The sequence below is a fragment of the Falco rusticolus genome, chromosome 3 (genome assembly GCF_015220075.1).
Source record: "Falco rusticolus isolate bFalRus1 chromosome 3, bFalRus1.pri, whole genome shotgun sequence".
Classification (NCBI taxonomy): domain Eukaryota; kingdom Metazoa; phylum Chordata; class Aves; order Falconiformes; family Falconidae; genus Falco; species Falco rusticolus.
In genome coordinates, this window is record NC_051189.1 from 76,290,668 (window position 1) to 76,579,025 (window position 288,358).

General features: G+C 41.1%; 2 protein-coding genes and 2 long non-coding RNA genes across 5 annotated transcripts; 3 read left to right on the plus strand and 1 right to left on the minus strand.

Moving 5' to 3' along the window:
* The first annotated feature begins 21,534 nt into the window (after positions 1-21,534).
* LOC119144325 lies at positions 21,535-49,604 on the plus strand. The gene is made up of 3 exons (XR_005103059.1): positions 21,535-21,792; positions 28,484-28,589; positions 48,165-49,604. It is a non-coding gene; the product is annotated as an uncharacterized LOC119144325 (long non-coding RNA).
* INO80C (INO80 complex subunit C) lies at positions 46,595-77,597 on the minus strand. Its single transcript, XM_037379547.1, has 5 exons — positions 77,366-77,597; positions 56,903-57,013; positions 53,835-53,946; positions 52,062-52,129; positions 46,595-47,316 (listed from the first exon to the last, which is right to left on the minus strand). Exons 1-5 carry the CDS (start codon positions 77,498-77,500, stop codon positions 47,185-47,187), a joined length of 558 nt encoding a protein of 185 aa, XP_037235444.1. The 5' UTR covers positions 77,501-77,597; the 3' UTR covers positions 46,595-47,184.
* Positions 77,598-77,726: 129 nt separating this feature from the next.
* Positions 77,727-96,360, plus strand: LOC119144326. The gene is made up of 3 exons (XR_005103060.1): positions 77,727-78,325; positions 83,538-83,716; positions 93,115-96,360. It is a non-coding gene; the product is annotated as an uncharacterized LOC119144326 (long non-coding RNA).
* Positions 96,361-101,781: 5,421 nt separating this feature from the next.
* GALNT1 (polypeptide N-acetylgalactosaminyltransferase 1) lies at positions 101,782-194,261 on the plus strand. Of its 2 annotated transcripts, none has more exons than XM_037379979.1 (13): positions 101,782-101,996; positions 128,693-128,868; positions 149,082-149,311; positions 156,017-156,191; positions 169,992-170,158; positions 176,213-176,420; positions 178,011-178,181; positions 179,616-179,733; positions 180,689-180,869; positions 187,724-187,863; positions 188,978-189,076; positions 189,853-189,987; positions 192,577-194,261. In XM_037379979.1, exons 3-13 carry the CDS (start codon positions 149,173-149,175, stop codon positions 192,721-192,723), a joined length of 1,680 nt encoding a protein of 559 aa, XP_037235876.1. In that variant the 5' UTR covers positions 101,782-101,996; positions 128,693-128,868; positions 149,082-149,172; the 3' UTR covers positions 192,724-194,261. The 2 variants fall into 2 exon arrangements, with proteins under 2 accessions (XP_037235876.1, XP_037235877.1); XM_037379980.1 differs by having other exon boundaries at positions 101,887-101,996; positions 128,698-128,868.
* Positions 194,262-288,358: the final 94,097 nt, after the last annotated feature.

Genomic DNA, 288,358 nt, shown 5'->3' on the forward strand with positions numbered 1-288,358 from the left:
CACAAGAATTTTTCTTAATTACAGTAAAGAGATGGGCATTTTTACCACACAAGAAGTATTAACATGTGTCTGAGGCAGAAAGATTGCACTTGTTTCTGTGGACCTCTAGGTACAGAGAGATCAGTGGGAAAAGGAAGTTTAAAGGCAGATGACATGACTGAAGAAAAGTTAATTGCCTGAAGCAGTTAAACTAGGCTAAAGATGTTTATTGTTGACATTCTCATCCCAAGGAGACTTCACCCAAGGGAAACCTTGGTTGTTAGTATGCTGTTAAGAATGGGAGAAATCTCAAGGGAGGAATTCACAGAACAATTTGGGAATCTTGATTCTAGTGAACTGCCAGGACCAGATGGCATTCATCTCAAGCTGTGAGGGATCTCAGCTCCAAAACTGGAAAGCTTCTGACAAACATATGCAATATATTCCTTAAAATAGGAGTTCTCCCTGGTTGCTGTAAAAGCATCACCAGGGAGCATCGTTTCCAAAATGTCATGAAGAGTGACCTTGGGAGTTGCAGGTGAATGTGTGATATCCTACGTAGAAGGGAAGCATTTCAGGGTAGTCAGAACAGAAACACATATTTAGAAAAACAGGATTACATCATCTGACCAACAACACAGTTTCTGCTGAAGTCCTCAGCTGGTCTTTGAAGTTATTTGAAGACTTTATTTAAAATATTGGGGGAAAAAATCTGGCATACATTATTCAGGTTTTTAGGAGGTTTTGATGATGTTTGTAAGAAAAAGTGACTTTACGTTATGCTAGACAGGTAGGTTTTTTGTCCCTAATTGAATCCTAACTAGGCATCAAATGTTTTAAGCACTGGCTGTTTTTCAAAATGTAGGTGACATAACAGTGGCATGCAAAGATCTGTGTTGGGATTTCTCTTGCACAATTTTGTTGGTAATTTGAAGACTGAGTTGAAGATGTGGTCATTACATATCACCATTCATGTTAGGACAAACTAGAGGAGCACATCTAGGTCTTACTTCAGTGAACAAAACAGTAGGTACAATTTAACTTGAAGACATACAAATTCATGTACAATAGGCAGATGGCAAGGAGTCTAAACAAGGAAGTTTTCCTCCAGAAGCAGAGAGCTAGGAATGATTATTGACAGAGGTTCTGCCTACTTCACCCAGGCAAACAGAGCAATGAGGAAGCCTTGCTTTAGGTTCCCAGAAAATGAAAGCTATAGTCACATGCAGCAGCAATTCGAATATCCTTAAAACAAATGAAAGGAAATAATTCTGCAGAATTCAGCGCTAACAGCACGTCATAAAAAGTAAGGTTTGCAAGATCTAAAGGATTAGATCATTCTGCTACCATTAACAGCTTTACAGCAGACAAATTATATGACCGATATCAAGCATCAAATTCTGGGCTATAAACGTCACTTCTGGGAAGTAAAATGGAGAAAAATACCTTCCATAGAACTGTACAATAAGAGAGGCATAATTTTAGTTGGACAGAGGTTACCTTCCTCTTACACAGAAGAATGAGCCGAACTAGCAAGTTAATATGCAACTTTGCTGTTGAATTCTGATGACCCATCTTAGACTTTCATATTTCTGAGAAAGTGAATGCCTGTCTGTGGGCTTGCATCGATTGCATGTGTTTTCTTGTTAGACATTAGTATTTTATGGGGAGTAGAAGTTCAAATGAAGTCAAATGAAATTGTTGGCAATTTGAGATGTTGGCTGCCTCTTTTGCCCTTTTTATATTATGTAATGTGGTTTAAAAAAAAAAGAAAAGAAATTGTATTTTATGCTTTATAGCAATGATTTCCAAAGTAAATGTAGCCCACTCTGCTAAATGTTTTAACTGAAGTCCCAAAAGTCAGGTGTTGTTACTTTAGAGTCTGAAGGTCAACCTCAGTCTCATAGTTGCAAAATTTTTCAAGACACTGAATTATATATTAATATGTAATAAAAAATGTATAAGTATAGAAACTGTTTTTAAAATAAAACTCAGGAAAAAAGAGAATAATTTCTTTCAACCACAAAAGTAATTGATGTAAATGCTATTTGCTATTGGGAGTCTGATTGCCCTTTTACTCAGTGTATTCCCACTAGACTTGAAGAAATAGGTCTTTTCTTCGCTTTTACTCTCCCTCCCCCCCCCTTTTTTTTTTGCTTCCTTGGGGGAAAATTATAAGACATTTCACAGCAGAATAGACTATCGATGTAATAACACACGTAGGGCCTAGTTAACACATGTTTACAGACATGCAGCAATTACTAGCATTTTTCTGGTATTAAGTTCTAACTTGAAATCTGATAAAGCGCCACTACCAAAGCCAAATTGCTAGACACCAGATAAAATTACTGAAAGCACTTAAGGGGTTTATAAATGTGATGTGTCATTCTTCAGACATTGTTTGGCATTTTGCCTTAGTTTGAAGTCACCTTTAAGAACCCAGGCGGGCTAAAATTTTCAAATGTGACAACATCTGAGTGTGGTTTTATATATGTGTATATGCATGATGTATATACATACATATACACACACGTATGTATATTGTATATCTGTACATGGAAAATATGCATTGTAAATACAACCATACATGGTTTAAAGAAAGGACTAGCAGGGGAGCCTTCTTTTGGGGTCTTAGGACTGAAAGAAGTCACACTTTGAAGGAGGAATTCAAGGAAAATACTTTGCATCAGTGACATGTATATTCTGAACCTATACATGCAGTCTCTCTCTCAAGAAGTGTCATTTCCCCATAAAAACTGTGGAAAACAAAAAGTCCACAACAAACTTACAAACCATTAGTTACAAATTAGGTGATTATATGTGAACAGCTCCTGAATTGTTCTGTCTTGGTTAGGTATGAACACAACAGCACTAGGCGGCAGGAGTCCCTGATGTGATCGTATATTAACAGAAGTCTTTTGGTACCTCGGAAGAATAGCAAAGTAGTGAAGAGAGACTTAATTGTCACTGCTTGGTTTTTTTCCCCAAAAGCTTTACCTTCCAGAAATTAAAACTGCCTTCTCTAGACTGACCTATCACTGTAAGATATCCTTGATATTCAGTCTCAGTAACTAACTTGTCTCAGCAGCTAAATTAGAAAGCGCTGCAAATAAATCATGTACTATGTTTAGAGCACTTCTGTCTGTCATGATCAAAAGTGTTGTGATAAAGGTAATGGATTACTTCTCTTCACTCACTGTAATCACTGAAAGCATCAGCAGCTGCAGAACCTGATGTTACCAGTAGAAATGCAAACTTTGATGTAATCAGTTGTGACTCTGGGAGGCTGTTTTTCAGGCTGAGGAACAGTCTGTATAGAGCAGTTGGTCTGAGATCCTCGCTTTGTTTGGAAATTCACTCTGAAGCACTCAGCATAGTTGACAAAGGAGCTCATTTTCTGGGTGCGGTTCTCCAGGGCTTGGGAAGGACAACTGCAAAGTTCTCAGGGAAAGCTTTTTTAGAGTGCTGAATATCGATGAGCTGGGAAATTGTTTTGACTAGTTTGCTGCTGCCAAGGGTGCTTTTGAATGATGCTCAGCCATAGTCAAAAACAACTCATTTGCCATGAATGAGAATGCCATGAGTGGGTTTTGTCTAAGATTTGCTCTGGGAGTCAGTGGGGCATTATTGCTCCACTTTACCCTTCTCTCTGGATCTCCATCAGTTGTGGAGAGAGAGTCAGTGAAAAATGAGGAAGGACAAGCGGAAATCCAAGAAACCAGTCAGGTAGTTAATACATAACCAGGTTTACACCAGGAAAAGGAGGAGAGCCAAGACATCTATGTATGGCTCTGGGTTCCTTCCAGGGGTTTCTGAAGACTAGGGAAGCTGTTGCTCTGGGCTTCTGCCAGGGAAGGGGGCAGGCAGAAGAAGGGGGGGTGTGTGTTTGTCTTTCCCTCCTCAATATGAAATATTTCTTTTTTCCTCTGTCATTGGCACTGCTTGTGACTGTGTCTGTCTGCAAAATCACCATCTCCCCTGTGGAATGATGAGGTTGTTTGAATTCCAAGTTTGAAGGGATGGGCTGCTGTGTAACATTCATTTTCATTTTGTTTTGTGTTTTATTAAGGTTTTGTTTTTTGGTGCCTATGAGGATTTGTATCAAACTGTTATATATATGTACGCTCATACACATTTAACCTGTCCTTATAAATCCTGTCTGAGGGTGTAACAGCAAAATGAACCAGTTACTTTTCATAAGTGATTAAATGTACTGTCAACCATTTCTTACAATAGGTACTAGACCTATTAGGGAGTATTTTTAGAATGACACAACATTTTCAAAAGGCTTTTAGTCCTTGAGTGCATATCAGACCCTGCTAAAGGCTACCAAATAGAGGAAAATAAAATTTGATACAAATACACACGAGCAACAAAAACATCTAAAGCATTTGGAAAAAAAGACTTTCTGATGCACAAAGCCTTCTTCAGACAAGCTGATGTTGTTGAAATTACCTTTTCTCTGCTCCCCAGGGGTCTTTAAGTCATCTCAGTGTTCAGGGCATGGGAACAGTGGCCCAAAACCAGCGGGATACAGGCCAGGAAGTCTTGCATCTGTTTGAACGAGTGCTTGTGTGTCACACCTTATGCCAAATCAGTTGGCAAAGGGACAACTTTTGCTTTTAACACCTTGCTGTATGCAGTTCAAAACAACACAGCCTCCACTGCCATCCTGTGCAAGATGAGCTCAAATGTACCCAGCACCACACCTTACTTCTAACTCATATATGTGTTCCTCTCAGCACTCGTCCTTTATGGCCCGGATTAAGCCACCTAAAGACAGGCATGGACAGGCAGTGGTGTGGTGGCTGGCTGGGCTCCAGGGGCCACCCCTCATGGAGAGCAGCATTTCATCAGGCTCCCCTGTGCCTTTTGGGAACATGCATGTTGTGGCACATGTTGAGTCAACATGTGGCTCATGCTGAGTCTAGTGCTGCCTCCCACTCCCAATCCCCCCGGTGACTCTGCAGTAAGGAAGAAGAGAAGACTTACCTTCTGCCTTACCTTCTCTCTCTGCTCAGGTACCAATCCAATACCTACCAAATGGGAGCAAATACTTCTATCAGTGTCACTATGGAACTGCTCACAGTATGGGCTACTGAAGCCTGGAGCGGGTCAAGGTTGCCTAGGAATACAGTTTCAGGGGAATTAGACTCGGTTCGCTATGCTGTCAATTTATGGTGGCCAAAAAGGGAATTTGGATCTGTCTGAACAGTTATCTCTTTGTAAGACAATCATTCTGGGTGAAGTAGCATTACTGCTCTTGTCCAGACTTAATCAGCAGGGCTCAGAAAGGTTGGCTTACTACTTTTCTCCCTCTTACACCCAGAAGGAAGAATCGCTTTTTATTGCAATAGCAGTTTCCTATAAGGGTAGCGTGCACAGCATTCCTTACTCACTCCTATCTGTTCAGCTAATGAGGAGGAGCAGTCTGTCTCTCAATGGTCTTAATAGGTACACACTAAAAGCAAAACCAAACCTAATTCTGATGATGGTACTATATTGAATGGAGATCTAAACTGCTGTAGGTCACTTGATCAAATGCAAGCTGAGCTTAACACATTGAAACGTGCCTCTAAAGCTCTGCAGAGACCCTTTTACAGTCTTTGTTTTAGCAAATACGGGAGAGATGGCTTAGATGACCAATGCCACTAGGGCCAGCAACATTTTTCTGGCCAGACCGCACTGCAGAAGCTGATGTACCGCTTATTGCTGTTCAATTAACTGATCTGACATTCAGCAACTCTTTGAAAGGAGGCAAGCTTAGAAGTGGTAATTCCTAACATGAGCTAAGCAGGATGATGAACAGCACTACCAGATATGTGAAAATCACCAGGAAAATTGTTTTCATGAATATTTATACCTCTGAGAAGGACTTTCATACACATGCTCTCTTCTATGCGCCCTCCTTGCTAGAAGCTATGTTGGAGGCACAGCTGGTTCCATCAGCTTCATACATGGGCCCAGCTGTGACCTGGAAGCAGTGTTTTGTGAACAAGGACAGCTGCTTCTGCTATCAGTCACACCTGGCCATTAGTGAGCATTTCTGTAGCTGTAAACATAAGGCACTGAAATTTATTTAGTGATAGCAATGTTTAAGTTCATGTAGGAGTGTTTCAGAGCTGGAAGTTCAGCAGCACTGACTGGAACAGGGGTGATACAGGTATCCTTGTGTTTCCACAGAGGAGCACCTGGTGTGCCACTAGAGTGTTAAAGGAGTAGAAGAAAGGGGAAATCAAGGAGGAGAGAACTGGAAGAAAAGCATTTTGAGTTTATTCCCTGTATTACAGGCAACGTTCATAAAATATCCAGTGCTTGAACTCTGAGTATGTGGTCAGAATTTCCTCTCACTTCTGAATGACCTACTGCGCAAATATTGACTTGTTGATGTGTAATAGCTGCCTTCAAACAGGATATCATTCAGCACTCTAAAAATAATCTAAAACTCATTTGAAATAACCAGGTTAATCCCCATCACCTGTGAGTAAGGAATAAAAAATAAATTATTCACAACCTATTTCTTCCTTAGTAAAGCGCCACAGATTTTTGCAACTCTGACTGTAGCTGGAATCAATTAAACTACTGTGTGATTCTTTTAGAATTTTAAAGTATTTAACTTTTAAGTTTAGGCTTAAACATGGGAAGTGGCATACTCTTCCCAGTGTGGATTCACAGCACTGTAAGGGCTGTGTTTTAAGGTGCTTTGGACTAATAAATACTTGTTGAGAAAATAGACCCTTAAAGGTGGAAAGGAGAAAATGTTTCCATTTAAAGAAGAGGGTTTGGTTACATGGGGGTTGATTTTGGCTTAAATTGTAACAAATGAGCTGATATGAATGTTGAGATGTGGCTAGATATACAAAGCTTACTGGGAAGAAACAATTGCATCTGGTTATTTTATATGAGATAAAAGCAACATAGGTCATACTTGTACAATATCAAAATCCCTCTGACATGAAGCAATATTAATTGATCCTATTTCAGTTAAAAAATTAATTCTTTACCTTTAAAGAAATGGCAAACAGAAATTAATTACTGAGCAAAATGGCCACCTTGGTGTTCCCCCTGCACTGCCATCAGGGCCAGGTCACCCCACAGCCAGGTTTTCTACCTGCCAACAATTAAATGCCTTTTCCTGTAAACTGCATAAACCCTACAGAAAGACACATCCTCGTAACCTGTTTTTCAGCTTTTTGGTGTGTGTTGGAGGGAGGCAGGAGGCAGAAGTCTGCTAGGAAAACATCTTCCAGAACAGGGAGGGATGAAGGGTCAATCACTTCCCCAAAAAGGAGTAGAGAGGTGGGGGGAAACATGTTGCACTGCAGTTAGAGGCAATAGAAGTTAATGCATTTTTTCCTTTGAGATTTTCCCTCCTTTTGGAGGTGACTGCACAGGCTAGCTGACCTCTCTGGCATGACATGTGCTGGAGAACAGGCATACTTAGCATTTTCAAGGCTCCTCTTGGGCATGTTCGCTAGTAAGGTGGACTTGATGGTTACCAAGAGGTGCTCTGCTAAATCATCCTTTTGTCATGAGGGGAAAACACTTCACAGCAATCCTCTGAGGCGACTAGGTCTACTGCTGGCTTTTCTCCACTATTCCTGACCTCCCTGCTTCCATCTGCTCTCCAAAATGTGCTTTTGAGAGGTGAAAGGGGATACTTTGTCTGTGTATTTTGCTGTCAGTGATCACAGTAACAGCTAATCCCACAGCATTTAAAACATGATGATGCCAGTTGTACGTTTAACAGCCTTCAAAGCCACTATTAGGACATTTCTTTTGCCAATGAAAAGAATATAAATGCTTGTCAGACAGCTTTGGAGTCAGGTGTGTAACGTGCTGGATCTGAAAAGAAAGCATTTCATTTTCAGCTCTGTCAGCCAACAAAGCCATGCTGAGCTTTTCCAGGCCTTCATATCCCAGAAGGGTATTACACTGAGCTAGCAACTGGCCTTGGAGAGGGAAGGAGTGAAACCCAAGAGCAGAAACTGACACTTTGCATGACCCTGGCCCAATGGAGCAGCTAGCCTGCATCAGCTCTGCCAATAGCTGCAAACAGGTTCCTCTGGAGCCAGCTTCTTGTTTCATGTACCATGCAAGATTATATCCATAACTAAACTAAACTTCAACAAGTTGGGATTTTTGGAAACACTTTTGATTCACTCTTACCCCATGAGAAACCCTATTGCTGTTACTGCTGGAGAGAATCCAGCAGTTGTCCAAGTGAGAGTTCTTGCTTATTTTCTAATTTATTCCTAATCATCTTGGTTTCCTCTGGTTTGTTTTAAGAGGGGAAAGGAAAGTAATGCTCACAGGTGCCAAAGCACCTCAGTTTCTGGAGGGTCAAATAGTTTCCATGAGTCCCATTACTCCTTTTGGAGGAACAGGAACAAGGAGGATTGCTGTGAGGAGGGAGGTTCTGGCCAGGTAGCCCATGTAGTACCAGAATAGACAGCAGACGGCAAGAGAGCGAGAGGGAGCAGTGGGAAGCGGTCATGAATATTGGCTTTTTATGAGGGACAGTAGTGAGTGGGCTGAAGGGGAAGAGCGGTGTGTTTTGTGGTGGTGGGAGAGGCAGGACACAGGTTATCATGGATGTGGGGGGCAAGGTGGGAGCTTGGGGTAAGCAAGGGAAAGGAATGGGAGGCAGGATTGTATGGTCAAGAAAAGGTGCCTTTGATTGGAGTTCTTTGTCTTTTAGTGCTGTTAGAGCCAAGTCATCCCAGTAGGTTTTCTCCAAATTTCAAAGCTTCCCCATTACAATTTCCCAAGAAAGTTATTTCGCAGGAACACCAGGGCTTCCTGAGTAGTGACACTCACCTGCCAGAGCACTTGCTTTCTGTGGACTTTCACTCAGTGTGCTGGGCAGCTTATCCCATGGTCCTTACTGGAGAAAGACTTGACCCTTTTGAATGTATCAAGTAAACACTTCTCGATTTGGTAATCAGTTATTGATCCCCTACTTCATACTGTCCAGATGCTTTTCTGTAATGCATTGTGGTGTTGCCCATAATAGAAAACTGAAAAAGTGGGTGTGGGTCTCTCAAGGTCTTGGCTCAGTCACTTCATCCCAAATAGTCCCTCTTGCATTAGTCTCTGCTGATGGCTTCCACGCGGGAAAAGTCTCTTCATCAGACACAGCAAGTGCAGGAGCTGGGTGTTAGCTCCTGCCCCCCACTCTCAGACCACAGCTAGAAGGGCACAGAGCACTGGGTCTGTGTGCAGCTGGATCTATAAGCAGCATAAATGATAAATCATACAGATAGATTAAAGTGACGTTTGCCCCCATCTTACGGTGCAGCACTCAAGCACAGTTTAGCTAGATGGTGGGGGGCCTGCCTGGGTTCTCACAGGCTCTGCCTCAGGGTCCTCCAGCACCTTAGCACTGTTTATACTGCTTCTGCCTGGCCTTTACAAACAGCACTGTTCTGCGACCTCTTTGGTTTTGGCATCTTTTTGAGATTCTCTTTTAATTTTATATTCCTAACAAATTAGTTTTGCCATTGTTTTTAACCATGGTTCCTGAAGGTAAGAATTCTGCTTTTATTAGAGAAAATGCAAGGACGACATCTTGACAACTTGAAAGCTCATCTGTTTGCTGTGGGTTCTTCTGGCATAAACTCATTTTAAAGAGTGAGGCGCCTGTCTTTTTCTGCCAGCTGCAGAAACCCGTTGCAAAGATGTGGTAACACGTATGGGCAACAAGGGAGGAAAGTCCTGGGTGGGGTGTTAACTGTTTCCAGACACCATATAACTGGCAATTCCAGATACTCTTTGCAGCAACTGCTTAGAGTGATAGCTATGATGCCACCACGGTGAATGAAAACAGATGACGCTAATCAAAAAGCCACCATGTCTGCTCCAGGAGGGTGACCACAAACACTAGGACTTCTTTCTAAGTATGGTATACTAGTAAGAGACATTTAATAAGGCTTTTTTTACTTAATTCAAAACCAGACATTATCAGTTAACAGGCATTTTACGAGACTTCTTTTAAGCGGGTTTTTTATTTCAACATATCCTTCCTATGCCTATGTAACAACAGGAGAATGTAATGGAATTAACTTTCTAGCATATTTTAGGCTGAGAAATACAGGGATGGAAGAAACATGTATGTGTTTGTATCTGGAAACTAGGTAAGCCATTTCTCAGCTGGATCTGATTAATAACTAAACCAAATAAAATGATAGGGACAGGGATAGGTAGTGAACAACCTCCTTCTGACTGGAGGTAGCTTCTTCTGCCCTGTATGTGTTCAGCAATAAAATCACATTGCACATTAAAAGGCCTGCGTTTGTGTGAGATTTGGGAGGTCAACACAGGCATGGATTACAGATTTTTAAACACAGCCATTCCTATAAATAAACAAACTGGCAATTTTATTTAGAGAAAACTCAACAGATGGTGGGTATGGTACCAAACCTCCATTGTAAGGACACTGGAATTGATTCAAATGATCAAGGAGTAATGAATCTTGTTTAAATGAATAAAATAAGCATGCCTTTAAAACTACACACAAGGTGCTTCTGAATGCTGCCACTAAGACTACAAACTGTGAGTCAGAGAACATCTGATTGTTCATTAAAATGTCAAGAAAGGAAGAAGAGGGCTAAGAGTAGAAAAAGCGGGTCCGTGCTTGCTTTTCTTAGCCCTGGGGATGCAAACTCTTTAGTGTGTTGTTCTGAAAAAGCTTTCAAGGGAAGAATTGACCTCATTTGTGACCTTCATGACCCTCGGTGATAATCATGGGGCTCTGTTCCTTCAACCCACTTAAAAGGTAGCAGAGGCTTGTTATTGTAAGAGCCCAGGAGAAAAACTCGGTTTTTTTTGATGCAAAACAACAGAAATGGTGATGTGTCACTCCCTGAAGAATGAGGTGTTGATACAAGCACCTATCTACATCACTGGGTGGTGGAGTGGTGAGGCGATTGAGCTCATATTCTCATGCTTAAAACTGGAACTCAGTCTTATGTGGAACTAAAAACATACATTTTACCTTCCACAGCTCTTTGGTCTTAAAATTAAGCATGGTCTGCAATTTATAATTTATGGCCATGTTCCAGAAAAGTTTGCATTATTTAATTTAAAAAACAGGTATTAGCAAGAATACTAAAAGAATACTAAAAGGAGAGAGGCTTATAATTATTGTTGCAGTGTTAGCTTTCATTAAAGTAACACAGCTAGAGTTAGAGCACTAACAATAAAATAAGTAAGGAATTAAAAGAAAAATCATGCCAACATTGTCTGTCTGGGGGTGGGGGTGAGGGGTGGGGGTGGGGGTGAGTGTGTGTGGGGTGTGTGGGTGTGTGTGGGAGTGTGTGGGGGGGTGAGGTGGTGGGAGTGTGTCTGTGTGTGTGTGTCTGTGTGTGTGTGTGCGCGCGCGCTGGGTTGACCTTAATTCTATTTTGGACCTTTCACACATTTACAAATTTGCTCATCTAGATATCCCCCAAAGGCCAGGATTTCAAAAAAGTAAAGGCTACAAGTCTCTCTGAGTGACTGAAGCTGACCCTGTCTCCACTCAGAAAAAAGTAATCAATAGCCAAACACCTACAGAGCAAGCTCTGTGAGCTGGGAGAAGGTCTCATGGAGTCAAAACCTCTCTTTCATGAGCTCATATCCTGGGGGGTGCTCTCAGTTTCATATTCAGAATGACGGTCATAACCGTCCTTAGGCTGACCACTGTAGAACCTAAGGTTTTATAAACTGGAATTAAAGTAAGCACATCATTCTGAACATGATGTGCCCCTCTTTTGCTTCTGTTCCATTGCAGTTACGTCAGTAAGACTTAGACACCATACGCTGCAGGTTGCTTCCCATAGTCTGAGGAACATTTAGTCATTTACTGGAGTAATGGACCTTAAAAAGAGGATTCAGTGTTTTAAAGTTGAAGCTTGGTAGCACTGAGCACTTTTGTTTCCTCCTTTCAAATGTACAGTCACTGCCCGAAAGTCCTTTGTGGGAAATTATTCATCCCTTTTTATGTGATCCTAGTAAGAAAATCCTGGCCTGAGTCTAACATCAAGTTAATATATGAGAGATGTGATTTCATCTACATAATTTGTGTGCATGCAAGGAGTCGTTTTCCTAAGAGTACCAGAGGCAGAGGCAGTTCTAGGCAGCCATACCTTAAGCCTGTGCTTTGTAATTTAAAGATAAAGAAAAAAGGCAGTTGGTGGCAATTTGTGCCTCAAAGCTAGCACTTCAAAGGACAGAGAGGAACCTTTAGTGTCACGCATCTCTCAGGACTCATCCTTTTGTGTAATGTCATGTGTTTATTCTGGAAATATGTTTTATTTTATGTGTATAAATATATGTAAGTTTATACACATGTATTTGCACTAAAGGATACTGAAAGGATGAAGGTCTGTGGACTTCAGATAATGAAACTATAAGGAGGCCATGACACCTAGCATTTACATTATCACCATTTCAAAGTTAAAAATACATAAAAGAAAACAAACAAAAAATGCTTCTAATTTCTCTTAGTCTTGGCTCAAAAACCAGCTCTGGAGTTTTTCACAGGCTTCTATTAATGAAAAGTTTATATAACTTTTTCTTCTTCTAGTAAGTTCTCATTTCTTAATGATTTTATTGTAAGAGGTAACTATTAGAGAACCTCCGCGACCCTCATCCTCTGGGAGAAGATATCACTGCAACCTGAACTTCCAACCTCATGTTCCTACCAAATGCTAGGCATTGTGAAATGAGGCAGGTACTTCACAGAGCTTTTGAAGGGTGTGCAAATAGAAATGAAGTAGCTGAGTGAAGTCAGAGAAATAGCCCTGCTGAAGTGAACCCCTGCCCCAGTCTTGATTCAGTCCTGCTAATATGTGCGGCAGGAGCAGGGGGAGCCTGGGCCAGGCAGGACCCCTACATCCCAAGCATCACCAGAGTGCAGCTCCAGCGCGTCGCTGGGTAGGACCCCATCACTGCATGAGGCTGTTGCTGCCATTCTGAGGCAAAAGCGTTCCAGTCTCCGTTCACAGAAAGTGTAGCACACAGGTTAGCCTTAACCTACCCAGTTTAGTATCTGCAGCAATCCAGCCATTCCAACCTTGGCTGCAAAAGCTCCACAAGGAATTAGCTAGGTTGGCTGTGATGCTTGAGCTGGCTTGCTTGCCTGTGACCCATATAAACTGCAATCTCAGCATTCCTGCAGCACACAAAGCTAGAAATCACTATATCTGCTTCTAATGAATGTAGGCTCTGTCCACACTTGGCAGGTTTCTTCAGCTCTGCCGGTTAGACTAATAAAAGATACTATATCTCTCTCGGAGTTTTACTTTGCTTATATCCTGACGTTATCACAGCTCTGCCACTTAGAGGTCAGACAGAATAACTCTTTGCGTTTTGGTAAAGCTATGGTGATATCAGAAGAAATAACTTGAGAATTATGCTCTTAGACAAAGTTTGTAGCTAGGGAGTGGGTAACAGGGCTTTGCCGTCCCTAAGTGCGCTCTGTTTTCATTTAGTGACACGACACACTGCCAGAGGTTTCCTACCAGAGAATTCCTTTGGCATCACGCTATGCAGTGTTTCTTCCTGGGGTGTGTGCTGTGCCTGGTCTTGGGCAGGGGCAGTTGTTTCTTCCATAAAAACCTGCCTATTTTTCCTGGACTTTGAAGCAAGCCTGTCTTCCTAAAGCAATACCAGCGTGATCTTTTGAAAGCACTTTTGTGGACTGAGTGGGATTTTGAAAGCTATTGTGTGCATTTGTTGCAAGGGTTTTACCTCTCCCCCCTTCTTATTTGCTAAATCATAACAAATTGAGGATTGTGTTTCATACTCTTTACTGACTCGGTCATATTTTCAAAAGCTATTTATTTTTAATATAAACAAAAGAAACAACCTGCCTTGCCTTTTTGTATGTGCAGGCCGCCCCCCATGTTTGCAAAACACTGCGGCAGCCTAACAAAATATGGTGTGTGGTGTTTCCTGCTGTGACCTGAAATACTCACTGGTGTGCTCTGGCCCAGCCATGATAGTTTGCTGCTTTTGGCTATGAGTAGTGGATGCTTTATGGCAGTTAACTATTATATTCTGTATACGCACATTATCCTATCCACATTCCCTGCCAAGGCATTTTCCTCTTGCAAAACTTCCTTCATCAATTTCCCACATCTTTTCCATGTTTTTTGTGGGTTTTTTTTTCGTTTCCTCTTACCCAGCACCATCATCCGGTGTTTTGAAAAGCAAAAACAGCCCACTGCTTGTAAACCTTTCTTTTTCTTTTCTGGTGCACCTCTGTTGGATTTAATACGTGTAAGTCCTCATTTCCTATGTTTTATTTGTCATATTTTGTTTCTGAAATACCCACGGGTTCACGTCTCTTCCAGGTGCCATGTGCTACTTATGTTGTTTTTACATTGCAGTCTTGTTCGATACACTTCCCACTTCTTTGTCCACTTGATCTGTAGTAAGAAACAGTGGTTTGTAAGTGTTACAGTGAAGATTCAGCTAAATGCCAGATATTATCTGACTAAGAAACAGTTGGATATCCAGGCTTGCTCCTTCATTCGGCAGTATGTCTCAGTATTCTGGTAAAAGTCCTTATAGTACAATTTGTCACATAAATGGCATCCTGCTTTTCCATTCCATGCCAATATTTGTTGTCCATTAAAAACAAAAAACCAAAACCAAAACCAAACAACCAAAACCCAAAAAAAACCCCCACAAAACAACAACACAAAACCCCCCAAAGGAAATCAAAGCCAGCTCTCAATCAGTTTAATGCAAGCTGGCAGCAGTCAAACCTCATGCAGTGCAACAACTTGTAATGTCTGCTTTAGGATATGAAGTTTTTTGCAGAACTGCTTTCCTTTGACTTGAGTTAGGCAATAAAAAGGGAGTTGGTGGTTAAAATCATTTGCCCAGTTACAGTGAGTTGCAGAGGTCTAAGCCACGTTCAGTGTTCAGAATCCTCTGCATGGGGCAGGGTGCAGGACAACCATCTGTACTGGACTGGGAGTTGCCTAAGTGGAGTGGCACACTTTCTTGTGGTAGTCAGACATCAGATTTCACTGGTGACTCTCCAATCCTCTCCACAAATTTAAATTTATTGTTACAGTTCTTTGAGTTACCAAAACAAAATCCATGCCTCAAACTTTTGGTATGCGTTACAAAGCTGCTGGAGTACACTCTACCAAGCATGTGTCATCAGTAAGGGGAGGGGAGGGAGGAGTAGGAAGGAGGTGTCATCACAAATACATTTCAGATTTGTCCATTAATATGTAAAATTTTTTGAGAGATTTGTAATAAGCGTGCTGACTGAAAAGGCACACCAACTCATTCGAAACTTTGAAATATTTTGTAAAATATTTAAGAGCTTGAGTTTTTAAGTAGTGAGAAAGTTAATCTGTGATTGTAAAGCAATGGTGTTTCTAAGTCTTTAGATGTAAGTCAACAAGAATGCTATGGGTGTTGCACTTGCCAGACTGTTTTACTAATAAATTCTGAGCAGAAAACAGATTGTCTTGTAGCACACAAACCCTCTGCAACTTTAGTTAAGCCGTAAAACCAGAGATCAACGAAAGGAATGTCTGAGTCCTAGCTACCTTGCATCCTCTGTCATTTGCACTGGTGCTAAATCAGAACAAAAAATCACAGTTTGGATTATTCTGTCCACTTCTCAGAGTTGCAGCAAGTAACACAGGGTGTGATACACCAGCAGTTTCTTCACCAGACATTTAGATTCAATGCACCTTTCCTGTGAACTGTGCTTCATTTTGCTTCCAAAGTGGTGAGGTGCCCTAGAAATAAAATTAGAGTTCCATGTTCATCAGCTTTGTCCCATTCAGTTACAGAGACCAAGAGAAGGCAAAGTGAAGTGACTTTCTTTCGGTTTGTGCCCAACCAGATATACAAGGATGTTGAAGCCCCCACTAGCAAAACCCTTGCTGGCCTTACTGGCAGAAGGGGCAGAAGAGAGGCATGCCATGCAAGCGGCATGGCACAGACCTCAGCGAGACCTGGGGTCACTGGAGAAATTGCTGGAGATCAGCACATCCTCACCCCTGTGCTGTGGGGCACGTGTGTGGTGGGATGCCAGTGGCTGTATGGTTCTCAGGGCACAGTTTTGCATTTAGTAACAGGCTCTTCCTGGGAGAGCTGAGTAGAAGCTGGAAGTGGCTTGCAAGGACCAGAGCGGTTTCCCCTAGCCAGAGCCCAGGCCACAGGCAAGGCAGTAGGAGAAGACACAAGCGGCCGCAGCCTGAGTGGTCTTGCCTGCTCCCGAGTGACCAGGCAGCCGGCCTCTGGCTCTGTCCCTGCCGCTCCTTCCTCCTCCATCACCCTGCTCTTCCATGGAAATATAATTTCTTACAGATTTTAAAGGAACATCCAGTTAATCAAAACACAGGGGGCTGCCAGCGCAGCCTGAGCAGAACTGTGCTATCACACACCATGGCACTTTCAATTCTGCTGCTTCGTTCCCTTGACAGAGATATTAACAAAAAGAGGAAACGGGCTATTACCATGACAAAGGCTTTGACAGCACAGGGAAAATGGCATGTTAACTCATCATCAGGCAGGCTGAAGCTGGCTGGGTATAACTGCACTCCTCGCTCTGCACCTTCCTCGCCACTGTGTGCGTTTGCTGTGGAGCAGGGCACGTGTTCCCGCTCAGCCATAGCCACCAGAGTGCTTAGGCATAGCCACCAAGAGTCCCACTTTTAACAGCACATGATATTAAAAGGCCATCTTCAGCCTGTTTTGTTTTAAAGCCCAAACCCTCCATGTTACATCCACTGATGTATGTACCAAGCAAGTGAAAAGTTGCACGCTATTTAATGGGCAGGGAGGTGTTTTTATTTTAATGGCGAGTCGGGTTGTGCTGTATGTCTAGTAGCACTGTCATCTGCTTTTATGGCGAGTAGCTGTTGGAGTGTGTTTGACTTGGAAAAGCCCATGAGACTCAGGATTAGCTATATTAATAGAGGTCATTTGGTAATATGAGTATAATTTAATCTGAGTATATTTTAGTTATTTCAAGATCCATTTCAGACTGTGACAAATAAGGATCAGTTTTCTCTGGGGCTCTAAGAAAGCTCTGGAAAAGTAGCCCTTCCTCCATTAATTTCTCCCTGTTTAAGACCCGCTAACTATCAGTGTTTGGGAGGCTGCTGTGTTTGCTCTCTGCCATTTCCCTGCCGTGGGTCACTGTAGCAGTAGCACATCGCCGTTAGTCCTCACAGTGTGTTTAGCTAAAGGTGCACTGGGCAGCATCTCTCCACCCATGATTTGACTGTCAAATCTCTATTGTTAAACTCGCTAAAATATGAACAATTACTTTGGGTGGAACTCAGGCCATTTTTTAGTTATGTCTTTAATTGCTACTGCTGTTTCCTGAAGTCTGATATCTAAAATAATTTTCCTGACCTCCTCTCTCCTAGTCTATTTAGGTCCTGAATCCTTTAAGCCAGGAACTGCCTTTCAGCCCATGGGCATAACTGGGCTTGCTGTGTTCTTCGTCAGTGGGAATAATAACACAGAAACCACCTTTGTATGAAAGTGTAGCATCTTCTGTTACATTGGGTGATGTAAATAGAAAAGCCTTGGGATGTTTATCAGGTCTGACAAAGCAACATCAAAAAAATAACCCGAAAAGCTTTGTAAGTTCTTGTTCACTGGAGAGTGTCTGTCTACCCAATCTTTTGAAGAGTTTTTTCTGGAAAACAGAATGAATGTAACTGGTAAGTCTCTTTTTTATTCTTTTCCCTTAGTAATTGAAGTTGGTTTGATTAAGTCAATCCAAGCCCAGGCTGCCGGCCAGGCTCTCTTCCCCCCTCCTTGTATCCCTGCTTCCTCCACTGTGCAGACACTGGTGCAGAGATGGATATCTTGAGACCTGGCTCAAGGAGCTGATCTGTCTCAAAACAAATTGCTGGCCCTCAGCTGCTTGTTCCTGACTCCCAAGTAGCCCGATACTAATGCTAGCAGAAATATTTCTGTGGCCATCCACTTGACCAAGCTGGGAAACTGATCCAGCTGAAAAAGAACTGGGAAAACATAGCTGTGTTTTTCTCTCAGCTGAACCAGTTTCCTAATCTGATGTGCCAAACTGCTGCTGTGAAAATGTAGTTACAGGCAGAACACATTGCAGGGGCAAGAACGAGATCCTTAAAGAAAAGGACGAAGTGAACCTGGAGACACGTGGGTTGAGCTGTGTCCTTGAAGCTAGAAGCAGATCTAGGCTAGAGGAGAAAGTAGGGCATTGCAACAGCTCTGGCCCATCCCGGGATGAGGGGACTCTCCCATGGCAGCTCTGTGAGCAGACGCAGATCTCGCTGGGAGACCCAATAATAGTTACATGCTCAGGAGCGAGGTCTTCACAGCAGCTGTGGATACAAACAGAGACGGGGTGATCTCAATTAGGATCTCTAAATAACACCGCCTTGTCTCCATGTCACCACCTGGGACTCGCAGCTGTGGGCTTGGGGAATTTGACATGTTAGGACTCCTGTGAGGGAGGTGGCTGTGCTGTGGCTCCTGCCTGTGGCCAGCCAGTGGCTTTTCTGCTGTCCCCAGGGTGTGAGCAGGAGCTGCTGTCTGTTGCTAGGGTGCACAGCTGTTGGTTTCAGTGTGTTTTCTTAGGCTGCAAAGCAGACAGGAGAGAGAGGGAACACAAACAGAGAAAGGTTTTGAAAACTAAGGGAGGAATAGAAACAGCCTTTGCTACAGATGGGAGCAAATGCTTCCATCTAGAGAGGAGTCTGTCTCTGGTATTAAGGTGTGATGTGATGCCACCACTTCCCCTTTGCCCCCAGTGCTCTGCAGGGCAGCACTGGGCGGCGGGTGCATGGGTGCTGGCCACAGGGTCTCCTTGCACCTTCAGTGCCCCAGGACTCTCCCAAGGTATCCATCAGCTCTTGCAAGGATCTCAGGTTTGCAGCATTTTTGAAAAAAGAACCGAATTGGCTGAAAACTAAGTTTCACCTTCTTTTGACGGTTGTGCTTGCTGACAGTGGTGTCCTATTAATATCATCCTATTCCACTGCAGCACAGCATCGAACCTAAAAATCAGGAAGCTCCAGCTCCATGTTTTGTAAAAAAAAGGCAACAAAACAAAAAACCCAAACAACAACAAAAATGAAAAAAAAAAAACCAAAACCAAAACAAAACCAACCAACCAAACAACAACAACAACAAAAACAAAACAAAACAAAACAAAAAAAAAAAAACAAAAAAACACCCCAGAAAAGGTAGAGCTAAGGCTTGGCTTTTAAAGTATTTGGGTTTTTTTAATGTCACTCCCAAGAAGAATGGAAAGTTTAACTCAGAGGTAGATAATGTTAATGATTGCATGTTTACTTGAATAACAAAATAGGAGCCCATAAGATGTATTATAATGTGAACTTTTATCTGGAAAGTATGTCAGGATTTTACTGGAAATCTGTCTATGACAGAGTATTTTCCCAGACTGGTAAAATTCAAGAGATAAGCAATAGTGTTGTCTTTTTATCTAGTGTTTAGTTATACCACGAAAATAAAATATAGCACAGACAATATTGACTGTTTAGAAACAGCTACAGCCATTAATATAGGAGGAGAGATTGGTAGGAAACTTCTTTCCTGAATGTGAGCTTTGAGTGGCTGCAAAATATTTAATGATGTTGACACTGAGATGGTCACAGTGAAGCTTCAGTGTGAAGGTCTTCTGGAGACAAATGAAGCTGCTTATGATGCAGAAATACTATTTCAGCATATGATAGCTGCTGTTTTCAGAAAGCACATCAATTATGCCTTTTCTCATGATAAAGATTTTCCTTACAGGCAAAAGTGTAAAGACTACACAAGCTCTCAACCAAAAAAAAGTCCTTATATTCTGAAAAAGAAATAACAATGTCAAATGAAGGAAAAAGAAAAGGAAAGTTTACTGAGTGTTTTAGTTTACACTGCCTGAAAGTTTTGGTTAGCTATAATAAATGCTCTGCTACCAAGTATATTCTCCCTGCTTTGCTGCTGACACTGCCTCCCCTATTTTACTTCTCTGACTTTCCACCTAAAACTCTGCCTGTATAGTTTTGCCTTGTTCTTTGCTTTGTTGCAGAAACTGTGTGCCTATTTCTGGTTAGTAATCCTGCACTGCCTGGAGCGTGTTCACTATTTAATTTTTGCACTTCTTATTGTCTGTTTCTTTATAAAAACCAATTTACAAGTTAGTCACACAAAACACAAACTTATGTAAAGTTGTTGAAAGAAATTGCCCTGGCAGCAGTGAGTATCTATTGTCCTGCCCTGCTGACTCAGGGTTACACACCAGTGCAGGAGGGTGTGAGGTTCTCGGAAGAAAAGGGGATATGCTGCCTGGAACCTCCACCCCAGCAGCCACTGCCGCAGGGTTCTGAGATGCTCATTCCAGGTGTGTGGAAGAAGGTCAGACTCCTAATGGCTATGAAAGACTGTAAATGAGGTGTGAATATGGACATGTTGCAATGGGAAAGTATCTTTCCCTAAGATAGCTTGCCAAGGAGGAAGGCAGTGTACAGAATTGCCCGAGCTGGTGTCCAAAGGAAATGTTGTTTTGAAGAGTGCCATGAAAACCTGAACTGAGCAGCTAGCCTGTCTGCATGTCAGAGAATAAGCAATTAAGGTGCATTCTGTTCTAATTTGTCTTTTTCTGGATATTTTGTTTGGTTGATTGTTTGTGGGGTTTTTTTACACAATTGGTGCACCTACACAGGATTGTATGCTGATGGTCAATGAAAACATATTTACATGATTACTGAAATTACTTATTCAACAGGAAGGCAACTGAACCAATCCATCATTGTTTAAATTTTAATTCAGTGAAAATGTAACCTCTGGAAAACACTGTTTGCATCTATAATTAATAGGTTGTTATGCACTGTAGTTTACAATTTGATTTACTTTCCTCAAACTCTGTGAAGAAGTGTTTCATGTGATCTTTTTCTGAATTCATAACAGATGAAAATGGCCTGGCTTGTTGCATTATAAGGAGGTTCATTTGCAGAGAGATGCAGATACAGTTTGCTGTTTGCTGTCTAATATAATTTAGGCAGAGCAGCGCAGCACTCCCTTTTTCTCCTGACAGTGATTCTCCCTCCAAAATGAGGCTCTGGCAGTCTGCTTTTGTACAAAGTAGACTCAAACATAATTATGCTGCTATGACAACTTAGTCTTATAGCTCTCACAGTCCTTTTTCTTCTCATCTTTGTAGTGCTGCTATGGGTAGAAACCGATTCTGTTTTTTCTTCTACCAGTATAAATAGAAATGCACATCAATGAAGTCTTAAATTGTACTGGTATAAGGTTGAGGTCAGCGCCAGTATATTAAACACTTCTCTCTTTTAAAAATGGGGGAGTAAAGAGAAGGAAAAAACGTAAGGTGCTTGGTCCCCCAGCCCTCACTTATTGCAAACAGTGTTAACCACTCTTATCCCCACATCTGCATGGGGAAGGAAACCTCTGTTGGAAACTCCACACTCACGTGGGAAGAGAGCAGCCGTGGCCACATCCCTCCCCTCCTCACCTTCTTTCAGCTATAAGCCACATCATTTCCTCGGAGCCCCTCTGTGTAGTGCTTAGTCCTTGTGGAGGGCTCCTGCGCACACTCTCACCCAGGCTGTTCCTGGGGTTGGGGTGGCTCTACGGCATGGGAGCGAGTTACTGCCTGTGGGGAGGCCTGCACTGAAGGGAGACAAAGCCCACACAAACTGTTCTGGCCGCTGTGGTGCCTCTGAAGGCAGGCAGACCAAGGGGCTGGGCTACCTATGGGAAGAGCCGGTGTGGGGAAGCTGGCTGGAAGGATCTCGCTGGTCACCCAGGTTGCTGGAGGGATCAGCTGCTCTGGTAGGAGAACATCACAGGAGATGTTTGATAGCTGAGGAGTGGTTTATAGAGAATGGGCACCCACCACCTGTTCCCTGCTGCCTGTGCCTCATCCTTGTATGGGGTCTGAGCCTGCTCTCTCCTGCTGTGAAAGCAAAACCTCTGTTGCAACAGGTTTTAGCTTCTCCTTAGATCTTCTCATCCAGCCTTTGGGGCAGGCAGTAGAATGTGTCTTTCGAGGGTCACTTCAAAATTTGGAGCCTGGCTAACGCAGAACGCCTAGGACCAGCTCTGAGGGAACATGTGGTTTCGTCATCAAGACGTGTCAGTTAATTGCAACCAAAGCCAAAGATTTTCCGTGTGTTTACCTTTGATGAGTTATGTTCAGCAAAAACCTGTAAGTGTAGCCAACATAGCTTAATTCACAATGACACCCAGGGAGCTGTGGAGAGGTGCCAGAGGTGTGATAGAGAGTTTTATGTGGCTTCCTGAAGCTCCCCAGAGCACTCTGAAAAGAGTCCAGCCGTAATTATTTTTTTTTTATTTAAGGTAAAAAATATTCCCTTTCCAGCTGTGAAAGCAACTGCATAGGCCAGAACAGAAGATGTTTGCGGTGAAAAGACACACAGGCTTAGCCAGACTATTTTGCTCTTTTTTTTTTTTTTCCTCCCTGAATTCTCCAGGGAGGAGAGGAGCCAGCATCAGATGGCAGGAAAGAGACACAGGGCTTTTACTTAATTTCTTCCTCCTGACCCATGTCCTGGCAGAAGTAGGTACTTCTGTCACTTAGGCTGAGACCTAAGGTCCAAAAAAGATCGTTCCTAGTTGGTGTGGCTGGTACAGGGGCAGCAGCGAGTTCGTGGGTCACTGCTTCTGAAGCAGGCTTTTGCCTAGAAGCAATGACCCGCACCCTACCTGCCTCAGAGCCCCTGACACCCCACGGCCCTCACACCCGTCTGCTCCCTCCTTGCCACCATGCAGTCACCTTGCAGGGGACATATATAATTCCCCAGCCCCTCCTTCCCCACCAGCAGCTGCCACTTTCGGAGCTGGGGGTACACAGGGTGACCACACAGGGTCTTACAGAGCTGGAGGAAGCCACCTCTACAGCTGCTTCGAGTGCTGCAGTACAGCCTCAAAAACAAGCTAAGGAATAGCAAGCATTAACAGTGAAGTAGTTACACGGCTGTGTAAACTGTGTGGATTGCCACCTTGCCTGTGCAGGGCTGCATCTAAGTTTAAACCTCTGAAGCCCTGAAGCAGAGGTGGGACCTAGTTCCCCAGACAAGGGAACCATGACAGCCACCTCTCCTGACATGGACCTCTCCTGACATGCTCCCTGACCCTGAGTGCTTGATCCTGGGTGACTGGTGCTGCAGCACCCGCGCTTCCTCCCCTGGCTTCACCCTTCAGCGACATCTGTCAGCATGGGCATCACCTACATCCGAGGGTGGCCGGTAGCCCTGTACGTCTGCTAACACCAGACAGAAAAGCTGCTTTCAAAATGGCATCTGGCAACCCTTTCTCTTCCCCTCCGCCCCTGCCTCAGAAACAGAGAACACACCACAGGTGTTTTCCCTGTGTCATTTCAACATCTCTGAAGTGGCAGCCTCAGAGAGACATCTTTTCTGTGAAGAAACACCTCCTTTTCTGCTTGCTCCTTGACATTCCCATGGATGAACTAATAAGGTTCTGTCCTCTACTTTAATCAAGTAATGCAGATATCATATACAGGCTGGTTGCCCTGGAGCTCACTATGAGGGATTTCTTCTCTGAAATAGAGACCTAAACCCAGCACTGACTTCACTAATGCTGTTTCTGTCTCAAGCCCCATGTTTGCTTGTGCACGTCTTTCTGGCCAGCCATGGTGCTGTCTGCTAAGCACCTCCTGGCCAGGACTTCATGTTTTCTCTGGTCAGTGGCTCTTTCTCTGTCTTGCTGTCACGACTCCTTGTGTCTTGCAGACTAAGTTTGTCTGAGAATCTCATGAAAGCCAAGACAGATCCCTGACAAAGTCATGTTGGTTGTGGGAGTTCTTTGTAGCTGAGTGAGATGAGGCTGGAAGGAGAACTTTCTGTGTTTTCACTGACCTACTGGTAGGACTGTTCCCAGCTACAACCTTCCTACTGTAGAGGTCCCTGGGGAGCCTTTCCTGGAGGGAAGTCTTAAGCATCTCTATATGCACGGCAGCTGCTCTCCTCTAGGCAGTCAGAGTGTTCCTGAGCTGATTTTGTATCATGTCTGCATTCCACCCAACCTCTCTCCCCCCTTGCACGTACTGCTCCCTACACCTCCCTATTCCCAAAGGATGTCCTGCCGAACACCAGCCTGCTTTACCTCTCACACAGTTTGTTCTCAGCTCTGAGGGTGTTTGTCCTGTTGTACCCTAGGGTGTCCCAATCTAGGATGCACATGCACGTCCACTCTCAGCAGCAGATCACTGCCTGCTGTCCTGCAGCTGCTGGCAGTCCTGCCCATCAGCCCCTGGCACAGGCTGCTTCATCCTCTTCATCCAAATGGTTCTTTCCTCAGAAATAAAACCCCTGCTCCTGCTTCTGTCTGAGATCAAAATACCCAAGCATGTTCATTACTAAAAATAAGCCATGTTCACAAGAAAGGCATATGAAAGCTTTATGTTCTCAGTCTTGCTTCTTCCACAGTAAACTGTCTTGTACCATCAATCACATCCCTGCAGAGAGTACAAAACAATGCCCAGTGCTGTCTCTTGTATTTACTTTATGAAGATGTTAATGACTGTGGGACCAAAATGAAGTTGGTCTTCCCTGAGGAGATAATACCATTTTGTTCTGAGAGGCAGGGCATAACAGATGGGATGTATGTGCACTTGCTTTCTTGCGTGCGCTTCTCATTTCTTCTTTCCTGTTTTCTTAGAGAAGTGAAGTCACTCATACCAATTGATGGTTGTTGGCAAGAAAAACATTCTCTGTTTTGAGGGTTTCATAAGAGAAACTCCTTCTCTGTAGTTCACATCACAGTCTCTCGAGAAGTGGTGGCTTTTTTCCAGGTGATGCTTATACTTACTCTTAACAATAGCAATTTGTGATCAATAAATTAGAAGTCGAGTGATTCAGCATCATAAAAAGAGCTTGGAGCTCATTGGGATTCTTGTTTCATTTCCTTTGTTGGCTTATATAGTAGTTGGACAAACAATGTTTCCTGGTTCTGATTCCATATTAGATTCTATGGCTCTGTATTTTACAGCTACCATAAAAGCAGGTACAGCAGTGATGGGAGCCATATAAGTACCTAGACAGATGATAAAAATATTGTTGCTGAGCCCTTCAGGGTGTGCTTTGTGGGAGAAGACACTTAATCTAAAGAATAAGGGATTGTTAACTTTTACTGGATAGCATATGCAATACTAGAATTTATTAGTCTGTTGTTCAATACAGTAACTGATGTGCTGTTTACATTTTTTTTCTTTTTAAATCCATCAGATAAAAGGAGTTACCAAACTTCCCGCCTCAGTTTTCCTGTTTGCAATATGTGAATGCTGATGATATGAAGTGAAAGTGCAGTAAATTAAACACCAGTATACATATATAGCATACAGGTGGAAAGTGATGCACATCTGTCCTGGAAAAGATTTAGGTTTTCCCTGGATCAACAAAGGACTGATTTCTAGTTTGGCTACAGTAACGTAACTGTGTACTTTGGGCACCACTTGCCACACTCCGCACTTGCTGCTGCATTTCGGGAGCATGCGGGAGAGCTGCTCAGGGTTATATGCACTGTGGCACTCTTCAAGCTAGCTCTAACAAACAGTTAAGAAAACACTGTTGTGTGAGTGTCCAGAGCTGTCCCCCACAAAATAACCTGCATAACGGGTTAACACAATCCCTTTTTGTGTTTGCACAGGCCCTCAAGCAGGCTAGACCTTGTGCAGTTGCTGCTGTTGGGGCCCCACTGCTGCATGTACAGTGCAATGATGAGGGGCAACAAACAAGAAAAGAAACATATAGGAAAGAAGGCAGCGTTACCACTGAGATGATTCAGCAACACAGTCTCAGAAAGCTGTGCATTCATTACTTGCTGTAGTAATTAACAGAAAGTATTGCCAACCGTTTTCTTTTTTTTTTTTTATGTATGTCATCCAACACGTTTTTGTATTTTTGCATTTACATTCAGTTTCTTTTTTAAAATGAGTATGAATTGACAGATTTAGCCCATAGCTGCTTTCAGTGTGCTGGGAGGGGAGACTGCCATTTCTTTACCTTTCTGCTGTTTGAGGGAAAAGCAGTTATTCTTTACACAGAATCTGCATCAGTGGCAGCTCTTAAAGACTTCCTCGCTTGGTGTCTGAATTTAGTTTTTAAAAATTTTGAAGTGCCAGCTTTTTCTGCATAAAAGCTGCTTATCCCTCAATTGCAAGAACTTCAAACAGTTTGCTGACAGCATCTGGACAGCCCCAACTGAAATAGCTTGAGACGGTTATAGCTTCACTTGGCAAGTGGGGGAGATTAAGAGCTAAATCCTACAGTGGTGAAGATCATTACACAGAAGTCCCTCTCTGTTGTTGATCTCTACACATCTTCAGGCATGATCACCACTTCCTACATTTCTCCACCTTTGAGTAAGTTTATATGGCCATGGCGCAAATCCATCTGCAGGAGTAGCCTGTCCCTCCGGGCTCCCTTTATGCTGGACCTGGATTCAGCCAGGAGGCAGCCTGTGCTCCACAGTGGTGCTTACACATGTCTGGTGGTTGTCTCATGCTGCTTCACGCTAGCTGGCAAAGCCAAAGCAGCTACCTCACCCATTTCAGTGCCTGACACTAATTCATCACTCCTCCATGTCTGCAGAGTAGTAGGGGAGCAGAGGGCATTCATGCTTTGTTAAATCTGCATGAAAAACACTGAGATGCATTTTCATTATTTTCATCTGGATACGTGCGGCATAGGGTGACAGCGTATCAGTTTTTCTGTTTATTTCCCCATCTCTGAATGAATACATGTTTTTTGCTCAGCAGCTGTAGGCTCATAACCTCAGGCTCACTGATACCAGTCTTTTCAGTTGACTTTTCCTTCCAACTTTCACTTACCTCTTGCGTACCCTGGGAATCTACCTTTAGCTTTCATGGTACTCAGAGACATAAAATTAAGATATACATCAACACCAGCCCCCTGTTTGCTCAGCTTTGAAAGGAGAAAGCCACTACAGGAATAGGGGCCCACAGCAGTTAGGAAGCCAGCCCCTGTGACCGCAGCACATACAAAATGCCTGGGTACCTTTGGGAATATGAACCCTGGTGTCTGTGTAAATGGTCTCCTTCAATACCAGTACCAGGGTCTGTGGCATCTCTGTCTGTCCATTTGGGCCCAGTTTCTACTGGAATAAGCAGAGGCTGCATAGGTCAGTGGATCTGGGCAAGGAATTTGTTACTGAGGGCTTTTGGAGGCAGCTTTTGGATGCCGAGCTCCACATACTAGAAGAGAACAAGGCCTGCGCTGGCGTAACACAATTTCAAGTGGCAGCTGCTGTGATTCTTCTGTGTCTCGCTGTCCTTCCAGCAGCTCAGCCCTGCATGCATACACAGGCAGTGGGTATCAAACAAGCACTGCAAGCTCATGGCAAACTGTCTCCTTTTAGCATAGTGCAAGCACTGTATGTCTAAGGAAATGGAAAATTCTTGCTAATAACAGGCTCAGCCTCAAAATACTGCTTGTATGGATCCCCATTTTAAGGAGGCATGTTTTCACCTGGCTCACAGAAGGTGGCTTTGCTGCTGCAGGCAAAATCAAGATAGGCAGCCTCACAAACCTCATGAAAAATTTACTTAGCAGGAAGGCCAAGGCTATTGCTGAACACAGAAAATATTTTTTTGAAAGGAGTAAAAACATATCTTGTGGGTTTTGTGCCAAAGCTGATAGGCTAGGCTGAGACTAGCTGATAGTCCCTGCCTGGCTCCAAGGCCCCCTGCTAAGCTCCAGCAGCCTTGCTGCAAGCTGTTTCTTTAAACCTGGAGGAAACGAGCACCTGCAGCCTTTTGGGGCTTATTTTGCAACAGCTGCTGTTTGCTGGGGCGCTCTCTCTCTTCCAGCTTCCAAGTACACATTCCCTTTTTCACCCCCCTGAGGTTACTTCGGACTCCTTTCTTCTTCCTTTTTTCTTGCTTTCGGTGATTTAAAAGAATTCATCATGAGAAAAATGGGGTGGAGGAATCCAGCAGCTTTCTTCTCAGCACCCCTTTGTGTGGCAGTGTATTGGGAAACCTTTATGAAGCCCTTTAGCCCTGTCAGAAGGTAAAGATTTGTAAAGCACCAAGTCCCACCATGATCCTCTGCTTTATCTTCCTCAACCCTATGCATGCCACAGGGTCATTGATGCAAATGGAGGGCCACAAGGAAAACCTTTTTCCTTCTCTTCACCACCAGCCCCACATGCAGATATCCCTGGGCACAGCCATGCCAGTGCCGCCACTGGGGAAATCTCTGTGCTGGCAGAAGATGGTTCAGCAGTGGCTTTCCTTGCCAAGCTCCCAAGTGTGCCAGTTGCTGGTGGGAGCTTTTGATTTGCTTTTCCTCTCTTTCTGCCAACTCAACATATGAGATGGTAGTACTTTTTGCGATATTTTAGTAGTTAACAAACATTATGTGTATGCTGTGAGAAAAATTCTACAATGAAATGGGATAATATGTAATGTATGCCTGCCTTTATAGCACCTTTTAAATGATTTTTTCATTTTTTTAAGAAGCCTGTTGAACTGGAGCGTAATAAAGGAAGACGGGACAGGCTGAGAAGAAACAACTGAGAGGAAAATCTTTAAGTCTGTGGCTATCAGAGCAAAAGGCAAAAAGGTAGGATTGCATCTATTGTTCACCTACTCACGCTGGGTGTAAGGTAGCTGTTGGCCCAGCTTGTAGGACTGCCCATGTACTATCATTAGACCCTCACCTTCTTAAGCTGGAAGGGGATATCAGAGAGCTCCAGAAGATCAGGGAGATGGGAGCCAGACTAAGGCAGACTTTACCAGGCTTGTACTCTAAATGTCTTGGCTCCAGGTGAGCGAGTGATGAGTTGTACAGCTCTGTATGTCAGATGGCCCTCACAACCCCTTTCCCCCACCCCAAAGTGTCACTGCCTCTGGGAGATCAGCCCAATTTCACCACCACCTCACATACAAAAACATGAAAAGGAGCAAACCCTGGGTTTATTTGCGGAAGCAGCTCCCTGCTTAGTGTTTAAAACTATGGTTTCATTTCCATAATATGTGGCAGCGTTGTAACCTTTAACAACCCCTGAATCAAAAGTTGTCAGCTTTTCCTCTTCTGCCATGAGCCTTGTGATTCTTGCCATGTGCTTTAGTTTTTTGTGGTTAGCCAAAGCTTGCTTGCAAATTTTTCCGGTTTAGAAATGTCCATCGTTTCCTGTGCTCTTTAACAACAGAGGAGTGTTAGCCAAGGCAGGCAGCCTTTCCATGCAGCTCCTCACCCATACGCACTGAGGGTGCTCTCAGTAAGCAAGGTCACTGCCTCTCCCTGTCTTGAAGCCGACTGCAGCAAGACTCTGCTTCATGCCTTTCTCCTGGTGGGAGTAGGGGCTTGGGAGGCTAGAGGGGAAAACTGGCTTGAAAATGTCAAAACACAAACCAAACCCCCAACAACTGAAAAGAACCCCACAATTTTTTCACCAGCTGTTGAAAAAAAGTCTTATATACTTATGTGGAATTTTTCCTATTATTGTTATTATTTCAGCTTGTAGTTGGCCATGGGAACATTTCCAAAGAAACCAGTACTCTGGGAAACCTTTTGTTTTCCAGAAAGGCTGTTATTCAAAAGCAATTAACATAAAAACATTTAAATTGTCTAACTTCAGAGACAGAAGAATGGAGGAAGGAAATGTGAGAGTGTGTGTGTGCACACAGGACATACAGCGGTCTGGGGTAATGTAAGAGGCAGAAGCAGGAGACCTGGGGGCTCAGGTCAGCATGGATGGGCGCAGTTGCTGGGGAGGGTTGAGATGGGGAGATCACACGTGTGCGATGCAGGAGCAGAGAGGACAGCTGGGGGCTGCTGTGACCTTGGAAAATACGACAAGCCAAGGAGAGGTGTGGGGCCTGGGGCAGTGGGAGCCCCAGGAATTAGGGTGGAGATGCCCAAGTGTCTCTCCATTCTTCAGGCCAGGTATGAAATTTGTGTTATGTGTTTTGGCAGCTCTGAGTGCCTGTTATGATGAGGTGCAGCTGGGGTTTCAAGACCAGGCTTGTGCTCTGGCAGCCCGGAGCAATGCTCCTGAATCATCTTGCTTCCTACTGTCAATGCTGGGTGAAGGCACCAGCAGCTACAGTGTTGGTGGTGTTATTTTATGTAGGTATGGTGTAAGTTTTCTCCACCATTTCTCCAGTGGGTTTTGAACCAGCTGGCTGCTTTCACTCTCACTTGAGAGTGCACAGAGTTGCTAGATATTAAACTCCTGTCTAGTTGTGTGGAAATGAAGGTTGACCAGAGGGAGTTTTCCTGTGCCCCGAGACAGATCTCTCTGCCTTTCTCAAAAGAGCACAATATTTTAAAGTCTGAACTGCACCATATGCAGCCCAATGTAAGGCGCTTTCTTTTGCAAGGAGCGTGCAACAGCTATGAATTTATAGATTATCTCTTTAGGCCTTTCAACCTTTCTGTCCATCTGATTTCTGTCTCCCCTGATTTTCCCTCATCTCTCACCCTGCTCATGTCCACACATGTTGTGCTCAGCCAGCCAGAAATGAGGAAGAGAGCTCAGCCCTCCTCCAGGGGAACCTAGGGCACTTGGGAGGCAGCTAGAGGTAATGTTGCAGGCAGAAGACCCGTAGAAACGTGAAGTGGCAGTACATGCCGTGAAGGCCGTGATCACTGAGGACGGGAGAGATGAACTGAAGTCACTGGGGTGGAAGGCAGGGATGCAGAAGTCCATTAAATACCACAAGCCAGCCAAGATTCCCAAGATCAATCAGAAGAATCTACCTGCGTCCCAGAAACATGTTTGAAACAGAAATCCGCAAAGACCTTTGCTTAAACAAAAGTCTGAAATGCAACAGTTTTTTCTAAAATAGGCAGTGGTCTTGCATTCTGAAAAACCCAGAGAAACGGGGCAAGAAGCATTGCATAAACGGGCAAAAGGCATGTGAACAGCAGGGAGCACACTGTGCTGGTGGCACAGGAGGACATGTCTGGGACTGTTCTTCTCCTGCCACGGAAGGAGGCTTTGCAGGTTTCTGGGGCAGTGCTTCTGTGGTGGTGTTTTCCTGCAAGCCTTCACTTCCATTCTAAGCGCAGCATAAACTTTTTATAGATCATCAGTAGCCAGTACTGCAGGGTGCCCCCACTTCCACCCTTCTGTCTCATTTCGAGATCAGATTTTAATTGAAAAAAGATGTGGCAGACAGGATGAGTTTCTATAAATAGATTCTAAAATGTCATCTTAAGAGGAATGTATGTGACTGAGTTCAAATACCAATATGAAGAAAAAAGTGTTAAACACATAGCCCCGTTAGACACAGGGAAGTCTCCTTGGAAATTGTTTTATTGTTTGGCAGATTTTTTTAGGCTGGTGCCAGCAAATGATAACATATTTTCTGTTTTGGTGCCCAGTATATGTATTTTGCTAATAGTTTCCATTCGTATTACATTTTGTATTGTCATTTAATTTGTTGCACAGATACGGTGCACTCTTACTAGTTCCATCTTATTTCACAGTTTTTGAAGAGTTTAATTTTTGTAGTCTATTACCTGGTAGGCAGAAGAGATCTTGTTTGGGTTTTTAACAAAATCCTCATTTAAAAAGTGTAATATTTTGTGGTATAATATTCTAGGATGACCATATCATTTATCTGAGATGAACTTAGAACATTTTAGAGGTTGTGATGAGGGCTTTGAAACGCACATAGGGTGTTTAAACTTCCAGTTGCATTTATGTAACACAGTATTTAAGTCAACTGAGCCCCCCTAGAAGATTACCTGTATAAGTAGCAGAGGCAGCCAGGATTCAGCTTTTGTTATTCAATCTCTTTTCAACATATGAAGTGCTCTCAACAACTGGTTACATAAGTTGAGGTCTGGCAAGGTTTTATTTTTCAGAGTTGACTCTCTTCACAGCATATTTTCTCATTTGTTTTTTATTTGCCTTGCTTTCTGAGGGATTGCATGTATCATCCTTATTGCTGAAGTTCTGCAGCAACATGTATATTTGAGGAAAATATATATTAGAAGTGTAAATATGTTTTCACTATAAAAAATATAAAGCTAAGTGTGGCTAAAATAAGAGCCCAATACATGTTTTTTTTAAGTATGCTTATGCAAGTTTAGATAAATGAAACGTAGACTTTTAAATATCTGTAACTCACTGAGCTTGACACAGTACAACTATAGATGGTCAGCACTCAGAGCCAACTACGATCTAAAGACCATTAACAACAGCACCATGTTTCTAGGGGTTATATTATAGTGATTGGCTCCTTATCTGTTCCATGACATTAAAGAAAACTTTACCCCATATAGCAGTGCTAGCTTTTTATGTACGTGCTTGCAGAACCTTTCAAATATTTTGAAACCTGTGTTATATCTGCATGAAAGCCAAGTAGTTATATTACATCAAGGCTAAGAAACAACACATTCACCAGTCATAAATGCAGAGTGCAGGTCTTAACATTCAAAATATAGGTGCCTTTTTTTCTTGTGTCATTGCTCCTCCCCTCCCCACATTTATTTTTTTTTTTAGATTTGACTGAGGGATTTAGACATAACACACTAATGGAAGGCGTGAGTTTAAATATCGTAGGCAGTCTCTAGCATGAGAAGTCACAGAACTCGTATTACAAAATGAAATACAAAGTTGCCTCGAGCCACAGACAGCAAGCAGTTTGTTTTGATAAGGTTTTTGGGACAGGCTGACGGTTTAGTTCATTGACATTGCTATTGCTTGAATTTGGGCATTAATCTTGCTATCTAGTGTATACATCTTAAAATGTGTTTTAAAGCTTGTTAGCCTGAGTACCAGGGTGTACAAAAGCAGGATGAGGACTCGTGGTGGTGAAGGAGAAAGAGAGGTCCTCTGCTTAAAAAGCACACAGTATATCTCCTCTCCCTCAAGCATTAAACACATGTCCCTCAGTAGCAAAACACCAAAAACGGAAACCCCAGGAGACAGCAGCATGCCTGGCGCAGGCCCCCTGTTTGGCTTTCTCACCAGTTTACAGGCTTGTCTCTGGGCGCAACGTCAAAGAGACCCCATTGCTTCCATCTCATCCTGGTTCTTTGTGGTGGCAGAAAGTGGGTGACAGAGAGGGACTTTTAGCTAGGTGAGGTCTGAAGTTCCCAAGATCCTAGAAGATCCACAGGCTCCTGGACCATCTTGTGCCCTTTACACACCTGGAGTGCTGTACTTAGCCAGCCACGCCACAATACAAAGCAGGCATGACCCAGTCATAGAACCAGTAAATATGTGAAATAATATGAGGTATGTGCCATATGAAAATCAGCATCTCGGTGAACTTCAAGTTGGCATTTAGGTTTGAATGCAGTAAACTGAGCCAAACTGAGACGTCTGCACCTTTTGCAATAAAAAACTCAAAGCGTACGTGCACAAGGCAGGACTTGGAGTAGATGCGCTGAGTAAAACACTATCTAGTAGAGAGGTCTTTCTGCAAGTGGAGAAAGAACATGGGTATTTTAAAGCCTGAACTGCACATGTATGGCCTTATATGAGGTACTTTCTTTTCCAAGACAAGAGAAGTTTGCTGAATTTTCTAAATTTGTCCTTCTCCCTATATCCCCTTTCAATGCCTTTTTGATTTTTTCCAGATATTCCTGGCCTCTGTAAGAATCTGGTTAGGGAATAGAAACCATATTGCTTAACATGGGTGACCAGTCACACAGCATATTTGAATCCTGAACAAAAATGCTTGGAGACACTGGTACCATTCAACAACCCATAGGCAAAAATTGCTTTTATCAAACCTCTTCACTGCACAGTTATAAGGAAAAACTGTAAAAAATATCCTTTTGTGGTCAGAAGTATCAAGTACAACAAATTACTCTTACTGAATACTTCAGTTACTGTACTTGGCAGTGAATTTGCTTTAACTCCAGAAGAGCGCTGCAAATGAAATCTTTAGCAGAGATGTGAACCAGTTGTGCAATACTGGGCTTTCCATTCCTCACTCCATAGTTCTGCTCCTAGTCCCAGATTCGCTATGCCTAACAAGAAATATATTCAATTGAGGCAGCAGAAAATTTAAACAGCTCCTAACTGCAGAAGCCAGCATAGCAGCTGAGCTATTTGGGATGAAAGCACCATGAGACAACTGCAGTTCCAGCAGGATTTGGCTTGGAGATCATGTGGGAAGCCTTTCTGCTGCCAGACCAGTGATGAAAAAGAGAGAGGGGGTGAGGTGGACACAAGCTCCAAGTTGTGAATCACCACTCGTGCTGTCAGAAAGGGGAGGGAAGTGACCCCTGAAGCTGAGTTCTGCAGCCTCCCCTCCCCTGCTCCTGCTAGGAATAACCGCACTTTTTGTTTTCCTTTCTGAGATATGCCTTCTCACACAGCATTCACCATCATTAATTGGAGCATCTCCCTCCTGCATCCTAACCAAACAGTGCTGTCACTGCAGAGTCAGTGTTAAGAGTGACATCTGACATGCTGGCCAAGTCAGCCAGTGGACTGCTTGCCTCGGGCCTGGCAGGTAGAGGTCTTCATCTAATTTTATTCAGGATAAAATTATTACTGTCAATGAAACAAGTGCAGACTGTCCAGAAAAGGAAGGAGCCCCTATCACTGACAGAGAGCTTGACTCTTGGCGGTTTTTTTCCCCTCAAACACATTTCAACTGTTGACTCTTTCTCCCACTGGAGCAAAATAGCACCAGGTGAAAGATGGCAGCAAACACATTAAAATGGATGTTACACCAAAAATCAACAAGAGGTGAAGAAAACAGCTGAGGAAGAGGCATTCCAAACGAAAACAGCATGCACCTGGAGATGTGCCTCATCCTACTGAGCAGATCTTTCAGCCAGCTACTATGGAAGCAGCTTCCCACTGCAGAGGACAGGTACCCATCCAGCTCTGCACCAGACCCAAATGTGCTGCAACTGCAGTTGGGTGGATGGGGTTTTGGTCAAGCGTGCAGTGAAAACACATCAGCCAAAAAGTGGCTTCCAAGCCTGGGTTGTGATTTTTCCCAAACGTGATACAAAAGTGAGCTTTTTGCCTCTCCCTGTTGTTGGGGCCTGGGCTGATTTATCAAGAAATGCCAGGGAGGTGCACAGGTACTCGCAAAGTGAACTTTAATATAATTTAATTCCAGCGAGGGGTGTGCTCTTCACTGTTTCCTGGTCCCTAAAGAAACAACCGGGGAAAGCAGGACCCTCTGCAGCAGGCTTGACCCTGTGTCGCAATAGATGGAGCCACCTGTGTCTGTGTCACTGTGCCCGCGTCCAAGCCAAACAGCTCGCTTCCTGGAGTCCCCGGCCGGAGGGGAATGTCATGGTGCGTCACAGCTTGGAGCGGAAAGCGGATAGTGCTGTGGAGAGCACACGCTGTGACCGGCTGGGATGTAGGTATTGCTCCTGTGAGCTAATGGCAGCAGATGGCTTGTTCCTGTGCTTGACGGCAGGAGAGGGGCACGGAAGTGTGGGGACACACACGCACGCACAGTTTTTCCCCGGAAACCTATCTGTCTGGCAGATACCAAGCCCAGCATCTGTGTGTTCTGAGAAGTTCAGATAGACGTGTTACACCGCTGATTCAGCCCCTGGGCTCCCCAGCTGCTTGGCTTGGGGTGAGTTTGGCAGACGGTCCGGCGTGAGCCTGTTGCAAAAGTTAGCTATTTTCTCAGCTCTTCCCCCTTCCCCACCCTCTGCTAAGGTGCCAAACCTCTGGTTCCTTTCTCAGAAACTAACTAAACCTTTGCTCCACTAAAACTTGGCCACCATAGAAAAAAAAAAGTATAAAAATATAATGGTTAATACAATAAAATGGATGTTCTCTGTAGAAATACATTGCAGGTTGGATAACAGTCATGTTTCTTTCCCTTTTCTGTATTTCTCCCTCTTAGCAGCACACGCAGATTTCTGCTGTGGTGGGGCTTCCACCACTGCAGTGTTAGGCAACCTCTGTCATGCAGCACTGTGCTGGGGCTGGGCTGGGCCAGGAGCTGGCCTTTGTGTACCCTTGTATGGAGGGGGAGAGAAAAGGGATGACATGCCTTTCTACTTGTCTAAAACAGCATATAGGTGGTGATAGATAATTATAAGGCATGCTGAAGAAGTGTGAAAGCCTTTTAATCCAAGATTACCACCTTGGCATGTGCAAAATAGCAGCTTTAACGAGCTATGCTGTCTCTGGATGAAAGGGAGAAGGTTTTGCAGTACTTCTGCCTACCCCCTGTTCACCTAGCCTGGTTCCCTGCCAGATAACTTGTTTTCGAGATGGGTGTATGAATGGAGATGCCACCTCCTTCCTCCAAAGCTCAACTGGCTGATTGCTTTTTAGCGTGAGTGTTCAGAAAAATGTTCTTAAACCATGGCGTCTCCTGAGGTTTGTGTTAAGAAAACAATGTTAATTTGCCCAATCTAGAAGCAGTAAGATGAAAAAAGACTTAAATACACTGTGTTCTTTGCTCCAAATACCTAAAATTAGTGTCCTTGTTGGAGACAAGTGCCATAATGGCTTTAATTTTTTCTTTTTCTCTTGTTTATGGAGCAATGCAGTATTGCCACAGCACTGTCCAATTTTCACTTTTTAATGTGCAGTGATTCTAATAGCTGTAGCTATTGCATTGGGTGTGTACCCATGCTTTATTGCATTTTCCAAAGGGGAGTGTGTCATATCAGCTTCTAGAAAAGTTCAGGATAGCTGCCTGTGTCATGGAAAAATAAGGCTTCGCTAACAGAGGATTTAGGAAGCCAAAGCAAGTACTAGAAATGTATAAAGGTACATATGAAGGTATGTGTAAATCTGAGCGCTTGACATGATTCATTTTACATCAAAAGGGAAGTCATTGTTTACATTTTTAGTTGGAGGTGGTTGCTGATGACGTTGGAGCTATTTCAGTGTCCCACTCAACTCAGAATCTCAAGTATCATGAAGAGTTGGGCCTGCACTCAAGTCTTTCCCAGCCTGCAAATATGGAAGGGCAAGTAACAAGAGAGGAAAAGTGAAATTTTAAAGTGTGCCTGCCAGGAAAAAGTGCTGGTGCACACACGCAGCACCTCTTGGTCAAACCACATATCCCGTGTGTACAAAAAGTCCCCCAGGTGAAAGGTAAAAGGTGATGGTAGCTGGGTAACAGGACCATCTAAAAGGCAGGAGGAGTGCTTTGCAAGCCTCTGAGTCTTGCCTCAGAGCTGCTCTTACCCCTCAGATGCAATAAAGATATTGCAGACAAAGAAGCAGGTGAAAAGCTGGTTATTTGAATCAGTCACTGAGACACATCCAGTTAACTTGGTTATGCAGAAAGCATGATTATATTCTTACCCTGTCATTTAAAGACAAACATTTTACAGCACAAACCCCTTCATTATGTGTACGTACGAAGAAAAAAAAAAAGTTTTTTTTTTTACAGCAATCATAAGACTTTTAAACTTGCTAAGAGGTGGGTCCAACTTGTGGTTAAATCCTGCAGACGATAGTCTTGCTGATCTCAGGATTTTCCAAAGATTAAAATGCAGATGTCTGGATTTCTTATAACCCCACAAAACTTCAGAAACGTTAGACCCATTTCACTCTTCCCCAGATATCCGAGATGGCCATAAACTACCTAAGTGTCCTGGCAGGATTTCCTGTAATAGACGATCTCTTGAATAGCTCTTAGTGGCTTATTAGCAGTTTTAAGGTTTATATTTTAGCAAACAAAATCAAAGGTTATCCCTTAGCTTTTGCTTAACTGCAATATTTATAAGGTGCATCCCCATGTGTATGCAGGTGCAATAGTTTTCCCGGCTGTGCTGCTTTTATAGCAGTATGCCATTTAAAATGCACGTCAGGTTGTTCTGTGGAGAGATGTGTATGAAATCTGAGCCAAGGAAAATAAAGAAGTCTCCCAGTAAGCCCTGGCACTCCTGAGAGGGTGGTCACCGTGCCATCCCCAGCACTGCCTCCTGCAGCAGCCTGAGGCCAAGGCATGGGGGATCGGGCCCTGCCCACTGTGCAGCCCTGGGTGTGGGCTCACCTAGGTGAGAACTTGTATTAGCTGCGTCAGAGCGAATTCATTACTCAGAGATAAGCCTGAAGCGCTTGCATGCTCTTAACTCCCTGGCAAAGTCTTTCCAATGTGTATATTTACATTAAGGTTTTGTACATATATTTACACTCGGGGTTTGTAGATTGAGTTACAGTGTGACAAATATCCCTGAGACAAGTTGGCAGAAAGGAGACAGTATTAAGAACGGAAGTGCCCATGTGCCTGAGTGAAATCTGGAAGGTCTCAGTGTGTGCATGTCTTTTTCATTTACTAAAGTTGTTTTAAGTTTCTCAAGTGGTAAGTGCAAGCCTTGGGTAGCCACACAGTTTGAGAAACTGAAACACGCTTGCTGATGGAAAACGCTTTGTACGTTAGGATGGCTGGCTGGCTCCATTTTAAGTTTTGCTTCAATGGCCCTTTTGACAGAGGACTGCTGTAGAGGATGCTTCTGGCTTTGGCCCACCCTGGCCTTTCGATCACCCTTTGCAGAAGGCTGCCTTTTTGGCAACGTGGGCTGTTAGTTTTCCTCCTGTGGTTTCAGCTTTTCTTCTTGCTTTTCCACTTAGGATTTTTCCTCCTCTAGTGCTTCTTTTCTGTTCTCAGTAAACAGTTTCTGCAGATCTGTAGGTGAATTCTACTGATTCCTGATTCTACCTTCCTTTGATTAACCTGGTCATTTATTTTTCAGTCTTCCTTTTTAAGATGAGTATCACAGGGCTTTGGTGGTTTGAGGGGGTTTGGTTGGTTGCTTGCTGGGTTTTTGGAGCAGGGAGGGGAAATGGGAGGTGGATGGAATCACATCTCCCAGGGAAGGTGCTGTTACTAATTATGCCTTGGAGATTATTTCTTAGTGGCTCAGATATAATCACTCTATGATCAAACTTGTTTGCGTTATTTAGGACAAAATAAAGCCTCTCCTTCTGTACAACCCCAAAAACAAGCTGTTACTTCAATATTCATTTTTAGGGGGTCAGGAAAGTGCATCTGTAATTCTTATACATCCTACAGTCCCTGAACCTCTTCCCACAAAGGCCACCCCTGCAGCCCTCCTCTTACCAAAACTTTGCCACCTATAGCAATACAGAGGTGCAAAGGAGAACTTTTAGGATACCTGTTACTGCTGGATTCTGGTTATGTCTTTTGACATATGCTTAGAAATGTATGTTGTAGGTAGGACAGGATTTTTAACCTTGCCTAGTGTTTTTTCCAAGTTTGGAAAAGCTGGAGGTAGAAGGTAGTGCTGAATAGGTCATGAAGGTAATAGAGACATGGTCTGGAAAGCATAAGGTTCTGGGAGAATGACAAGAGGGCCCCTGTCTGCCATTGTTTGGGTTTTTTTCCTCCTCTAATGCTCATGCTTTCACCACTTAAGATCCCGTACTGGGAGAAATACCAGGTACCTTCTGGTGACAAGAAGTGCGTGTCACGTGAGCTGGTCAGATGATACAGGTATTGAGTCAAAATCCAGTGTTGGTAAGACTCATTCCCAAGTCTTCAGAGAGGAACAGACCCCCAAAAGGGCTCTGGACTGAATTTAGGCAGTCTGTGCCCAAACCTGCAGTCCTCTGCATCCTCACACAGTTGCTGACCGGATCCTGGATGGTTACCCAGACATCTGAAGATCTGCCTTTGAGCGTGCCCAGAGACATGTCAGCCTCAACAGAGCTGAGCAGCTTGGTGCCAGCCTCCTGCCCACGTCCTGTCCTGCAGCAGCAGATGCAGCACTCTTCCAGATCAGCCGCTGCAAAAAGGCTATTGTAGACTGTTGCCTTCATTTGAAACGTAGCCAGTGCAGGCATGCTGCTGCAGTTCCTGCTCTCCTTATCCAGCCACACAGGGTGAGGATGCTTCCCCCCAGCCCTTTGATATAGGCTCAGTCTCCTCTTTCACCTAACAGATTCAAAGCACCTCTCACATTCTCTGAAGAGTGTTCAAACTACCAGGGCACTACCGCTGCTTTGCAGTGGGTGCAATCCCGTGATTTGTAAAGTTGGAGTGTTTAATCGAGAGACTGTTAAGCACAGTGAGCAGAACACGTGTTGAAAGGTGGAAGAGCAGGATTCCGCTGCTTGTTCCAAAAATTATCCATGTGGCTTATGTGTATTGTTTATGAAAGACATAAACAGACCTTTGGAGTGAGAGTCACTGCCCCAAGGCTCTGGAGAGGTCTGGGTGTCCCAGTGGCATTGTATACAGGAAATATATAGGAAGAATTGTTTTTGCACTTTCTGTCCCAGTGTGATCCTTCAGAAGGACAACTCAAGGTCTGCATATTTTGGCTTCCAGTTCATTATTAGGTAAATTATAAGAATGGGGAGGCAGCTGCTGAAATAAACCATTTGCAGGGGAGGGTTTCACAGGGGAGTTCTATGTGCCGTTTCCCAAGGGTTCTGGAAGCATGGGGCCAAACCAGGGTACTGACATGGAAAATCTTGTCCTTCACTGAAATGGCAGTAATAATTCTCAGCGTACAAAGCTCGTGGGAAGAGCTCACGTAACACTGGAAAGGAGTTGCTAGTACTTATTGCTTAGCTTTCTGATTTCGTACAGCCTGGTACAAGAGATGAAGCATGACAAACAAATTCTTGGTTGTTAGAGGCCAAAATATTTGGTTGATTGTGCTTTGCCATCAGCTTCAGTAACAAAAGCCCGTTTAATATGAGGAGAACAAGGCATGTGCCTATTAGCTGGTGTCACTTGTGCACACAAGACTGATGGCAGCCATTGACTTCACATCACCAGCTATGACATACCTTCCAGAAAGGCACAATTTGTAGTGAGTTATGCTCTATTTATGTTCTTTATTCCAAATATAAAGGCACTGTAATGCTATGTGTTATTGCAGAGGATTAAGAATCACCCATCGTGTTATATAAATGATTTCTCTTCAGCATAGCCTTATATTGTCAGGGCAATTGCTTCTGCAGTCCCACTTCCAGTCTTCTCACCTTAGTCTAAGTCCCGCTTTTGTTGAAATTCCTGAGATTTCCTCTTTATTAAGGTTATTATCAGACCCCACACTGCCTGTTGTTCCCTATGCAAGAACTGCTATTCAGGCACACCCCTAGAGGCTGCTCACTTTTTCCAGTTGTTTGAACGTGGGTGCCTGCATTTTGGTCCTGAGCTGGAAGGCAGACTCACCGTGAGATTGCCTGCATGTATTCATCCCCACCATGTTTGCATAGCCATCTGGTGAAGGATGCAGCTGTAGACACAGGACAGGAGAGGCACATGCTGTACAGCCAGCCCTCCACCACCTCGGTAAGCAGGCACGGCCTGAAGGTTTTCTGCAATTAATGGCTCTAATTGTTTGGGTAGATTTCAGACCAAAGGAACACTCCTCCACGTGGTGGGGTCACTCCTTCATGCCCTTCTGTGAGCATGGAGGGGTTACCAGCATCCAAGTTATCTAAGCTGGAAAATGAGAGAGGATTTGGGCCAACAGACAACTATATTAAAAGATCCTTATTTCTGTCCCCTCTATGTTGTCTTGATGCATTAGTCATGAAACTAATGACCTGATGCACAGTACGTAGCCAATATGTGTGTGTCTTTGGGGTGTCCTTCTAGAGGCATCTCCTTTCCCTGTGAGGAGAGAATCAAGAGAAGCTGTCTGTAAATCTGCTGTCCCTCAGGATATAAATGGGATACACAGCCAAAATTCAGACATCCCCTATCACCTTTGCTTAACTGCTTCCCAATGCCCACCAAATATTGCCCAAGCAGACCATCTCTGCTCGTGAGGGTTTAATGCTGTAGCTTTATCAGATCTATACAGAGGCACTGAACATGCATGGGTACCAGTTTGATAGGATGAGCAGGAAACGCTTCCTCCCCATGCATGGGTAGGCAGCTGTTTTCAGAAATTCCAACACCCAATGCTGAAAACTTGCCTGTGTGTAACCCATGCTGAAACAGAAGTACCCACACCAGGGGCACCTGTCCTCCTTTCACACAAACTATGCTCTGGATTAAAGACTGGCAGAGAAAAGGGACGCTGTTCACATGTGCTGTGTGCAGTTGGCAGCTTGTAAACTATTTCTTTTTTAAACTAAACTATGAGAGAAAAGTAATTTTTACATTCCATATTTGGGACATTGGAGAAGACTTCAGATAGTCCATGAACCAGGATGTGGTTTTCTGGGGTGCTGTGCTGGGTGTACCGAGGTCAAGTAACAGAGCCACAGCAGTCAGCATGCACGCAACTGATGGGAGTTCTCGCCCAAAGGAGAACATGCCAGCAAACAGCAACCACAGCAACCCCAAAAGCAACTTCGTGTCTAGTCCACTAGTACTATGGTTTTTATGTAGAGATTATTGATTTTAGGTGATGGTGTCAGAGAAAGTGATGTTCTGTACTTAACGCACGTGATCTCATAGGTCATAAACTGTGTGCAATTACAGAAGCACTACTTACCAGTGGTTTAAACAGTGTTTGTTAGTTGTTGCTGTTATTATCTCTCCCAAGAGATTACTGCTATTGCTGTCTGTAGGCTGTGATTTACAGTAGTGTAATCATCTGAAAAGACTGGATTTGTTAAGCTGCTCAGATAATACAAAACCAAGTCAAGCAATGCTTACAGATAACAAATGGACTTAAAATGTTTTTCTTACCTGAAGATATATTAATATGTCCCTCCCACCCACTGCCCAACAGGTAAAGTGGTTTTTCATCAGGGGACACATTAAAATGGGAAAAATATGAAAGGATTTCTGTGAATTCTAGTATTAGTGACATCATCATCTTAGTGTGACTGAAGTGTTCAGTAACAACACAGATAACGCTTGATTCTTCTTGCTTAAAAGAGCACTAAGTCAGGGTTTTTCTCCCAGAACCTGACATCAGGTCTGTGAAAGTCTTCCTCCCTGGAGTGATTCAGAAAGCAAAACCAAGTGCTGTTTTGTCTCGAGTATGTAGACCATGTACATTGTTAGAGATTGTAAGAGGCCTTAAGACCCATCGGTAAATTTTCCAGTAACAAATTATTGTTATGTTAATTTATTAAATTATTTAGCCCTTCAGGAAAAATATTGTAATCATGCAGAGAGCTTGAGCTTTCTTCTTAACAGAGTGGACTTACAAAACCTTTTTAACCTTACACTCGTTAATTTTTACTTTGATATTCTTCATCAGTAAAAAGCCCTCCCCTTTGCCTAGCTTCATTCCCGTGTGCTTTGGTGGGGTTTGACACTGAAGAGGCCTCTGTAAAGGAGTGAGGGCCTGTGCCTGCATGTGCCTGCCACTCCTGCCCTCCGTGGAAGCCCATATATAGCAACTCCACAGGGATCCAGAACGCTGATGGGAGAACGGTGTGAAACGCAGGGGCTCTGAATTGAGCTGGCCCCAGGCCTCTCTGAACTAAATTTTGCTGCTTTCCAGGATATGGGGCCAAGGTCATTCCTGGTACAGATGCAGCAGAAGGAAGGGCTGGGGCAGGAATTTTCCATGGGTACAGACCTGCTGTACGAACTAGCAGTGAGCGAATAATCAAGGCAGGAGCCCTGGAGCTCCGACATCCTGCTTTCCCATCCACTGGAGAGGATGGAGGCAGCAGCTGCAGCTGTGGAGAGCTTCACTGCTCTCAGGGCCCCCAGCACACACTCCCCTCAGAGGCAGCTGGCCCCACAGCCCTACAGCCCCCCGCGAGCCAGCCCCTGCCCCAGCCGCAGCACTGTGTCCTTGCAGCCCTGGGGCTCTGGACATCCCAGGCAGTTCAGCTACTTGCAGCCCTGGGGCTGACAGCTGCAGAGGCAGTTGCCTGCTTTGTCCAGGCCTTCAAAAGCAAACAGATCCACCCAAAGCATGGGGTAAATACAAGCTACTGAAGTCTTAAAGAAAAACCCTGAAAACCCCACAGCACGCTGGAGGTGATCCCCATCCCCAGTGTACGCTGGACCAGCAGTGTGTGGGGCTGGTAGCTGCACAGGAAAACAAGAGCCTGGCCTCTGGTGAACATCCTCATTCCTTCCTAGGGATAGGATAGATGAAAGGAAAATATGCTTTCCACCTGCCAAAAAGACTAAATCTTTGCCAGTTAGACCATACCTTGCAAGCTGTTGGACAAGCTCGCTCCCCATTAATGTCAGTGGGATTTCTGTGGGAGCTCAGCAACTGCTGTGCTGCAAGCCATTACAGGGATAACAGAGTGGGATGACAAGGAAACATATTAATGCAAATGCATGTGAGGCTGAAGCCATCCGTGGTCTGTATTAAGTAGTGAATTCAGGTGATACTTCACAGAAAGGAATGGTTATACTTGAACAAATTAGTCCTCACAGTGAGTGCTGGCTTTCTGCTTTACAGATGTGGCAGTACCATTAGTCAAAATACATTCTCCCCAAGTCTGAAATGGTATTCATTGCTGCTTCTTTTTCTGAATGCCTTTCTTTCGTCCTCTTTTCAATTGAAATTCAACTTTTACATGTTTATCTAGATAATGTCCCGTAAGTACTTTTACATATAAATGTAGTTCTCAATTTTGACTTCTATAGCCATCAATAAAACATACTTTAAAACTACTCCATGGCACAGATGAGCTCTTCACTTTATCCATATTTTCTCTTACATACAACAAGGGAAGTATTGCTCAGTTCAGTTCTCTTATAGAAGGCACTGATGAGAGCAGCAGGTCCACATACTGTTCCCAAAAAGAACCTAGTCAGACTGAATGATGCCATTCATGAATGATGTCGGCATCGCGATGGCTGCTAGATCTTTTCAGTCCTCAGCTTCCTGCTAAAACAAATTCTTTCTGATTGTTCCACCTAGCGAACTCTTGTCGATCAATGCAATGCTGAATGGTGCTGGTGGCTGACTCATCAGTCTTGGCTTGACGACTGCACAGTCTAATGAGTAAAAGTGAGGCACTACTGACTAAGAAAAAAGGGCCAGTAGCTAACAAAGGAAGAAACAAGGAAGGAAAGAAAAGGGAATCTAGCAGCCATCATATGGACAGAGAGCACTGAGAAGAGTCACTAGTGTTTTTGCCAAACCTAAGCTGTATTTATTTTTCTGATGCCAATTTATTCAGTAAGACACTTAGATTTTGAAAATGGAATGCATAAACACTGTGTGGTAGAAATTACCTGAGAAGCAACACCTAACATACAGTGCAGGAGTGCATGGAGCACTTCTGATGGTGAGGGAGCCTGGGCTCCTAAACAGCCATTCCCAAAGAACGTTAAAAATATTTGTGGGACAGAACAAGCTGGTGAAATACAATTTTCTGAGCTGCTATCTGCTTATTTAAAGCATAAATGATCTTACGGCAGTTCTATGTGGTTTGTTTTCATATAAATGTTAAGCTTATCTTGTAAACACATCTTCAGTATGTAAAGTAAGTTAAAAACATCCATTCTAAAACTTGGATGCAAAGAGAATGTGGCTTGGATGCTTACTGGCATGAAGAGAGATATCCTGTCTTATTCTTTTTTGTTCTGTAATACAGTTGTAGCATTATCTGGTATCCAGGGCTTTGAAGGATCTATTGTAAGCACGTCAAAGACTTTTTAAATTACTTTGGTTTTGTAAATATTAGATCACAAAAATGGAGGAATGAGTGCCACAGACTTTCATTAAACAATGTGTCCATTATTGTTTTTCCTGTTTTGGAGGTGGAATTAAACTAGCACTAGTAAGACTCTGCATATTTATTCTTTCAATAAGAAAAAACCCCATGTTCCAATATTACCATGTCTCCAGAAATGTGCGTTCAAGGTGCAGCTTAGACACTAACTAGTCACCACTGTGTGCTACTTGTGCAGTCAGAGAAAAGAGGCGCCTTGCACAAGATCCTGATGTCCATGACGGAGCTTGGGTCAGCCAGGACTGCTGTGCTGTGATCAGCGTCTCACCTCCTTAGTGACCCAGGCAGTCCAGGACTAACAAGCTGTGGGACAAGTCTTCCACTTGGTAGTTTTGCACATGGGCAGACAGCATTCCCACAGCAAGTGGTAACTCGCCTAGCAGCCTTTCTGGCTAACACCCTCTGGCTCAGACAGGTAAGGGAGGTAAGTTCACAGCTACAGGGCAGTTGGTGGAGTATGGGCATGAAGGCCATGTGGTTGGAGGCTAGGAATGGCTGAGCCTGAACTTGGAGTCCAGATTAACACTTGACAAGAGTCTAAGGCTGGGCCAAATATGCAGAAGTGAGAAGACAACAAATCAGCAGCTTGTTGTAAGAAAGAGGACAAAACAAAAGAATGGGCAGAAAACCCTCTGCACCCTTGCCCCTAGACTCAGTTTCAGGAAATCATTCTGATGTTGGCATGCTACTTGTCAGCCCCCCCACAAGACTCCAAACTTCAGTCTCCTTCCTCTAAAATGTGACAACTTTCTGTTGCTGTTGGTTATTCTGGTACCTCATGATGCAAAGGTCAGTGTCCTGATGTAGAAGGTCTTCCTTGCTGAAGACCATCTGGGTGTGGATAGACCATATGGACAGCGGAATTCCTACTTTTTTTAGCATAAATCTTAAAAAGTCTGGGAAATTAGTACTTTTTCGTACTAATTAGTACTAATATTGTACTAACTAGGAAAGGCAGAAGAATAGTCAGGTTGTGAAATGAAGCATTCAAAAACTACAAAGTGTCATGATTAAGAGTTAGCTGGTGATTTGATTTGATCCTGTTATGCATACTCATTAGGATATTTTAAAAACAAGTTTGAGTCCAACTTTATTTATGCTGATGGTTCCTCAATGCAATATTTGTGTGAAGCTTTGTTTTCACAGGGCTCAGTACCATAATGGTCATCACAATAGCAGCGCTTGCTAGGTATTTTAGCTTCATTTTACAGACGGGACAAACTTCTTCATAGAGAAGTGGCCAATGCATCTGGCAAGGCAGGTTTAGAAGCTGGGATATCTTCATACCTTTTCTTTAATTCAATGACTGTTTCTTCTGAGCTAGAGCACTACATAAAATATACAGGGTAGAGATGAAGTCCTGTCTCTACAGAAATAAATATAACTCAGACATTATAGTGCAGATACATATCCTTAAGGTCTAAGTTATTCTGTTCACCAAACCAAATTGCTTACAAATTGGCAAACTAACAAATATCAGCATTTATCAAAATTAAATCCATATGTTCTCCAAATCCATGTATCATCAACTACTTCCAGATGTAAAAATCCATGGATAGCTTTAAGGAACTTCAGTCCTGCAGTGAGTTTCCACCATGAGTCTCAAAATCAGCACTGTTCACAAGCGATATACAGCAATATTTCGTCTCTTCAGGAGACAATACTCGTTGCTTTCCTTAGAGCCAGGTATCCTGTCACCACATCTGAAGGGAGCATCCGAATATAGGCAAATTCTTCAATAGTGCTAAATCTTAGCTTGCTCTGGGGATCTGTGTAATTTGCCTGAAAATGAAACAATAGCAGAGACACTCTTCAAATAAAATCTTAAAACAGAGTACTAAAAAAAGTGTCTGATTACATGATGACAAAATAGTGACTTTCCAGTAACAGCACTACTGTTCTACCACGGGACCAAGAGTGTGTATTTTTTCTTTCTCCTTGTGTCAGAACTTAGGAGAAGTTAACAGACCCCTATAAAATCACATTAGAAATGCATTAAACATAACAGAGGGCTGAAATAGTTTCATAAAAAACACAGTGCAAAAGAAATTCCTCAACTCTCTAAACTCACCCTAGCAACTCTGTGCCTTGTGCAGTCTCTCTCAAGGCAGCTCTCCAAAGAGTCAGGCTGCTGCCAATAAATTACCCACAAAGAGGCTGAATTATGGGTGCTCTGATAGCTTTGGACCGATTTTCTCTTCCTGCGTACAACTTAGCTTTTAATTTACTTTTAAGTGGTTGTTAAAGCAAGGGAGTTTCAGCTTATGGTTCTGTGACTGAACTGATAAGAAATTTGAACTCAGCATTGTGCTTTGCTACAGATGCCTGTTTTCAGGCTAGCAGCCTGGCCAGCTAACCCTGGGCTACGCTTGTGTCCTCTGCTATATTTGGACCCTGGGTGCCTGGGAGCAGTGCCAGTTTCCTTCTGTCCTCTCCCCTTCCCCGTTGCTACAGAAACCTTGAGCTCAGATGAGCTTGTGGGCAGTGCAGGAGGCTGGGCTGGAAGAAGACAGGCTTCAGGGTATCGCATCTCCACTTTCAGCCTCCAGGACAATCACTGCCTGTTCAGCATTGGATTACCAAATGTCTGCCAAGGCTCTGAAAGTGTCTTATGTACCTTTCTTTAACAGGAGATGGTGGCTGGCAAGGACCAGGCAGTTGAGATCCCTCAAGACATTGCAACTAAGAAAGAAAAGGCCAGGAAAAGCCGGAGCATTCCTCCCATCCACACTGTTGAAGTGCAGAGCCCTCTACCATTTTTATGTTGGAAAGGATCTGTTGACCATGGTAACAATCCAGTTAATCACCTGGCTTGATAAGACTTAGCAGAAAATTAAGTGTTATTTGTAGCTTCTCTTTTTATGAAGAAATGCCAGAAGGTTAATTAAATGTAGTCAGCTAATTTTCAATTAATTTTCAAACAAATTGCAAAGTTAGGACATTAGGAGTAAATTTATCCTTGGTGCTAACTTCACGGTTGCAGCAGCTATAAATGTATTTCTACTTCTATTTCAAAAATCTGGCCTCGTGTAAGAAAAAGCTAATCAAGTAGACTGCTTTTCAATGTACATGATTCTGTAATAAGCTAGGCAAGCAACATCTGCAATTTGTATCGCACACCAGTCTAGGTTAAAAACATTATGGCAGTTCTTCACCATTCTGATACTTTGTATTGGGCTGTACTATTTGCAGTCACTAATGTATGGTAGCTACTCATTTATGCCATGACTTCAGTGTGAAAACAAACTTCACTGCTACTTCAGCAATAATTAAAACAGATTAGAAAAGTGAAGTAAAGTGATTTTGCAAAGAAAAAACTCTGTCATGTTTAGAAACTAAGTCAAAGGCCACAGATACATCCTCTTCAAATACAATGAATTAGTTATCTCAATCTGTTTCTATAGTAACAAGGCTGATGCATTTTCAGAAAATGAAGGGAAATATAAACATTTGAAGGTTTGGTTTTTTTTTTAAATCTGCTTTACAATGAATTACTGGTTTGCATATTAGAGTATCGGAATAGTCATCTTGCAAGTTTAGAAAGAATAATTTTATTTTGCAGTGTCAATACAGTAGATAATAGCTTTTGAATTCTAGGCTGCCTTACAAATTTAAATTGGCTGCTCTGCTTAGACCATTGGTGAAATTAATTCCATTTGTTTTACATACAGAAAGAGAAGAGGATCAGTAGAATATAATTGTGGCATTTCATATAACTGCAGGTATACTGATGAGAGTACTGATGAGAGTGGTTTAATACACTTCTCTTTATTTTTGTACCTGCTAGACCATTTAATTCTTCCCCAAATGGGTAATGCTAAGGAATTTATTTTACTTCCCCCCCCCCCGCCCCCGGCCCCAGGGAATCCAGCATTCCCACAGAAAATATATTCTTACACAAATGCTTTCAGATTTTACATAGAAAATACAGGGACATGCTTCTTGCACTAGATTTCTAAAATATTCTATTAGCCCAGATACCTTCCTACTAACTAGGAAATTATTTTGAAAATATATTTAGTACTTCTTATGAAACATTTCTAGCATTGCAATGTAAAGGACACGCTGTCTCAGTTACCTTAATAAAAAAGATTTTTTTAAACAGCATTTTTATCATAGTCTGGAGAAACCTTGCAGGCCAGGTAAAATAGGAAACTTGACTCACGACGCAATTAGAGGATGGAAATTAAGAACAAAAAAAAAAACAACTGGAAAGACAAAAAAAGAATACAAAAGCAGCACTGAATGGATTCATACAGAAAGCAGAGTATTTATACTGAGCTAGAATAGAATATATAAATAACTGATGGAAAGGAGGAGCTGACAAATTAAAACTGAGGAACTGAGAGGAAGACTCTTATTTCCTATGGCTAAACTGCCCCTTTAGCTGGTAGGGACACTCGCATCTATAACCTGCATCATCATCTCACTATAGGTGCAACGACTGACTAATTCTGAAATGCATCAAAGCCATGCTGGAAAGCATTATTTGGTTTCTTGGAGATAGGGCAGTGAAGAAGACTTATACCCTTATGCCTTCAGCCCCACATAAACCCCTCACAGGTCAGAGATGTTGCAGCAACTCTAATAAAACATGGTGTGAATGCCACTAACACTTGCAAAGCAGCTCTGAGGGGAGAGGATACAGGATGGGAACAGATGAATACCATTAAATGACCCAGTATGGAATTTTTGCTATTTTGGTGAAATCTACTCATTATTATTCCACATGTCCCCCTATCTACCCTTCCTCCATCTACTACATCTTTATATTGAATAGGGATACTTATGCAAAGTTCCTTATTCAACTGACCCCTGCTCCTTCTCTGAAAATAAGTTGCTATTACATCAAAGCAATACCCTTATGAGTAAAAGACTGTAAGTCTGCCTGGCTGGAGGGAATTATTTTCCCTGGGTTTGTGAGCAGTCTCTTCCACTTGCTGTCTGCCAGTTCACCTGAAAGAGATGTTGCTTTCCCATTCCTTCTTGAACACCAAGAGTTATCAGCCTCAATCCAAGCAACCCACTCCATTTCCCAGGCTGCTAACATTCCACCTCCAAGGTGCCTTATTTAAATGTGTTACTTAAAAAATGAAAGTCAAAGAAAACATATGCTATAAAATCAAGAACTCAAATGTTAAGATGTGCAGGATTAAAGCTGATGCTATAGCTATTCTTTGATACCTTGCGCTGTGTATCCACTATAAGGCAATCCTTAAATAAGTGCTCACTCTTTCCCCCCCCCCCCAACAGGGACTTTGACCTGATTCAGTCTACAGAATGCAAAGTGCTGTGTTAACCTGCATCAACATAACAAATGTGTATATTGCGTATTTACAGACATCTCTATGAGGTGATATCAAGCCTGTGAGGTGGGCTAGCGCCCTATGGATGAGAAACAGATTGAACGGGGGGAAGGGACCCAGAAATTCTGTCTAAGGCTCTTTGACATTACAAAGGTTTCATTATTGTAGTTATTGAGTCTAACCATTAATTAACCCTTTTGATAGTCTGAAAAAGAACATTCTCATTCATTTCAATTGTAATAAATGCCTAGGCTTCTGCAAAAAAACCACAAAACACTGGAAACTGAAGGTGAAAAGTGAAAAGATATGCTGTTACTAACACCTGTTTTGTTTTAAGTAAAATTATTCATGTCACATAAGAACAGTGATAGCAGCAGATACAAATTTTTTCTTGGGCAGAATTCAATGATTTTACTCCTGTTTTGTGCCAACAGAATCTCTGGGGAATTCAGGTGCCAAATTGTAACTACCAACACTTCTGGAGCATGTGCAAACCGTATCTAACTCAAATGTGGGTTGGTTTTTTTCGCTTTTCTTTTTCTTTTTTCTTTAACAGAACCATGTAAAAGAGCCCATCTGTGACACACAGGCTATACATCTGCCAAACTCCCAGCACTGAAACATGGGGGTATCTGAAATTCTCCAAAGTGCATGCCAAGTGTCTGTCTCCAGCTGGTTTGTTTGAGGGAAAGTTTGAGAGCAATGATAATAAGTTGGTGGTTTTTTTAATCTGGGCCAATCAATGTAATTTTTACTAATCTCCTTCTTGGAAATCGCTGAGCCATCTTTTTACAACTTTCTCTAAAAGGTATAACAAAATAAATCAGCCTCAGGCAAACACTCAGCGTGGCAAGTTTGAGTCTTTGTAGTTAAAGCTTGGCAAAGTTAGCAGTCCTGGAAACCGTGGGCTACCAGCTTTCAATGTAACAATTTAGAGAATCAGAAATGGTGGGGACAGTGCAGACTCCACAGCTGGGAAAGTGGTGCGATAGCATGATGGCAGGACAAGGTATTTAATCTCTCCTGACATCTATTAACAACCTAGGGATTTTGCGATGTAGCAACAGTATTTGGGGTTTGGCCCTAAATCACCGGACAACTTACTAAGCACAAGGCTGAATAGGAACCTCATCAAGTACATCTTTTACAAAAGCATGCACCAGCTTTATTTCATTATGGAAACTGAGATGCCAATTTTGAAGGGAAAAATAAAATACTTACCGGAAGTCCTGAAATGTCCGAATATTTCTTGGCAGGCTTAAAGGAAGGAGGAGCATCAATATTAAAATCTAGAGAGAAAAAAAGGGATAAATTCAGAGTGCTATATATATCTTAAAACATAAACTCAAAATGTAAATAGGTAACAATACTTCTTTAGAATGCTGCCTTTACTTTCTGAGGTCTCTATTAACTAGCAACACTAAGGGCCAGAAATATGAAGCAGAATTACCTTGGAAAACATTTAGCCTGTTCGCACTGTGAACAGCAGCCTGATTCTGCTCACCTCTCCGATACCAGTTCAGTAAGCAGAACTGCCCTCCCGAAAAGGAAAAATGTGAGAGCTACCTGGAACGTGTCGATTTCTTCCAAGCCTTAATGGATTCCCTCACAGTCAGTTATTTGCAAAGAATAGCCATTATCATACACATGCTTTATGCTAAGACCACAAAACACGGCTCAAGATTGCAGCTCTGAAATACTATAATCCAGAAAAGCAAAGTAATCTTTTAAATCAGTTAAATCTTTAAGCATGTACCACTTCAAGCCCAGTCAATGACCTAGAAAATTGTCTGAATGTTTAAATTAAATGATGGAAATTGCTGTTCTTTGGTGCCCTTTAGATAGCAACTCTCATTCATAAACATTTTTAAGATACAATTGGTACATTTAAGTAGTTAAATCCCCAATTTTGGTTGTTTACAAAAATATCTTGTACCTGACTAATTTCTTTCCTCCTTCCTAATCTCCCTTGTACCTCATTCAGATGCTACTACGATCGAGTCAAATGCTCCATCCATATCAAATTTCTAACTCATCATCTCATAATTCAAAAGACACTAATGTCACAGCTGGTTTTAAATATGCAACTGAATTTTTTGCCTTACCTTCTTACAAACAGAACGTAATAGAAATAGCAACATCAGCAGATTGTCAGTTACAGTAGCCAGGTACACATCGTAATCTGCATTTTTCTGTAACAGTTGTGTCTAAATCGCTTCAAAAAAATGGCAAGCTTTTTTTGCATAAAACACTGAGTCTGACAAGAAGTATATGCATATATTCAATTCTGAAATGCCTCCACTTGCTTAAGTAAAACCTAAGGATCACATTCTGCCTCCCGCTATGTTCAAAAGTATCCTACTTTACCAGCAGACTTGAAGCATATGTAGATTAAGAGCACTGCTGTAACTCTGCTCCTGTAGATGTACACCAGTTAGAACTGCTAATCAGGACTACTAATAGTGTAGTTTCAGCTGTGCTGAAATAAATAGGGGATGTAGAATTTAAATCTCCCAAGAATCTAGGATAAGGAACTGGATAGGAAGCTGGGGCTGAGGTCTAAGCTACTGCAGGTAGGTGACTTAGCAGAATCTATTTGAAAATAGTTCAAAGATAGCTAGCCAAGTAGCAGCCACCCATCAGAAGACATTTCAGGCTGTACGCAGAGGAGGAGGCTCCTCAGTAGTGAAAAGGTGAGAAAAAACTGATGGGAACAAGGCGTTTCTGACCTGGTTTGCATAAATACATTTCCATTATGAAATTCTCTCCTCAAATGTATTTGAAGTTTGTCACAATACTCCAAATTATTTGCTTCCCCCTACTTTCCACTTAGGCTGCCAAGTGTGATTGGAGTAGTCTTAAATGTACTACTGGACCCTGTTGAAAAGCAGGAAACTGCATGCACTGATGAAATAATTTAGGTTTGTTTTAAAGAAAGTTACTTGTGTGGATTTTATTATTTATAAATACATGCAAAGCGTCTAAGCAGCTTACAGCTAGGATCATTTAGTTGCCATGGCAATGCCCTTTCAGAAGCAAGAATTTGTTTTAGGTTCTTCCAAGTTCTGTTCTTCTTGCCAGCTGCTGCTCCACCAATGCCAGAGTGCTAGAATTAAAAATACGGTGTTTAGAGAAAAAAATAAATAAAGAATACTACTTCAAAGCATGACACTTGTATTTCATAGTCTTTCTGATACGTCTCATCTTGTCATAAGCCATTTGTTATCCTCACTTATTTCATCAGTAGGCTAATATACTGTACACTTTAATCTTGGCTGCAAGAAAAACAAAGCTTTTTGAACTGTGTCAAAGCTACTGTGTTTACCATTAACTGAAGGAAATGAAAATCTGCTTTTTACATGGAAATAGAAAATCAATGTGTTTAGGTTTAGCCTGAGATTAGAGGATTCTGTATGTACTTACCATCATATCAGAACTTACTATTATGAAGCTGTGTCTAAAATTGTGATTACATGGCTAAATTTTCTCTCTCCTTTTTATGGCATATTACAGGTGCAGCTCTAGCTCCTTTGACAAATTACCCATGACTGTAGAAAACACAACTGATCTTGCAAAATGTAATAAATGCTATGAGAAACTTTCTGGAAATTTTATTTTCCTTTCAAAGGACAGAAGACAGAAGAATAGAAGTAATAAATAGAATGTTGGCTGTCAAGACAATTTCGCATTTTGAAAGGTACATTAATAGAAGGCTTGCCACAGGTACTACAATGGTAGTTTCAGTTATCAAATGTGATAGCTACAGAGTAATTTACTTATGTCCCTCCAGAGATAGAAGCTGCACAACATACTGTACTACTTCTACATGATCAAAGGACACATATTTACAGCTCTACTTCAGGAAAGAAAATGTTCTTACAATTGGGGAGTTGTTGTTATTTCTGTTAATAATTACTACCTGCGACATCGGTCTCATCAAAACTCAGCAAAGTTCTGCAAACACACTTCTGCTGTGATTGGTTTATAAATTAGCCTGTTAAATTGCTGAGAATTATAGGAGGAAAGATTCAATTAGAAAGCTTTTTTCTGTAAATGTAAGTTGTATTCAAAAAAGATGCTCATGAGCTAATGACAGGTGGAGGTTTGGCAATGGATATCCAATACAGAAGGTATATGCAAACGTTTGCTCTGAGGGTAACACCTTAGTAACCTAGAGATCATCGTAAAATAGAAACGGCTGGAATACGAGATGAAAACAGATGTACTACCACACTACTAATTCAAATTCTTTACGTGAATTTTCCCCAGGTCATTCCATAATGATTTTTTTCCCCCAGTAATCTGGTTTCTTAAAAGCAACTACTGGATTTATATGGAGTCAGGCCTCCTAGGAATGGGGCTGGGTATCACCTCACATACCTACAAGCAAAAGGCAATGACTGCCAAGCATGAATGAACCAAGCTACCTCTGCGCTAGTGAAGTTCAGGGAAAGCTGGAGCTAGGACAGGTGGAGCTATTCATTGCTCTGTACAACTGTCAGAAGGTCTTCTTCCCCGTCCCCGTTGCCAAGGGATGCAAATTCCATTCAGGAAGTTTAGAAAAAGGTAAATTCTTCCTTCTTTGCTTTTAAGTCTATCCTCTGCTGTGAGCTAATGGTTCAAACGTGGGTGTATTTATGAGAGATAGGCATTATTTGATTTATTTTCTTGCTTTTAAGGGAAATTAGGCTGGAAGGATGCAAGAAGTGATCCAGATTGTTACTAGCAGTTCATACCGATGAAAAGCTAGTTAAAACTCAATACATTTCTTAAATTAGTTACTGTATTGGGGAGGATAATTTAATGTTTTTATTATAACTCCCTATTATTTCTTCAGCTGTTGCCAAAGGCCCTGTACATTCATTATTATTTCAAGCATGTAGACATTAGTATTTTCCTTTTTGGAAAAGGTGATGTCCCTCTAAGAAATGAAATATCAGCACAAGGCCTCATGGCTATTTAAATACTATATGGAAGCTACATGGAATGCCTCTGGGAGCAGATGGAGCTTTTCCAATAAGCCCCATTTCTCGAAGAGGCTGGTGCTCACTGGAGGATTACAGTGAGCAAAGTATACAGTTGTTTGAACGGCCCTCTTGTGACAGAAGTCACCTGCAAAGCAGACATAGAGCAGCTTGCAAGTCAGAGATTAATTTTATATCCTCTGCCAAACCTGTGCTTAGTGAGCTGTGCGATGCCCGATTACTCAGGTTTTATGCTGTGGGATATTGTATCTTATTCATACAGAATAAAATCTGGGATGAAATCCTTCTTTGTAAGTACTGGCTTAGGACCAGCAGTCTGAGAAGTTTGCTTCTAGAAAGCATTTGTACAGTGTGCCAATGAGTTGGCCCTGGCACAACAAGATAAAAAGATATTAAACCCAAACCCAGCAGCGACAGCATTACTAGCTGTAGTCTTCCTTCACCCTCCCCCCCTGTTTAAACTTCAGAGTGGTTTAGCAGCCTGTATTTCATCAGCTGTCAGAGTTTACATGACTTCTGAATGCCAGCAGGCCAGGCTTCTGGGGAGCATGGAGCATTTACTTCTAAATCTAGCAATTACTGGAAGAAGGGACACCCCAGGTCTGTTAAAGAGTTTCAGAGACTGGGAGAGGAGCAAAATGACAGTTGCTAATAACTCTCCAACTGATTTCTAGTTCTATTGCTTTGCAGCCTGCCTTGGCTAGGAACTGGGAGATGCGTTTCCTACATTCACAGCAGTATTAATTGTTCCTCTCTAGCTGTGTTAGTTTGCGAGATACCACACCATAAAGCTTCCGCACTTACCTTGATCTAGCAGAGTTTCTGACTCTGTTCCAGAATTTAATATAATAGTTCTGCCTCTGGACCAGTGCCATTTTCATGCTATAATATAGTGTGCGCTTTGGACCATAGTGTGGCATGGAGTTGAGGTGAATTTCTTCAAAATTGTCGACCTTTTATTTGGCTGTTAAGCTGACTTTCTTAATATTTACATTAGCAATATGGCTAAATAGAAACCTAGTTAATGTTTTATTTGAAGAGGTCAGAATTTCAGATTGTTAAAAATAATATACTTACGATGAAGTTTGGATCTTTAAACGGCAATGGCTTGACAGCAGTTTCCACTGATCCTGTATTAGAGTCTGTGTTCAGAAATTTGTTTTCATTCATGGCCTCCCCACCTGCACTCTGAAGAAAAAAAGACAGTCTTACTGAATGTTATGCTAAGCAAGTTTAACTGGAGACAGAGCTGTCTGCTGTATTACTTACCTGTTGCCTTTTTACCCTTCCTATCTCTTTTGAATCTATTTAAAGATGTTGCATGTCAGCAGTGGGGAAGCATGAAACAGAATATTTTTCAAGCAATTTACAGCCAACACATAAAGGGGAGGAGGGGGAACAGAAAAGCCAAAGCCTACTGAGTAAAAACAGCATTGGGTTTATTTCAGTATTAATGAAAGCCATCTCTATAAAGTGCAAAACAGCGTGTGAAACCTGAAACAGCAGAAATGTACATTGGATCTATTTCAGAATGTTCCATATTAGAGCATTAACAGGAATATATAAAATTTATAGAAAGGGTTTTTTCAAGGTTGTAAAGAAAAATTGATTAATCAGTTTATTCTCTGTCCTTGGGTTCAATCGTGCCTGAGTGAGAATTGAGAGATAAAAAAATTATATATATTATTTTTATATACAAGCCTCACAAAATCTACACAGGTACTAGTTGGTGTTTTCTAGGCTTTTCTTTATGGTTTACTTATTTAGCTGGAAGAGCTGTTGGAGAAGGGGTGTGTGTGATTGGAAAGCTAAAAAAGTTGTGTGGCAGTCTAACCAGTTTCTGATAGTTGTGCATAACTGCCTTTATGTTGTTTTTTGTGAATGCCCTGTAAGTCTCCACACTACCAGAACAAGCCCATGCAACATACACAAATGTTCCTTGTGAAATCCTGATCCATACTGAAGCCAATGAGAATTTTGCCAGAGTTTGGCAGTTCAGTCAATAAGATTTCATACCTTGATTCTTTTTTCTTGAAGCACAAAGAACTTGGCTAAAAGCTAAATCAATATTTACTGAATGGGTGGTTAAAATGTTTCTCCATCTTCAGACAGATAATGCTTAGGAAAAAAGAATGTTTTCCTGTGAAAACCTGCACTGCAAAACCTTCTGTGTTGATACAATCCTCTTACGTAAGAGAAAAAAAAATATCATTATTATTAGTCAATTATGGGAGAACCTCTAGAAACTGAGACTATATAGCTAAGGCCATGATTCAGCATATCCTTCTGCATGTGATTACAAGGGAAGTGTTTGTATACGTAACTACATGCATAAGTAATTACAAGATCAGGAACCAGGCAAGTTGAACTCTGGGGAAATGTATCAGTTATCCAGCAGTGCCTGTTCTTAACATAGCAAAGAGAGGTCTTAAGTATGTTATAAAGAAGCATTCAAGTAAAATAGTCATGTTTCTAATGTCTTATTAAAATAAAATGTATGAATAGAGATGATCTATTTTCAAAACAATAGTCAGTCCTCTGTAAGCTCATAGTACAGGGTAATACTGCCATAACATCAGTGGAAGCAACGTTGAAGTCTGTAGCTTAAACTTGATTCTTCCCTTGCTGAGGACAATATTAAAAGGCATTGACTGTCAGAGAAACAGAAGAAATGCAGATGGATGTTTAGAAACATGCATAATGTTAAAGTTAGCCGAGAAAATACCTTCAGCAATCCTGAGTAAAGTTGCTTTATACAATGAGTTGCTAGGTTTCAAACTATACTCTTGCACATGCATGCTTCCACCACTTCAGATTTCAGCAGCACACATTAAAGTCAATCATGAGAAAGACAAGGCTTGAGATACAAGATTATTTTTTGATGAATAAATTATCTCTGATACTTCTCATTATCAGTGTAAATTCTCTAAGTGGAGGAATCGGCATTCAGTTATTCTTCAAAGTGTCCTTGCCTTTTATTTGGTACAATTTGATTGATTTTAAATTCAGTCCTGCAGTTTTTTATTAATCACTTTATCACTTTTGCCCCTCCAGTGACCTTCTCCAAAGTATTCTGTTGTTTATGGAACAGGTTTTGAGCAGCATTTTAACAATATCTCAAAACAGTATCTAGTATTTTGAGACAGAGCAAATAAAAGTAGTTAAACAGTAAAGGGAAAGAAGTTTCCTTATACATATAGTCCTTAATTTCTGCAGCTGGGTACACTTAATATATTACACTCACTGTCTTCAGTGGGTTTTTTCTGTGTGGATTCAGTGCTAATCTTCCTGGCGCATTGGGAAGGAAAGTAAGGAACTGTTCCTGGCAGGACAATTCCTGAATGTAAATTCTACACGTAGTTTCTTTTCCGGACCAGCCCCTAAGGGAGTTCAGGTAATAGTGCTGCTAAGAGTCGAGATAACTCACGTTACAGCCCAGATGTTAATTTTGTTTGCGCCGGTATCCTTTGCACAGCGTTAGAGGCAGCAGGATCTGGAGTAGCAGCTGCTGCTTTTCTGGGCCATGTGGACATCCAAGTCATCCTCCAGTCCCAATGAGACACATCACTAGTAGCTTCTGGATCTGTCATGGACAATTTGAGAGCAGTGGTTTCCCCTCCAAGGCAAAGGGTGCAGGCTGGTGTGCAGGACTGTATAGCAACATGCATACCATAGTGGTATGCAACCGATACCATGATTTCAGAGCCCTGTGATAGACTGGGAAGCAAATAAGACCGAGCACTATGATCCCAGCTGAATGTTGGGAACTGAGATAAAGAGACACTGTAGAAGCATGCCAGTTTCCTCACTCAGCATTGCTTGTATGAAAACTCTGATTTTTAGCAGGAGCGCTATGGAAAGGATGTTCAGCTAATGTGGTTTTCTTTCTGGAAAAACATTAAAGAGTTGAGTAGAAGCACTGCTTCCAGAATAATGTGCTATGGCACAGAGGAGTGAACTCTGGCAAGCAGAGAGCTTTGGAACGCTCTCTGTGCAGCCTGCAGAAGTCTCAGCTGATACCCTCAGCAGTTTTATAGCCACAAACTGAAAGTATCTCAACAACCTACAAGCCTGTCCAGACTATGTTTTAAAATGCCAGGATTTAAAGCATAAGCAACATCATTTTATGTTTCAGGTTTGTTTTCTGAAGGTCTTTTTTAAAGGCAGGGGGAGATGCCAAATGAATTTTAACCAATATGGATCTACCTTTGTACAGCAAACCCCACGTTTCCTGAAAGTGAGTAATACAATGGCAATACAAAACATTATTTACAGCCTGAAAGAAGATTCCTCAGTGAACAATTACTGTACAGTAAAGGTAATCTTTAACTTGTAACATTAACTGAACAAATCTCTCCTTAATGTGCTTGTTAGCTTGGATGTTTAGTTTGGAAGGTAGTTTGTTCCTCACTGCCATGTGTTGGGGCAAACAAACAGGAATGAATTCAGATCCCCTTTGCAGTCCCACGAAGAGCAGAGCAAGGAAGCGCCTGTCACGGGGAACACACACTTCTCAGTGTGTGCTGCAACCTCCCCTATCCCACCACCTCACAGCCGGTCCCCAGCACATGTTCCCTAAACCCCTCACACCCTGTGCCCTAGGATAATCCCAAATGCTTTGCAGTAGGGCTAGAAAGCGTAATCATGGGCTGAAACTCTCGACAGCTTCTTTAAAGCTTCTTTTTAACTGATCTTGTAAACATCCTTTATGGGGAGCTCAATATACACTTCAAGTAGAGAGACAGTGAAGCGACTTTTAATCTGCACTTTATAACTAAAATGTGTCTTTTAAACAGTGGTTTATGTAACTAGGGCTACTGAGAATTTGTGCTACAACAGTCACTAAGCAGTATATTTTTTTCTCCATAGGTTGTTGAAGGTTATAACAACAAAGAGTCGGGGGTGGCTTTACATTTACATGGTACATCTGCACTGACAAATGGAAGGTGTGATTTCACTGCAGCTGAACATGCTTATGCTAGTTTCCTTCCAAATAACAATAAAAACACCAAAGACTGCAGCTAAGCCATCAGTAACTATATTCATCCTTTGAAGTCCATGCTGCCACCCCTTCTCACGTTACCTCTGTTCTCCTCCCAGCACCCTCCTTAGCCAGCCACAGAGCAACCTTGACTGGAATGGCATGTTTTAAAAGTTGTAGACAGCAGGGCAAAGGCTTCTTATAAGACTTTTACAATTTTATTCCCTTTATAAAGTTGTGTATATGTGCTTTAGCTGAATTTTTGACTACAACCACAGTGTGACAGGTTGGCAACCTCTATCACTCCTGGGATTGATGGGAGCTATAGTGAGGGGTGCTGCTTCTTTTTTTGCATTTCTTTTCACAAGACCATCTATACAGTATTCAGTGCATCCCAGCGGGGTGGGACAGTGTCCTCCCTGTTACGTACTAGGACCAGGTGACAGTCAGTGTGGGAGGAAGCTGGCTGAGGATTTCACTTGGTTAGGAGACAGCAAAAATGCGAGACAGTGCAAAGACCTGCAGCAAACACTTGGATGTCCTAAGAGGTTTGTTGTAAGAGCAGCCAAGTCTGGGGAAGAGACCTGAGCTAAGCTCTGCTAACTTAAGACTGGTTTCTTTTGAATAAAGCCAAACCCCAGGAATGAGCCTAGTTTGGACCCTACTGTATGTGCTGTCTGTAGTGGGAGAAAACACACACTGGGAGGCTGCCTGTTCACATACTACTTTCAATCTTAGGTTTTGGTAGATCTATTAATTTTTCTCGAAATATTCTGTTCCAAATTCCCTACCGCAGATGTATTGGTTTTCACATGATTTCCATAGATCGCTCCATCTGTCTGGTTTTATTTAGGGACAGGACAAGCAAAACTTGCAGACCATGGAAGCTGGATTCTTTGTTTTGGCTATTTCTAGGTAGAATCAGCATTGTGGGGCTTGGGATGGGTGTCTGTGATGGGACTAAATACCAGGTGGAATTAACTTATTATGGAAGTGCTAGTTTGAATCATCATTCCCCACCCCGGGCAAAGATTAGAACTGCATAACAGAACAACTGATATATGCTGAAGTATCATTTCTTACCTATTTACTTGTGGATTATATTATATAATATTTCTTCATTATTTTAGACTAACAGGATTTTACCAATTATAAAAAACATAAAAGAACACAAAAACAAACATTAAAAAAACCCAAACCACCAACAACAAAAAAAACAAAAACAAAAACATAAAAAACCAAGAAGAAACATGAAAGTCAAAGATGTCAATTTGTGCATTTCTGGCATCCTGTCACTGCATACCATATCACACTTGGTGATAACTTTGCCCCAAGCACCCAGTCTGGCTAACTGAGGCAACCTTTGTATATGAAATTCAAGAAATAATTAAAATTATTTTTCCTTACTTTTGGCAGCTGATTTTCATAATCACAATAATACTACAGTGACATTCCTAATTTCATTGACAGAGTTGTTTTAACTCAGACTCGATAACGGTATCTGTCTAATTATTCCTGTAGTAGGTTACTTCTAAAGCAGCAATATCTAACTTGTAGCAACTTATTCAGCTTTTAGCTGCGTCTAAGTTCTGTAACATCCTTATGAGGCTGTGGCATGCAGCCACAGAAGAAAATGGTAATTTATAAAATCGATGGATAATACCTGTATTTTCACTAGCAGCCAATTACAGTGAATCAGAATGCCATGTGGAAACGTAGCATGAATGTCACCAGATGACAGCAGCAATGATATAAGCAGACTTTTCACAACTGGGAGTAGACTTTGAATGTCAGCTATTTAACGGAGTCCCAGCTAATACTGCTTATACTGGAACATACATTAAGCTGTTTGATTAATATATTAGCTCACTGTATAACAAGCCTGGCACAGGCTCTTGCACATTCTGAATATTTAATTCATTTAACTTTGCGTGATGACATGACAGGAGCCATTAAAACTTGAACACGTACACTCTGGCAGACAAAAATGCTGCTCTTTACATCGCTGGGAACAATTCAGAGAGAAAGGTGTCAGATGTGTTTAAGCTCAAGTTAAAATGATGGCTAAAAACCTTCTCATTACCAACGTTATTAGCACAGTGTATTTCTGAAGGCAAACTCACTGAAGACTCTAACAATGTAAGACTGAAGAAATAGCACTCTCTTGAACAAGATTAACTCTATGTCTGTGACAGAAAGCTTTGCTGGAAAGACTTATTCAGTAACATGTATAAACATGTCTTCCCCATCTGGCTGCATTTTCCTGGTTCTTGGATTCAACAGGAAAAACTTCATCCCTCTTCCTTTCCACTCACTAAAATGAAGCCCAACACAATTTCCCCAGCCTTTTCTGTCTCAGCACTCTGATACATGGTAGCATTTTAGGAACATTCTCTCTTCACAGAAGGTCCTACCTTATTTTGGGGTAGGACAAAAAAAAAATTTCAGCTTGAAAATGTCCAAATGCTAGAAAGGAAAAAAACCTAATCTGGCATATTCACAGCAGATTTTGTTTCACAGGGTACAGAAAAACTCTATTTACTACACAAAAAAAACCTGAGTAGTAGCCAGGTGAAAACAGGTATTAAGTATAGTGCAGATCGATTTTCTTGATTTCAAGCAGATAGTAGGGTGGCCAAGACAGTCATGCATACAGTGTAAATTGACAGTAAATCCATTTAAATCAATGGATTACCAACTCATCTTAAAAGACAAGGTTCCTGGTACAGGTTTCTGCTTCCATTGACATCAAAAGTAAATCTCCCAAATGCCTGATACCAAAAATATTTTTGTTTAAAATACAGCATTGTCCTCAGATGCTGCTGCTGCTCTCACTCATAAAGAAAGCTGAGAGAGGGTTGTTAAAAACAAACATAACAACACAAAGCTTCAAATTAATTGTTGATTATAACTGTATAATAACAGTTTATAATTCCACACTAAATGTACTTCACCTTCTTTTAAGCATTCCCCAGAGGACTTCTGAGTCCCAAGTCAAACTACTTTTTTGTGTGAGACTTAAAAAATCTGCCCCTCCTAAAGCAGCAGTTCTTTCCTTCTAGCTTGCTGAGTATTTCTGCTGAGCATCAAGAGTTAACCAACTACGCAAATTCACTCCAAACATATGACTAAAATTTAGAAATAATCTCACCTGTTGGGTGTATGAGAGGGAAGGGAGAAATGTTTGAAGCAGGACATGGAAAACATTTCAAGTGAAATCTAAATAAATGAAGATAATACATGAAGACACATATGCTGTCCAAAATGCAATCTGTACATCATGCTTTCAAACTTTTACACTGCTGTTTTGAGATGAGTTAAAACGTCTTACAATCCAGCTGCCTTAGAAAGGCTGAATAAAATTTTACTCATGCGCTAAAAGACTGGACTGTCACAAAGTGATGGATGGCTTTTCTATGTTCTCTGTAGGGCATTTCAATACCATAGACTTCAAGTGCTCTTGATTAAAAGGCGACATTCTCATTTAGGGTCCTGTCACTGCCTGAGCTTCAAACCATTATCATTCACCTGCACTGGTGCTTCCAGTGACAAAATGCTTACCAAAATGTATAAAATACTAATTAGTTTAGTCACTTTGATAGAGGTATAAAATACCCTAAAGCAAAGCTCTATTATGCTGTGTGAGGGTTTGAATTCAAAATTAAAAATGCAGCCAAAAGGAGAATAAGATTTTAATTACATTCCCCGCCTCTCAAACGTTTCTTGAAAACCTAGGGGAAGAAGACCTAGCAAGAACTACCTTCTTACTGGTACTGCTCACTTAAAAAAAAAAATAAAAAATCCAGAAAAACTCAGTTTACTTTGTTCTCTTCAAAATTATTAAACTTTCAAACACAGAAAGAGACTAACAAGCTTCAATAAAAAGCTATGACTTCTTCTCAAGAGATTTCAGATGCCAAACATGTTTTTCCATTTAAAAATTTTCAACCACTATGATAGACAAAGTTTTATAACTTACAGATATTTCAAGGAAAAAAATATTACCATTTTCTCTGGGGAAAAGCCTCAAACAAAATGTAATTGGGACACAACTGTGAATAGCTTCCCACTATCCTGGAAAAGCTTGGTTTAATTTGCATTTGCCACAAAGCTCCCTTCAGCTTAAACAATTGCAAAGGATCTCTCACTTTAAGATTTCATTTGGTGGACTGGGAATATTCCTTGTTTGTAGCATTTGACAGTTTATTAAGAAAATTGTAACTTGGACAAATTCATGAGCTAAAAGGCATGCTGAAGCAGCTCTGGAGCTAAAAATTTCAGGATATATGGAATGAAAAAGCACATGTTAGTTTGTACTCTCACCAAGGGTATAACCAAGCCCAGCTAACAGAATATTTTGATTCCCCAAGAGCAAGAAAGTCTTCTAAATTGATGGGTCTTAAGACTGAAAATGGATGGAAGCATACTACCAAAAAAAAAAAAGAATAAATCACAATTGAATTTTTAAAAAAACTGCCAGTACATTCCTTTCTCCATCAGAAAAAATCAGCTCAGTCAACGACTTCAGCTAAACCACTTCTCACAGTTTAAAATACATCATTTGATATAGAACAGTTAAGGTCAAAGTATTTCTGGAGAAAAGACTGGAGAATTACAATATGTTCATGTGCTGTTAACATCATAATGCTGCTCAGGGAGCATATCAAAATCCCTCTACCAAATAACAGGCTTCAGCCATGGTAGGAGAAGGATCCAAGTCCATTCATCTGCATATGACTGAACCAGGGACAAGGAAAGCAAAAAGATACCGGCTCCTATAGCTGACAAGAAAGCAATTCCATTCTGCAAAAAATAGTTTCCTGATCGTAGTTTATTCTGTAAAACATTATCCATTTTGACAAGAAACAACATTTGACTAACAAACAAAACCAAAACAGCATTTCTTCAAGGAAAGTCAATTAATTACTTTCAAGTAAAGACAGGGTGTAACTTTCTTCCAGAGCTACTGTTCTACCTATTATTCTTAGGAAAAATAGACCTGAATTAGAACAGTCAAATGTTACATGCAGATGTTATGGACTAACTGGTAAACAAATACAGAAAACAAAACTTAACTTTTGCATTTTCCATAATTTTTTTGCGTATTTTAGCAATTCCTTCTGCCTTGTCACTTTTCGTAGATAAGAATTCTATTTCTATTACATTTCTGCTAACTACACCTACTGCTGCCGTGACGCATTAGTAAGTACTAGCAACCATACTGCCAGCTTTTCCATTTGTGTACAGGTAGTTCAGTGTCATACCCAAACACAATGTCAGAAAGACAAATGCTGGGTACGCTGACATATGGAACATTCCACTTATAAAGCAATTGAGGATAAAAATATTCCTTCTACAAACCTTCAAAAAGTTATCAAAGGCATAACGTATCAGAGACCAGTAATTTCACTAGATGCTTCAAAGGTCTTCTAAAGAAGACAAGAAAATAACCTATACCTTAGTTTTTAAAAATCTTCAGACTACAAACGTCATCTTTATTGTTTGTCCCAAACTATAGGACAAGAATATCTGGCGGTACATTCCCTGAATATTACACCCATGTTCCTTATCTAGCAAACTCAACATGAATCATTCCTGCTTTGAATAGCAGACTGGGTCTCCTGTACTCAGCAGAACTGTAGGTGCATTATCCTACGGACACCTATGTTTAACTAGATAATGAAAAAAAACCCACCTGATGACTGAACCAAAATAAACATACAACAAATTCTAATTTAGATGAAAAAAAGGTAATGCAAGTATCTCTTGTAGACTACTTTGAGGCTGCTCAGGAGGAAAAGGGAGGAGAGAGTTGTATAGTGATGCTAATTTCAATGCAAACTTCTGAACTATTTCTGCAGACACATTTGTACAAGTAGGTGGTTGTTTACTTAACAATGTAAGTTCTGTGGCCATACACTTCACCCTGATACTATATACTGAAGCTGAAGAATGGCAGCACATCTAAAAAGTGCCAGACAGTTCAGTGTTTTGCATATAAACTTGTATTCTGACTGTCTTTTCACTGGACTTGAAACAGAACAGAACTATGAACTGACTTGACTTTACTACTACGTTAGAAATAGTGAAGTTTTGGTATTACACTCATGATCATAGGTGAGAGGGGAAAAGTAGTATTTAATATTTTGTGATGGGTTTAGCAGGATATTTTAAGAAGCTTCCCACAATGAATTATTTAGCAAATAATATATTTTGGACAGACGGAAAGGAGGAGGATAAAAAGGGCCATTCTATGGCTGCAACAAAAGGCAGTTCTGGGTGCAACAAACAGGTCTAACAAAAATGAAGAAGAGAATGGAATTTCTGACTTGAGAAAATTTAAGGTTGCTAATGTGAGATTCAAACTAGCATTGCTAGTTCTAGACTATGCAAAGATAATCAACTTAAGGAATAAGGACTTTCCAGCTAACTACTTTGGTTTGAGGAGCCTGAACACACTATGCATATGTTAAGGAGAAATGGCCTCATATTCCAGTTTGTTGATTTTAAGAGTTAATTTTGCTGTAAGAACATTGTGCTGTTCCTCCCAGAGAAAAGCAGTTCTGCTCAAACATAACCATTGTTACAGCGTGGGGGGAATTAATACTGTATAAATGCAATCATTGAGTTTTGGACTTCATTAATGCACTACGGGGAAAAGTACCCAGCTGAGGTGCCCTGACTTGCCTATGGAAGCGTGTATGACTGCTTGTCTAGGGAGAGGACATGCCTATCCAAATCACATAAATCAGACATCTGAAATGAGACAGAGGCTGGAAAGGGTCTTGGGAGGTCACCAGCCCACCTTCTGCTCAAAGCGGGGTCAAAACTGACTTGGACCAAGCTGCTTAGGGCTTTGTCCCAGCAGGTCTTGAACACCTTCCGAGGACAGAGATTCCACAGCTCTCCGGGCAACTCTCCATCTCCCTAGTTAGAAATCAATATCCTATGAAATAGGAAATACTGGTTTTATTAACAAAAAGCTCTTCTGGTCTTGAGCAGTCATATAACTCATGTTAATTACTGCCCTAATTTCTGCATGTTCCATTTCAGCGGTATTTTGCTGTAGCCCTGATGGTTTCAGGGCATAAATGTAACAAAGTTGCTAGGCAGAGTGGTCATAGAGCGGTCATCTTTTATTAAATGTACCTGTTTATCTGGAAAATTAAGACAAGCTTCTGGATGGACTGCATACCAATACACCACGGACTCAACAGAAAGACTGTTTTTATGGCACATAACTTTCACAGAGTTTTCTACAGGGTTTTAACTCCCTCCTCCTTTCTCCTAGATTATATTTTCACAATACCCTCTCCCATCCCTGATTAATATCCCGTGTACTCTTGAGATGCCACTAACCTTTCATTCAAAGATGGTCTACTTGATACATACCTAACCAAATTCTAAGCAGTTGTTCTGTATTTAGCTTAGGAAGTTTCAAGTATTTTCAGATTTGAAAAAAGACATGGATGCTTGAAAGCTTATTTGGTTTTTCCAGCTTGTACCACTTAAGTGACACCATGCATACGTGTAAACCTTGCCTAAATAATGCGCAAACTATCATAGGCATCTCAGCCTTTTATGCCCTTCTCGTTCTTTCCCTAACTCAGAAAAGCCCAGATCTGAGGAAGCAGTAAATGGTCCTGTCGTGACAAGCATGTTGCATCCTTATGTACACAGGGGTTGGTAGTGCTACTAGCATGCCAACACTGTAAGGGCAGAAAAGTGAAAAAAACCCTAACTTGCTTAAAACTGTTTACAAGGTTTTCACCTCTAGGCCTGTGTCGATGTTTGGAAAATGAGGTATCTTTTTAAATTAAGTTAAATTTTATGTAATTCACATATCAGACAGTTTGTGCATCGAAGTACACAGAAGCACGATATTTTGTCTGTTAATGAAAATGAAGGACAAATTATATAAAACAAATCTTTTTTTTTCTGTTTAATAAATGATAAAGGGCCAGATACGATACTTCAAGTCTCTCTTCATGTGGTAAACCCTAGCAATGGCCTGCAATGCTTTACAGAAGGTTTTTTCTTTTAATTCCCCAAAATGTTCCTTATCCAAAGCAGAGTCTTATAATTAGCAAGGACAATTTTTCTGAGTCAGCCAGCACTAACATCCTGGGGCAGGATGATTACAAACCATGTAACTACAGATATTCACCCTTCCCAGAATGATGAACTCTGCTACAGTTTAATTGCATATTAATCACAAAATAGTTTCCTTTTATCCATTTCAAATTTGTTTCTTGAATTAACAGTGATGCATTTTTATTACAACATAAATGCATGTTATTAGATGGCATGACTATGTAGCTTTTTGGTGAGAGTTTTGGAAGGAAAAGATTTCTGATCCCTGTCCGCACAACTGTATATTTTGCATTTAAATCATCATTAGACAAAATATTGAAGAGAAATAAATACCTAAACCACACAAGCAGATCATCCTGACAACTGCATTCAATATCAGACTAGGGAGTCATTCTCTTTGGAACAGACAGAACATCCATCCTTGGCTGGAGAGGAGAAAACATACCCACGCCCCCCTCCCACCATGCCAGTGGTGGTAAGGTGTGCATGGGGAAAAAGAGGGTTTGAATCCCCTCAGGCAGAGGCAGGAACTGGATCAACTTTAAGTGCAGAACACAGCAAGCACTTTTAAGGACGCATGATATAAAAAGCAAGTATCAGTGCCGTAAGTGTGACTTCTGTTCTACTTTTGAAAGATTTTAATATCTGCTTTCAGAAAGGCAGATGTTCATGGTTCTGAATCCCAAGCAGAAAGAGTTGCCTAAATCTTCAGGGAGAAGTAGAATTAGGAGTCGTCTGTAGTATTTCCTGCTAGCTTATTTTGGTGGCATCTCACAGAGTTTGCCCGAGTTTGTAAAATCAGCTAAGGCACCTAGAGACTGACAGGCAAGCAGTATGACAGCTGAAGCTGTTACTCCTCAGGTCTTCCCACAGGCAGGGACACTGGATCTATAACGAATGAGATCTTGAACTGCTCCAGTTTTCATTTAGTTTGTTACGATAAACTAATGAAAACTGGATCTATAATGAATGAGATCTTGAACTGCTCCAGTTTTCATTTAGTTTGTTACGATTAACTAATGAAATCTGCAGTTAAGAGCATCTAAGCTCGTGAAATAGCTCACTTGTAGTGGAAAAGTGGTTTTCCTCGCCAAGTGGTCCTGTTTTCTCCTTATGCTACTCGCTGATACCTGTTAGACTTCCCTGTGAATCAGTCCAGTTCACCCACGCAGCAGAAGACGATGCAGCTTCCCGGGAGAGGGGACAGGTTTCCTAACGGAGTCTTCTGAGTGATGACCTCTGTCAGTGGCTGAGCAGGTCTGCTGAGTACCATAAAGCTGGCTTGATGCAGACAGCAGGAGCATACAGCTGAGACTTGTGGAGGTATGTAAGACAGGAGGCGGCAAGGACTCTTTCCTTTGTAATCATGAGAAGCTAACAGATTACCTGATTGAGCCTCTTGAAGTTGCAGGTGTGCTCTGCAGTGAGGCAAGACAGGCTGCTGTTCACAACCATGAATTCTGTTGCGAGGGCCGGGTTATTTCACAACACCGAGTGTCCCAACTGTTATGGCTTTCTGCAGGTCTAAATAAATAGCCTATTTCTCCATTCTGTTTTCTTAGAATGCTTAAAAAATGTGTTCAAAATCCTCCCAGGCTACCAAATTAATATTTCTATTAGATTTTCTAATCCAAAATCCATACATTTATGTAACTACTAATGCCTTGCTAAAGCAAAACCTTAAGTTACTACCTAACACAAGCATTATGACTTCACAAAAATGTGAAAAACAGTCTGATACCTCTTTGAATCTGCAGTATCTAAACAGTTAAGTGACTCCAAGCTTTCTTTTGTTAATCTGAACCTTTTAATGGACTAACTGGATTCTCAGATTGCTTTTTAGGAGCACTACCTCTCAGACAAAAACATCATGCAGAAGTACACGCATGCAGTGTTTTAGAGCGCTCTTTCTCTTTCACAAAAATAACTCATCCTATTTTATCTCCTTACAATAAAAGCAGTGAACCACCTTTACTAGCTCTCCTAAGTTTCTCATATGTTTATTATGAATCCCCAAATTAAGTATGACCATAGTAGGACTCTCCATCTTCTGTTAGCTAAAGGAGAAATTAAAATTGTCTACTAGGATAAGGGCTGAAGGGTAAAAAAGCCTGTGACACCAGCATATGGACAGCCATAGTAAAACTCAATACACAGATGCTTTTGCCTTTCTACAACATAACACATCTGTGTTTACTTTAAATCTAAAATCTAATCACATTTGGTTGGGGGGTTGGTAACTCTGAGACTGGCGTAGTCTGGTTTGGAAATTCACATACTTTTATGATTACAGATCATCTAAAGCCTTCAATATGTGATAAATTTCAAGCAAAGCTCTCACTTTTGACAGTTTCCCTTTTAAACTAGATTATTCCATAAAAGCAATTCCCTTCTTTGAATAAAGCTAAACTTAAAACACACAGAAATTTTGCCAGATTTCCCTACAAAATCTGCTAATTGTCTTTTAATTATCATTTTTCCCCATCTGGGACTGGAGAGATTCTGGTTCTTTAACAGATTTGACTTCAAATGTGCAAGTGACAAAAACTGGTACCTAGGCATAATCCTGGCTTTCACTAATGGACTGCCTGAAAATAAGCTGGGTTTTGGGAAGAGTACAAAAACTCTTGGTGGAAGAGAGATGCTTACTACTTCAGTGATTTACAGCAATTACTTTGTAGCAGAAAGTACCTTTGTGGTTAAGTGGGACAAGAGATGTAAGCCTGCAAGTTCTGGAGATTTTCAGTGCTCTCTGCTCTGGTGACATGCGCTGTATGTTACCTATCTGTGGGACAGCTATCCCAATTTAAACACTACCTGCTAAAAGTCTCATTAAGACATGGCAATTTGTTTTAAACTGGCTGCTAGTTTTGCAGGAGCAAAGACTTGGGTAGGGCTGTGAATAAGTGTGTAAGGAGCTGAACTCACCTCAGCAGTACTACCAATAACTAGCAATCGACTGCACCATATCGTGGTATCTAGACTTTATCCAGTGAGAGTGTCATTTAAATCACTTTAATTAGGTTTGAGTTACCATCCCCTGGAAGCACATTACATCTTTTAAAGATATCATTCCAGGCAAGCAGCAGCTTCAGACTGGTACTGCTTCATTCATTAAATTAATATATTTTCGGTTACTGTCATAACCTTAAGGGCTGAAAGATGTTTTGTTTTGTTTTGTTTTAAAAAAGCATTGCCTAGAGCATAATGATGTGATAGCTTTTTAATAACTGGCAAATATGTACGTACTTACATCTCCCTACCAGCATGTTGTATCAGGGCCCTGCTATCTCTTTCAGGTCAGGTGGATTGGTGAGAAATGCAGCTTGTTTATTAGGTTTCCAGCTACAAAGGAAAACCATGCTTTTCTGCTACAGGAAGTCTTATATGGAACAGTGTTATAATAATTAGAATAAGTATAGTGTTATAGTGATTGGAGTAAACAAGGTCTGAATTTGTAAGTAGGTAATTTTTAATTTCAGATTAGAAAGTTATTACACTATGATGCACTAAAAGAGGTACTTGTCCCAGAACATGGTGAGAGCAGCAGTTCAGCTCAGTACTTGTAGTGGTACTCACCAATTCTGTAGTTAAACTCATTCTCCTCAACCTCATTTTTCAGGAAATTACAGCCAGATCAAATGGACTTTTTAAAACAAAGTTATTTTAAAATTGATCTGATGATTTCCTACTTACAGTGATAGCCTTGGTAAAATAGCATAACAGGAGAACTGATTAAATTTACTGATGCTTTAGAGTCCAATTGCATGCTATTTATGTACTAGGGTAAACTCTGTCTTCAGTGAACAGCTTCTGAGTACATAACAGTAAACATGTTAATATGTATATATTTAAGTCTTCTTGATGAACTTACAGCTGTCTATCAGAACTCTAATCTGATTATCTTAGTTTATGATATAAAACATCAGCATTCAGTTTCATTTGAAATAAAAATGGAGTTCTAAGTGTATCTTAGATTCCCTCCTTTTATTTTCACTTTGTGCGTGAAAGGAGCTTATCTAAGAGGATGATAACTTTAAACCCGTTTTTACTTCATCTTCTAATATTGTTGTAGGGTTTCTGGTTTTAAGCATAGAGCAAGAAATACAGAAAGTGTTAGGTATACATATGAGAGCTAGTTACATAAAATGGAGATTGCCAGTAGTACTGCCACAATATTCATAATTAGAGGTTAGATCAATATATTTAATAATTTAATTCTTAAATACCATTGCAGAAGTTCAGCCTTTATTTTCTAAATGGTACCGAGACCTGCTGTTGCTACAGTGATGGAGAAGAAGGAAGCAAAAAGGATTCTCTTTGCATTTCTGTAGTTTACAGGGCAGTTTACATCAACTCAGAATGTAAGGCAAAACATGATGTCATTCTCAAAGCGTTTCCTATACTTCATCATTTAAGTCTGAAGCTGTTTCACAAATAACGTAAGCAAACATACATTTACCATAATACTTAGCGTATTTTCTCTCTTTAATTGTTCTCTGACAAAATCAGAGTCATATTTTTTTTGCCCCCCAAATCATCTCTTATCTCACTGCAAATGTTATCTTTAAAGCTTGCTAGCTGTCATGGGTACACATTTTGTTTCACCAATTACATATTCATTACATATTCATTTTACCAATTCATATTCATGTAGAATATACTCTTAAAAGCTTCCTGTTGCTGTATGATCTACAAAATAATGGTGTGAACATTAAGGTAGAGGAAACTGGTGCCATTTTAAGATCAGTGACAAAGATTGTATCCCAGGTTAAGTGTTAGCAATTAAAAAGACTGGAGACCTGGAGGCAAGTCTGCACAAGAGCCAGCAATGGAGCTGAACCAGCACAGCAGCTATTGGGGATCATTGGATAAGGACATCTAACTGAACAGTGCTGCGTAAACCACTAAACAGCACTGGTTTTGAGACATGAATGTTAACATTTAATATACATAATAATCTTCAACATTAAAGATCTTCTGCTGCAGCAAAGACAGGTATTTTTCAGTGGCACAACTGCATGGGAGGAGTATTTGTGTAATGCTAACAAAAGTGATGTAATCAATTTGCAATCATGCTTTCCTGTAAACTCACTTTTAATTTTACATTTGGCAAATACTGGCATTATATCCAAAAAGCATGTGTCTCCTTCTGTAGACATGACTGACAAGCCCTATGTGCTTCCAAAACAAATATGACTTAATACCTTTGGGCTTATACAAAACGATGAAGAATGGTTTTTGGTAATGTTCCTAAAGTGTATCTTAGACAAAGTAGCAACTCCTATGTTTGAGAAACATAATCAAAATTGGGTTTATAAAAATCCGTATACTGTGTGATAATTGTGCCTTCTTGTAGGATACACATAGTTACTCAAATTAGTTAATTACATCACTATACTTAAGCAAATTCGTTATATAGAAAAATAAACACATTTTTGAAATCTACTTTTTTACCAGAGCAGCATGTCTTTCAGGGTGAGCACTGTGATAGCTACTTGTGACATAAACCATATGAAAGGAAAATAAACTATGTGATCTGTGGAAATTATAAAATCCCCTTTTTGTTTAATATCACAGTGATGGAATATGGAATCACAGATGTGGCTAAATTCACAGTAGGACAATGTGAAGTATATTTTCATGTAGGCCAGGCACAAGGTCTCAGCAGAAGTACCAGTTAATATAATAAGGAGTCCCCAGATCCCAGGCTGACCCCTGCAAATAGTTACAAACCTCTCAGTAGGGATCCTCTTACCTACAGTTTTCTAGTTAACCAAGGAAATAATTCACTGTTTCTCCATCTGTTTCACAATGTCAGTTTACTTAAAATGGAAACCATTCCCTGCTGAGCTATGGCATAGTATATTTGACTTCTGAAAGGCTGAAAATATGCTGTAAAAGGCTGTTAAAAAATATCAAAGGGGTTAATTAGGAAAGTGAACAGTCAAGAGGACTAACAAGTGCTACCTCCAAAGCTGTGCTGAAAGTGTTGTGTATTAAAGGTGTGTACCTATCAGACTGTCAGGTGAATGTTACTTCTTTGGAGTTAGATAAGTAAAATAAAAATCCCATAATGACTGGATACACACTATACAATATATTTGGAAAAAGTATTTAAAATTCATGGACGATCTAGGTCCTGATTGGCTGAGCTACTTAAAGATTGGATAAGTTATAAAATAGAGTAATAAGTGCTTGTTGACTGGCTATATTGTGAATAGCTCAGTGGACTACAGTTATTGAGTGTTTCATTGTCATAGGTTTCCTTATCCAGAAAAACTAAATTATTCAGCAATTAACTAAGTACTTTATAAGGACATTTGGAGATTAAGATGAAATAAGGTACTGAAGAAGAAAGTGCCCAGCGACCAATGTTTCTAACTCAAAAAACATGAAACCCCCATTTATTTTCTGTTTCAACTGGCTCGCTCCAGAGCTAGTCAGCAACAATGAATGTGATTGCTAGAAGATCAACGAGCTGTTTCTTCTCCCATTCCTGAGGTTACACATTTTCTGAGACTAATTTTTTTCTTTTCCTTACGGGATTGATCTGCACTGCTGAAGTCAGTGAATGCGTATGCTGACTTAGACATAATGTAGAGAAATTACTCCTTTCTCCACTGAAATCACATGTGAGAAGAATTGCAAAAACTGTTTATCACACACTATGAAAACCCAGTTTGAGTATGAAACCATGGATTGTCTCATAACACTGGAAACCGTCCACAGGTTTAAGTTTGGTGTGACATTCAGAAAACAGTTTTAGAGGCTGAAGGCTTTGGGGAAGTTCTTAAAATACAAAAGATTTATTTGCATTTACATCATATATATAATGTTTTATATCTGTATACACACACACACACACACGTGCACACATGCACAGAGCAGTCCTCTCCATACTGAAAAATCTAGACTGTTACCTCTAGCAGACCTTGAAAAAGTTGTCAAACGTGATCATGCCAGGCAGTAATTTTTCACAGTTGCAGTGCACTTTAACTACATTAATCACTGTGGCTCATACTCCCTCTCCCAGGGATAAGGCCACCAGAAAAGAAACTATGTAACTGCCACCGGGTGAAAACAAGTGTTACAAGAGCATCATTCAGAGTGAGGAAGGGTTTGTGTCTGTGCTCTGAAGTGTGCACAATGGCTTTTAATTGTCTGGAGAGAAGATCTGCTGAAAAACGCTGAAACATTCCCCTGATCAGATGGCTCGTGTGAAATGCAAACAAGCAACCTACTGGCAGTAGGGCATACTTTGTAGCTGTGCTACTGCTATAGTTAATGAAATACTGCTCAGAAGAATCATTTGGGGTAGGGGGGTGGGGCAGGGGAGACTACTATTTTTTCCAGCCTTTTTTTGACCACTTTAGCTACTCAAGTCCTTCTAAAAGAAGTAATTCAAGACATGCTGCATCTGAAGTCTATACAGGTGTCATATACACACTGACTCTGAACTTCTCCAGGGACTTAGTTTTGGGGTATGAGATGCTACCTCATGATCAAGAGGCAGATGTCATCAGTTGGGGATGGGTCTGCGGAGCTGCACATCAGGGCCACACGATGCAGAAACTGAAGCTGCACTACCCGCTGCAGCTGGGAGTAGGAGGTTAGGAGAAACTCATATTAATAGACCTTCCCCCTCCCCTGACCCTGTTCCCCAAAACTCAGGCTCTGAAGTTACATCTTCACCTCACATTTAACCATTAGGTCCACTCAGCTCAACTGAGAGAAGGCCGTAACGCAAAACTGTATTTAAGCCGCACACCACAGAACTAGCAGCTGTTAAAAAGTGCTCCGAGCGTTAGTCCCTCCTCTGTGACAGATCCACTACCTCAAATTAAAACCATCACAATGCACAATCTGGGCGTTGTGCACGCCGGTGTACATGCGGTGCTCGGATATGTAATATCGGTACAAAGCAAGCTACTGAAGGCAAAGGGAAAAAAACCTAACAGCTGCAAATGGGTTTGGTCCGAGAGCGCTGGCACACACAGCACACCGACCAGTATTTCAAACAGAGCTTTAACTGCACCTCGGGGTTACGCCTTGCTGCTTGGCCGCACCCCCGGCTGAGGAAGGCATGCGACCGGCTGCGCACACGGAGGGGCCCATCACCCCCTCGCCGCGGGGGGAATGAAGGGAGAGGCGCGGAGCGCGGCCTGCGAACGCCCGGGAACAAACCGCCAGCCCGAGGGCCGCCAGGGCGCCCCGGCCCCGCGGCAGGCACCGGCGGCCAGCCCCAACCCGGAGCTGGCGCGGAGGAGGCGGCCGGGTGGCAGCAGCGGGCACACGGCGACAGAGGGCGGAGCCCGCCGGGACCACGCGCCGCCCGGGGGGCGGGGATGGCCACGCGGCCCCGCGCGCTCCCGCCCGCATGCGCGGAGGGGAGGGGAGGGGAGGGGAGGGGAGGGGAGGGATGTCGCCGCCGCGCCCGCGCCCTGCCGTCCCGCTCCCGTTACCTGCGAGCCACCCGGCGCCGTCGCTTTCTTTTTCTTGGCAGGGCCGCTGCCGGTGCCTGGGCTCGCCGGCCGCTTCTTGCTGCGGGGCGGGGCGCCGGCGGGAGAAGAGGCCGCCGCGGGGATCAGACTCGCCATTGCTGCCCCCTCCCCGTCCCTCCGCGCCCGGGCCGAGCGCGCCGCCGGAGCGGAACCGGGCGGGAGCGCGGCCCCTCCCCCCGCCGGGCGCCGGGCAGCGCGACGCAGGCGCAGCGGGGCGCGGGCCCGGGCCCTGGCTGGCGGCGCGGCGGGCGGGCGGGCATGCGCAGTAGCGGCGGCGGGCCTGCCCCTCCCCCGCGCCGGGCCTGCGGAGGGTGGTCGGGGGGGCGGCGGGCGCGGGGGTTTGGCTTCCGCCGGTGAGGGGTTTGCACCTGGGGCTGCGGGCGCGGTGCTCTGGCAGCTGGGGCGGACTTCGCAGGAAGCCGCCCGCCCCCTCACCGCAGCTCGGGCCCCGGCGGAGGGCTGGCGGCGGCGGAGCGCGGCCCCGGCCGGGCCCCGTGTGTGGGAGGTGACGAAACGCGGCGAGCCTCGGGTGTGCCAGCCCTTGGCGGCAGCGGGCGGGCAGCGCTCGCCGAGTCCCGTATGTCACGGAGGCCTTGGGGTCGTGCAGTGCACAGTCATTTGGGAAGTGTGAAATAAAAACCTGTAAGACTCGACATTCAGTCGACATACAGTGTGGGAGATGGGGGGACCTCGCCTCGCCCGCCACAGCGTGAGCGCTGGGGTATGGTGCCATGTTTGCAGGCAATGGCTGTCTTAAGCCTGCCCGAAGTGAGGTGAAGTTTATGTCGAACACTTACAGACTGCAAGAAAGCTCTCTGAGTCTCCAGTGTGCCAGCTTTTCCCAGTTGCCTTGAGAGAGCACACAGCTGGTTTTAATTGCTCCTTTCAGTTCTAAGACCATGACCTTTGAGAAGCCTACTGGTGAGTGTTCTATGTGACTGTCCACACTTCAGCTGTGATCTTTTTAAATGCAAGTTTCAAGTAACGACAGTTGTCACTAAAGATCTCAAAATATGACTACAGATAGCTGATAGTGAATGTATTGCTGGGTAATTCATACTGTTACAGATTTGTTTGGTTCCATTCTGTTTTGACATGACCTGGTCCAGCAATTTTTCCTCTTGTTGGAATCTGGAGTTATTTTGCACCAGAGCAACATACTGAAACAGTGATGATTCAGACTGTGCTCCAAAGCGTTTTCACAGGCCTCTTGCTGTCTGTGCTGTTTCATACCCTAGCCCAGAGAACTGGTTGGTGGTAATATGGGGTGCAGGCAGTTCTCTAGCCGCTTGATAACTAATAAAACTTGTTTTAGCATTTTTATGCTTGTATAGACCTGCATTCAACATACGGTCAACTTACTACTATACCTGTTTCAGCTGCTTCTATGCAGTGCCTGACTACTGGGTTTCTAGCTGCAGCTGTATGAGATCCTGCCCCAGCGCATGCCTTGTGGAAAGACAGAGGTCCAAGAAGTTGATACTCAGGCATAAAAATTAGGTCACGTTTATAGACGGTGCTGTAATGAGGACTTAGCTTGGTCACAGTAGGGGTGCCCGGCAGTGCTGTGTAAAACAAAAGCTTTGAAGGTGGCCTGAAAAAAAGTTGAAGACAAAAGCCTGGACTTCCAGGCTATGTTCCAGGCACCTGTGTATATAGCACTAAAGCAAGACAAAATTTGCTTGCCAGGGTTGTAACCAAGACCTTAGACCTTATACAAACATCCAAGTTCCATCTCCTTCCCAACTGTAGTCACTGTCTTTCTGTCTGAGCACACAGGCTGGCAGCAGCATTGCCAAGCTGGCTTGGTACATGCGATTGTATTTACCCTTAGTGATTGTTTTAGGCTGATGTGTGCTATGCAGTATGTTTCTTCTCACTTCAGATGACAGCCTCCCATCACATGCTCAAGATGGTGATCTGAGTTTGTAATTGGCAAGGGCACTGGGAATTGCAGGGGAGTCATGTCTCCTGACAAAGCCAGATCTGCTTTTCTGTGCGTTCAAAGCATTGTTCTTGTCTTACTCAGCCTTTTTTTCATTCCCAGAGCTACATGCCATCTCTTTCCCATGCACATGCTGTGTGCTCAGCTCCCAGGCATGCCCAATTAAAAAAGAAAGCATACCTTATCATAGGGATATTTTTACTGAGAGGAGCATCTTCAAGGCTGCTGCAAAGTAGATGTTGCATGTGAATCATGCAGAGAATTAAAGTGCTGCATCAGTGAAAGTTTTTAAATAGCACTTAGCCAGGCATTCTCTTATCTGTACCCATTTTTATCCATCAGTTTACTAAAAACAAAATTACAAGGCCCGTGTGTATTGCAGCAATACTAAGTACAATGCAATTTTACATGGTACCAAATGCTTTACAATCCCAGAAGGCCTACAACTCATTGGAAAATAGCAATAATGGCAGTGTAAATGGTGAGAGTGTCTGCAGGAGATGAGTAGTAGAATGAGGGATGTAGGAAGGGCTATGGAGTTGCAAGGCTGCCTTTTCCCCGCTTCTTGAGTGGTTGTCCACACCCAGCCCTGCTGAAAATTAAGAGATGGCGTTCTGGTGAGTAAGTGCAATATATGTCTTGCTAGGTTCCTGTTACACACTCCAGTGGGCAGTTGCTTTGTGAGATGGATGAGGGCTTGCCTGAAGAAGTGCAAATGGCAATTGCTAGTCTGGCTTGGTGTGACCTGGCTTTTCCTGCTCTTCATTCTGAACCTGGCTCAAGCTGAACACCATTTCCCTCACTAGTACTGCAAGGTCTATTTTTTTTTTTTATATGCTGCCTTGCTAACAAGACAATTAAATACAGCTCAGCAACAGACCTGCATACTTTGTGATGTGAGCAGTTACCCACCTGCCTGTTAGTAATAGTCTCAGTGAACTGGAGAGGCCCCTTCTACTTTTTTCAATAATATGTGAGGAAAAATACAGCAGTCTGCTGAATTAGGGAAGATCTCAGCCTCTTATTGTAGGTTTGTGAGGCAGCATTTTGGTTTTGTTATTTGGGGTTCTTTTTTCCCCCTTTGTCTGGATAAAAATTGACTACTAATGATAGTTTTCTCATAATGCAGAGGGAATTATTCCAGTGTGAAGTTGTTGAGGCTTATGAAGGGTGGTGGGGGCCTCATGATTAGGATAATTTAAGGTTAATTTTTTTTTTTATCTTAGTGGAGGAAGAAAGTGATGAGAGAAGAAAATGTTTTGAAAACCAGCAGAAGTATCTTTAGCATTACTTAGAATAAAGCAGAGTAGAGAGAGTGAGGCCCCTGGCAGCCATGCTTTGCCCCTGTGCATGCTGTAGCCATGAGCCACAGCAGTCATGGGAGAGCTCTGTTGTGCAGGTGGCTCTGTTGTAGGCTGGGAGGCATGACATCTGCTGCCGGGACAGCAAGGACTGACCTGAAATGGAGGAGGATGGCCCACCATTATGAACCTTAGTAATGTGTATTTGGAGATGCAGGGACAGCTGACAGAGAAGATCTGTAGGCAAGAAATGGTTGGGAGAGCATAAGCTGTGTCAGAGCTGCTCCTTGCTGGGCCCAGCCCTGGGAGCAGCTTCCTAGTGAGTAGAGAGTTGTGCCAGCTCATTTTGTAGGGGTACTGGTGAACCAGCCCAGCAGAGCGGCTGGTAGCAGTGGGACACTCTCAGACTGCCACATTCAGGATGTGTGGGAGCAAATACCTTGAATGCTTTTGGATCAAATGCTTTGGTACTCTTCTGCTCCATCAAAAGGAAAAGGCTGGTCTTTGCAACTGAATTTATTCTGTTCCAAACTTTGAAATTAAATCTCCCTGAGTACCAAATTTACATCCCACCTGGCTGTTTAGTTTTCAGCATTCCTACTCTTCATACTTCTATACTACCAGAAAAATGGGCAGGTTAAAAATGAAATTGTATGTGGCTTCACTCGTTGGCCATATTGCAGTTTGTAAGATTATTAGGTATTTAAATTATAATTAATTAAATAAATAAATTTAATTAAAATGGTGCAAGAGAATATATATAATCCCTCTGTATACCACTGAATTAAAATTAAGGTTTTACATGCTTAAATAACCTCTTTCTGCTTTTTTTTTCTCTCTTTTTTTTTCTTTTTCTGTATCTAGAAAGTGGGGATAACTTTTCACTAGATGGTAGGTTGAGCTCAATGTAGGAAGTTGTGGCAGTTGAGAAATGTCTCCTAGCGTTGGTTACATAGTAATTTGTACCATTACAATTTCCTGGCAACAGTATCAGATGACTTTTCTGTTAATTTATGCATTTTTAGCAGCATTGCACAGATGCAATTTGTGCTGTAATTTCTAAGCTTTAAAATCTTTAAAAATAAAACAAACACCTTTTCTTTTAGTTGTGTATGTGTCTACTGGGTGTCATTTGCATTTTTATAGAGACTCTGGAAAAAGAAGGGATTGAAGTTCTTAGCTTCACCGCTCTATCAGGTAAAAAGCAATGGGTTCCTGCAGGGTAGCTTGTGAGGTCTGGTGGCATTCTGTACATTATTCTTTACAAGTACTTGGAGGCTTTGATGACTTTTCAGAGCCTGCAGTGTGAACTCTTGTGATTTGCATTTGTTCCCTGCAATTTGCAGCTGCAGGCACTGCACTAGCTTTGTTTAAATATAATGTTGAATGCCTTTAAAATAGGAATTTGAACTTTGGATTAAGGAGACTACTTTTGTAATATTAAAGGCCTTTTTACTGCACACATCAAGTATGTAACTTTCAATGCAATCTTCCTGTTAGAAATTTTGAAAAAGCCATTTCTGTATTCTTAGTAATGCGAAAAGAGAAGCAGGGTCTTTAGAAATGCCTTTTGTGCCTATTTTCTAGTAGCCTCGCCTTCTTGAAGTTTACTTTAAAATGTGATGAATTTGACACCTCAGAATGAGCTGTAAGAGAAGAGTCAAAGTGGTTTTCTGTTTGCAGTTTAGTCTTACTTCATTTGGATTGTTTGCTACTAACTCAGAAAAGTTATGTTGGCAGCACATTTACCATTTATCAGTGTTGTTACCTTCTGACCAAAAATTGTATGCAATGCTGTGTCTGGCAAGTTTGACCAAAATATTGTGTAGGCAAGGGAAATCTAACCCCAAAAGTTATATTAAATACAGATTTCACTATGGTAAAATAGAGTTCTACACTGGAAAAAACACTGACATGTAGTATTTGACTTTGATTTTAAACTTCCACAGTGTACGCAAACAGAATAAAGAAAGAAATTTGCCATTGTGCAGTTAATGGAACCCTGTATTCTGTATATCCTGGATAATTATTTATTATGCAATATTTAACATATTTACCCACCATCTCAAAAGATTTATGAATTAATTTATCATATTAGATTTCATCTTTTTGAAAGTGAAAATGGGTTAATTTCGCTATTTAGTTTGCATTCAGATTCTGATTAATGTTTTCTGCAGTTATTCATGTGAACAAGTTCTTGATTTATGAAATGCTCAGCTGAGAAAGATAAAAATGTCATGATGCTCATTTGCATAATCTTTAATGCAGTAACCACCTTGAAAATGCTGTAGGTTTGTAGACTGAAAAAAATGTGGATTAGCTGAGTAAGTAATCTGATTTATGAACATAAGATCTTGGTGGGATGGCAGATAGTTTGCAAGCAATCTGGAGACTGAGCATGGTCATATAATTAATTTATTTATAATTAAATAAAGAATAAATTCACAGAAATAAAAATGTCCCATTGAATTCATTAACAGAACAGGGGTTGGAGTCACTGAATAAATTGCTCATAGGGATTAGCTCATGCATCACTGCTTGTTAGAACAAGTCTTCTAGTACTACAGCACTTTCAGTTTTATAGTGATTTTGTGTTTGCCTGTAGATTAAGGCTGTGGTATTTTTATTACAATTTGGTTATAAATTTGAGTAAGTTAACGTTGCCAAAAGTATCTCTAAGTGTTAGTGGGCCATTTGTGAATGTTATCTGCTTTGCTCACTATTGTTTTCTTGATGCAAAAAAAAGCCCAAAAGATGAAGATGCAAAGTGAAACCAATATGTAATGTCTGCTTGATAACATCTTGACTTTGGTGGTTATTTGTTAGCCTCATTTCTTTTTTTTTTTCCCCCTTTTTTTTTTTTTTCTTTTCTTCAAATACAAACTAGGAATTCAGATGCTAGATAAACCACTGTGGTGGGTGCTGCACTACTCGGACTGCAATCGCACTCAGTGTCTTAGCCAAGGTCTCTGCTCTGCTGAGTTGCTACTGTGCAAACCAGATGATGGGACAGACAAGAAAAAAACCTGACTAAATTTGCACATGATACCAAGCCAAGAGGAGATGGTAGGAGCATAAGATTAGAATTTAGAGAAAAGTTTTTTCCGGTTTTGGTTTTGTTGTTTGGGGTTTTTTTGAAAATGTATGTATAAATAAACCAGCACAGACAAGCACAAATTCATACTTTATTTCTATAGCTAGTGATTTTGAAGTCTCATCTGTTGATCCTGGGAAATCCCTAGAGTCCATGTGAGGTGACCAAGAGAAGCAAATTGATACTGCTTAGCAACAGTGTAATTTCTGTGATGTTCCTAAAAAACATCGTCTCTTTTTGAGTAAAAAGTGTTCTACAAGACAGAAAAAATTGAAAATAATTGGAACTACATAAATCATGGGCTGGGGTAAAAATGAGTTTGCAGCAGAAGGCATTGCAAAGCCTGGGTGAATTATGAGCTGGATATGAATCAGCGGTATCACAGTGCCTTGAAACACACACGTCACACATGCAGGAAGCCTGCAAGGCACATGCTGTAATCCTTTCACTTGTCAAAGCTTTGGTTAAGCTCAATTTGAATGCTATGTCTAGCTTTGGGCATTACACTTCTGGACTGTCTCCAAATCTTTCCTATCTTTCTTAAAGAGAGTAAGAGGATGCTCTGAGGTCTAGGAATTGTAATCTGTGAAGAGTGATAGAGAATTTGGGTTACATGTGTGGCATATGGAGGAGAAGGGGGCTGGAGGAGATTTCTTTGGAAAAGGAAGAACAGTTCTCTGTGCCTGTTAGATGAACTCATTTCACTGAGCAGTGTAGGCCATTCTTTAACCATATTCCACACATACATCTATTATTTTTTGTACTAGTAATGGCCCTACTGGAAGGATCTGTTTTGTTACTTTCTGTGATGCACTCAAATGGGTACTATGTAGAGGAATTTTGGTATTGGGGAAAGGGGGGGGGGGCATTGGTGGTTTGGGGTTTTTTTTCTTTCAATGATTAGTTTTACTGCAATTTTTGAGGGCTTGTGTTTTCTTTCTGGGTTTTGGTAGATAAGACCAAGGATATGAAAGGCCACTGCAAGGCGGGAGGGACCATCTCTCTCTGTATCTGTAACAATGAAGAAATAAAGGTATTAACTTTGCAGCAAGGAAGATTCAGATTGTATTACAAAGAGCTTTTTTCAGAGAAGGCCAGCTTCACACTTGAAGAGCTTGCTTTTGAAGGTTTTGAAAAACAGGTTAGACATCTGCCACAAAAGATTGTGCACAGTTGATTCTACCAAGAGACAGAAGTGTAGATTAGATGACCTCTCAAGGATTTTTCCAGTTCAGTTTTCTGTGACTGTCTATTCCATCGTTATTTGTAAAAGGGATGTGCTTTCACACAGAGAAGTGAGAATGTGAGGCTAGTGGTACGGGGTCAGAGTGTTCAACCCAGTACATCATCCTCAGCGGGAGCTGAAAGCAGATGTGTGGGGAAGACTGTACAAACAGGGCAACTACGCAAGACGATACTTTTCTGTAGATGGTTTCTGTGTGTTTAGTAGCTCTTGGTAGATTCCAGTTCTGTAAATTCATCCAATGCCTCTGGAACAAGTCTGAGCTGTTAGTGTTCATGGTGTCCCACAACCAGAAGTTTTGCAGCTGAGTCATGTGTGTGAAGACCCACCTCCTCCTTGCTTTGAACCTGACTCCCTTCTAGCCACATTTGGTCCTTTTTGGCACTTGTTTTTTGGAGAGACATTAGAGATCCATCCTCTCCTTTGCCACTAAAAACTTTATAGACCTTTCCTTTATTCAGTGTTAAACATTTCTGTTTCCAGACTCAAGAGTTCTAGCTTACTTAGCTACTTTTTATATGGAAGGTGATGCCTGGATTCTCCTTGTTGCCCTGTTTGGAACATTTTCAGCTCTACATCCTTTCAGATGGAGGGAACAAACCGCATGCAGTGTTTAAGATGCAGGCACTCTATAGGTAGCAAAGGGATGTTCTCTGTTTTATTCTAATTTCCTTTTTGAGTAAGTTATTTTCTTTCCTTGACTATGGTTGCGCACCAAGCTTATGTTTCCATAATCTGTCTGTCCTAACCTGAAGGTCTCTCTTTCTGAGTGATACTGGTTGACTCATTGTATATCTGAAATTTGGACAGCTTTATTCTCCTGTGTACCTTTTTGTATTTATCTATATTGAATTTCCTGTGGTGGTTTATTGCCTGTTTAGTAAGTCACGTAAGGTCTGTATGTAGTTCTTCATTATGAGCCCTCACTTTCACTATGCTAAATAATGAACTAGCATCAGCAGCTTTTGCCACCTTGCTACACCCTTTTTCTAGCTGGTTATAAATACAATGAGCAGCACGGAGTCCCAGGACAGGAGTCTACTTCCCTAACTCTTTTAGGCAATTATATTCTATTTTTTGACAAGTTCTCTATCTGTGCAAGAACTTTAATTGTTTTTTTGGTAGGTACTTAGGTTTTGTAAACCTTCTGCAAATCCAGATAGATTGTATCAACTGGATTTCCACTGCCCATGTGCTTGTGGGCGTAAAAATACAACAGTAGTAGCAAACAATGTGATTCTCTTTTACATGAGAAACTATTCTCACCAAATACAAATACAGTATTACATTCCTAGTTCTGATGCATAGAATTGCTGTGTTTTTTAATGCTCAGAATACAATGATTTCATCTGTGTCTTCATTTTTGAAATACTGGAATTATAAATGGATGCATTTTACCACTTGAAGAAAGATTTTGATGAAGAACATTAACTGTGTGCTGTTGAGTATGTCATGTTGTACAGTACAAAATTTGCAACCCATTTGAATCTTTTCAATAGGCATGATTAGTATTTAAACAAACTATATTTTTCCAGCATTGATTAGTGTTGTGTTATTGCTGAGATTATTAACAAAAAATAGGTGAGTCAGCCAGTTGTAGTGCCTTTTTTATTTCCTAATTTGTAGTTGAATATGGCTCAGCAAACTTGAGTGAGAGGAAAAAGTAGCTTCAAGTCAGGGTTATGCTCTCCTGGTCATGTCCGTTGCTCTGAGTTTGGCAAAAGGGCCGAGTTTACTTGCTTGCATTAGGGGTGTGTGTATATATATATATATATATATTTATATATATGTCCCCTTGCAAAAAAGGAATTTTGCTAATTATTTCATTGTCTGAGCAAGCTAAGTTCTCTGCCCCTTTAACAGAGAGGAGCCCTTCATTAAAAAATGTAATGCATGTTTTCAGGTAATGAAAAATGGTGCTGCTGAGTACTTTTCAAGGATTTTTTTCCCTTCCCCCAATTCCTTCCTTCCTCCAACACAGTTCTGGCATGGGGGTTTGTTGTTTCCTGTAGCAAATATTAAGGGCTGATATGAGCAAAAGATACTGTCTTATCACCTTTTATGATTGAAAACAAATGTTTTCTGCATGATCTTGATTTTAAAAACCCCTACAAATATAATTTAAATTCCCCTCTTGAAAGGTTCTAAGGAATCTGTCTTCTCCAGCTAAGGATCTGAGAATGCATATAATTATACCTAATAATTTCACCACTGTCAGATTAGATTGATTTTTAGTCACTTTTGTGCAGATTAGGTTCAGCTCAGGTGCTCAAAGTGAAAGAAGGTGCATTAATCTGCAGTGACGTTCTGTCTCTCCTAATTAGCAAGTTCTAAGAGATGTTAGATAATGCAAGTTTGATGGTGTGAAGCATTTTTGCTCTCCCATGGATTTAGTAAACTTAAGGAGGTTTAGGCCTTCAAAGGCAACCATTAGCAGCTTAGGTGTTGGGCCTACAAAAAAAAGCATGAAAAATTAATGGAAATAAAGAATATTCCTGACGTATTTAAAGGCTGGAGACAAATGTTGGTGGTTAAATTGAGATTCTGAGGGACACTTTTTAAAACTTATGTTTCTGTAATGTAAGCTTGTAGTGTACACATCTTTGTGCAATGAAAATCTGTCTTTCAAAATTTTGGTTAGAGTATTGACATTTATAATGTGTGTAAGTTTGCATGTAGTGGTTTCTCTAATGCTGCATAACCTTGTCATCAGGCATGTATGTGTTTCTGTGTAGTGTTGAAGGTCGTGCACTCATTTCTTCAAGCTGCATGCGGTCAGACTATAATTTTAATTATTTCCAAAGCAATAGTACATTAGCATTACAGAAGTGAACAGTGAAGGACAAAGTACTGAGAAATGAAGTGCAAATAAATGACATTGCAGTGTGTGCATGTCTTCTGATTTGGCAGAATTAATGCTGGCAAGGCTTTGCTGTAGCTCAAAGTATATGTTTATTGCTTAATTATCTCAGTTACTGAATATGCTTATTACATAATCTGGGGTAGCAGTAATTGAGTCCCTTACTGTAGATAAACAATTGCCAATTTATAGTACTTCAGAAAAAAAGTCTTGACTGTAAACAGATGTTACAAAATCTGAAATATTGATGCTATCTTACTTTTACCATGATGAAATCGTACATGATTTTCTTAATGTGTGCTCTGCCAATGCTTGTTGAAAATTGCCAATATTTTCTTTTTATTTATTGGAGAAAGGAGTCTACTCCAATTAAATTAAGATAATTTTTCCTTTTCACACTTTCCTTAATTCTTGGATCAGCTATTACTTTTTTTGTTTGTTTGTTTAATGTTGGTATTAGCTAATGTTAAGAAGCTAGGCTTTTTTAATAACTTGAGAAGATTGGCTTTTGATTAAATCAGAGCAATATGGGGTGTAATTTTAACTGATAGAGCAATGATGATTTTGTAGGCGTGTAGGCAGTTTTCAGTCTCCTACTTAAAAAGATATAATAAGTTCATCCTGTTTCAGGAATGTTTGCATAAATCCGAATTTAGTGTTAAAACAAACGAAAAAACCAACCTGGTAGGAGCTCAATATTAATACTAGAAACTAGTTTGAACAGCATGGTGAGATGTAGGGGGTTTCTTGCAGATCATAATCCCTTCTAATTTCTAGGTTTAATTCCTGATACCTTGCGAGAATGTTAACCTGGCTAATTCCAAAGCAGTGGTCAGTATCTACTTCCTCACTTTCATAAAATCTGATTGTTTAAAATTGTACCATAGGTTGGAAAGAGGGAATTTTGCTACATCTGATATAATCCACATAAGAAATAGGTTTAGTTGAGTGTGGGTTTTTTTGTTTTTCTCCTTTTATTGGTGAATCTGAATTATCTGGTGCTTTAAAATATATAACTACCAGACCCAACCCCCTGCATCGGCAGGGACACCATAGTCTTGTCTGAATTGTTTCTGTTTGGATGCAGCAAGGCCTGGGCTGATTTTTCTTGGAAGCTCAGGAAAACTTTCAATTGACCGTAGTTGGAGATAGAATTCCTCTAGGCAGAGGAGTTACTTCATATACTCAATAAGATTATGAGATTCTCAAATTGGAATTGGGACCTCTAATGTCTTATGAGAATGAAGCTGCAGCCTTTATGAAAGGCTTCCTGTCTTCTAACCGTCTTGCTTTGTAAGCTTATATATGCTCGTATTATATGCTATTCAGCAGTGATAGATTGGATTTTAATACATGTATGAATATAGAAAGATTTTAATATTAATGTAACTGGAAGTCACATATATATATATAAAGATAAAACTTTTATGTACGTATATAGAAGTGTATATGAGTGAGTGTATTGTAAAAGCAATTCAGAGGGCTCTCCTACAATCATTAAAGTTTTGCTATAGATTATAGTAAGAGTGAGTACATGCCTCCTGTTACGCAGAATTATTCTCCCAGTCTCAAGGGGCAATTTTGTATCTTATGCCTGCAAAATGAAACTGATCTCACAAGTACTTAGCCCAGAAGTGTTCATTTAATCTTGGAAGTAGTCCCACTGAATTTAATGAGCCCTTAGATGGTAAATTCTTTGGGGCTGTTATTTTCCTTTGTGCCTTATTCAGTGGTAAGCACAATCTCCATTAGCTTTTACATTAACATCTACTGTTACTTACAGCAAAATGCTTTTAGGTTTTGGCTTGAAAATGCTCAATTCAAGCACATAGGCACAAAAAAACCTCTGAGGCAAAAGGCAACAATTAAATTAGAATGACTCCAAAATTACATTTGAAGAATCTGAGTTGGATTTGTGAAATTTCAAAAACTACATTTTTGAGTACTGCTGCAGGGGTTGTATGATTTGGTCTTAATTGGAAAGAGTCTTACAGCCATTGGGATTTTTGAGAGTGGAAGGATTATAGACCTCGGATAGTAAATGCTCCAACCTGATGATGAACACTGATAGTCAAGGTAACTTGGACTTCTAGGTAGCGGGGAGTTCAGTGTAGAAAACCACAGCTTTGGTTGACTACGATGCTGACAGCCAAAGGTATCCAACTGTCAGCCATCAGAGTCCTCTGACATCCATTCGAGTTAACAGCATTCTTCCAAATGACTGCTCCAGCTCTGGATGAGCCTTCTCTTCTGCATGCTTCCCAAATCACATGCCTAAAATAAGCTTCCTGCAGGCTGGATTTGCTCAGTAGAATTGATGTGGTCTGATTATGTATTTATTAATAAGCTATATGTAAAGCACAAGCTCATTTTAGATAATTGACACTTTGGGGTTTTTTCTTCCCAGATGGCTTCAATGTTTAGTTTCAGAACAAAGGATAATTTAACCTTGCCAGCAGAGAATTTCTCAACTTTCTAAGTTTATAAACTTTGTAATCTTTTTGATTTAGTTAGAACAGCATTTCTATTCTGGTAGTATAAAACAATGTCCCACACTGACCAGAGGTCAGTATGAGGCTTACAGTGCATGACCATATTCCTTTAGCAGGAATTCATGGGAGATTATGCATGGTTTCTTACGTATTTTTATCTTAAGGGTTACTCTGCTAACATCTGTTTATTTTCTCTTTTGAGAAAAAAAGAGAGGGGTGGGAAGTGGGATGAAGAGGGAGCAGTAATAAATACAAATGTAGGCAATAAAACCAAACTAGTCTATCATTGCTATGAGAAAATTAGGTGAGATGAGTTGATTTGTGTATTGGTTTTCACTTTAAAACTGTGTTTGAAAGGCATATTATCTACTGCACTGGTTTTCATGTTAAAAAATGGTATTCTGGCTCAGCAGTGCTGTCAAGAAGTACAATATGTCCCACCTCATTAAGTACCATCTTTTTCCTCTCCATCTGTCTAGAACAGCAGGAAAACTAGTTTTCAAATGGAGAAATAATCAGTTTTGTACATTTATTTTCTTTACCTCTGTATCTGTACTCATCTAAAAATTCAACCAGATTTCCAGGGAAGTGCCTGTAGAACAATAATCCTAATAAAAGTGCCATTCAGAACATCAGGGCCTGTTGTTTGGGATTTAGCAAGGTGAGCAACCAAGCAAAAATATATTGGACACATGAGGGAAGGAAAATCTGCCTATTTAATAGAAATATAAACTGTGGCTGATTTGTAGCATAGCTAGAAGAAATTTAGAAAGGGAGGCATTTCCTCTGTTTTAATATGTGACCGAGTTCACTGTTCAGGTGTTAGAAGCAGTGCAGCACTTTGTGCCTATGGAAGTTATTTATTTGAAAGTAATTAACTGTGCCATATGTAAGAGAAATGCCCAGGAGGTTATTTGATTCATTATGGACAGTACTGTTCGGATTAAGGGCCTGATCCGCCATAACCAAAGTGTAATGCTTGCTACTTGCTTAGCTGAGTAGGCAGCAGCAAACTGCAGATGCTGGCTTTACTGCTGGAACTAACAGAAAAACAACCCCAAAAGCCAGGAAGAAAAGGCAACAGCAGAAACATCAAAACATTGCCTATGTTTTCCGGTAATTACCTTCATCACCATTCAGCTTTGGGGAATTCCAGCATTCTTCAGGCTAAAGCAACTCTCCTCATGAGACTCATATCAATGCCGTCTCCTTGTTCTTCACAGCAGCCACTCAGAGGTTCTGCAAGAAATCAATTTTAAGCCTGTATTGTCTTTCTGAAGAATGCTCCCAAAGACTGAATGAGGGTCTCTGATTAAACCTTTTCCTTTCAGAGGCCTCAGATCATACTGATACTGTTCAACTAGTTGGAGTAGTGATACTGAATGAATAAAACAGTGTTAATTTCAAAAGGTCACTCCTCTGCAAAGTCAGAGTGGCTATGGGCAGAAGTTGGCTGTACACGAGGCTGAAGTCCCACATCAAAGGTTGGGTAGAAAATTGTATTTTGCAGCTGAGGTAATACCAGAGGATGTGTAACTGTGTGTATGAGCATTGTTTGCAACACAAAAAGCTGTTTTTGAAAAGTAAATAAATACAAGTTTAGAAAAAAGCAAATCAGCTACCATAATGTTCTCTGCATCCTAAACTATTTGCATCTTTAGTTACATTGTAGACACAAAAGGTAAGAGACCCCAGTGTGTAACAAAAGGAATAAGCCTGCAAATCAATTTCAGACAACAGACATCAGTTACCAATTTGCCACTAGGTGATGTTTAACAATCTGAGAGTAATGAAAGGAATTTTCAGGGAGAATAATTTACTGTGTTCTGGGCTGTGCGTGTGCTATGGATGAAGTCATACTCTGAAAGAATAACTATGCAGACCATATTCAGCTAGACAGATTTAACACTTACTTTCCAAGACAGGAGTGTATCTTCAAAGAAAACACTTTTCTTTTTATGCAAAGCATTCTCTTTATCCAAAGAAGGACATTTCAAATCAAAAAGAAACTTTTACTCTTAAAACTGTGCTGAACAGTGGTATGCTATAGTGAAAAGGGAGATGCGTGTAATAAAATAGGAGCATGACCCAATAATGAAGCACAGGAGTGGGAGGGGAGGTAAGACCCTGAATCCTTTTGGCACGATGTCATTGACTTGCTTTGCTACCTGGGGCAAGATGCCAGTTTGCCTCTCTAAAAGCAGGGGTAACTTGCTTTACAGGGTCACATGAAGTTTAGTTTGGATTCAGTGTGGTGTCCCCCATCCTTGGTATATGTGTAGCTGTTTGTCTAACAAGAATGGGACTGAGACAGTGGCATCAGCAAAAGCTGTGAGAACCTTGGGTTAAAAATGTGGTGGATGTACAACATGTTTACTTACCTAAGACTTGCGGTGACTGAAGTGCCAGTGTTCCAAACACTCAATAATACTCAAATCTTGTGTACATTCAGATGAGCAGACAAAAAGAGAGACTTTGTTTAGATGCAAAAGAGCAACTTTAAAACAACATTTAGGAAATTATGATACTGTGCTTACTCTTGACTCTGATGGAAGTGATTGGCCCCAGAATTAGTACCAGGCAAGTGGAATGCAGTTTATAACCTTGAGCAGGTACTATATTACCTTCCATGGCCACCGCCACACGCTGCATCTTGCTGTTGACTTTGCCAGACTGACAGGTTCACACAAAGGTTGTTGGACTTCGGAACAGTTCGAAAATGAAACATCACATTCTTGCACTGTCCTTGACTTTCTTCCATTGTCTCTTCTACAGCAACCTTCAAGATCCCACTGGGACTTGTGGTATTTGGGCATTGTATTAAGCACTTTATCTAAGCTCTCTGGAAATACCTACTTACTGAGCTCTACTGGACACATCTGCTGCTCACTTACACTGGAAAGCTTGCAGACTTTTCCCTTTTGCATTATGGGATACCATCTCAGAAATGGCACTCTGGAAAGTCAAAATATTTTTTCTCTCTTTTTTTTTTTTTTTTTTTTTTTAAATAGAAGACTGGAGGAAAATAAAGGTATGAAAGTAGATTCATATAAAATTAAATACTTGAATTTACTTCAATGCTGCTGTGCTGGTTCTAGACTATATACTACATCTTTTTCTCATCTCCAAAGCGTCTAACTCATTGCTTGCACAGTCTCTGTGCTTGTTACATTTGATGAAATAATCTTTCTGTATTATCCACCTGCGCTAGGATTTCTGAGTATATATCCAAGAAATAATGCAGCTTCTTTTTAAGTTAACAATGTAATATTTGGGTGGGGCTGGGGGAAAGGGAGGGGAGGTTTCTGTGGCTGTATTGCGTAATAGGGAAGAAAACAGCCTTTCTCCTGGATCCACAAGATTACTCTCCAGGTAGAACTATTTGCACTGCATAAAGGAAGAGTTAAAAAATGCAGGCAAGCCACAAGGTGGGAAGGAGAAGTAGATCAACAGTTCAGGCAGATCTTCCTTATTTTGTCCATTCCAAGCACTGTTGGTTTGGCTGTGGCAGCTGCTGTACCTCTAGGGCTGAAACAGCAGCTGCCAAGTATGACCCTGAGGTGCTGGATATTTTTTTTTTCCTCTAACCCTCCACGCTGGGCTCGTGCTCAGCCATGATGTGCTTGGTTCTGGTGCAGGATTCAGGAATCTTGCAGTAAGCTTTAAAACAGCTCCAGACAAAGTGATTTTTGTCCACCTGCTCTAAAATCCATGCAACTCTAGAAGGAAGGCAGTGAATGTACTAATATCCAAAATCATTTCCACACAGCAAGGCAGAAGAAAACTTGTTAGAATACCCTTATTACTCAAACGTATCCTAGGTAAAGTATTTTATACTTGCATATAGTTTGAGATTGTGGGGTAATAGGATTTAAGAATAAGAATGGAGCTTTAAGAACGTTAGACAATTTCCTAATACTCAACAATTGTTAGCAAAGAAGTTCTGAGTGACAGATTATTCCTTGGTTTTAAAGCAAAGCCTTTTTATACTTTGGATAAATTATTTGGCCCCCTCAACATGTCATCCACTGGTTCCAGAAATCAAAACCCTAGGGAAAGTATGCGAATCCCTATGGTCTGGTGAGATCAGAAGGGAGAAACTGAATTAAGACTTGCCTTTTGCTTTTGCTAGCAGCTTTCATGTCTACAAAGCTCACCTGCAGCAATTAAGTATTGCCAGTACATTTCAATTAAGCACATATTTAAGTGGAGACCCAGATGAGGATGATCTTCAGGATTACTGCCTCTGCAGACTTCTGCAAGTTGTAGAAAAAAAATGAACTGCAAATCACCTTTTTATTGAAAACAGAAACTAAACCCAAGTTCAGCTGGAAGCCAGAGAGGTGCCACCATGGGTTTATAGTGGCCCGTGTAATCTTTTCTGGGATACCCAGTTCAGGGGGTGTCAGAGAGAGGATATGAAGCTAGACAGACCTTTGGTTTGACCCAAACCATCCCTTTGTGCAGGTGTGGCTCATTTGCAATGTCATTTAGGTAAATGGTAAATGTAATTAAATCATTGAATTGCAGTGGGTGTTGACTATTTTAAAACATTAATTGGGCAATAAAACTGGAATCTAGATTATAGGTGGAGTCTTTTGGCTGGAAGTAACATGTGGGAATGCTAATTAACGCACATAATGTAGGAGCACCAGATTAATGGGAAAACCTACCAAATACTTATTAAGGGCTTGCTTTACCTGAAAGGTGAGTGTTAAGTAGTGTATTTTTATCACATCAGTCCACTTCCTTTACCTGCCACTTGTAACTGAAATGTTCCTGCTTGCTTTTGCTGCTTGTGCTTCACAAGCCATATATATAACAAATAGCGCTTTTCTAACATAACTGTTTATTAAGTTCCAATCATTGACTCCGCTAGAAACCTGCTGAAGGCAAATGGACTATTCAGTTGTCACTGAAGGCATAATTTAAGGATGCAGTGTTTCTCTACACTGATGAATTCAGCCTTTTTATTGTGGTTGATCTATGATGTGTGGAGCAGACGGTACCTTCGTTTTGCAGACCTGCCTGTGGGAAGCCCATTTCCTGTCCTTTGCTATTCTGTATGTGATAAACAGAGCCTATTTATTGAAGAAGCCACCAAAGTACAAAGTTGAAGCCCTCGGGTGCCACTTCTACAGTCCCTTTTCAGAATGTACCTCCTCTTCCTTCAAGCAAGTGGTTTCCAAGCGGCCTCAGGCATCCCCTACAAGATTGCCTTGCTTCACATTTGGCAAAAAAATTATGTTGCTGACCCACTGTGTTAACAGCGATGGTAAATAGTGAAGGATAGATGGAAGCATTTGGGTGAGTAATCTGTGACAGGCTTTTATGTGAAAACATTTAGTATCTGCTCTCGCTTTAATCACTTATTGTTTTTAAGTCAATGACAAAAACATCCTGCTGAAATCAGAACACTGGGATCCCATCTGCAGGGAGAACGGATGGTGTTAGACAGACCTTACTATTGTGTAGACGCAACAGTATATCAGGCAAACAAAAAAAAAAAATTAGTTGCTAGTTTTACTGTTGTTTTTAAGACTGCTTGAGAAAAGTTGCTTTAACCAGGCTTATGAACTTTCAAATGGCTACATAAAATTGCATCTTGTCTTTGTTTATCCATAACATAAAGCTACTCTGGTAAAAATAAAATAGAGACTTCATCTTTTAGAGGTTTACTATACCTTTGTGTTGCCTTCAGCCGCTTCTATTTTTCTTGGGAGAAAGCTCATTCATATTTCTTCCAGAATAGGACCAGTCACTTTCACTTTGTAAAGGCTAGAGCTGTTTCTGATAAATTGTCAGTCCTTTCGGTCACACCTGTATTTGAATGAAGTGTAATAGTTATTTTTCTTTCGTGGTTTAAACATCCACATTTTGTAGTTGTGGATTAAGTGTTTTGTAATATATTGAAACATGTCATTGCTGTAACAGAAATATGCTAGAAACATACGCTTTTCTTTTTTCTGTAACAAACTTAGAAATAAGTATCCAAAGAAATTACAACATATGAAATAACAACAGGCTGTGTAAGAATGATGAATAAGCTCCAGGTTTAATGCAGATGGAAATGGAAGCACTTTCATACCTGCCAAAACATTTTTAACATTTTGAAAACTGGTGTTTACATTCTTTGCAATGTTTATACCTAGAAGCAACCTCCTTCCTTGGCAAACTTGTTTTATATCATCTTGGACCTCTGACAACCAAACTGATGAATATACCGATATGCTCTGATGTTGTCCTAAAGCTTGTTTTCCATAGGAGAGTTAACAGAAGTGAAAAATTAAGGGCTGGGATTTGAGAAACTAGCTCCTGATGAGGAACTAACACGCTGACAACGTTAGCCTCTGGCGGTTTGCTCCAAGTAGGCCCCAACAGAAAAAATGTAGTATCATCAAGATGATTTTTTAGGAATATTGAAAAAAGACACTGCAGGAGTTGCCAAAAGCATTCTCTTTTACCAAATGCGTTCCTTCATTATGCATGGTCTCCTGCAACTTCTGACCCTTCTGTGGTACAATATTGCAGCATAGATGGCAGTAACACTGTGCAGCTGCTGTTCAGCTTGCACATGGTACCAAATGATTCAGTAATTATCAGGTTGTCAAACTCACATGATATCTGTAGGGTTAGGCTTACCTAAGTCCAGTTTTGCCAGTCCTGTGTCACTGGTTTTCTGTCCTTAACTTTCTCCTCAGATACAGGACAGTGTCCCAGTTGCAGCCCAATACAGGGAAGGAATGGGGTGAAGGAGACCTGTTCTTGCTCTTACTCTTCCCCAGCAAAGGAGCAAAGCAGACAAGAGCTGGGCACTCATGGGCTCAGGGAGCATCCATGGCATGAGAGTGCTGGGACACTTGCACCCTGGGACTTGAGAAGGTGCTCTACCCTCCCCTCTGGGGTACCAACACAGATCCCAGCTGTTCCCTCCTCCCACCCTTACAAGTGAGGTGAGATCAGATCAGCTGGGGGGTGAGATTAGGTTCATGAAGGATAGACAAGTTCTTATGGTGCTCTCCTTTTCTTGCTTGCCATTTGCCCCAAAGGGGATTTTTATTGTTATGAAGAAAAAATCACCTAGTACAGTCACAGCTCTCTTGGAGCAAAGCAGTGGTATAGGTGAGGAGCACAGAGATTATCTGCTCCTGTTTGCTTGGTTTGAGCAAATGAGCTTTACCCATCTTTATTCATTGCATGTCAGCAGAACAAATGGAGAACATAAAGTGCTTTGTTCTTGCCCAGGCTGGAGAAAAAAGGAAGTCATCACATTTAATAGACTGAAGTCTTGGATTCTGGAGTAGAAGCCATCTATGACTACCTCTCAGATGACACTCCAATTCAGGAAAAGTGGTGAAAGGACATCTGTTGGCAAATGGCCTTTTTGGGTTATTGAAAGCAGCAAGTTGAAAAACAGAAGAGATGAGGATACATGGGATCCCAGCTGACCATAAGAAATCAAATTGCACTCATTAAAAGAAAACTGATTACCAGACATATTAAGCTTTAATCTTATTTGCAGTTAGTAGCCCCAAAGAGAATGCTTTGTTGGAGACCTTCCAAGAACAGCTATTGCAGACAGCTTGTAAAACAAAGACAATGCGATGGAAATAATGCAAATATAGTTTAACATTTGCTACAATAAAGTTACTTTATGACACCTTTTGTAACAACCTGAACAATAAATGCCAATTTTTTCATTGGCAATTAGCTCTGATGGGACAAACCCTACCCCAAAGTTGATGTGAAGACAGTGCTTATACATTCCTTTCTTTTTACAAAGTGGATTGTATCTGGCACGTAAGTATACTTTTTATTTCTAAGGTTTTCTTTTTAAAATGCCATTAAAATACTGAATGAGTGCAAAATGACCTCTATTAAGATACTGCTTGTTTGTATTCCGTTCAAATGGGATGCTGCTTCAGATTCCAATGCAGTGAACTGCCAAACTCTGACACAGTGACCTGCTTCAGCTGGGGAATGTTTTAATCCCAGTTCTGTGAGGATTCCTTGGCAAGGCTGCTCCTGGCTATTGTCCTCATGACACTAAGCCATGCTGCTGACACGAATTACAGTTGCACATCCCCTGGGATCTGGCACCTGGTGCCTCTGTTTACCTTGCAGGTAGTTCGAACTTCAGTTCCTCATCTACCCTGAGCCTGGCAGCTTTGGCATTTGTCCTGGTCAATTCACCTCTCTGCAGCTGTAGGAGGGCTGCGCATGTAGGATGGAGACCGATGTAGGAAACTGTGCCAGTTAGTACCTGCTACAGTACAAATTACACAGCGGGGTCCCCTCTGCAGTATACTAGCTGTTTTCCCCAGACCTGGTATTTTGTGGGGTTCTGGGCACATCAGAGGAGTGGCACAGCTTGGACAAACATGTAACCAAAGCAAGAGAAATCCTAGAAATCCTGCCCGCCCTCCCCCCCCAGCTTTCTGCAGTATGTATGTCAGAGCAATTTGAGAGTGTCATGAAATCAGAAGGATAGCAATAGCATTGACTGTAATTACAAACCATCACAAAGATTTTTAAAATCTATTTGTTCTCATGACTTGGGGATGTACATATTTTAAAATATCCCTCCAATAATAATTTTATAAACTTGACTTAGTAGTGCTCCACAATCCATAAATCTGAATCTCAATATACTTCTCTTAATACAAATGCTATAAACTTAGTCCTTAAATTACAGACTACATGTTTGAATGTACACTTACTCCAAAATTACATCTTCTTATCTACATGGTTTAGTGAATTCATATCGCTTCTTAAAGTGTCTTTGGCTGTATCTAGATGTCTCACACTGACTTCTTTTCACAAAATTGATAACATTTTTGTTAAGTGAGTTTCCTGGACTTGGTTGCAATGCAATAGCATAGATAATTGAGGTGTCATAAAGATACTCCACCATGGGGATTTGGGATATGTCCTATAGCATCATCAATCATAACAGAACAAGTGTTAAGCTGCTTGCATGCAGTAAACTGCTTGCATACAATAGATCGTTCTTCCTAAAACTTTTTAGTATAAATTGAAAACACACATTTTTGGCATAGGAAAGCCTGATACTTCTTATATTACCTGCCTGTGTATAAATACACACATAGTCAATCCCCAGCCTATAAATGCTAAATGAAGGCAGCTCTATAGTTCTTGCACTGGCGTGTGTTACCGCTCACAGGGAAGCTGCCTGTTGTAGTACGCAGTCCCTGGTGAATGTATCAGCTGAGCAATACAGCAAAGCTCAAACACTGAAGTTGTTTAAGCACACAAGGAATCCCATTCAGCTCATTGAGGGTGAACACATGTGCGAGTCCTGCGCTGGGCGAAGAATGCCTCCTTGTCCTACTGTTTATGCATTGGCTACCTTGGTATTTTTACACGCATGTTTACTCTGTCACCTAGCTACAATTTTTAGCATTTTTCAAAATGTTTTTTACTAGAACTACGTCAGTCAACATTAGTCAAAGCCACTTTTAGTCTATTCCTTGGCTTACCCTGGCTAGATGTCTCCTCTCCTCAGGAATCCATCATCCACTTTTGACTGTCCCCAGCGAGGGAGGAACAGGCAGATGGAGTCCAAGTGCAACCACTGTGCTGCTGCCTGTCTCATCCTGCTTAGAGATGCTGGGGCTGAAATATCTTCTTTAGCAATTGCAAAAGTAGGCAAGTATACAGCTGTCAAAATATGCGTGCATCAAAATACATGGAGAAACAGGATTCTGTATGCTCTCTGCCCAGCAAACCAAGGACTCATCCTCAACAGGTCTGTGGGGGCACACAAGGATTCGGAACTTGCTGGGTTTGTCTGAAGAAAAAATGTCCCAAAGGAATGGCTGGGAAACCTAAGTGCCTTTAGAAAAAGGCCTAAGTTACTTCTGAGAGAGGCAGGAGCAAGGAGCACTTGCGTATGTGGCAAAGAGTAAGAAAATGAATCTTGGGGTTAGACAAAATAAAAATACCATAGGGGTAGTGGCAGCTGCAAGTGTGTGGTGGGTAAAGGACTAGAACGAGTCAGCATCTGAACAGAAACAGCTTTGAAGAGAGAAATAAATGGAAGCACCAGCAAAAAAACCCCGTCGATATAGCAGTGTTCGGCACTCACCTAACTTGGTCTGCACACTGTCTTTATTTTTTTTTCCTTTCCACGTTTAAATTGTATTTAGAATATAGGGTTTCTGCCAAGGAACTTGTTAAATATGTTTATAATGAGCACAGCATGGGTTTTGGGTTCTGTAAACAAATACCTCTTTAAAACTATACATCATTTCAGAGACTTTAAGATTCACTCGTCAAGGAACCCCAGCGTTTCCTTCGCTGAAAACTTTGCTAGTTGGACCTTTTAAAGAGGGCACACAATCTTTGATCTATAAACTTTAAAAAGCCGAATTTAAGAGTAGGGAAAAACAATTCCCAGAATTCAAGTGTCAAAATATGTCTCGAGGGGGGTTTGGAAGTGATTTCCCAGCTGTGTAAAATAACCCCTGCACACAAACGCTGGTACAGGGCACACTGTCACCCTTCGATGCTGCAACGGGCCGCACGCCCGCGGCCAGCGCCTGGCGCGGGGGGCACCGCTCGGAGGGGCCTGGCACGGCCCGGCGCGACGTTTCGCTCAGCCCCGGGCCCCCAGACCTCCTTTCGGCGGGCGCAGCGGGTGCCCGCACCGCACCGGCCCGCGCCCCACCAGCCGTTCGCCCCGTGCGGAGCCACAGCCCCCGCGCGAGGCACGGCCGCCCGCCCGCCGCGCCGCCACAGGGCTGGGGGGCGCGGGCCCGCGACGCGCGCACCCGCCTCCTTGGCGGGAACCGGGCGAGGCGAGCGCGCCCGGCGGGGGGGCGGGGGGGCAGAGCTGCCGGCGGCCGCCAGCGCCGCCGTACCGGGGCGGGCACACGCGCCGGCCGCGCGCCACGGTCCGTCCCTCCCCGCGCCGCCGGGTGCCCCCGCACATCCGGGGTAGCGGCGGGGCGGGGCGGGCGCGCGGGGGACGTGTCCGCGCGCCGGGGCGGTGACCGCCCCTTTCCCTGCGCCCGCCCCCCCGCGCCGCCGCCCCCGCGCCGGTGATGGAGCCGCGGCGCTGAGGAGGGCTCGCGCGGCAGCGGCGCGCGCGGGAGGGCGGGCAGGAGCCGCCGGCGGCAGCGGTGGGGCGCGGGGCATGCGGAGCGGGCGCCGCCGGGGGCTGCAGCTGCGGGCTCCGGGGCGCTGAGGGAGGCGGCGGCGCCTCCGCCGGGCTCCGTGCGACCGCGCCGCTGCGCCCGGAGCGCGGTTCCCGGCAGCCGCAGGAAGAGGGGGGCCGAGGCGGCGGCGGCGGCGCGGCGCTACCTCCCCGTCCGCGGAGCCAGGCGGCGAGCGGAGGCGCCGGTTCCCCGCGGCTGTAGCGGCGGCGGCCGCCGGCGGCAGCCCGGCTGCGCGACGGCAACGGCGGCCGCGCCTCAACTTGCTGCGAGGTAGCGGCCGCCGCGACGAGTGGCCGGTGCGCGGTTCGTGCCCGTCCCCGCCGCCGCCCGGAGGATTTACCCTGCGGGACTCTCCGCCCCGGGCGCACGGTGACAGGCGCAGCAGCGGCGGGGCCGGCGGCGTCCGTTGCCTCCCGCCAGCGACCGGCCGGCCGGCCGCCCTCCGCCGGCCGCCCCGCAGCGGCAGAGAGGGCCGAGGTGAGTGCGGGCTCCGGGCGCCTCGGGTTCCGCTTCCCCTCCGCGCTGCCGCCCCGCGGCTCGGGGGAAGGGCAGCGTCGGGCTTCTTCCCCCCTCCGGCCGCCGGCGGGGGAGCCGCCGCCTCGGCCCCTCGCCGCTTCCTCCCCGCCGGGCGGCCGGAGGAGCGGGGCGGCCCCGCCGCGGTGCCTGCTCGGGGGGCAGCCGTGGGGGGAGCGGGGCGGGGGGCCGGGCACACGCCGCCTGCGCGCTGCCTGCCGGCGGCTCCTGGGCGGCCGCTGGCCGGGGAAGGGGGCGGGCGGGGGCTGGGGTGTCCCGTTGCTGCTTCCAAGGGCTCGGGGTGCTGCGGCGTGTCGGCAGCCTCCGGGAGCGCGTGTGTGTGTGTGTGAGCACCGGGGCAGCATCCCCGGCCGTACCGCGGCACCGCTGTCACATCAAGTTCGATCACTTAATGTTTATTACATAACATGTGACTAATATTTTAGACTTTGTCTTATCTGCCGGAATCCGGATCAACCTTATTTATTTCCTTTTTAATTTATAAAGCTGACTGAAGAGGGTCGGGGGAACTAAGGCTCCCGTTCCAAGCAGTTGCCTAAAAGCAAATTAGTTTTCATGTGACTTTACCCGTGTGAACAGAGGGTTACAGCCTTCTTTCTCTCCAAGAAAGCAGAAGTGTGCGTCGTCTGTCCCCCCTCCCCGTTTATTATTAAATACGGTCAAGTTTCTTTAGGTCCTTCTTGTTTTTAGCAGTCTCTAGAACCTGCCGCTTCATAAACTTACAGGGTGAGATACTGAAATAGAAACTGATTTTTGTGCAGCAGCTGCTGAGAGAAATAACTTTTATGGCGATGAACAGGAGTGAACCAGCCTCTTCTGTTTACATAAATGATGTTGGCACTACATGAACTGTAAATGAACATAGCCAACAGCTGTGCAAACCAAAACTATGTAACTGACCATGTATTTTTATACACTGCTATTCTCAACTTTGTTCCTTTGCAAAGGCAGCGAAAATCATGCTACTCTGAACGCTTGGAACACCACAGAACTAGTTTTTCTTGTAAATACAAAGGATTGCTTATATTGGAGAAAGCATTTCACTTTCTGGTGCCAGCTTCATCTTTTTCTGTGACTTGGAATTTTGTCCATGTGCTCCTGTGATGTTGGCCTGCCTTAAGTGGTATTGTTAGTGCTTTGAATTTGGATTTGCTGCATTTTAGCAGGCTTACCTTATCTGTAAAATGCAAATGCACATCAGAGAGAAATATTCTTCGAATGATTGTTGATAGGGAGATTGTGGCAGCATGATAGTCTTCAGAAAAATGATATGAATGGTACCTGGCAAGGACACCACATGCAAGCCACCCTTGAGATCAAGGTGATAATGATAACACTTGGACTATTATTGGATGCTGCCTGGCTTTTCAGAATTGTAAGCTGCGTGAGTGAGGATACCTTGTTTCTCATATATACCTTGTTCCTGTAGGAATAGGGCAATTCAAAGATGCTAATGAAAGTCATGAAAATGTTTTAAAAATACTGTGTGACAGTCACTGCATAGCCTAGTGGTGAGGCAGTACTGTTTCACTTTTATACAAAGATTTATTCCTCCCCCCTCATCATCTCAAACTAGATTTGCTCAAATGAGTTCAGCAATAAGGTATAAAAAGAATGGAGGTAATTTAGAATAAATTTCAGTGCCAAGTTGCTGCTTTAGCAAAACAGTACCCTACTGTCCTTTCTTTGTTGTGTGTATGGTGGTAAACTATACGTTAGCTGTAAATTTGTTAAATATTTTTTTTCTATTATGGAAAGGGCATGATGTTTGTCTTGGGATGAGAACAAACAATAGCTCCAGGGACACTCATTTAAAAACAGGGTGCTTCCAAATACTTAAATAATTTGAATATTGTTTACATTATATTTAGTTCAAGAGACAAGATTCTTGACAGATTTTGTTAGTGATTTTTTTTTTTTTGTAGTACACATGATAAGTCTCAGACTATTCATCTGGCACAAAAGTTTGATTCACAGGACCAAAATGGTCTGATCTTTGGCTCTGCAGTCCTCCCAGGTCTGTTTCATTAGGTTTCTTCTATGTGGAAGTGCAGGAACTATCTCTAGATGCAAGTTGACCTGTGCTGGGAGCCTTCACTGCTTACAAGGAAAAGGACTGGCCTACAAATTGAAATAGAACTATTTTTTTTAATATATATATAAGATGCATTAAAATGCCTTTTAGCAGTTGGACTGGTGCTGTTTCACACTTAAGAACTAATCACTTTATCAAGAATTTTTGAGTTCTTTTATTTGTCTTAAACTATTAACCAAAATCTGGAAGTCTGTAGTGCTGTTCAGGACAAGTTGTAGTGTGTGTTTTGCATTCCAGTGTTGCTCTTCAGGACCTTGATTTTTAAAGTTTATTTGGGCGGTGGTGTTTTGGCAGTGTTCCTCCTGTGTCGTCCCCCTGCCCCACAGGTCCAACACGGTGATTTTAGCATTGAAATTGTGGCAGTGGGGTTTATTTGGAGTTCATCTAGATGAATAGCTTGTAGCAGATACAAGAAGTGTTAAAGGAAGCAAATGTTGAATACTTCTGTTATGGTATGGATCTTATACTTCATAGAAGTAGTCATGGATCCTTAAACGTGATGTTCATCATCCCAGTCTAGTTTTCTGTGCTGCTTTGACTATTGGCAGATTCTTTATTATAAAGATGGACTAGAAATTACTTTGAATATTTAATTAAGCATTGCATCAAAAAAAGCATACCTCTGAACTGTATACTTCCCACTTTCACTGAGCAGCATCTGAATTTTTGGTGTAAATTATTTCCTTTCTATTTATGTTGTTAAGTCTACTTATACCCATGCATTTTTTCATGTCTTGCTTTGTGATTCTTTGTATTAACAGTACTAATTTCTAATTCTCCACCTAATCTAATACTGTAGCAGCTTTTTTTAAGTAAAGATTGAGAATGAAGCACTAGTTTTATATGAAGATACCACAGTTCTGCGAGTGCTTACCATTGCTTCTTTTGAATCTTTTGAATTCTGATACTTTTAATTTTCAACAGCTATGTTCTCATATTGAACAGAGATCTTTCTTGAGTTCCACAGGGATGCTTGTAATCCTCTTGTTTGTACTAGGTCTGCTTAATTTAGAAGGCTGCTGACCATACTAATAATTCTGTCTTTACCTTTCAGTGACACTTCTTCTGCATTTATTAATATTGAATTTTACTTGCTGCTTTGTTACCTGTCCATCATGGTTGAACTTTGTTTTCTGTACTTGACTAACCTACATAACTGTTAACTTTTTTTACTTTCTTTTTCAGATCATTAGTGCCTTTAAATGTTGCTTGCTTTATGGATCCTTGAAGCATCCTGCTGATACCCTTTTGCTGTGTTGAAGTTTGTGAATTCATAGTCCAAGCTTCCTGTTTCTTAGCTAGGGATAAACCAAAATATTTAAAGCAAAATATAACAGAAATCTGCAAGATATATCTGCAGTGCTGTAATCATCACTTTTATTTAACTTTTAGCACCAAATATTTTCTTGCCAATAGTGTTCTAAATTTAACATCCCCAAATAAAATGTTTTAGCTGTGTGATTGTCGTAAAAGCATTTTGACACCATCTTCCACTAATTCTGGCAAAGCATTTTTTCCCTTTTACAGTCTTTCTAGCAAGCTTAATCCATTATGTGAAATTGGCCCATCATAAAAATCAATGGAATTGATATACTTTTACCTAATGTATTAAAGAGCTGGCTAATTGCTCTATTATTCACTTTTTGATCACTTAAATATGGTTTTGTGCTATGAAATATGAGGATTCTTAAGGGGCATTTACTTTTTGGCTGAATTAGAAGCTTGTGACTTTGAGCACTGCATAAATATCTTGCGCATGTACTGTTGTAGTAACTCCCGACTCATTGAGGCATTCTTACCATCAGGTTCACATAAAGGTCTGGTTATAATCCACTAAAGAGAATTACTTGAATTCTAAAGCCCTGAATTATGCAGGTTACTTGGTGGTTTGTAGTTTCTTGTAGGAAATGTAACTTTCTAAGAAACATAGAAACATTTAGATTGGAAAAGACTTTCGAAATCAGCAAGTCCAACTGTTAACCCAGGATTGCCCAGTCCATCACTAAACCATGCCTCTAAGCACTGCTTCTACGCGTTTTGTAAATACCTCCAAGGGGGGATGGGATTCCACCACCTCCCTGGGCAGCCTGTTCCAGTGCTGATCACCCTTTCAGTGAAGACATTTTTCCTAATATCCAATATAAACCTCCCCTTTTGTAATTTCAGGCTGTTTCCTCTTGTTCTGTTGCTTGTTATATGGGAGAAGAGACTAACACCCAGCTGCCTGTAGCCTCCTTTCAGGTAGTTGTAGAGAGTCTTCCCTCCATGCTAAACAATGCCAGTTCCCTCAGCTGCTTCTCATAAGACTTGTTCTCTACACCCTTCACCAGCCTTGTTGCCCATCTCTGGACAAGCTCCAGCCCGTCTACATCCCGTTTGGAGTGAGGGCCCCAAACTGAACACAGTATTGTAGGTGCGACGTCCACAGTGCTGAGTGCAGGGGGGCGATCACTGCCCTGGTCCTGCTGGCCACACTGCTTCTGATACAAGCCAGGGTGCTGTTGGCTGCCTTGGCCCCCTGGGCACACTGCTGGCTCATGTTCAGCCAGCCATCAGCCAGCACCCCCAGGTCCTTTCCCACCAGGCACTTTCCAGCCGCTCTTCCCCAGGCCTGTAGCGCTGCGTGGGGTGGTTGTGCCCCAGGTGCAGGACCCGGCACTTCTCCTGGTGGAACCTCATACAATTGGCCTTGGCCCATCAGTCCAGCCTGTCCAGATCCCTCCGCAGAACCTTCCTGCCCTCCAGCAGATCAACACTCCTGCCCAGCTTGGCGTCATCTGCAATTTACTGAGGTTTCGCTCTATTCCCTCATCCAGATTGTCGCTGAAGGTATTAATCAGGACTGGCCCCAGCACTGAGCCCCGGGGAACGCCACTGGTGGCCTGCTGCCAGCTGAATGTAGCTCCATTCACCACCGGTCTTTGGGCTTGGCTGTCCAGCCAGTTTTTAACCCAGTGTAGAGTACACCCATTCAAGGCATGAGCAGCCAGTTTCTCCAGGAGAATGGTGTGGGAGGTGGTGTCAGAGGCTTTACTAATGTCCAGCCTTTCCTTCATCTACAAGGCAGGTCACCTTGTCATAGAAGGAGATTGGATTTGGCAAGCAGGACCTGCCTTTCATAACCCCATGCTGGCTGGGCCTGATCCCCTGGCTGTCCTGCACGTACTGTGTGGTGGTGCTCAGGATGACCATTTCCGTAACCTTCCCTGGCACCGAGGTCAGTCTGACAGGCCTGTAGTTCCCTGGATCCTCCTTCCTGCCTTTCTTGTAGATGGATGTCACATTGGCTGACCCCCAGTCTTCTGGGACCTCTCCAGTGTGCCAGAGCTGTTGATAAATGATGTAGAGTGGCTTGGTGAGCTGCTCCACCAGCTCCCTCAGTACCCTCAGGTGGATCCCATCTGGCCCCATAGACTGGTGCATGTCTGAGTGGAGCAGCAGGTCACTGGCCCTTTCCTCCTGGACTGTGGGGCTTCATTCCGCTCCTCATCCCTCTCTTCCAGCTCAGGGATCAGAGTACCCAGAGGGAAGCTGGATTTGCTATGAAAGACTGAGGCAAAGAAAGCTTTAAGTATCTCAGCCTTTTCCTCATCCAACATGTGGCAATGTTCCCCTCTGCATCTAAAAAAGGATGAAGTTTATCCTTGGCTCTTTGATTCCTCGTGTCGTTGTTTGAAGGGCCAATGGAATTGAACAGTTAACATAAAGGTGTGTTTAACTGATAGCCTCCGTTGTCACTGAAAGCAGATGTGCTTGGAGACTTGGTCACTTAAGAGTAGGTACACTTGATAAGGTGGTCTCCCTAGATTGTCTCTTGATACCGCTTACTATCCTTGCTTCTGTGATTCAGGGATTTATTTTCAGTCATTAAAATAACCCACTGCTTTTTGTTTTTCTTCCCTTATCTTATTCTGCCTTTAAATGGTAGGTGTGGTATGGAACTTGCTTGTTAAGTGGCTTCAGAACTTTTTTTTTTTGCTGAGGTATTTGGTTTTGGTATTGGAGTGGCCACCTTTATTTTTCTGTGGAATTCAAAAGTTATCCTCAGCAGTCAATGCTTTGTAATGGTGCCTTTTCACTGGAATCAGCGTTAAATGACCACTGCAGCTTTCATTGATAGTTTCAGCTTGTGTATTTTTCCTGTATTAACAGTTCTTTTCCAGCATTTAAGACTGATATACAGGTAGGGTTATTAAGCGCTGTTTGTGTTGTAGACTGCTATTCTGCATAATCTGATTGTACTTAAGACATTTGTGTGTGTTCTTCTGTGAGAAGTTACTCTAGTGAAGAACAGTATACAGCAGCAGCAGTTTGCTGCTGTGGAAATTCAGACTGTGGGACAAGCTGATGTACAGCTGCTGTGAAATTCATTCCTAGTCGAGGAGGGAAGTGTTTTCATACTTTTTTTTTTTTTTTCCCCTCCTTGTGCCATGCTAGTATCAACTTTCAGAAACTTTACTCTCTTAGAAAACTTAGCCAAAAGATAAGCCAGTTCAGTGTTCTGCTGTCTGGCTGAAAGAGCATTAGCGTCCTTTGGAGGCAGGTGTGAACTAGTCCTCTGTTCCATAACACTTGTCTTGCTTTTAAAAAAATTACAAGCTAGTGTAATACTGTAAATGTTTTGGAAAGCCTACTTTAGTTTCACTAGTGCTAATATTGGTTAAGCTGTGCAAGTGGTAGAGTCTCTAGGAATCGTTTTTTGGTGGGATTTCTTACTGTAGACAAACTTTGCATTTTTTATACAAATACTGTTTTGTACTGGGGTGCAGTACTATTTTCATGTTGAGTTCCAATATTTCTTCATGTTAAGAGAATTCCTGATGTGTAAGTGAAGTCATGTGACAAAATTTGTAATCCTAGTTATGTGGAACATTTGAATCGGGATGACATTCAACATCCAAGTTGCCTGTGAAAACTTGTTACAGGCAAGTGAGAGGGTACATAATTTTCTTTGACTTTTTTTTTACAGTGCATCAGAGTAGACTCCAGAGCTTCAGCTGGTGCTTTACATCAGCCACAAGAATTATGATAATATCACAGTTAAATATTAAATAAATACAGAACATTAAGTAGTTCTACAGGAGACAAGGAATACTAGCTTTATTTTACGGTCACAACATGGTGAAGGTCAACAGAGCCTGAAGAACTTGAATCCAAATTTGTTGACTTTTCTGTAGCCGCAGGTCATCATTATCATCTCTTTTCCCATGCGGTCTGTATGCTGGCAATGCTTTAGCGCCAATTGTGAATGATAACCAGAATTACACTGAAAATTAAGAGGGAAGTGATATTACCGGGAATTCTTCCAGGGAGAGGGAAACCAATGTTTTTTTTGGAGGTCTCTGTGAGGAACACACCAGGGGATGGGAATATTGGTGAAGGTCAATTGTCAGTGTGGAGAGAGATTTGGAAGTGCTCATTGCATATCTGAATGAAGAAGCTGACTGAAAAGCTAACTGAGAAATGGATCAAATGACCATGGACCTCTGTAAAGAGAAAGAGATCTCTAGTACTGGTCTTAATCAAATGTCTCCGGAACAGTGTTCTAAAATTAGTTTAACTAAAGAGGCCAGGATGAGTAAGGACTAAGACCAAACATAAAGCTGTCTCTCACTCCAGCCAAAAGTGGATGACAAGCAGATGTGATTTCATGTGGTCAGTTCTTAACTTTGCTAGGTGATGCTTTTAACACCTCCCCCCCCCTCCAAAAAAAAAAAACAACCACCACCCACCCACAAGTACAATAGACTTCTGAATCTTCAGATGGTCCAAGTGCAAGTTAGTGGTAGGTGAAAAAAAACAGGACTGGTCAGAGCTGTGCTTTCACTCTGTGATATTTATCAGTTTGATTACCATTATGAATAATTTAGCATTAAGAACAAGCTGGGCTCTTATGATGTGTCCTGTTCATGATGTTTCTGCACTAAATACATTGAAGAGAGAACATTCACTGATGGGGCATTTTTAAACTATCTTTAAGGACTCATTTAAGTTAAAATTAAACTAATGGATTTATTTAATTTTCACTTCATTGTGTACTCAGGGTAATTGGAATTGATATACTTTTCAAACACAGAAGCTGAATCCAAATTCTAGATGCAAAATTCAGCTTTGACTATTGTTTCCAGACAGTACTTCTGTAAGAAATTACTTCAATTTCTGATTGCAATGCTACTTTAAATGTCCAGTTTGAGTTAGTGACTGTAGTGAAGAGGGTAGGGATGCATTTCCACAGAAGGTGGTTTTTTTAAGTCCAATTTGTGGTTTTAAACTCTGTCTATAGTATCATGTCAACAAAATTCATGTCTGCTCTCTTTATCTTTGAAAAAATGGTTGAAGACGACATACCAGAGCAGTCCTGTTCCAAAGAGATACTTGGAACAACAGGTATACTTCAAATAGCCAAAAGCACCCCACTCTTGCAGGCAGTGTGTGACTTAGTTCGCCCCTTTTCCAATATACTCTTGCAATTTTTTCTTCAGGGGTGGCTGATCAGAAGTTTAAGAAATACAGATACTTAAACCAGTAGTAGTTTAATAAACCTTTTTTGTTTTCATTTTTCAAATTCTGGAGGTAGTGTGGACATGTACACATCGTACTATAAATATTAAGCTTCCTGAAATGCAGAAGTACGGCAGTTTAAATATGTTTATTTGAAATATATATTTCAAAAACCCGAAATTCACCCCTTAAGGCCCTCTGCCTGCAAAGAGAGATTACAAAATTGAAGTCCCTTTTCAGTCTGACGCTTCCAAATATTAGATTTTGTTGTTTATTTTCCTGAACGGAAAGTCTCAAACAGCATGAAAAATACAAAGTTGTTCAGTTCAGTAACTTTACAGAGTAGGAAAGCACAGTACCACCTTCAGGAGCCCTAATGCAGTTTACACATTAGACACTCTTTGTAACTTCTTGCATGCTTTGAAAGGCCTTTAGATTCATATCACGACTTATTCCTTGCTCCAGTGCTGTTCATGTATAAAAAGGGTTACAGATGGGATACGAAAGTCCAGTAAGTTAACCTTGCATTTGCTTAAGACTTTGCTTTAAGTGTCTGGCCTCTTTAAAGAACAGACTGGTAATGTTTTGGAAATGTGGTCTAAGATAACTGTGGGAAAACAACTCCAAGCTGCTCAGTGGTCCCTTTTCTTCAACTTCTGCTGTGGTTTATTTGGGCACTGAAGTGGATAGGGAGAATAATGTGACAGGAAGGATGCACAGGAATTCTTTATTCTTTGTAAAAGCTCAAGTTCCCTGCTAAAGCAGAACAAAATAGGGCAGCTGCTGCTATGTTAGATGGCATAATCAAAAAAAATGGTTTGTTTTTTTTTTTTCAGTTCAGATTGGTTTTGATGTATGGCATCACAAGTTTTATGAACATTGGACTTAAATATTTTCAAAGTGTATAGATCAACACCATCCTTAAGGACTTTCAGCTGTGCAGAGTTCCAGAAGTAAATGGCTGATAATCTTGCCTTCAAATAACTCCAGTGGGCTGAGAACTTAAAAAGTATTGGTAGTGTACCTTTAGAAAAAAATAGTGTTCATTATAGGTTTTATATGCTCTAAAATATGTATTTGATGTTCGACTGTGAATAGATTAATTGAATTGCTGGGAGCTGCATTAATATTTTATCAAGTCTAAAATAATTTGTATGTTTGTAGTTGAAATACTACTTTGTTGTACAGATTGTTAAAGAATGAGGAAACCTTTGGTACTGTGACTGTCCAGTAACACTAACAGACTCCTGCTGAAAATATTGAACAATCAATCAACTCTTGTAGAAGTGTAGTTGGAAGAACGACGCTGAAATGTAGTACAGCAGAATCAGAGTTACTCTGACAAAAGCATCTGAAAAAAAATTCAACTTACATATTCAGAAGGCATATGGTATAGTCATTAAAAGTCAAATACTTTTTTTTTTTTTGGTATTACGAATTCAAGTACTATTTCATGATATTATTCACATTATTCTGCTATGGTGTCATGTCATCAAATGAAAAAGGGTATTTAAAAATGAATAAGCTGAAGAGTCCAGTGAGTAACAGAACTGGTTAGAACATTTTAAAGCAACATGCACCTTGTGTATGCATACTCAACGCAAAACTTTTTTCTCTATCAGAATAGGCTGTCAGGCTATATAATAACTAATTTTGCACTGCAGTTCTAAATCATAAAAACATAAATCTTGAGTAGTTAATAATAAAAAATGTAAGTTAACCAATGCCCCAAAATTCCCAAGTAATCTTGTATATAGAATTTGTTAAATCTTTAAAAAAGAAACCCTGCAAAACCCAGAAAACCAAACCCTCTGTTTCTGGAAGTTACGTATTTTCTTTCCTGCCTTCCTTCGTCTCTTCCTCATGTTTCTATCTTTTAGTTCCTTTTAGATTTTGCAGAGTTGTCAAATCACATCTTTTATTTTGCCTTTCCATGTCCAGGAAAGCTAATCACTCTTCTGCAACCAGTTAATGCTTGAAATCTGCTGTGCGCAAGAAACCAATTGTCCTGATCTCAGCTGTGATCTGATTCACAGAAGTACAATAATATGTAATTTTCTTGCTCTGCATTATAGCAAAGCTTTTTTATGGAGCTTTAGACTGTCATGAGTATTGCTTTTTTCCTCAAAATTTTACTTTTCCAAACACACTAAGAACTTCCTAGAGCTGAAACAACGGTTTCTGTATATTTGAAAGACATCTAAGGACTCTTTTCAACCATGTTTTCCTCTATTGAAAACTACATAAAACATTTTGGCTTCTGCCAGGAAAACAATGCCTTTAATTTTTTATAGCATACCTCATGTTATTTGCAGTAGAGTTGAATAGCACTGAGTTGTGGTCACTCGTTTGCACTAATCCACTAGCTGCAATCACTAGCATTTTTGAACAAAGAATCCACAATGGGATGGTTTTTAAAATGAGCAGGCTTTCTTTATTGTCACTTCTATGCAGAAGAGCCCAGACTTAAATAGCATGCAAGTCAGGCACTGATTTTGAAATCAAATATTTGACCTTGGGATCCTCGTAGCTAACTTTTCAACTCTGAGGCTGTAAAAATATGTGATACCAACTTTCTTATAATGAAACTATCTTTTGTTGTGGTGGCTAATGAAATTATGATTCACTGCCACTTCCGTCTGCAGGGATGAGTATTTTTATGGAGCAGAAACAAGAACAATTTATTGTTATTCTAAGGGACTGTGTGTGTTTATGTATCTGTCACTTGTAAAATGCTGGCTAATTGTTAGTTTAAAACAGTTTTTATCAATTACTGTTGTAGCTTAAGTTGTATCAGCTTAAGTTTGCCATAATGTGTCGTTTCTCCATGTTTTCCTTTTCTTTGAATATGTAATGAGTGGTTGGTTGCATCATTAATTCTTATACAGAAGGATGTGGTAATGATTCAAGAATGGCAGCGGAGAAATATATCTGAAAGAAGTGAAAATAATAGAAATTGCTAGTAGTTTGTTTTTTTGGTTATCTAGTTTGACATGTCTTAGAGACCTGGTTGTCTGAAAGTGAAGCTCAACCTTTTTCAGCAAATCATCACTTTTTTCATTTAACTCAAGTATTTCAGAATTAAAATAAAATTATCTCAAAGTCAGCTTACTGAGAATGTTCATTTTAGTGTACTGGTGCCTGGAGAGTATTCAGAAAAGGTGTGAGGTCTTGTATTTTCATTTGCATGCAAATTCTTGACATAATTTAGTTTAATTTAATAGAGATGTTTCAATATATTATGAATAACTTAATGAGTTCCTTTGTGTTTTAACAATGTATGAAACCATTACATAAAAGGTAAACTAGGATATGTCAGGAGAAAGAGACAAGACTTCTTTAAGAGAAAAGTGATGACTGGCATCTTTGAAATAAATTGAAATCTATTTATGGCCAGGCATATTGAAGAGGAAGTGAACACAGTGGCCCAAGTGACAAACACTGTTTAAATGTTTCCAAATCAGAGTCTTGCGGTTTGGAGGAAAGGGAATTAGTTTGGCTCTTTGGTGGCAGCTGGAACTGCTACTGCTTTGGCATCATGAAACTTGTCATGGGGTCGAGCTGACACTTTCAGACACAAGAAGGAGAAAGTTTAGCCAGTCTTATTATGCAAAAAGTTGTTGAAGAATTATCTTTCTTTTCCAAAAGGGCTTTGTTTCAGATGGAGAGGAAAAAAATGATAGTTATTTATAAAAGCTTGAATGCTTAAGGAGAAATATTACTGAAAAGCCTCTAAGCTTATGAAATCAACTGTATATAGATGGGAAATTTTAAGAGACTTCTATCTTAAAACTGTGTATCTGTCTGAAAATCTTTGTATCTACTGTAAATGAAAGGTTATGGAAGAAAAGTGTTCTTTTTGAAGCTGAACAGAAAACAGTATAATAGAGTTATAAATAAACATTTTTATTTTTTTTTTTACATGGTTCTTTCAGGAGAAAGGAAAGTAAAGAGACAACTTTAATACACAAAAGGTTTGAAGGACATTTTGAAAAACTTGAAGGCACTTGCTTTGGCTGCATCTGTGTGGATCACATGTCCAGTCTTCAGGAGATGGGAGGGGTGTTTCCCTGGCCACAGCAGCACTGGCTGGGGTCCTGTTCTCCGCCTGCCGGTTGTCTGTTTTCTCATCATGTATCAAATACGGTAACATCATCCCCTGTGACAGTCCTTGTTGTAAAAGCTAATAGTGTTTTCAGGTGAATGCTTGCCCCAGCCAGGAAACAAAAATCCCTTTGGCAGGAGAGGAAATGTTGCCCTTTGAGACAGTTTGATCTCCTGCTCTGTTCACATTTCAGCCCTCTATTGCTCTTTCCCTATACAGACCACTCCCCCACCCCCTATTTGCAGACTGCTTTTAGTTATACTCTATGGGGAAAAGTCGCCAAAATATTAAATTGGCACAAATCGGGAGAAAATTGATGCTGAGGAAGAAGAAAGATAACTCAACAGTTGTCTGTTCTTTCCTAGCCTGCCAGCTCACCAGTGAGCCATGGTTTTGACTGACTGGATGGTATTCTGGAACCTTGGGACAAACCCTGGCATGTGATACTTCTTGCTGATTTGGCAATTAAGAGACATAGGGAAGCTAAAATAGTATCATGTGGGGAATGGATGTTTTGGGAGTGGAGGAATAAAGGAGAGCTTGTAAGGGGCAGCCAGCAGCAAGGTGCTGAGTTTATTGCTCTTCACTGAAATCTGTGGGAGATCAACCCACAAGTTCTACTTTCCACAAGGCAGGATAACTTGTTTTAGCAATGGCTGTTTGCAGATAGACTGTGATTTATTTGTAAGCATCCGCGTTCCAACAGATATTTTTCAGTGTGCTGCACCTCCTACTGCAGCGGGTCCTTTTAAACTGTAAGAAAGTAGCCAGCTGCTGCTACAGGGTAGGTTTTCTAGAAGAACATAGTGGTCAAAGTTAAACCGCTTTGCTTGTAGTAATGAGTAGTTGGTCATATTTCTTTTCCCTGACACAAAGTTTCAACAGTTTGGTTGTGAACTCTCAGTCTGAATTCACTGAATGTGTGTGTGTTTTTTAAATTTTTGTTTCTTTAATGGGAATAGTTTGAAAGCTGCTTATAGAAGAGATAATTAGCTTATAAAGTGGCTATTTTGGAAGTATACCTTCTCCTGAAAAAACAGAGGAGGAGAACAGACTTCAGACAAGATGAAAAGATTAATGTATTGTTTGTACATCTAAAGTATGTAAGCTGATGTAATTAGGGACAGTGATAACCTAGTTTGTTTACTCTCTGAATACCATGAGGAAAAGGAATGAAAGAAGCTCAATTCATTGTCTTCGTGCTAATATTTTCTACACAAAAATATTAAACTGGATACCTTACCACACTGGGAAAACTGAGGATTATTTCTTAACAGTGACAGCAACTTGCACAGAAGAGTGGTACGAGAAAATTGATAAAAGCAACTGTCTGCTCAGACATTCTTCAAATGCAGTTGTTGGATATTTAGTTATGACCTAGTTTCTTTGGTGGACATGTGTTCTAAGCTGTAATGGCACAGAAACTATTAGGAAGGACTTCTTACACTATAAATCATATTCTCCCACCTTCCTGAAGGTATGCTACTAAATGATATGATTTTAGGGACTTGATGTTACTAAGAAGTGAAATGTTATTGTAAGTGTGGACATATTTTTATTTAATTACCAGAATTAGCTGCTTTTTTCACATTTAATATGTAACATTATAACAACTTCCTTGGCATTAAAAAAAATTAAATCTAAAGAATTGATTGCTTCAAGCCTTGAAATTAATAAATACTAAGAAAAAGCTTAGGTTGTCTTAAGGTGTATTGTAACTATTTTTTCCATTTGATGTTAATGGTATCTGATTCATGTGTTTATGTTGATCTGCCTAATGGGGATTACTTCCCCCCGCCCCCCCGGCCCCAGTTTAGCATATTAACAAAAAAATTGCAGATTACATGTAATATAATACATTCTGTTACACTCAAATTTTCCTTCATTCTGGTAATGTTCAGGGGTCACTGACATTCTTTTCACAGCATTATAAGTAAACCACTGGGTCACAGTATTGAAATACTGTAATGTTGGCTCCTCACCTCGTAATTATTTTTATAAGTATGTAAGATGTAAATGGTCAAAAGCTACACCTCAGCTTGAAAAAAACAAAATGAAATCTCATAATGAGACATTGCTTTGTTGAAGGCTCTTTCAAAGGAGGTACATTGCCTCAAAGTGCAAATGTTTGAGACTGAGGAAGATTGGAACTGGGTGGCATAACTGATGTTACCAAGCATCTTTTTAAGGATTAGAAGTAGTTGAGGGTGGGTCAGAATTAGATGCTTTGATAGCATATGAACAGCTTTGAAATAAAAACTCTGGTACAAGATCCTGTTGATGAGAATAAAGCTGTGATCTCAACTTTCTCTGGACTGAGTAATGTGAAGGAAGCAGCGACATTCCCCTCTTCAGCTTTTTACTTTGCTGCAGCTACAAGCAGCATTGGAGAGTCAGTGCTTTGCCTAAAGGCGTGCGGTGGTGGCTCCAAGTATAGGCAGACAGGAAACTGGGCAGCAAACACCTGTAGGAGAAGGGAACAGAGGAGCTGGCAAGAGATAATAAGGTAGGTGTCTTGTTCTAGAAGATAACAATATTCAGATGGCTAAATAGTATCTTGCCATTTCTTTTTTCAAATAGCGACACGGTTGTGTAGCAAGCTAATTAGTAAAACAGTTAGAAAATCCCTAACTGTTAAGAGAATGTAGGTGTAGTTTAGGGAGAATTTACCAGTTGGCAGGTGAAAGTTTTGACTAGTGTAGTTACCCTGTCTAGTAAGTTTTAGGTAGGAAAAAAATCAACTGGACTTCCATCCTGCCCTTCTTGACTCTGACACGAGTGAAGTTTACTCTTGATATAGAACTTAGTTTTCTTTTTGTGCTTGCTTGTGCTTTCTGGAAATGAAACATAAAAATGGGGGGAAAATGCTTTAAATTCTAAATATTTTGATATAACTCGGGTAAAAGAGGGTAAGCTATGATTAGCAGAAGAGTATCAGTGGGAACTTGGCAAGAAATGGGAGGGGGTTTTATACCCCAGTAAAGTGTAAAGTAGACATACTGTCTGCTTTCGTTTACAGCATAGGGCACACTGTTACAGCCCTGGGGTATGTTGTATTAATTGTTGAGGAGGTAGACAGGACAGTTGATATATTTGGATAAGATGTGATGTCAGTTGAGAGAAAAATTACATGGCACTCCAAAGCAGACTGAGAAGATAGTTATATAAGAAGTTAAATTTACATGTTCTCTACAGACTTGTAGTTTTCTTTTATGTACATGTGCTGAAGATAGCACTGAGCTTTATGTCTTGTACAAACTTTTGTCATATTCATTCTGGATGAGTAAGCAGAATATTGTTGTTAGGATATGGAAGATCAGGTTGAATTTTCCATTCTGTATTTAAAGGGCTTTTGCTGAAAAGACCATATATAAGTCATCATCTGTTTATTTAGAACTTAGTTTCTGGAAGTGTGGAATGCATTTTGGTGCAAATCTAAGAGTAATGTTGACAAGTTACTGGCTTGAGCATACCTGGTTTGTAGAACACTTCAGCTTGCAAAGCAAATAACTCTTCTCAGCATTTGCTATTCTTTTGAAGCTGATGAAGCACTTGAAATGCTACATATAAATTGGTTCTTATTAATTTTATATCAAAGTGATTTGAAGCTAAATGTACATGTATCATACTGTGAAAACCCAGCTTAGGTATTCTGACAAATGGATGGTCTTCTGTTCTGGTGGGAGCCTCTCAGGGAGGTAATCACAAGCCCCAAGTTTTCAGTTGCAGAGAAGGTCTTAAAAATGCTTTTACAGCTGGTACCCGTTCTCTGGTTTAGTTAGTAATGGTGAATTGGATTTTAGTTTTTCAAAAACAGTACGTTTCCCAGTATGCACAGAAAGTTAGTTGATACCTTTCACAGGAGCCAGCATTAAGAAGTGGTTTGCTAAGGGTATGACTTTGTCAAACCGTTTTGCTGAAAGCTGAATGAGTTGGCAGGCTTTGTTTTGGCCTATCATGAGGTGTGCAAAAGTGTTCAGCGCTTCCTGCTTGCTTTTCTTAATGTCACGTTAAACATTTCAAGATAAGTGGTTTAAAAGAGTTCTAGTACTTCCAAAAATTTTTCCCATCTGTATAAAGGAATAGTTCAGTGTCAATTGAACAAAAATAATATATTCATATTTCTGTTGCTTCTTATTTAACTGTATTTTTAAAAGGTGCCTTCTTTCATTTTGGTGCTTGCAGAAGTATTCTATAGTGTAGCGTACCTGCTATCAAATAAAATGTTAAAATTTTATTCTTCTGTAAGTCATGGTTCAATCTGTATCCTGACCTTCCTTTCAACACTGGAAGTACCTAGCCTACTTGTTACACTATTTTGTCGTTAATAACTTTGTTTCTAGGGACTGATTAGAAAGTTAAACATTCTGAATGTTTTTGTATTCCTGCCTAACTTTTGATGTAACCTAGGATGAGCTTCTAGATGGAAGATTCCCTTTTCATCCCTTTCTAGAATATTCAAACAAGAATTATTCCTCAACTGTCATCCAGCCAGGTGTTTTAGGGAAGCAAGTTTATATAACTGATGTATTTCCAGTTACTGAAAATGCTAAATGGCTGAATTTATATCTGAATAGCTGATGGAGATTTCCAATAGTGAAAGTTTCTCAGACCCTGAAGCGTTCTGCCAGGTGTCAGATTAATAATCCTTCTCTCATTATGTTATGATGTAATTTAGTGTTCCTGGTCCAGCTGCTAAAGTAGCCTTTAAATTGACGTGGAAAGCAGATACAGAATAACTGAAAACCAAACAATTAGAGAAAATAGAAGACATAATTGCCACATAACAGGTCTGTTGAGATTTAGTGTAACAACAATGGCAAGTCTCAAAATTGAAAAATTAGGTTGTTAACTTCGTGACTGTGCCAGTCTGCCACTGCTGCTGAAGTAAACAGTCTTTTCCTGGCCATACTTTCTCTTCCTTAGGCATGTATTGTGAAATATATTGCAAAATTTTCTGGATTGCAGTACGTTTCTGTGCTAAATTAGTTCTAACCTGTACACAAACATGGTGATGTCAGGAAGGAGTGTAGGGATAGAAGCAAATGCTTAGGGACTAGGAGATGTTATTATGCACTCCTTGAGCAGCAGTGCTGATTTTCAGTATTCTTGATTTATATTTTTAACTTTATTTTAGGCATGAGGTATATGTAAACTGCATACCAAGGTATCTTCTGAGTTCGTGCTTGTAAAAAGAATGGTACTGGAAACAGATGACTTGCTCAGCAATTAGTAAACTATGTAAAACAAGGTATTTCTAGGAAGAAACCTTAAAGTTTGCAGCATGATTTGGGAAACTGTATGCTAAAATGCTGCATTGTCAAAGAATGCATTAAAACAGAAGTGCTTTTTTTAGAAAAGCTAATTCATTGGCTTATTGTCACAGCTTCCTCATCCTGGTGGTGACAGTGTTAATATCTCTCAGTATTCTGTTTCAACTGCCTGCTACTGATTTCACAGAAAGGGACAAGAAAAAAGTTAGGATCCGCATTACTAACTGAATCCATTGTTTTGGAAACTTGATAACGTAATGTTTCCTGTGTTCCTTGGTGGTAAACAAAACTTCCTGAAATAGGGACCATTATCTCACCTGCAGCCAGAAAATGTTTGGCTGCCTGTTTCTGCTCAGAAGAATGGAAGAAACTTTTTTTTGTTTAAAGTGATCTTCCTACTTTTGCAGATGAGAAATGATAGTCATTTGTCAGCTCAGCCAAATTTCAGATACTGTTGCAAGCTTTGCCTGCAGGCAGATGAAGATATCCGAAACTAGAATTTCTGTGGGAGAGTTAGTATTTGTGTATGAAGACATATGCTCAGTCAAGCAGCTTGTTGTTTTAGGGTACATATTCTCCTGTTGACACTGACAGACAGTCTTACTGAAATGCTTTATATCTGGCAGAAGGCAGCAAACCATTCCCTCTTCACTTCTATTTATTTCCCTCACCACAAAATTTCTGTTTTAAATAGTGTGTTAATATTTTCAAAGAACTGAGCCCTCAGGCCAGACTTTTTTTCCTAGACATGGTTCTACATATTACTTCTGTGTTCTAGGCTGAGGTTTTTCTAAAGGTTTACTTTTATGTGCTGTAAACTTAGTGTTGCCTGAGTTAAAAGTCCTCCTAATAAGCAGTGCATAATTTTGGACTTCGGAGTTATGATATGCTTGTTCACTTCTTAAACAGCTGTCTCTAATACTTCCATTACTTACTGGGGGACTAATGTAATGTGTGATAATATAGGGCTTCATAAAAGCCTGTAGACAAGAACACAATTTCCACATTTTCCTCTTTGATTAACAAGTGCTAATTGCATCCTGCAAGAGAATACTTCCTATTTGATTTGTGACTTTTTTTTGGTTACATTTGGTTCCTAAGTTAGTATACAAAACAGCCTTTTTTAGCTCTGTATACAGCGATAAATTATTTGGTTTAGAGTAAGGACTCTAATATTTGTATTTCTTTCACAGTAAAGGTACAGAGCTGAATAGACAGTAGACTCTCTGTTTTGCCAGAATGCTGGAAGAAATGATTTCTTAGTGTCTAAACAGACATAATTAGATGTGTGGAGCAGTGGTTTTACTTTGGGGACTTCCTACCACTTAGCACTTTGTTTATTATATTCATGAGAAAATATCGTTGAGATGCTTTGTAAATATTGAGAAGCATTGTGTAAATTTGACATTTGCTTTTACAAATTTACCAGTTGACTTATTTCAAGTACTGCCTGTTCTGAATGGCAAGTCTTAGGATCTTGCTTAGATACCCCCCCCTCCCACTTTTCTCACTTTAAGTAATATGCTACAGTGCACACCATAATACTGTATATGTGTGTGATCTCCAAAAAATCTTAAGCCTTTGGTTAGAAGTAGAACAGTTCTGTAGTTCTCTTTCTCTACATACAGGACAGAGTTGCTGTAATTTTATTATCCCACAGTTGCCCGTTTCCACTTGCAAACTGATTTCTTGGCCCATGGAAGGATGAGGTTGTGATCTTTTAAGCACCATTAAAGCAGCATGTATGAATGTCCATAATTTTGCATTCCCCTGGTGTACCTGAGGTAATGGGAAATATTTGTGGTTATCTTGCTCTCTGTAGTTCCATTAAAAATTATCAGTGGAAATGGAGAAACTGGGTATGACGATAACTCAGTTTATCATAATTTAATATTTTATTATATATTTTATATTTATATTCAATTTATATTTACTGTATATTTTATATTTTATTATATTTATATTATCATTTTCTAAATTCTGTTCTCCTGCACTCTTTCCCTGTAAGCTTTCCTGCTGTTTGTTTTTTTTGCAGTATATCAGAAAGAGAGGTTATAGATTATTCAGTAGAGTATTATACCTGAGAATATAGCAGGCTGCTTTCCTGAAGCTCTCTGCTCACTGTTGAAGAAAGCGTTGGTCATCATAGGGCATGCAAGTTTACCGAACATTTATGAAGGTAGCTGTGATTGATTTTAACGTAGTTATGTATTTAACTATTTTGTATTCATAATTAATTAGGATTTTTGTTTTCCTCAGCAGGTCTGGGAACTTTTTTTCTAATGAGTCAAGGGAGACTAGGAAAGCTTAAACAGAAGGCATCATCTTTCTCAGCTGAAGGGATCCTATGTTTGTTTGCCAATGTTAATGTCACGTATGCTTTTTCTAGCAAAGAACAGTACTCTGAAAATGGGAGTCAAGCCACATTCATAAGAACTAATTGAAGTAATCCACTTAGTGTACATACCCATGCACCTGTACACATGCACACATCTGTATAGGCAGCTGGGATTAATGCCAGTTGACATACTGGAGCAGGTTGATGATTCTGCCTAGTTGCTGCTGCTTGGTTTAAGGCTGTTGCTCTACTCACATTTTTTGAGGAAGATGGTTACTTGAGCTGTTACAGTAAGTGATAATTATCTGATGACTCCTGAGTTTCATGTGACTTGTGGTGAAGAGTTGTCAGTGAGGTCCAAAGTATACACTCTGTATACAGGAAGCATTTTGTCTGTTATGTCAGGGGTGTGCGCCTACTGCTGGTCCTACCTGAGCTCTGTGAGCCAGGGGAGAGAAGGCAAGACTGGAGTTGGAACTATTGCAAAATAGGAGATTTTGAGAGGGAAGTACAGCTCAGTCTTTGAGTTTTCAGTAGCTGGTTACAATAGAAAAATTACTGAAAAGCTAAATTACCCACTCTTTATAAACAAACGAAACTTGTAGTGGACACTAAATCTTATTTTTTTTCACTTCTGGGTTCCTTTGTAGTGAATGCTTTGTCAACTGAAGGAGCTGAGAGGTGTCTAATGCATTTTGCTCTGTGGCTCACATCCTCCATATGAATCCACATTGGTTGCTTTGCATACTTGTGAAACAATGAGTGTACTGTTTCCTGGTGGCTGAAGAGAAGGTGCAGAGGGTGTCTGCCAGCTCACAACAGTCAACACACAACTCTTTGTTGATAGTCCCAGTGAAGGCAAGCATGCCTGGACCATTGATGCTCCATGCTTTTACTTAAGGCTGATATATGTTAATGCTATCAAAATAAATTGGTTGTGATGATTGCTTTCTAATGTTTTTGAATCACAATAGTTAAGAAAGACTTCTGTCATCTTTACAGACCTGTAATGCTGCTCCTGATTTACAAATAATTTGGTTTTTGTCTTTCCGGAGAGCAGTGTGAGGTTATGAAAGACAGCTTTTTTTCCCCCAAGTAATTCCGCATAGGTACTGTTTGAATTATGACAAAGATATTTCTTATAGTCCAAGGAGACTTAATAATGATGCTGAATATGATAGTAGACGTTTTACTGTTGAGAGCAGTAGATTGTCTTGTATTTTTTTTTTCTTCTGCTTTCCAGCAGTGTAATACTCTCAAGCAAAGTGAAAATGGGCTTTGCTGGATTCTTGATTTGGGGGCGTGTGTGTGCATTTTGCAGGTGACTTCTAAAATTAATATTTCCTTAAAAAAAATCCCTGTGGGTTCAATCACTCTTGGTCTCTTTCATACATTGCTAGTGTTGGCTTGTGTTGCTTTGAGTCAGTGTCCTCAGAAGGCAGGAGGCCTGTGAGAGGAAGGTGACGCTGTGTTGTTTGCATGGCCGTACTTGCCAGAATCATGGCTTCGTTGGTGAACCTACAAGAAAAGTAAGGTCATACACTTTAGATGTCAGCTTGATCGAAATAACTGTTACCTTGACAATTTTTTATGAGTTTTGGGGAGATAGTATGGTAGCAGTGTGTACTTTACACCTGTTAAGCACATACCTGTGTTTATGGTTTGCTGATTGTATTATAAATTACACCTATGGATCTTACTTTTTTCTGACAAATTGCATGCAGGAAAAAAATCTTGGGATTGTCTCCATTAGGAAAGATTTATTTAAATTATTATTTTCCTTGCTGTCTTTCTGTATAAGATAAAGCCATGGAGACTTAAGGAATAAAACCATGGTTGTGTTGTTGTATGCTCTGGGGTGTTTTATGTATTGTTGGTCACTTCAAGACCAACAGGTAGAAGGTGTGGTTTTCTTAGTGTTATAAATCTGTTTTCTCTGGAGTTTCATGGCAGGCTAATAATGTTGTCTCCTTTTCATGCTTTCCTATTCACTCCCCTACTCTTGTGTTTCTGGTCATGTGCAGGGTCATACCACTGGACTGAGCTGGTAGAAAAACAAGCTGATGAAATGGAGTTTGCTACATACCTTATGGCAACTGGATGATTTTGTGTGGGGTGGGTGGTATGTCACTGAATAAAGAGAAATTGACTGTACAGACTGGGAAGGTAATGCATGACTGAAAAATCATAGTTAATCCAATATTATATTTGGGAAGAGGTGAAAGTGGTAAGTGGAATGGAGTGACAATTGGAAATAGATATTTTATTGTGCATAGATAACTCTGCATGATCGTTGCTGTTATTAACATTAAATGTGTTAGAAGGAAGTTCTCTGAATAATGTGAGTGCAAATATTCAGACTGTTCAGCATAGACACTTAATATGAGACAATTATATTTGTACTCAATGTTGTGACTTTGAATCTGGTCAGCATATCAGAGTGGCTAGCTAAAATTTGCTTTGGTTTAAATAAAAACCTCAAGAGTATTCAATTCCCCTTAAAGTTCAGTTTTCAAAAAAATCCCTTTCTTTGTTTTATGTGTCACTTAAAAAAGCTGAGGCACCTACTGGTGCTTGTGATGACAGAATGGTGGTAATGGGGTATAAAACAGGACAGTGAAAATTATTGGCAAGGGAGATCTCTACCTAGAATATCTTCATCTAACCTTCATCCTGTGAAATACTTGGGAGTTGATATAAGAACTTATTAACAGAAGCTGCTTGGATTCCAAATTCCAAAATCCCAGCTCCAATAATTTCCTTTGAAGTCTGTAGGCTATTTTGTATGCACAGTTTAAAAGCAGTAGTAGTCTTCAGTTTAGACTGCATAGCAGTGTAATGCTGTATGGAGCATTGAAAGCCAATGGCTACTGGTAACCTTAATCTACGTACTCATAAGTGCTATTGCAGCAGATGCTTTCTTGTTTTTGTTCACCTACATATCCTGTTGTTGGTGTTCTTGTCTCCAAACCCACTTGCCTGCCCACATCAGGTTGGGTGTGTGTTGGTTATTAGTTTTTTCTGGGTTACTTTGGATTTACATGAAGAAAATGAAAGGGCACACTGCATCTTCTTTACCTTGGTTTCTTTTGCCTGTTTCTAGCTAAAATGACTTTTGTTTTGAGTCAGAACCATGAGAAAATCACCAGTGAGTTCTGCACACATACTGTGCCTTGATTTTTGTTCTTGACAGGATATAATGGAAAATCCAGTTAGAGTAGAATACTGAAGAGATGTAGTTACAGGTAAGATAGTCCTCTCTGAACATGCTGTTTAGGGAAGCAAATTTGAAAGCCTTCTGTGAAGATCAGAAATGCATTATCAAGCCGGTCTAACATCCTCTAAAACAGGAAGCTTATGGACTGGGGAAAGCCACATGTGATACTCTTACAGACCAACCAAAGGAAACGTGGCCTAGATTAATAAAAAAAAAAAAAAAGAGGCTGTTTTAGCATGTGTGTAAAATCATTAGGTTAACAGTAGCCAGAGTTTTGTTTTTCAGTAGTTCACTTTCAGCAAGGGGAAAGCATATTGTATGGGATTTTGTGTAGTTGTTTCAGACTATTGTTCCTGATCATGAATTGGGCAATGGAATAGCATATGATTGTGAGACCTGAAGACAAGATATGTTTGGGAATAAATGCAGATACACGAAGTTGGGCTGGCAATTCACTGAATCACAGAATGGTCAGAGTTGGAAGGGGCCTCTGGAAATCATTTAGCAGAGTCCAACCCCCTGCTAAAGCAGGTTCTCCTAGAGTAATTCATTCAGAAGAATCTTGAATGTTGGGAAAATGGCCTGAAAGAATAGGATGCATTTTAGAAGAATAAGTGAAATGGTTTATATGTGGGTCAAAATAGCACAAAAATAAAAGGTGAACAACTGTTTAAGTTGTTCCTGCCACCCTGTTCCCCACCCTGACCGCAAGCCATGAGTTACAAAATGAGAGTTAACAAAGTGGCGTTCTTTAGAAAGAATAGGTGTGTTATATATTGGCATGAATAAATGGTGGTATAATCTAGAGAACATGTGGAGTTGAACCTTGCTCTGTTCTGTATTGTAAGATTAAAGTACTGTATCAGTTTTTGTTATTGTACTTCAAGAAAGATGTAGGCACAGTTAATTTGCCTCAGGAGGGTGATGGTAATGACTGGTGATTTAGGAAAGATGGTATGTGCAGAAAGAATGACCGAATTGACATTTTTGTAACCCAAAGAAAAATCAAGGGAAATTACATGCTTGTAAGTGTGTGGAAGTTCACTATGAAGAAGCGAACATCTGCCCTTGGTAGATGTGCTTTGCTTACTAATGGCAACGTGGACCATTCTCTGTGTGTCCTGCTTTTATTGTTCGCTTTTTGTTTGTGGGTTTTATAGGAGCTATTTCTGTCCAGTGTCTGGAGCACACTGAACAAAGAGCCTGTCGTCTTAGGATCCTTTGAAGAAATACTTAAATTAGCAAAATCACTAGAATATGGATCTTCATCGAACTGGACAGATGTATAGATAGATACTTCAGTTACAACTCTTGAGCAAGTAGAATAAAACTTAATCCCAGATTTGGCAGCTGCTTAGCCAGTAATGGACTAGTTTCCCCATCTGTAAAAATGGATTGTGTTCTCCATCTCTGTAAGGCACTTGAGTTTTACTGAAGAAAAGTGATATAAAAAAAAGTTAATTTAACATAAGCATCGCTGATTTTTTTTTCTGTATTGTATGTGACAGTACAATGTGTAGAGCCTTGTCAGATATGTCACAGAAGTCTGTGTGTTTCACTTTCTTGAAGCCTGTGACTAATTTGCTTTGATAAAGGCGGTTGGATCTCTTCAGAATTGTCATGATCTCTTAATATTTAACACGTTCAGAAAGGTAACAGTCATGTGATTTATGTCAGGTGTCCTGCTGGGTGTGGCTTGGATCATCCTGTGAACCCGTATTTTTCTGGCCCTTTGAAACTTCCTTATTTTTTTCAGATTTGATAAAAATTGATGTTATTTCTGGGAGATTCTTAGCCACTCTTTTAAAATTCAGACTGTAAGCCACTTCTGTGGATATAAAACTGCTTACTATTCCTATTCTATCAGTATGTTTTATCAGTATTTTGGTAATCTATCCTCAAATGGAGAACAAAATTAGGACTTGAGACATTTTCCCTTTCTACTTTGATACCCAAAAAAATGGGAAACTGCCAAGTATTATACTTGCTGCACCTGCCTCGGTACTGGGGGTCATAATTTGTGTCAGAATAAGCAGTTGACAAACATGTTTTCAATCACTGCCAGTCTTAGCTTTCCTTACCATGTATTTCCTCCATACTGTCATGTTATCATAGTGTCAGCATCTTAATTTTTTTTCCTCCCTAGTACATAATTCTTCATCTGGACAGGCAATGCATAAAGCCAACAGTTTAAACAGAACAGTAAACTTAAATAACTTAGTAGGCTCATATACAATATGGCAAATACAACACACAAGGTCATGATGTATGGCAAATATTCCTTAAGTGTAGGCAGGTTACAAGCATTTAACATTGAAAAAAAATCTGCTTTCTTATTTGTTAAGATATTTTGTTTACTTTTCAGCTGCTTAGAATTTCCTTCAGATAGTGCTGTATCAACTGGGTAAAGGAAAAGATTTGAAAGAGTTCATTCAATATTGCTAAAATTTTAACAAAGCCTTGGAAAGGCTCAGCCATCATTTTTCAGGTGTCACTTTTAGAAGTGAAAAAACATTGCTTCTTAAGCATCAGGTCAGTGTTAGATTAGTAACACCTGTTTTTTTTACAAAAGCTGTCGTTATAAATGCTAATGTTTAACTTGTGGGCGAGAGATGAAAGAATGTGAAAAACCCTTACATCTATAAACTAGAATATGTATGGAAAAATTTAGTCCAAAAGAATGATCATCTGGGGAGCTGCTCATGTGAATGTGTGCTGTTGAGGAGGCTGTTTTCTAGCCTTATCAAGAACAATTCATAGTTTGTTGTGCTAAGTGTTTATGATTGGATAGAGGGCGACATATATAGAACTCAAAAATAGAGAACTGCTTATTTGGGAGGACAGGCAGTCCTCCCACTTAAATCATATCATCTGAAAGGCTAAAAAATTTTGATGACTTGTTCCACCTCTCCACTCTACCCTGCATATGTTGTTTTCCTCACAGGCTCAGTTCACTGCCTCTTTTTAGAAGCAGTCTTTTGGCTCCTTCTCCCTTGCACAGGATTTTGGATTTTGAAGTCTTAAATGCTGGGAAACTTCCCTTCCCCTTCCACCTCAAGCTATGCCAGAATTGAATCTGGAACTTATCTGAATTTCTGTTTTTCTTCTAGGACAGCCTTAAAACCTTGTGGATGGAAGAAATCTTCTGCTTCTACATTCATGTCAGAATGACCTAGGCGAGTCTGTTGCTCTATGGTCCCTACCCACAGGTGCCCTACAGCAATGTATCGGGATTTTGCCACCAGTGTTAGTGGACCATCCAGATGGCTGTGAACCTGCAGAGGAGGTTAGTACAAAATTTGATCTAGGAATTTTTGATGCTTTGGTCAGGTCTGTCTGCTTTGGATGTATCTTAGAGCAAAGGGAGACTGCATGTATGCTACTACTTTGTCGTTGCGTTGTATAGGGTTTGCATAGCACAGTTTTGGTATGGGGGGAGATGCAGGGGTGGCTTCTGTGGGAAGCTGCTAGAGGCTTCGCCGATGTCTGATAGAGGCAATGCCAGCCGGCTCCAAGACCAGACCCACTGCTAGCCAAGGCTGAGCCCATCAGCAATGGTGGTAGCACCTCTGTGATAATGTATTTAAGAAGGGGGGAAAAAATCCAGCAGCTGAAGAGATGCTTGAGAATGAAAGAAACAACTCTGCAGACCTGAAGGTCAGTGAAGGAGGGGGAGGAGGTGCTCCAGGCACTGGAGCAGAGATTTCCCTGCAGCCCATGGTGAAGGCCATGGTGAGGCAGGCTGTCCCCCTCAGCCCATGGAGGTCCCTGGTAGAGCAGATATCCACCTGCAGCCAGTGGACAGCCCCATGCCAGGTGTGACCCCCTGGAAAGGCTGCACTGGAGCAGGCTCCTGGCAGGACCCGTGGAGAGAGGAGCCCAGGCTGGAGCAGGTTTGCTGCCAGGACTTGTGACTCTGGGGGTACCCACGCTGGAGCAGTGTGTGAAGAAGTGCAGCCTGTGGGAAGGACTCACATTGGAGAAATTTGTGGAGGACTGTCTCCCATGGGGGGGACCCCAGGCTGGAGCAGCGGCAGAGTGTGAGGAGCCTCCCCCTGAGGGGGAAGGAGCCCCAGAGACAACGTGTGATGAACTGACCACAGCCCCATTCCCTGTTCCTCTGCGCCACTATGGGGGAGGAGGCAGAGAAAATTGGGAGTGAAATTAAGCCAGGAAGAAGGGAGGGGTGATGGGAAGGTGTTTTTAAGATTTGGTTTTTATTTCTCATTACCCTACTCTGGTTTGGTAAATTAAACTAATTTCCCTGAGTTTGGTCTGTTTTCCCCATGACAGTAATTGGTGAATAATCTCCCTGTCCTTGTCTTGACCCATGAGCTCTTCATTATATTTTCTCTCCGCTGTCCAGCTGAGAAGGGGATTGATAGGGTGGCTTGGTGGGCATCTGGTGTCCAGCCAGGGTCAATCCACCAAATGCATGTTCCATATTTTTGTGTTCCTTCAGGGTCCTGGTGAGCTAGTGCAGTTGTCTACAGCTATTAAACAGGTGTCCATAAGAATGCCTTTAGATACTAGCACAGGCCTAACTTAATCTGGTACTGTGGTTGTCTCTGGGTATTAGAAAGTACAATACCCAAGTGGGTAAAGCACCCCATTTTTAGTTTTCCTAAATGTACTTTTACTTTCTCAGTATGAGAATCACCTTGAGAAGAGTGACCTAGGGCAATGAACTGGAATGCAGATCAATAATTTTCTATCCATTTGAAATAAGAAAGTCTGGGTTTTTTTTCTGTGTTTCTACAGTAAACACAGTTCCCTTAAAGTATCCTTGTCATACGAGCCAAGGCCACTGTGTCACTGGCTGTCCAGTGACATGTTTAACAGCTAAGCTCTTGTCAAGCCTTCTCTCTGTGTGCATCTCCCACGTACTACTGTTTGGGGTTTTTTTAGCTTGATTGAAACAAGTTGGAGAACCAAATTTAATGGGACAAACTGGCAAAGATGTGGTACAACAAATGATGTTTCCTTTGGCAAAAAAGGTTAACCAGTTCAATGTATTTAGTGTGTTAAATGTTGTCTTCTGGTTGATATCTTTGGTATTGACATTTTGTGCTTATTTTTCACCTTTATTTTTTTATTTCCTGCAAACCTGTTAGCACATTTCATAAGATTAATTTTCGCAGACTGAGTTCTGAAGAACTCATTGGGACTAACTTTGAAGTTCAGGTTCAGTGGGGTAAAAAGGAAAAAGCCTGTTTCAGGTCTAAGTGGATCCTTTTCCAGTTGACTTCAAAAGATCTTAATCTGGCATGTACTCTTACATTTAGTGCTTAAAAAGTATAGCTTGAACAAGCATAATTTCAGGGGAGAAGGAAAAATATATCCAAAATTATTACCTAATGCTGTTAAACATTAGTAGAGGCTACTCAGAATAAAAAATAATTAGGGTAATTTTTTTTTCAATTTATTTCTGGATTTAAGGCTTTTGGTCTTTCGAGCTATAGCTCCACTGATATTTCTTCTGCTGTAGCCCAACCACCTCTTGGTTTTTGACTTTAACGGTGAATTTAATAAGGTTATGGATTTGAGTGGAAATAACTGCTGTTGGGGGAGGGTTACCTGGTTGGTCTGTATTGTTTGGTCTGGGTTTGCACTGGGAGGCTGATGTGGCTGAAAAAGCACTATTGTTTTTGGTTATTTTTCAGTTGTATTATTTCCTGGTTGAGTTTCTTCATTGCTGTGTAAATTTTTACTGGCAAAGCAGGAGGCTGGCATATTGGAATAAGAGAGAAGATAGAGTAGCAACTACTTACGCAGTAGCGTGTTGGTGAATCTTTAGCTATGGTCTAACCATATGGTATGGCTTCTTAGGCATGTCTACTTTCTCGTGTTGTAAAGACTAGTATTTTCAGAGAAGTTGCAAATCGTTTGGAAAGGTTACTGAAAAGTAATTTAGAATGTATTTGAGCACAGAATTTTAAAAAAGACTTTTTAAATTTAATCAGGTACTTTTAAAAGTGATTGTATTACTCAAATGCTGCAGTCTCCAATTAATGTATAGCTGAATTTGCAAAACAGTTCCATCTTATTCCCTTTTTTTAATGTTTTCTGACAGATTAACCTTTTTTACAGTGACCTGTTTCTCTCTTGGCTTCTAGTCAGATATGAATTTTGAATTGTAAAAAAGCTTAGAGTTGCTACCAGCTTTATACCTTCAAAAAATGATGTGTCAAATTATATATTAAGTGTTTTTTTACAAAGTGCCTGACAACTTCTGGAAAAAATTGGCAAAGTAGGAAGCACCTAAGTATCTGAAGAAACTTAAGTAATGTACTGAAGTCTAATACATCTCTGCCATACCTAATGTTCTGCTGATTTCTTTGTCTATGCAACTATGCAGAAAATTCTTAGCATCAGTCTTACAGGTAACTGGGGGGGAAATGTGAACTCTTTCAGGAAATAAACTTTCTACCTTAAATTTCATATCAGACTTCAGATTTCTCTGTACTACTGCACAGTGCAAGAAATAACAAATTCTAAGTTGTTGGTGGTTTTTTTTTCCCTTTACTGATGCAATGCCTATGTCTTGATATGGCTATTTTATTTAAATTTGCCAAACCTTTTTCATATTAGTATGAAAACTTAGAAGTTAAGCTAGATGGAAAACATTTTATTGGAGTCACTAGCTGTAAGAGTATAGTCTTGACATTTAACGTGTGAGCGAATCTGCCATTTTTCCTCTAGAGTATTAAGAAATAAAATCCAGCAACATTTGGAAGTATTTATTACAGAATGCTGAAAATATAGCATTTTTCTTGTCAAAATGACTTTGTTTAAATACTTTCTGTGATCTAAGTGAAAACTAATTTTTTCTGTTTACTGATTTGTGTTTTTCTAGCATTTTCTTTCACAAATGAACTCAAAACATGGTAGGTTTGCTTGTTTAAAAGGAGTACAGATTTTTGAAGCTGTTAGAGAATAGCAATCCTGATTTGCTATAGGACTCAACTTACTGTTTCCATACTATGGCTTTTTGACCAACTGTGAACTTGAATATCAATTGGTTTATGTTTCAATGAAGTTGAAAGCTCTAAAGAGTGCTCAGTGGTTCTGTTTTAACCTTTTGGAAATCCAAATTTTGCATCCAGTCCTGCATAAATGCTGTGAATACAGTGACTTGATAGGGCAACCCAAGTGCTTCTTTAAATTTACATCTGCCTGTTTGATGTAGACCTTTTTCTTTCTTGTTATGCCTTCTCTTATTTAATAGTGGTATACTTTTTATAAAGGTTGGTCCAGAGTGCAGAATAAAGTTCATTCTGTAAAACTATAAACCCAAGACATTCTTTGTCATACTTGGCTGGACCTAAATGCAACATACTCTTGGTCTCAGTGATCATACTTTACATTTTGAAGTTTCAGCAAACCAAGTTTAACTAGTGGATTTTATTTTATTTTTTCTAAATTGTTTGGAAGTACAACTTTAGTGAATATGAAGAGGCTTAAAATATTTATTGTAGTATTGGAGATGAGTCTAAGGAAAGTCTTCAATGTAGCCAGCGTTTAGTCTGTCTAGAAATAGTGGCAAATGAAGTCTTGGTTTGTAAGTATTTTTTTTACAACGCTATCTAACATGTCTGGTTGGGGGCAGAGGAGAGAGGACAAAGTTGTTCACAATGAAATTAATAGACTGGATTTCTTGTCTTTTTTAGTCTTTGGTGGTTTTCTTTTTTTTTTCCTGTATAGTCTCAGTAGTCTTCAATTAAAAGTGATTTTATTCTGCTGAACAGCCAGATAGTGTCTTTTTTGTTTGTTTGCCATCAAACTTTTGCCAGTCTTTCATGACTATTCAGTTGGGCTTTTTGATTTGTCTGCCAATCTAGCTTTTTCATGTATTCATATTTGTAGGGACTGCTAATGTAAAATCAGTTTCATTTATTTCCATTAGGACTGGCATGGGACCTGGGTGGATCAAACAGAGTTCTCTCCCTTCCACTTAATGGAATATGGAAACTCTGCCTGCACATAACTTGTAATGAGCTAGACATGTCCATGGTTAATTACAATTTCCATGCTTAGGTCCATTGTTTATCATTTTCTACTTTTACAGTTACAGAAGGACATTAGGTGGATAGGTGAATACTGTGTGCTTCAGGTTTTTTGAATCATATGGGCAGTTGCATATTTCTTAGACAGGTGAGGTCTTGTCTTCTCCTCCTTATTCCTCCTTTCGTTATATAATCTTGATTCCAGCAGCAACAGAAGATCACTTTTTCACCCTGCCTCTGCTTCACCTGTTATCTTAATTTTTGTTTGTGTGATAGCAGCCTAGGAGATGTAGGTGTAAGAGCAATGGGGGAAGGAAAGTGCATCTGCTTGCATGGAACAGAATTGGTCAGAGCTGCTGCCTGCTGGAAAGTTAAGGATAGTTTGCTTGCTGAATATCAAAGGGGAAAATGCAGTGAAGAGGAAAAGGAGAGTAGATTTCTGTTGTGAGACTGTCCCAAAATGTGAAACCAGTCTTTGAACAGTTCAAAATGAACAGTACTCATAATTGTGTAAATTCTCTTATACTGTCAGGCATCACAGGTGCTTCAGCATATAAACCTCTACAGCTCACCTGAAGTCTGAATTGTGGAGTTTAAGCTCTGGTCGTTTGGAAATACCAGTACCAGATCTAAAGACCAAGATGCTGTGGGGACAAAGTACCTAGGACCCTAGTCCTGAAGAAGAGCTGTTGCTGTACTGGGCTGTTTACAAACTATTATAGCAACTTCTCTCTTTCAGTTTCTTCTTTTCTTGTGTAATCTTGCAATTGATCCCAAGTTCTAAAGGATTTCCAGAACTCTGTTTTATTATTCTGCCTATTTAGCATTTTATCTGACAGTTCTTTTCTTGTTTACCTATTCAAACTAGAACCCAAAATACAAACATTGCCTACTTTAGAAATAGACTTTACATGGACAAATATATAGGTCCTTGAAGAAAATCTCATCGTTGTTCTTTTTATACTGTGTGTACATTTGCATGGATTGACGATAGAAATAAAAAATTTAGAAGCATGGTATTTCTCAAGCTTGTGTTGTCAGAGATCTCTGGGAAGACAGAATTAAAAAAAACTAAATCTAAAGCAAGTGAGTATAAGAGGGAAAGTGAAGGATGGATGTGAAGAATCTTATCCTTAGTGCAATACTGTGCATGTTAATTAAGTACAAAACAGTTGCTGGCAGCAGAAGTTACCTGCTGAGCAGACAGCTTTATGATGTGAAAACAGACTTCATGTGTGAATGTATGCTTCAGAGCTATGTGGCATGTCTGTATAAATACAGCCATTTTCTTTTGATGTAGACTTTAATTTGCATAGGGAGATAGCAAAGGGGCACAAATTTTGGACAATGCCGTTTTTTCTTTTTTTCTCCATATCTGATCCAGCTTTTCATAGAATCATTTAGGTTGTAAAAGACCTTTGAAATCAAGTCCAACTGTTAACCCAGGATTGCCCAGTCCATCACTAAAACATACCCCTAAGAACTGCTTCTACGCGTTTTGTAAATACCTCCAAGGGGGGATGGTAATTCTACCTCCCTGGGCAGCCTGTTCCAGTGCTGATCACCCTTTCAGTGAAGACATTTTTCCTAATATCCAATATAAACCTCCCCTTTTGTAATTTCAGGCTGTTTCCTCTTGTTCTGTTGCTTGTTATATGGGAGAAGAGACTAACACCCAGCTGCCTGTAGCCTCCTTTCAGGTAGTTGTAGAGAGTCTTCCCTCCATGCTAAACAATGCCAGTTCCCTCAGCTGCTTCTCATAAGACTTGTTCTCTACACCCTTCACCAGCCTTGTTGCCCATCTCTGGACAAGCTCCAGCCTGTCTACATCCCGTTTGGAGTGAGGGCCCCAAACTGAACACAGTATTGTAGGTGCGACGTCCACAGTGCTGAGTGCAGGGGGGCGATCACTGCCCTGGTCCTGCTGGCCACACTGCTTCTGATACAAGCCAGGGTGCTGTTGGCTGCCTTGGCCCCCTGGGCACACTGCTGGCCCATGTTCAGCCAGCCATCAGCCAGCACCCCCAGGTCCTTTCCCACCAGGCAGCTTTGCAGCCGCTCTTCCCCAGGCCTGTAGCGCTGCGTGGGGTGGTTGTGCCCCAGGTGCAGGACCTGGCACTTCTCCTTGTGGAACCTCATACAATTGGCCTTGGCCCATCAGTCCAGCCTGTCCAGATCCCTCCGCAGAACCTTCCTGCCCTCCAGCAGATCAACACTCCTGCCCAGCTTGGCGTCATCTGCAATTTACTGAGGTTTCGCTCTATTCCCTCATCCAGATTGTCGCTGAAGGTATTAATCAGGACTGGCCCCAGCACTGAGCCCCGGGGAACGCCACTGGTGGCCTGCTGCCAGCTGAATGTAGCTCCATTCACCACCGGTCTTTGGGCTTGGCTGTCCAGCCAGTTTTTAACCCAGTGTAGAGTACACCCATTCAAGGCATGAGCAGCCAGTTTCTCCAGGAGAATGGTGTGGGAGGTGGTGTCAGAGGCTTTACTAATGTCCAGGTAGACAACATCCACAGCCTTTCCTTCATCTACAAGGCAGGTCACCTTGTCATAGAAGGAGATTGGATTTGGCAAGCAGGACCTGCCTTTCATAACCCCATGCTGGCTGGGCCTGATCCCCTGGCTGTCCTGCACGTACTGTGTGGTGGTGCTCAGGATGACCATTTCCGTAACCTTCCCTGGCACCGAGGTCAGTCTGACAGGCCTGTAGTTCCCTGGATCCTCCTTCCTGCCTTTCTTGTAGATGGATGTCACGTTGGCTGACCCCCAGTCTTCTGGGACCTCTCCAGTTTGCCAGAGCTGTTGATAAATGATGTAGAGTGGCTTGGTGAGCTGCTCCACCAGCTCCCTCAGTACCCTCAGGTGGATCCCATCTGGCCCCATAGACTGGTGCATGTCTGAGTGGAGCAGCAGGTCACTGACTGTTTCCTCCTGGACTGTGGGGCTTCATTCTGCTCCTCATCCCTGTCTTCCAGCTCAAGATGGGGGGAAAGAGAAAAAGGAACAGAAGCATATATTCAAGTTGTTTTCTTTCTTGGGGCTTACTAGTTTTTTTGGATGGAGATCTGATATTTTCTCTGTATTTCAAAAAGTATTTAGGCCTGAAAACCTGATGAGCTACTTTAGGGTTAGTATTTTGGTATTTCCCTAAATGTGGAGGGGGTGGTGGTGGTATATCTTTAGTATTTTTTTCTTAAACTATCTTTAGTGTCACTGTTGGAAGTAAAGCTTATTACCAAAACTTTTGAATTCTTCACCATTCTTCATTTTATTTGAGAGAATATAACCCACCATGGGTTAAATGTTTGTCACCCTTATTTTGTCAAATTACATTTCCTAATTCCTTAAATTTTCACATTTAGTCACATGCTTTGTCCTATTAAACATTTTTTAACTTGACATCTGCCAGTGTTTGATTTTTCAGCATGTTCTGCAGTTACTCTGGGCAGAATTCTGCCAGCTTCTCTAGGATAAACACCCCGTGGTCCCAGCATGTAGTATCCTTTTTTTGTTTACTTGTGGTGTTTTCAAAGCTTTTTTTTCTAGAATACTTACTATTTTCTTGAATATTTTCTACATATTTTGGAGGGAGAGAAAAAATGTTCTTTGAATGCATTTGCTGTTTCTTCAAGTTCCCCTTCTGGATTTTTAATCTATGATAGGAAGTTTTCAGAATTTGAAGTTTCTGCAGTTACACACGTAAGGATGGTTTAATCAGTTCACTGCAATTTACCCTATGTTTCCAGGAATCTCCTTTATAGTATTTTCTAATTAGCTGACTCTGCTTTTCTTTAATTCAAATTTTTGCCCATTAGTGGTTCATCCTTAATGATGAGTATTTGCCTATGTAATTTTCTGCTGTCTTTAAAATTGTTTGAAGAATTAATGAACAATTTTATTCCACTCTAGATATGTATCAAAGCCAAAAGCTGAAGAATAATCAGAAGCTTTATGGAAGTTTGATATTTTAGAATATTTGAGACATAGCTTGCAAGATTTAACAATTTTTGTAATGTATGAGGAACGTTTCAAGGATGCCTTGTAGAAGATTTATTCACTTGATTGTTCATAGTCTGCTTAGGTCTTTGTCTATGAAAAATGTGTAACTAGCTTGGCAACAGTGAATTCTTCTGACCTTTAAGCAGTGAAGGATTTCTTCTTGAAATTTGTGATTCTTTAATACAGACACGTGAGTTGCTAGTTTTCATCTCTTCTAGCAATAGTAGAATAAATGCCAACCCCCTTTGTGTTCATCAGTGTTTTCAAGAAGAACCTGCTTATTTTCTCAAAATATTTCAAAGCAAATACTACAAAATTTGAAAATTCTACTGATATTTGACACATCTGTATTAAAAGTGATCTATTAATAAGATTAGTGTTCTTTTTAGTTCAGTCAGCTGGTAAAAACTGAGTTTGCAGTTTGACATTTTAATGTGGAACTTCTAATAAAATTTGGAAGTAAATTTGATTTTCTGAACTAAGCAGAAACATTATAAAGGAAGATGGAGAATATGAGCATTGAGAATGGGAAAAGCTTGCTGTATTTTTACTTCCACGTAGTCTAATCTAGTGCTTGTTATTTGTTAAAGAAGATTGTTCGCAATAGTAAATCTTAATTTTTTCCAGTAAGAATTTGAACTCTAAAAGAAGTTGTGTCAGCTAGCCTATTCTACTTATAGCTCATCTTGCACCTGTGAGATGATTTTAAATAGTTCTTGAATTGTGTGATTTCTTGATTATTAGAAATTCTTGACTGCTGCATGCATTTGATCTTAGTGAATCTATGCCTTGTAAGGCCAAGTGATGCTTCTTTTGGCTGGAAGCCTTCAGGCTGTGTTACATCATGTCACAAACTTGAATATCTAAAATACGTGGAGGTGTTCACAGGTTTTTGTTGCAGACAGCAAATAGTATACTAATAGCCTGATCTCTACTACTGTGACACTATCCCATTGTAATATAAATTTTGGGTAGTTCAGCTTTTTATTTCTTAAAAAGAGCCTTGGAACCACCATTTAGTTCTAATAAGGAAACTAAAATTAGTTTTAAAAAATCTGTTTCTTCTGAGTAATAATGAACTTGCAAGGTCTGTAGCTCACATGACAGAATTGTTTTTCTTGAGGAAATTGAGGTCTTCACCTAGAACACCTGTACTGATGTGACCTGTATTTTCCTCTTCCAGCCCTGTAGTGTTGGGGTTGGAAGTCCAACTAGCACAGCTCATCAGGGATTTATTAAATGTTGGAGTCACTTTACAGCTCTGGGATGCTGATTGGCAGGAGTGTTGCTTGTACTGAAAAAGCTAAGTGCTGGGTCACCAACTGTGACTCTTCCAAAAAGAAAAAACAAAGAAAATCCTACCTCAACCTATTAGGCAAAGGGTAGTAGAAAGCTTGAGTAAGTCTTACTGATGCATCTTCAGCCATTAATTACTATATGCTGGGGATTTAGGAGCTTGATACATTGCTAGCACTGACGTTAAAATCCTCTCTTGCTGCTGTTGGTAACAATTGCATGTTGTCTTCACGCTGCCTGTGATACCGATGAAAATACTGTCTGTATTCTCTAGCTGGCTGTTATTCTTAAGTCAAGCACACTCAGTAGCGCTCCCAGAGTGCGTATGTGAAGTAGCTGTGGCTTTGAAGAGGAGTGTTTATTCTGTCAGCATCTGAGGCATCAGTAGCCCAACTTAAGACTGCAGTTGCTTCAGGAAAAGAAATAACTGTCTATCAGCTTATAAATCTACTTTCCTAAAAGGATTGCCTGTTCTGTAGCTGTCACGAGAGGCAATGTCTGCTGTTCAGTGTAAGAAGGAAAAGACCTGAATAATGGAGTTTTGAACCTGCCTGCCAGTACTGTTAATACCCAATAACTTAATGACTGTGCAAAAACTTCCTGCTGTTGACTTCAAGGTACTATATATCTGTGTATTCATTTCATCATGTTGTAATTAAATTGAACTAATGATGTACTTCTAATATTTGAAGCAGTACTGTAAAAATGTGTAAGGTTTTTTTTGTATAGGATTGGCATTATTAAATAACGTATACTATTATGACCAGTGAACAATCAGAAGTATATTTTAAATCTCAAAGCAGTTGAGAGAATGGAATTGTCTGTAGAATCCCTGACTAAGTCTATTTTTAAACAATTTTCATTCAACCTGGAGAGCAGACAGAAAACCTAAAATGTTGCCTCAGTCATTTGAAAGCTACTTTAAAGTCATGGGAGTCTAGCAAATCTCAGCTGTTTATATGAGTACAGTAGTCTTTGCACTTGTATTTTTGGTTTCCAAAATTTAGCTATCTTCTTGAGCTTTTGTGTTTACAGTGATATTCTGAGAGGCAATATTTGTCTCCCTCCTGGATCTATTTATTTTTTTCTTGAATAGCAAAAATTCTTGTAAAAGAGAATGTAAATCCAAAATTTGTGGATTAAATTGTTTTTTAACTTTTGATTAAAATATTCTTCATCCGGTCCTTTAAAACCTTGCCTATTGCACTTTCTCTCTGCAAGCAACACTGGGTTCTCTTAAAGTCAGTCGGAAAAGTATTGGCTACAGCTGGGGGGAAAAAGTAACTTAAGCAGCTTTTCAGAGACTTTCATTTGAGGAGTTCTGTGAATAATTTTTTATTCTCAGAAACAATCTATTGGGAGAATTTTATTCCTTCTAAAAGGCTAACAAACAACAACAACAACAAAAAAACCCACCCAAAACCAAACACCCCAAACACAGAGCTCGTATGGAGGAGTTTTATGAAAAAGATCTGGCATCTACATTTGCTTCTGGAAGTGATATATTTAGGCCTTTTCACTTGTGTTCATTACTCTCCTACGAATTCCAGGCTGGAAGAGGAGGAGTAGAAGGGGCCATCTGGATCACTGTGTCCAGTCCCCTGCAGTGGTCTCTTACAAATCCACAGGGCTCTGCTCTGAAACATCTCGTTTGCTAAACACATAGCTCTCCCTTTGTCCTTGCCTTGTGCTTCGTACAATGGTTTCTGGTTTTATGTCTAAGAATACCTAAATGATGTATCCAAAAATCTCATTGGCCTTTTATCCATGACTGGATGACAGTGGCAGCTCAGTGTTACTGTTATGAGCATTTGCTTTATTGAAACTCTTCAGCTGAGAGCAGTTACATGCTCCGGTGCATACTATTGAACATACTTTATTAAATGTTATCTTGATTCTGTTATTCCAGTCCACAAACCCATCTTTCTTCATACCTTATCACTTGTTCCTTTTTAATGGCAACAGGTCTTAAGATTGCCCATCTAGATCTAGCACCAAGGTTACTAAAGAAAACAGTTGTTAGATTATTGAAAGTCCATTCTCATCAGCCTATGAAGTTGGTTTTTTAATAAATCTTTAGTTGTTTATCCACATTATTTTTTGTATTAGTCCTGATCTTCCTCACCTTAAATAACAATTTGCCTGTGGGAGCTACATTTAAAATGTTTTGCACTAGCTGATAGCAGTAACTTATATCTATAAAACAATCAATTATGGATTGAATGAAATTTACACTGTCCTAATTTTATCAAAATTGTATTTCTTTTTTATTACACTTCTGGTCTGCTTACATCTCTGATCATTCACTTGGTCTGTTATAGAAACATTTGCAGTATTTATATACTGTATTAATTACTATTCTAATGTATAGTATGTTAATGCCGTATTAATATACTTTATTATATTAAACTAAGCATGTATGTCTGAACAACTTGCTGTCCTTTTAAATGCCCTTGAATTTATGCCTGTTTTAGGCAGTAAATTACCAGACTCTTCTGCTATCACACCTTGAAATTTCACGTGGCAGTTCTTTCTGGGCTCTACTGAAGGGATTATACAGGCTGTCCTGGTTTTACCAGAGTAGGTGGTCTCAGTTGGTTTTGCTTCCTCTTGGGTTTGATCATTTCCATTCTTTGTCCCTGTTGCAATTAATTTTCACATATTTCATCTTTATTAAATGGAGGTAAACCATATTTCTTGTATAGCTAGTATTTGGATCATACTAGGTAGTTATTAATCTGCAACTTATTATTTTTATTTGAGTAGTGCTGATTAGGAAGAGAATCAGGAAGGACTGTGTAGTAGTGGGAGCTACTTGAAAGTGTTGACCAAATGCTTGCTTGATTTCTTGAAAATTTTAAGATTTAATCAAGATAGTACATACTACTTACAAACTCATTTGAGAAACTGCTAAGCAATAATTTGCAAAATGATAAATTGTTTTCAGAAGTTAAATGATTGTAGTTAAGAGGTTTCTGAAAAGTGTAGGTACCAAAATAGCAGTGTCTTTTAAATTTTCTTGCAGTAACTGAAAGAAGAGCTTGGATTTGAAAGTGTTTTTTCTGAATTTAGAAATGTTATTTCCTCACTATGTATCTGTAGAAGTAGTATTAGAACTAGTCATAAAAATTTAGAGGTGAAGTAAAGACTACTTAGATAAGAAGGTCCCTTCCAACCCGAATTATTCTATGGTTCTGTGATTTTACACTGGAAGAATCCGAGGTTCAAGAGCACAGTGACTTAGTTCTATACACTTTGACAGAGTTGTGGATGGAGTACATACCTGTTGTTCAATTTTTGGCATTGCTTTTCTATGTGATGAGCAGGATTTTCATCTCATAAGAGCTTCTACTTTTATAAGCATATTTATGCATTTTAATTTAACTGGAGAAAGGCCTTTATGAACCAATAAATTCAGCTTCTGTGTGAAGTTCATCCTTGTTTTTCAAGTGTAGTCAGCTAATCCTATGTTTCTATTTTACTCCTCCTTCATTCCAAGGCCCACCAGTTTTAGAAACTTAACTGATGAGGTTTTTCAAATGGTCAATTTAAAAAATTGACTTATGAATTGAAAATTCACTTCTAATTAATTGGAAGTTCAGTCTTCCTACACAGACCAAGAAGAATAGAAATTGATGTTATTCACCTACATTTCTCAGATTTTTCTGAAGAGTAGGCTTGCTTTTAATGAATTAATGTCATACTGCTCAGACTAGTATGATCTGTTTTCTCTCATCACTTGTTCAGAACTTACTGTTTCTGAATCGTACCGAACAGATGACTTTTGAATACTAAAACCTTTCAAAATCCATCAAATGAGTGTAGGCCAATGAAGAGTACTTCTGTGTTAATTTCTGAGCAGAAGAGAGTACTGGCATTCTTGAGCTCATGAATATTTTTTTGCCTGATGAAATTTACCAGGTGTGTTTGTGTTTCTGTGAAGAAGCCAAAGAATACACCTGTTTTGCATAGTGATGGGTTGACCCTCTGATTCAAATGGTATTTTAAATTTGCTTTTGTAGCATTGAAACTAGGCAATGCTTTATTTGTCCTCAAATAGACCTATTTACTGATGAGCTGATGGTAATGAGCTCTCTGCAAAGCACTAATAATTTAACAGAGCATGTGCCAGTTAAAAGAAACCAACCCAAGCATCATCACAGTAGAAAAACTACTTCAGAAACCTGAGTCTAGTCGCTTCTGTTCTCAAATAGAGACATACTAAACTAGATAGGCCTCATTAATAGTTCAGATATATGAAGTTTTAGACAATACTCAATGCCAATTTGCGTTTGCTTCATTTTTCAGAAGTTTGTTCAAAAATCCATACATATGCCTAATATGTTACCTTAGAGTATGCCAGTATTTTCTCCCTCATTACTAAATGGACTGAGGAGCTGAAAATTCAATTTTGTGTAGGCCATCAATCTTTTCTTATATGCTGTTCAGTTAATTGCTTTCCATTTTGTTTAAATTGATATTAATGGCTTAGAAATAGCAAATGTGCCAGGATCTTGATGAACCCTTACTTTGTGCCAACTTCTGTTTATTCATATCTGCAAGTTTGGAAAGCAAACTTTACATCAGCTTTTTCAGTGCCACATCCAGTGTAGGATCCTGATTTCATTGAATAACAGCAATGAAGTCCTGTGTCAAGTCTGTTACAAAGTCGTATTGAAGACTGATTACTAGTGTAAATAAAGATGAAGTTGGTCCAAAGATAAAAATGACTCAATAGTCACGTGTCGTATTGAAAAGACTAAGCATTTTTTTCAATGCCAACTGTGTTGGTAAGAGAGGTGGTAAAGTGAAACAATGCACATTATAAGACCAGTAATTTTAAAGATGACCTTCTTCTATAGTGTATCATGGATTTTGTCGGAGGGGGGAATCACTTGACCTTCAGAAGTAACAAGACTTGAACATAGCCATTTTTCCTCCTTTCAGTTTATTCTTGCCAAGTTACAGCCTCTCTTTCTACTTCCAAGGTGTTTTTAATACTACTTTTACTTCCATGGTGTAAAGGTTTTGTGGTCTATTATCCAGTATATTGAAGGGAGGAAAAATGCCTGGTTTGGCAAAAATCTTCAGTGTTATTACATTACTCAGTAGCAAAGGCAATTATTAAACCAATGCCTTTTGGGATTATTGCTGTGGTTACCGGACTTGTTTATAGGTGCAGTTGGCTTTCTTTGCTGTAAGAACACACTAATTCATATTAAACTCGCTATCAGGCTCTAAAGGTTTCTTTCTGCAGAACAGCTTCCTAGCCTCTTGTCATCCAGTCCAAATGGATAATAAGGTTATTCAGTGCTGGGTACAGGACTTTGTACTTGGATTTGTTGCACTTTGTGAGGTTTTCAACCCAACTGTTTTTCTAGCCCTTGGGTGTCACAAGGATTGGCCACCCAGGGCTATTCCAGGATACTGTTTCAGGGAATCATCTGCATGCTGCACCCCCAGTGGGGTGTCACCAGCAACCTTGCGGAGCATGCATTTGTTCCTGTCCCCCAGGTTCTCGGTAAAGATGCTAACCAGCATCAGCTCTAGTTTTGACGTCTGAAAGATGCCACTGGTGAATGTGTCACCTGGATTTCGTACTGCTGGTCAAAACCCATGCAGCCTGCTGTTCCAGCTGGCAGTCCACCCACCTCATAGCCCACTTCTTCATGAAGATCATGCCTTGTTCAGTTCTGACAAAGTACTCTGGAAGACTGTCATCACAGTCCTTGTTAAAGGCAAGGTAAACGATATTCACTGATCTTTCCTTGCTCACCAAACCAGTCCTCTCCTTACTGCAAGCTGCCAGGTTGGTCAAGTCCTTGGTGAATCTGTGCTGTCTGTTCCCAGTTGCCACACACACCCCACCCCACCCTCTTTTTTTCTCTTTTTTTTTCTTTTTTTTTTTTGTTTGTTTGTGGATATAGATTCCAGGAGGATTTGTTCCGTAATCTTTTCAGGGACTGTAGTGACACTGACTAGAAGGTGGTTCTCTAGACTCTTCCTTCTTGATGATAGCTTTTTTTTTTTCCTAATCCTGAGGCAACTCTGGATCACTGTGACTTGTCAGAGATGGTAAAGAATGACCCTACAATAGGATCAGTCTGCTTTTTGGGCAGATCTGGGGGACCCAATAACAAAGGAGTCGCACTGAGTATCTTAGCATTTCCCACACCCATTGTCACCAGGTCTGCTGCCCCCCCAACAGCAGTGGATCTGCGTTACTCTTAGCCTTGCTTTTGCCATCATCCTTACAGGTGCCTTGTTGCTGCTCTCGTTTCTTCTGAACTTGAACTGCAGGGTTCATTGAGTACCTCCCTACACTCTCAGGAGGTTTCTTTATTCCTCTAAAGTAGCTCTGCTTCCACCTTCTGTGTGCTTCACAGAAGTAGTGTAAGAGCCCTTCCGTGATGCTGCTGGCCTCACTTTGTCACTGAGATCCTGGCCAGCAGCCCTCATTCCTCAAAGCAGGTCCTGTGGCCTTAGAGGCCTGCCTTTGACACTAGCCGTGCAGCCAAGTATTGACAGGCTGTGTGCGCTCCTGCCTGAATCTTGCCCTCTCACTGCAGCAATTGAGGAGAGCAGTGTCTGGGTCTCATGCCTGCTGATCTCTACCCTTCCAAGCTCTGCAGTTACTGCTCATATGCTCAGGTTCGCACCTGGTAGTATCATTGATTCACACATGAAGGAACAGGCAAGGAATGGTTGTCTAAGAGCTGAACTTGAGCAGACTCATCAGTCTTTCAACAGCATCCCAGGCAGTGTAACTGTTCTGGAAATGCATGGCTGCAGACTTTCCTTCTGTTGCCACAAGTCACTAATTTCACCACCTTGGGGACTCAGCCACCACCTTGGGAGTGTCCATCCACTTATCCTTTGAGTGCAATGCCTACCTGTCTCTTCTTCCTTGCATCATGGTGCTCAGACTTGTGGCACTGCAAGGTCTCTGCAAATGCATCTACCAATTGGTCACCCTTGTTCATGCTGTACCGGTGTGCTCACGTTGTCCTGTAGCCCCTTCCATTGAAGAAGCAGCTTCTCAGGCAGAGCACCGCTCCCACGAGTGAGGCCACCACCATCACTCCAACACCAGCTTACAGCCCAAGCCCTGCATGGTAGAGCTGTCTTTCTGGAGCTCTTTCTGGGTCAAGGCTCTGGCATTCTAAGAGCAGTTGCTTCAGCAGAGTTTCTGGGCCCTTCTGCTTCACTGCTGTGCTGCCTGAATTCTGCTGGTACGCAGACAGTGGAAGTGCTGTCTCAAAAAACAGTGGTAAAATTACAGTGTGATTACAGTGTAACTTGTGAGATGGTCAACAGCCCAGTGGAGTGAGAGCCTTTGTCTAAAGGGCCTTATCAATGGTCCATCAGTGTGTGTGAATTGAAAAAGCAGTGTGCAAAGTAAGTTTTGCATTGCTGTCTCTTACTCACTCCCTGAACCCTCAAAGGATTCAAAGGGTTCAGAAGGTGTCTCTTTCACATTTCACTGAACTCTCAAAGGAATTTTCTTGCATTAGAGGCAGATATAGTGCCAGCCAATGTATTTTAAAACACTTCATATAGTTGGTATTTTTATGGACAGAAAGGTGTAGGTTACAGTTCTACCAGTGTCTTGCTAGCCTGAGGACCCCTAAGCACTGTGCTCCTGTGTGTTTTATACTTTCTTTTATAGCCTAATATCTCACAAGTCTGAACTTACTATTTTTAATTAGCAGTTGTTTTCTTTAACTGCAAGCAGGGTGGTGGTATGACTTTTTGCCAGATCATTTCTATAGTATGTCGAATTAGAGCAAAAGAAGAAAGCTATTGTATGGAGAATTTAAGTACTGTCTTACCATGTCAAACAGATTTTATTTGTATACAGTACTTGTTTTTGCCAGTGGTTGATAGTGTATATCATGGGAAGAGAACAGGGGAAACTGTAATGACACTTCCTCACTGTGCTCTCCTAGTGTGCAGTGACTTGAGAGTCGCAGTCAGGGACTGCCTGAAGTAGGGGTGAGGGCTGGATATTTAATAGCTGATGAATAGACTTGCAGTGCTGGCAGTGTACTGTGGCAGGCAGTTCCCCTAACGTAACTACACGTTGTGGGGACTACGTTCCTTTTGGTTTTTAATGTCTTTCTGCTAAATTCACTTGATTTCTGCCAATATAAGAAGTAGGAGTAACAGGCAACAGTTATTCTCTGTTTATCTCCATGCAGCCTTTGATGTTATAGACCTGCCACTTGATTTGGGTTACATCTTTTCCAGACGAGAAGAATGCTATTGTCTTCACTTACATCTTGTGATGAAGCTATTGTCTTCATCCTTTTGCCCTTCTGACTTGTCCTTTCTAACCCTTCTATATCCTTTTTGAAATTATAAGACTGGATGTTCATCCAGCGCTTGAGACAGCAGATACTGTGTAATGGCATAGTGGTGGTTTGGTTTCTGTTCTTCGGTTAGTAGTCTGTAACAAATTATTTTTCTTTCACTGCTGCTGATCACCAGTGCTTATAGTGCAACTCCAAGATCCAGAGTTCAGGCCCACTTGTGTCTATTTAAAAACCCAAACAACCAATCCCTAGGATTTTTTTCTTAACATACTTCACTTAGTGTTTCGTAGTATAACTTCACCTGCTATTTTACCATCAAGTTGTTACTTACAGATACTTCCGCAGTTCCTAATTTTATATAGTCATCCCTGTATACCAAAACTATATAGATGCAAACTGAGATTATCCCAAACAAAACTCTTTCTTGGCATGTGGTGCACACCTATGCAGGAAGCAGAGGGATATATGCCCTTCCAGTCTTGTACAACTGGAAAGCTATAGGCTCCTACGCTACTATGCCATCCAAACCTATACCACTTAAGTGTATAGGGATGCATGGAGACATGAGTGTCTCTCCTGCAAAGAAGAATAAGCTGTATTTACAAGGGGGATGTCATAGTATTTTCACTCAAGAAGCGTGTGTGTGTGAGAGTGAGGAATCAAATTATGACAATTAGATACTAAAGAAATGGTAGTCTTAACGATGCAGTTTTTTGGTGAGGTTTTTGCATAATCGTGGTTTATGATTAAAGTTTTCCTTTCCAATAAATTCTTCAGTCTAGGCTGAAAGCATGTAAGAGAAGCTGTGTGTATGTCAATTTTCAAATCCTAGTGTGGTTTTGAAGAGTGTTATTTCTATGTATTTTCTAAGTTAGGAATATCTCATATCTGGTTTTAACTAGTAAGCTATTCCAATTGGGAAATACTTTGGGAGTACTTTGAAACATTTCAGCACTGCTGGGGAACCTTTTGGTTAAAAAAATAAAAAAAATGTAAATAAATTATCATATTTTAGTGTAAGTGAACAAGCTCCAAGTTCTTCTTGACTCTGCCCTACCCACCTGTCAGTCATGGAAAAAAAGCAGTCCTTGTAACAAAATTTGCTTGTAGTTTCAGTAGGAAAAAAGATAATTTCAAAGGCTGGCATTCTAAAATTTTAATGTATGCATGTCGAAAAATATATAAAAGATTGTTTTATAAGAATTTAAACTATTAAGCATCAGAATTATATAGTTGACACCTTTAGCTTTGAATGCCTAGTAAGTGATCACAATAGCTTGCAGGTACTTGCTTCACTTTACTTACTGTTTAACTTTACCAAAAGGGGTGTTTATTTTTGGTTGGCTGAAAGCAAAGCATTTTTCTTTGTGATGTAGGTGCAATATGCCATTAGACTCCATGTAAAATACAGGCATTTGTAGACTAGTGTTCCTAGTGATGAGCCCAGAAGGTCAGAGTGTACTACATGGGAGGAGCATGAGGAATATTAGCCATGGGCTTCATGCAGCACAGATTGATACCCTGCTTTCTGAGATGTTCCTGATTTGTCATTTGTCATTCATTTAGCTTGTTCTGATTTCCAGAGGATCCAGAGAGTTCCTTTTAATTTCATTATATGTGCCTGCCTACCCTCTTCTCCCGTGGCTCAGCAGAGCACTCTGTTTTAGTCACTCGTTCTGTTTCAAAGGACTAGAATAATGCTGCTTTAATTGACCCTATTCCCTTAATCTCATTGGCGTGCATAGAGGATTCATTTTGATACATACAGCATTTGGTAATTAAATAGTTACATTTAAAAAGTAGATAAAAATTCTGCCTTTAGCTGCTGGCCTCAGGTAACTTTTTGTGACTTTTTTCTTTTTCTTTTTTTTTTTCCAGATACAGAACGTGGCCTCTCAAAGTGGATTAAAGCAACTTGTTGATATTTTTATTTATACTTTTTTTATTTTTGTATTTGACTTAAAGTGCCATGAAAAAATTTGCATATTGCAAGGTGGTCCTTGCCACCTCTTTGGTTTGGGTCCTTCTGGATATGTTTCTATTGTTGTACTTCAGTGAATGCAACAAATGTGATGAGAAAAAAGAACGAGGCCTGCCTGCTGGAGATGGTAAGTTTTCTGCCTGAGTAATCTTTAAATTGTGCTCATGTAAAATTGCACTCCTTTTAAACGTTTGATTTTTTTGCCCCAACAATATAGCATTGCATCAGCATTCAGATGTTGCTAAATGTTCAATGTTTGTTTGAATGAAATAAGCACGTTGCTGAGATGTATGTTACAGATTTAAATACTTAAGATGTAGAATTCTAAGCATGAATGTGTATGGAAAAATAATAAAACTGTGCAACAGCAAGCTGTTTAGGAATGTGAGCTATGTTAATATAGTCTAAAGCATGTTCTAAATTTCCAGCAGTGAGGAAGCAAAGGCATTGTTAACTTCACTAGACTTGGTAGTAAAACAGGCCAAACCAATGACCACACTTACTTGTGCCCTGGCCCTGCCACAGTGCACACCACACCACTGTCCACCCCCCTACAAAAAAGCCCACAACCAAGCCCCAAACAAAACCACAAAACCCCACCTAAGCCAAAATTTAACTGACTATAGCAATAAAGGACAGTGAATGTTGTAATGAAAATAAATATATGAAAATAACTAGAATAAACTTGCATGTAAAAGTGACAAATATGGGGGGTATATACACATATATACACACATACTTATGTACTTAACTTTTCCTTTGAAGTGAGAGCCGTATTATTCAGTACTAAAGATCTTCAGATAAGATTTAGGTTTTGTTAACTGACATGGTAGTTTTTGGGTACCGGTTAGATGAGCTGAATGAGGTTTTTTTGGAAAGCCAGTACCATTCACGTTGCCAGCTTTATTTCAGGGAGGCCTTCATAGCTGATCACATGGGATAAAGAGCTGGTGTAGGGAGACTTCTCATCTCTACCATGTCTCAGCACAAGTATTTAGAACTGCAGGCACCTGCTGCCTCTAGTTCATTTGTGAAGCATCTAATTTTGTAGTTATGGGGGTCTCTCCCACAGGGAGAGCTGTGTTTGTATGTTTCGCTGCTGCTGTAGGAAACTTAATCAGTGATGCTCAATGTTAAGTCTGATCAGCCAATTGTACTTTAGATTAATTAATGCTTTCCATCACAAAAACATTTTCACCTGTTCACATCTGGTATGGACAACTTTGACCTTCTTGGGAAATTTTCTGAAATGTTTTAAGAACCCTATTGCTCTGTTATAGAATAACTCTGGGAACATGCTTAGGAAATGTTAGTTTTGTTGTAGTTTTTTTCCCCCATGATGAAAACAAGCCAATAAATCTCCACAGGGAAACACAATGTATAGGAAATGCGGAATTTCTGTGCTTAGTACCTCTGAACAGTAGTTTCCACAGCTGCATGCAAACATTTTATAGAGGTTCTAGTTCACTTGAGTTTTGCAGAAAGGGCATAAATTTTCAGCTGTTTGCATTTCATCTTCCGGGTTTCTTTTTCAGTAAGTGGAAAAGAAAGTGAAAAGAAAATTAATTAGGGTTCTGTAGAAAGTATGTCTTTTATAGGAACTCAGTCTTCCTTTTTTTTACCTCTCCCCCTCCGCCCCCACCCCCAAAGTTGGGAATTTTTTTTTTACATCAGAGTGTAAGATGATGACTGATACTGTGGTGGTAAGGAATGAGTCTACTTTTCAGGTTCCCACAAAGTTTTTACATGATGCTAAGGAGATAACTTACATCAGGCTTCTTTAGAATTGCAACAGGATTTTTTTCTGCTTTTGGCAAACAGCAATTGTAGTCAATATATAAATCAAACTTGGTTTGATATATGAAGGTGTGGAAAGTTCAGATGACTTTACACAAAGTCATTGGGGGGGATCCTTCAGGTGAGGGAAGATCTGCAGTTTTTAAAGCTTATAACTTTCCCTATGCAACATGAGTTTTACTTAGCTGAGTACAGCCTTCATTCTGGCCTTTCCCTAACCTGTGTGTATTAAACTCCTTTAGCTTTTTAATATCTTATAGTTGGCTTGTAAACAAACAAACAAAAAACCCCAAACCAACCGACCAAACAAAACCTTGTGTATAGTTTTGTATATTTGTCTTGTTTTTTTAAACAGCTAACTTTTCTTAAGGTATGTGCAGAAATATGTCTGCTAGAAACTGTGGTTGTAGTTGACACTGTGGCACTTATTTTTACCCAGTTGCATGCCTGATCTTAGATATTCCTGCTTGTACCGGTAGTTTACTGACTAGAGTCTGTAGTGGATTTATTCCCACTCAGAATGGCTAGAATTTTCTCAGATAACATTGAAGTTATTTTTTCTGTTAAGCTTTTATCAAAATCTGCTTTTGCACTTCACATTTCACCCCCCCTTCATTTCCATAATTGATTTAGTTTTCTTGATTCAGCATAAATTATGTAAGTGTTCTGAATTTAATAGTCTCTTGTCTGTGTCACTCTGGTATATAGCTTCTCTTTGCAATTCGTGGAAGAATTCCATGGCATTTAATGAACCTACTTGACATATGAGTTAAGTTTTTCTGAAGAGTTTGTAAGTTTATTTTAGGCTATGCTCGCCTAGTTGGAAAGATTTGTCTTTAGATATTTCAGCAGGAGCAAAGGATTTTGAGCATAATTTTGGACAGTTCAGGCTTTTTTGAAGTTACAAGGATGTTTTCCTTAGGTTTCTAATACAGAAAATGAAGGGAGTTTCTTTTATCAGAATGAGACTTAAGAGCCGTGGTCTAAATTGCCTTTGGGAAAAAAATTTCTCCTAGGTATTGATGGCATAGGATAGTAGCATCTTAAATTGTGAGCTTCAGCTTATGCATCTAATATTGGATTGTATGTATACCACCGTTACATTTTACAAATTGCTCAAAATAAGTAGTAAAGGAATGTGGATCTGTGGAAAAATGTACGTACATGATTATGGGGAAATGTAAGATGAGTGGGATAAAGGTCCTTGTGTCCACTATCAGAGAGGTGTTGAGGGTTGGTAGTTGAAATGATGCAAATGTGGAGATGAGGGGACAAAAGGTGATATGGAAAAGGAACAAGCGCTTACCAGGCTGTGAGCGAGAGAGCTGAGATGAAGATGTTTCTGGAAAAGGGGGCCTGGCATGGAGTCTGGGTGGTACAGGTCTGGGGAACTAAAGTGATACCAGAGGAGGAGTAGTTACAGTCTAGTGACTGTAATTGTGTGGGATGGTTTGGCAGTAGGCTCCCAGCCCCTCCACCATGGCGGAAGACAACAAGGGTAGCTTTGGGAGGCAGCCTGCGGAAACGGGATCAGAACATCTAGCAGTGTTGATTCCAGCATCAGTCTTGGGAGCTGGGAAGGGAGCCTGTGTTTGTCCTGGCTGGTACTGCTGCTCGCTCTTCTCCCCGCTGTGACCACTCCAGATAGGTGGGAGTAGGTTGGGGAAAGCTCTCCTCAGTGCTCAACCCAGTTTGTCCCACCTATTCTGAGCTACCCAGTTGACCTGGATGGTGTATATCCCTTGCCCAAACTGTCACAGATTTTCTTTCTATTGGTATAGCCTCTGGGTAGTGGCTCCCTTTTTATAATTCCTGATGGTTCATCAGTCAAATTCACAAAGAGTAGCTGTTGATGGAAGGCTATTGGTGTAAGTTTAAAGGTTGTCGTGAGTTGGAAAGATAATCACAGAACCTTAGTAAGCGTCGTCCATGCTATGTAGTCGTTTTTTCTAAACCTGAAAATCATAGAATAGCTAGTTGAGCATTATTGTTTCCAGGTGGGGTTTTGACATTACAATTTAGATTTCACAGCTTGGATCAGAACTTACTGATAAGTGTAAACGAGTTCTAGACTTAAAGAAAGAGTTCAGACTGTTTTCCAACTATATAAAAAGGGACTGTTTCTGTAAACAAAAAATGCCCAGGTGGTACTGTGGTTTTACTAATAAAGTTTTTTTTGTGTAGCTCCATCTTATTTCTGTAAGAGTCCTGTATATCAGCTCAGAGGTCTTGACTTAAATGAAAATCAAATGAGTCCTTTGTTACCACAGTTACAGGCTCCCTAAAGATATGACTGCAAAGGAACTTTCAGCTTTGGCACTTGATGCAGTTTCTAAGTAAACTTCCAAACTCATCCTTTTTCCCTTTTTTTTTTTGCCTCAAATGGCATTCCAGTTATGTAATGATTAGAATCCTTGGAGGGAAAAAAATATATCTCAGACCTAGGATTGGTATTGCAAGAGTCTTGTTATCTCAGCTACTTGCTATTTACATTCTTTTCTTGGGGCAATGACAAATTTAAACTAGGACCAGCCATTTTTGTCAAGTGCCAATTAAGGCCTCATGTTCTGAATTTTGAGCTCTTTGGTAATGATGGATCTCTTAAGTTGTGACTTGGTTCTGAATATTCTCATCTGCATAAAAAATTCCTAAGAAGAAAAGTGAGCAGCTTCAAGATATAAAACACAGATTCAGTTTTTGAAAAGAGGAACTGTTCATCAAAAAAATCAGCCTAGTTCTCTAAAGGCTGAGGTGTGTCTAAGAGACAAAACTTCTCTGAGGTTTTACCTGTCCATAAAATTTGTAATTTTGGGAAAATCATGTTGGTTTGTGTTTATATGGAGCTACATGCTTTTGTGGGAAAACAGATTACCATAAATGCAGAAACCTCAGAGAAAATGGTTAACTTTTCTTGGAAAGTCATCACTGTGCCTGCACGCCAAGCTTGCTTGTCTTTGCATTTAGTGAGTTCCATAAAATATCTGTGGATCTAATTAGCTGTTGCTGGATTTTTCTGCAGAAGTGGGGGCTACTTTATTTAGGTAAAATGTGTAATCAAGTAGTATGTATTTGCTAGAGAAATTTAAAAATTCAACTGATGAATTTGTGGAATTTATACACCTGGAATCCAACTTGCTGATGTCCTCAAGTAGCATCTAACAGCAAGATCTGCAAATGTGAAAGATGTGGTTTTGGTTAATTTAGCTATTCAGTGTAACTGGTTTAGTCAAAGTTAAGAAACAACTCGGAGTGTAAACGAAACAGGAAATTATTTTTTCTTCTGAAAAGCAAATATGGTATTCACTCTTCAGAATGCTAAAAATCATGGTGACTATAACTATATTCTGATAGCTTTTGTTTAATCATTTTAGGTATGTTGAACATGCATCATTTAATCATTTTCTGTCCAAGTGAACCTATACACTAATTGCTATACACTTAATAAAAAGTTATAGTAGCCCACGTAATAAAACCAAGATGAATATCTAAAGTAAGCCCAAATAATTGACTGATTGTGTACCATACTTTTATATTACTTATCCCTCCAAAAGACAAAAATTCTAGTTTAAAAGGTTATGCAATGGCTAATCAGCAAGTTTTGATGTGGGTTCAATAGTACTTTCCTAGGAGGCAAAGATGCAAAGCAAACTGCTTGCTCATTTTAACCCCTGGTTAAAAGAGTGCCTAAGTCAGTCCGCTCAGGACCTGCTTGGACATACTCATTCTGTCAGTTTTCAGTGTATGTGTGGATGGCTGGCAGCTTCTAGAATTGTATAGCTCAACTGGAAGTCAAGGGCATTTTGGTAAAAAGAAAGCATCTCTATGGCGGGAGGATTTTCTCTGCTAAATGTTACTGTGCTAATGCAAATAGTGCAATCGCTTCAAGTACTTGAAAATGAAAGTTTCTCAAGGAACACATTGTGCTTTTAACAGATAAATGCTAAATGCAAACTAGCAAAATGTTTCAGTTATTAGTAAGAATATATATTAAGTCTTAGTGTTTCAGCAAGGATGGAAGTCTTGGGCTTTCTTTTAAATTTTATTTTTATTCTTTACACGGCGACTTGCTCTTGGCATAAGCTTTAATTACACTGTGCTGTCCTAGATGCAAATTAAAGATAACTTGAAGCTAGGCTTATTACTGAGGGCTTTGGTGCCTTTATTTTAAAATACCTCCAGTTCCTCCATTTAGATTTTAAATTACTATTTTTTTTTAATTAAAATTTGTATTCGATTTGTAAAGTAGTAATATATTTCAAATTCAGTATTCAGGCATTTAAAACATTCCAGTTCAGGAGAAAATAAATGAGTATTTGTAAAGAAAATGTAACAGGTTTTTTTAAATTATTTTTTAATTATTTGTTTTTTCACTTGTTTAAAAAAAACAAATAATACAAGAGTCTGGATTCCTTTTTTCTTTCCTGTCTCCCTCATCAGTTTGATCAGATATATGCTATTTAAGATTTCTTCGGTTTAAACATGCTAAATGTTAATGTTTCTGTTTCAAGTAGTAACATTAAACTCCAAAATGTAATGATGTTGACTAAAAATAACGTTAGTAAACCTAAGAGAAATTGTTTCTAAACTGTAAATGCCGATGTCATTCCGTCAAAATAAAAATGTTGAAATAAATATAAAGATATAATTTTACTTGAACCTTTACTAAAATCCCCATAAAGAAAAATCCAACTTTTCCTGAAAAGCTTGTGTGTGCAAGAACAATCTAGATTATAAATGTCTGTTGTTCTAGAACTTTAACAGCAAAGTCAATTAGGACATAATGCTAATAGATATAAACCCTTACTGTTTTTTCAAATGAATTGTGGTGTCCAAGAGTAGTGCATAACTACTTCTGTTAAACTCCCAAATATGAAGATTTGTTTTCAATTCCAAAACTTGGGGTGGGGGGTGGGGGGTGGGGGTGGTGTTTAGAACACTGTTATAAACAGGAGTACACACTCCTACAGTGTAAAATAAAGTATCAACAAACAAAAACAAGCATAAAATTAGTTACCAATATTTTATCTATTTTTAGTTCCAGAACCCATACAAAAACCACATGAAGGACCTGGAGAGATGGGGAAGCCTGTGGTCATTCCAAAAGAGGAGCAAGAAAAAATGAAAGAAATGTTTAAAATAAATCAATTTAATTTAATGGCAAGTGAAATGATTGCACTCAACAGATCTTTACCTGATGTCAGGTTAGAAGGGTAAGTGCTTTATGTTGTATTAAAAGTGTACTCGACTTAAATGAAGAATGTGCAAAGAATGATCCAAAACAGAGTTCAGTTCTGTAAGATCCTACTTTTGAAGTGAAAAGTAGGAGGATTTCCTGTTTATTGTGGTACTTACTTGTAAAATAAGATTGAGCAGCAGAAACCGGTTTTATTCAGTATTATTTAACTTTGAATCCGATTATGAATATGAAGCCTGTTCAGGGGAATGGAAATTAATTTGGTTGAAGGAAACAAAGTTAACTTAAGACTTGGCATTTCAGGAAAAAAAATTACTTATTTGAAAAATTCATGCACTGCTTGTAATGAGGCAAACTAAAGTTCTGAATTATATGAAATATAAAAGGTTTGATGATGAGAGAAGTACTTTAAAAATTTCTTACCTAATGAAATGTGCAAAGCCTCATTTAGTTTGTATTATAATATTTTCTAATATCCATCTGGTTTGGGTTTGATCTTGCCTTTGGAATATTGATCCTTTCAGAGCTATTTGAGTCATAAGTAATTTAAAAAGAAAATTGTAGCCTTGTTTTAAATAAAACTAAGATTGCTTTAGTCTCCTGGGGCTACTGTGGCAGGGTAGCTGATGACTCCCCCACCCTCAATCCCTCTCATTTATGAAAGGGACTCTCAAGTTAAATGAAGCTCATGAAACAAGATTTTCCCAATCAATTATCAGCATTCTCTTGCAAGAATCAGATTCTATAGAAACCCCATTTCTTTAGAAGCTTTGCTGTTGCTTCTGTATATACAAGGCCAAGCTGCTGGATTAATTTCTTTTCATTTCCTACCTCAGAAGATAATACTAGAAGAATGAGATGAAGCTCTGACCACTTTTCATTTTTAGTGAGTGATAAAGAGCTGGTTTGTAGGTACTTTCATCTATTTTAATGAATGTGATTCTATGTAGTGTGAAAGTTCCTGGTAGTGCAGGTGTTCTTAATAATTGAACCGTATATTTTTCAAAATATTGATTTCATAAGTCTGAATTAGTGTAACTTTTCAATTGATTTTCAGACATATGAGTCAGATTTTATGGTCACTACTTGCCTGTTTCTCTGTATGATGGAAGAATGCAAATCATGAGCTTGCAGGGTTTTCTTTTGAAACTGACATGTTATGGGGGGTTATTCCTTTTCTCTCATGTTATTGCTCTGATTGTGGTTGTAACTTGGCAATGATATCCCTTGGCATTCATGCAGATTCATGTATAGTGTCTGCCCCCTCTATCACACTCTACAGAATAAGAAATTGCCTCACTGTAAAGGGGTTACTTCCACTGGTTAAGGACTTGTAGTTAGTATTCTCAACTTGCTTTACTCGTGAGAAAAATCCTAAGTTTCACTGGAGACTTGCCAAACCTGGGATGCTAATTTGGGGTGATTTCTTTATGTTTTTTTCTGGAAGAGATGAATGGAAGGAATTAACAAAACTATGGGGAAATTATAGTTACAACAGTTGGCTATGTGGAAGGTAAACATGAGTGATTTTTCATTATGACCGTGGAAGTATGAAATAAATTAACATCATCTGTTTATCAGCATTCATATTGTAAAACTTGCACGTATGTATTCTACCATTTTTATAGTGTAAGTGCAAAGATATGAAAATAACTTTTTAGACCCACAAATTTGACTTAATCATAAGCTTTGTGAAGTCTAGACTTCTAATAAACCAAAAATGGAAAGAGAAATTGTTGTACACTATTAAAAAATGTATTACTTAAGTACCACTCAAGCTTTTGCAGACAAATGGAATCGCAATTTTAAATCAAGTTGAGCTACAGGAAGTTTTTGTCTTGAACACTTGGCTATGCTCTGCAGTTACTGTATTTCACAGTAAGATATGCATTATAGATTTAGTAATGTTGCATTTGTTTCTCTTTTTCCATTTGTATGGAAAGAAATACTGTCACTATATTATGCGTGTGAAAGTAGAATCAGAATAAAATTTTAGGTAAGGTTTCAGGGTAGGGTTGGATTTTCTGTTTTTGTGAATTGGTGCCAACAGTTTTAATTTTTATTTGCTGTGTACATTTTTAGTAGATTTTGAGAGAGAAATGGTCCCCAAAAAGCTCCTCCTTTGGTCATCTCTTCAGTATGTACTCTATAAGGTCACACCGATTAAGAAGTTAGGGAATGTGTTAACACTTCTTCAGCAGATTTGAGAACAATGCTGTATTTACAATGTAAGGGTATCTTAATCTGTATGTGTGGATTAATATTACTTTCCAAGAACACTATAGCCATTTTCAGAATTGTGAAAACTATAAATATGCTCTGGTGTTGTATGTTTGTCTTACAAAAGTATTTGTTTGATTAGTCAAAATACTCACATGGTCAGGAACACTTTGTTGTGTTGGAGTTGCTTCTGTTATAACTTGTTCTATCTATATCCCTGCTAATATAGAAATAGTTTGGGGAGAAGGAGAATGGCTAATTTCTAATCATTCCTTACCACATTTATATACTTACAGCACAGCTGCAGTAGCGCTTTCAATCAAGGTTTTGAAAAAGCAGGGTATGTTCAAAGGCATACTTAGCTGTTCAACCATGTAATTATTTTCTTCGCAGGTTTTGTGGGTTGCTTCCTTTAATGTAGTGTGGGGAGAATATGTGACTATTTCAAGTCCTATAATTCTCCAGCATGTCAGTTTTTCTATAAAGCAGAAGTCTGTAAAAGTTTTGCCTAACGGTTCATCATTGAAAAGCTGGTGGAATCAGGTGTGCCAGGACCAATTTGCTACATGTATTTAATGGGGGTGGCATAACCTCTCGGCTGGAGAGCAGCTTTTGAAGTCTGCATTATACTTCACATTAATTTCTAGTTCTGCCAAATCCCCCTGTCATCCGTGCAAAGGCAAGCACATTTGTGTGTCCACTCAGTCCTCGAGTGCTCATAGGTTAATGTCTATAGGCGACCCACTCCGGGCATCATATTTATGTTTTGGCCAAGAAATGTTGTTTCCTTACTGGAAGAACAAATATGTGAGCTGTTTTAATAACTTCTAGGCATTTCTCCAGCTCAAGGAACTCCTCAGTATGAGACATCTACAGAAGTTGAAAACTGTGTTCTGTTGAGCTGTAACCCAGTTGTATTAACAGATTTATATTTATTTTTACTATTTGGCACAAAATTACTGAGGCACACAGATACCTTTAAAAACATTGACATATGCCAGAATTGCTAGTCATTTTATGTCTGTAATTGGGAGCTTTATTCTACCTACTCTTATCGTTATCCCAACTGAATGATTTGCTTAAGAGAAAAAGCTAAATCATAAGTAACTTTTTAGTCTGGATACTTCCCGGAATCTGGACTGGGGTATGTTAGTGTAACTAACTAATGTAACTGACAGGGCCACAGCCTCTGGGGGGGATATTGTTGCAGGGCAAGAAGCAGCTGGGGATAGCAAGTTGTTAATAGAGTAATTTCTGTAAGCATGTCTTATTCTGATCTGTGAATCAGTCATCAAGGTGGGAGCTGATTCACAGTTGCCAGGAAAATATGCAGCTGTGGGCTTGGGGCTTGACATGACAGCAAAGTGAAAGATGAGTGATTAGGAACACTGGAATCTTGCCTTGAATTTACTGGGGGTGAGGAAGGCAATGAATAAAATAGGTATCAGTGACTAGAAGAGGTGTTCAGCTGTGTATATGTGTCTTAGACTGGTATTCAGGCTGGAAATGCTGTGGTTAAATGCATGACATTTGTATGTGTCATATGACTTGGTTTTACTCTCAGTGCTGTTTGAGGTTAGTTGGAAGCTGCTTTGCAAAATTAAGAATGGGTACTGTGTTCTAAAGCTGAGCTTTTCAGGCTGTATTCATTATTTAATAATTTGTGGAATATGTAAAACATTTAAGGAGACATTTGTGTCCCGGGTGTGAGAGTTTAAGCCCAATTCTGACTTTTTTTAAACTAGAAAAGAGCATCTCAAAATGCTGCTCTTTTCCAGGTACAAGTGGTCAAGGCTGGAAACAATGGAGGCATAGCTGGGACAGAATGCAGTCATTCATCTAAGCTCTGGTCTACACTGGAGTTTATGATGCTGAGCTAGGAGGGAGTCCTATTTTGCAGGGTGAGATTTCTAGGGAAAATGATAGGCTTTCCCAAGCAGACCTGCAGCAAGGAGGAGTGTGTTTTTTATTGCTTTGGAATACCTTAACAATCTTTTCCCCAAGGCTGCAGGTTCTGTAGAAATTCACATAAAAGAGCTTCCTAGTCTTTTTTTTTTTTTTTTCCCCTTAGTTGGTATAATTTTGCCAGAGTTAAGGGTGTCAAAAATTTTATTATACCTCAGTCGGTTCTGCATAACATTTGGGATCTTTTAACTGTCCCTTTCTCAAACTGTTTGTATCCGGGAAGTAGGTAGCTGGGTTTCAAATGGTATAAATAGTGTTAGGGCATAATCAGAGCTTATAGCCAGGTGGCCCTCCATATTTGAGTGAACTGACTCTAAGTTCATACGAACTGTGACATCAGCCACTTAATAGAAAAATAAGATGCAGATCTCTAACTAAGACCTTAATGTTTAACTAGGACATTATTAAGGCTTTTTTGCTGAATCAAACTACGCTGCTCAGTTCCTGCTGCCAAGCTTACTTGCACAATTGGGAGGAAGCAGGCAGGTTTTTTTTTTTTCTGAGGTTAAGCCTTTTTTCTAAGTCTAAACTAAATGAATGTTGTGGAGTTTAGAGCAGTTATGCTGGGCTCCTTTCTGAGTAAGTCCAACATATGACTAATTCTGTCGTCTCTTTGCTTAGAAAGAACCATATTTAGGTTTAGGTTTAGGCACTGTTAATTATATGATACAATATAATGCTTTTCAGTTATGGGACTGTGATCTGGTTTTCATACATGTACTTTAAAAATATGTTGTTTTTAAACCTGAATTGTACGTGTGAGATACACTGGAATTTGGATTTTTAACTTCTCAGAACAAACTGATTTGCTGTATATCTTAGGATACTACAGTTAAATTGTAATAGAACACATTCATAAAATTTACACAATCCCTGTGTGAGGAAAATAGTTTGAGTAAATGTACTCATAGTAAAACTAGTAAGGCTACATATGCTCTTACAACTCAGATGTGTGACATTTTATGGGGTTTTTAAATGGCAGCACTTAAAGTATTTATTCTGTGAGGGTTCTGAAAGTGTGTTCTTTTTGCTTTTAATTATTTTAATTCAGGAGAATAGCTAAGGGGGCAGTTTTATACTACATATAATCTGGTGGACTGCAGCCAAACAAAGTGTTCTCACTGCTTCTGTTCATACTGATCTGATGATTGTGTGGCCTTGGCATTCACTGGCTGGATGGAGGATTGCACACCAAAGAGGAGAAAAAAGTATGTTTTGTTGAATCAGCAAACTGAGGCAACACACAGCAGCTCTGTGATTACCAGATCTGGTGTAAAGAAGGGGATGGGACAAAACTGTAATGGTCTAAAGTGGGATTGTTGTTTTTGGCAGCAGTTTGCAGTTGCACCAGATTAGGTGAAACATGGGGGGAAAAAACCCTGTGTGTATTAAGACACACTTTTTTCTTTTTTTTCCTTTTTTTTTTTTTTTTTAAATCCCCATAAGATCATGGGGATTTAAATAGCTCCATAAATTGTGATATGCTTTGTGAACTTTTGGTATTCATTTAGCTCAGGTCATAGTGACATAAAAGATAATAAAAAAGAGCAAGTTGCCAACATAGGTGGTGAAAGACTTCAGAAGTTTATTCAATGTTTTGGTACAGGCTAGAATTCTAGACTGTTAATTAACCTGGCACCTGTAAAGGAAATCTGCTAATCTGATGACTAGTAATGTAACTTTCAGCAATGTCATGCTCAAAGTCTGAAGCATGTGAGGCATTAAAGACTTTACGGTTCTTTCAAGCAGGAATATTTTTTCATCTGGCTTTTGTGGTGCATATAGCTTGTTGCTGACCCACTGTAGAGTCAACATTTGGAAATGTTCTTGTTCGTGTTGACTTAATGAGTTAGCTGGAAGAAATTACCTATAAATCTTTTTCCTAGAGAAAGTTTAGAGGGGAAAAAAGTCACTTTAAAATCAGCTTGCTTCCTGTAAACTGGTTTGGGGTGGGGTTTTTTTGGTTATATATCAACATACATATATATATACATACATAATATCCATATGTGTGTCTGTATATACATGCAAACACTTGGCAATCTCATTCTTAGTTATGAGTGTTTTCCATTTTGGATGAGCAGCCATATCCTGAACTTTTTAAAAATTGATAGGTCAAGTATGGAAAATAATTTGTCTAGAGGACTTAAGGTTCAATTTCAGGCTTTGAGGACAGAATTGGTTTTGCTTCTGTCAAGAGGTTCTTTCCTGTGATCACTTTCAGGATAAGGAAAACAGCCAACTGCAGCTTATTATTTTTGTGAAATTCTGCTTGAATTCTGTAACCACGATGGTTTTAAGGACCATTTTGGATTTTGTTTCCAGGGTCTAAAGAAGATTTCTACTTGACTCATGAGATAATGCGACCTTTCTTATATCCAAATCTTTGAGATCAGAAGAAAGGAAAATATCATACTCTTGATGTCAGGTAAATTATGTAACACTGTTGAAGGGAGACACTAAGCAGGCTGGATGGAAATGTTTAAGTAAGAATAAAGGATTTGCCTGCATTCAAGTCACCTGCTTAGAAAGATTAATTGGAGTTGTGATACAAATTATAGAAATGAAGACCTTTCTAAACCAACTTGTTCCGATTTGATTGGACGAAGCAGCTTCAGGGTTAGCATGAAGTTTTATTGCAACCTTACCTGTAGCGCTTTCTCTTTGTGCGGCCACAAGTTAAAACTGTGGTTGTATGCAGAGTCTGTGTAGTGAGAAGTGGTTTGGCATGTTATGACAGTCAGTGATTCCATCTTTCTCAGAATACTTCTGAGAAGTATTGCTTTTAGCCATGTTGCTTCTGTGTGAAAATTAGATCATTATCCAGCTGGATTGTCTTCGATTTGAGAGCTTGAGGTATTGTTAAAGTTTATGTCACAAGCAGATTTATTAACACCCTTGTTCATAACGATATCAGGATGCTGCTGCTCATATCCAGGAAAGACTAAGTCAGTGTTCACCAGAAACACACTACTTGACTTAAGTGCTGGTGGTTCTTGCTGTAGTGTTTTGACACTTTCTGTGCTACCCCTGCCACAGGGCGTTACCTTCTGGTGGAAATGTAGGTCAGTCTCAGCAGCTTCGGGGTGACTCTCGGTCTTGTTTCAAAGCCGTTTTCATTCATTACTTCAGTAGAGAGGAGATTCTGTGTTGGGCATAGCTGTGCCTCAGCTTTGTTACATTAACTTCATTGCAGGCTATAACTTATGGAAAATGGACAGGTAAACAATGGAGTACTGACATTTTATGGCGCTGCAGCAATATTCATCAGATATCAGTAATTAAAGCCTGGCGTTTCATGAGAGGAGCTCAGACTTCCTGATTTTCTCTCTATTGATTTGGCATTAACTTTGGTAACCTCAATAGAAAATAAATGTGTGTTTTCAAGTCTAAGAATACTGATGCTTACATCCCAGATACTCCAGTATATTTTAATACTAAAGAGTATGCTGTTTGTACTGCATTGGTAATATTAAACACATTTATTACGGGGGCTGTGCTGTGTATCGTTTCCTCAGAACTTCAACTCTAACCTGATTTTTAGCAAGACACAGATTATTCCTTTGTCACATTTAAGTTCTGGGATACAGTTTATTTATAACTGCAGCTTTTATTTATAACTCTTGTTTGTAGTGTGCAAGATAAGGCATTGTACTAATTTTGTAAGATGACGAAATATATCTTCCTCCCTGCCCCAATCTGTTGCCAGCACAGCTTTCAAAAATACATTGGCACTGCATTATCCTACTGCACATACGAACTCCGGTCTGAGCTCCGCTGGGATTTCCCAACTGAGCTGCCTAGTGCACAGGAGACACTTTTGCTTGTGTTCCATCTCTGTCCTTTATCAGAGTGCTCTGGGCTGTGTGCGCTGGGCTAGAAAACAAGGATCGCATACGTGTTTTACTGCTGTTGATGTTTTTGAGCCACTGGAAATTACTGGTCATGCCTTGTTTCTGTGAAAAAGTGGTGGAATCTGGGAATAAACTTGCTATCAGGTATAGCAAGTCAGGGTTCAGGTAGTGTCTGAGTCTATTGAATTTTGTGATTAGGTAAGCATAAGTGGCCTCATTTTGAAAATTCCTTATTTTAAGAAAATACTCTGATGTTACTTGTCCTCTCATTGCTCTTTCATAGACAATAACCTGTTGGTGGCATCAGAAAGAACAGAGACGTGCACTACAGTATTTAGAAATTTAGCATTTATTTCTAATACAGAATATAATGATGACATCATCTTTCTAGAAAATCATCTAGATTTTTTTTTCACGTTCCATTGTTCACCTCAGTGAATGAGGTTTTCCTCATTGTGTCTCACTGCATAGCATTATGAAAGTGTATACTTGATTTCCTACAAGACCTCTGCCCTGTTTATAGCTGTTTTTGGGGGTGTATGGTTCTTTAGCCTGTGAAACAAAAGTGTTTAAGAGCTATCAGGACATTAAATCCCATTTTATTATATTAATTTCAGAAATGATTTAGCATGACTTGGAAGAGTGTGCAAACAGATCACTGCTAACATTTAAATATTTGTCTTTCAAGATATGACAATATTGCACATGTAACACTCAATTTTGGGTTTTAGGGATAATTTCTAAGTAAATTGATCCACAAATACAATTTCATAACATTGATAAAATGCCAAGTGCTGTTCTGTAGTAAGATGGCTGCACAGTTGCACCTTTTTAAGATAATATTTGAAGTGTTTGTAAAAGTGCCAACAGTAAGCTGAAAGAGGAGGCATTGGCATAGCGAAGGGTGGTGTCCCAAGTTCCCAGCATCTGTGCATCTTGGGTGCTGGTGGCTAGAGCACGTAAGCCTTATTGATCTCCGAGTAGGGCACTGAGCAGAGCTGATAGGTATCAGAAGTATTTCACCTTCTGAGGAATTCAAATGAAGGATCTTGTAAGATTGCCTGGTAGATTTCTTCTGTCCCTGCGGTGGTGAAGTATGTTTTTCTCATTCCCTCACTGGCATGAGAGAAGAGAGGCTTCCAGTTTGGCCAGATGTGGAGGAGGGTTGAAAGTACGTGGTTGTGGTGTTGCAGAAAACACAGTATGAGGAGTTGTCTTTCTGTGCACGACTGTGCTGCAGCAGCAGTTAAACTATGAGATTTAATGGTTTAATTTTATTTGGAAAGAATTGCCTTACTTGATGTCTCTTCTTGTTATTTCTGTCATTTCTTCTGTGGGCTATTTGTACCCTGGGGTGAAAGAGAAAGTAGGAAAGCAGTTTCTTCAGAGGCTTTTCAGGTGCATTTGGAGTAGCATCAGGTAGTTTTCAAATAGCTATACATAGTCCACTGAATAAAATTCTGAGATTATTTTTTCCCCTGAATGTCTCCCCATCTACAACATGCAGAGCTTCTATATGATTCAATTAACACCTGCACAAAAAGTCGTGGTAACAGAGAAGCATAACACAACCCAGAGCTGCTTTTGACCTCCCATTTTAAGAACTTCTGTAATGGATTTAAAATTTGAAATCAGGCTACAGGGTATTAAGGACAACAACTTGTACTTATTTTGCTGTCACTGTTCTTCTTTAGGAATGTTATACACATATATGCTAAAATCTGTCCTTCCTTTGCCTTTAGTCCATTGATCTGAAATTCAAATTATGATGGATTTGGACCTGTTACATTGCCTTGTGCTTTTGGGGAGGTGTGGACCTAGGAGTAACCGTGTAGCTATAAGGAACTAGGCCAAAGTATTCTGAATATATGATGCTAAATTGCAAAAAAGTGACATTCTGTGAAGAATGTTATTAACATCTTAACAGAGGTTGGAGGAGAGTTATGTCTTTATAGTCCTGTTCCTTTGCACAACAACTTTTTAAAGTATCGTTTGTAAACTCAATTTTTTTCTCAAATCTGATTTTGATGGGGTATTAAAGATCTTGGATAACTTTAATTTTATTTCCTAATTAATTTTCCACTTCATTTCCTAATTACATGGAAGCAAGAAATCAAACAGGGAAGAATACAAGGCTAATGCAGCTGAAGGTGGGGATTTAAGTGCATGAGACGGAGACTTGCTATGAAATAAAGTATTACTGATTTGAGCATTGGAATGTGTACATTAAGAAATGTAGACTAACTAGGCTTTTTGTTTTGATCATATTTTAACAATCTGGCCTATTCTTTTTCTGTGTCTTTAGGTAATAGGGCAGTAAGTCTCTGCTTGCATTTAAAATGTCTGACATTTTTGGGGAGTTTCCACAATCTAAATAATGTATGGAATCACATTAGCCGAGAGTTTGCATGGTGAATGCCATAGGTTAAGGAAAGGATGATGCATTCCATATGAAGTAGACATGCTCAGCTGCCGTTTGGAGTCTTCATTAAATTACTGGAGATGGTATGCCTTCCTAATATTATGCACTCAATTTTAAAACTGTTTGAGGCATGATCCAAGAAAAGGAACATAATGTATTAGTAGTTCATTAAAATTCAAATTGTCCTTAATTCATACCCTATGTGTCATACCCCTCATGGTTATATTCCGCTACTAATGTTGCGTAACTGTTGGTTGAAACTAATGCTTTATTTTAAATTCTATAGTAATCCCTGTCTGGTGTAATTTGTTTTCAAATGAAAGACAAAAAGGATTCTTAATTTAAATGTTTGTTAGTAAGGATAAAACAGGTTTACGTAGAAGGCTAATGCTCTGATCACAGTTATCAGCTGTTCCATTTTGCTTGGTTTATGTTCTGCAGCCATACATTCCTGAGGGTGGGAAGGAGTGTATGTAAGTGTTGTCAAAATGAAAAACAAGAGGGTTTATTCATATGCGTTCACAAAAAATTGTACAAATACGGCTAAAAGTTATATACAGAAAGGCAAGTGAAAGGAGTATTATAAATCAGGTATCATGCTATTAATTCTTTCCTTTATCCTGCCTGCATCAATGAGTCTTTTTAGAATAACTTCACACCAAACACTTTATTAAGAATAGCATTAAAAAATTCCAAGCCAGAAACACCCTTGTGTTACGCATGGCAGCCTTTTACATATTGGTAAACAAACCAGTCCAGGGTCACTTTTTACCCCAGGTACAAGTTTTTACCCCAGAAGGGGTTGATCTCTGTGGGTGAGAATAGGCAAGTCTTGTTATGGAAAGGAGAATGTTCACCTTCTGCAGGACAGGGCAGTGAGAATGCCTTGCAGGGGGAAAGTGTGTCCCAAAAAATACCTGGTTTTCTCATATTGCTAATAAGTTCCCCTTCAAAGACAGATCTCAAATGTTTTGTTATATTTATGCTTCAGACTGTAATCGTTCATAAACATGGTAGTCTCTGATCACTTGGCTGGCTTTTATTATACCAATTCATTGATTTGAGCTCAGTAAAATCAAATCTTCTGTAAAACTGTTAAACAATGCGAGGCTGGAGGTGCAAGATTTCATATTGCGATGGTAGATCCTGTGGCCACTGCAGCAGGATACTCCTGATGAATGACACATTGTTATTGCTTTTTACAGAGAACTGGTAACAGGTTTCTCACAACTTTTTTACATTTATTCTGCCAAAAAGTAGAGGAACAATTGGTGGATTTGTATTAGTACTGTAGCTGAAGGTCTACAATCAGACACTTATTTTCTGGTGTAAGGAACAACGCAGCAGAAGGAATAAAACATTTAGAATTCGATTTTAAAGTAGCAAAATAGGCTGAAAAAGTGACAAATGAAAAATTATTTGGCTTGTCATTGAATTTCTCATCTGAAATTCATAGCATTTTTCTGAAAAGGTATTAAAGTGATACCACAGAAATAACATTATCAGTCGGCATGCTTTGCAAGGTTTTTTTTTACACATTAATTCAATTGGAAAATATAAGGATGTATGGCTCCTTTTCTTAAAGATTTTATGCTGTTCACTTCAGTGTGGTGAATAATTAAATTTGGCCATAATTTTATAATAAGTAAGTATAATATTGAAGACAGTGCCTGATCCTACTGCTTCAGTTCTTAGAAATGAAACATGATTCCACAGAAGCTCATCCAGGTATTTCTTCAATTGTACCTGGACTTATCTTTTCTGGGATCTCTGGGTACACTGGGCTTTTGTCACCACATCAGAGCTGAAATGCCTATGTATTATGAGAGCTGCTCTCACTTAGAAGAGCTCTGGATAACCAAGTTATCCAGCAAATAAAATACTCATTTTGGGACCCCAGTTTTGGCTGTTCCTGGTTTTTGCAAAACCCCTGGTTTTGGCTGTTTGACGTTCCTGGTGTCACTGGGTGGGGTGGGATTAGATGCTGACACCATGATCCTGTATTGGCAGGCTGTTTCTTCAGTATTATTTTTGTATGTTCAGGGCAAAGAATATTCACTAGGTATTTCTTAAGCTCTCAGACAGCACTGCTGTTCAGGGGATAGTCATGAATACTTGTTAATGCATTTTAACAGTGTTTAGGTCAGGTTACATTACAGTGAATCAACTCAATAATTTGGGATCTAATAAAAGCTTTTTTGTTGGAACGAAGCTCCACTGAGTATATTTCTTCTTCTGCTTCAGTGTTTTCCTTGTGTTTGAGATCTGCATGTATCTCTCTAGCTTTGATTCTTACAGGATTTAGCACCATCAAATCTTATGTAAGTTTCTGTGTGTAATTTTGAATATGAAGGAGGAACAGATCTGTGGGGGGAACACTTAAATTTGCATGGTTATTTTTTTGAGCAGAATTGTATTATCAGAATTGTTAAGAGTACTTTATGTACAGCGTATTGATTTTTCTACGAGATAATGAAAATATCACTTGTGTTAAAATAGTGTTGCAGAGTGTAAAATATTGGCAGCATGTGGAGTTACTTGGAGTGCATGTCATATTTTGCACAAATACCCTACATATGCTGTTAGAAGAGCTAAAGCTATGGTCTTCCACGCGAACTTTGGAGTGTGAACGTAATTCTCTTTTAATTTGATGAACTTTTATAGTACTTCCAACATGTATACAATGAGGAGAAAAAAAACCCCCAAAAAACCCCTAACCTCTTCATGTAATATAAACACGTTAAATTATGAAATGTACTTAACTCACTGGTTTTATAGGTAGCATGCATGTAGTCTTGGCTTTTTCCAATCATCAGCTGTGTCTAGAATTCTTTACCTCTTTTAATTATTATTTGGGGTTTTTTTTTATTGTGTTTTTACTGCATTTACTTCCTAGTTTGTTTGCCATTTCTTATGTGTCTCTCTCCATTCCCCCTCTGTCCCCATTACAGTACTAGGGTTTCTCCCTTGTCCTCTGATGGAATGCAAGCCTAAATCAGGGGCTTGGATTAGTGTGTCTGGACATGCTACTCTTCAAAAAACATGGGTAGTGGAAACAAATAATCTGCTATCATCTCTGTGTGTTAGCAGTATGGATGTCTCTCTCATTTCTAGAATTGGTTATTGAATTGATGTTCCCCCTTTTTAGTGGTAGGAATACATAGAAGTATACATAAAAGTCAGGATGTTTTTTAGGTAAAAATATAAATCTGTGCACCATTTGCTCCTTTGTCATATTTCACATACAATTGCTATGTCATGAATGTTAGTATTGATACCCAGAAATAAACCTAAACATTGCAGTTCTAACTGAAGGCTTGGCCTTTACAAATATGTGCCTTATTTTTGTTTATAGGTGTAAAACAAAGGTGTACGTAGACAACCTTCCCACTACAAGTGTTGTCATTGTTTTTCACAATGAGGCTTGGAGCACACTCCTACGAACTGTTCATAGTGTGATAAACCGGTCACCACGACACATGCTGGAAGAAATTGTCCTTGTCGATGATGCCAGTGAAAGAGGTAATGATAACGTTGATGCTTTAGCTTGCTGCTCTTTTTACTTCAAAACCTGAGACTGACTTCTATGGGCTTAGCTCTCCTCAGCAAGAGACAGTAACACAGTAGCTGGGGCAGGGGAAGGCAGAGTGAGCGATGCCCATTTTGAAATACAGGTGGATCATTCTCTGCTGAAAACTAGTGTAAGTTTATCTGGTTATGTTTCTGTTGACTCTGTAGAGCTTGTGTTTGCTAGTGGGATTATCCTATTACAGTTTTCATGTTTTGTGTTTAAACGCATTCCTAAAGCTTGAGGGCATTTAATACCTGAATCACCTGGTGAATAATAGTAAATAGGCCTGCTTGTCACACATGTCCAAATTCACTGTCACTACCACTGTTAAGCTTGGTGTTCAGAGGGATTAATTTTGATTATTCAGTTCAAGGGAAGTTGAAACTCAACTTCTATGCTGTAAGAGATTCTGCTTTTTACTAGTGCTACAGAATGAAATGTTCCATGTGTAATGAAATTAATAGACAAAACTTGAAGCTGATTTATTTAGATTCTACTCTTTTAGTATTTTTTTTGTGAATTACAATACAGTGGAAATAATTATTTTCTAGACAATAATTTATATTTAATTTTGGTTAATAGTTGGTATTTGGCTTGTTCTTGCTTAATCTTCGGTGGTAGGGATTATAAAGTATAACTTGAGGGATATTCTTTTTCCTTGTGTTTGTAAATGGACATGAGAGGGTATTATGTTGATTTTTAATCTAAAACGTTTCTATATTTTTGTATTGAATCACCTATTTTTCTATCTTTCTACGCTGAAAGTTTTTTACTAGGACTAATAGCTAGTAAGCCACCAGAAAATGTCTTAGCAGCCACCAGTTGTAGGCTGTTACTTGTCGCAGCAGGAATTCCCATGCTTTAGTCAGGGAAGGTGTTTATGCCCAGCATGCTGACGTGTCTGCCTGATACTTTTGATTCCAGTCATGCAAAATCCATATTCTACTGCTTATGGTAATTCCAACTTCAGAGTAAAGTGGCTGACTGTTGTTCGAACAAGAGATGTTGTTTAGACACATATGTACAAAGAGAGACGTTAGATTCCTGATCTTATGGTCTAAGTAGCAGAATGGCATATGGATTGCAGTGGTTAACAGGAGGTTTTATGATAGTTAGTAACCATTAACAGGAGTTTTTGTAGCTGAAGAAGAGGGGATTTTTGCACTTCATATCTAATTTGGTAGAAAGTATAATGAACTTCTTCAGGTTGTGTGTACGTATGATGCCGTAGCATATCCAAACTATGTAGGTCTAAAGTACAGCTAGCTGGTGGTGGAGCACCTGAGTAGACTAAAAGAAAGGTAGTATCAGCTAAACTGAGACCTGACCAACGTGTTTTCCTAAGGATGAATAGCTTGTGCATTCAGATTGTGTTTGCACTCTTATCAGTCTGTGTTCCTTTCCTCTCTTGGGCACCTTGCTTGCTTTTTCTTTCTTACCTGATACTAACTTTAACTGCTTCAGCCAATTTCAGTGCAATTTGGAAGAAGGGACAGAGGCCTTAAACACAATTACATTCTGGCAGCAGAGGAGGAATGCCCATGCAAAGGGCAAGGCTGCCATACAAATGTGTTCCAGATTAGGTGAGAGGTGTGATTGACTTTTGCTTTTAGAAAGGCACAAGGTCAAATTTTCACTGTTTTCACTTGTGGGGAATTTGTAATTGCATCCCTCAATTTCTTGTGTTTTTTCAACCTTTATATAAAATTTCCACATTTCTTTGGTTCTAATGCATGTGAAACTGCTCACTTTTTTTGAAGTTGTTCCCAGGGAACAATCCTCTTTTTAACACAGATCCTGATAGTTGTGTTCTGGGTGCCTATACCTGGTTATTGTACAGGTATATGCTTCCTTAATGGAACAGAGACAATACATTTGTTTTGGTTAGCTTTTGTGTGCAGACTCTTGTTAGGAAAACAAAGTTTATTGCAAGTGTTGTCTGTTTCATTTATGAAAACAGTCCTTGGCACTAATTCAGATCAGTGCTAATGATTAATTTTTACAGGTCAGCTTTCAATATGAACTAGAAATAAAGAGCAAGCTAAGAGTAAAATAATGTAGACGTTATCTGACTTTTGCTTTACCTCTTCAATTTCCGTTTTAGGAAAAATGTTTAACATAGCAGCAGCCATGTCCTCATTATGAAGTAGAATTGTAGTCCAGTGAAAAAAACCATGTGGCTTTCTCTAAATAACTGTTTCTGGGTTTGGGTTAGGTAATAGAAGGAAGGGAACTTAATTCCAGGCTGAAAGATACAGCATTTCAGACTTTTTTTGGTGGTATTATTGAACCTGTTTCAATTTGAAATCTGTGTTCTTCATTTCAGATCATTCAAGCACCTTCTATTTGTAGTTATTTTCAATGATTACTGAAAGTCTTGTTTTGTTTTTCAAAACCTTGTTATTGTTGCAGCAAGCATGCTTTTAGATTAAGTAAAACAAAAGGATATGAAGTTTAGTATATGTACTTGTGTTCTTTTTGTGTTGAACTAAACCAGCAGACTTTTCCAGAAAAAAATATAATGTTCAGCCTAAGTAGGCTATTTTGAATTCTAGCACCGGAGTCAATTTAATTGGAATAAAGTAGGCATTCAGTCTGCCTGAAGCATACTTTGTACCTGTTAGTGTCATGCTCTTAGAAGAATGAATTTGCATAATAACATCACACACACAGAAACAAGATATATCTGTAACATTTTTCGCTAGTTACTGATCAGAATTGCATGTTTCGTTTTTAAGTATTGATCTTTGTTAACTAGTTAAAAAAAGTTAACAGGAGAAATCAGGATTAGTCAGTACTTAAAACTAGGTCAGCACTGAATGGCCAGGCATGGTAGGCAGATTGCATCGGGCTAGAATACACTCACAGAAGTTGGTTATACAGATACAGATCAAGGCAACCTAACCAAAACTAAATTCCTGCCAATAATGTCTTGTAAAAGTATTCACATTTCTGAAAACTGTGTTTGGATGCTTGTATGTGATAAAATGAGTGTTTTGGTATAGTTTAATTTAAAAAAGAAATTGTTTGAAACCAGATTTTTCATTTATATTCATATAGATGTGATTAATAGAACTGGCAAGGTGTTTTTCAATTTATGCACTTACTTGACTTGAACTGAATAGATTTACTTTTTTGGCTTTCATAGTTGTGCTACTGCCATAGAAGATACTCTTTAAACTGTCCATAGTCATGGGTAGCATTATGCGTCCTTTTGATACGGAAAAAGTTTGAAAGGAATATCCAGCAGAAAGAGTTAAATGAAAGTGAAGTTATACCTCTGAAAATACATGAATTATTATTTTTCCCAAGTAAAAGTATTTGTGGATTTGTAATTTTTTTTTAATATTATCAAACCTTACTCTGAGGCATAGAAGGCAATGCTAAAAATTTACGCAGCTGTCATCCTGAATGACTTGTAAACAACTGACTCTGTAATGCACAAAACTTTTCATTCCAGTGTTTAATACAAGTTTTAGTATAAATATGACTAATAGGGTTGTATAGAAAATAATCTCTCCTGCTTGATTCTGGCATCTCCTATAGACCAAACATTTATTGCATTAGAAGACTTTTCAAATACTTTTTTGTAAAAATAAAAAGCAAGTCTTGCCTCACAAGAAACTATTACCAGTTTCTGGATGTATGACTAGTCCAAAACTCTAGCCTCTTGCTACTTGAACTAAGGAAGCAGTTTGTGAGGGATGTGTATTGCTCTAAGAAGCAGTGCTCTGGAAGGAAAATAGCTACTTAGATTTGAGCATTTAACCCTAACTGGTGCTAGTATAGGAGCACCAGAAATCTTGATGCTCGAGTTATCTTCCATGCTTTTGTAGGGATGAAATGTCAAGCTTTACCTTTTTGCTTATTTTACTGAAACTATAGTAATATTTTAAGGGCACGGTTACTGAATGTCTGTCACAGTGTTTTGCTTCTGGGAAAAGAAAACTTCTGAAGTTTTGAACAAGGTGTTCAATCAGAATATTTTTATGGACGCTGTTAAACATGGGAGAAGGACTGATCTTAAACCTCTTCCCACCGTAGTGAAAACACTGCATACATCTGTGATTGTTTCTTAGAGAAAAAAAAATTGAAAACTACTTGAAAAGATAAATTGAAATTTGAAATACCTTACTGAGAAAATGTAGGTAGGACTTAGGATTTTATATTAAATATGTTGACCCATGGTTTTCTGTAATGCAACTTTGTTTTATGCTAGTTCTTGAATGGCTGCAGTTGTATTATTGAAACGTGTCTCTTCCTCTCTTCCTCCTGGTAGAATTTTACCATTCTGTTAATGTAACTCTGTGTTCAAGGACCAATGTAACAGCCTATATTCATTCAGCTTTAAGTAGTTAGAACTACTTAGAAAGCTTATTGGAACTACACCTGAAATGTGCAGAGGAACATGCTGATCTGTGTGACATGCTCGTGAGATGGTTAGCATAGAGAGAATGTTTTGCCGTTTTATTCTCTTTGTGTATGTCATGGAAGCCATATACATTAAAACTATAAACATTATCATTAGTTCTTTGTAATGCATGGCTTTGGAAAGCTACACTGTAAAGATTTGAGATTGTTTGCTACAGCCTCAGCCAAATGATCTGTCTGTGCTCGACCCCAAAAGGCCTGCAAGATGTTCAGACGTGTACACTTGGTTTGTACTAATAAACGTTTATTTATGAGTCTCTGTTAATATGCAAAATAAGAATTAACTTGCTTTGAGTTTCTCTGGAGACAAATATTTAAGATCTATCAACCTTTTATGCTCTTTTAGCACAGTTCAGCTTGCAAGATCTGTCAGAACTTATTTCTGTGGGTTTTTGTGACAGTCCAACAATGCACAGAAAAAAATGAGGAGGCAATTAGAACTCATTCATCCAGAGCAGTGGTAAGGAATGGTAATCACCCTCAGGTCAGCTCTGCCTCTTGAGATTTACAAAACAACCACTAAGAGTTCATGCTGTGCCTTTTTTCCTCCCCTCCAGTGTCACGCTTATTCTTATATGAGGTACTTACTACCTTATGCTAAATCCTACTACAGGCTTTGCACTGGTGTAGTACAACTCCCATGTGCTTTGAGTGCATAATCTGATATATTCCGTAGCTGTGTTACAAGACTGTTTTTCTTTTTGTACAAATTCGGATCTGCAAGTTATTGTTTGTGTGACTGTCAGTTGCGTTCCCCCTCAGTTCTTTGTTCTTCCTTTGGCATCATCCATTATAGTCTAATTTTTCATGATGGACAAAAACTGTGCCTGGCAATGGGAAATTTGTTGATTTAGCAGCTCTTTGTAATGCAAGCAATTTTGAGTCCCTAGGCATACGGTAGTCAGTTATGGCTGTTCTATTTTGAATAAATTGTTCCTCAGCTAAGCTGAGGTTTGTTGGTGTTACAGATACTCATTTATATATAGTTTATTTTGTCTTTATTTTTGTTTTATGGTGTTGTAGTGATAAATTAATGGAAAAAATATTAGCCAGAAAAATCTAGAGAAAGCAAAATTGAAAAAAAGATTTGAGCATGTTTTCAGCTGCTTTCAAAAAAATTACATTCCTGTTACGGTTCCTGTAAAAGTTACATTCCTGTAAAAGGCAATTCCTTATGTTCAGCTAGTCGGATCATTTTCTGTATTTTCTTGGTAGAGAAGTTTTATGTCCAAGAGCACTTATGTGTATGTTTTTGAAAGTAAGAGTCATATCTACTCCATAATAACAGCTTGCCTATCCCATCTGGTTTCTATGTAAGCATTCTACACTCTCTTCATTTCCATGTTTTCCATAATGAAGAGGAGGAAGAACTTCCAGCTCTAGCAAGTGAAGCACATGGAACTGTGGAAGGGCATATTGTGAAGTGTAGAATAAGCAGCAGAGGAAAGTAGGAAAAAGAAAAGAAATGAGGAAATGTCTCTTAATTCAAGTCTCTTCATTCAAAGGAGAGTTGGGGGGAAGAAAAGCTTAACTATGTAACTAACAGTTTCCATGGTTTTGATCATTCTTTGCAGATTTCTTGAAAAGACCGCTGGAGAGCTATGTGAAAAAATTAAAAGTACCTGTTCATGTGATTCGAATGGAACAGCGTTCTGGATTGATTAGAGCCAGATTAAAGGGGGCTGCTGCTTCTAAAGGCCAGGTCATCACCTTCTTAGATGCTCATTGTGAATGTACAGTAGGCTGGCTTGAGCCTCTGCTGGCAAGGATCAAAGCTGACAGGTAATTATCCATCTTTGGTCCATGTTGGTTTTTTTGGTTATTAAGAAATGTTCAAAGTATTACAATATAGCCTACAAGCAACTATCTACTTTTTGAAGGGGTGGATAAATGCTCATTGGTGTAAGTATAAAAGGCTAATTCAGTACAGCTTTTAAAAAGTAAACTTGATCTAAATTGAAGCTTATATTGGGAAGTGTGGGATAGTGTGTTAAATAGCAGAAGACCTGAGCACAAATGGAGTTGAGAAAGCAGTGGAATTTGAGGTCTTCCGTGTGCAACCTGGCCCATTTCTTCACGAATTTGGGAAGACATTATTGAGGAAGGGATGGAGCCCTAATCTCTTGCAACGCCAACGCTCTGAACAAGAACTGTCAGGTTTACTGTTTTCAGGTTCTCGTTGCGTTTTCTTTATTTTGTAATGTGTTTCTATTGTGGAAATACGTGCTGTGACTTGGTTTTCTGTGATTACTTTCTAGAGTTAGAATAGCTACTGGAATCATACTGACCTACACTGCAGTATCATAGCTTTATATTTCTATCTTAAGTCAATACTCACAGCACTTATATCCATGATAGTGTGATGGAAATTGTATTGAGAGGAAAAAAAAAAGGAGTGAGAGAATGGTCTGCTTTATAGGACATTTATACATCTGAGCAGTAACTCTGTAGATGCACACCAGTCTGTTAGTGAGCAGCATATTAAATAGACTAGATATTAAGTATGTAAGTATGGCGTTACAGTTCTGTTTTGTTCTTACGGTTATAGATTAAAATAACTTTGAAAATTTAACGTTACAAAATACAGCATTACACAGTGAAAAATCCTCAGATAATGAATCTTTGTTCAGCACTGTGCTGATGTAATACTAACCTTTAAGTTACTATTAAAACACTTTTTATGAGACTACGATACGTAAGTTGTTAAAATTTGTGCAAATGGCTCAACTAAGTCCTTTAAATATAGTTGCAACCCCTGAATCTTTTTGCAGAGCTTTCTGTGAGAGGGAGCCTGCTTGAGGATGGTTTCTTAAGTGTTTTTAAGATGATTAGTTTCTGTGAGTATGTCTTAATAATGTCAGGAGAGTGGACAAGGAGGCCTCTTTCTGTCAACTTTGATACAGTAGTTATACTTCGTTAACAATGGCTATCATTTCTTAGTCCTAAGGGCATATAAGAATACTTCCCCAGACATAATGACCACATTTTAATTTCAAAACATGCAAGTTACTTTGCTTAACTAGAAATGAAATCCTTGTTTTCTATACAATTACTATACCACTGAGAAAGCTGTGATCAATTTTTCTATCTGCAGAGAGATGATTCTTTATTACTGGTAATAATGCAAATATTATTTTTAAAAAGTGCTAGTATTGCCAAAATTGTATCAGAAAAACACATTGTCCTTTAGGGGAATTAACTCTTAATTAGCAAGACAGAGAGTATGTTTCATAATAATAATCTATTGAGTACAGTTGTTAAGAGATGGCATTATGAAAATTTAAACTGCATGTGTTAAAAACAAAATTAAAAAAACACCACCATCTTTTTTGACAATTTAATTAATAGGGTTTGATTCTCTCCTTTGTCTAGGAGAACAGTGGTGTGTCCTATCATTGACGTAATTAGCGATGACACCTTTGAATATATGGCAGGGTCTGACATGACCTATGGTGGATTCAACTGGAAGCTGAATTTTCGTTGGTATCCTGTTCCTCAGAGAGAGATGGATCGACGGAAAGGAGATCGAACCCTTCCTGTTAGGTAATGAGAAAATATTAAGTCAGTTAGTGTTCACATGATTGTTTAATGATATCCTTTTTACGTTAATCTTGTGAGTGAGTACTTAATGAATTGTGTTGTCGCATCATCTTTGTCTGGCCAAAGGAACAGCATAAAAGTTCTTTGACATGGACTGGTGTTGGTTTGGTAGCAATGAAGGAAGCAATCAGCCTGTGACTTGAGAAAATTTTAAGTTTTATGTCAATTACTGATAAATTGCTAGCTTTTAACTAGTTTTTGTACCAATATACAGATTTTTATTGAGGCTTTTTTTATCTTTTACTCAAACAAGTAAACAACATTTTGAAAAGGTGCATCGATTTTTTACATGTGTATGTATGTATTTGTGTGTGTGCATACATATATAAACGTAATTTCTTCAAAGTGCATGGTTGAGAGGTGAATTAATACTAGGATGTCATGCAGATGCTGTAGCAAAGGTAATAAGAAAAAAGATAACTTATGTATAATGTATACTTCTTAACAATTGCAAACTTACCTTTTCTGGCCTTCCTGTTCTGAAAAGTGGGCAATGTTTACTTACCATAAAGTTGAGGATATGGCCTTTACTGCTTCTTGGGTTTTGTTTTTTTTTTTTCATTTAAGAAATCAAGAGTTCTTCTGAGGATATGGTTAATTGTATAATCCCACCACCACCACCAAGTTTCCTTTCTAGGGGAGAAAGCTACATAAATGTTTTGTTAGATTGTGACCTGGTTTATATTTTGTGTCCTTCAGAAAAAGTCCAATGCATTTGAGGAAAATGACTAGTGATATAAAATAATTTATTCTAAAAGTGTGAGTAATTTGTGTACTTGAACTGCAAAGATGTGTCATCAGCCTAATGTATAATTTACCATTTGTACACTTGTTGACTAAAAAGGTGGAAATCTGGGAGATGTTGGTAAAGTTAGGAGAAACCAGCACAGTTCTCTTTTTCTACCAATAAGGAATTTTTAAAGAAAATCTGGATGTAACCCTGACGACAGTTTTCTTCTATGAAGCAATAATAGTGCAAGCAAGCAGGCCGCTTCATGGCCTCCCATAACTTTTTCAAGAACAGTTGCCAGAAGTATAAATTTCCTGTCAGAAACTGGTTTCTTTTTTATGAATTACCAGCACTGAAGCCAGAAGTCTTTCTCTGGAATTGCAGCAGCTTTCTAGGAGCTGTTTATCTGGATTACAATTTGAAGTGAGAAAATAAGGAGAACTGTCAATAACTGCTTCCATCCCTGGAAAATTTTGGGCTAGCAAGTACATCGATGGTAACTGAATTTGGATGGAAACCTACTGAGCAGGAATGTGTTAGAAACTTGGGAAATAAAAAGATATTTTGTCAGTGTAAGGGTGAAATGTATTTAAGTGTATGTTTTCATAATGACTGACACTTACCTTTTGTCTTCCCCTCCCCCCCAGGACACCTACAATGGCAGGAGGTCTTTTTTCAATAGACAGAGATTACTTTCAGGAAATTGGAACATATGATGCTGGAATGGATATTTGGGGTGGAGAAAACTTAGAAATTTCTTTCAGGGTAGGTAAAACTTTTCAGTGTTTTGTTACTCAGGACAGTGCATCTTGAGTTCTGTAAAATACAGATCTGCTGCCTGCATCAGTGTCCTCCCCTGTTGCAGTTAGCACTTTGCTTCTGTCGTGTTCTTCCAATGTAGATATGTAAAGACTGTAGCTGTTAGTGAAAAGTGCATGGTGAATTGTTGGCATAGCTTTGTGATTAAAAGATTGGGACGGTCATTCTGAAGAATGGCTGTGTGTCAAAAGGAGTTCAGTTAGAAAAGCTAATTGGGTAGCATAAGTTAAGGGTGATATCATCAGTGCATGGTTTAATGTGTCAGTGAAATGTGAGCACTTCTGTTACAAACTCTCCTCGTGCTGTTTTCTAACTTAATTATTGCATCTGTTCATTTGGATGTGGACTTAACCAGTGGTGTTCTCGCTTTGGTTCCTACCAAACTGAACTATTTGCTTTTGGTTTACTTATTATCTCAGAATATACAGGTGGATACTTCTGAAGTAGTTCAGCCTCCTGGATTTGCATTTTTAGAGGTCCAATGTAAAAATGCAAATATTTTCAGAATCTTTAGTTGGGAAATGTATGGGGGTTTTTACATGTATATTCTACTTTATGATAGAGTTTTTTGGACAGATCACCACCTGTTACTTCCTGTGATTCATGTGAGCCTTTTCCTCCCAATGCTGTCAACTTGCCCAGTTCTCCAAAGTAGCCTTGCTGATGCATTACTGCTTCGAGGCCTGATATACACTTTATTATGGTGCCTGACTCATGTTTGTGAGCATCTTTATCTGTTGAGCAGGAAACAGGCATATGTTTCTCTTCCATGCAGTATGTGTTTGTTCTAGACCTCAACTAATGTTGTTTCTCCAGCTTGAGCAGAAGCAAGTGATTAACAGTTTTAAACTTTTTTTTTTAACAACTTGAAGCTATGGAATAATTGTTCTATCACTTTCAGATCTGGCAGTGTGGTGGCACTTTGGAAATTGTAACTTGTTCACATGTTGGTCATGTGTTCAGGAAAGCAACACCATACACTTTTCCAGGAGGTACAGGGCAGATTATCAACAAAAATAACAGGCGACTTGCAGAAGTCTGGATGGATGAATTCAAAAACTTTTTTTACATCATTTCCCCAGGTGAGCAGGCCTTTGGTTATGAGAAATACCTATTAAATATTAAAACGTTAACATCTTTTGGCTTAGTAGAGTTTGCACTTCACTATCCAGAGTATAGGAGCAGGTTGCTAGTATACTTGTCTGTATGATATTTATTATGTTTCATAAAATGGATGTTAAAAAACCAAGAGGATGTAAAATATGAGAGCAAATTTACTATTAACTCAATTTCTGGAAAAAAAAAAAATCAGGGAAAGAGAGGAAGCCTGGGAAATACTGATTACTTACTTTCCACTACTGAATATTGTTGCTGTTGTTGTTGTTGTTCAAAAAAACAAAGGAAAAGAGACAAACTTTGGGTAACAACAGACATAATTTCTAAATACTTGAGACAATAGAGGCTTTTGACTTTAAATACGAAGTGGTAGTTCTATGTACCATGTCTGCTTTTCCAAAAATGTATCTTTAAAACTAATATTTCCTTATGACTTATCAAACCTGCATTAGTATTCAAATTTAAAAGCTGTAATACAATGTAGTATGAGTCTGAACAATGTCAGATTTTAGATTAATGGTTTTAAGAATACTTGTTGAGAACAAGTCACTGTGCAGATTTATGTTCTTTTTTTGTCTTAAGAGAATGTATTACTCAAGACTGTGTAAGATTTTTTTTTTTAATTAAAAATAATTCTTACTGCTACTCAAAGCTTAGCTGAAATCAGAAGCTAATAGCTTATGGTTACTGCCCTGTGTTGTTGTTAATGAAGCATTATGAATTCAAACATGACATGTATAGATATTCAGAAAACTTGTATTTAAATAGGTGCAATCATTTTTGGTTAAGATTGCTTTTATGCATCCATGTCAAGCAAGATTTTAAAATGTAAAAAGTAGCTGGAACACCTAACTATAAAAATTATCTAATTGTTAAAAAGAAATTTACATTACTGAACACCATGATAAGGCTGTTATTTTATATATAATCTCTGTAGTCCTTCCGTTTCATGTGTTAAGTGTAGGCTACAAAAGGAGTCATACTGTTTGAATTTTGTAGGATTGTTATTTTGATAGGACTTACTTTCAGAGTTTTGCAGTGTTGTGGAATATACATGCATTCTGCTGTTGGAGAAAAGGAATGAAAGAATTCAATCTAAACCAGAATAGGGTAAAAATTTTGAAATGGTGAAAGTAACTTAAGCAGTTGTCTAACTGCACTGTATATTTTCTTTCCTTTCAAAAGATGCATGTCTGCATAGTTAGTATGCTGATAGACTGAATGATTGCTGGATAGGGATGTGTTCTTGCCAGGCTCCTCTTAAGAGCATCTACACCTTCCAACTGGCACACAATCTCATTTCTATACCTGTGTCCATATTGACACTGCACTGAAGTTTAATAGAATTTCTAAGCATTTCAAGAATAGGATCATGTAGTACCTGAAGAAGTTGTTGCTCTGAAACTGATTTGTTGCCTGGGGCTGTGAAAAGAGTGGTTAGTACTGTGGGTCATTCTTAGGTATGATGTAATACCTGTTGTTCATAGAATGAGCGCATAAATGTACTCAGTGCCACTCATGCCTCTCACCCCGCCCCCCAAATCCACGTAAGTTGTGAGAGCCGGTAGGTGTTAACTAGAAAGGATTGCTGTTTTGGGAAGTTCACAAGCACTTTGCTGTTGTTATTCTGATATATCTCCAATCTTACCTGAGTGTTGCAGACCCTGATCTTACCCGTTGACAGCAAGTAACATCAGTGTGAATTTCAGTAATTCTTTCTGGCCAATAGTTGTCTTAGAAACTCAGTGAATCTCTGCTGCATCGGCTCATTTAGCCATACTCTGCTTTTCCAGGTATCCTTCTAACATAAACATTTTAATGTTTAGTTCATACAGAATGATGGTGTAGTGGCCCTCTGGCAGAGTACAGCATGCAGCTTGTGAAACTCTTCGCTAGTACAAGTACAATGTGTACTTTCAATATTACTGTGACACTGTCTTGAGTTCTTGCAAGGACTGAGGTGAGAATTTTTAAGCTGATGCTGGTTTGCAAGCCTGGGTGCAGATGAGCGAGGAAAACAAGCAATCCGCTGTGCACCCAGGTTTTTTCTTATTAGTTGACATGGAAGAGAAAATTGGATTTTGGGGGAGGTAATATACTGACAGGCATCATTGAGCCTAGCTAACAAGAAATTTGTTTCCTCCTTTATATCCTTTCTATTCTGCTCCCCTAAGATACTGAATCACAGAGGGATTGGTCCAGGAAAGCAAACCTAGGATTTTCAGGTAGCTTTCCCACTTCATGTAATTTGTGTTATGCGGGGGGAAAAAAAAGGCTTACTGCTTGAATGATAGAGACTCAAGAGACTGTACTATTAATGTAATGTAGTTAAATGGAAAGCTGCCCTCTTGAAAAATAAGCCTGTAATCCTTTTTTCTGTAATAAGTACAGCCTAGTAGAAATTGTTACTTGTCTGTTTTAAGGTTTAATGCATTTTAGAAGCCACCTCTCTCCTTAGGAGTGGTTAGGTTGGGTAGGGCAGTTGAGTAGTTGGGCAGGGAAGTATTGCAGCAGCTGCTCCTCAACTAAAATCAAACCTATCTTATTGCACACAACAGCTATTTTCCATGGCAGTAATGGCACTGGCTATAGTCTTTTCTCATTAGCTGACTGTTTTCCTCACAGTCATGCTTTACGGCAAGGTGTTGTTTCCCAGACCGTTTCCTCTTAGGCTTTCAGAAAATGGGTCCAGCACATGCAGATGAATAATCTGATTCCTGGCTCCAGTGATTCTGTTCTGTGGACACTGCCACTTCTTTATTCCTAATGGTGGCCGTTCATCACTTTCTCCAGCCTAAAATACTAGGACTAGATTGTCCAAGGTGAGGCTTCACAAGATGGCGATGGCAGTCTGACAGCTTGCTGTGAGGAGAGTGCCTTGCTTTCCATGGCAGGTGATAGGGCTTCACCTCCCCTCACTTGTTGACTGTTGTCTGTGTCCACTGATTGGACTTGCCAAACCTGTTAGGGTTATTTGTCCTGTGGGTTGGCTCTCCACTGGTTAAGTTCACCCCTGTGGCAGCACAGGAGGTGCAGCAGGAATCTGAAGGTGAGCAAGGGAAAGCTGCCCCTTTCCACAGCAGAAGCTGAAAGCATTAGGCTGGCTTACCACAGCTACCTCACCCTGCCCTTCTCTCCTAACTACTAATTAATGATAAAGTGACAGCTGCAAAATTTGGTATCCTCAGTTTAAAAGTGAAGCATGAATACCTTCAGACTGCATGGTTTCCCTGTTCTGCATGTGAGTCTGGGTTCCAGCTCCTACATGTACCCCCACTCCTTGTCCGGCATGCATTCTTGTCATTGAGCAGCCTCTCCCATCCCAGCTGGCGAGCTGAAGGCATCTTAGAAAGCCACTTCAGTGAGCTCGGGTAGAACCTCATCTAGCTGGTATAGAAATTAGTTTTATTGTTGAGCAAAAGTTTGCCCTTGAAGGTATCTTCTGTTGCACTGGGGCTAAGTGGAAAGGCAGAAAGCCTGAAAAGACAGCATTGCAGAATTACCTGAGCAAGAACCATCTAGGCAGACATTAGATGTGTTATTCTGAAAACTGCATCAGTAGGCCTAGTTTCTAATTGTTGCATGCACTTGTCTTGAGGCAAGCATGGTAAGTCAAGGTTCCATAGGTAGACTGGAAATGGATAACTTTTTTATTTGTGTGGTTTTGTTTTCAGCTAGTATTCCCTGTTAGCATTAATTGGGAATGCAAATAATGGAACTGTTCAAATTGGTTTAAAATTATTATTGCTTATCGAGTTTCATAATAGTAAAAACAAGTTCTATGATTTTTAACAGAAGACTAGTTTTAGATGAAATAGTTTTCATACTTGTCATGCTTTTGAAAATGATTGAACAATTGATAGTCTTGATCAAAATATGCTGCTTTTTCTTTCAAAGCAATTTAGCATAAATATATTGCCACATGTTGAACTTTGCAAGCAATTTTTTAGTTGTTTTGAAGTTCTGAGGCTGGCAGAACTGTTGCAGCACAACCGATAGGAAGCTCAAATATAAGGTGACAAAGAAAATTAATCTGAAGGAGTACTTTACTGATAGACATCATTATATGTATGTGTTTCTAAAGGTGTAAGGAAAGACCATTATATATTACTAATCAGAGTAGTCTGGTACTGCATACCAAACTTCTTCAAGAATAGTGGTAGCACAAGCTGTTGCTGAGATGAGTCTTTATTTGTGCAAAAGAACTGGTGGTGGTGTAACTTTTTTTGTGTGGTAGTTTTTGCCTTATCAATATTTAATTTTTAGTACATCTTTAAATATATGTGTGAAAAAAAAGCATGTGATTGTGGACATAGCTGTGGAGTCTGGCATAATTCTTTCCTGGGGGGAAGTTTTGATCTAATTCTTGTTTTGTGCTTTGTTTTTTGTTTTGTTTTTTTAGCTGAGCCATTAAAAACAAGTACAAAAACACTGGAAGATATATGTCACTTTCATGTGTATATAAACTTTACTGGTCTGTGGAGGAAATAACAATTTACACATGTACTTAATTTTTATATGTTTTATACTTTGCAGTTTTCCTAGTTGCTTCCTTTTTTTCTTTTCCTTCCCAAAAGAACTGTAACCCGTAAGTGACCGCCACTGCACTGTATAGGAACACTCAAGCTAGTTTTGAGTAATACAGATAAAGTACCAGAAATCTAGGAAATGGAGTAATTCAGCCTCTTTAAAGGATACCCCTAAGGCAACTATACCTGTTCTGCTATTCGGTCCATCTGCTAACCTGCTGCTAACTGCAGTTATGTGGCAATATATAGTTTGGTGCAAACCTAACTTAAGAGAGGATTTCTAAAAAAATCTTTCAGACTAAAAATGGTTAAATGTAATATAATACATACCTTTTACTGCATTGTAACAGAGAGAAAATCAGCTGCCACTTTTCTTTCTACTTGTTGACATTTTAAAATACTTTAAGAAACAGCATGCACATATGCTATTAAGTCACTTTGCATTTAATTGTTTATGGTTGTGACTTTAATTCTTACTGCCATCCAGTGATGTGACAAAGCCTTAACAGTGTTGTTTTCTTAAGGTGGTCGATTTAGCAGACTGATGAAATAGTTTTGAGTGCTGTAAGGTTGTTGTAAGGATGGCATGATAACTGTTTCATCCATCAGCAGCTTTTTTATCACTGAAAAACGAAGAACTCCATACTTAGCTGTGGTTGGTACAACCTTTCTCTTCTTGCTTCATCATCTTTTGAATGAGTGCTCCTTTTGGTGTAGAGCAAATACTTGCTTTGGTGAAGATAGAACAGTGGTTTTTTTGGAGGTTTTCTTTGTCTTGTGGTTTTTGGTTTTGGAATTTCTTTTGTGACTGGAAAGCCCAAACTGAAGTTTTTTGGTATTCTATTCCAAGAGATTTTTAAATTTCATTCACACTATTCAAAATATTAAAAAAACAAGCTCTCCTTTGCTTTCATTCCCTTTCCAGTGTAGTTCTCAAACATCTTTGTTAAAAAGCCTTTTAGGTTTGTATTTAAAAAAAAAAAAAAAGCCTGTGTAACATTTTTTATTTCTGGAATACTGAAATTACTAATGTTTTTATTGATGTTTACAAAGATTTAGCTGAAACGGCAGTTATCTGTCTTAATTGAGTAGACATACACCATCTTCTGGTTGGTCGATGTAATAACACAGTATGCTAACAATGTCTCGAACTCAATTTCAAAAGTTCAACAATTTCAGAGGTAATTCACAGTCCTCTAAGTGGAGGGATTTCTGAAAAATGTATGCAGCTGGAGGTCTATAGTGTGGCGGCCAGTTGAGCCATATTTGTGGTCTGTGAGGGGAATTTAAATTGCTAGGAATTGTTTTTGTTCTTTTTTGGTTTAGGTTTTCGTTTTATTTGTTGTTTTTTGGGTTTTTTGTAGTATATTACTTTTGGCCTGTGTGTTATGGAGTGTAGTGTGGAAAATACAAAAAACCCATGATGCCTGAAAACTAGAAATTATTCTACCCTTAATTAATCAGTATTACTGGAATATTAATGACTAGCGCTTAATGCTGGTCAGGCAAAAATATCTACTGATCATGCACACCTTCCTTAACCTGTCTGCAGATGGGACTTGCACAAATTAATCTTTGGAAGGAATTACAATAACCACAAAGCAGTAGGAAGGTACAGAAAGAATGAGCACTTTGATAAATGAGAAGCAAAGGAGAAGAAAGGCAAGCAAAATACCACAAAAAATGATAACAGTCTAATGGTGAATGTACTTCCTGCAAATGCTGCAGTTATATTGAACAAATACTGAATTATTAAAGGATTAGTTCCCTGTATGAAGGCTGCTTTCTGACTGTTTCTTTGTGCAGTTAGATAGATGGTGAAGGTCCAGCAGGTGGTACCTGGCTTACAGAATTAAATTAAAATGGAATTCTCCTTGCTCCAGAGGAGACTACCATGTTATACACCCCGATTGCCATTGGGGATGGAATGGCGTTAGTGACTGTAATGGTTTTAACCTTGCTCCTTTGATAACTTAGTAAGCAACTGCATTCAGATTGTTCCACAAACCACAGGTAATAAATCGACGTGTAGCACGGATGTAGTGATTCCATCTTTTCTATAATTATCTGGAAAAAGAAGTCACAGGTAGTGACTGACATGTTCTTTCTGAGAATATAAACAGTGTAATGCTATATTAAAAAAAAACCAAAACATTTTGTTGTGTAGAGATGATTTTCTAAAGAGAAAGTCTTTCATGCAAGCAGTGTATTATACTGATCATTTTTGTATCAAGTGGATGTACATAACTTTTATTAGCAGTCATTGAACAAAACTTTCTTTGTTGCTACAGGAGTTACTAAAGTTGATTATGGGGACATATCGTCACGACTTGGACTAAGACGCAAGCTCCAGTGCAAGCCTTTCTCCTGGTACCTGGAGAACGTTTATCCTGATTCCCAAATTCCACGCCATTACTTTTCTCTAGGAGAGGTGAGATTTTATTCTACATATCTTAATGTGCAACTTACGTTGGGTAGGTAAGTTGTGTTCTGAACTGAGTAGTGCAAACAAGTTATCTCCAGCAAAGTCCAAGTATCTTGCACCTGTGTTCCTTGTGAAATGATACATCTGGCTTCTCAGTGAGGCAGAAAACTGAACTTCGGTATACAGTACTGTAACTGGAATGTTCTCCCTTTTTTGCTACAATACTAAATGTTACATAGAAAGGCTTTAGAAATATTCCTTCAGAAACTTATAGTTATGAATAACTTTCTATATAACATTCTCTAAGTAGAGTATGAGCAGAATTTTGCTTAAAGATCTAGACCAGGTCAAGCAAGGGCTTGGCCCAACAATAGCTCTGAACTTTACCGCCAGAACCCTCGTCCGTGACCAGCAAACTCCAGTGATCCCTAAACCTTGCTAGACATTTCTCTTACTTTTTCTTTAAAGTTTCTTAGGTGACTGTAAAGGTAGTACAGATGATGCTTTCCTAAATGAGCATGCACCTACTCTCCCCTACAAGCCACGCTGAGGCAAATATTGAGCGCATTGTAGGGTGATTTTGTACCGTTTGTTTTTAAAAGAAGCGCTTTTAACAAAATGGAGCAGGCATTCATGCTGCTGCATGACTATCAAGAGACTTGCTACCCCTGCCTGCTTACTATATAGTAATACAGGGATTAAGGCTGTAACTTAAGAAGTGAGGAAATTGAAACCAGTCACCCATGATTTCAAAGGGAATTAAACCCACCATGCCTAGGAGAGTGCTTTAAAACTTCTGAAGGTTTTGGGCTGGAGACTCAACTGTGTCCATTTTGTTATAGCTGAGCCTTTAAGCAAAGAGAGTCCCCAGGATGGAAGGATCCCTGAAAGAAAGTAAAGAAACAAACGTGGCTCTGTAACCTGGTAGCTTGAGAATTTGCTTGGGAGTTTGAGTCTCAGACAGTGGTTTCTCATTGTAGTACAGTTGCTGCTATATTTTACATTTCATTCCCATAATCTCTGGTGTATGGCAGAGAAAACTGGTGCCAGTGTGGTTTGATATGGACCTAGTTCTCTTCTAAAAAATAACCTTTGGTGAGGTGCTCTTTTTCACTCCTAGATAAGAAATGTGGAGACAAATCAATGTCTGGATAACATGGCAAGGAAAGAAAATGAGAAGGTTGGAATTTTTAACTGCCATGGAATGGGTGGCAATCAGGTGATTATTTTGTTTTATTTTCTTAATATATTGAATTATTTGGAACACTACTTCTCCTCACTGGGACAATTCTTCAGTTCTTTCAGTAGTTATCTTTAAAATATACCAAAGTGGTAAAGTTTAGGAAACCCTTGCTGAAAAAGATGCCTGTAAGAGGAAATGCATAAGAAGATTTCTTGAGTGGTTTGTCATTTGTAGATTTTTGAGGCCTTATTGTAATAGGTTTTAGATCAACTTTCAAGTCAAAAAAGAAATGAGGAGAGAAAGGAGACCTGCTGCAAGCAAGACTTTTCACCTCCTGTAGGTTCTCTGGGACTGTCTTCTGGTTAGATGTCCTTATTGGCATTATTACTTTAAAAATAAAACCCAAACATGCCTGTACCTGAAACGCTGTTTATAATGTACATTTTTCTGGGGGTCAGTTCTGGAATTTATTTTACATCTTGGTTTTTGTTCTATTTCGTCAATAATTCTTGATGTTGGGGTTTTTTTCAGTATACAGGGATTACCTGTGTTGGGGATTCTCCTGTTTCTGTACAGGAAGCAGTCTAGAATTAAAAAAAATGTCAGTTTTGACTGAAGAGCTTGTTCGTATAGTGTTTATATTTATTCCCTAAAAAACCCCACCATAATCTTTCTATACACGCTGAATGGAAAAGAATAAAACCCTGAAAGTTTTAGTGGATATCAATGAAGTAATGCACAAATGTTCCCCCTGCCCCAGGAAGTTTTAGTTGAACTTTTTTTCCAGTTCCTCTCATTCTTTTTCTGTCTAGGTTTTCTCATATACTGCCAACAAGGAAATTCGAACAGATGATTTGTGTTTAGATGTATCCAAACTTAATGGCCCAGTAACGATGCTCAAGTGCCACCATCTAAAAGGAAATCAGCTTTGGGAATATGATCCAGTGGTAAGTCTTCTAATGACTTGTGACAACTTGCGTTTTACATGAACCTACAGAGCAACATATTCCAGTGTGAAACCACTACTGGACAGTCAAAACAGGAAACAAGGTCAGGGTTATGTTCCCTCTGTTATTAATTCATTGTGTAATCACTAAATAGACATTAAATCAATCTGTATCGATTTAATTACCTGGTGAATTTTGGGGGAGCTTTTAGAAGAATATATTTAATGTGCTTTTTAGGTCCTCTGGAGAAGGTCCTCTGGAGAGAGGTCCTCTGGTCCACTAGTCTGCTAGTGTAGTGTTGTGTTACAGTGAGATTAACAATGGAAAAGTATTCCAGGTATCTTCTGGACCAGTAAAAGTTAATGCTAACAAACTTGTGACAAATTCGTCACCTGGTATCTTATCTTGCACAAGGTTAAAAGGAAATACTTCTCTAATTAAAAAATCAGCATCCCAAAATTATAAGGAAGATTTTACATTTCTAATCATGATATGTTTAAGGTTGAGATGCTTAAAGCAGCTTTATTTTAATTTTACCTTTAATTTATTCTTTTTCTTGTACATCATGTTCAAATTTATTTGAAGTTCACATGTTGAACTGCCAGATCTAGAAATCATTGATTGTTGATCCATTCATCACTAATTTGATTTGCAAGCTCTAAAAACTCCCTTGTGATATAGTGCTGTCAAGAACTCTGACTTAAATCATGGCTAGTTAGTAAGGAATAGTTCTAAAACTTCTTAATTTAAAATCACTTATTGCAAAAGACAATTGTGAGACAATTTGTGGAAGGAGAATCTTGCCAGTATAATCATGACAACTATTTTATAAAGAGAACATGTGGATATTTAGCTACTAAAAAGTAATTTCACAGATTAAAAAAAAAAAAAAAAAAAAAGAGAGCGAGAGAAAGAAAAGAAATAAGGGTGGGTTGGGCATACCTAACAAGGTATTTCTAACTAAATAGACTTGCTGTAGATTTTAGTAGCTGAGGTGTTAATGAAACCTACAGCCTTTAAGACTAAAAGGAAATATGTATGAAAGATGATTTTTTCATTAGGATGGTAGTTAATGTGGAAGATGGTGGATCTTTACTTGAATTTCTGCACGTTGCTAGCAGCTGCTGGTAGGAGACTGAAGCAAGCTGTTGAAGGCTTTCAGGATTAAATGTTAATTGAAATGATTAAATTTGAATCTTGGGAACCATTCATTCTTGTTTTTAATGTAGTTAGTTCACATGACTTAAGTAAATAAGATGAGTAATATTACTACATGGCAGCGATTCACCAAAGTACTTTTTATTTTGTTTCTACTTTATCATTTGGGAAGAACATTGCACTTAGGTGTCTGAAGATGCAGTAGTCTGTCTTGCAATGATTGACACAGACAGTAAAACAGTAAAGACAGTAAAACTTCCCCTGTGTCAATCTTGAGCCATAGATTTGGCTGTATTTGTATTTTCTCTTCATTCTGCCAGTGGAAAATCTAGGTATAACCTTCAGAACTTTACTGAAAGCTGGCTAATAAAACACAAAAACAATTTAGGGAGTACTTAGCAAGAACTCCTGCCTGCTTAGCTGGATGATTTTCGTGTAGGTTTTATTTTTCTTTTGCCTCTGTTCAGGAGACATGTAAGAAGCCCCTTTCCCTTGGTGTCTACCAGATAGAAAGAGAAAGGAGGGGGAAGCAAAACCTAAACCTGTGTGTTAGTTATTTGTTTGCTTATGTCTGTTCCAACTGTCTCATTCGTTCTTCATGTGCTGTATGAGCGGAGGAAATGTGCTCAGGTTTTTGGTTGGGGGTTATTTTACCCTTCATTGCTTGTGCACACAAGGCCTGCTTGTTCTGCCACTTTTCTGTCAGTCCAGTAGCGCTGCTGAGTGAGAGAAGAAATACTGATAGTAATGCCTGTCAGTACCATAGAGAAGTTGATGCACTGATGAGTACCCACAGCACAGTGGCAGGAAATGCAACTTTTGAAGATCTGTTGTCCATGAGGATAGTGCGGAGGTAGACAGAGTGGTGTATGGAAGATTGCATAAGTAAGATTAGTAGGTATTGCAAAAGATACATATGTATGTGAACTTGTACGCATCTTTTTTTTTTTTTTTAAAGAACATATTTTTTAAAAAAACATAGTACTAAAAGAACACAATGTAAGGTCAGTGTTGTCCCCAGCTGAGGATAAAAGTGTACTTTCAAATACATATTTCACGTGTTCATTCTGATCAAAGCTTCTCTTATAACTAATAATTGAAGTTGTATATCTTACCAAACTTTAATTTCTAACTCCTCAAATATCCCTAGGTATATAGTCCTATTTAAAGAATGGTGGATATTGCTTGATAAAGAACATGATTTAAAAGTTCAGACTGTTCTGTTTTTCACAAAGCATTGTTTTTAATATCTACCACATCAAATAGCATGTTTCAGTGTTCTTTAGGATTGGGACATGGAGTCAGTAACCAAGGGGTCTTGTCTAGTTCCTACATACCTGTGGAAGAATTTTAATGGCCACTAGAAACTTTTTGGTGAACTTATGCCTGGTGAATTTTGTAAAACTAATTTCTTTTTGTTTTGTCTTCAAGAAATTAACCCTGTTGCACGTGAACAGTAACCAGTGCCTGGACAAAGCCACCGAAGAGGACAGCCAAGTACCCAGCATCAGAGACTGCAATGGCAGCCGCTCCCAGCAGTGGCTGCTTCGCAATGTCACCCTTCCAGAAATATTCTGAGAGGTTCTAAAAAAAAAAAGCAAAAAATTGACTGGGCTACCTCGGCTGATACTTGGGCTACACTGTTAAGTAGCAACAGAATCTTCTGCTCTGCAGAATCCACAGTTCATCAGCTGTTAGAACTCCTGCAGCTTCTCAGTAGCTGTGAACCAGCCTTCCTGTATAAGGATGTGAAACTACCACACATACTAGTGAAACTGCGCCCACTGATGTTTACAAGATCGAAAAAATTTCTTTCAGCAAGTCATTTTGAGAACGTTTGGACAGTGGAAACATAATCAATGAAATAATCTCTCTGAAGAGCTGCATATCGTTGTAGTTTGCTTGCACATCAGTAAACTCTGCTGAAAGTGCTGTTGTAATGAAGAAAGTTCCAAGATTTTTTTTCCCTGGTTTAGCAGTGGTAACCAGACTACTAAATATAGATTCACAAATAAATGAGAGAGCTGGAAACCAGATTCAGTAACATGAAATAAGAATTCTGTGATTTAAAAACAAAAAGTAAACAGGGTTTAATGGAAACTAAATCAGAACTATGAAAAGTACGATTTGTTATAGTGAAGTATCAAATTTATATGTAGATTTTATACCTCAGTGGGGGAAAATAACCAAGTCAAAAGACAATTGTTTCTCTTTTTCAATTGTGAGATAGTCCATAAATACTCTTTTTTTTTTTTTTTTTTTTTCTGGTGAGTCTAAAATTCTTTTGGGTGCAAAAAAAGCGAGCATAAGAATAAACATAGCTCTTGAATGTCAGGTCAACTTTTTTCATTTTTTTATTTTAATTTCTTGGCTGTTGGAATTGTATCTTTTTATTACTGTCTGAAAACTGGAGGTTAACATGCTGTCTAACTGTTTTGTTTTATTTTTTTTTTTGTGTCCAAAGCTTCTGTTTCAGTTTCTACTTGGGTCAGTCAGCTTATGGTCTTTCATGGCCAAACAAAAGGTTTAAGTACACTTTGAAATTATTAAGTTAACTTGACAGGATACACTTAGCGCCCAAGACCTATACTACTGTACTACAGTTTTGTTTTCATAGCAATAAATCTTTTGTTTCTTGTTTGATTTCAGTCATCAGAAAGCCAGCAGAAAAGATACATGATTTGGCTAGCAGGAGACTGGCAAAATTGAAGGTTTTCTGGAATCTTTTTTCACTTCATATTCAGATGTGCTTCATTGTCAAGTGCATATTTAGATTAGACTCTGAATTGTAATGTTGATCTGCTGCTTTTTTCTAATAAAACCTAAAGAAAAATAGCAAAATTGGCATGGTTTTTAAAGTCAACATAGCCAAAAGCAATATGACTATGTCAGTACATTGGTCTGCATTTTTTAACTGAATTGCTTTGTTTTGTTACAAAAAAAAAAATCTGTGTGGGCTAATCTTGAAAATGAGCCACTGAATGCTCAGAGTATACATTGAATTTTCTTTTGGAAAGAAAAATGAGATTTGCTTAATGGAGAGGATATTTTTATGATAAATGTCATTGTTTGGCCAACTGTCCTGTAAAGCAAATTAAACCTAGACTCATGCAAAAGTTGTGTGGAATTATATTTGGATGTTATGGCTATTTTAGATTTGCTATTCCAAGTTGCTTTAGTCAGTGTTATGTCCATTATTTCTGCAGCAGTACACAAGAGTTTTCATACACTAAGCAGGGGAGAAGTTAACAAATTGCAGTATTATGTTGCTGCTTTAAAAATACATAGGACGAGATGGTGGGATTAATATCAGATAAAGCATCTAAATATCTATCTTTCATTGACCCCTCTGTGGATAGCCCTGCAAATCTTATAAAGTTGAAGTGATTTATGAAAGAAATGGTATGGTACATTTATCAGAAAGATATTGAAGCGTGCCAAGATGACTTTAAAAAAAAGTCTTAGTGGTGATGTAAGAAGATTTATACCTTTTGTTACAGGCCATGATGAAGATGGGATGGGCAACCATGTCATCATTTGTAATTGATGCATATTCTTGCTCCTTAGATACTCTGTGGTCCCTGCTGCTTTTATACTGTTTCTGAAGTTTTTGTCTGATACTGCTTATTAGCCACCAAAGCACTGTTTTCATTTTTCTGCTGTGTATTGGCCAGTGATGGCTCGGGTCATGTTTTGGGTTTTATTTTAGCTGATCTTAGCAAGCTAGCACTTTTCGGTGTGTGTGGGGGGGTGATGGTATGTAAAAATGAGGGTATTAGTTCAGAAACAATTTCTGAAACTCAAAATACATCCCTTTAAAAACATCGCCAGCAAAGAGGCTCTAAATCAAAGGTGGGTAACCTTTTGTAGAATGAGAACAAGGAGTGTCAGAAGTGCAGCATAAAAGTCCTGTAAGTTTTGAAAATTTCTTAGTGTTTCAGTTTTCATAAGTATATGGCACATCACTGAACACACAAAAATGAATCATTTTCACTTTATATTTGTAACTCTTAGGATTAATGCTGTGTTACTCTGTTAACAAAACTGAAGTGCTGTGGCTTGTAATATCACTAAACCTGTAGCCAGACCTCAGTGTTACTATGATTTTACCCTTGTTGATTCAACAACTCATTTTACATGTTGGTCACATAGAACTGCAGTAAAAATCATCGCACAACTGAAAATGCATGTCTTGAGTTGTCAGCTTGTTGTGGTTTAACCCCAGCTGGCATCTAAGCCCCACACAGCTGCTCACTCACTCCCCCCTGGTGGGGTGGAGGAGAGAGTTGGAAGGGTAAAGTGAGAAAACTCGGTTGAGATAAGAGACGGTTCAATGAGTAAAGCAAAAGCCATGCATTGGCAAAGCAAAACAAGGAATTCACCACCTCCCATGGGCAGGCAGGTGTTCAGCCATCTCCAGGAAAGCCAGGCTGCGTCACACCTAAGAGTGACTTGGAAAGACAAACACCATCACTCTGAACATCTCCCCCTTCCTTCTTCCCCACCTTCAATTTTGAGTGTGACACCATGTGGTACGGGATATCCCTTTGGTCAGCTGGGGTCAGCTGTCCCAGCTGTGTCCCCTCCCAGCTTCTTGTGCTCCTCCAGAAAAGCCCTTGGCTCTGTGTGAGCTGCTCAGCAGTAAGGAAAACATCCCTGAATTATCAACACTGTTTACAGCTCAAATCCAAAACATAGTCTCACAGTAGCTACTATGAAGGAAAGTAACCCTCTCCTAGCCAAAACCCGCACGCAGCTTCGCAGCACCGAAGCAGCAATCTGATTTCCAGTTCATACCTTACCGATCCTTACCTGCTGAATGTGGGGAGGGGAAGCAGCAGACTGGAGAGTGTCTGCAGCCTCTAGGTGTGTGGGTCAAAACCCCTTAGCTCAGCCAGGGCAACGGGTGCTGGTTCACTGGCAGCGGGCTGTGCTTAGCTTGCCCATCTTGCTACAGCTCATGCTCAGCAGTTGTACTGCGCTGGATAACAACAGGAATTCTGCAAGGATTCCCTGTCCCTCTACTAGTGTGCATTTCAAATAGTCTGTTGTATTAAGCACCTCTCAAATGTGGCCACAGAATATCTCTGCCTGCCCCCAGTTTTCTTCTGGCTTCTCTTACCACAAACATGGTGGCTGTGGTCAGAGCTCCCTGCAGCAAGCGACCTTCCTTGGTGACCACCTACAGTCTCACAGTGGCGGTCCTCCGCTTACAGGCACAGTACATCTGTGTCCCAGCTTGCAATAGGAACACTAGTCGACTGTCCTTTCGGAGTTACAGGTACACTTAATTCCTTTCCACTGAATCTGTCTTCTCATACTGAAGTCTTCATATGGAATTTTTAGAACTTCTGTAACTATTTTTGTTTAATCTGTTCTGAAAAAAAAAAAAAGCAGCACTGTGGTTTTTTCTTACTGTGTAACATACCTGTGTGATTAGGCATATGAACAATTTCTAGTAGAAATCCCACTCTGCTCTCCAGTGCCTCTGCATTTATGGCTGTTTTGTTCAGATCAGATGTAGGAGGGGGAAAAAATAAGACCACTACTGTCTTATTTAACATTGATAGCAAATACACACAGGGTAAGTAAAAATAAAAATCAGTAGTTGTATTTTGGAGAGAACTGGTAAACTCTCATTTTGCCCTTCTGTGCTCGGTGTATTTAGCAAAATATCCTATGCATGCTTTAAAGACAGCGTTGTGTTCTGTTCCACATCTTTTCTCATTTGCTTGTGCAGACATTTATTGAGAAACACCAGTGCCCCTTAACTGAGTTGAAGTGTATTACATATTATGGTACAAACTTTGGATAAGTACACTGTGCCACATCTGATTAGGTCATCTTCAGTCTGTTTAGATGCTGTAAGTCACAAAACTGTTATCTGCATGTACATGCAAATATGGATGTTTTTGTCTCCATCTGCCAGTTTGTTTTATCAGTATGAAATTAAGTTGTATTTTAGTAGCTTTATTTTTATGGTAGTGCTATACAAAAGGGCTTAGCAGTCGCTTTCCATTTCATCACAGCAACAGTCATAATCAGAGATATGTACTGTAAACAGAAGAAAGAATCTTTGTTACAAGTTAGCAGCAAAAGTAAGATAATCTTTCTAATTCTTACTCTGCAGAATGCTTCTTGGTTGCTTTTATTTGTTCAAGTAATGTAATGCATTCAGAGAGATGAGCTAAACCTTGACAGATTTATTCTGGTATATTTCCCTTTCAAGGTAAGTAAGGAGATGCAAGTGTGCTTCAGAAGATTGACTGAGAAATAGTTACTCAAAGCTTTCCTTCATAACGTTAACAATTCCTCCATGCTTTCAAATGAAGAAACGCAGTAAAACGTGAGTGTTACAGAATAGATTTTAATAGCTTTGAGAGCTTTGCATCTTGTTTGAAGTTAGTTGTAATACTAGAGATTTAAGGTAAGACAGGAATGCATCAAGTTAAAATGATCAGACTTGCACAACATCATAGTGCTGTTTGCTCTCAGGTCTGTAAGAATATTTCTTACAATCATCATAAAGCAAATTGTTCCCAACCTTGTCTTACTCTAAACACTCTAATAATTGAGAATTGCTCAACTAAACATAGTTGTAAAATTATGTGAAGGTGAGATGGTGCTCGTGGTGTACAGTGCTTTGAATAAGATAGTACTTTTTGTGTAACAAAAGTTTTCATTGTAGAAAACATGACTGGCACATAGCTAATAGGTTATCTAGAAACTAAGAATTATGACACTGAGATGAAAACTAACTTGCTACATTGTTCACTTATTTTCATTTTAAATCTTGGGAAATGAGTTTGTAGAGTTCTGCTTGCATTTCATGCAGTGTCAACTGATCCTTGCCATGCTAAGCCATTCAGCCAGGTGATGCTACTCCATATGAAAACCAAACTGAGATGAAAGCAAGCTGCTACTTCTGACAATAAACCAAGTAACTGCTGTATCACCAGTTCAGGGCATAGACAGTAACCTGCCTCTGAAATGATCATTTCCGGTTTCCTTGCCTCTGAAGCAACTAGTAAGATACACAGAACTTCCTTTTGTTCAGTTTTAAATGCATTTTCCTTTCAGTAGGTGAATGTCTTTAGGAGTGCTCAGATAACCTTGATGTTATTCATGCTTTGTATTCAAAAAAGCTTTTTGGTCTCACCAAAGTGAAGTTCTGTCTCGCTGTTATCACCTTTCTAGTCTTCTTTTTTTGTATTCTTTCAAAGATTGGATTATGGTGTTTAAGGTACTGGTGATTTTCATATAATGTCTTTAGACATGTGCATTATTTCTGTTACCCGTTACACATTCTAATAGTGCATTAAGTAAATGTTTTTGTGGAGTGATCTTCAGTGGCGTTTTAGTCTTCTGAACATTGAGCTTATAACACAGGACTATAGAAGTAATTCTGTGTTCCATTTTGCATTAAGTTGAATTTTTAGATTTTTGCTTTCTTTCCTTGTATGCTGTTTAATCATCTAGCTTTGGTTATTTTGATGTCTTAAATAACTTGGCCTTCTTTCTCAGTACTTAACAGTACTGGTTCAGTCACAAGTTTCTTGACATTCCCACTTTGGCTTTTCTCTTGGGTTGGAATGGACTTTTGCAGGTCATCTGGTCCAAACCCCTGCAAAAGCAGGGCTGCCTTCAAAGTTAGATCAGGTTGCTCAGAGCCTCATCCAGTCAAGTTCTCAGTTTCTTGAAGAATACAACCTTCTGGCCAACCTGTTTGTGTTTGACACCTCTCATGGTAGAGGTTCCTGCTCCCCCCCCACCCAGTACCTAATCAGAATTTCCTTTCCTGCAACTTGGCTGTTGCCTCTCAGTCTCTCACTGTGCATGTCAAAATCAATCATACATCTTTACTGTTCAGATACTCTGTCTACTATGTCATTTTCCTCTTTCTGGGACTATAACCAGTTGGCCATGTATAGTTTCTATACTGAAAGTGTACTGCTCATAGGAAGTAGGTTAAACCAGAGACTTCACCGCTCCTTCCCCTAAATTCTAGAAATATGCCTTTCCTGCAAACAACTTTGGCAAAGGGAGGCACCTATCCTGTTAAGTGGTCCAAGAAAAACTGTTGGGTCTGTGTCCAGGCCACAGGAAGTGGGAAGGGAGCCCAGCCTTCATCGCTGAGGCAACTTCAGCGTTGGAAATATTCAGACTGAAGAATTCGAGAGTAAGTTGTAGTTGCCTTGGCTGCACAACAAGGAGATCTGGATTGTTTCAGAGCAGAAGCCCTGTTTCAAGTTCGTGAAAACAGGAAGAATTTTCTAGCTGCTGTTTTCCATCATGGTTCTGATGTACGCAAATTGATTAATCAGGGTATCTGGGTCTCTAATGGATCTTTTTGTTCTGAAAATGTTTTCAGGTAGCTAACCAGATTAGCAGAGTAATAGTTTCAGATCTATGCCAGTTAAACGGACACAGCTCACATGACCATTTCTGATGGTAAGTATTCTAGGATCGCGGGATATAACAGCTGTCACTGTAGGTGATTGCTGTAATGCAGTAAGCGGTGGCTTGTTGCAAGCAAAGGGTTCATTGGCATTCAGTTTCTCCTGCAGTCTTTTAAATCGGGGAGGTGCTGGGAGTGGAAAGTGTCATTTCCATTACCAGGGTAAAGGACCTCTCCCCATGTGAAATGAAAAAAGAAATGTATCCTTGAGGCAGTGAGATCAAGTTGCACATGTAATTCCATTCAGATGTGGCTCTACTAATATGGTGAATGAACTGGAGACAAATCTGAAACTCAAAAATCTTCTTATTCCCAGATGCTGAAAACCACAGGAACCAACTCTATTACCCATATTTATGGCTTGCTTGAATGTAGTAGCTCTCAAAATTACTCTTTGAAGTCAAAGCCAATCATTATTCTGATCTGGCCTGGGATTTTTTGTGATCTTCAGTGTGAATTACTGAAAGAAATAGCAAAGAGTTATTTAATTACATATTGTGCATATGTGTGTATTTATGTGAAGTAGTTCAGACAAAGCACATTAAACCACTTCAACCAATTATAACTGAAGTTCAGCCCCCCAGCAGGAGTGTGCACACCCTGACACATCAGAGGCTGGTTTACTTCTGCATTATCTGTTGCAGGCATGCTTATCCCTGCCCCTCACGTTTGGTACGTAAGATGCAGTCAGTGCCATCCCAAGCCTGCTCAGTCAGGTCCCGCGTGCAATGAAACACAGCATTGTTCTCGTTTCTTTTCATGGTTCTGGAGTGCCGGGAGGCGTTGTGTGCCATTTCCACTTTTCTGTATTGTACTCTTGCCTTGAAAAGTGCATTTCAGCCCCCTGCAACAGTGCTGAAAGATGTCTTGAAGGAAATTGTATCTTCCATCTGAGTCATGGGTTTTGCAGAAACCAGATCCCAAAGGTCTGGCTAAGGACTTGCCAGAGGCTGGATAGCTTGAATGTGTCAAGATGAGTCCCCTAAGACATGCTTTCTTTCTCTGATACTTCAGTCCAATTGGATCAGTGATCTTTCAGCCTTGTGAGAGCAGAAGCTATGGAAGTATAAAATCCATTCATTCAGTTGGTTCCTGCAGTGAGATTTATGACGAATGTTGGAGTGATCTTAAGTAATCACTGACATCACTAAAAAGAAATTAATTGTTTTCTTCAGGTTCCCCAAAATACACACTTTGTCAGTAGAGAATGGATTTTTTGCGTTTGTCGGGACAGTAACTGGAGACAACTCTTCAACTGTGCTCAGGCATTGGCATTTTAGAGCTACTTGCTCACTCCAGTTCAGCACAGCTGGTCTGCTCTGCCTTTGGCATTGGAAGCAGCTTGGCTGCGAGCACCTCTCTGCTCCTGCCACCACTGTGCTGCCACCGTAATACATCATGGGGAGGTGGCAGTGCCCACCCTACCTTCACCTAACCCCACAACCAGGTGCCCGAAGTTTGCAGACCTGGTTTGCAACAACCTGGATGGATGGATGGTTTCATTTTGAAGGTCACAAACTACTGGCTGAAATGTTTTTGGGTTTTTTTGGTGTTGGAACTGATTTGGTACTCAGGGAGGTGGCAGCCTCTGTCCCATTTTTGCCTGGGTAGCTAATTAAAAATGCTTCCATGTAAACCACTTGCTTAGAGGAGAACCAGCCTATTGGCTCCTAAAGGAGTAGGAGGCCACATTATTCTGCACAGTGAACAGGCAATGCCTTTTGCATGGTGTTTCATCAGGATCTTCTGCGATGTTACAGAGTGTTGTCAGCTGCATGTAACCAACTGGTATAATATCCACAACACAGCAAAATGTTGTGGTTTGGTGTCGAAGCAGTTGACTACTGATGTATTGATGCACTGAACCTCGTATTTGTTTGTGGCTCATTTACTGCATGCTCCTAATATTCTGATGCGTGGGCTGAATTGGTTCAAGTTTCCATATCTCCTGTAGGAAATATCAGAGGAATGTGTAATGGACTGTCTTCCAGACATGGGGCTATTTGAATCTGCCTGTTAATTGTATGTTTGACTTGGACATCAATAAGACACATTAATTGTTCTCATCCTGTCAGTGATGTGTGGGAAATTAAAAAAGAGGTCCCTTAGATGTGATTCTGGCTGGAGGGCCCGAAAGGCTGATGTACAAGTTTCCTTCATTTTTCAAAGAGATGACAGAACTGGACTCATCATAATGATGGGAATGTAGTAATAATCGATGTGGTTGGTGGGGACTGTAGTGATACTGGGAATGTCTTTACTGCTCTCTCAACGCTGTTCAGTGATGCTGTCCCGTCTCCCAGACCTCCGATGGAGAACGGTGGAGCACTGTGCCTAACAGTTCTACTGTACTTGATCTTGGGAATGGGTGAGACACCTCTTTCAGGAGCATACATCTCTTCTGCCTTGCAAGATATTCTCATCAATGGCAAAACCAGCTACACAGTGTATACTGTCGTATGGTTTTCCAGAGTATTGTTCCTATAGTCCTTAATATTGCCAGTTAGAGTAGTGGCAACTGGAGAAGACTGATTCGTCCTTCAGTTTTAGGGACCTCATGCTGTGAGGGGTTTTGTTTTCATTCTGTGCGTTTTGTGGTTTTTTGTTTCCTGTTCTTTGCTGTGTTCACATTCCGTAATATTACAGCTCCATAAGGAAGTTAGATGGATCCTACTTGACCCCCGATGGAATTTTTCTATGAAGATATCTGAAAGAAGGGCAAATTCTGCCAGAAATACAGAGAAGATAGAGCACTTCTGGATAATAACTCCCATACCCTGCACCAACCTGTACCCAAGCTTTTTTGAGATACAGTAGTTCAGTTTAAATTTCTAATCTGATGTCTGCTTGAATTGTGCTATAATGCACCCAGGTTTTTCATTAAATTGCTCACACCAAAAGCTGTGCTTCATAGCATTACCTCAGATAGTTTTGCCTTTGTCAGTGGTACGAGGTTCTTTAGACAAGCCCACCCAAGGTTGTCTGTAGTATTAGTTGACAAAGCTAGGAGAATGGTCACCTCCGTGTACACACTATGGCCTCCTCCTTTGCAGCGTACTTCACTACAGTTGGAGTTATCTTAAGTGTTCTTCCTGCCACTTCTTAAGTAGCTTATGTGATGACCTAGGGCTAACATGGCACCAGTAAGGTGTCTGTGAGAAGAAACCCTCAGACAAGTAGTTATCAATGTCAGGCACCTTATGTTAACACCACAGGTGGCTCCATGCATCTTTCTTTTGATAATAGCATAGTTTAAAAGCCACAGTTGGGATTAATTAGATGTGTGTGCTCATTTTCCTCCCTTCTTTCCCTTTCTGTAAGAGTCCTTACACTTTGTGGCTATCAGTCAAGTGGCTGAGAAGGAACTTAGATGGTACTAGGCATGTCTGTACCCCAAATATGAAGAGCAGAAGAGTTATTTTCCCCGATATGGATACTAGAAACAAAGATTTGTGTTATATGTACAACCAAGATGCAAATGTGCAAGTAGACTGCAACTTGGAGAAATCCAGTTCGAGGTAATCTGAGTTTTATGCAAAATTGCATATGATTTTTTTTTTTTAAACTGATGAAGTGAGCCTAGACTTCTGACTATCTTAATTATTCGGAGCATGTTGCAAAATGCTAATGAAGTGGTTGTTCCTGCATCCTGTGGATGTAGCTTGATAACTGCAAATTTCAGCTAACTTTTTTTATGATGTGCCTGGGCTAGGAATGTTAACTAGCTAAAATAGATTTAATACAGCTGCATATAATCAAGGAGAGAAGGAATAGGAGCTCATATTCTACCTGATGGGGTTTAGATTAAAATGTAATGGGGTAAAAGTGACTTGGAACAGATTTTTTCCTTGCTGTCACACCCAAACAAACAAACAAACAAACAAAACCAACAGCTGAAAAAAAGCCAGCCCTGACCATACTGTTTTAATAATTTCTCACAGTTAGGGGGATAGTAAAAAAACTCAATGAACATTTGAAGTTGCTTTCCTGAATTTCTCAAAGATTAATTTCTAATGCTCCTCTACTTACTGAAAGCTGAATTTTTTTTCTTTTGAAGTCCAAGACAGTTTATCTTCTTAACCAGTGTTTGCTGTATATGCAAGCGCTTTACGTGGGAAATGTTTAGGGTCAGCACAGGGAAAAGCTATGTTTTCCCAGGAGTCATTCTGTTCGTTCAAGTAACTTACAATAAATACATACAGCTGAGTCCTAGAAAAAACAAATTATTTTTCTTTTCAGTTAGGAAAGCCAAAAACCATTATCTGGATCACTACTGGATAAAGAGACGTCTTCACAAGGTTTAGCTAAACTTAAATCTCACTTTTATGCAAACTTGTATATGATTTTTTCTAAACTGATGAAGTGAGCCTTGACTTCTGACTATCTTGATTATTCAGAGCATGAGGCTTATTGAAAACTAAGAATTCAGAGGATTTTATGATCCTTCCTCTGAAATAGGTGATTGAGCTCAAACGCTTCTTATGGGTAGGTAACTAATGCCTGTCACCTCTGTGAGGAGCGACCAGCTCGGTGAGAAGGGCCAGCTCTGCACATTGCCACTGCAGAGATGCCCAGGGAACTTTTGCTTTGGGCTGCAGCTGCTAAGCACAGCCCAGGGATCTGGGCTCCGGAGTGTTGTGATGGGCACAGAGCAGCTTATTGAGACACAAGAGCAGAGGTCTGTTAAAACGCGATGGCAATGGGAAAAGAACATGAAACATTGTGAACTGCAGAAGCACCCCTCTGAAGATTTGCTCATTGTGACTTCTTGACACTCATAGTATCATTCATTTCTTCTCCACACAAGGGGCTTCTGGATGTCCTGAAAGAGGAGGGTATGCTGAGGCTGGGGGATTGTCTTTCTAAGGGTCAAAGCAGCACCAGCCCCAGGACTGGAATTTTGCAAACAGGGACTTTCTCTGAAGTACAGCTGTGGTGGTTGTGTCAGAATGGCCATCGCAGTCGCTTCATGCTCTGTTCAATTTTCATTCGTGAAAGGGATAGCCCACAAAAGCCATCCTTCTTTTCTCATTGAAAAGATAATGTTCATCGTCTTTCTCTCCCTTTTTCTGCTCATAGGTAGAATAGATTAATTTACAAAGAAAATGAAGCTTTGTTTTACAGTCAAAGGAGAAACTGGTTAGGTTCTCTTTTTGTGGGAAGGGAGGGTGCAGGTATATGGAAGCAGAGACTCTTAAGAGACTGTGTTTAGTCTTAAATGTCTCCATTGAACTGCACAGAAAGCCTAGCTAGGCAGGCATCTGCAGCTGTCAGCATAAGCATCTAGTTCACAGGAAGAAAAGAAAATACATAAAGCAATATTTTTTTATTTTATACAAATATTTTATACAAAAAGCAAATCCAAAGACACTTCCATGGCTGAATATTTTGAAACGTTTACCCTTAAAGAAGAACACACAACACATCATTTCGCAAAGAATTGGCAAAGTATTTTGAAGATGAAGACAGCTGAAAGAGCTCAATTTTTCCTTTTTAGGTCTAGTTGCCTTTTCTTGCCATTGCAACATCTTCACTTTTTTTTCCCCTTCCCCCTTGTCTTGAATGCCAAAACTGTAACTCTGTGGTTACATCAGAGACTTAATCTTGGGGCAGAGCAGGAGGCAAGCAGGTGTGGTGTCTTGCTGCTCTAGCATTGCTCTGTGCTTTGCTCGATGGTAATTATTCTTGCAATTCTGCTTCCCACTGTTTACACTTTTACAGACAGTTGCTTCATGTGACTTTTCACTCACCAAATCAGAACAACTACCCACCCTTCTGATCTCAAACCAGGGACCAGAGGCACCATTAGATTTCAAAACCTTCCTTACTCTGGGTGTATCTCTGATATTATCTCCTCTCTGCTTTCCCTCCCCAATGCAAACGTGTCGTACATCTAAAACTGGAGCCCTATTCAGAGGACAGATCCACATCTGTGGTTTCATTTGACTGCCTATTTGACTGAATTGCTGTAGCAGACACAGCTAAACCAGCCCTGACACCATCCCTGGGCCACTGGGGCTGCTGCTGGCTGCCCAGCTCCCACAGTCCCACCACCTCCCACAGGGCACCCCCCTTTGCCTCCCATCGTTTGGCTGCTCTTGGTGTAAATGGCTTCTGCTCACCTACCCTTAAGGTGCAACCCCTTTCAACGTGACAGCTTCAAGCTGGTGGCAAAGACAAAGTAGATTGATGCCAGCGTCATTCCAGATGGTGTATAAAGTGCCTGCAAGCATTTTGATTTTTGACGACATTTTACAGGTGGGGAAAAGAAAAAAAAATAAAAAGTGCTCTTTTGGTTTGGTGCTATGAAAGGCACCAGTGATCTCCCTGGTGGCTGTTAGCCATCAGCATGGTTTTTGTCCAGCTAGTAGACTTATGTAAAGCTAACTTAGAAACCAGGGAATGTGGCCCAGCCAAAACCAGGTCTCTTTCTTTAGCAGTCTTGCTTGTGAGTCACATTGTGGGTTTCTCCCAAGATGTGCAATCTTTTTTTCCTCTGTGTAATGAAAACCTTTCAGAAAACTTCTTGGCATTGCAAGCAAAATCTTTGCATAGCAGCAAATGATCAAATCTTAGCAAAAACTATTTTACAATTGTTTTAAACAGATTTGAAGTGTTTGTATTGGACCCCCTGTTTTGTTGTTAAAGCCAGGATCATCAGTTACTATGAGTACAGCTGTGCAAGGCCACAGGCAGCTGTAAAATCATATGAAAGAAATTAAATGTCTTTCCTCTGCCTAACAATGTGATGTGAAATTTGAGGATCTTGTAGAGTAAACAGTAATCATCAGCTTTCTTGTCAAACTTTGTCATATCTGCCTTAAAATGCTGGAGTAACCATGGAATTACCCCGAACCAAAGTACTCGGCTCCAGTCCCTTTCCAAAAAGCAGAGGAATACAAAGAATGAGAGAGTAAATCTTTCAGGCTTATGTCAAACAGGGGACACCGAAACTGCAGCTGGCCATGTGAAACCAACCTGCTATTGCCACCACATTTTGCTTCAGTGCACAATGGTTACAATTTTCAAGACATTTACCCATGACTTTTATCTAGTTTGCAGACTTTGCTTTCAAAGACAGCAAGTACCCTAATATAAAGAGTAGAGGTAGCTCCAGTTATTAATTTGCACTGCTGATAAATGGTCTCTCCTGTGTTTCTCTGGGTAAGTAAATTGACAGTATCCCTGATGGTCTTTTTTCCCCCCTTACTGGCGGAGTAGGACTGCAAGAACTACAACTTCCCTGTGATTTAAAAGAAGTCATCTGCTTCTTTGCTTCTCTGCTTCACTACATAGGGCTGGAATTCAGTCCTGAAGATCAGGATGTATGCAAGTATTGCACTTTAACCCTGTCTCATTTGTTCTAAAACTAAATAAGAAATTTGCAGAATCTTATGTGATTTCCACCCTGCTTTTCAGGATTAAAATAGTGGTCATTCCTTGACATTTTCCTTTCTGTGCTTATATTTTACTGTACTTAAGAACTGGTCTAGAATTGACTTGATCTTTCATATTGCTCAGCTGAACAAGGCGAGTTTACAGTTATTTCCAATAAACTGAGAATGCTGGAAAGAGAGGAGAGGATTTGAATAAGATGACATGGCCTGCTTTTAACTTTGAAATAATAATACTGCTCCAAACCTGTAAGCAAAAACTAAATAAAACCCTTAGAAGAAAACATTGGTTTTCTGCTATGATGCAATGGGACTCCTTTCCTGAGGCACAGCTCTACCAGAAAAGTGTCTCTGGGCTATAAATGCTGTCCTCTGACAACCGCACCATGTGCCAAAGGGTTAAGATGGGGAAGCTGGTTTAGAGCACTAGTTTGACTCCCCCCACCCCACCCCTCCAGCCCCAAAGTTAGATCAGGCTTTTGTTACAGAAAGTTCCTAAGCTGCACTTGGATGATATCAGAGTTCAAAGAAAAAAGTGAAGGGGAAGGAGCAGAGGATGCAGCCGTGCCATCAGCCTCTGACGTGTTTGGTGCTGGGTCAAGAAGTGTAAGTCTTCAGTCTTTGTGCTTCCACCTTCTCAAATGCCAACATGTGATTTAGTGTGCTAGCTATTATTTAACATGGTTGTTTAAAATAACTATGTTTCAGAGTCTGTTACTCAATATTTTTTACTCTTGTTTGCTTCACATAATGATCATCATCTGTTTGAAATTAAGTCTTCATTTGGAAATAATTTGGAGTGCAATGGTTGTTGTCTTATTTGGATGTGTTTTTGTTATTTTTTTAATATTATATATCTAGGTCTGACTAAAAAAGAAAAAGAGAGGGATTATGGGAGTATATGGAGTGTTTCCATCTCAAGAGCCACTTGTAGGGTAGCTAACTTCCCAGTAAAAGCCTGACCACCATCTACTGAATAAACTTGCATTATTGTTGTGTTCGAGCAGCGCTTTGGTGAACTTTTCCTTCATCTGTTTGCACTGTGCTGATGCCAGCAGTTTGCTCCCTGTGAGCCTCCTGAGCCTTGTCAGGCAACGTTTCCATAGACTGCAGATGGTTTTGCACGAGGGGTTTGGCTGGGGGGAGTATGTTGGTATTGTCATCTTCTGATAGGCAGGGTGCGTTAGCTGGCCCTCTTCTCCCTCCTTGCCCTGCCGCCTGTGGCTTCTTATAAAGAAGAAAATACTGTATAACACAAAGGTCAGGTGCAAGCAAAATTGTTACCTCGGGGCTTTGAAGGAGGGAAAGGTAGGTAGGCTCCTGGGGATGTTGGTCCCCATAGCACATCCATCTTTTCTCAGCTAAACCTGGCTTCATAGCCTGCTGCAGTACAACACAAGCTCCTGAGCTTCCATCTGGGTTTGCTATGGCTGTTCAATTAAGTTGCGAGCTGCTTTGCATGACTGCCTGGGCTTGCAACTGGAACGTCCTTGTCTGTTTATTGTAGCATTCTTCTGACCTGAGGCAGTTGTTTGATCTCCTTTGGTTGTCACCTGAGGCCTTCCAGGGGAGCAGGAGTCCTGTCCTCAGCTTCTCTTGGCTTCCTTCTGCCCTGACATGGGGGATGGCAGGGATGGCGTTACCTCTTCTCTCCCAATGCATCTTTGTCTGGAGTGGCAAGCTGATGTGATGACTGCTGTCTGAAGTCACTGCTGTCTCCAGCAGATGTGGGCTTGTGTTGCAGAAAGTGGAGGTGGGACCTAGCATCAAAAATCAGAGAGCTGTCTGTGAAGTTTTACCTACCTTTTACATATCCATAAACCCCATCTCCTCTGATATCAGCTTTCAGCATCACGGTCACCCCCGTCCTTAATATGAAAACACTTTGTTTACCAGAAACGTGTATTATATTGTAGATCTGCTCTAAATTTAGCTGTAGTAGACACAGTTTAGCCTAACATCCATTATCAGTTGCTGCTTCATTATTTAATACATTTCCTGTAATATGAAACTTGCCTTGGTTTGTGTTTGTTCTGGCTCTTTCCTGAGGTGCCAGTCATCAGTGTTTATGCTTCCCAATATTTTTAACCAAATCAACTGGTCATCCTAGAAAGAAAGTATTTGGAGGGTAAAGCTCTGTAGCGAGTAATTTTGTAGTTGTCTTAATCGGGTCTTCAGGGTCCATGTATTTAAACACTTAGAATTTTGCTTCTGTGGTGCAGCAATGAGCAAGCATTCCCATCCTTTATCCAGTATAAGGTAGAGCAGTGTGTTCCTGAGCACAGCCACAAGTATTTCCTTCTTCATTAATATTGATGATGGCTCACTCACCAGCATGCCGAGTTTCCTTTCTCCTCTTACAGGACAGGCTCTTCATGATAAATGCTGGATTCCCTGACAATTTTTCAGTACTTGGAACTTCTTTTTCTATTTAATACTGTTGTTTCTGGAAACTGACTTGTAACTGTGTAACAGTATCCAATTGAAAATTAATAATCTCATTTGCTTTTCAGAGTGCTTTGCAGCAGGCTATGGACAGATTGTCAATTCCCCTTAGCTAGCAGTGCTTGAGGTGATCATTTCTGTCCACTGTGTGTTTGCCAAAAATGAGGCAATTCGTTGCATGCCTTTATTTTTTCCTTCATCTTTTAATTCTGTCTTGGCCAGTGGAGTTCACCATAGCTTGCTTGACTGGTTTTAAGATCAGCAGGATTTTGGAGGCAGACAATCCTGACTGCAGCATCAGAGTCTCAGCTTCATTTTAGGTTGTGTGCAACCTGTAGAAATTAAATAGAGTAATCCAGGGATAAGTACAGGTCTCCTGGTAGTCACTCTAGGGCTGCTGCTTTGGGTTCCCACTGCAGTCTGATTTCTTTTCAGGCTCCAACAGTGTCAGAGAGGCTGGTCAAGGTAAGCCCTGCATCAGTCACACACTCAGAACCGTGTTGTACTGCTCATCTCATCATGGACCCTTCCTATTATCTTCCTCTGCCTGACTCATCTGACAGCAGCTAAACGTACCACACACACCACTTTGCCAGATGAGGTCCTCTTCACTGTTGCTAGTGAGTTCTCACTTTGTTCACAGTGAAATGCTGCGTAAATATCTCCATCCCTGAGGGACTCCATACACTCAATACCAAGGCATTCAACTCTTTCATCCTTCCAGGTGTGTGTAAATCCAAACTCTTCTTTTCATCATGCCCTCAGTGCCCGGCGAGCAGGTCCCTGGGCATCTGAGTACCAGAAAGTGATATTCTGCCTGCCGGGCCCCCTTGCCCCGTTCAGACCTCTGGCAGCTAAGCCACCTGTTTGCGGACTCCCAGTTCCCTCCTGGCCGCTGTATGTGCATGGGTTCAGCTGCTACTCTCTGACTGGAGTTGGTTGGTTCCATGAATGTGGTTGAAATATTTATTTTGCAAGTTTCAAAACTGTTCCTGTGTGCAATAACAGCCTAATGAGTAGTCATAGTGTCAAATGGCTGGAAAACATTTTTTTAGTATAAGCTTCTGTGTGCATATTAAATATGCCTATATGCATATATAAAAATAATGAAGATATTTAAATGTGTGTCTATATGGTATTTTTGGCGGGGTATTTTACAGAGGGATTAGGGTCATATGGACCGTGTTTTCCATTTAGAAAAAGAAAATTGAATCACTGTCCTTATTTATTGATGGGAATTCTATGCTGGTAAGTAAAGTTATTGTAAGGGTATAGATAAATGGATTGCAAAATTAAGTATATCCAAATAGGCAAACTGCTGTGCATTCACTGAATGCATTTGACATCTTTAGTTGCAGTGTTTATTAGCCCACTCGTATATGTTGCACAAACCTTCATGTTTGGTTGCTGTTCCCCACACATGCAAGTGAACACACATGCACACAAGCAGATCGAGCATAATCTTTCTCTCATTCACTTTGCTATTTTACTGTTAATAAACTGCCTGTGTGTGGTTGATCCATCTGCAGATTTTAGCAGTGACATTTACGTGTTTGGCAAAACGATGTGCATTGTTTTGAAGAGCCAGCTGTCCTCTGTGGCTAGCCGGGCCAGCTGTGACCAGTGGCTGGGTGCTGCAGAGTCTTGCTGGGCACCACTGTGGCAGCCCAGGCAGAGAGCACACTGCCCTCCGCTTGGGCTGCTTTGCTGCTCAGCCTGTGTCCTCCAGCAGCTGAAACTCACCCATCACAGACCTTTATCTCTAGGAATACATTTATTCATCAGGTTTGATTATTTTTTTTTATCTGTCCAGGTAGATCCAAGTTTTTTCAAAAAGGTAACATATTAATAAATTTTGGGTTATTGTACCTGAGGAATGCAAGGCAGGAACATCGTTTCACAAACATTGTGTTAAGACAGTGTGGCGTCAGTGGTGGGCTCTGGAAGATCATCACTGTTTGGGGAGGAAATTGCTCCTCTGTTTTACATAAATACACTGGGGGGAAGAAACAGGTGAGGCAGCTTGACGAGTCCTCTGGGGTCTAGCAACAATAAAGGATTTTACAGATGAAAAGACCTATTTGCAGCATTGGAGGCCTATTTGTGTTCCCTGAACTTTGTTTTAGGCTGTGGGCAACCGGCAGTAAATGAATTGCCTTAGCAAGGGATAAATACGGGTCTCCTAGCAGTGTCTCTAGGCAGTCCCTACCAATAAAGGGCCCAAGGAACCTCCTTGCTGTGACACCCTTCACCCTGCCCTCGCTTTCCTTCTCCATGCTCTTGGAGACATTTGTGGCTGCTACCATACAGTTGGTTTGTCGGTGGATATAAGGAGACAGGAGGTGCGAGCACCCTGGAGCGAAGGCAGAGGGATGCCCTGCAGGCTGAATGCTTTGCTTGTCTTGAACTTTGTAACACGTCTTGTTTTCTCTGTTTCTGTGGAACTAATGCCAAGTCAGGAATGATGTTATAACGTTGTCAGAGCTATAAACAGCCCTTAAAAAATCAGAAAAGCAAAATCCTGGGTTAAATCAGGTTTGTTTGGATATTAGTTTCTCAGTGTTTGTTCTGAACTTGTAAACATGAACATGTAAAGAGATGTTTACTCATGTGAACTGAAACCAAATCTTTCCTTTGCTGTCTTTCCTGACTGATTACATCAATACCACAGTCTCAGGAGACATGCTGCGTATGGGAGGTCGGCACTGGACCTGGGTGGCCTTTTCCTCCTTATGGTACCCTGAAGGCCTGGAGGTGCAGTTGCTGCTTCTGGTTGCATGCAAGAAACAAGTGCATGTGTTGCACATCATGTTGCCATTATCAGGGTGTTGCTGCCAGGGCTCAGCAGAAAGACTTTCCAGCTCAAGCAGCAGTTGTTGAAAGCTACTGGGGACAAAATTAAAATGAGAGAATCACCTGGTGTCTTCAATATGGTGTGATTGCAGGAATGTGGAAAGAGGAAGAATCCTTAATTAAATGCTTTCAGAAGTCTTAATGAAATCAGATGTCTAATCCTGAAGGTAGAGCTTCTTTTAACTAGATAAGGCATATTCTTCTCACATGAAGAGAATGAACTCATTGAAAATCAGCTTTGGTTTCACATTAAATTAAAGTCTCCAGAGATGACAAGGGGTTTGAATAATAACAACACTCAAAGTTATCAATAGTTTTTTGAAAGTGTGGTTGTATTATTAAAACGCAGTTTGGATTATATTGCCTCCATCGAGGCATGGTCCATGAGTAGGAGTATATGCATGTCAATACATGCCGACAGGTAAAGCATCTGACTGTCTCAAACACACATCATCTGCTTCGTGCAGACTGTGTGTATGAGTGTACGTGACCATCAATGTGCATTTCTGTTTAGCTAATGTGCAGTCCCCACATTTTCTTTCCATTTCTCCTCCACAAGCAGCCTTCATGAATCTTATTTTTGTTCTTCGAATGTTTGCAACAGTAAGTTATAGGGGGAAAACCTCATTTCTTTGTCCATTTTTATTTTTGTCCTCCTCTCTCAGGCCTTAATCTGCAATTTGCAAATTCTTCACCCTGCCCGGGTGTTGCTTTCACTTGACTGGAAGTGCACGTTGGTGTAGCCTGCAAGTATTTGGGCAAGGCCTTCAGAGGGCAAGAGGCATAAAAGGGGAAAGGAAGCTTAACAAACTGGGAAAAGTGTTTGTAGGAATAGAAAAAAGTGCAGATGTATTGACAGCAGCTGTGGTGCCATACTTGGAGTTCAGTTCTGTCTAAACAGGCCAGACTTTGAGTTCAAACTTAGTCATCTGAACTGGTACTGTGCAGCACGCTGGAGGTAACGTAATATCCATCTATCGCACGGGTATCTTTACCAGCCAATACTGCACTCATGTTTATGGATAAAAGTGACCATTGTCACACATGGGTGGCATTAGTACATTCTGGCTTTTTTTCAGCTGAAGTAGTTCAGAACTCAGCTTGGAAGGATTTTCCAGAGGATGTGGGTGGTGGCAGAGCACAGGAGACCACAGAGGAGCAATGACACGTTGTGCATCTTTCATGTCTGTATTCTACTGATTAGCACTTGTTCAAACCAAACCACAACAAGAAAGCTGCAGAAGTCAGGAACAATGTTGGCTTGTGTGTGTGCAACTCTCTTGCTTCCTGCCTTCAGCTCTTAGAGGCTATTCCTTTGATCCACGATGTTTCTCCATTCATGCCTTCACCTTGTAAGCTGTTGTCTGAAGGGGCAAGCTGTGTCTGTGGAAATAGTTCTCAGAAAGACTCAGAATTCACGTGGACAAAATTACATTAAGAGAATATGTAACACTAACTGCCCTGGTATGGTGTGATGAAGAGACAGAGGTTTCATAAAGTGTGATGTTCGCTCAGTTCGTGGTAGAAGGAGGTGTGCTCCAGAGCTGACCTTCAGCCAGACACCTCCAAGGGCATGGAGGCACATGTCATATTATTTTGTCTGAGCAAGGGAGGAGGGGTTAGAAGCAGACACCAGACATGAGCTCATATTTCTGTAAATGGAGAGGAATAACCAAAAACCCAGGAGAAGTTGATGTTACACCACAGGATTCTAAAAGCAGTTGTTAATCAGAGCTAATCTGTTCAAGGAAGCAAAATAGTGAAAAAGCTCTTGGCTTGCAAATGGAAAATGTCTATTACCACAGATGTAACTCTTTTTTAATTTAGCAATTCACACTCTTTTGCCCCCACCCCTCACCCCCAACAAGCCCCATGGATCCAAATTCTCATCAAAGTAGTAGAAAGTTGTGGCTCAGCCTCACTGCTTTTGAGGCTTTGAAATAGGGACTGAATGTTCAGGACGCTGTAATGTGCAACCACATCAGAAAGCTGTGATGATACGAACAGATCCTCTCTATCCAGGTTTCGAGGCGAGTATGTACACCAGGGTTTACCTAGGATGGCATTGGGCAGCAGCCTGTCTTGACCTGTTCCTTCATTCATCTCCTATGAAATTCCTCAGAGGGTGTCTTGGCTGATGAGTAAAGGGGGAGTTTGTGTAATTTGAACCTTAAGGAGGAATGATAATATTGCTCCCACACAAATGCATCATTGTGGTAAGGAGGTGAGGTGTTTTTAGCCAATCATAAACACTAACTTATGCAAGAAAAAATGTTGGAATTGAACCAAACAGGGTGGGTTTTCATTTCATCCAGGAGTCACAAGTTCATGTCGAGTGAGATATCTGTGTGTCTTGGTAGAAGGTTACTGCTTCTGGAACAATATATCGATACAATTTTACGTTTACCCAGTACCTGTGATTAGCTGAGAAGTAACTATTGCTATCTCTTACTCCAAAAGCCAAAGTTAATCTATAGGAATCTAAACAAACTTGGTGGTGCAAGACATTAACTGGGACACACCAGTCAATTTAGCAGGATCACAGGGGTGATTACTTGTGTTGCAATGAGAAACAGGTTTTGTAACTGGATCAAACATATAATTTTAGCTCTGATTCTTGAGATATAGTGCTCATGTGCATTCCTTCAAGCCTCCTCTCAGATCTCCTTACCAACAGAAGTTGGTGGCAAATTGTAGGCTGGCACATATAAATTAGACCTAGAAAATTCCTGCAACCCTCACAGCCTCTGGGATAGCAAAATCAAACCCAGTATTTTCCACTTAACCTATCTGAACTATAGAAGACTCAGAGTTGCCTGCTAAGTGTCCAAGACCGAGACACCTTAGTAAGCAAAGTGTAATGTGCTGTGGTACTGTCCTCAGGTGTGGGGTTCCAAGAAGTTCTTGGAGGTTTTACCTGTGGCATTTCTTGGTGTTCTCTTGCTGCTAGACATTCCTTTTCCCATCAGTAACCTATGACTTCTGTCTCAGCAGCAGTTGTAAGGGTCAATGTTTCCCTTCTGTGTTATTTTTGACATTATCAGCTGACATACAGGGCATGATTTAGGCTCTTTACTGTGACTAGTATTACCCTTGCAACTGAAAACTGGCATAGGAGAGATTTAGTAAACCATCATAAATGGCCCCTTCCTTCAGTTTTGTTCATTCTCTGTGACAGGCTCAACTCAAACCAGATGAATAAGCTATCATGTGGTTTGGCATTTTGCTGGAAGGGCTGAGTGTGCAGGTTTTTTTATTGTAGTCTGGATTTCCTGCTATTTAAAAATATATGATATAAAGGCAGGGAGGTTAGGGGATATTTTGCAGATACTTGTAAATAGGAACATTGCTCTAGAGAGTGTCCTTGTGGGGCACTCCCAAACAATCCTCTAAATCAAGAAAACAAAAACTTCATATAAACCTTGACGCAGCCAAATGAATCCCAGTTTGTTCATGACTCTTTCCCAATTGTTGAGTTGCTTTGTCTGTCTCTGAAAATTTGAAGGTCAAGATGTAGTATCTTTAGGATGTGATAAATGTGCAGCTCCACAGTATTCAATTATAACAAAGTGCATTGTGGCTTGTTAATATCTCTTGTATCTTGGTAAGCAATATGTAGTAATGTTTGCATTCAGATTTTGCCTAAGATCTGATGAGGTCTACCCTGCTCCTTGTGTGATGGAACTGGATTGTCCAGTCAAAACTGCAGAAGTTCTCTGAAGCTTCTGCACCTGAGAGTTGCACCTACTTATCAAGCAGATTTTAGTTCGTCACAGCCTTTAGTTACTGGGTTACCAACAAATCACACTCATGATATATGGGAGCTTACGCTGGTTCTATGGTATACTGGCTTAATTTGAAGATGATTGCAAAGCTGGCATAGATTTTAATGGCAACAGGAGGGGCTGTTTTAGGAGGTTATGCAGGCCCTGCCATTTGTGTTGGTCCATGCCCTTCATAGTTCTCCAACATCCACAATCACCATCATAAAAATTATAGAATACAGCTTTGCCCAGTCCTTTCAGAAATAATTTCTATATTGCCCGTGAACTTAATTCCTTTTTTTTAACCAGCTCTTACTCTCAACATCCATGGTTTGCTCTGGCAGCAAGTCCCAGAAGTTCACTGCCTTCTATGTAAGGAATTGTTTTCTTTCAACTTTAAACTGGTTTCCAGCCAGTTTCCTTGAGTGTCCTATAGTTCCTGCAATATGAGATCACTTGAACAATTTGGCTTTCAGCATGGCCACCAGCTTTGATATGATGTCCTTATATTAATATTGCATTGTATGATATTCCTTGGCTTTGTCTTTTGCAAGCTTGAAGAGTCCTAGTCTCTTACTATCTCTCCCTGTTGGGTAACTGCACTATCCCCTTAATCACTTCAGTTAACCCTTCTCTGGACTTTCTTTAATTTCACAATGTCCTCTTTGAGATGCAGACACCCAAGCCACATGCCATTTTCAGGATGGAGGCTGCCAACTTCTTATGTGGCGGCGAAGCATTCCTTCCTGTCTTGTTCTCATTACCCTTCCTGATGATGCCCAATTATGTTGGTGTTTTCTTTCTTTCTGCTCCTGTGCACCGAGTTAGAAATTGCTGAGAGCTGTCAATGATCACTCTAAGATTTCCTTTCTGAGTTGTAACTGCCTATTCCCAAGCTTCACATCGTGTAGGCGCAGGTAAGCTGTTTTTCCCTAGGTGTATTTGCTTGCTTACATCAACACCAAAGCTCACCTATCACCTTTCTGCCTAGTCAGCTCTGTTCTGCTCCTTCTGAAATTCTTTGCCAATGACCTGCGAAAAAATGAGCTCAGCATCATGCTCAGAGTGGCACGTGGATCAGAGTTTGCAAACAGGAGGAACGCCGCTGATGGAGCATGTAGATAAAGGAACCGCAAAATGTTAGTACTGGATGTCAACAAACATGCCATGTGTGCATCAGCTGTGCTTGAGGAACAAGTGGCCTGGATGCTGCCCCCAGTTTTATCACAGAGATCAAGCATAAGTAACCCAGGCCAGCAGATAGGAGACCTGGGATCCAAAGCCAAGGGGTACCAGAGGTCCCAGGCCCTATCTAGCCTGCCAGCCAGAAGATTAACCAACTTCATAATGTACCTTTAGGGAATTAAAAAGATTTTTAAAAATATTTGACCTAAAAGCTCTTGCAATAAATCTGCAAATCTACCTGTTTCTTAAGCTTGGCCTGTTAGGGCTGCGCCATTAATTTCAGAGCTGAAGTAATGAGGTAAATTATCCAGCCGATCTCATGTGACTGCAGGGACCACCTTGACACGGCAGCCAGCTTCCTTGCCTCCCCTAGTACCTATACAACAGCAGAGCTAGAAAGTCTGGCTTGGGTGTCTTTATGTTGCACACAGTCTGCAGTATGATGCTGTGTATATTGATGTGTATTCAGAAAGCAGGTTGTATTTGTGATTTATGTGATAAATCATACAAAATCTAATTATGCAAATATGTCAGAAATTGTATACTGTTTCAAGAAAAATGTTTGCTTTATATTGTGACTTGGGAGATGTACGTGTTGTCCTTACATATGCATTCTAATGCCAGGTGCTACAGCATGCTAGTGTATGAGATTCTCTTTAAACTGTGTGTTACGTGACAAATAGGAGGTGATTAGGCAAGGCATGTGATATGTAAAGAATAAAGCTTGTGCTTGCAGTTGCTGTAGTGCTGAGAATCACAGGCTTGACTGTGACTAGAAGAACGTACAGACGCCAGACTGAGATTTTCATTGCCAAAACTTAAAATCAGTATCGGTGCATGCAAAAAGCTTGTTTCTTTAAAGGAGAGTTGAAATCCCTGATTGTAAACTCGCTTCACAAAAGAAGCTTTCCCAGGGCATCCTGGGAACCACAGGGCATGCGTCTGACTCGCAGCAGCGGCAGCGAGATGGTAGGGGTGATAGTAAGGAATAAGAGCGTTGGGCAGGTAGATATAAACACAGCCTGTAGGAAGCAGTCAGCACGGCTTTTAAGAAGGGAAACCCTACCAGACTAGCCTCCTGGGTCGCATGGGGTTGTCACTACGTCTGTGGTTAAGCAGGGCCCAGGACAGTGGGATGCATGTGGATTTTCTAGCAGCATTAGGTAAGGGTCCACACCAGAGGTCAGAATGGACAGAAAACTGGTTAGAGGGTGAGATGCTCTGAGAGACACTGAATCCAAATTTCAGATGCTTTGAAAATGGAATAGAGTCTGATCCAAGTCCACAATGAAAATTCACATTTTAGCTTCCCTGTGAGACAAAATACTTAATGAACATTGTGTAGAACAGGCTTCTGGGTGAGTAACCGCTGTGTTCAACATCATTGATAATGAGTCTGTGGCCTGTTCCTTCCAGGGCTTAAAAGGGCAGATATAGTCAGAAGGAAATTGATGGCCCATGGGCTTGCAGAGGCCAAGTACATAAAAAGAATGGGTTTGGGTTGTTGGCCCCTCACAACTGATGCTGGTCAAACCACCCAGCTCAGCCCATCTGTGAAACAGAAGGATGAGACACTTGCAACTGAGCTACCAGTTAAATAGAAGATGTGAGGAGAACACCACAATTTCCTTTCTTTTATTCCTTCCTCTATATCCTCAAAAAACCTGCCTGACCGTTATTCAGACTCTCATTGTTGAAAATAACGTTAATAAAAATATTTCTGAGGTAGGGAAAGGTGTGAGAAACTTCAGCCCTGAGGAAGAACAATACGTGCAAGTGGAAATTACTTTTTGCATTGGAAATATTTGTTCAGCCTTAATGGTATTCACTGGTCCCATGAAACAAAGCAGGGAGAAAGAACAAAGCTGAGCAATCCAATGCAAGGTTTGCCCATAGGTGTTTTTTTTCCCCTTTACTCAGAGTTGAATTTGATCCGTTTTCTTTTATTTGCTCTAGAATAACAATGATCGTCTGCTCCTCCAGCAGTAAACATTGCAGCCTGTGAGCATCAGGCTTCAGCAAGCAAACTTTCAAAAATCCCTTTGCAGGGTAAATGTCAGGCTGTTGTTCAATTAATTATTTTTGAAAGTGGATTCACATGCAGCAGTGACCTTTAGCTGTGCTGCATGCACACTGCTGCTTTTCATGATCTCATTTGGTGTTTCATGTCATGGCCTAATGCGAGGGGCTGGCGGTGTGAATAGTGGCAGAAGAGACGCCTGTGGTGCTGTGTGTGGGGAGAGGTGCTTCCTCTGCCTCACCGGTTCGGGGGGCAGGGGAGGGAGGTCAGCGAGAGCCCCAGGCTTCAGAGGGGAGATCTGCCCTCCCTAACCACCTGAGACCTGTTGGGGCCCCCTTGGTCTTGGTCAGAGTCACCCAGGCTTGGGGAAGGGGGTGAAATGGCTGATCTCACCTGGCATCTTGCCCCCCTTCTCACTGCTAGCATCCTCTGTCACCAGCAAATGAGACACAGCTGGGACTCGTATGCTGAAAGAAGACAAAAAATTGATGTGGTTTGGAGTCCTATAAATGAGACTGTGCTGTCCTGACCTCTCCATCTGGTGTATTTTGTTGTCTCACCCGGTGTTGCTTCAACATTCAAATGAGGAAATAACAATTCCTTTTCACAGGGGGACTGAGGACAGCTTTATTGACACGAGACATACATGAGCATCCCAAGGGAGCAAGCAGCCAGCTGGGGAGCGCTGCAGTTTTGTGAGGCTTCTTATAAAGGTGTGGGATTGCAGATCCTGAGAAAATGCACCCAGCAGCAACAAGAACATTCACCTGAAAATAATCCGATGGACTAAAATGTATGTAAAATACCAGTGATGGAGTCTGAAGTAATTGCAGAGATGTTTATGACTCTTATTTGCTCTGTAAGAAAAGAAATAATCATATCTATCATGCACCACGGCTGCTCTCCTGAGTTCAGAAACTTAAAGAAAATCGTACCTCATTGGAAGGAGCAAAATATTTTATATTTTTTACTCCCAACAGGTGATAACACTAAAACATTTTGATAGCCTCTCAGAGATGCATGGAAGACCACCAACCATCAAGAAGTGAGTGAATGAAGGCAGGAAACTGGAGTGCCTGGGTCAGGAGCGCCCTGTTAGATGCACAGGGATGTGGTAGAGCTTTGTGTGACTGCCACATGCTGGCTGGAGACCCAGCAACTTTGTATTAGATAAGTCCATTTGAATTTGACCCAACTCAGACCCTTACTTGGTTGTTTGAACTTCCCAGCTGCTACCAGCTTTATGGTTTTGTTTCATTTGCAGTGATTTTTGCCTAGGTACCCTGCTTCAGAAAACAGTGTTTTATGTTATGAAAACCTTTACCTTCTCTTTTCTGGAGGATTATTACATCTTCTAAGAAAAGCTCAAATGTGACATTTGATATCAAACCATTTTTATTTGTCTTCCTCACTTTCCTTTCCATGACTCCCATGCTCTATATTGTTTATATGATAGACACAGAGCCTAGTACTTTACTGTGCAAGCAAAAAACATTTCAAGGAAGCACATCCAGGTGCATATATGCCCTTTGATCTTCATTTACCCCTAGTGCTCAGCTATCCCTTGCTTATGGCATGTATATTCTGATATTGCTTCATCCACTTAAGAAACCCCACCAAAATAGTGTAAATATTTGAAACTAATTACCCTATTTCTTGACACTTACACTGAAGAGAAAAAGGAAGACCAAATACACATGTTTTAGCTGAAAAATCAGATTCTTCTTTCCCATGGTAGTGAAAAAAGCAAAACTTACAATAGCAGAACAGCTGGAAAAGGTCTTTCATTTTTTGATCCGCCACACATTGTACGTATGCATACATATGTTCTAGATATAGTAACACTGTGATTTTGAAGGATCCTCAGCACAGGATCCTTCAATGTTCACATGTAACTTACTCCTTAAGATTGGGATAAGGATTCAGATTCAGCCTTGCTATTATGCTTAACAAAATGCTAAAAAGGCAATGTTTTCATTCATATTAGACTCGTGCTCAAATTTGTGTGTGACGGCTCAGGACTTGAGTCTGCCCTCCTCTGGAGTAAGAGAAGACTTGTGTATATTATCAGCATGAAGCTCTTGAGTTAGGGTCTCTGCACTATAAAAACTGCTGGCTTTCTTGCAGATGACCGTAATGGAGGGCAGCAGAGGGGTGCATGGCAGCTAAGGGCCTCAAAGCAGATGTTCGTGAGAAAACTTCAAGCTTGCATGCACAGTCATTTCTACTTACTGTGCCTGGTGACAGCATCTACTCCTCCGCTGCTTTTGTGGTCATGCAACATCATCAAGGGGTCAATGTAACTGTTTTACCAGCTATTAAGGATGAGGGTAGAGAAGGTTTGTGACCAGTACTTCCTCTGAATATTATTTAATTGAAGAGCAGGGAAGATCCTTGCAGTACGAGATACTTAATATGCAAAGCGTCAGTGCCTGGATCCATTTCCTGTCATTAGCCTTCCTGGAAGCGCTTTCCATGACTAATGTGGCCCTTTTATACAGAGTGGGGTCATGCAGTTTGTACCCCTGGGGTAGAAGCACCTGGTTTCTGGAGCAATGTGATGCCACAGCAGCTGCTGCCAGCAGAATGAAGGGGGAGCCAAGCTGGCAAGGCTGAAGGAATGTGGGGCCCATCTCCCCAGCGGTCTGGCAGGAGGGGGGAAAAAAGCCTCATAAGTAGTGACAACAAGCCAACCGGCTTATGGAAAATGCCCAGTTTGTATCTGTCCTCGTGGAAACAGGACCCATTTCCTAGAAGCTGATACCAACAGGAAGCCAAAAGTCAGCCTCAAACGCAGGTCTGGCTCACCCTCATCCCTGCAGGTGCATCCCTCTGGGTATCTGGCTGCTGAAGCATGATAGCAAGAAAAAACACAAGCTCCTATTGTCTCGTCTGCCACATGTTTAACCTAGAGATTAGTGCAGTATTTTAGCTTTCTGTGATCTCAATGTGACATTCAAAGCCTATGTTGCCCTCAGGAGAGTATGCAGACCCTGAGAGAGCACCCCGATGCACTTTTCCCTGGTGTTTAGGTACTGTGGAACCTCAAAGTACGGTGTAATCCTTAGCCTAAGTTTTCTCCTGAATTGGACTGCTCCTCAGTCTCCCTTCTGAAACGTTGTTAAGGTCATTCATTTAAATGCAGAGAGATGATTCTCCCTTTTTCGCTTGTTGAAGCTAACAGAAAAGCATGGCTTTATCATTGATACATAGGCTTGAAAGGCAAAGGTCGTGTATCTGGGCTGCTCCTCTGGGGTGCTACAGGTGCAGTGTTGGAGCGCTGCTGATTGCTCACTTAAGTCTTTCAGTCAGTGTCAGTAAAAGCACTTTTCTTCAGGTCAAAACACATTAAAATTAAAATAAATATTAAAATTCAGGTTCATTAGCTGGTTGCTGGGGTAGAGCTTATGCATAAAGATCAAATACTGATGTGGATATGAAAAGGAAAAAAAAAGACTCTGGACAGAACAGAGCTAATTGCAGAGCAAAGACTGAATGTCTGCAGTGCCTTGCTCACTCTGTGATGTTTTTCTTAAAACCACCTTCAGCAAAGAGACTCTGAAAATGCTAGCTCAGTCTGAAAGCAGGGAGTGATACTAGTCTAAGTTAACCATGCAGACTTGGAGTAGAAAGACAAGAAGCCAGACATGACATCATGATAAACTGAATATAATCAGGGTTTCCAGTGGTTATTAATATTAGATGATAATGTCGGAGCGCAGCTGGTAATTACACAGGACAGCTGCCGAGGCCAGTCATTAGTAATGTTGATCTATTCACTGGAAAACCAGAAAAAAACATTGCAGATGTTTCTCTGTCACTTCTGTTTTGGCTGTAATGGACACGATATCTCTCTTCCTCTGTTGCAGGTAAAAAGTTCACCCCTTTGCATGACAGACTTGGATTGTTTGAGTTGCCACAGGATGTTCTTAATTCTTAATTGTTGTGTTTGGCTTAGGGCTCTAAATCATGAATACTAGGCTGTGTATTTCTGACTTTTATTACATTAATGTATTTTAAGAGCAGGAAATCTATAGGTTCTTGGCTCAGTGCAGCAGAAGCAAAGCACAGTGGGGACTCTGTGGTCAGGAATGTTCTCAGAAATATGCTTCTTGCTGTAAAGGTGACCTCAGGATAATCTTTGCTCAGCTTTTGCGTTGGGGAAGGGAAAGCATCTCGACTTCTCAGCTCAGATGTGAGCTAGGAGATGGGTTCTGGGTGGAGGAGTTCATTCCCTGAGACTAGCAAGAGGGGAAAGGGTGAAAAAACTGGTGTTAACCTTAGGGCTGAGACCAGCTTGTGGATGCAGGACCCTGTTTGCACAGGATCACTGCAATGCTCATCATTGCATAGCATCATCAGCATAGCTGAGACAGCAGTTGAAGGCTCCTGACTCCCCAGCCTGGTGCCTTTTCCCTGAGCCCAGGTGGCAGCATAAGCTCTGCTTGCAATCTTTTCAGGAAAGTTTAGGCATTGGTAGCCTGGCTTAGTGAAACAGCCCCAGTGAGCTCCTGACCTGTGCTCTACTTCTCAGTGAGTATCTGTGCCCACAGGCACTTCCCACAGCCCCACAAAGAAGGGGGACAGGTGGGCTGGAGAACAGACTTGAATCTGGGGGTACAAAATAACGACCAAGTAGCTGAAAATCAGCTCTGCCCTGCATGCTCAGCCCTAGGACTCCAGTTTCTGCTCTTGTTGATGCGTATGTTACTGCTTTTTGGATGTCAGCAGGGATCAGGGAACTTAGACTGCAGCTTGGCTTCAAAAGTCTGCAGAGATGAGGCTATGAGTAACAACACTCGGGGAGGCTCTTTCCTAGTATCCCTTTTTAACTATATAAGACGGAAGCGTTATGCATAGAGGTAATATCCACCTCTGTTTCCTCAACAGGAAACTGCCTTTCTAGGCATTAAGCTATCTTAAATAAGCCTGATGCATTTCAGGAAGCTGCTCTCCATCCCCACTGAGTTTCAGTGTTGCCACAGCACACAAAACTGATCTTCACGTGCAGTAGAAAAATCCTTTAGGCTTGTGGCTGGGTACCACTGAAATCTGCGTTCAGTGGATGTAACTGTGGGCAAACTCAGTAATGATCATGAGCTTCTCCATGAGTGTGTCATTTTCCACTCTGCTTTTGCACAGCAATTTTAATCTGGGGGGAGGGAGAGGAGAGAAACCAGACTGACAAGCACTTTGTCTGCAAGGCCAGGACTGCACCATCCATTTAAGATGGCCTCTGGGCTAACGAGCTCTCTATATTGCTCTGCCTGGGGAAAAAAACATACTTCCCTGTGTGAATAGTTTAACCCGAGAGGACTGTCAGTGGCATTCAATGGGCTCTGTTAAATCTATGAAGTTGCCAGCGATGACAAGTATTTGCAGGAAAGATGTTCAACGAGCATCAATCTTTTCAAAGGCATAAAGGATGGTTTGCTCCTTTTTTATTGCTTCTGAATATCCTACCCTGAATGTACTGCTCTCCTTCAACTGTAAAAGTGTGCTGGAGAGTCTTGAACGTAAGAGTCATGGTATGGCTCTTGATCCTTCTCATTCCTAAGTGCCCTGCCTGCTCAGGAATGCCTCAAGTGAGTAGTGCTGAACAGCTGGGGCAAGTGTATCACTATGATACATTTTAGCCTTTCTTTTAGCTATCATATGCAGGGAGAATTACACTAAACCAGGTCATAATAGCAATGTTGCAAAATGGAAGTTGAAATAAGAGAGACCTGCTTTGGTAAAAGCAAAAGTGGAGAGGGAGGGATGCAAGAGAGGGAGATTTGAACTGCATCCCCAGGTTCAGCCTCTCTAAAGAGGAGAGGCAGTGGAAGCTAATGCAGTGAAATGAGCTGTAACAAAACCACGCCAGGAATTATTCAGCTGTTCAGAAGAATTCTAAAAGAACTGTAATTGGGAAATGATGTGAATATCAAACAAAATGTCACTTGACTGGAAGCCTTTCAAAGAGGGGAAAATAAAGTAAAATTATGAAAAAACCCTGCATTACATGTCACCTCCTTAGACACACTCTGAAAGAGTTCTCTACTCCCCACATAGACCCTTTGGCAGGCTATTGTGTAGCATTGTATGTTTCTGTGTGGGGTGCTTCTCCTTGAAAGAAATTAAAATGATGGGAAAGCTGGCTTGTCATACTAAATAATCACATGCTTTTCTGTCTGGGAGGAAAAAAAAGAAAGAAATACTCTGCTGAGTTCCAAGAAAATAACTGCTGAGGAAATGAATGCAGCGACTCGGGCCCTGTCCCTGGAAAGTAACAGCCATGCCAGAGTGGGGAAATGTGCTCTGTGTCCTGGCAGGGCTCATAGGTAGGCTTGAATCTCTTCTGCATGCTGTTTGCTGGTGACCTGCAGCCTTGATTGTCCACATCACTGATCTCTCCACCTGTCCAAAATGATTCTGAAGTTTAATTGTTGGTTTTTTTCCTAAAATTTGGAATGTATTTATAAAAAGCAGGACTGTTAAACTCCATTTCTGCTCTTTGTTTGCTAATATCCACTTTTTTCCCTCTAAATTCCCCGTCTGCCATTCTCCTCCAGAAATAAATCACCCTGAAAGCACCTCATCGTTCTCTTCTCCCTCATCGTTACCTTTCACAGCCACAGAGCACCACAGGTCCAGGTTCTCTGGGCCCCTTGATGTTCTCCTCAGCACTCACAGGAGTATTGCCCTTCAGATGACCTGCAGGTTCCCCATCTCTTTAATTTAATCTAAGCCTTTGTCTAGAAACACTGAGAAACCACCTGCTGCACACAGGAACATAAGGGCCACAGGGGCCATTAAGCCCACTGTATGCTTGGGGAGAGGAAGAGGACCAGGACCAGATTTGCTTTGATGTTTACCTGAGTGAAAAAGTCCTCCTTTCTCATGAAAGATGGTAATGTCAGCTCTGTGGAGGAATCACCCATCGAGAAGACAAGAAAAGCACTCTGATTTCAATTAGACAGAATTTCTCAGTGGCCTCACCATGCTCCTTCTCATCTCAGATTTGCTGCAAACAAGAACTTAGAGGAGGGAGTGGTACAGGTTTTGTTTGGTTTGGTTGCTGGGGCTATATGGAGGAAAAGGTGTCTCAAGAGAGTGCAGTAAGATAGTGGGTTGTCAGAAATACATATGGAATATAAAACGTATTTATAATATAATAGGATACATATTCTGTACGTTATACATAAAAATAAATATTATGTTTTAGTAACATTCTAAACATTGTTATACACATGTCATGATGTTTAGGTGATTTTGCAGGAAACTCTTCAGGCAAACACTTTTAAAGGCCTGATGAAACAGATGTGCTCACTTTTATCCATAAACTGTAGTGATTTTGATGGACATTTCCCAATTTGTTTCTTAAAATAACACTTCTAATACAGCAAGCATAAGAAAAATCCTGCCCTCAATGATCACAGCTGAACAACAAAAAACTAACCCCTCTTGCATTTTTCCCTGATAACTGTGTCTTCACTACAAGAGCTGGGAAACACTTGCCAGCTTTAAAAGAAGAGGAAAAAGTAAATCCATTCTCTTGCTGCTAATTCTAGAGGATGAAGTTCTGCAGTAAGATTTTAAGATTTCTGGCTAATACCTACTGATTCTTGTCTTTGAATGTGTAGTTTTTTGAGGTATTCTTTGTTGTTGTTGTTGTTTAGAGGCTTGTTTGTTTGTCGCTGTTTGGCACTGTTTCTAGCCAGTGACCCATCATCTCTAAAGGCATCCCCCCCTCAAGCTGTGTTGGGGCACAGTTACCATAAAATGTGCATGCAAGCATAGGACCACAGCAGGTGAGGCTCTGTTCTCAGCTGCTGGTGTCAGTTTATGTAGCAGCCAGGGTATCTCTATACCCTTGAAGTAAGGCTGGTAGAGCACTTTGCTTGGCTGAGCCCAGGCAGTAATTCCCAGCTGCTGTATCAGTGGTCCGGGCAGAGGTCACTGCACCCCCCCAAATGCCCCTCGAGCACAGAGGGAGGGTGGAGAGGTTATGGGAGGTGATTTGGAATGTCATCACTGTGGTCAAATTTGCTCCCGAAGAAAGAAACCTAGTCAAAGGGTGCTGAAGAATAAATTCAGGTGTAAAAGACCCAGAGACATAATTTATTCAGGGAAGCTGGTATGGCAGAAAGAAAGCAATAGGGCAGGTCAGCGCTAACAGCCAGCTTTGTGCACCTCCTTAGCAGAAGGTTTTGGCATCTGCGTGTTTCTCCCAGCCCTGTCTCCCATTCCAAAGGAAACATGAAGAAATGCAGATGACTTATGGCCTATTCTTATTACTGCTACAGAGAATGAGTATCGCTTCTAAGTCTTAGCAGGACCAGGTCTCATAGCTTCTCCATATCTGAGCAGGTCCTACGTCTCCTTCAGCCACACAACACTGTTGTTTTTCTCCCCTGACTTAAGGAGCTCACAGAGGCAGACCCCAGTATATATGTGTTTTCATCTTTGGTCTCAATTATTAATGGGTTTAGTAGTTAACATTTGTTTGGATGAGACCTTATTAATCAAAGGCTGCCTGCTCTAGTAAAGGTTTAATGGTATTTTAAAGCTCTTTGTGAACAGTTAACCGAAGTCTTCCCTGGGCTCTACAGTGTGTCACTAAGCACTGCTGCTTTCCCTTGCAGGGATGGCTGCTTTTTGGCTGATCTGAGATGCATAGAGCAAAATCAAACTATCATATCTGTTCCATGTTTAATTTAAATAACAGTGCTGCTGCTTTTCTGAATTCGGTAGCATTCCCTGAAATAATTTCCTGGGCAAGCATCTGGCAGACATTACTTTCCATTTCATGCAAATGTGAGCTGTTCTTGCTGTTTCAGAGTGACTGAATGGAGGAGTTTGCACACTGTGGTGTGCTTTTGATTTCCTTTTTACTTTATCCCTGCATTTTTTCCCCAAAAAAACATAGAACATTATGAATTCACTTGAAAAGCACTGTGGGGGGATTTCCCTGTTATGCTATACAAAGTTATATCATCAAATATTACCCTTCAGTGGGACTTTTTCTTAGCTGGCTGTGCAGAAATACAATCGAGGGCTTGCATAACCCATGATGTCACCGTAATGTTCTGAAAAGCTTGTGTTAGGAGTAGTTTTTAGCTAAGTTTAACCACAATGCAAAGTGCAAAAAAACTTGGTGCATGACCAGACTGTTCCTGATCGCTTTGTTCTTGTAGCATCCTATCTGCTGGGGGCAGAAACTGGTCAGTTTTAAGTGCTACTGTAATGGCTCCCTCTGGCAATACATTATATGTTATTACAAACCAAAGAGCAGAGCTCATACTTGTACATTGAACCTTCACACAGCCCTGGTTATTAACTGGACCACTTTATACTCTTGTTGAAACACCTGGTGTGGTGATGGTAGAGCCCAGGGTGGTGGGTCTCACCTGCAGAGGAGTGTGGGAAGCCCATTGTAGGGAGAGCAGGGGTGCTGCTCTGGGCTTGGGGGTGATGGGGAGCGGGAAGGTGCCAATGGTGGGTACAGCAGGCTGCAGTTTGGCATCTGAGTGGCTCCACTCAGCTGGTGTCTTGGAGAAGAAAACCTGTAAACTGTGGGTGGAGGAGGAGATCTTTTGCAGTTTGTGCCCCACCTTCTGCAGCGGGGCCCTGGGAAGGAAAGAAATGGGCCTGTAGTTGTGTTATGGTGTCTTCTCCTGCTGCTCTTTCTAGTAATCTGAAAACCTGCCTCTTTCCAGTACCGGTGCAGTCAGACGCTGCTCTGCATTACACTGGGCACCTTGCTGTAGGAGACAAAGACTCGCTTGTGAACTCCCGCAGAAAGACACTGAAAATAGCTGGAAGCGTCTCAGGACAAACAGATGAAATGAATGTGCAGATATGGGGGAAATATTAAAAAAGGGCTGGCTGTATTTATCCAAGGTATGATAAAAGCCAGTATTCCCAAACAAAGAGGTAACCTGGGGAAACTGTGTTTGACAAGGAGGAGCAAATCAAATGGACTTTCCCTCTATTTATGTCACGTCAAAATGCACCAGAGGCTTTGCGAGCAAATAAGAAGTAGGGCCCTGATGTGAATAGCTAACAGTTTAAGACTAGTCCAAACATTGTGTGTTTGCGGGTAGCAGTCTGCAGGTTAGGGAAATGTGAGAGGAGATTAGAGAGGGGATAATCTGTGCTCCCCAGCGCGCAGGCACACAGACTAGCCAGATCAGATAGTTCAGCTATGGCAATAAATCTGTCTGCCAGCCATCTGGGTTAGTGTGTGCATTTTTGGGGAGGGGTGCTACCTTTGGTACTGGAGCAACCTGATCCTTGAGTACCCCTGCTCCTAGGGTGCTCAGGAGGTGAGGCAGCTCTGTGTGCTTCTCTGAGCTTCCTGATGAGAACGTACCGCAGACACTGCCCCTGCGGGATGCTGGAGTGGTGCAGAAAACTTTCAGGCCTCAGCCCCGAGTCTCTGATCTAGAAGTGCTTCCCATCACCTTATTGTTGGAAGAACATTTGCACTACACCCTAGTTCATGTTAACCCCGTTTGACTTTGTTCATCGAGGAATCCAAAGCAAAGGTGCTAAAGCTGCAAAATACAGTTCATTTACAAATGTGCCAGAAAGTCTTCAGCCAGGATCTTTGCCTGGGTTATATGCCTGTTTGCACCCATTAGCTTTTTGATTTGTGTTGTTTTGTGATTTTTGATTGCAAAGTTTGATCTTGTAGCTGAGACCAATCTTACTGTGGCTTTAGCTGGGGTCTCAAGTGATCCATGAACATGGGTTATCTGGGTGGATTGCAGGTTTTCTGTGTTCAGCTGACCTGATGTAATGATACGAGCGCAAACCTGTAATGCACGTTCAATATCCTGCAGCAGCGAGATTTTTGTACTGTTGCACTAAAATCGATAAACTTGGTAAGTTAGGCTGGGACAGATATTTTTAATTGCAGTCCCCACAGGTGGTTCACAGGTCCAATGTCTAATCAGAACTACAGACTATTCAGAGAAGTTTTCTTTGGAAATAGGGTTATGTGTAATCAATAGCTTGGTGTATGTGTGTGTGCACAAACGCTCATTTAGTAATTCTGGCCCATGAACACATTCATTAACCTGACTGCCTGATGTTAACCCAGCCTCCCTCCCTTCTTCACAAACAGGAAAAAGGAAAGCATTCATTGATTACACTGCTTTAATTTATTTGCCTGGCTCTAATCTCTGCACAAGATAAGACTGCTGAGAATTGTCGAACTGCATGCTTTGGAGAATTGAAAAGGCCATTTCCTCTCCCTTTCCTACATTATATGATAATGCAAGATACATGGTAGCATTCTCCCTCTCCCTGCAAAGCATCAGTTAATGGATACAGCTTTTAGTGTCACTGTTTTGTGCTAGTATGCCCCATCATTTATGCACAGAGAAATTAAATAAATATTTAATACTGGTGGAAGTCAATTGAACTCTGAGTAAACAAACAGGATGAATTACGACTGGCCTAACTCTTTGGGAAAGTCTGGCCCTGATTTAATGAAAACATACTGGCCCTGTTCAACATATATAATTTTGATCCTGGAGGTTTATTTAATTATGGTGGGTTTAATTTTCTCTCCTGTGAGTTACTGCTGTGTTCCCCACCCCTCACCCTTTAGTCCAACGTTGCCTCTCCATCACAGATTGCCCTCCACTTGATCTGCCTGTTGCTTACTTGTGAGAGTTGGAAAATCTTTGTAGCAAAACTGTCTTCCAGCTGGTGTCGGAGGTGGTCTTTTTATTCAAATACTACAGGAACTATTAGTTAAGCAGGTGCTGGCTTTCATTTGAAGCAGGGTTTGCTTTTATTTCAGCAGTGGGAAAGGGAGACAGCACTGTTAGTGCTGCTGGTGTGGAGCTATAGGCAAGCATTGACCCAGTGATTGCTGGGCTTCTGCGCTGGAGTGTGGTCTGGTGCTCTCTCCGGGGACCATGGGGCTGCCAGGCTGAGCCAAGGCTGATGCTACAGAGGATAAACTACAGGGAAGGTGCAAGAGAGAAAGAGAAATGTTAGCAAAGAGGAGAGTGAAGGGAATGTGCTGGGGGGAGAGGAACAAGCAGCAGCAAAGGCAGCAGGTAGGGAAGGAGGAGTAATCCTCCATGACCTCTTTACTCCCAACAGGATGGATTACCTTAGGGCACTGACCTTGGTACCCACATAGCTCCAGGTAGCTGGAGATGAAGGTGTGGAGGCAGCATTGGGCTGTGCCCTTTCTAGAGGATGCAATACAGCTCGTGCACCATCGTGCCAGCAGATGAGCAGCGTTTTGGTGTTGCTGGAGAGCTTCCCCCTTCAACCCTGCCCACACTGTGTAACGGCTCCAAAACTGTCCATGATGGCACTGATGTTGTGCCTCAGTTTATTCCTGCTAAAACTTTTTCCCCACTTGGCCACAGATGGACACCACCTCTCCCCTCCCCTGGAGCTCAGTGCTTGCTAAGGCAGGGCTGAAGGTGGGTCCCAAGAGGTTCTAGTCTAGGTCTGGGCAAGGCCTGGTGCATGGTTGGATCACAACACTCTTCCCACCCTACTTTTCTGTCCGCTTTTTGTAGATGCCTTCCATCATTAGCCTTGGTTCTTGCCCATGAGGATCTGAAATGCAAGTGATGGGCCAGAGATACGATTTTCCTTTTTCTCAGAGATCATATATACCTGACCCAGCTCAGGTCAGTCACGAATGAAATCCTGTTGTGTTTCCTCTCTGAAAATGATGGTGGGTCTGGCTGTTTCCGAAGGAGTGGAACAGTGCTGCACATCATGCTGATGGGATCTGGGACTCTTTCATCTGGAGAGCTAATGGGAGGTCCTGGTTAACCGTGCACCCCAGGGAAGACACTCACTTTCTGTGCTGAACAGGTGAGGAAAAAGGGTGAAGAAGCTGAAATATCACAGGACATTTTGCCTTATCCTCCTGGGTCATGAGCTGCACAGGGCTTGGACAAGTCATGGGGTTTTGTTCCTGACTGACTTCAGTGCTCGAACAACAGCACCTACATACAGAGTTGCTAAGTACTGTGATTTGGGGCATTTATTTGTCAAAGGTGTGTGTCCAGGGTATTTCTTATCAATCCTGAGGTCACATCAACAGCTCTAAAGTTATTGTGGTGGTGGTTTTTTTTAAGGGAAAAAGAATTCAAAGTAGAAACTATGTCTCACTGCCAGCACGTGCTGTGTTCAGCCCGGGTGCCTGATTTTGAATGTAGTGATGCGTCTGGTATGTGACATGCTCTCGTACCCTCGGAATGGCTGCGTGCACTGGGGAAACACAGCTTCCTCCTGAAGGCCAGCAGAAAGGAAGGAGGAAAGAGAGGGGGAGTGTTCAAACACCAGTTACATATCTGGGAGATGAGCTCATCCTCTTCTGTGTATACGGGAATTGAGAGGATTCATTGAAAAGAAATCATTTGGTTAGCCTTTTGTGAAAGGCAGAGAGAGTGTTGCTCTCTCCTGGTAATGGGCTTAGGGGGGGAAGGGGCTGCATTTGTAATATTCTGCAGGCATGTAAACATCTCTGCTTTGTAAATGCTGCAAAATTCCTATATTGCTGAGTTTCTAGCCTCCTGGCCCAGGTGTGTGACTTCTGGTCAGCAATTTCCACTGCCAGCTAAGTGATAGATACCACCTGCATTTGGGAACCAGCACCAATCACCATCACCTAGACACTCACCAAAGGAAGGAAAATGTTTAATCTATGAAGTAGCCTCCCTATTTCCCTCTAATTACAGCAGCTCTGTGTTGGACAGATGGCCAACTCTCTGCATCATGTCAGGGAAGTTCTGCTTATTTGTCTGTGCACTGAACTTTATTACAGTGCTTCCAGACACATTTATTTTAAGTTAATTTAGACCACTCTGGAGCTGCATCAGAATAAAACACATCTTTGCAGCAGCATGTTCTGCCCACTTGCCCTATCTGGAAAAACCTCCCTGCTGCTCCTCAAGCAGACTTTGCTTGATGTTTTACTCCCATCTAGTGCTTTTTATTAAAACTGCTGGTGCTTTGCTTCTGACACAGGACTAGGCTGGGCTGGACAAGCATCACCTTGTCTCTAACCCAGGGGTTCACCAGATTTCTTTCCATCTGGCTACAAAACCCCCAAGCTCTTTGTCCCTCCCTTCTCCTGGGGAGGGTGGAGGTGCAGGAAGGGTGGAGGTCTCTGAAGATTTTTGCTCCTGTCTTTCATGAACAAGACATTTCTTTCATGATAGTTTTCTTGTCAGAGGAAGCTTGAGAGTTATGCTTGTTTGAAGTGGGCTTCTTAAATACGTTCTTATTGCTATTGATGGGAATGGGAAGGCTGCTACATGAAATACAGCTTTTTATTGCCGGTGTTCAGTGATGCCTACTTAGTGTATGTAAACCTTGATTAAAAATTAGTCTGAAAAAAGTTATTTGTGAGGTAACCAGGCAAAACTCGGCTCGTTCCTAGCCCCATATCACTTGCAAAATCCCACCCAGGTTCTTCCAAGTGTTATTAAAACTGGTGAGCCTTCAGGACCATGCAGCCCAATATGGATGCGAAGGGTCTCAGTGTTCTGAAAGCACTGTATCAATGTTATTAGCACTTGAAACTCCAGATGAAATACAATGAGCTTCCTCCCACTGTTTTTTTGGGAAGCTCTGAGATAGTTCAGCTCTGGAAGATAGCAGAATACTCCTAGGATGGCTGGTGTAACGCGAGGAAGCATTCAGAGGCTGATGTGGACCTGCAGTCCCACTTGACCCTGACAGATGCCCCATGTATGTACATGGCTCCAGGCAGTGGGAGAGCCCTGGGCTTGGTCCTGAGCTCCACTAGTGCCCACGGCTGCTGGGCCCTGGGGAAGCTACTCTGTCTGCATGCACATCTAACGCAGGGCTTATATACATATATTAATTTTTTTATAAAATATAATACATATATTTTGTATATGTGTTTGTGTATATATATGTAAACCCTCAAACTTCTCCAGGGAGCACCTGTTGGCCAAAGATGGGGTTTCCTGCTGGGGACGGTGTGATGGGCTCAGGTTTTCCTGTGCAGTAGCACACTGTGCCAACAATGGTAGCACCCTGATGCCTCCCTGGGGAGGTGCAGAAGGGCGGTGAACATCCTGGGGCAGCGAGGCACTAGCATGGGCTCAGTTGTGCACCAGTGGAGATTAGCCCTCCTTTCCTCCCCTCCTGCCCTCCATGGGTGGGAAAGGGACAGGCACATCCTGGGGCCCTGTCTCTGCTGCCCTGCTGGTCCCTTGGATGCCAGTCTCCTTCTCCCCCAGTCCTGCAAGAAGACTTTACTCCTAACTGGGTAAGGTCAAAAGCACCAGTCAGTGACCTACAGTAATGCTTCACCACCTCCCTCAGTTTGCATAGCCCCCGCATTTTGTACACAAGGTGCAGGCTGCTGTTTAAACGTACTGCCTTTTTTTAGGTACCTTCCACAGCACCCTTCAGACGTCACCTCTGGATGCTTATGCACCTGCAGCACCAGGTTGGCAATGGGTGCCCACAGCATGTGTCCCTGCTGGTGAGCTCCCTCTGAAAGAGTACCCCCTTGCCAGTCGCTGTGGTTTTCAGAGCAAGGGCACCATTGCTCTGGGCATGGTAAATGGTGTCACTGAGAAAGACTGCGGTACAGCTGGACCAGCCTCTATGGATTTACAATGAAACTCGGCCTCCTAAATTTGTCAGTGACTCAGGAACCATAGACATTTCTGAAAGTTTGGTCCCATGACTTTCCTTTTCCTTTCCTGTTGCATTGCTGCCAGGCTATGCTTTGTTTGGTTTGTTTGGTTTTTTTTGCCATTGACTTTAAGCTTCTTCTTTCTAATCGAAATTCTGACCCAGCCGTCTCTGTAAACTAATTTATACAATAAATGTTTTAGGAGCATGATGAGGAAATGTGGGGAATCTTATGCTTGTGATTGAATATTTACATGTGCAATACAAGCTTCAAGTCAGCTTTGAGTGTTTGACAACCCGTATCTGACTGAGGAAATAAGAACCTGGGTAAGATGACTGACTCATTAAAATTCAATGACGGTCACTAGTTTGCTTTTACCTTGTGAATTTCCTATGGGTGGCATGTGACCCAGAATGGTACAGTAGTGTAAATAAGAAATTCTAGTGCATGAGTTTTGAAGGTGTGCAAAGCAGGCCAATGGGCTATTTGGTCCTTGTATCGTCACTGCAGTTTACTCTCAATACAGCTGTTAGCACATTAACCAAAAGGACATTGGAGTAGGTGATCATGTGGTGGGAAAACTGGTGATTAAGCCATACTCATCAGATGGGGGTACTACATTCTGAAGCAAATCAGCTTTCTGTAGGCTAGCGCTGATCTGGTGGGGATCCTGAACAAACCCCATCTCGGCTGAGCTGCCAAAGTATTGACACCTCTCTAGCCTTGGATCCTTCTCTACTCTGTCCTTTCCCACCATTTCTTTTCATCTCCAGCAGGACTTCATGGAATAGCGTGATGTCTCCACATTTCTCTGACATCTCTACTCGTGGCCACTGATAAATCTACTGCTTTCCTTGTTGCTGAGGTTTCAGTCATGCTGAACATGAATGGTTCCTCATTTTATACCTATCACTGAACCTCACTGAAACATTTTGCTTTTCCTCCCAAGTTTCTGCACTTCGTCTCTTTCTCTGTACCCAGTGCTGCTCACACCACCAATTATTCCAACTTGGATTGATCCAGCTGCTCTGTTTCTTGCTTACCTGGCATTTATTGGCCAAAACACTGGTCTTTGCTCAATGCTTTGGCCACCTCTGGCACCATCAAAGGCCCCTGCTGTTGCCTGAACTTCAAGCTTACTTCTTCCTTTATCTTTTCCCACTCCACTGTCCCTAGCTTTTCTCCCCATCTTCTGCTGCTGCTTAAGAAAGCCCATTTTCTAAAATGCTCCATATTTTCCTTCTCCACATCCTTCCTGAATTGCCATTTCTTTTGCCCTCCAGCAGGATGCAGCCTGCCCTGTTTTTTCTCTCCTTTTCTTCCAGTAAATACCTAGACAAAGCTGTTTTGTTCTCTCCACAGTAGGATATGGTTTTGCGTTCATGGCTTTTACCCTTCTTTCCATCTCGTCATGGTCAGTTTATCCACATCCATGAAACCTCAACTGTATTCCATCTAGGAGCAGAGACCATATTGCTTAAAAGCTATAAAGCTCTGTGGTTTTTTAGTAGTAGCAATGATACTCTTTGCAAGATGATGTGACTGCAGAGTACAGAGTTCTTCCAAAAGCAGTAAATGTACAAAGACAGGCAAAATATTAAGCAATGTTTATAGGCAGAGAAATATCAAATACAATGCACTGATTAATATTCCAGTGGGATGGACTTTGATAAACTAGTATGGCATTCTGCAGGTTTTATTTTTAACAGATGGGAAAGAAAAACAACATTTGGTCTAGAGCCTCTGTCTGTCTGAATGAGGTTTTGCTCATTTTGAGGGCTGCAGCTATTCTAAACATGGCAACCTGATTTAATTAGCTGACTAGGATCCTGCTTTGTCAGTATGTTTTGGATTTGTGGGGTGTTTTTTTCTGTTGTTGTTGTTTGGTCAGGCTTTTTTCTGTGTGGTTTTTTTTTTTTTGTTTTGTTTTTGGTTTGGTTTTTTTTTTGTCCCTAAATGTGCTCTAGCAAAACTGACAGTACTCAGAGCTCCCAGACTGCTCTGGCCAAGTTTCTGTCTGAAATGTGCAAACAGAATAGCTGATGAAATAATAGATGTGTTCATGCTGGAAACTTTTCTCTTCCTTTTTCAGGGCAAATTGAGTATCTATTGATTCATCGTTTCTACCAGATGGGGAACACAGCAGTAATTCCTCTGTGTTTTTGAAAGCAGCAGCTTTCACAGAGTTTGCTTTGGTTGACAAGTTATTTTCCCTCTGATTTGAATCTGTCTCTAATGTGTGATTTTGGGGTATTGATTGCACCAACAGACAAGCTCCGATTATGGTTCTTGCATGGCTGCCAAGGTCCTGCCATGCACAGGGAGACTGTTTTAGTCTGTTCCCCTTGAAAGCCTGAGACTTCTTAAGTATAGAATAAAAAGCTTGAGGTCCATTAAGCAAAGAAGCAAATCCTGATGCCTAGGAGAGATGTGAAGGCAGTCAGAGTGGACAGCGATCCTATGTCCATTGTGCATATTTAAATGGGGCACCATAAAAGGGCTTGTGCCAAGTCCATCCAAAATGTTTAAGGACTACCTCACCAAAAACATCTGTTGTCTTAGATAAGAGTTTCAGTTACAGCACAAATCCAGCATTATGGGTTTTTGTTTTCAAGCATATTGTGCTGAGCTAAGCTTATAGGAGAGAAGACAAGTCTGGGTTTATTAATATTATATGGCATTAACAGCTGTAGTATCAGCATCTCCCCAGCTAAGCCATGTGGATACCCACATACAGTGTTGAACCAAAAGAACAGTTCTGGGAAGTTGGCTGGCCAGTTCGCCCAAGGTTTATGTGACACGTCCCTGACCGACCATCCTTTCTGTTGGCTGGTTTCAATCTCATTTGAAAGGGACATAAAAGTCCCTTAAACACAAAGTCCCTGTTGATGGCCTAGGGGCAGCCAATGAGAAAAAGACAAGAAAGTGTCAGATCTTACTGAATCTCTTTATCAGCAGCTGGCAGCGTCTCAATGTGCATGTTTGCTGGCTGATCTGCTTATAGGTGTTTTCGAATTGGCCACCACAGATGTTTCCCTTTTTTGGTGCTATCAAAGGCAAATGAGAGTGGGCAGTAGGAGTTATTGTGCCTAGGAGGAGAAGAAAGTTTATGGGACATGTCAGAAATCCACAGGAAATAAAGTTTCGTTAGTTCTGCTGCTCAGAGAACAGTTTGTGTATTTAGTTTCTTTTTTCTTTTCCAAAAATTCTGAATGGTTCTCTCTGTTTTCTGGATGATTTATTGAGGGTTAAAAGTTGTTAGATAACTCAATCAAATCAGGATAATTTTTTTCACCAGTTTTCCCTTCTGCATATTCTACATAGCACCTCTCTACTGTGAAGTGTTCATGGCAGAGAAACCATGGTGGATGGCTGAAGGACAGGTGTTCTGCAGGGATTAGAGCCATGTACGTGAACAATAGTGAGAGTTACAACAGTGCTGAACCTGGGAAGAAGGTCACGGTGGTCCCAGGGCCATGTGGTTGCTCATTTAGTAATTTAAGCTGCAGCTGTGCCACCCACCATTGCAGTCTTTAAATGCACTTGAAAATTATCATTACATATATTTACACATGTACATAAGCATGTCTTCTTTCCTGAACATGGGGGCACTTACTGCCTGGTTCCATGTGCTTGAAAGCAAATGCATCTGAAATCCACTGCCAACACCTGTGTATTTCCTTCTAGTTTTGCACCATGTAATGCGCTCACTGCCAAGCGGCAGAGGTACCCTCCTAGTTCTGGTACAAAATCCTCTCTGTGCAGAGCAGATTCAAGCAGGCTGAGGGGTCACACACATGCCAGTACATTTCTGCACAGTCAGCCTCCTAGTTTTCTGTCTTTTAAAAAACATGACAATCTCCTGCTACCTATGCACAAATGAGGATGGGAAGAATGTTTGGGGCTCAAATATTAAGTCCTGAGAGTTAGGAGAGAGCAATATAATACAACTGTAACTTGGTCCTTTGTATGCACAATAATGTAAACTTTAATTAAAATATCAAGTTCTGTTATTTTTTCTGCAGATGGCTGCTTCAGTAGGTGCCCAAGAGAACAGCAGAAGAAACTAATGAAACAGAGCAGGACTGTGTAGTGAAGGTACTTGTTGTCTGGAGGACTCTGGCTTTGCTTTTCCTGGAGAAGTCTGGAAATACATAATGGATGAGGCAGGATATTGCAGAAAGTAATAAAACAGTCTCAGAGGGGAAGCTTGACGCCTTTCTGGAGAACTAGATTCTGTATCTTGCTCAGCCACAAACTTGGTCTCTATCCCTTAAACTGAAAAGCTGACCACATTTGTGCTTCTTGTTTTCTGCATGTCCAAGGTAAGGCAGATGGGACTGGATTTTTTTAGAGAGGAGCTAACTGCAGAGGCAAATGGTAGGAGCTGTATCTAGCTGATGAGCTATGAGAAAGCTCAGTATTCTGGAAAATGAGGGTTTCAGCCTTGTTATTCAAAATTTACAGATGCTTTTGATAGGCCTATACTTAAGTTTCCCCACCTCTTGTTCCTCTGTTGGTAAAATGAGGGATGTAATTTCTAAATACCCTAAACGAACTGTAAGGAATCCTTACTATTTGTGTAGTATAAGATGCTGCAGTGGCAACAGCTGGCAGGAAAACACCAGTTTTGTTTGAGGCAGGATTTGAATGATGCGAAGTAAATAAGGATAAAGGATGTGTATTATAGTAGCAGGGTAAAAATAAATAGAAATATTTAGCCACTCACTGAGGAAGACAGGAGCTTTCTATAAAAATATAGCCTACAATCATGTAATTAAAGGCTGTATTTTAACTTGAAGCTGAAATAAGGAAGCTGTGTGGGTGGTTTTAGCTCTGATATTTCTTAGTCACTGATTTTCTGCTTTTTTAATAGGTAGCTTTTCAGATGTAGTTGTGTATGTAATGGCATGGTAATAACTTCCAAAACACGAGCTTAACATTGCATTAAAAGCACACATCTATCTTTAAAACTGACACAGCTCACCAAACAAAATCATGCCCTTCTCTTCCTGACACTCGTCTTCTCTCTACCTCCATTTCTTTTGTTGTTACCTCTGTGCTTTCTGGGAGAGCACACGCGGGCCAACTTCATGGGTTCACCACAGGCTTATCCAACACCAATGACCTGGCACTTGAGGGTCCCTTCCCCTGCCTTTGGATCTGCACAGCTCCTTGAGCAGGCTGCAGCGTACATGACAGCTGGCAGCTGCACAGCTGATGCTTTAGTTGCCATCCCTGCTATCTCTCCAGCTTTTGAAGCCTCCATGACACCTAAGGATTTCACTGGAGCATGTTTACTGAGCATGAAACCTATTAAGTCAGCACCAAGCAACGACATTGAATTTGGTTGTTGGTTGTGGGTTTCTGTTCTTTTTTGTTTTGTTTTTTTTTGGCTTTACCTCAAATGATCCTGGATTCTCCCATTTAATCCCGCTTGAATTGGGGTTTTTCTTTATTTTCTGTAGTTTTCTCTGTATCCATTGCTTTTTTCCATCTGTGGTTTGTTACAATGATAGGTGATTTCTGTTTCTTCCTCTTGCAGGGAATAAGGGCTGATGAGAAAACAATGCTGATCATGATCATCCCCCCAACCACACCCCCCCATACACACACACTACTGTACTTTTTGAGACAGTGGAGTTGAGTGCATCTGCAGGAGGGAGTGGTGCTGAATACAGGAAACCTGAAGCTAGGATATATTTTACAGCATGGCAGTTATAATGCAGGACCATAAGAAATGTTTGCATTTTAAAATGTTTTATCTTCTGTTTAAAGGATAGTGTTTCTGGCAGGGAAAAAAATATATAAGGGCATTAAATGGCTTTCTTTGCAGGCAATTAAACAATGAAGCCAGTCGAAGGCATTTAAATAATTGTAACAGATGTTTATTGTCTAGTGCAGTTTACTGCATCCTATTATTCCCTTTACATACAGGAGAGAAGAACACATGGCAAACTATACCGTAAAAGAAATTCTTTACTGCCTTGTGAGCAATGTGACTGCTTCTCTGACTTCTTAATTGAATCACCTTGGGAACGAGTCAGTAATAAATAGTATTTGGAGAGCAGACAAGTGACTAACTGCCTGAAGAAGCAACAGCAACTGGTGTGCAAAGACATGGGGCTGGTGGTAAATACCTTTGAGCAAACAAACTGCAGTGGATGTCTCTAAAAGTGACGCTTGGCTCACTCTCATTAGGGATTTCAGTACCTCCTGAGGTTGTGTGTTTCTGGAGACTCTCCTTTCCTGAAATCCATTTTGTGTGCTCCATTGAGAGAGGAAAGATAACCTGGCTTCTTGGGTAGGCTTTGGACAGGACATTTGTAAGTCCCTGTTTACCACAGATGTGCTATGTGGCCTTATTTCTTGCATCTCATCTCAGTGAGATAGGGAAAGAGTTCTTTCCAGTCAGCTCAAGATGTTGCATACAATGTAAAGGTGGATGTCCTGGGTCAGGCTGAAGGTGCAAGGACCCCCATCCTCTGTGATGACCTCTGGCAAAGTCCTTAGGTGGAAGGCTGGGCAGTAGTGAAGGACAAGGATATGTGGTATTTCCCCCAAATACTCTCCAACCATTTTTGTTGTAGGGCCAGATGTATTTTCTGTGTCTTTAATAATGTATTTATTAAACCATGTACCTAATTATGTGTATTGAATAATGAATTCTGCACACACACCCCACCCCCACCCACCCTCCTTCTTTCCTGGTGTTCATGCAGATATTTAGTGTTCAGAGCAGCCTGTGTAAGGCTCTAGGATAGTAAATGTCCTAGAGGAATTAACGAGCAGTTAATCATTCAAAAAAAAAAAAAAAAAAAAAAAAGGTGTTTGCTTTCTCTAAACAAACAAACAAGTCCCCAACAACTCCCCTCCCAATCCCAAAGACCCAGACAAAGCTCTGTAGACTTTAAAACTCTTGCTTAGCATCCTTCCGGCTGTCTTATCCCTGGATTTGACTAAAAATTGAAGTTTTTTCAGTGTGCCTGCCTTTTCAACTTTTTTCTCAGTTTAGCCAAAGCCACTTTCTGAATTTGGGTTAGATTTGGCGAAATTTGAGAATTATTCAAGAGTCTAAAGATGTTTTGTTTTGTTTTCCAGAAAAGCTTCAACATTTTTAGCTTACATAGCATTTGTACACCAAGTTTTGGTGATGCAAGTCATGGAAGAAACAAAACACTTGTTTGCCCAGCGCTAGTTACGTGGTGCCAAGGCATGCCTACGCTTGTGATCACTGCAGCTGTTACTCTGAACTCAAGACTTCTGTCTGTTTGCTGGTTTCTCTTTCCCTCTTTGCACTAGAGCTTTCTGAAGCTTAAGCTTCCAGTGGAGTGCTGCGCAGGACATTTTTGGTGTGTGGGCTTGGTGGAGCTGTCTTTCTTAGCTACCTTCCCCCGCTGTGAGGACCAAGCCGAGGGTGTGATTCTCATTCCCTCTTGTCACACTCAATCACTTTTGTGAATAAAATGTGAGCACACCTTGCAGATAAAGACAAGGCCTCTGCCCTCTCCAGTGCATCATCACGTTAGAGTTGTAAATATCCCATTCTTTATAGAAAACCTGCTTGTTTACTGTGATCTATATAAAATTAGTCTTGTATCATGCAAAGATAAACAAAAGTAAAGCAAATTAGCCATAGCCATCAGGTCATCAGAAAAATTGCCATTACAGCTGAACGTAGCTTTGATGATATTTCTGAATTGCTCTGGTCTGGTGTTACCTGCCCTTTCCTGGTGCAGCATTTAATCCATGAGTAAATTGCTATTACATGAGTGACCTTCACAGGGTCTGCAGTAGGAATATGGCTGGGTGGAAGGTAGGTAGGGCAAGGAGGAGCGGGAGCTGAGAGGAATCGGTCAACCCCAGCTGCATGATATGGATCAGTGCTTCTGCTTCTCAGTGTAATCAGGAGCTTTTATGAAAAGTTCTGTCAGTTTGTCAGAAACCCTATAGCAGGTTTTGATCTACCACTTGTTCTGGCAATGTAACTGTAGCAGATGATAGCTGAACTGGGAGTGCTTAAAATTCCACTCTTCTCTCTCCTGATTATTCAAAGCAGCCTTCACTGGAAAGGGCTACATCACTTCCCGGACATCTTAGAAAAGACCATATACTTTTCTTAAAGCTGAAGAAATCCCAGTGTAATTTCTCAGCTCCAGTTTGGGGTACTGCTAGTATGCCACTGGACTTCCTTCAGGAACAGAAACTACCCCACACAAATCGGGACGACAGAAACAGGCCTGAGGGAACAAGGACAGCAACTGACTGAATAATTTAGAGAAGAGGCTTGTATTTAAGGACAAGGGCAAACTGAAAGGCTTCCAATCAGAGGTTCCCTACATCTGCCCGTGCCAGCCTTGAAGGGGACTCTCTCTGGACTGGGACTCTCACCCATGGCTTTTTTGGATACCCCAAGCAAGAGCCTTACCTGCCCCTGTACTGCTGGACACCCCTGCAGGCAGTGTGCCACCACCGAGGGAGCTGAGTGATGCCTGTAGGTACTGTCTCTGCTGAAACTGCGGCAAACTGTTTTGCAGTGGTGGGACCTGGAGTCTTGCTCAGAGAAACTGGTTTCACCTCGGTTGACCAAGCTCAGCCAGTGGCACCATAGGAACCAGAGAGTGAAAGAGTCATCTTGGTCACTTTCTCATCTCTGCTTTCCCCATAACTTGCTAAATCCAGTTTTCTGTCATTTATTTCCCAAGTGAGACTCTTAGCACCAACCCTTTTGTATGTTAGAAAGCAATAATCAAATCAGTCTGCCTTCTCACTGAAGCAGAACAAATCCATGGCTGTGTTCCCAGCTGTAAACAAAGGTAAACAGATGTGGGACTGTGGTCATCTCCTTCCCAGCAGGAGGGATTATTAGAAAAACTCCATAAATAATGAAAATGTAAATGGGGCATAAAATTCATTTTTGGATTAAACTGGAAGCCCTTGGCATACCACTTCTCCAGTTTAGGTGGAGAGCAATCCCTGTCTCACCTTATAAAATCAGAGTGATCTTCTTGATGAATATTTTAAAACTTTGAACTCTCCACAAATCCCCTCTCACATTTGATTGTTTTCTCCTTGCTGTGTTTGCTAGCCACTTAAAATGAGGAGGTTTTCTTTCCTAGCCATTCCCCTTTTCCCTTTCACCCCTCAACCCACCCTCAACCCCACCACCCCAGCTATTAAGATCTCTTCTTACTCGGCCGTATCTCTCAGCTGCACACTATCTCCTTTCCCAGATTCTATCCCAACCTTGTAGGCATCAACTCATGTGCTTGGTTATGTGTTTTCACAAGCAATATCAGAACAGCAGTCAAGAGGGAAGTTGAAAATAATATAAATTTGAGTCAAATACAGCTGCATCCTCAGTTCATGTCTCGTCATCGGGTGTAGAAAACAGTAGGTATTGCTATTCCCTATACACTTTGTCATTATCGTTGCCATTTGCAGATCATTTTAGAGACTAAAAAAGAGCAAAGCAGAACAACCCACCTTCCTGCTACACCTCCAGTCCTGACACAAAATCAGTTGTGGTGGATTTCATATTAAAATGACACCTGCCTTTAAATCCAGAAGTGGCTGGGCAGAAGTGGCACTGGGTACAGCTGGCTGAGAGGGCACAGGGGCTCCAGAGCCTCTCTGTAAAGGGTGAGTCCCCTCTGGAGATTCGGTGGCCTGGGAGCTGGGTTTCCCCCATCCACACAAACACTACCTCTTATCTGGGGGTAGGGAGGCTGCCTGAGCCTTAGCTGGAAATCGTGTCCAATTGGGGATGCTCCGGCCACATAATATAGTAGTGTATTATTTTTTTTGTATATATAATGGGATCAGGGAGCTCCTGGTGACTGAAGGCAGATCCCAGAAGATTCCACCCAGGCTGGCTTTCAGGAGGACCTCTGCTGGAAGCCAAGGGCTGGGCAAGTGACTAATGCGCTTTAAAAAGCAAAGCCTTGAAAAACATTTAGGCTGCATTCAGTGATGCCGTAGCATGGGGTCTGGGCTTTTACAGAGGGAGAAAGTATAACTGCAAGGCTTGGTAGAAGGGTCTAGAGCCGAGGCTGTCGTAGAATTTGTGGAAACTTGTTGGGATGACAAAACAGCAACCAGAATTTTGTCCCACCGTATGGATACTTTTTAAAATAGGCCTTACAGCGTGAGGCTTCTTCTTTCGCATGAATGGTGTGGGCTTCCACTTGCATTGCAGATGTTGCTCCCATGGGACATGGGAAGCCCTCATCAGAGCATGCAGCTGCACTTTGCCACGAGGCTGGCAGTCAGCGGGGGAATTTACGGAGACGATTTCCCACTGCCCAGAGGCACATCCTTCTTGTCAGAGGCCACGGATCTGCACTTGCACAGTGCTCTGCCTCACCTGCAAGCATTGCTCCTGACCATCAGTCTGCCCCAAGAGCATTCCCTGGAGCCCAGGGAGTTAGAGCATATCGTAATCTGCAAGGTGAAGAGCATTAGTGCCACATTTCTATTAGAGCATTGTGGGATTATAGCAATCCTATCCCTTGGGAAACAGTTCAAAATATCTTCTGTTTCAAATTGGTGAGAAAAGTAGGAAGTTGTGACTATTTTCTAGAATGCAAATTAAACAAAAACCAGTTAAAAAATACTTAATGAGATTGGATCATCTCAGGTTGCTTCATTATTATTTTTTTTCCCCTTTTTTGGTCATGCCAAAATATTAAAAAGCATAATGTTTTATAAAATGGGTGTGTACAATTCTAAAGTATGACAGGAGGCAGAATGTAGCCCAATAATCTGATGAAACCAAAATGATATATTGAAATACTATCTAAACAAACTGAGGTAGTTAGAACGACACACCCTTACACCCAAGTTTCTTCTCTTTCAAACTTACTTGAAGTTACATGCTCCTGTCAAAATATCTTGATTTTCAACAAAAAACATTTTTACATCTATTTTGTTGAGAAATCCCATCTGATTTGCTTAAGCATCCATAGCATACCATATCTGATCTTGCATCTTTTCAAAAGCTGGTGAGGATGCTGCCTCTGCAGGAGATGTTCTCTCTCCTGAGTGAATAGTTAAGCTTTTACTTTGGGGTGAGGAGAAAGTAAAAACTGGTTTGATCCAGTCCAGAATGACAATATTTTAGTACTCCTGTTGAACTGAAAACCGTTGATTGTAGATTGGCAGAAAAGGATCGCTCTATTCAAATAATTTAGTTTTATTTCTATTCTGAGCATCCCTTGGCAAAAGCGAGGCGAATGCAGCAAATGCTGGGTTTAGGCACATCTCTCAGGTTGTTGTGGGTTTCAGTTGCCTTTTAGCCCATATAACGGAATTTAAAGTCACCTCCTCTGGTGCTTGGAGCACTTGGAGAACCCAGTTTAACCTCATCTTTCATGGGAAGTCATTTGCACCCTCACGTCCCTAAAGAGTCCCCTAGCAAGCACCATGAACCAGGCAGTATCCTGGGACAGAGAAATGCCATCTCTCTTGTTAATGGTTTCCAGTATCTATAAAGCAGTTTAATGTTTATTGGAACAAAATCTGGAACATAAGGGTTTCTCCTCTGAGCCAAGTGCCCTCACCAGATGACAACTGATTTGGCTCATTGAATGTTTTAGTCTTTGTGGAAATTATTTCAATTCCAGCAGCAGAAGAAAGTGAGGAAAATTTACCCCTGAGTGCCCAGAAAGGTGCCAGTAATGTTGCTCTTCTGAAAAGCTGCAAATCCTGGTCCACGTCCCCTCCTCTGGTCTGGCAGACCTGAAGCCATGTTTGGGGTTATCCAGGCATCTTCATTTTCACTTTATAGTGCTCCTACATGACAGTATGGGAGGGGGGCAAAGGGGTCCTTGATGATTTTAAGAGAAAAGAGAAAATGTTGTAACACTAGCAAATATTTGGTCTACATGCTACACAGTGGTTTCTCCTGCCCTTGGAGACACAGACACAGTGCAACTTTCGCTATGGTCTACCAGTCCTAGCCTCTTTCCCTCTACGTTTTTGCATTTGTTAATGCCTGGGTAAACCAGTCTCTGCAGTCATGTTTAGTGACGTGGTGGAGAGGATGATAGACTGAGATTTGGTGCCAGAGAGAAAAATGAGGAGATGCTGATTTTAAGGTCCTAGTCCCTCTTGTTTCAGATCACAGGAGAGAAAGCAGGGAGGAGAGCTGCAGCTTGGGGAGGAAGAGCCACAGTGCTGGTGCCAGAGGAGAGCTGCTCACTGGAATGAGACTGGTGGCTAATGGCTGGCATAAGGGGCTGAAGTTACCACTCAGTGATGCTCGGTACACACCGATAACATTCCAGGGAGGTGACCTGCATTGTCCTGTGCCGTTTATTTAGTTTATGCCTTGTGAGATCTGGCATATTTGTTTGTATTTTTTTTTTTATTTGTATAAAAGCTTATTATAGCAATGTGGATTTATGCACTGCTTTGCAAACTTAACTGTGTTCCTTACCCCAAAGAGTTTATGCCTCTAAGTCTTTCTTAGAAAATCCATTGAATAAACTCAATTAATTATTTGGAGGGGAACTGTGGTGAGATGGGAATTATCTAATGCCTTTCTTAGAAGTGAATTTAGGCCTGCATGAGGTGAATTTGAAGCATTATGCTGACTTATTTGCTTGAGCACCTGGCTAAAAAGTTTACTTTTTTGTTGGCTTTCTTACTTTTGTCCTGATTTGTGTTTTGTGCCAGAAACACACAAACCAGTGCTGTTTCCTGGAGCTGACCCCTGCTGTGTCTGACTAGTAGGTCAGGTTATTAATTTCTTTTCAACACACAGAAATGCCTTTTCTTGCCTGCATCTGTGTTATTAGTACCCCATCTGAGAGAAACATCTGTGGTTTGCTCAGTTTCTCTCTTGGACTCAGACCTCCTCCTCATTCTGATCCAAACCAAGAGCACCCTGAGGAAGAGGAACATCTCCAACACCTCCGTACGCCCAGTCCCTGGATGTTGCTTGTCTGTGGCTCCTGGTGGTGGAGGGGTGATCAGGGAGGTGAGGCGGGCCCCAGATTTCCCCCACAGCAGCCCTGGCTGTGCAACCCCTGGCATGTGGAGGCTGTTAGCTGGGAAGTTTGGTGAGCAGGATCTCATCCAGCCTCCAGCCCTCATCCCCTGCCCTTGACCTGCTGCTCTGCTGTGTGGCCTCTCCTGCCAGCTGCAAGGAAGGGCTGATCAGCCTCCCTCCTCCCTGCTAGCCAGCGCTGCTGGGAGTAGGGACGTTTTGGCTAAGCATCACAACAAACCGTTGCTGGGGCCAAGCAGGCAGGAGGGGACCCCACAGTTGTCCTCTCACAGGACTGAATTTTGCCATCCTCAAGGACCCGGTAAACAAAGATGTGGCACCGGCTAAGCTTAAGGCCGTGATCTTTCAGCCTTCATCTGGCTGCTGTCCTAGGCTATCTCCTGCTTGGATTACGCCAAGGGAAGGGTCTGTATGTACTCTTCAGAGACCTTTATTGAATACTAAGGTCCTCTGCAACATTGAGCTAGCGAGATTCCTGGGTCTGACTGCAGAGCGGTCATGCTGTAACGAACCTGGACTTGGCTTCCCTCCTTATAAAGGTGTTTCTTCTCCCTCAAATAGAGAGGAAGGGGTTTACGTCCAGTTAGGTGACAGGCATGTTAGCTTGGGCCCATCTTTGCAACAAGCTTCTCCCAGATTTGAGTCACGTCCAGATCCAGAGGCTAACTTTGTAGCTGGAACCCACCTGTAACATTAATGGAAGTGTTTCATTTAAAGCAGCATGGAGCTGGCTGGCAGTGCTCGTGAGAAACATCTCATGCTGTTCACAGGCACTGGTCCTGCTGGGAAGGGGTTAAACGAATTCTGCTGGCTCTGGGAGGCAGGGAGCTCATTACTTTCCTGGAGCAGGGAAGTAATAAGGCAGGCAAAGCGGCAGCCAGCTAGAGAGAGAGAGAAGTTTTGTGTGTGGACTCCGAGCTACTCTTGACTTAGTGGTGTGAATGCAGGGATGGGGGGGTCAGGGTAGGTGCTGAACGGGGCTGGGCACACACAGGCAAGCAGAACCCCCATCACCCACAGCCAGCGTTTGGGCTGCATGTCCCGAGCTGATGCTGGAAAGACGGCTTGAGCCTAGTGTGCACTCAGTTAGCACAAAGACTTGCCCAGGTGTGGGTGAGCTCAGTGGGACCCCTGAGCTTGTACTTGCTCACCTGATGCACTGTTACCAGGCTTGCCCAGTCCTGATGCTGATGTGAGCTGCAATGTGATGCTATGAGTGGCAGTAGCAAAAGCTCCATTCTTGTCTTCTGTCCTGGTGTGGTCCTTGACTTGAGGTTGAACAAAAAATGCCGCACAGGTTGAACAAAAAATGCCGCACAGGTCTGGACTTTTTTTTTTTTTTAAAAAAAAAATCTGTCACTCTAAAAGATTTTATATTACTGTGATCTATATAAATTGGGAGGTACAGCTTCCTGGTGTTCTTTCTTTTCTGTCTTAAAGGCTTTTAGAGCTGCATTACGGCAAAAAAGAAAGAAAAGGAGAGACAGGCATTAATGTAGGGGGAAAGGAGGTCACCAGAAAACCCGCCTGTATATCTGCCAAGTGCCTTTTCTGTGTCCAGGGAGTTTCTGTAACCAACAGAGTGGCCAAAGCAGGTTTGCTCATAGCTGCTCCTTGTTTGCTTATGAAAAGCATGGGCCAACTGCAGAGCTGTGTGGCAGGCACTCCAAAATGCCCAGTTTCCCCAGGGTGGGCTTCCTCACTTGAGTATATGTTACTCAGTGAATTTTCCCTCCTGAGTTCAGCAAGCATCAGCTCCAAACCCTGCAGGGGCCCATCCAAATGCTGCTCTGTGCCCAAGGGATGCTGATAGACCAAAAACCCCCTGAGTGACAGCGGTGAAACTCACTTGGATGGCTGGGTCTGTCACACACCTTGTTCATAACCTCTTTGAGTTTGATTCGTTGAACATGTGAGAGCAAAGAGGGACTGTGCTTCCAAAATTACTGAAGGGGCTCCCCATAGTCTAATGCTGGAGTTTCTGTCTCTCTTGTTGGCAAGGAGCTTACCCTCGCTATGCATTCAGAAATTGATCCGAAGGGAAACATTTACCCCTCTTTGACTGTTCAGTATTTGGTCCCTAGACAATATGATTGATATATAGTGTGCTGTATATTTTATTAGGTGAAAAAGTACCCACTGAGGCATAGTATCATTTCCAAGGGTGACCTTGTGACAGCGGGCGGCAGCAGTGCACATAAAAATGATAAAAGCCTGGCTAAAATTCCCGGATGCATAGGTTGAAGAGATGGCTCAGAAACTGTTGATAGATGGGTTAGATTAACAGATATGCGTAGGCTCAGAGGTTGACTTTTTTACAAAAAGGCAAATCAAGGAATAAAATGAATGCAGATAAGCACACCGAAAATCAGGAGAGAGGGAAATGCTATGGGAGAGAGGAGGAAGAGAGGAGAAAGGTTGCTTTTTTAAAAGAAAGCACTTTCCATGAGGAAATATGGCCAGACTGAGGTGTTGGTGTGTTGGTTTGTGCTGCAGAGGGAAACGGGAGCGTAGACTGTACTAAATCGCACAGGGGCTTCTCTGTCACTCTCTGCCTTTACTTCACTTGGTTATTTGTGGTGTGTGTTTGTAGTGAGTTTTCTGGCAGTGTAGACAATTTATCACATTGATTTTTCTTTCTCACTTTTTTTGGCAGGACAGTGGGGAAGGTTTCTGTGTACTATATAGAAAGAACAGTGTCTGTTAACAAACCTGCTGGGTTTAGTCTCCCACCATACAGGAGAGAGGCCTGAACCAGAACTTGGAAGCCAAATCCCTTCAGCTGCAGCGAGTTGGGGGTCTGCACTTGAATTTGCCATTCAGGACCATTTCTAGTATCCAACACAAAAATAAAAAGTTTAATACTGTCTCCCCAGGTCTGTATATGTTACAGCTCAAGACAATATCCTAAACTGATCAAATTGGTGATTGATAGGATCATGGTCAGTGTAACTGATCTGAGTGGGTTTCGAGCTGTCATTGCAGTGGGAGTATAGAAGTGATGCTTTCTGTTCAGCATCATTTGGGTTTTCATGCCCTACTTTGGCAAGACAGAGGCATTAAAGGTGAACAGCTGAGAAAGGGGCTTGAAGCAGTCAAGGGAAGAGAGAAGAGATTAATATTTCTGCCCAGAAGCTGGAGATGAAAAGGGAGATTTGTGCCTATGACAAACATTACTTTGCATCACTCACTGCTGACAAATGGGTTTGCTGACCAGAGTGCATCATTTCTCACCAGGGAAGTGTGGCTCAGATGGGAAACTGGTGACCAGGAGTATGTTACATGAATTCCCCCGAGTTACCTTTCAAACCAGTGGGATCTACTAGCAGGCTGGGAAACACACAAACTTAACCTTCAGTTCCCCAACCTGTAAAACGTCCCTTAGAGGGCACAGAAAGCAGTGGAAGAGAAGTGATCCTCACTGGAAATGGTTATTTATTATTAGCATTTGCCAACCTTCCACATCTAATCATTCTCTCTGAATTTGTTGTTGGCAATAATGTGGCTCCTACACCATCTCGGTTGCCTTTTTATACCCTAGCATGCTCTGAGGAGCAAAAGTGCTGCCCATAGCCAAAGTGTTGAGCCAAAAAGTAGTATCAGTGCATCATCAGTTACACTGTGTTGCTCATCAGACCTCCCTGCAGCTGTGCCATGTTGGTTCATCACGGTTTTAGTTGCTTCAGCTTGCATTGCGCTCCTGCATCTTTTTGTGTTTTCACTTTTCTGTTCTGGGGTATTGGATACCCATACACATCATCTGCCAGTGTTTAAAGTCAGTTTTAATTGTGTCCTCAGCCACTGTGAAACACATGAGCTGAGGCCTCTCTGGGGATTAGTTTGCCTCATCTGCTTTTGTGGGCAGCAAAATGATGATGCAAAGAGGTAGTAGTGTGAAAGGTAGAGGGATGGCAGCAGTAAGCAGAGGGCTTGCAGCTGGGGAGGTTCATGACTTCAACCCTGAGAGCCAGGAGGTTTTTCCAGCCACCCAGCGCCAAGTGGCACATGTGGGATCTAGAGCTGAGGTCAACACTATTCCTGATAGCTCAAGAGAGCTACTGTCTCCAAGGCAAGGGTGTCTGGGGAGTGAAGTTGGGATTTTAGGGGGCAGGGGTGGGAAAGGTCTGGGGGTGGCCTGACAGTCAAGCACAGCTGTCAAGTTCGCTAGAGTAATGACATGCTCCTGTGAATATTTACTTCCAGCTATTTACAGGGTCATGTGTTAGATGTTCTTTGTGGTTATTTCAGTAGAATTAATGCTTAAAAGATATCTCAAAGCAAAACATTTCCCATGAGTGAGTCAAATCAAATAAATAAATTTGCTGCTCACCATAAAATAGCAAAGGTACGTCAATTTTCCTGATAGGATGACATCATTCCTGTGGAGATTCTGGCAAAATTTCTCAAGTGCATACAGTGCTTTGAAATGAAAATAACTACAATATAAGGTATTTTGAGTGCAATGCAGAAACATCTGTGAAGGCTGGAAAGAAACATGTATGTTTTGACTTTGATTTTTACTTCAGTTTTGGAATTGTCTGGATTATATACAGCCACCTCAGTCGAAACTGGCTCAGAGTAATTAATGTTTCTATGTACATATGCCAAGGAGGTTGAGGACAGTAAGAATTCAGATACTGAAATGAAAGCCATCTCTTAAGAAAACATAGGCTCGTTACTTTGTACAATTGGTACTGCTGCAGAAAAAAATTAACTGTTAAATGAATATTCATTATGGATAAGATGCTTTATCACACGATTTGAAGTCACAGTGATACTGAAATCTGTTTTGAAAGCAGGTAATGAAAATGCTAGAGAGCCATTGCTGTCATCAAACATCTTAAAATTTCAGAAAAGATTTAGCCAAGAGGTGCACATATTAGTTGTGAGCAAACTGTGAAATACACATCAGAGAAGGGTGTGCACATACATGAACTTGAGAGGCATTGGGATTGCATAAGATTATAACAATTTTTAAAAAAGATAGTTTGAAACCACAGATAACTAAAGGCTAATTTGCCTAGCATTCAATTTGGTCCCCCCAAAAAAGAGAGACATAATTAGAGAAGAAAAACAGGAAGAAAACTGATGCTTTTCAATATTGTTTTGTGGAAAACATTTTGTGGAATTTAGACAGCTTTTTGATGAGATTACAAATTTGGTTCATAATGGTAAATGTGCACGTGATGTTCTTTTCTAAGGTGTCGTACTTGGTGCCAGGGAAGATTCTAATTAAAGGTTAGCAGTGGGTAAACTAAATGTAGCACACATCAAATGGATTAAAACTGTCTCACCGATAAATCTCAAATAGTAATTGCAAGGAAGGAATCATCTTGCAAAAGAAGCGTATCACACAAGGATCCCCCAGGGATCCCTTCTTGGCTCAATTCCCTTCATCTTCCCCCAGTCTTTCAGAAGAATGTATAAAATCATTGTTAATCAAGTTTGTGGGTGACATAAAGGTGAAAAATAATAAGGACAGTTTAGTTCTACGGACTGAACTGAATTACTGATAAGGCTGGACTTTTCTGAATGAAATCCTTTTTGATTCAAGGTCACGCATCCAGAAGCAGAAAATTTAGGTCACACAGGATTAGGGGCTGCTTCCTCATAGATAGCAACTATGAAGAAGGCACATGGTAGATAACCCACTGGCCCCTGTTTGGATCTTGCTGCTGAAAGCTGCCTTTGAATATGTGCGGAGAAAATTAAGAGCCCTATTTCATATTTCTGGTGCCATGTGCTGGACTAGCGAGATGGTTTGTGGAAGTCTGTGATCAGCAGTGCTTCCCTGGAAAATTCTGAGGAAGCAGGAGGCATTTGCAAAGAAGAAGTAAGGGATTGGCTTAAAACTTGAATTATACCCAGTTATTGCTTTTCTTTTGTTAGTTCATATTTTTACTCCGCAGATTTCATGTAACTCTTGCACAGAGGAGGAGGATGGAAATTAATTGAAGGTTTAACATTTCTAGCTGCTTTATTGTTCAGCAGTGGATAAATACAACCCCTATCTCTAATTCTAAGTAAGCCTGAAGGACTGTATACGCAATTAATTATTCTTTTTACTCCCAGACTCTGTAATACCTACTTTCCTCCTCTTTTCCAAGACTGGGCCCAGACATTGCTAGCTGCTACAGACTGGCTGCAAGTCCAAACCCTCGCAGCTAACTGGCCTGAGTTTCAACGCCTGTCACAACCTGCTGAGGGGGTTTGCTTCACAAAGTCTCAACTAGATCATAAGAAGTAGACAGGACAGGAAGAGAAAGGATGCAACAACCAGCTGAGTAGTGGAGACCTCCATGGGTATAGCTATTTTCTGAATGTTGTGACTGTGCAGTGGAAACTACGCGATTATTGTCACTTTGGTGCTTTTGTTATATATAGCCTGAAACTGAAGTAGTCTAGGAATAAGCCAGGAGCAATCAGACCTGCAGCTAGATCCGAGTCTTAATGACCCACAGATGACTTGTGATGCTGTCTTGACAGGGAGAGGTCTGGTAAAGCAGCAACGTTCCCAGTATAGCACCAGTATAACCAATGATGTTAAGTCTCAGATAAGTTTACTCTGTTTGTTACGTTGAAGTGTAAAACAGGAAAAGGAATGGCAACTACGGTGACCTAAGGGCAGGGGGCAAGTGACACAAATGGGACAGGGTCTGTTTCTTTTGGAAGAAGATCTATTTATTTATTAATTAAAAGTATAATATAATAAAAAATGGACCAGAAGTGATACAGCGTGGGAATTCTGTTTTCCCTGTTTTGTGAAGTAAGAACAATAAGATTAAGGAGGGGGAATTCAGAACTGAAAAAATAAAATGCTTTCTTTCTCTGCCTGTTTATAATTAAACTACAGAGCAGATTGCCACAGGTTGATACTGTAATATTTTATTAAGGCTGTGTGTTTGAAATACATTATGATAATTACTGTAGCTCACGCTGCGTTCTCTTGATATTCATATGCCTGCTTATCAAGAATACCCAGAGTGGTCCTAATGACCGTTATTAAAAATGCTGAAGGGTGGGCAGATCTTTTAAACCTCCCGCTTCAGGGCTTAAACTAATCTTCAGTTACATCTGTTGGGGACAGAACATGGCTCGGAGGGAAGCTGTGGTGGGGTAAGGTGCCAGCCACAGCCAGAGCGAAGGCATGGGAGCATTTCACCTTGGTCCTGGTTTTGTATCCTCAGTTCTTAGGTTCTGGACTTGCCTGGTTGGTTTTTCCTTCTTCACGTGGTATAAAGTGGCACAGAGCTTTTGGTTTCAGCAACATGCTACTGATTATAAACGTATCAATACGTTGATTATCCCTGCTGCATCAGTCAAACATACAGTCTTTTTTCCTGATACCCTGGGAGAGTTTGCACACAGGGAATCTCTCATTTTTTCTATCTAAACCCCCAGATTTTCCACCTGAGATCCAGGAGGAAAGGTGTTTGGTAGTTGTTGGGTTTTTTTCAGCTGAGGTTGAATAGGCATCCTGTGAGCAACCAGGCAGACAATTTTGGTCCTGCTGAGCGAGCCTCACTCTTCAGGCACTCACTTGTTATTTGCAAGCACTTCTGAATATCTTCTTGCGTGTGAGCCCTTCCTTCTCTGGATGATGTTTTTTTTGATTCCTTGTATTGTGCAAATATTTTCGCAGGTGGCAGGCATGCTGCAGACAAAACTTTTGATCCTTTGGAATCACAAGCCTCTTGTAATCATATTTTCCAGCTTTGCAAATGTCACCCCCACACGTACAACTTCTTGTAACTCTCAGATCTTCACTGTTACCTCTTCATTTCAAACAGCATCATCTACCCTGTCTCTCAATGTGCTGCATCACATTTTCCCAAGAAAAAGAGAGACTTCTCGAAATGATCACTAGATGGCTACACTACCGCACAGGATTTCACAACTCTGCTTTTCCAGACCTTCAAACCATTTCTCACGGCCCTCTAGTTCACAGTATCTTTAGTCTGAATTGCATTTCAGCCACAAAATGCAATTTCCATATCTTCAATTTTCTTCTCAGCATGTTGCAATATAATTCCACACCATTCGAATTTATTGTACAAAGAAGTTGCTGGGGCTTAAAAGGCATCTAACCTCTGAGGCATCTGGTATTGTCCACCATTGGAAACAGGATCCTGGACTGCATGCCCCATTGGTTTGATCCAACAGAGCAACTCCTGCCTTTTTGGAGTCTCTGCAGAAAACCTTTGGAATCAATTGGGCACAACCTGGTGTGTCTATTGACCAGGCTCTGGCTGAGCAACTCTGAAAGCCCTGAGGCTGGGGACAGGTGTCCGTCCATGATTCAAACCTTTGTCCATCACCACTGCTGTTTTACAGGGCTTGAAGGGGATTTCTGAAGGAGGGGGGGAAAAATCTGCCTATTTGCCTATTATAAGCTAGAGCAGACTTTAGGAACGAGGAGTGTCAAATACCAGAGAAGCATTTGCCTTCCTCACTACTTTGTTTCTGTTTCTCATTCAAATCAACTTAATGCAAATGTTAAACTTTCTGACAGAAATAATTTCTTGCAATAGCTGGCAGGAGGGAATTAAAAAAGGCATGTCAGGATTAATTTTTGCCATATATGTTGTGTTCAGACCCATGCAGAATAGAAATGCGTTCCTCCTCCACTGAAAGTCCCTGTTTTGTGCTCTTACACAAATCCTCCCACATTCTTGTGAGTGGTTACAATAATGACATTTATGTAATATCACTAGGTGTTTATAGCTGCGTAGTCTGAATGTGAATCTGGATATAAATAATATGATCATCGTCTCCTGCGAGCTAGAGAAATGTTATCTATGTTTTACAAATGAGGGAACTGAGGTAAATGGGGGGAAGTGAAGTGAGCAACTGCTCTCCCCTGCAGGCTGTGGCACCCTGCTCTGCTCGTGGGCAGTGCAGGGTGCGGGTGGTCAGCCAGCCCTGGGGCACCAGCCTCCAGGCAGATGGCAAGCGCTGGGATGGTGCTAGCAGCTATGCCGGCGTGGGGGCAGGAGAACAAGGAGGGGAGCATTTTGCAGAGGGAGAGAGCCTGGTGAAGAGACGTGTTTGAGTGGAAGAAAACACCTGGCTGAGGAATAAGGTGTGTTGTGGCACCATCCCGAGGAGAAGGGGACTAGAACTTTTCAAGTGAGTCGTGTGCTGGCGGTTCCAGAAACGTGACATGAAAAGCAGGGCTATAGATACGTCTATCTTTGTATATTTTCAACAGTAGTCCACAAAGGAGGAAAAGCATCAGAAAATGAGAACTAGCAGAGCACAGGCTGGGTCTCTCTGCCGTATGGCCATTTGGAGCTGGGCAGGGGGGCATGTGCTCCCCCCTAGGGCTGCCCTGGCTGGGTACCCAAGCAGTGGTGGCTGCTCACCAGTGGCCCCAAAGGTACCCAGTGGCTTACAAGGAACAACGCAAACCTGGATGGTTCGCCTATGAATTCCCCATGGGAAATAAAGCTCTCCATTTGGCAAACATTTGGCCTCTTGTAAAAGGGAAATTGAAAAAGTGAAATCCGTCCATAAGTGCAGATGAGCTTTGAAGTGTGGATTCAAAAAGAGCATCCCAGTTGTTTGCTGCAGGCAGGCTGGAGCCTGGGATGCACTTTCTTTGGCTCTAAAAGGTATTTCAGCCATTTTGGAGGTGAGACAAGTTGGAAGAATGGCTTCAAGCTGGCATGGGCTGATTTGGTCACGAAGCTTCAGAAAAATATTTAAAAATGATATGTTTGAGGTAATTGTCAGATACACAAATGTGTATGTGAGAGTTTCTAGGAAGCATTGTGAGTTTGACTGCCAGGCAAAACCGGTATTAATTTCAGATAGTAATCTATAGTGACAACAGCCTGTTTGCAGGGAGCTGCTTTGCAGTCAGTGCTATTGAAATTTAGAGGCAAAGGAAGGTATTGATGGGAGCCAATATCTTCAGTGTGGCCACCTCAGCAAAACACCAAATATGATGATCAACATCACAGCAATCATTTTATTTTGTGAGCACAAAGCCATGAATCAGCAGTGGCTAATGAGAGACACCAGTTAATAACGGGATTGCGGCAGAATTGTACAGACTGTTTTAGGCAGCAGCATGTAATTTTGTAAACGGAGCTGGCACTTGTTTGAAGGGAAAGAGTTTAAAGGCAAAGTGGTTCCTTCTGAATCCTCCACTTACCTGTCATAGACATACTGATGCGTTGGCAGCAAGGATGGCTGCTTGGCTTTCACCTCTTAACTTTCTGCTATAGTCCCTTATCATCTGTCAGGATGCTCAGTGAATAGGTTACATTAAAATCCTACACACTGTTATGCAGGTAAGGAGAATCTCTAATGACTTGATGGGTGCTGAGTGGTTCTCCCAAGAGGCTGACGGCTATGGAGGCTCTCACTTCTTGCACCAAGGAGGTGGCAGACACAAGCAAAACTCTGGGATCGTTAAAGCAGGTTATACAGCACTGTCCTTGACTCCACAGCTTCTCAGGAAGCTTGTCTTACAGACTTCTTTTTCATAAGTGGATCAATAGTTTTGGCTTTACTTTATCCCAGAGCAGAGGAGAAAATAATCTGGGCTAGGACTGAGGCCCAAGGCTTTAATACCCCCTGCTGCCCTCTGGGGCTGCTCTACGTTGAGTTTTTCCCAGCAATTTTGCCCTTTCAGAGTTCACAGGATATGCCCAACTCAGGAATCATTTTGTTGAGAGGTTAAAGCCAGCTGCAGACCACAAAAGGAGGGTGCAATCATCTATGCAGGAACATGCTTGTCCCTGCAGCTCTAGAACTGATCTTCCCTCCTGGAACAAACAGCTCCAAGAAGGAGGATGGGCACCTGTGCCTCCGCGATGTGGCAGACCCTGTCCCAGCTCAGGGGCTGGGCAATGCTCAAAAAACCTCAGGAAAAAAATGTCATAAAATAATTTATATTCTCTGTCCCACCCCAGATCTGCCTGTGGATTTCTTACAGCAGCAACCTGGCCTCAAAAACTGCCAGTGCGTAACAGCGTTTCACACCCTGCACACCAGACAATTACTGTGAGAAGGCTGTTTAGTATTAGAAGAGTTACGGAAATGTTGCCTCAGCAGTCAGCTTGCTAGCCAGAAATGGCTGCCTCCCTCAGCCCTGTGCTAGACCTTTCCATCCAAATCTCAGGGACTTCTTCATTGGGGATTAATTTTTGGCCTCCATTTTGGTATTAACAAGAAAGTTACTGACAGGATTAAATATTTTTTTTTTTTGTCCCCCCAAACTCAGAGATGAAACAGGCACCGAGTGAATTTGGTGGGCACAAACACAAGATGCAGACTTTTCCCATGATTGTGCTTAAACCCCACTTGAAAGAGACTTTTTGGAACCATAAAACACTTTTATCTGCAGGATTGAAATTGGGTTAGCAATTTCCTCAAAGAACAGAAGAAAACTGACTGCTCTGGGTCATGCAGTGTGATTGCATGTCTTTGAAGTAGTCTTTTTAAAATTAATGTCCCAATGCACAGTTAAACTTGCTTTTTTTTTTTTTTTTTTTTTTTTTTTAATGCTGACACTGAGAGGTCTTTGGAGTCAATAAGGTTATTTTTCATCTCATTGGATAACCAGAGGATGGTGATGGGAGCTGGGAAGTGCACAGACCTCCACCAGCAACAGGCAGTGAATTTCAGAGGAACAATCCCAAACGCCCATTCAGATTTTGGTTAAGCATGAGCTGTTCCTGATTCTGGCCACAGTCACTGTCGCTGCCATAGATTTATGTTGTTGTGCTTTCTCTGCTCATTACAATTTTTCAAGAGGAAAACGCATTCATCAGCTCTGACATCAGACAAAAACTAATGAGTTGTGCTACCCAAGCCTATTCAGCAATGAGAGCCCCAAGAAAAGTGTCACAACTCACTCTGCCCACATGGACCATGATAATGTATAAGGAAGCACAAGGCTTGGAGTAATTACAAGCAGAAAATACTTACCGAGCCCCAGCCTTCAAGAGGGAGTGTGGCTGAATGATTTTAACTCTGAACTGGTGGGCAGAACTCATAGATCAGTGCTTGGTCCTGCTAATGGCTGTGGGCAAGTAATTTAAATGTGTATTTTGATTTCTCTGCGAAGGGCATGTGACCAGTGTGGTTTCTGGAGAGAATGGGTACTGTATAAATGTGGGCTCTGATCTCCCTGGCTTCTTGGAAGCGTACTCTAGTGAATGGCAGCAGAGGATGAGCCTTTGAGTATTGAAAATAGTTCTGGAGGGATCCTAGAAGTGAAAAATACTAAAAATCAAATTGGTTTAGCAATACTTGGAGATAATGTTTAGTAGCAGAGATACATCGTCTGAACCAGAGCAACTTCTTTCAGAGCAGTGGCCTTCTTCCTCAGCCCCATTTAAGAACTTCTTTAAAATTTGGTTTGATACTTGTCATGCTCAGGAATCCCACAAGTATCAAATACGCTGATGCTATTTAGTGTTCAGGTCTACGTTATCTTACTGCTGTATTGCACTCCACCACCTTTTTTGTCTTCACCTGTTGTTTGTCCTCCAGTATTTGTATTTCAAATGTGGATCAAAGCTGGCTTGTGTTATGCCCATGTGCAGTGCCTGCTACTGTGAATTGAGGTCATACTGTATGGTCATGTAGTTAATAATTGGTTTTCTGGTCCATGGTCTGGTGGATGGCTCTGGATTGCCTGGTCCTATCTGGGCTGCTGATACTCTGATGTGGCATTCCTTTGCTTTTCTCATTTTCACCTGCACCGCGGTCCAAGTAAGCTGTTAAGTACAGCTGAGAGAGAGCAGGGGATATCATTGTCTTCCTCTGAATACACAGATGCATTCTGACACCTCTTAATCCTCAAGGCCAGGATGTCAATAAAAATTGGAAACACTGTGGCATCATCATATCTCACCTTCAATATAATCCTAACACGTGGTCTGTGGCCTTGGGTATGTGATGGATGAGTTTTTATGACTGTGTTCGGTTGCTTTATAATGGCATATGATGATTGTGCTGTCAATAACTAGCTATAACCTCTGCCTGCTTTACGGGTTGTTTGGCTCCTTTAACTGCTGCTCTACAGCCCTGAGCACTAAATTTTAAATCTGTGCAAGAAATAATGTGTGTCTGTGAAATTAAGACTTATATTCCTCTTGTTATTAATCAGCCCTTCCCTGGCAGCTCCTGATTGTGCTACATGCTGTATTAGCATGACTGCAATGCTTGAGATCCATCCCCCCCTCTCATCCTTTTCTTTCTCTGATTCCTTTTCTAACTTGCAGGCTAAGGCCATTCAGTCAGAAGGTGGTAGGTGTGAAGTGGTGGAGTTTAACAGGAAAAATAAAAGAATCAGTGAAAAATACGTTTATTAGACTGTTTCATGTTAAGAGGGAAAGAAGAGGTTTTCAGTGAATGGAGGAGAAAAATTAGAGAGCAGTGTGACTAGGTTTGAATTCAGATTGAGGTCAGGTAACTTCAGAGAGTTTCTTGTTTGTTTTTTTCCCTAACTCAGGATGGCCCTTCAGGAAAAGTCAACAGATGAAAGAGATATGGGCCTAAGCCTAAATCCTGGTCTTAATTTACTGAAACCCTGGGGAGTCCAGATTTTTCTCCATGCCCAAGCTTTGCATTTTGTGGCCAAGGTGGTGCCAGTTTGGATTTTTCCCCCCAGTTTTCACCAGCAAAAGCAACAATAGGAAACACTATGAGTCATGCTAATGAGCTGGATCATAGCATCATTTCACCATCTCAGGTGAGATGTCCCTGAGGGCACTAATTAGGTCATGGTGGCTCTGGACAACCTTGCTGCCCACCCTGCCATGGGTGTGGAGGCTCCAGGTCATGTGAGGGTGTCCCATCCTATGTCAGACCCTCACTGCGGGCAGGATGTCTCCATCCTGGTCCTGGAACTTTTCTCCTGGACTGCTGGAGGGTCCCCCTCCAGCCCTGCCTCCAGCCCCATCTCCTGCTGCTCACAGCTGGACTCTGGCTGTACCCTGGACCTGGCTCATCCTGGACGAGTTGGGGCTGTTGTTGGAGTCCATAACCTGCTTCCAGCTCTGCCCACCCGGCTCAGACCCCAGGGAACAGCACCCCATGATGGGGTCTCCTTGGCTCAGACCCCCTCTCAGAACAGCCCCATGGGCACTGCGCCCTGGCACAAAAGTAAAAATAAGCAGGTATGAATAATGCCATGAACACGGAACTGTGTGGATAACTGGAAAGGTTACAGAGAGGTTATTTTGATCTTGCATCAGACTTTTTTTTGACTCTCTGGCAGTTAAAAATTATTGTAAAATCTGTTGTTAGACATAGTAAACAATGGAAACAAAAACAGCCGCACTTTTTTTTTTTAATGGAGGACATTCATTCTTCAAGTTCAAAAAGAAAGATAGTTTGATTGTATCACTGCTTCACAAGTGAATTTATCAGAAATTTTCAAGTGGAAACTTCAACTACAACTTTTTCCCGATTTCTCCATTATTCCTTGTTTTGTTCTCCTTGGGAGAAAAAAAAGAAAAAATACAATAACCAAAAAACCCCCCAAAAAACCCAGAAGAACAAGGAAAGGGGAAATTATGATTAAAAAGAAACTGGTTTGGGTTGGAAAGGGAGTGGAAGCACAAAGCTACTATTGTTTTGCTGTATCTTTTCTAAAAAAAAAAAATCATTCTGAAAAATGGCCAACCCTTACACCTGTCCAGAAAAGAATCCAGATCATTTTAAAACATACATTTTGCAAAACAGTTGATTTTAAGCAGCTCCTTTATTGAAAGATGGAGTCTGTTGGTATAAGCCTATCTTCTGTTATGATAGGCTCGAAATAGGGATGGAAAGAGATATTGCCATTTGATAAATCAAAATCTTCCAGAGGGAATAATGAAGTCTGTGTAGAAGCCATGAGGGCCTTAGAAAATATTAAGAATTTAGCTATTCTAGCCTATAGCTTGAGGGAGGTTTTGTTAGTCCAAAGCTGGGAATAAAAATGCTATTTTTAAGGGTGGTTTGTTTGCTGCATCCATGATGGCTAGTTCTGTCTTTTGGGGTTTTTAGACTTTGTGGAGGGTCTTGGCATTTTTTTAGACTCATTTTCCTTGGAATCCTTTCTCCTTTTATTCTGCTAGCAATAGATGTAGTCTCTTTAGTGTGATGTAGTGTTTGTTATTAGACATTCATACTATTACTTATATGGCAATATTATTTGTATGGCATCAGCTGCTGTAAAATTTAGGTCTGAGGTCTCCTAGCTCAAGCTCCTGCAAGTGTGAACATGTAGAGGATGGGGTGCTCATGCAAAGAGTCCATGATCCAGACAGGCAGGAGAAGGGAAGGGGCAGCCCAGCGAGGTGAAGCCCTTGGTTAGAGCCAGGGCAGTTGGTCAACATCGGCAGCTGAACATACGTTAAGCCATGCCGTTTGGCTGCAGCATTTATCATCCTATGGGGCTTGCCCCACAGCCAGGACTGCCCAGTGACTAGATGAAACCTGAACTGACCGAAATGAAGGAAAAGTACTTTTCCCTATGGAGTACAAAATACATGCTTTAACACAAAATTCCTGCTACTTCTCATGAGTGTGATAGCATTCACCTTGATGCTTCTGGGTCATATCTGTGTAGTATGTTGGAAGATAATGCTGTAAGCTAGCTTGAAATGAGCTTTCTTCAAGTGTGGGTACAACCACCCTTGTAACACAAAGCTCTGGGACAGCCAGCCACGTCTCTTTGCTGAGAGGGGAATACTTTTACTGCAATATGGGCACACTCCGTACATCTTCAAGGGCTTGTGGAGGGTTTACCTAAACTATGTAAGTCATTCTAGCTCCCAAGCAGGTAAAAAAGATTCCAGCAAGGATTATCTGTTCAACTCTAAGTGGCTTCTTGCTCATCACTTTGTTATTTTCAGAGATCAGGTCAAGAGGAACGATCAAGTGTGATGAGGGAATAATCCATTTGCTTCTGCTAAAATATGCCTAACAGAGCGAACGGGAAATGGGCTATTCTAAAGACAGGGAAATAACCTAGCAAAAGAAAGATGGTTTCATAAATACTATTGCTGAGGAAGCAGAAACTGTATTATTAAAAGAATTATTCTTTTGACCTCTAAATAATTCCAAGTCTATAAAAGGCAGAATTTTGTCAATAAATGAATGTCATTAAGACAGATCCATACAGAAAAAAAGATCATAAATCAAAAGGATGAGGGCTGCAGCATCAGAGCACAAATTGCTGTTCTGCTCATTTCTGCATTGTTAGCAACCTTCTGATAAATATGAAATGTGCACAAAGGTTCTGTAGCTATTTCATCAGCAAATGGTCCAGCTTTTGAAAATAGCTGAAGCAGGTGTTGTTAGCTGAACACAGGCCTGGAAGAAAAGATGTTTTAGGTTGTGTTCCCATCTTTGGTGAGGGCCCCCAGAGAACACTGGCTTATTTCCATTGGACTTATTTTTGTTACACATTGCTTCCAGAAGCACCCCAATAAGGGCTTGTGAAAGTGAAGTAGCCTGGGAGGCATCATGGCGGTGATGTGCTTTAAATATTGCACCTGATTAACTCTAGGGTTTCCAGGGACAATCTGGGTGCTCAGGGGAAGAACTAGAATTTTGGGGGGTGATAAACCACTAAGTGAAGAAAAGGAGAGAGGTTAAACCTCTTAGGACACACACTGCTTCAAGACTCTCTTGAGTTTTTTCTAGACTTGAAAAAATAAGGAGGTGGGAAGCTACCCCAGTTAACATTCTCAGGCTGCTACTCCTGTCTTACTTAAAGTCTATTGAATAATGTATAGTAACATGCATAACATGCCCTCTCAGGGGGAAAAGAATAATTTTCTAGGAAAAAGTGGGGTTACAGAGCCATCAGCAGAGAAAGGAATAGAATCGGATGATGGCCTAAAGGGAAAAGGAGGGAGGGCAATGGTATGCAAAGCTCATGGAATAGGGAGGGAGGATAGAAAATATCTGATATATGGTCAAATTCAAGTGTCCAGCCTAGGCACACTGGGGACACACATGGTTATGGCAGGCATTTTCCACAGCTGACAGAGGGAGAGATGTCTTACAAAGTGCCTGGTCCTCTTTGGCACCCTAACCCAGGTAACACATTGCAGTTGACTTAGCTGAGGCAGTGGCTAGTGCTGGATGATGTCGTGGACCTCCTGGCCTCTGCTCTGTCCCAGTTCCCCTGCTGGCCTTGTGTGGAAGGGGTGGCCCAAGCACGCTTGCATGGGGCAAGTGGAAAGGGGACCCAGCCAGGGGCAGGGTAGTGGGTGCTGGCAGGGCCATGTTCATGGGCAGGTAGTGCACTAAGAGATAAGGACCAGGGCACAAAGGGACATGTGTGATGCAGGGCCTGGGGGTCACAGTGGGGAGTGGCTGAGGGACACTGAAGTGGCAGGGGATGGGGACAGAACACAGAAGTGCCCTAAGAATGAATGCACTTCAGCATGAGAAGAGCTTGGCCTACAGAAAAATACAACTTTCCCCCATCCTGCCAGCCTGCTAGATAATATTTGTCAAATGATTTGGGGCCAAAGCATAACAGAAAGATAAAGATATTATCATCTTCCATTATTAAATCCTGATGGAGGATTTCTTAAACGCAGTCGTTTCAGAGGAATGTGATATTTTTCCCCTTGACATGTGAGATAGTGAAAAAGTAAGACTTTCTCTTCTGAGTTTAGATTGTGGTTTGTCACTGATTAGAGGAACCAGAACTTCTCTGCACTCAGTGGCTCTGAGCCATCTTCATGAAGCTGGTGCAGTAAACACACTGTGACAGTAGGAATTAATGTTATAATCGTATCAGGACTGTGAACCATAACTTGTTGATGAAGTTGTGAGAAGTGCACTTACCAGATATAGAACGTATGCAGAGCATTTGATGCATTAAATGTCAGATCCCCACAGCCTACATTCCAGAAATAAAAAAGGATAATTAATTTCCATACATCTTGGCATACTCCATTAGAACACTGACAGCAGAAGCAAATGCTGTTACAAGTGTTTGCTGAAAAACTGTATTGAATTTGGGGAATAAGAACAGCAATTCAGGGTCAGTCTGAAAGTTCATCTTGCTCAGTATCTTCTCTCCATAATGGCTTGTGGCAGAGGTTTAAGGAAAACACATAAGCAGTGAGGGAGCACAGGGTGATCTTTTCTCTCATCTTGTCCTACCTTCTAGCAGTCCTTGGTTCATGGACTTCGTGTATTTGTGTTTAAAATCCCTTGTTGAATGTATTGTTTATTTGTCTAACCATCTTATTTTTAACCCAGTTTTATTTTTGGCATCAGCAATGTCTCAGACCAGTGAGTTTCACAGCTTATGTGTACATGTGTGAAAGAGCAATTCCTTCTGTCTTTTTTTAAACCTGCTGCCTGACAATTCACCTAGTTCCCTCCTACTTTCTTCATTGCAATTATTTCAAGCTGAAAAGTCCTACCCCATAGATCATGTCCCCTCCTCTGGCTCATCATAGCATGGCCTTCCAGTACTTTCTGTGGTAAGCAAGCTGCTTGCCATCTCACAGCTAGCAGCCATTCCCACTCACATCAGCGCTTCTTTTCCTACAATCCTCACCCTATGATGGTTGTCCTAATCCCACCTGGTACCACATCTACCTTTCAGGACAAGCCATTTCACTTGGGAACTCTTTACCCTTCAATTGAGTCCTTTTTTGAAGTAGAGGAGGTGTCCCCCCATTTTAGAGACTCCTAGAAGCTCTTTTTTGAATGGGAGGAAACCCAGAGCAGTATCTGATAAGCAAGGCACTTGACCTTCTTTCTCATTTCAACCTCTAGAGAATGAGTGAAGTTGGTCAGCACAGTTATGCCAACCTGCCTCTGGGGAGGTCGCCTCTTTCACAGAGAGGAGGGGAGGAATGCCTGTAAGACACAATGAACTTCTAAGCACCTAGAAACATGCCTGGCTCAGGAAATTTCTAAACCAGGTATGGCGCATGGGGAAGTGCTCAGGGAAAGTCTTGTGGGCAGTCCCTATAGCCCTGTCTAGATGATGGCTTTTGGCCAGTGTTGGAGATAAAGCACTAGGCTAAATGGACTTTTCTCTTAAGACATGAATAGATCGGCTGAATCTTGTTGAGCAGAAGATGGGCCACTTGCACAGGGTGGATGCAGCCCTGGTCTGAGTACAGATGGGAACTAGGGTTGGGGAGGGAGGGTGAGTGCCCAGACCTTTCCCTCTTCTAGCAAAACTGTTGTTAACACAGCAAAACACATATCTATATATAAGACGTTTCCTACTGAGATGGTTTTTGGCCTTCAGTGGCCCCTAGCCTACTCCAAGCAACATTTGGATGTCTCCCTTTGAGGCCCGAGCAGTTTCTTCCATTGTATTTGTGGATCACCTGCAGGAGAGGGGGAATCGCTGAACCTCAGTGGGGGCTGCAGGACTTGCTGGTAATCTGCTCCTGAAGAGTCTTGTCCCCACTTCCCTTCTTATTGGTGAAGTTGTACAAGCCTGTTTGAGCTGGAAAACATGAAGAACTCATACTAAATTGCATGAAATCTCTTTTCTTTAGTGTAGTCTGTTTCAAAAACTTCTATTCTTAAAGAAAATGGAAATGCCCAAAATATGGTTAACCATTCTTCTGGAACTTTTTTGAAGGGAGATTTTATATATCAAGTTCAGGAACATAGAAACACTCCTTGGCTCTTATAATAAATACCTCTGACACCTCTCTAAGTATTTCACTGTGGCCCTTGCGATTTAAAAAAAAATTGACAAAGAGCCTCTGTGTCTCAGGCCTATTCAAGTGATGCTAGAGCATGGCATTCATGCACCTGCTACAGACAGAATTAAAATAGAAAGCCATAGCCTACTCTTACTACTCCAGGTTTTGGGCTGGGGCACTGACTGAATGGCAGCAGGAACCATTTTACTGCATGGATATAGTTAAATAAATGTCTCATTTGAATTGAACAGCAATAAAGAGCTCTAGGATGAAGACTCCTCACATACATCAATATTTAAATAGCATTACAAGACTAAAGCATTACAGAAATGAGTGAGGGAAAAATTTATGCTTACACACTGAATACAACATGTACTGAAAAAAATAAGCTAGAAAGAATGACTATTATTTCAGGGTCAGCCTTCTCTGTTTGTTCTTCAAGAGCTAATTACTAGTGACAAAATTAGCTGTTGCTGTTATCAGAATTTTTGTAAACTGTGGAAAGATGGTGGGAGCAAGGGGCAGAGAAGCAGGAGGGGAAGAGTACGTAGTTACACTAGAGTTAGACTCTTTTTACAACCATTAGCATTTCAGCGAGTAATCAAACCTCTGAATTGTGTCCTGATCTTTGAAGGCTTTTGAACCTGTGTACATTTCTGTGGGTGATAAATCTACCTGAGGTTGTGTTATGATGGAAATTAACCTCTAGAGATAGAGCTCCTCTGTGCACATTAGAACTTGAGCAGATTTAACCTTTCAGGAATGTTCCACAGCATAAAACATGCCAAAGCCTGCAGCGTGAGGGTTGTCAGGGGTTCTCCTTGATGACTGGTGATGGAGGCTTTTGTCCCAGTGTCAAAAAACATTGTCTGTCTCTTTATGATATCTCTTCCGTACAGATTTGAAAGCCATCAACAGAACAAAATGGGAACTTTGCTAGATTCTGTCCTGGTAACACACTAGGCTTAGAAATGTTAAATTAATTGGCTTAAATGTTCCCATTTAATTTGTACGTTATGTCAGAACCTCTGCGGAAGTTGCAGCAGCACCTTACTTTTCCTGACCTTCAGACTCTGTTTTGGAAAGCTACATCAATTTATCCTCCTAAGACTTCTGTGTTTAGCTTTGAGGGTTTTTTAAGCTTACAGGTAGTTTATTCCTAAACTATAGACACATTTGGGGCACTAGAGAAAATGTCAGATTGTTTGAGATACTGTATGTGTTATTGAAAACTCCTCCTTAGACTGGTCATTAAACCTGTTTCTTGCCTTCTTGGAGAGTAGACACTGCTATGTCATTCTTTTCTGCTTCAGGACAAAGGAATTGGTATTGGAAATGACATTTTCATTGTGTTCTGTTACATGCCTCTTTGTTTATGTACGTGGTACTGTTGGATTTCCTAAGATATCTTTTTGCCAAGAATGAATACACAGTGTGCCATCTTGGTGTAACTTGGCTGGTGTTGGTACGGTTGTGCTGGAAATTACTGTGATCCTTTATATTTCTTTCCACAAGTGATGCAGCAAGAGCTTACTCCAAACATGTGCTTAGTAGATGGAGCAAATATATCAACTGCAATCAGCTGTTTCTGTCTGTGGCTCTTGTGCTGGTAGGAGGGGATGGTGCTCATAGCCAGCACACAAGGCCCTGCACTATGCCGAATCAGTCACACAGCACTCATCGTATTTGCCTGAAACCGGGATTATTTGCCATTTGCATCTTTCTAGCTCAGAGAAGGTGCCTTGCAGACATTCCTGTGTGGGGCACTGGTGCTAGGAGGGAGCCACATAGGCTGATTTCTTTTTAAACGAACTATTGTGCGTGCTTACCTTGGTAGCAGCTGATGTCAATACTGGATTTGAGTAGTGGATTGGAGGGCAAAGGACACGTAAAGGCTCTCTAAAACACATTCTCAGCAAGTGATTGATGAAGTATGAGAGACTGATTGGAAAGCCTACAAACTGGCTTTTTCTTTTAGTCCTTGCCTACCTCTCTGTGCTGCCAGAAGTGTTTCCTGCCTTTCTGACTGAAAGAGCAGGTAGTCGTGACCCGCAGTGTTCAGGATTTCAGAAACATTTGGCAGAAAGATGAACACTCCCAAGGAGCAGCTGTGGGATAAACTTAACTATCAGGAAAGAAGCACTGAGTGGACTGCCTCAGTGGGTTTTTTTTGGTTTTTTTTTTTTTATATTTTCCTCCTCCCAGCACACTTGTGCAATGGCCTTCTATATCTAAGGTGTCCCAAGTCAAATTTTGGCTGAAGTTTATGTAATGCCCATATGGGACACTGGCACAAACACATTTGTTTCTCCAGGGAGCCGAATAACTCAGAGCTTTGTTTCTGTTCTCTGGCTACTGAGAGCAACTGTACTTCATTCAGGTCCTCAGCTGTAAGTTTATAGGTGGATGGCATCATACTACTCCATGTTTACATGTGGATAAAAATTTCTGAACACTTTAGTTTTGTTTCTGAAAGAGTCAATATGTCTAGCCTGATATTAAAACATGTCTAATGATTTTTTGGCACAGGTATCTGCAGAAAAATATTGAGCATCCATACTCCAAGAAGCTATCTTTAAGATACTTCAGGCAAAGAATAGCTGTACTCCGTGTCATGAGAGGCCATGAAAAATAAATGCCTTGGTTGGACTCTGTGTGGGAGGATACATTCACTTATTTCTGGAAGGTTTGAACAGTGACAGCAAATAGTGACACTCTATCTAGAACAAATCCCTATCGCTAATCAGAACCCTGATTCCTCTAGCCACAAATTGATCTCTGTGTCAGAAATACTCCAGGACTTCTTTTTGTGAGAGCTGTATTATAAGTGACATGGTAGTAGACTGCTGCTGTACGTTACTACAATACTACAAGCAGGGTTAGCAGCCAACTGGCAGATTGGCTCTTCTTACAGCCCCCACCCCCCCTATATACAATATACATTTGCATCTATATTTGCTTTTGGACATTCAGCAAACACAAATCATACCTCTGTTGTAGCTACCCCTTCACCAAGATATTCTCCCTGTTTTCTGGAAAAGTGGAGGATTGACTGACTTGTGGAAATCCATGTATCCCATTAGCGCTGGTTCCTACCCTGGAGTACTCAACCTGTTGGTGTTGATGCTTTTCATGTTTTGTTTCACGTGTATGATGTATGATATATGTGATCAACTGCACAACTTCACTTCTTTGTTATAAGGTTTTTTACTAGTTAACTGATTTATAGTCTAACTAGTTCCAAGGCTACAGTGAAGACATTTTGCCATTAGAAAATTTTTAAAGCAGTTTTTCAATTATTAGGGATATTTAACTTTATTTGAGCAGCTGTAGAACTGACATGACTGGGGTTCAAAAGTGTACATTTGGCATGAAGTTGGCCTTCCTTTGATTGCAAATTAGTGTCAATCTGGGCTTCATAAAGCCTCAGAAGCAAGATGATGTCAAAGACTATTACACTGTGGTGTGTTAGACTGGTACATGAAACATTCCATAAAGACTCATCTCATTTATAGGAGTGTAATGGACAGCTTGTGTTTTTTAAATGACTTGGAGGGGAGTCAGGGATGGCAATTAATACCCTATTCCCTATCTTGCTGTGGCATGGTCCAAATATCTTGCCCCAATGGTGGAAAATATATGTGTTTGTTTGCTCTGGTTCCAACAGCCTAAAGAACAAAGCCAAATAGTGACTTAAAAAGTAAATGAAACTGAGAGTTGGGGGTAAACACAGAGGAACAAATGAACTGGTGTCTCTATTGCTATGTTTCCCATGCCCACTTTGTGTTACTATTGCCCTAAAACAAATAGCACTGTGCTTTGCAAAAGTGAGCAGAGCTACCTAGCTGTGTCATTATTTTTTTTCTGGAAATACTATGCCACAATACTGAGCTTAAAACAGACCAGCTAGATGTTTACCACCTTTAAAACCTGGTGAAGGTGAGACAGATAGAAAAGGTGAGGGCTGGAGGCCATGGTAGTGTTAATAAAGTAATTAACTTATATATGTGGCAGATGTTTCAGAGATTATTTTTTTTTCCACTGCTTTGACAAAGCTGTGTATTTGGCCTTTCAGAACACGTTTTTTTCTCAATAAAGCTTGGAAATTTCAGAGTTACAGAAGAGTGAATCCTTTTTCCTCACTATGATAGATTTTATAACATTTTAGTAAAAGCTTGGGAATTTCCCAGCCTCTTCCACAGCTGGCTGAAGGTGGCAAAATGTTTGTGTAATGAAGTAACGTCCTGTCCTCCTTTTGTCCATGTGATGTCGCAATTGCAAGTCTGAATACCTCTTAATTCTTACCTTCATAATCAGGTTGCAGGTCTCTGTTAACTTACCTGAATAAAGTGACTTTTTAAAGTGTCTAAATGTAGAGCTGCTTGACTTAAAAAAAAAAATAATCCAACTTTTCTGAGCTCTGTCTTAATTCAAAACATGATGGAAATTTCTTAGGACTGAAAACTTCCCCAGTTTTGATTAACAACCCCTCAAAACTGGCAAATTTCAACTAAAACATTCTTCCTGCACTCCATTCCAAAAGTTTCTTTTGAATTTTTGTATGGAAAGATGTTTTTACTTGCAAGTCAGCTTTACTTCAAAAGCTGTAGGAAAGCATCTCAGAAGCCATGGTTCTGTGTCAGTCAGCAGCTCCAGTTTTGCAGAACAGGGACTTTCCCCACCTGGAAGAAGGTTTTCCTTCTTTAGACTTATGAAACACTTCAGATTCTATATTATTTTTCCCTAAAGAGTGTGCATACGAGTGTGTATGAGGCAAAAAGGCCAACTGAATGTCAGAGACTGGATCAGGCTGTGTTGGTTTTAGTCTTGCAATGCGAAGTCAGAAAATTGCATCCCTAAAGGGCAGAAAGATGTGAAGGGAGGAAGGCGTCCGCTGTGCCAGAGGGAAGCATACAGGCGTTTCCCACCTGCACCAGGTGCCCATCAGTGCCTCCACGAAGGAAGAGCTCCTCCACCCCTTTCTTCCTCCTTAGCTCCCATGTCTAGACAAGGTGTCCTCAGAGTGCTGTGAAACCAGAGAGTCAAAGGAAAATGGTAAGCAAAGAACTCTTAACACTTCTAAATTACTTTCACTTGGCAACAAAATGAGTTTGAAACAGATCCTGGAGATTTTAATTGCTCAAGGCAATCACCTTGGTGATTAAGTCATTGAGGAGGATTCACCTCGGGGAAGCATGCAGCAATGCGGTGATTGCAACCCATCACTGGTAGGTATGAAATAATTCCTGTGTATAAAACATTTGTTATTTTCCTTCAGGTGCTGTTACCAGAGTCACCACCACAAACTCGGCAGGCACAAGCTGATCTTTCAGATGCATTACTGCTTGTTATAAAGAGGGGCATAGGGGGCCAACAAACTCACAACAGGATATAGCATATACCCTTAAGTTTTGGCACTATAAATAGGAGGGAAGGAAACTAGCAACTGATTAATGAACTGCCAAGGTACCTGTCAATAAAGGAAACAAGACCCAGGTGTCTACATTCATTAGATGATCCTATTTCTGCAAGGAAGAGCAACTTTGCCAATACCTGTGTAAGATGGGATCTAGTCTCCTGTGTTACAGAACTTGTACAACTGCAGAACATTTAGAGCAAAATCTCCCTGACAGACTTGGTAAGAAGGAGAAGATGTTTCAAGGACTGCCTTACACAGCGGACAACACTAGATGTATAGTTTGAGAAGTATGACATAGGCCATAAAAACAGGTGGAGAAATACATTTACAGAGAGACTCTCCAAGCTTTATCATTTTTTAAGTGCCTGCCACTTGGCAAGCCATTGATCTCTATTTTCTTTTCCTTTTGTGAGAAGAGTGGAAACCTATCTCAGTTTTCACATGCTGTAAACTGGAGTTGTTCTGTGAAAGCCAGAGGGTCTCGAGCAATTTACAGCAGCTGAGGATCTGTGTTTCAAAAGAAGACAAGCTCACAGTAGCTCACAGGGAAAGAATAAAAACTGTCAGTAATCTCTATCTCTTCCTGCAAGGGCTGTGCAGTTTGTGGAATATACTGGAGCACCAGTGACCCTGACCCACACCTGCTTTGGCTAGTCTGGCAGTTGAGTTATTCCAGCTTTTTGCCTTTTCCAATGCCTCAAGGCATTTTACAAGAAACATCTCAGTGACTGTGATCCCAAGACAATAGCACAAGCAGCTGAGCTCTGCCCTATGCAGTCCGTCTGAATCAGTGCACCAGACAAAGCTCACCTGGAAGTCAGCCTTGCAATAATGGCAATTTATTTTTAGAAAATTAAATGCATGTTCCAGGTGTTGTTCTGGTATCCTCAGGAATTAGCTTCCAATTTAATGTGAATAGTCCCAGCTAGAGAACCCTTGCTTAGAAAAGTTCGCTCTCTGTAGGCAGCTTGACACACAGAGGCAACTTTTTGTTGCTTTTTTTAGAGCAAGTGTCTTATAAAATGCAATATGCATGAGAAAGGGAGAGAGACTAAAGCAGAACTGTAAAGAAGGAGGAGGTCCTCAAAGCCCCTGTGGTGACGTTGAGGGGAATTTACAAGGTCATGCTGAACCTACCTAAAAATGTGCTGATGTAGAGACGATGATGGGAACTCTTGGAACCAAGTGGGAATTGAGTCACTTGTCCCTGCCTGCTGCTGCCTCCGCCTGTGACTAATATTTGCAGCTCACCTTTTTCTTCTTTAAGCAGCTGATGTGACTGATGCTGAGTCAACTCCAGGGGATGGAAATGTAAGCCAGATTGAAGCCAGAGGTGATCTTGTTTCCATGCATAGGGTTTTATTTTTCGTTGTTTGATTAGGATCACAGCCACATCAAAAGCATTGGAGAAAAAAAGAAGTCATGGGTTTTGCCCTTCACGAAAGGCCTTTGGGAATTTTCGCTCTACCTGTGGTGGGGAGGAGGTGGTAAAGTTTACAACTAGACCAGCCAATTAATTTCTCTCCCTCTCTGCTTCACACACACCCCCCCCACTTGTCTGAGCTTTTTTGTAGGGAAAAGATAGGGGAAGGTGACTGCGACAGATGAAAGTGGTGTTAGTTGTGTCAGCTGCTGTAGGAAATGGAGCCGAGGATTCCGCCTACTAAGAAATACAGCCAGAAAATAATCTGTCCCAAAGAGTTACTGCAGTCTCTGCATAGGGCACCTGAAGAAGCTTTTGAAGGGCATCTTTTTTCTTATTACAGTAATATTTTTCAGGTTCACAAGGTGAGCACTGTATATGGGATGCAGCTGGCTACAGTGATTAATGGCTCTTTCTGCTAAGAGTTCCTCTGCAGATCCTTTGGCATTTCATGTATTCGGTAAAGCTTATTTCCACTTAACTGCAGCCTCTCTTGGTGGCTCAAAATCCTTGTGAACCCTTATAAAGTGTATCTGCATGCTAGTTAATCTCTGCTGTTGTCAAGTGGTCTGCCTATGCAACATGCTGCTGCTTCTTCTTCCCTTGCTCCAGGCTGAAGACGATATCTTCTTACTAATACAGGCTAGCTACATCAGCCTGCAAAATCTGCTGCTGAAAATACAGTATTGAAAGCCAATTCTTCTAAAACACTTGTTTGTTTTCATCTTAAAATGGAAGTGGCATTTGCTTCTTTGATACCATGCTCTTTAGGTTCCTTAAAGAGATATCTTTTCCTCCTACAGATAGGTAATATACTTTGCATGTGGCAGTGAGGTTGCATGGTTTAATATAGTGGAATCCTAAATGTGATCCATTGACCAGCAATGTCCGTTTGCAAAGGGGAGTGTGGGGAAAAATCACCCTGGGGGGTGTGGGGGGGAATTAGAGAAAAGTGGGTCCTAATAGAAGTGTAGTATTACAGAAGGTTTTTTTGGGATACAGCTATCACCTTCAGGATGGTTAGCATGCATGGAATCTACATCACCACAGTTCCCTAAGCAACACATTTTGCCAGCTCAGCACATACTGATAGGAGTCACGGAGGATGGAGCACAGTGGAAACACTGCAGCCAGACTCTGTTGTGCTCCCCGCAGGAATGGGAACTTGATGGCACCACACAGCTGATAAGTTGCTGTTGTCGCATGAAAAATCCATGAGATGTCTGTGGTTGAGCCAACCATTGTGGCGAAACGACTTTCTTCAGATGAAATAATCTCATAATACTGACGCACACCTCCATCTCAAAGTTACCTGCCTCCAAGGTACTACTACACCTCACTGGGCACACGGTACCAGTTACTCACAACAATAGGTATGGCTACTCAAGATCCACCTAAATGTGATGGAAATGGACTTGTCCTGGACTGAAGTAAGTCCAGAGCAGGAGGGAATTGTTGTCTTAACTCCTGGATTACCCTACTCTGATTCAGCGTTCACAACTCTAAAGTTGTTACGAATGAAGGGACAAGGTTCTAACCAAGCCTTGGGGAACATGAGAACACAGAACAGATAGTGGAAAGAACACCATTATCTAAGTTACACAGAAAAAAGCCTTCAAGTGAGGAAAGTTCTGGCTAAGAGAGGAAACAGGATGATAAGGTGTTGCAGTCCACTGACATCAACAGAAAATTAGTTGAAAATAGAAGGAAGATAATTATGGTAGTGGGAGATCATGATCTCCAACTCAAATAGCCCCCCTGAAAAAGGGCAAAGCCTTGCTTGAGGAGCATGTGTAGTTAGTAGAGAACCTCACAACTGATATCTGAAAATGCGTCCTAATTTGCATTAGAAGCGAGAAACTTGTAACCAATCCTATGTATGATGAATATACAATACACTATGAAGTATAAAAAGTGGACAGATGAGGGGAGAAGTGAGGGAAGACTCCATGGTAACTTCTGGGATCAGTCCACAGGCCGAACCTGCCTTCTCCCCCCATAGGGACGTCTATCGGGTAAGAACTTTTTCTTATGCACACTAAAGAACTAACTCACACGAGCTGTTATTAGTGATTATAACTTAGTTGTATGTAGTTTGGTTGTATGTCGTTTCAAGTTTGTTTTTGCAGACAGTCTATCATCGGCAATCATAAACCTTAATTTGTCATGATTTTATATTAATAAAGAGTGTTATTCCGTAAACTGTTAGTATTAATCCTTTGTGGGTGCTAGCAGTCGCCGGCAGTGGGTAACACATTCAAATGAAGTGGGAAGACCCATTGTAGGGTCTCCCTGATGCTGTTGGTGTGTTTCCCTGAGCAAGGCTGTTGAATCGCCCTCCGATCCAGTAGGACTGTTTGGTGAAGGGTCCCTGTAACGGGACGCTGACAGACTGGTTGGGCACAAGGGTCTCGGCTTTCCTGGGGCGCTGATAGACAGATCAAACACCCGTGGCTGAGGGAATCTCCCCCCTGTCCTTTCACATGACAGGGAGACAAGCAAGGAAGTGCAGGAATGTGCTCTGGAGGCATAGCCTGTTGCCAAGCAAGAGATGGGGAGAGTTTCTCTGTTTCTCTGCAGTCTGAGGTATCTCTGGCAGTGGTTGTTACAAAGCTGCAGAACTTTATGGGAGATACTTTAAAGGCACAAAGGATATCCTTTACATGTTTTCACTCTAATGCTCCTACTGTACCGCTTTCTGTCCCTGCTGCTCTGACTGCAGTTCAAGGTGTGAGCACTGGGGAGGAGAGGGGCTGTTCAGGACATCAGGGTTGAGATGACTTTTAAAGAAAAAAACAGTTGTTAATACCATGGGTGCAGGTAGGTGTCTCGTAGCTGATAAAGACAGAGATCCTTTTTGGTGGTAGGTGATGGAGATGGCAGCTTGGGCATCAATATAGCACCCCCTGGTCACTACAAAAAGTCTCTGTAGCAACATAGTTGTCAGGAGGTAACTGAAAAGCTGTCATACTTCACATTCACACACCACTGTCTACTCCCAGTCATGGGTTTCTGCTTGCATGGTGGCACGAGCAAGGTGACAGAAAACCAGAGCTACAGATTTCCTTCACTGCTGTGTGCAACTCTGCCACCCCATCACCTGGGCATTATTTCCCACCATCTTTCCTTTCTGACTGTGGCTGCTTCCTGCTCTGCAGCCACTGAAGTGTGTGCCAAATGCTGCCCTTTGCCATTTATTGCCCGTTTTACGAGTAGTATTTCAAGGCATGGTCACACTTTTCCATGCTGAGTTCTCTGTTAATTTGGGATTGACCACAACAGCACTGCCTGCCCACTCACGCTGTGTTTTACTTCTGAATTGCTCTCCTCCTTTTCAAAACTCTCTCTGGATTGCTCCAGGCTAACTCCTCTGTGTCTCATTGCTTCTCTCCATCTCTCTGACCTGCCACACAGCTTGACTTTGGCTGGGAAGAGGTCTGTATTCTCTCAGACCCATGCCATCCTGTGTCCTGTGCATTCAAACATCAGCTGAAACATGTTTCCCCACTTCTGCTTCCTAACTCACCCTTTCTCCCCTTGTTTATTACTATTAGGATGACTAATATATGGCATTTCTTTCAATATGTTGATGCAGTTTGCGATCCTGGTGAAAGTAATGTTTGTGTGTGCACACAACGGTTGTATGTAACTGTATAAAGCAGCTTCAAACAGTTTCTTCAAAAGCATGTGACGAAAACATAATGAATTTGGTGCAAAATTGCCTTTTGTGCTGTTAAGACTAGGAGGAAACTAGTTTCTGCTACCTCTCTTGCTTTAGCTTTTGACCCTCTGTACACCATGAGGGTATCATTTGAACATCTTCTTGCACTGCTGCTCAGTCTCAGTTTGGAGGAGATGGCTGACACTGCCCGAAAAGTCTGAGCTTGTACTTTCATTTCCTTTGCTTCAGATATCAGAGTGAATTAAATCTAATGTGCCCAAATGTTTTCTGGAGTTACCTTTTTTTTAAAAAAAATAAATTACTTGCATCTCTGCTGCCTTCCCCACCTGACACTATGGGTAATTCAAGTGAAAGTGAGTTAACACACAGGCGGTGAATATGGAGGCTATTTGGAGACAGATGATGTATTCTGGGAGCATTAGTACTTGGTAGACACAGGCCTGAGGTGTTAGGGTACAGCTCTGAACTCTTGCAGGCTTTAAGGATGGCTAAGGCTGGAATTTGGTGTCAGAGAACTAGGATGAAGAAAATGCTTAACACTCAGAATGAGATCCAAGTACCCAAATTTGGTACTATATATAGGGCTACAGCTTGATATATCCTCACTACATAGAGGAGGGGGGTGAGCTTTGGGTGTTGGATCTCATCCGTGTTGGATATCTGTGTGGCAGGGGAGCCAGGGGAAGGTAAGGCAAAGCTGTTGGGTCTGAGGAAACATATGGCAGAGTACAGAAGTCTCTGTCTCCTTCAGATTCCACCTTACAGACTACAATGCCTGTGTGTGTTACTGCTGACGGTGGCATAGCCAGAGATGAAGTGGGGAGGAACATTTCCTCCCACTTCCTTCACTTCCGTGCAGAGAAAGCTGAGAGCGAGCCAGGCAAAAAGGAGATGTATTTGCAAGCCTTTGACAGACTTTGAAACCGGTGTGCCTTTTCTATGGGTGTGCACCTTTTCAGAGGTTGTTGTTGTGTTGTTGAAGGAGAGGAATTGCTCATGCAAACCAGCATGGCAATTTCAGCCCAATGGCTGGAATTCACATAACTGTCAAACTAAACGAGTCTGGAGCACAAGCAACGGGGGTTTCAGAAGGTTAAATCTGGAAGCAAACACCACTACGTGCTTAAGGCTTTAAATTGTGAATCACGAATGCTAAACACTTGAAGGTATCAGCATAGCATGCTATTTATCACAAAATAAACAACTTAACTCACTGAACGCATTTATAGAGGTCTTGTTCTTCTCCCACGCTTGGCTTCCAAGCAGATGCAGAACTACTTGTCTAAGGAAGGGCTCCTTTCCTACAGGACAGAGAAACATGTAATGGCTAACACCAAATGCCGATATTATCCCAGGGGTGCTCTATAATGAAACCACAAGCATTTTTCCAGAGTCATCTCTTAAAAGTGCTTTTACTCCCACAGTGTACCAGGGAGCCAAATAAAGACAGGCATATTAAGGTGCAAAAGAGCCCTGTTATGCTGGCATACAGCAGAGAAGCTTCATGCGTGTTGTCTGCTGCAGCACAGAACGAGGACAAGAGGAGCAGAAACGGGTCCCAGTGTACCTAGAACTGCACACACTCCCCAGAATCTCATACCTAGGGCTTCCAAGCACTAGGCATGGCTTGCAGTGTCAGCTATGTGTGTGTTTCTTGTGTAGCTATTCTGTGATAGGGTTAAGACTTCTCCAGCTGGCTCCCTCTAGTTTTCTACAAAGCAAGGCTTCATCACATCCAGAGCCCTGGTGAATAATGTTAAAAATAACAGGAGTGGCAAGCACTGCACTGAGTTAGCTCCTAGGTAGTGAAGACTGCTCTGCGGGATCCTGCTGGAGCCTCCCAAGAGTTTCTGCTTATAGGGTGGGGGGATCTGCACTGCGGCTGGAGTGTGGTAGCAGCCAGGAGAGGCTGTGGGAAATCTGAGGACGCTGCGTCTCCTCACAAGGAACACTCAGTACTACTGCTGCGGTGGCTGTGCCGGTTGTCAGTCCTGCAGGGGACACCCAGCCTCCCCCACCTGCCCCACTGCTCCTGGAGGCGGCCGTTAGACTCCTGCTCAGGTCCCCGTCTTTTCTACAGCATCCCTCGTGTTGTTAGGATTTAAAAGTCAGCTCCAAAGACAAGGTTGTGTGATTAGTGTGTCTTTTAAACCTAAGCGTGTATCTTAATCAGTCTGATTTACTATCTGATTCAGCACATTAGCTGCAGACTGTGCAGCTTCCCCAGCTCCATGGTGTAATGAATATGCATGCATTCAACAGTTGTAATTAGCAGGCAGCCACTGCTGGGGAAAACAAACAACCCAGGGTCTAATTCTACCCTTCCCATAGTGACTTCCATGGGACATTAGCTCAAACGCAAGCCCCTGAATTTGCCCTGCAAAGCAGTGGTTAATAGGCCCTAATGTTTAAAAAAACCTATTTAAGTAGCAAGGTTTGGGTCAGTTCTAATTTTACCTGAACCAGTTTGCCTGTTCCTCTGTGACCCAGGCAGGGAAATTGAAAGTACAGAGCACGTACAGTACAGTACCTACATCAGTGTTTGTTTAGGGACTGGTCATTTGGGTAAGCTGTCTCTGTAAAGCTGAAAGAAACAGAATTAATTATCAAATGTCAAGAAAGTAAAAGGGTTAAGCCTTCCCTTTGGTATTCCCAGCAGATAGGTTCAGCATCATGCAATTGTCATGAGAACTTATGAGGCAGAAGCTACTGGAGTAGCTAGGAAAAAAATGCACAATTAAAGTTACATTTCTGTTCTTGTCCTTCAGCTTAACCCCTTGGTGGCCCATAAGCCCAAATGTCTGTAGGACTGATATAAGTTTCTTTCCCAGAAGCTTTTCAGATAACCATACACAAAATTGAAGGTATGATTGGTATATTCAAACCCTGTGTTTAAGATTTGCTTACAGCCGACACAGTGATTTGCAAAGAAATACTTTCACGTAGTTACTTCATAAAAACCATTTATATTTAATATAAATCTGTCGAGCATTCAAAACCATATGTGAAGTAATTTAAAATGCTTACAAAGTCGTAGAACATTGCACTTTATTGCATTCAGAAGCAGAAAACAAGGGCCTGACCTGCAGCAATAGAAATGTGAGCTCAACCTTATCCAAAGCTGAAAGAGATAAAGGGATCCTGTCGCTGTGTACAGACAGGAAAGTAGACTGAGTTGCACTGCCACATGGGTCTGCTTCTTCTCTTCACATGGCTTTCCTTCCCCTGTTCCACCCAAACCAGCCCCACCTCTGAAGCTGTGCATGGGTTGAGGTTGTTGAGTTTTGAGAGGCTGCTGACCTCTTGACTAACATAACTTACATGTAAGTGCCAATCCCTGCTCAAAATAATCTTTCTGTTTCTTCCTGGGTTCAACCTAAATCAAAGCACCAACATCCACTGTGTAAGTAGGTCATGACAGCTCACCAAAGAGAAGGGGTGACCAGTTATGGAGCACTCACTCATCTGATCAAATCCTCCTTCCTAGATACACCTTCAGTAGCATCCCTTGTTGCCAGCTCCTTGCTACGTACCTGTCTGCTTCTGTAGGATCTTTCTAAAGCCTTTACTGGGGCAATGTCTCCATAATGCGTATAGAAAAAGTGTATTTTACACATGCAAAGTTCCTAACACTCACAGAAGGCAAGTGGTGCTTATCCTTCTCTGAACAGAAGCTGCTTAGTGTGGGCCAAGTAAAAATCACTTTGCAGAGCATGGGACCAACTTTTTCCTTTTCTTTGGAGAGGTACTAGGTGTCCCAGGAAAAGGGAGAATGGTGGCTTTTCACAGCATACAAATGCATCTGAAGATAGCCAAAGAAAAGAGAGGAAGGAGTACAAATGCTCATCTCTCCTAGATGTCTTGTCCCATTTGCCTCCAACCTTTCCAACAAAATTACACATTCTTATCAAATCTGGCCCATGAAAATTCAGGGAGGCTGATTTAGCTTTTGCAAAGCTAAATAGTGACAGGTAGACAAGATCAGGCTTATAAGAACAGGATATTTTCTACTTAACTATGGTGGCTTCCCTGTATAATATGTGCTGACTCTGCAGAGGCTTCTAGTTCGCACTGCTTGCATTTATTTATTTATTTAATAAAAAGGCAATAGCTAAATCTGTTTAAAAATACAGAAAAATTGCTGTATTCATGTTCTACCTCAATTTTGTGTCATTTTCCTGATGCATGGACGGAGTGGGTGGGAATCTGTCTACATGCCAGATGGAAGTAAGAATGGGACAAGCACTTGAGGGCCAATTCTGATGACTGCTGTAGCGTATTGGTGTTCTTTCTGTGGGGGGACACAAGGAGTGGGGAGCAACCAGCTCACCTCTGTTGGGATCCCTCTTTAGTGATGTGTGGATCTGGATGTATTGTAGGTCACTTCACCATGTCATGAGCAGGTGGAAGCTTTCTGAGTTCACGTTCAACCTCAGAAAAGAGTAGATGGAAAACCAGCCAGTGGAGAAAAAAAGGGTCAAAACAGACTGGAAAGCTGGGTTGGAATGAGGAGGAATAGAGCATTTAAATAGATGTGCACATGGACATTACACTAAAATTCTGACCAGGTGCTCCACTAATTGCAATATTGGTATCTGTATTCACACCCAATGCTGTGTATTAGATGTACTTGTGCCAGGCTATTGATAGGACTTTAAAAGGAATTTCTTCTCCCTCATTCAAGCTGTTGGCTTACTTTTAGCTTAAAGAAATGTAGTTTGTGGAAAGGTATATACTGAATTAATTCCTAAAGAGCAGAGGGAGAGAGGGAAAAGGGAGGCTAATGACTACAGCTTAAGAAGGAGGGTTATTTGGAGGATGTAGACTCCTGGTCAACTTGTGTTGTCCAGTAGCTGTAGAGATGTCAGGTGGAGGGGAGAGAGAGAAAGAAAAGCAACTTAGCTTCATGATTGTGCATTAGATTAACATTAGAGCGTATAACCCTCTCCTATCTGTCTCCTCCAAAATGAAAGTCTGAGTGGTTTGCAAAATCTTTTCAAATGAGCCTGCCCTGGTTCAAACACTGAGAAGTGCAGTGTGACAGGCTCTTTAACAGTGGTAGGCACCATATGTAACTGTTGCTGTTCTTTGTGTATGTGCCATGCATACATATGGTCAGCAATGAAATGTGTGTATGGTGAATGAATGAAAAGCAGTCCATGAACTTGTTCCTTTTTTGTTTTCTCTGTATGAGGCAAGTAGATTTATGCATATTGTGCACATACATCATGAGTGTGAGAAATAATCATCTGGAGTATTTGAAGGCTGTTTGTGGACTGGCTGCCCAGTTCCCTGAAGTGTGCCTTGCTAATTTTAGTCTCTCTTTAGAAGAACATTTGTTTGGGTTTTTTTCCTTAAAAAAAGGCAAAACCCAGCACCTAGAAAATGCAGCTGTTTCTAAACAAGTACAATTGCAAATGCAAAGGCCGGGGGGCAATGGAGGGCAGCAGACCTTGAAATGGGTTGTTTTCAATTCTGATACTATTTTTGAATGTGAATTCTGGTGTCAGGAATGAGTACACTGTGCAGGGACTGGACTGTGGAGAGGGCTGGCTGTGTCTCTGGGGTTTTCCTTACAGTTCTTCACTGGGGAGCAGAGCAATCCACGTCCCTGGGTACCATGTGATTGTGGAGCCAGCCTCTGGGGATGAACAAGAGAGGCATAGTCCTGGAGAGCTACAGGAGAGATTAGCCCCAGCATGAGCCTTTGGTAAATACAAATGGCTTGCTCTGTCTTCTGATCTTTGTGAGGTCCCTTCTGGGCATTAACGCCACTGTTAGGAAACTGGGTCCTGCTTCCCCTTCCCACCCACCCTGCACAGTGACTCACTTGTGCTAACAAGGAGTTCCCCTACCATCCTCTGCAGGGACATATTATCCTTATTTTATGGTGAGCCGCAGTAGAACTGCTGCAACTCTTTCCTGGTACAGAACAAGTAATTCCCTGGGGAAAGTCAGTCAGTATAATCCATTTCATCCTTAAGGGAAACAGGACCCCAGAGGTGGCATGTGACTTGACCAGGCTGGTGTGGTGAATCCATAGTGTCACTTGGCATTTGTGAGAGCCAAGCTCCTGGATGTTTCTTCTCACCGCTGGTTTGTGCAATCCATCAGGAGGGCCTGACATGCTGCACCAGACTAACTTACCTAAGCCTGCATGGCTGGCTGCTCTCCATGCTTCTGCATGCTCCCTGTGCATACATATTGACTGACGAATGCACACCCTGTTGAGTGTTATTGCTTTCTTAATGTGCTGCAATTTTCCCCCCAATATCCTAACTGAGAATGATTGTTACTGTTGAATGTCCTTTCTCCATTTGCTGCAACCCATGTTTATTTACCAGAGCACATTTTGCATCAGCTGTTGCTCCCTTCTCACTCAAATAGAAGTTTCAAGTTCATAGAACAATGAAAGATATAAATTAGCTATTATAATTAACTGAATGGCGTGAGTGAGCTTTCAAATACCAGACTTTGTTAGGCCCTAATTATACAATATGCACATGAGGGCTTAAGCATCTCTGTTTTTCTGTCTGTGTTGGGAATGGGGCATTGCCGCCATCCTGATCTCAGCCCAGCAGGCAGCACTTCATGCCACAGTCCCAGCTGGTGCCAGGCTGTGAGGGCAGAAGGTGAGGCCTTGCCGACGCTAACCATCTTTTATAGCCATCCTGCACCATCCTCACTGAACCCCATCAGCAGGCACAGAAGGGGAGGAGGAGGGAGAAATGCCATTCTCTTGGAAAAGGAATGTTATTTCCCAGCCTGTACAGCTTCAGAGGGAAATCCTGGCTGCCGCTGAGGTTTGTCTGTTGGGCCTTTCTATAGGGTTCGGGTAGCCAGGAGATTTCATCATCTGGAGGGGATGGGGCAATTTTCTGCCAGTCTCCTGCAACTCCCCACCTGGAGCTGTGCCACCCAGCCACCCCATGTTCAGCATCCAGAGCCTGGTTGTGAACATCATTGTGGTGGGCTGACCCTGGCTGGACACCAGGTGCCCACCAAAGCCGCTCTATCACTCCCCTCCTCAGCTGAAAATATAATGAAAAGCCCATGGGTTGAGACAAGGACAGGGAGGTCACTCACCAATTATTGTCAAGGGCAAAAAAGACTTGACTTGGGGAAATTAGTTTAATTTATTACCAAGCAAATCAGAGTAGGGTAACAGGAAAAAACCCAAAATCTTAAAAACACTTTCACCCCACCCCTCCCTTCTTCCTGGACGTAACTTCACTCCCAGGTCCTCTACCTCCCCCCAAGTAGTGCAGGGGGATGGGGCATGGGGGCTGCCGTCAGTCCACTACACGTCTGCGGCTTCTTCATCCTCAGGGCGAGGCTCCTCACACTCCTCCCTGCTCCAGTGTGGGCTCCTCTCTCCATGGGTCCGCAGGTCCTGCCAGGACCCTGCTCCAGCGTGGGCTTCCCATGGGGTCACAGCCTCCTTCGGGCATCCATCTGCTCTGGCGTGGGGTCCTCCATGGGCTGCAGGTGGGTATCTGCTCCATCATTAACTCCATGGGCTGCAGGGGCACAGCCTGCCTCACGGTGGCCTGCACCACTGGCTGCTGGAGCATCTCTGCTCTGATGCCTGGAGCACCTCCTGCCCTCCTTCTGCACTGACCTGGGGGGCTGCAGGGCTGTTGCACTCACATATTCCCACACCTCTCTTTCGCTGCAGTATTTTTGCAAAGATATTACTCCCCCCCTTCTTAAATATGTTGTCCCACAGGTGCTACCACCATCACTGATGGGCTCAATCTTGGCCAGCAGCGGGTCTATCTTGGAGCTGGCTGGCGTTGGCTCTGTTGGACATGGGGGAAGCTTCTGGCATCTTCTCACAGAAGCCAGCCCTGCATCCTCCCGGCTACCAAAACCTTGCCACGCAAGCCCAATACAGTCATGCATTGCTTTCCCGTACGGACTCCTGCAAATCTCACTTCTCCACGTCTATTTGACATGCAGATTTGAAGGAGCTGAGCTAGGCTTCCGCAGGTCAATGGTGGTGTTTAACCTCCCTGCAAGCCGCTGGTGTGCCTGCAGTTAGCTGAGCCCTTCGTCATTTTGACAGGAGGTGATTCCACATGGGCAGATCCAAGAGGCTAGGCAAGAGCATTGCTCATTTTTAGGTGAGGGCGGTCAATAAGCCTCTGGAAGGAGAGTTAAAACTTATGTCTTACTCACATTATAGAGCACAGAAAATCAGAGGCAGGAGGTTTGACTGACTACAGCCATAGGAAAGTTTATGGAGACAGGCAACATACATCCCCAGATCGGGAGTGTCCTCAGAGAAGGATGGTGTGCTTAGGAGCTGAATCCTCATGGTGAGGCTTTACAGGTGTTCAGACAGCTTGTTAACAGCAGGGAGCACAGAAAGAGCAAAGCCCTTTTGTGGCTCATTAAAACCCCAGGTGCATATGTAAACTTAGTTTTGTGCACTTTCTTACACCTGTTCCCTGCCTTTAGAGTGCATGATCTGTATTTAAATCTGTGTAACGTGAGCCTTCATTTATTTCTACCTTAACAATCTGGGTTTTTGTTGTAAGATGGTGTCATGGTAATGGATCCATAACTAAGACCTCCACGTCTAGGTGTGAGGCAGCACTTACAGAAACAAGATATTGGACTGTTCCTACGTCTCTCCATCCAAGCCAACACCATTTTCTAGGGTGTCTATGCACCTAGAGAGGTTTCTTGACAAAGCTTCATAGTTAAAATTTAGAAATTATAATTAATGAGTTATCATTAGGGTTCAATAGTGGCTTCTCAGCATACAGTATGGACATGGAAAGTGAGCATGAGCTTTCGGCACAGTCCAGAAAGGTCAAGAAACAGTTCCATCTGTCCAGATCTTTCACAGAACAACCATTTTGATAAAATTTTGTATTTGGGAAAATCTGACACATGTATTATACATCTGTTTTCTATGATACTGCACTATATTATTGCTTTAAATTAGTATTTCATACTGCGATGTTTAGACATTATTGAAACAGATTATTATTTTCTCACTGGAGAAAACAGCTAGCTAAACAAAATGTTCTGTGGGCTCCAAACTAAATTTTTTTTCAGCTTTGGCATTGCATGGCAAATCTGAGATTGCAGCTTTTTAGAAGAAAATATCATAGTTCATATATTGGAATTCCTGAGCAGAACTGCTGTGAGATTGTACTACATGAACCCTCAAAGGATTAACAAGCATTTAAATCAAAGATGACTGAATAAATTGTAATGAATAATTTATTCAATTAATTTATCTTCTATTTTCCCTTTGCCAGTTTGTCTACTAATAGATTGTGACTAATTTAGTTGTTGTTTGAAATATTTTGCTAATAATTTCTGTAAATTATTTGATCAGGGAAAATTGTATTGTACTTAACAGAATGTGTCATCATCATACAGAATTTAATAGGGAATTTTATAGTACCATAGGATGTAGGTATTCTTGAACTCTTTTTTGCAGAAAGGAAAATATCTGAAACCCACAGGTGCTTGAAATAATTTCTATTTCTGTGTTTCCTGTTGTCATTGCTGGTTTTATATGTAAGGAAAATAATACGTAAGAGAGTGTCAAGCTATAGACACTGTTTAAAAACAAGTCATGGGATGCATTTGATATTCAAATTTCTTTGAGTTTTACTTGCATTCATAAGATACATAGCCTGTGTTTATTCTCTGATTAGATTATTTCAGCCTTCCAGATTATTTTCTTATGTGACTACTCAATTACATTTTAAGTCCCAACTTCCAACAACATCATAGAAGTCAACGCTTCAAGGAAAACTTCTGCCCTAGAGCCGCTCAGAAGTGGTTTTGCTGTAAGTAGGAATGGATGAAGGTTTTCTTTTATTTTAATATATCAGGTCTGGAAAGATTTTGTATTTCAGTTCTGCTTGTAATTCCTGAATGAAGTCAAAGGTACTTATTTTGGAAAGACTCAGAGCAGTATTTTTCAACGTTTAAACCGACTTTATCCAAGCCAGTCTTAACCATTTTCCTGCATGTCTGTCCACTAAAGAAGGAGACATTTTGTTTTGCTTTGAAGCATGGGGTGTTTTTTTTGGACAGGCTCTCCCTGCTCACTTTCTTCATTGCACTGGAAAACCTCTTTCAAGCATGTCACTCATAGCAGTGGAGAAGTCATGCACAACAGGGGTGAGCCCTGCTGCGCCACCAGCCATGGTGGTAGGGACCACTCTTGGTCTTTATTCTCCAGTTCACCCAAACACCATGGGGCTATGCCCCACTAAGGTGGGCAGTGCA

Bases quoted from the DNA above. Each gene is read 5' to 3' on its own strand.
- INO80C (XM_037379547.1), bottom strand. From the start codon at position 77,500: ATGGCGAGTCTGATCCCCGCGGCGGCCTCTTCTCCCGCCGGCGCCCCG. The intron at 53,947-56,902 runs GTAAGTATATTA...TTTTAATTCTAG, and splicing joins TTAAAGATCCAAACTTCATC to CACTCTGGCATTGGTGGAGC. The intron at 47,317-52,061 runs GTAAGTATTTTA...TTTCATTTTCAG, and splicing joins CGGACATTTCAGGACTTCCG to GCAAATTACACAGATCCCCA.
- GALNT1 (XM_037379979.1), top strand. From the start codon at position 149,173: ATGAAAAAATTTGCATATTGCAAGGTGGTCCTTGCCACCTCTTTGGTT. The intron at 170,159-176,212 runs GTAATGATAACG...CATTCTTTGCAG, and splicing joins CGATGATGCCAGTGAAAGAG to ATTTCTTGAAAAGACCGCTG. The intron at 189,988-192,576 runs GTAAGTCTTCTA...TTTGTCTTCAAG, and splicing joins TTTGGGAATATGATCCAGTG to AAATTAACCCTGTTGCACGT.